At 40.0% G+C, this 288,358-nt stretch overlaps 2 protein-coding genes and 1 pseudogene across 3 annotated transcripts; 1 reads left to right on the top strand and 2 right to left on the bottom strand.

Annotated features, from left to right (window-relative positions):
* Positions 1-10,211: 10,211 nt before the first annotated feature.
* Sp3 (Sp3 transcription factor) lies at positions 10,212-51,976 on the bottom strand. 2 transcript variants are annotated; one of them, XM_051184471.1, is made up of 7 exons: positions 51,827-51,976; positions 51,105-51,244; positions 50,490-50,621; positions 41,374-42,733; positions 18,395-18,587; positions 13,065-13,261; positions 10,212-11,954 (listed from the first exon to the last, which is right to left on the bottom strand). In XM_051184471.1, the coding sequence occupies exons 1-7, from the start codon at positions 51,831-51,833 to the stop codon at positions 11,638-11,640; spliced, it is 2,346 nt and encodes a 781-aa protein (XP_051040428.1). In that variant the 5' UTR covers positions 51,834-51,976; the 3' UTR covers positions 10,212-11,637. The 2 variants fall into 2 exon arrangements, with proteins under 2 accessions (XP_051040428.1, XP_051040429.1); XM_051184472.1 differs by lacking the exon at positions 50,490-50,621.
* Positions 51,977-148,392: 96,416 nt separating this feature from the next.
* Ola1 (Obg like ATPase 1) lies at positions 148,393-275,916 on the bottom strand. The gene is made up of 11 exons (XM_051184469.1): positions 275,750-275,916; positions 274,360-274,460; positions 265,480-265,623; positions 262,901-263,028; positions 212,030-212,205; positions 197,390-197,470; positions 196,987-197,084; positions 155,099-155,239; positions 154,316-154,412; positions 152,114-152,236; positions 148,393-148,921 (listed from the first exon to the last, which is right to left on the bottom strand). Exons 2-11 carry the CDS (start codon positions 274,458-274,460, stop codon positions 148,820-148,822), a joined length of 1,191 nt encoding a protein of 396 aa, XP_051040426.1. The 5' UTR covers positions 275,750-275,916; the 3' UTR covers positions 148,393-148,819.
* Positions 258,549-259,134, top strand: LOC127222416 (transcription factor BTF3-like; annotated as a pseudogene).
* Positions 275,917-288,358: the final 12,442 nt, after the last annotated feature.

The raw sequence follows: 288,358 nt of genomic DNA, 5'->3' as shown, positions 1-288,358 counted from the left end.
CAAAACAGCCCCCCCCAACCTTCCCCACCCCCGCAACCATGGCATTCCTGCACTGAAATAATTTTCCATCCCTTTTCACTGCAGAGGAACAAGAACAGATTGATGTTTACTCGTTACATAATCCCCCTCCATTTGAAGAAATGTGACAAGAGACGTCATTGACTCCATTTCAAACTGTGTTACACAGACTACCATTGCCCTCTTGACACTTGGAGGTGGCAAAGCAGAAGAAGGTTCAGCAACATGGGCGTTCCTCAGTGACAGAGACACTGGAACCTCTCCCGAGACATCGTGCAGACTGATGCATCACAGGCGGGTGGTTAAAAGGAAGGGGTGACAGAGGGAGGAATCCTTGGGGAATCCTCTTCACTGGAAACCCCAAAAAGGCACCCCTGTCTCCTCCATTTCTTGACAAGTGACCACTGCAAAAACGATGAGCATCAAAACTGGTGGAATCAGTGTGACCTCTCAAGCCTTCATCTCCACTACCCTGGGGACATTATCAATTTGCAGGGCCATTTCTAGCATCTTGACCAGGAAAGGAGTAAATTAGTACACTTTCTTCAGAGCAGGGCAGACACACCCATACCTCCCGTTAGCTCACCAGGAGTAGTTTACCAACCCCCGGAAACTCTGTCTCCTGATGAAGGCAAGTGGGGCTCGTTTTAGCTTTGTCTTGACTGTAGCTTTCTTTCTAGCTCAGGATGCCAGCTGAGGCTCACCTTGGGCCAGTGCTCATCAGCGTCCTTCAGGACAGCTGCTGCCTCCACAGAGCACCACACATTCTGTGTGACAGCCCAAAGCCATTCAAAAAGAAGGCACTCACACACACCCCCCTGCAGTTTTTCTTTCTGAATTCCTGTGCTGAAGACAGAGGGAGTTCTCACTTAAAGCTGCATCGGGTAAGCCCCCAAAGGGCCAAACGCTTCCTTGGAAGGACAACACATAGTAGCCTGTCTTAGTCAATGTTCTGTTGCTATGAAGAGACCCCGTCACCAAGGCAACTCTCAAAAAGAAAATGTTTGATTAGGAGCTTGCTTGCAATCTCAGAGGGTTAGACCATTACCACCACCATGGTGGGAAGCAGACCGGCATGGCATTGGAGCAACAGCTGAAAACTTTATATCCTGACCAAAAGGCAAAAAGCAGAGAAAGACATTGAGTCTGACTGGGCTTTTGAAAGCTCAAAGCCCACCCCCACCCCCAGTGACACGCCTCCTGCAGCAAGGCCTCGCCTCCTACTCCTTCTAACCCTTCTCAAACAGCACCACTCCCTGGTGACTAAAGATTCAAATATACTAGACTACAGGGGGCATTCCCATTCAGACCACCACATAGCACTCTCATCAATCATGCAACATAGTTTTATTGACAGTTTTTTGTGCCAAAACAGGATGAGGAAACAGGACTAAGCAAAATAGAGACGCACGCTTTCCTGACAGAACTGGCATTACTTCTACCCCTGAACAAACGTCTTTTCATGGCAGGGTCTCTCTGATACCCCAGAATGTCCTTGAAGTCTGTGACACCATGCTGGCCTTGAACTTGAACGACTCTGGTCTCCGCTCTCAGACTGGGCCACCCGCCTCTTTAGCATCAGTAACTTCTGCTACTCCTCCTGGAAGCCTCCATAGACTTTCATTTGGTCTCAGTGGCCCCTTTCCTGTCTCCTGTAACATTCTGGGTGCCTCTAGCACTTTCTGAACGAAAAGGCAATTCCTTGTTCCCAAGATTTCAGAGGTACACTGTTAATTTTATGTCTCAAAATCTATGCCATTCTCATGTCATGTGTAAAGGACTATATATAATAACCCTCACAACATTTTAATTCTTAAGCTCTACTGAAAGTGAGGGAAATGGGTATTCAATGGACAAAATCAGGGGGAAATGAACTTGGTGTGATGGCACACTCCTATAATCTCAGTACTTAGGAAGGATTACAGCAGGTTGAAGCCCTGTTTGGGCTTCATAATGACTTGCAGGCCAGTTTGGGGGTTACAGATTGAGAGAGAGAGAGAGAGAGAGAAAGAGAGAGAGAGAGAGAGAGAGAGAGAGAACACAGAATCTTTAAAGTATGTCTCTATCACTCTAGATGGTAAATGTGGTTTGGTGCCATGAATTTGGTCTATGTCACTATAGCCCATTAAAACAGTGATAATTTTTTAATAAAACACTTCTCACTTTCTGTAAGAAGCTTTAAAAGAAGCTTTAAAGGGGAATGGGACAGCAGATAATGGGGAACAGACAGGCCCTGGCAATGCCTTGGTAGTCCCTGTCCTAGCTTTACTGTGGAGATCTCTAAGATGCTTATCATCTTCATCAGCTCACGTGTTCTGATGGTCAAAGGCCCAGTCTCCCTGCCACCAGACAGCCTTATGGCTCACCATATACCTTCTTCCTATGTCTTCGGGCATGTTGCTGAACTACTAGTTAAGAATGATTTTGCTAAGTGAACCCCATGAATTACGACCATTAAGGTACTAAGCCCCATGTTTAAAATTTGAAATGAAAACCAGGCCTGTAAATCATAGTGAAAGATACAAAACCACAGTGAAACTAGTGGGAGAAAAACCAACTGATCTGGCCAAGAAACCCCTCACATGCCTAGATCCTCAGAAATAGGCAGGTTTGCAAGAAATCACAGTACTTTTTTAAATTAATTAATTTTTAATTCAGAAAGTCTTTTCTGCACCCCCTCCATAGTCCTGTCCTCGAGTTTCCCAAACCCACTAGCCATCTGTGCTGTCCAGGTGTTTATTATCTTGAGCTCTTGACAAAAAGGAAACAAAGTTTCCAGGGCAGTGTGTATCATCTGCTAAGTAGTGACCAACAACAAAAGCCATTTGCATGTCTCCAAATAGAGCCGATTTGCACAAGATACAATAAAATGAGTTACTGAGGTTTGCCTCTCCAGAACTACCCATTTCACAAAATAATTCAAAAGCAGGTGGAGAATCACCTACTGCTAATGATAAGAAACACAAAGAGGCATCACCGGTTCAGTGGGTTCCTTCGAGAAGTGGTTTCCTCTGTATTTCTTCCTCAAGGTTTAGTGCTTACCTTGTTAATAGTACCTTTTAATGCCTGAGAACTACTTGAGTTATTTTGAAGGAGAAAAAAAAATCAGCATGTATTTATAACAAAAAGTGTAGACACTGATGTTGTAATTATGTCATCATAAAGAGTATTGTAAAAGACAGCTTGCCTAAAAACATGGAGGAAATGATTTGGGGAAATTGTCAGGGACAGCAATTTGGTAGTTGGAAAATAATTTCTGCAGCAAGCAATGTGCTCTGCTTACCCAAACCATAGAGAAAATGTAATTAACAGGGAGAATGGAAATGATTGTGGGCTTCACAAAGAAAAAGTGGGTAAGGGCTTTTCCTGACTGTGACCTTCTCCTGTTTCAAGTGTCAGCATAGAGACACAGCAGCATGAAAGCAAGACAGGGCTGTCCAGACTCCTCCTGGCCACCTAGGGTTCGACCCTGAAAATGGGGGCTGGCAATGTTGATACTTTACCCCTTTGATCGAATCCGAATTAATATGCAAGTACCGAAGAAAATAAACCTACCATTAACATAGAGAAACAGATTGCTTTTCAAACAAAATATGAATCTGCCATCAGAGATATAACGTGCTAGGGAAATCCAGATTATCATTTCCTCTGCTCAGAATTTATGTCTTCATAAAGCTCAAATTTTACTTGAGATTTCCAGCTAACACAAGAATATAGTCTTGGTCTCAAGAATATTAAAATTAAGTGTAACTTGGCTGTACAAGTTTTTGTTTGCCCCACCCACCCAGGTCAAGCTCACCAAGGGTAGGTAGCCGAGGTGACATGAACACATGTGAGGACCACAGAGTCCTAGCTGCCTTCTTGCAAACTAAGAGCTAGAGACATGGATGAGCGCCACACCTCGTCCAGCTGAGCAAGCCCAAGAACACAACTGTTCTTTGCTTTGAGCTCAGTCTGGCACTTACAATTAACTCCTGGTGTTTCCTGGTGGAACATGCATGGACTGAGAACAGACCCACTCTCCAATCAGTAGCTGATAGTTCCAGAAGACATTTTGCTGGCTGGAGCTACCTTTCTGGTGGTAAAAGAAGTGATTCAAATGGGAAGAATATAGCAGGTGCAGGGCCAAAGCTCACATCTAGGGATCCAGAAAAAAAAAAAATCTTTTCGTTCTTTCTTATTTTTTTATTTAGGTTTTTCAAGACAGAGTTTCTCTGTAACATTTCTGGCTTTGTAAACCAGGCTGGCCTCAAACTCACAGAGATCCACCTGCCTCTGCCTCCCAAGTGCTAGGATTAAAGGCATGTGCCACCACTGTCTGGATTGCAAAAGTTTGAAACAGGAATCCAAATAAATACTTGCACACCAATATACATAGCAGCCATACTCACGATGACAAAAAAAGGTGGAAACAACCCAAATTTCTATCAACTAGTGAGTGGGTAAACAAAATATGGCATTTAATTGTTCGAATTTGAATACATAACACCTCCACAGACTCTCGTTTTAAACGCCTAGTCACCCGTTAGAAGTGCTGCTCTGGAGGCTGTGAAGACCTCAGGAAGGGCAGCTTAGCTGGGAGTAGGTCACTGAGGGTAGGTAGTTCCACAGAAAAGCCACCCGCGCTGGACACCCTGAGTTTCAGCAGGTTTCTGTGGTCTGTGGTTTTAGAAACAAGAAGGCCACAGCTGACATTAGCATTTTCAATGGAATATTGGGCAGAAACCAGAAGGTATATAGTGCCTTGTTAAGACTGAGAGAAGTGGAGAGTAATTCTTCTGAAAACTGGCCATGATGCTGAAGTGATCCCACCAGCAAACCTCACCTAGCTAGCTAGCTGCGTTCTGGTAGGGCAGCAGGAACCTGAGGCGGAAGCAAGCTTCATAAATATATAAATAAATAAATGTCAGCATCCTGTTGCTACTGATTTTTAAAAGTTCGGTGATGAGCTTGACAGTAGCTCTTCTACAGCCTGCCTGGCAACCGAAAACACAATCCTGTTCATTTCTGCCTGCTCTTAGGGATACATTAAGTGAGGGATTTTAACTTGCAGACTGCTTTGCAAGTAGCTCTCAAGAGTTGTGGGGAAAGCTTCAAGAACAAGAGTGATTACAATGGATTGGAACCAAAAGCCCACAGCTTCAAGTCATGTAGGCTCTTCCTGCTGGCAGCAAAGTGCCACCTGTGGCAATTCTAGGTTGACAAGAGATCTAGCAGCAACAGTACTTGAGGGTCAAGCCCACCACCAGCTCCCAGCACATTCTGTGCTGCTGGCCTCCTCCATGATATGGTTAACTCTTCTCTAACCTCTCAGCCTCCACCCACCCCCACCCCAAACCTCAAGTCTAGAACACACAAAAATGTCTTAGAAAACCTATCCTTTTCCTTCTATCAGAAAAAGGAGGCATCTTACAGAGCCCAAGTGACACGTCTTTGGTTTGGGTGGCATTTACACCTGCTGACCTTCTACTTTGCATCTTGCAGTATCTTGAAAGGTAGATTCCCTTTTCCTCTTTACCAGCTGATTAAGAAGTAGGCTTGTTGCAGCTTTATGGTTTCTATTTCAGGGCTGACTCACTGACTTCCAATAAAGAGTAGTTTAGGTTTTGGCCAGTAACAACATAAACCCGATGAGCAATTTTTTGGGTATTGTTTCTTGCTGAATTTGACCTATCAAGTAACTCTCAAGTTCAACACCAGAGTGTAAACAAGGAAGGCCCTGTTTTTTGTGTGTGAATGTCATAAAAGGTTTACTAGGTGTCCTCATGAACTGTGCCAAGCAAGCAGCCGCAGGGCTACACTTAGTCTTTCTCGTGCTTGGGGGTAGACATTCCAGATGCCACATCTGTGGACACTTAGCAGAGTTATGCTATAACTCTTAAAGGATCATGTTCAAGGAGGGAAACAAAAACTAGCCTTTCCTACCTTTTTTTTAAATAGAGACTGCTGTTATAATGAACCAAGCACATGAAACAAGAGAAACCACACAGTTCTGTTGAAGTCAGAGAGTAATTGTAGTCATGTCATTAGCCTCTAACAAGAACGCTTAGAAATCATGCAATCATTATCGTTTTATCCTAAGTGCTGAGTATACAATAGGCTCTCAAATGTCAGTTGAAGGAGGGATGTCATCAGACCTACAATTTCTATGATACTGGAGCTACTTGTTTAGGACTAACTCAGAAAACATTTGGTCCATAATTCCCTACCTATCCACCTAAGCCAGTCCACCTATCCCAGTGGAACAGGTAAGGTTTCATGTGGAGGAACTAAGTAGATGGTGGCCTAAGAATCCCTACAATAGGCCTGTATGTTACATGTTTACTTTTTAATGATGGCGATCCTGTTACCCTTTCTATGGATGAAAATGTTTTTTAAGAAGGTAAAACATCTGTAGAGTAGCATGGATTTAGTAGACAAAAAGTGGGAAGTTGGGAAAAGAGACATACTTTTCCCTCAGCACTTTTTTTTAAAGCACTCTCTCGTGTGTGTGTGTGTGTGTGTGTGTGTGTGTGTGTGTGTGTGTGTGTTATGAAAGTGTACCACATGTGGCAGTGCAATGAGGTCTTACCAGAGTGCTGAAATCCCAGAAACTGCAATTACAGATTGTTATGGCAGCTATGTGGGTGCTGGGAATTGAATGAGGGTCCTCTCCAAGAACAGCCAATGCTCTTAGCATCATTCCTCTAGTACATTAAAACAAGATTGCTACATCAAACATACAGTTAATAAAACATGCTATCTGAAAGCAGAACTTCCAGCTTTAAGGGCTGGAGATGTAGCTCAGCAGTAAAATACTCATGTAGTATATTCAAGGTTTTAATTATTTAAGTACCACAAAATATGAAAATTTAGTCTCACTGTACAGCCCTAGCTGGCCTTGAACTCAGATGTCTTGAAGTACAACTTTAAAAAAAAACATACTATGAAGAATGTCTTTCAAATTCCCATGAATATTAATTGCTTAATGGGTAGTAGTGTAATTTCACTTTATTTGCTCAGTACTCAAGGGTTTCCCCAGTATTAAAATTCAGCTCCTGTTAAGTCTATTCTGTCCTTGTTTCCACTCTTCCCACACCCTCAAATGACTGACAGGTCATTTTAGCCACTCAACTACTCACTGAGTAGGCTGCTCTGCAGCTTAAGGTTAGCATCCTTTCTTTTCACTGTGGTGTATGATGTTCGACACCATCTTGACACCTACAGTGTCTGTCTTGGCTGTTCTCCCAACCCCACCACTTCCTAGAATGTGCTCATTTACCAAGGTTTAGTTTAGTCCTCAGCTTAAAATCAATGTTTTAAAATTCTGGGCTTGGATGAATTCATCTTTTCTGGAGAACAGGAATCATTAATTTTTCCCACAGCACTTTACAAATGCAACAAATACGTAAGTCAATGATTTTCTATGTAAATATGAGCAAGGTAAGAGGTCAATCAATCTCTTTAACCTTAACAATAAAAGTAAGCCACTAACATCAAATTCTGTTCCCAGGGTATCAACTATCTGGTTTCAGGCTGTTACACAAGACTCACTACTCATTCTTAGCAATGAGTTTTAAGCACACTAGTCTATTTACTCTGAAAATATTTACCAACCTCATAAAGTTTTAATTGTAGTAGTATATAGGATGTCAACTTTAAAACCAAAATTCCAAAATGCTAACTCAAATATTAAATATAATGAAACAAAAACTTAGGAAATCTGAGGCAGTTATAGGATCTAAACTACAATTAGAATCTGAAAGGAATGCCTATTACTTATTTTCCCCACAAGATACTGCTTTATTTTTTTAAACTGGGTTGTTTGTATTTTTGGGGTGGCTTATAAAAGTATAAAATCTTTCCAGGCAAACAATAAATATGTAAAATACAAGGAACAGCTGCTACTATTTTCATCTTACATAAAACCTCTACATGTTTTCCTGATGAGTTTTAAATGATTATAACAAAGGTTATATAACAACCTAATGAGCTGCCAAACACACACACACACACACAAGAAAAAAAAAAAAAAAAAAAAAAAAAAAAAAAACGAACCACATCTAGTCAAGGATGAAGCCAGTCAAATGTACTTTTAAAAAATATTTTCCAGGTGTCTAGATGACTCAGCAGTTAAGAGCACTGGCTGCTTTTCTTGAGGACTTAGGTTTGATTCCCAGCATCTGTATGTTGGCTCCCAATTGTAACTCAAGTCCCAGGGGATCTAACACCCTCTTCTGGCCTCCTTGAGTACCAGGCATACAAGTGATACAAACATACACATACACATACAAAACACACATACACATAAAACAAAAATAGTATTCAAAATCCTTTTTCCACTGCCGTTGATGCCTGCACTGGGGGGCAGAGGCAGGCGGATCTCTGAGTTCGAGGCCAGTCTGGTCTGATAAAAACTTTTTTCTTTTGACATGTCATTGCAAGGACACAACTGTGACAGCAGTGGAGCTGATTCTCCCTCAGCCTCTACATGGTTTCTGAGCCTGGAACTAAACTCAGGTTGCTTGGCTTGTGTAGCAAGCACCTTAATGTACCGAGTCACCTCACTGGTCCCAAAGTTTGACAGGTATCCAGCTTACCTAACATGTAGGGGCTTTGTTTTGATTTGATTTTTCGAGACAGGTTTGTTTCTCTGTGTAGTTTTGTAGATCCAACTGCTACTGGGATTAAAGTCGTGTGCTGCCACCACCAAACTCTAACATGTAGTTTCAAATATATTAAAGCATTTTCACTATTTTGAAGGCCAATGTACATCTCCTTTTAAAGCACTGAGTGGTTTCAGCACAGTAGACTTCTAGCTCATTAGATGTATACTAGTTAATTACCTGCATATAAATACAATGTGCACTAACTCTAGTCATTAAAAAAACTAAACAAAACTATTAAAGGATGTACAGTGAGAACTATTCCTATCCACTAACACAGATTTTATAACCATGGAATACGGCTTCAAAGCAACTCCTCAAATACTGTTTCCAAAATATCCAACATTCAAAGAATATAAAAACAGAAATACTTACAATCATTACAGTAGAGGACAAGTATTTTCATCTGTTAAGCAAAAATTTAAATGTCCATACTTTCCAAGGCCATTAATAACCTTTCCTCAGTGCATTCAGTATCTACAAAATACTTGGAAATTCCTGGATCAAAGCACTGGAAACTCACTGTCAATGTCCAATTACTTAAAAACATCTTGGTGCTAGGGGCAATTCAGTCAGCAAAGTGCTTACCATATATAATTGTGAGGACTCAAACTCAAGTCTGAGTCCCCAGGTATGGTGGTTCCCCATACCAGGGAGGTAGGAACTCTGCCCCCTTGAGGTTAGGTGGCCACTCAGCCTAACCTAATTGGGGAATTCTGAGGTTAACCTCCGTATACCCTCACCCACCTCATATATATATACAACCAACACACACAACACACATACACACACACCCTACCTTCTAACTCAGTAGATGATGTCTGGTTCAAGCAAGCAATTTCTACTGACAATATTAACAGAAAATTATTCTAATTCTTTTTCAAATTCTAATCTTCAAATAATTGGTTTCTAGTAAATTACAAGTGACAGTTCCTCTTTCACATCCTAAGTTTAAGCCTCACTTAGAAAAACATGATTACTGTGTGTTCATAGTTGACTTAGGCACTAGAAATTACAAGTAACAGTGTCAAGTTGGGCCAGGACAACAGACATGGAAACACCACTAAATTGTACACACAAAGAAATACTCTATTGCCTTCTTCCATTCCTACCACCCTTCCTCTATAACTGAGGTTCACACATACTCAAAACCTTTTGAATGGCTCCTGCCTACCATGATTACCACAGCTTGTCTATGCTATCATTTTGAGGAATAGTTATGTAAATTCAGAACTCTATAAGTCAAAATACTTCCCACTGCTTTGAAAAGGGAAACAGTTTGCAAACTGATGTTGATAAAATTAATACAAATCAATGTGAGCTAAGAAGGTAGGCTTTTTTCAAGTTATATTTAATAAATTCATTTTAAGTGAAAAATTAAGTTGCCAGCACCTCTATACACCTCTTTTTAAGTAAATATATTTGTTTACAATCCCAGCATCTGAAATCAAGAGTTTTAAAAATAAAAGGCTAAAGGAAAAAAAAAGCCAGACTTTCTTATCCATACCACTGCAGTTATTTTAAATCCATTTGACTACAACAAACTCAAAAGAAAAAAAAAATAGTGTTTTATTAACTACCACACTGTTATAATACACTTTAAACGTACAATAAGGTAGCCTTTAAATCTGAGGTGGTCTTAAAGATAACAAATGAACAGAATCCAACTTCTTGAAATAGGTGAACTGCTGCAGTTATAGGTACATTTAGGAAAATTGTAGAGCTCTTACAAGACCAGCAATGTAATTTTATTTTGTACATTTTTAATTGAAAATATAAACAATAATTAAAAAACAAAAAGAAAATACAGCATAATAAAAAACATACATTTCTCAATTAGATGTATTGGATACATATAAATTTTAAGGGAAGAAGCAAAAAAAGGAAAATGGATGATATTTAAGTGCAGACTATCTAGACAAAAAATTAAAAAATATCATAAAGCTTCTAGTTTCTATGACTAATATCCATATGGTTGGAGTATCGTCACTGTGGAAGTGATTTTGTTATGTTTGCATATGTTATACTTTATTGGTAATTTACACAATGGCTTTTAAGGCCCTGGCAGACATATCTTTTTTGGAAACAAGATTGAATTTTAAAAAAAGAAAAGAAAAAAAAAAAAAAATCACTGCTAAGACGCAATACACCTTATTATTATTATTATTTTGGTCCTCCAAACTTCAGGAAAAGGGGTAATTCACTATAACATTTCTTACCACCCAAATGCTTCAACCTACACATTTTAAACTTTTTAAAAACATCGGTTATATTGCCCAACTTCATTATTGAAAGAATATTAACAGACATTATTTTGGCAAATTAAATCTTAAACATGGCTTTTTCAACAGGATTTAAAAGGTGACTATCCCCTAAAGTTCCATGTTAAAATGTAGTTTTCAAAATCTTACAAGAGTAATGCTTAAAATATTGTACAGTTAACCTAATTAAAATAATTAGCTTCAAAATGACAAATTGATAAGCTAAGTAAAGCCTACACTATGTAACATTTGCTTGGAAACTTGATTTGTCAGTTATGCATAATAAAAATTCCAGTCATCAAGAAAATTACAAAAATTTATCATAACATGATTTCTTTCACCCACCAACTTTTTTTTATCTTACAATAGATAAATACCAACAGTTTCTCATTTTTACACTAAACCACACAGGATTGATGCATTTGGTTAGACTACCATTCGCATTGTTAAATTCAATTTTCTCTTTATATAACTTGGTAAAATTTCATTTCTTCTAGATTCCAAAAGTACCTACAAAACCCATGCAATTTTACCATTTTTAATATACTATGGAATATCATACAAAGTAAGGCATTTCAGTGTCATGTATAACCAAGTTACTGTCAATCCAAAAATTTTTGCACATCAATAAAAAGATATCTAAGAACTTAGGAACAATATTCTTCTCACTACTGTATAAAAATAACCACAATGAATAAGTATTTGTGTAATATTTACTCCATTGTCTCATTTCCAGAAACTGTGACAAGCTGTAAAGGTATCTCAGTGTTGGTAAGGATGTCTTGATTGCTGGTGGCAGAAGTATTGACAGTTCCTATCCCTGAAACAGACCCCTGTTGAATATTTGCAAGGATAAGTGTTGTTCCTCCTGCAGTAATCAAGGTATCATCTCTCCCAGCTTCCACAGATGCCAGCACTGTACTGCTAGAGTGAATAACTTTTTTATTTTGATGTGTTTTAATATGTTTGGCAAGGTGGTCACTTCTCATAAAACGTTTTGAACATTCTGGACAAACAAACTTCTTCTCACCTGTGAAGAAAAATTAAATTGCTTAGTTTTAAAATTCCACTTTTACAGATTAGTGTCAGTCTCTCCTAAAACAGGTCTAATGGAACTGCACTAGCCTCATGAGCTGCCCCACTAAGATTTCCCTTGAGGAAATAATTCTACCCAAATATTTGGCATTCTTTTTCCCCCCTCTAAGTCATGGCTTTTCTGTGTGGCCAGCCCTGACTGTTCTGGAACTCACTATGTATATCAGGCTGGTCTTGAACTCAAGAAATCTGCCTACCTCTGCCTCCCAAATGCTAGGATTAAAGATGTGCTCCAAGACTGCCCAACTGGATGTCAAAACAAATTGTGCTATCTTATGAGTTCAAGTTCCCTCTTTAATCTATACCCATTTAGGTGATCAAATATTTGATCATATTCTTTTTTCCTCTACATACATTATTCGTTTTCACAACCTACTGAGGAAATTCCACTGGAAGAAAATTCTGTTGGGGGCCATTTTAGGGTCTACACTCCAACTGCTCAATGCTACTATGTCTAGAACTTTCTCTCCTGAGCATATTCAACAAATTTTAACAGAAAGTCCGGCTAGTCATATACTGTTAATTTCAAAGAGATTAATCTTATCTTCTAACAAGAAACAGAACTAAAACAAGCAGATCATTTAATGTGCATATACTGCCTCAAATGCCAATGTCACCTTCTATGACATTCAAAGCCAAACTAATATTGCTTAACAAAATAGAAAACTGCAAGTAGTCCTAATGTATTAGACTTCAAAATTCATTGAACAGAGCAAACAGTAAAATGTGCTTTACGATATTCGAATGTCAATGAAAGCTAACATAAAAACTATCAAGAAAATCTATACTAGCTTGTTCTACAGGCTTAAATTAGTATTGCTGAGGGAGGATATTTTTATCTAATTAATCCACTTTAAAGATTTGATCAAGTAAGGTATACGGAAAAAAATGTCTAGTATGTCTGATAGCCTATAATTCATCTTGACTGTTAAAAGCAACTATGGAATAGGGATGCAGCTCAATGTGTTTTGAGTACACATATGGGTTTAATTCCAAACAAAGAGAGGAAGGGAAGAGGGGGGAAAAACATAAAAATATTAGTAACCTGTATGTGTTCTTCTGTGCCTTTGTAATTCATCACTTCGTGTAAATCTTTTGCCACAGAACATCCAGTTACAAATAAAAGGGCGCTCTCCAGAATGCCAACGTAGATGCGCTCTCAAATGCGAGGTTTTCCCATAGACTTTACCACATCCTGGTATATGACAAATGTGTTGCTTCTTCTTTCCCAGATTGGTACCTCTAAAAAACACACACAGAATAATATATATTTATATTAAAGCATTCAAACCATTTATATCATATAGTTTCTTGAGTTTCAAAAAGAAGATATTATCACCAAGAGAACAATCAGAAATCAAAACCATTTTAAATCTATTTAAGTGAAAATTTGTATATTTTAAATATACAGGTTTAATGTCTTAATATCATTCAAAAACTGAACTGTTGTCTGAATAGAATTATGTTCAATAATGATTAACTAAAAGAACACTTCATACACAAAGAATACAGAATAAAGCTATTAACTATCCCATCAGAATCGTTCGCAAATACTATGAACAGGACCAATTCAATTAACAGTACAGGAAGCTAGTTTTATTCAAAGCCATGATGTCAGATAATTTTTATAATTTATTACCCAAAGAATAATGTACAGAAACTCATCACAGGTACAATTAAAAGGCAGATAGACAGCTTAAGCAGGTTTTAAATTAACATGATTTAAGAACATGTAAGTATTTGAATGGTTACACCCTGACATACACTTGACTTGTGATCCATGTTTTTTTAAAAAATCTAGCTAAAGCTATGTTCTTAATTCTCCTGGTATCTCACACAACAAATACAAATCAAAATTTTTACTGTTAAAATCCTCCCTCCCATAAAACATGCAGACACCCAAAATTATTTACAAGAGATATAACAAAATACCATTTTCTCCACAGTGCAAATTTTTACATTATATTTAAGTATTTGATACAAAGGACAGTTTGGGAGATGTTCTCAGATGAGTGAACAGAGGCATCTTATTAGTCTAAGCAAGAAGAAACCTTTTTTAATCCACAACAGTATTTCAATAGCATTAAGCACTACAAAAACATTTCTTGAGAACAAAAATTAGGATTGTTACTGAATATTTTTAAAGCATGATTTTTTTTTTTTTTTTGGACATAATAACAAAACCATACTGTATAAGCTTCACAATGTTTCTCTAAGATTAAAAAAAGGCACCTTTATCCCACCCCAACTCCCCTCCTCCCTCAATCTCAACCTAAGTGTAGCCTGTAAACCTTTCACAACTACTAAAATCCTCCTGTATACAATATACCTATCGTTTTTCAAATTTCCCCCACATTTATATTTTAATGTACTCACACTCAGTAGCATGTGAAATTGCCATAGGACAAACAGTGCTAAACGGTGCAGTGCTGGCTGTTAGATGCCATAGGTGTTCTGAACAGGGAGACATCAATGTGGGCTCCAGTAGTTAGAGAAGGCTTCGTGGAGGAGGTGGGTAGGATTTAGATAGAAAGGAGGGAAGGCATTCCAGGCAGAGGAATAGCATAAGTAAAGACAAGGAGGAATCATGCTGTTGTCTCAAGGGCAAGGATGTCATAATCTAACACATTCTAGTTCCTGCTCCAGTCCACCCCCAATTTCTAAGTCTCTTTAAAGAGCTGAGTTGAGAAAAAAAAAAACACAGGTTTTTCCTGGCTCATTTTCAATGCCCAAGTCTTGTTTCCATTTAATTTAGCTTTTGAAAATTTGCTTTATTCCTAAATAGATTTAAGAGAAAGAACAATGTTTTTATTGGTATTAATATTGCGTTCACCATAGCAATTTCACAGGAAACCCAACTCAGTTCACTCATGACTTCACATTCCTTTGTTAAGGGTACCACTTTGGTGAACTAATGTGATTTTATAAACTTAAAAGTGTAATTTGAAAAACTTAGCAAAATTTTAGTCTGTGAGTACCAACAAAATACAAGATTAACACATGAACAGCAACAAACACAGGTTCTCAGAAAACTGAGAAAATGGTAGGGAAAGATTTTTTCCATGGGGGGGGGGGGGATCAAGCTGCATCAATTGTATTATAATTTAAGGTAAATGCTTAGCTTGCTGAGGTCCAAGTTAGTGCTTAAGGAAATCTAACCCAAGGTAAGATCTAGATAGACCAGATTTATTCATGGCCATATGAAGAAAAAGAAAGGGCTCTTAAGTGTTTTCATCTTGGATACACTAATGACCATTACACAACCCCATGTAACTCGCAATTTTCAATTTCTGCTTCTAAGTGCCTAAACTTGTGCCCAATAATTCAAAGATAAGATAATGACATAGAATAAAACCAAATTCTGGACAAAATTAAGGGAAGTTAAATAACTACAGCCTCTTTTGCTTATGGTGGCAAAAACACAAGCTGAAATGCTGACAAAACAAACTTGGTAAAATAACTTAATGGATTGATGCTTAATTCATGCAAAACCCATGTAACAATAATACCTTTAGATCACTTTGCATTATTATAACTGTTTCTTCAACTAGTCTCTAAAGACTGGTTCTGCTACATAAAGACCGCCTAACTGGCTAACCATTTTAATTTTTTTTTTTTTTAATTTAAACCTATTATTTTTTATGTGTGAGTGCTTTTTCTGTATGTATGTCTGTATGCCACAAGCATGCTGTGCCCATGGAGGCCAAAAGGTCCTGGATCCCCTGGCACTCCATGGATATTTGTAAGTTGCCTTATCATTGTTGGGATCTGAACCTGGGCCCTCTGGAAGAACAGCCAATGATCTTCAACTACTGAGACATCTATCTCTCCAGCTCCTGAAATTTTCTTTTATAGCTTGCTCAAAAAAGTAAACAAAACAGCTTTCTAAAGATGAATAAAATTAGTTTTCTACAAACAAATGCTATCTTGCCTGTTTATGTATATATTTCAAAAATGACTAAGAAAAAAAGGCCAATATTCTACTCAAAAAAAAATTTTTGCAGAATGTTCTTAGATTTACTATTTATATTAATGCTTCTAATAACTAGTTATTTATACAAGTCTACTGCATAGAAACCTGTTGAATTTTGTTCAACTCAAACTTAAGAAACTACTAGTGATTTGTATTGCTTAGAATAAATAAGCTACTAAAAAGAATGAAGTAAAAAAAAAATCTATGAGAACTACTTGTTATAATTTCTGTCACAGGTAAAATCTTTAGTATCTAAAAGACTTTTTTTTGTTTGATACTTGTAAGTGAATTCCTTAACTAATAAAATGCATTGTGCAGACAGACCACCAACAGTAAGAGCAAATGTAGAAACTGAGAAAAAATACTTGTACATGTGAAAGTTCACATAAATTAACAGTTTCACAAGACGGACAATTCACAAAATAAATTTTATAAAATTAACTACTGAATATGTTCAACTTTACCAAGCAATAAAACAAACTAAAATAAATGAACTATTTCTTGCCTATCAAACTTTAAAAGGTTTTTTAAAAAGAAGTTGGTCAGCACATGGGAACACAGACACCCTGAGACAGTGCTGGTGTAAGTGGAGAAAGCAATACAGCTTTTTAGCAGACAATTCCATTGACCCAGCAATTCTATTTCTGCCAACATACACTAATGAGACAATCAGACAGATGTGCAAGGACATATGTGTGAGGATTATGGCAAATCCCAAACAAAGGAGAAAGTTAAATTATATATCCACATACAATATACATAGATCAAAAGATGACACAGATCAGACTTGGAAATACGGTCACAAAAACTTACAAAACAAGAGACTAAACAGTTAAGAATAAGATGTTTCTACTTTAAAATATAGTTTTGCACAAAAATGTTACAGTAGTTAGATCTTGAGGTAGGATATGATTTATGGGGCTTGTGTTATTCTGAAATATTCTACTTTCTCTTAATTTTTGGGGCATGTTTGGCAAATTAATTTAAAATGGTGTTTAACATTAGAGAGTAAGTGAAGACTAAGCAGTAACCCCCATATAGATTTGGTGAATAACTTATCTTGAAAGTGCCTCTAAAAGAAGAGTGTATTTCAGAAAAGTGACTGCCTATCCAGAATTCCACATTTATTTGTAACTATCTGAAGGTCAGGTTCAAAAGCAGATCCACTGAGTTTGCAATACAATGTAAGGGTTAGGACTCTCGTATACAGGCTGGCCTCAAACTTTCATTGAGTGCTGGCAATTTTATCTCACTGAGTGCATCTATGTGTGACACATATGTGCCACTTATAAGAACATTGTAAGTTTTCGCATGTTAGCAGCTATCAGGCCCCTCCCCCTGTTTTGTGATTTTTCAAGGCTCACTGACATTTTTTTTCCTAGTCATTTTTGTTGCGAATGAATTGATCAAAGTAGAAATCAATTAACAGGACCAACCAGAGAGCTGATAATCAAGTTTATAGCTGTGCACATGTATATACACAGTTATACTCATTCAGCATATTTTGCATACTCAAAGGAGAAAGGTACTGCAGTCTTTCACAATAATGACTGAAGATTTTTTTTTCATTCTGTCTTTGTTTTTTATATTTCAAAGCTGGGCAAATAAGATTCTGTGACTACTAAATCTGTACAGATAAGTCATTATGAAATATAATCATGCTCATCTAGTATTTTCCAACTTAATTACATCTTGCTTAATACCAACACTGTTAACCAAGTTTTCTTTTTTGCTAACATTTGGTCTTTTTCATCTCATCTTCAGTAATACTGTACCAATCATTTAAGATATTTCTTATAATAACATCAGGATAGATTTTGTTGAGTTTTTTTAAATGACCCAAGTATCTCTTAATAAGGTTACTCTAGCTACATTTAAAGTAATTACCAACCATATGAATGCATTCCTATAACATTATTTTTATCTTAGTTTATCTTAAAAAAAAAAAAAAAAGTAAAATACTACCATGATATTTAAAAAAAAAAAAAAAAGTGTGTCCCATCATTAAGTTTATATCGTTATTCCTGTTGAAAATGATATATGTATACTTATCATCTATTTCTGAATTTCTTACTTTTATGCAGCAATCTCAAGCTACAATTTTTTTTCTCTGTATTAGGCCAAACTTCTTAATGGCTTACAAACAGGCTAATAAACTGGGGACCATAAAATTGTACCTATTATATTCTTTTGACGACTAAGCAATTTTAATTTGAAAAGCATTTAGATACGAAAATTTGTATATATCTTGTCTAACTTCTGCCACTCATACAGTCACACACTCAAAATGACCATGTGATGAATAATTTACCATAATTAAGTGATATGGCATGCAATGCTTTAAAAACTAGGGTGATATTAGCACTCCTTAAAGCAACAACACATGGCTGATGTATGCATACCTCCCACCACCTTCTTTACAGTTGGGACAGGTGCAAGCTACCCTCCGAAGTCTTTTTCCTTCTTGATGTTGTTGGTCCCCTTCTTCATCTACCACTTGTACTCTTAAGTGTGTTAGGTCATTGGTATTCAGTGTAGAATCACCACTGAGCTGCCACTCTTCAGGGTCAGGTTCTTCTTCCTTGATCCTAATATCTAGAGATAAAAGGGGGCAGCACATATATATACATGAGATGCAGCCTACTGATTTAAAAAAACAAACATTAGTTTCAAACTTTTTAAAAGTTAAAGTGAGTATTATATAAGGAAAAAAGAAACAACTGTTTCTAAAGCGTATTCATTTTCCTTTGTGGGCTTTTCCCCTTCAAAACAATATATTTTATTTTTAACAGACTTAGCAGAAGAGGGAATAACGCAAGCAGCTGAGCTTACTTTTTTTTAAGTCTCCAATAAGAAATGTGAAACTTCAAATATGTCGTTCACTTAGTCAACTGAGGTATTGCAGGGCCAAAACTAGGGCCTCATAGCCCTCTCCCCCTTTTTTCCTTATAATTTTTTGAGATAAGTTATGATTAAGTTTCCCAGGCTTGTCTGAACTTGCAACTTCCTGCTTCACCATACAGCTGAAATTTGAGGCCTGCAATAGCAGTTACAATCATTCAATAAATTTAATGACTAATTTAGCACAGAACATGTGTCTTTAATATCTTACAACTTATAGCCATTCTATTATAGGTGCCATATGAATATAAAGGAATGTGTTCACAGGACCAAGAATACACCTCAGTCAGTATAGTGCCCTGCCTCAAGAGCATGGGGGTCTAAGTCCAGATCCCCCACACCCACATAAACATTGAGCACTGTAGTACGTATATGTGTATATACGTCACAGGAGTGGGAAGCTGAAAAGCACAGCATATCAGGGAGGACACACAAGTGGAAGTGGATTCCTACAGCCTATTGGCTAGCTAGCCTAGCCAAATCAGCTCCAAGTTCAGAAAGATTCTGTCTCCAAAAGTAAAGTGGACAATCGAGACAGCCCAAAGTCAATTAGTCAATTGCTGGTCTCCATTCACGTTCTCTCTCTCATTCTCACTCACTCGCACGTGCACACACACACACACACATGCACGCACACGCGTGCGTGAACAGACAGCATTACCTGCATTCACTTGTACAAAACATGCAAATTCAAGGTTTAAAGTCAACAAATTAAATTACTGAAGTATTAACACTATGCTATACAAGGAAGTATATAAGTATGAGACAGTTTCTGGTTTATTATAAACCAGATTGGGAAGAAAAAGTAGAGTGATTAAAAAGTGAATATAGCAAGAGGTCATGTTATTTTCTTGGTCAAGACAAAGATCTCTACAGATCACTTAGAAAATGATACATTACTGGTCTGTAGAGATCCTTTGCAAAAGCTCTTAACCACTGAGCCATCTCCAACCACCAACACATGCACATAATTAAAAATAAAATAATGAGCAAAAAAGTACTACTAATAACACATGTAATTGGGCACATATCACTGTACACATATGTAGTCTCAGATCTAAGGTGACTAAAGGAGGAGGTTCATAAAACTGAAACTAACCTGGTCTACATAACATGACTGATGAAACAAAACAAAGGGCTTGAGAGATGGCTCAGTGGTTAAGAGCACATACAACTCTTGCAGAAGACCTGGGTTCAGCTCAAATAGCCTCTGTAGGCACCTGCAGCTATGTCCCCAACGCTCACACACAAATACAATAATCTTGGTTTAAAAAAAAAAATATTTTTAAAACAAAGCATCTTTTAAAAATATGTTCAAGACGTGGAGAAACAGCAGAAGCTGAGAAGTTAAAAACAACAAGAAATGTTTTGTTCTGACAAACAGGAAAGCTATGTTTACTGCTTATGAGAAGGATCCACTATGTGTAGGGGGGAGGTGATCAAAATGCCAGAAAGAAATGATAATCCAGAGAATACATAAAGGGTTAGCTGACAAAGCAATCATCATCTCCTCTGTCAGAGGAGGGACAAAAACACATTCATTCCATATTTCCACAATTATGAGCCTATGTATAGTGTGAGTTTCATCTGGTAACTGAAAATTTAGCCTCTGCCCTTTGGTATTAGGTGTAATGTGGCAAATACCATACATATATTGCACAGTAGTAGCTCTAACAAGCTGAGTAAGGCTAGTTTATAGATAGTATATTAAAAAAAAAAAAACAAGAATTTTATCAGATGTTTTAAAATCCGGTCATGTCATTTAAGTCTCAATTTCCTATGTGTTTACTCAACATCATTTGTGATACCTGGAGAGAAAAAAAAGCAGGGGCAAGACAGTGTAAGAATGTATCTTAAAAATACAGGCTGAGACCGAAGGACTGCTTTGGTTCAAGATTATTATGCTCTGCACAATGAATTCCAGACCAGCTCCAATGTGATAATCTGTTGTATCCCAACACTCAGGAGGAAGAGGGGGAGGACTACTTCAAGTCTGAGGTCAGTCTGTCCTACACAGTCTTCTAAGCCAGCTAGGACTATGTAAAATCCTGTTTCGCAAGAAGCAAACAAATCTACAGAAAGAATAGCTTTCTGAATAGTAACTACCAAGACTTAAGACCATCAAAAGAACAAGCACACAAAAACACTGAGCAAAGGCTCAACAGTTAAAAGTACTAGACCAGGGTTCAATTCCCAGCACCCACATGGCAGCTCACAACTGTCTTTAACTCCAATCCCAGGGGTTCTGCCACCCTCACACAGACACACACACACAGGCCAAACAACAATACACATTTAAAAAATGAAGCCACAAGAGAAAAAAAAATCATTAAGTATGGTAAAGAATGGAAAACAACCTGGTTGAGGGAATGGAGATTTTTAGAACAGTGGTTCTCAACCTTCTTTCTTACTATACAGACATACATAATGTAGCCAAGTCCAAACTGAACATATCTTGGTCCATCAAAAACAAACTTTCTTGTATCCCCTTGGCATTAATAACCTAACTACACAAACTATCAACTTCAGCAAAGTCTTGCCAGGGCATGCTAGGCTCTCTCTCTTATCTCTTTTCTCCAAGTCATCCTGTACTCAACCTGCTAAAATCTTGTTCCTAAGTAGAATATAATTATATTCAATGTACCATGCCAATTTTCTATTTTCTCCTGGATTAATTTCCAAAAATCAGTATAGAATTTTAGGAGTAAAAATACTCTATCTTTATAATGGGCTAATGTGATTTATGTACCTATCTCAACTTACAGAATGTACACCACTAAAAAAGAAACCTAATGTAGAATGTGTGCAGTTATAATGATTTCTCAGTGTGAAGTCACCAAATGCAACAAATGTGCCACTCAAATGGGATACTTCTGATATGGAAACAACTAGATATAGAAAGGTGTCTGTGTTGCTGGAAGATCCAATTTCTTGATCTGTATTGATCTTCTAAAATATATAAAGTTAGTAATGTATATGATTTATATAGTTCCCAAAAAATTATAAAATGGGACACTTCTGATATGGATAATAACTAGATATAGAAAGGTGTTCTGTGTTGCTGGAAAAATCGAATTTATTGATCTGTGTTTATCTTCTAAAATATATAAAGCTAGTAATGTATATGATTTATACAGTTCCCAAAAACTTATACTCAATTTCTCTTATTATGGTTGCATCTTCAGTTTCCAGTCTTTACCCCACTTAAATGGGTTGAAATCCCAGAAACTTAGGGTATCTTCTAAAAATTGAGTTCATAATTTAAAGTTTGGAATATAATTTTATTTGTTCAACAAATACATACACACCTGCAATGTGTTGAGTTACTCTTCTAGGTTCTAAGGCAAAAATTGTTACCAAGAGTTAAATGAATGTCTTTATCGGGTTTACCATTTAATTAAGAGAGGACAAGTAAGCAAGCAGGCAGTAATTGTTGGCAATTAAGTATGTGGAAGAAGAAATATGCTAAGGAGGGATAGGAAGTGAAGAGAAGGGAATAATTACTGTTTTTTAACACAGTGGACAGAGACAGCTCCTGCCAATGTGGTGATATCTGACCTGAAGGAGGTAATAGAGGTGATCAACGAAGAAAGAAACACTAGCTGGAGTGTAAGCCTGATGAGTTCAAAGAAAAGAAGGCAGCCTGTGTAACAAGAGTATAGTAATCAATGTGGAGAAGAGAGGTAAAAGCTGAGGTAGGCAAGGGAAGAGAACCATATGACATACATTATTACATAGACTATTATAACAACTTTACATGCTATTCTGAAAATAAACACAGGATTACCCTGGATGCTGCATAAAGTCCTCAAAAAGACAAGGATAAACATAGGGACACTAATTATATTAGGAAACCATTATAAATTATTACAGCCAATTACTAAGTGTGGTGATGTAGACCTTTAATCCCAGCACTATGAAGCAGAAACAGGCAAATCTCTGTAAGTTCAAGGACAGCCTGGTCTACAGAGTCAGTTCTTGGGCAGGCAGAGCTATACAACGAGCCTTTAAAAAGAGCACACCTGTGATCCTAGCACTAAGGAGGCTGTTGTAGAAGGATCCAAGATCAAAGCTTGCCTGGGCCATACAGTGAATTTCAAGCCAATCTGATCACAATGAGAGGGCAGTGGTGGTTTGCCTAAGATAGTCAGGGCTCTGGGCTCAATGTCCAGCACTGCCAAACAAGCAAAGCAAAGCAAAGCAAAAGTAGTCAGTGAAGGAAGAAACAAGTCAAAAAAAAAAAAAAAAAAAAAAAAAGTCAGTTATTTTAGAAATGTGTGTATGAGAGAGAGACAGAGACAGACAGACAGAGAGAGAGAGAGAGAGAGAGAGAGAGAGAGAGAGAGAGAGAGAGAGAGAGAGAAAGACTGTCTCAGGCTGAAGAAATGGCTCAGTGATTAAGAGCACATATTGCTTCTTACAGAGGACAAGAGTTCAATTCCCAGCACCCACATCAGGCAGCTCACAATGGCCTGGAGAGGCAGCTTCAAAAATTTAAGACTATCTGAAATACCATAAACTAGAGTTTACATAAAGTAGTATACCTATAGAATACATAACAGCAATATAAAAATATAAAAAGCTTATTTAAATGACTTAGTATTTGAAGAAAAATTTAAAAACTACATGGCAGAAATAGAAATCTGAGGTTGTTTGCATAACATATTTAAGAACTTTACAAAGTAACAGCACTGTTTTTAACTATGTCTATTATCTTCATCAAAATGTTAAGCTTCCCTCTGGGCTAGTACTGTTGTTTTGTTCTATGATTTCAGTTGTTTTTGACTGCAATTACTTTTAGGACCTAACTGTGAATCAAGCTTATAAATAGTAGGAGAAAATATGTTTGAAAATCTTTCTATACATGTAAGAGCTGAAATTTCAAAAAGGGAAATAGGAATTTAAGCAGTGAGCCATATCTCCCTCCTTCCCTCCCTTTCTCTCTCTCTCTCTCTCTCTCTCTCTCTCACACACACACACACACACACACACGGCATACAGTATCATTAGTATAACTACAAAGATAAAATTAATTTTCAACATCAATTAAGCACTAACTCAGGAGACAGATTTCTACCAAAAGTATTACCAGAAAAAAAAAAATCTTATCTCTTCCTAAAACTGCAATAGAGCTAACAGAATATTTACAGTCAACTCTTAACTGCTTTATCAAGTCTGAAATGTCCATATTTAACAAGTGTTAACATTGTATAAAAATTGTGATAATGTTGATAGTGTATGGTTTTTATCCATGTCTTTAATTTTTTAAAGCACTATTGAAAATACATTTGATTTTTAAAGTTTCATTTACATCTTCTCTTTAATCATTCTAACCAGCTATAAAAAACCACAAACAGAATTACAGAGTTATGTCCTACAAAATCTCATACTGCTTATTTAGGTTTTCTTAAAGATTCTTATAGACATATTCCAGAGCTATCAAAAAACTTTTCCCTAATTTTCCTTTTAAAAGAATAGTTTTATAGACATGGGCTCAACTTCCGAGTCTAATCAAAACAATACAAGATAGACTTGTTTGTTTATTCTATGTTTTGTTTTTTAAGATGAGGTCTCACTCAGCAGCCCAGGCTAACCTTGAACTTGTGAAACCCTCCTGTCCCAGCTTCCCAAGAGTTGAGTGGCTTAAAGACATGAGCCACTATGCCTGGCTCTAAGAAATAGATTTCAAAACTAAATTTTATTTTGGTACTTCCAAATACTATGAGAGCGAGAGAGCGAGAGAGTGCGAGAGAGAGAGAGAGAGAGAGAGAGAGAGAGAGAGAGAGAGAGAGAGAGAGAGAGCGAGAGCGAGAGAGAACGCAGTACCTCAATCTTTACGCAGTACCTCAATCTTTAAGCCACCTTCCCCCCCAAATCCTTATTCTTTAGATTTGGATCACTACTTCTGTAACTGCTTCCTTTGTCCCAACTATAAAAACAAACAAACAAACAATCCTTTTTTTTTTTTTAATTTTTCAAGACAGGGTTTCTTTCTCTTTGTATCTGTGTAGCTTTCTTTGTAGACCAAGGCTGCCCTTGAACTCACAGAGATACAACTGCCTCTGCCTGCCATGTGCTAGGATTAAAGGTGTGTACCACCACCGCCCAGTTAAATATTGGATGGTTGGTTTGTTTGTTTTAAGTTTTTCAGAATACCAAAGTTTTTCTACCCACTTAAGAGACTATTCTGAAGCAGTTATTCTTCCTATTATATTTAAACACACAACTCATTTAAACATATACAAACAAGGCATATAGCCATAAAAAACAGGGACATTTATATAAACCTATTATAGGTCTTAGTGAGAATTGACTTCTGGGGCTGAGATAGCTTGCTGGGTAAAGTGCCATGCAAACATGAAAAACTGAGTTCAGATCCTCAGTCTCCATGTAAGGAGCACATGAAGGGACTGGTCCTGCAGACCCAAAGGGCAACAAGAGGATAACCAAGAAGTCCCAGTGAGGGCCCAGCATCAATAGTGTAGCAGAAACTAGAGACCTCAAACCAGACCAATGACTCTTCGCAATGAACATTTCCAAGTAGATAGATGGGTTTACCGCCTGACTCACAGTGTCACACTACAGCTTCCATGACGAGACTAAATTTTTTTTTCCTTCTCTTTCTTCCCTTGAATTTTATTTTATTTTGAACAGGGACGTTGTAAGGGCAAAGGGTGGATATGATGGGATGGGGAATGAATGGAATGGAGGTGCCTGATGTGCAAGACACAAAGAAAAAGAAAAAGAAAAAAAGCACTACCTCAAAAATAAGGTGCAGGCCAGATTTGGTGATCCAACCTGGAATCCTAGCACTTCAAGAACAGATAGGCAGAGCTCTGTGAGTTTAAGGCCAGTCTCTGTTCTACATAGACAGGTCCAAGACATCCAGGGCTATATAATCAGACCTTGTCTCAAAAAAACAAAGCAAAACAAAACAAAAACAAACAAACAAACAAAAAAAAGGTTGTGGAGAGGGGGACTGGGACAGGTACAACTGTACAACTAAGAAAGACAGTTACCATTGAACTCTGTCCTGAGTTACCTCCACAGGCACACCAGTGCCACCACATGTCACACACAAGCATATGAATGTACATCCACAGCAGCTCTGCAGCAGAGCCAGTTCACGGGGACAGGAACACTGTTAGTTCACATATACATAATACATAGTAACTGCAATTTGATAAAATTAATGACTTTAAAACCTAATGTAAATTTTAGTATATACCCACATACTCCATACTTCAATATAGTATATACAGTCTTATGGGAAAACTGCTATGTACTTCAAAGTAGAAATAACAAGGACATTATGCTAATTGAAATAAGCAAGTAAAACACAAAGTCCATACACATTAAGTATCTAAAAAGTAGCTAGAATCATTGAAAGAAAACTACACAGTCTAGGGATACATATAGTTTTGTAGTATCAGAAAGTTTAGGAGCTATGTTGTACAATATGAACATACTTAAGTAAACACTTAAAAACAAATTAGTAAGGGTTGAAGTGATGGTTCAACGGGTAAAGGCACTTGCTGCCAAACCTTACAACCTGAGTTCAATACCTAGGACCCTCATGGTAAGAAGAGACCCAGCTCTCAAAAGTTGTTCTCTGACTCCATTCATGCACTATGGTGATGGGAGATGTCATTCTGTAAATATGTTTCTTGTATTGGTTAATGAATACAGCACTGTTGGCCAATAGGAAAGCAAGATAGGCGGGACTAGGAGACAAGGAGGAGAGAGGAAGTAGTAGGGAGGAAATTCAACATGGAGGACAGCCCCTCTCTCTGGTAAGATGAAACCATGTGGAAATAATTTAGGTTAATAGAAATGGATTAATATTTAAGACAGAGCTAGCCAATAAGGAACTAGTAACTGGCCAACAGCCTTATATCTAATACAATGTCTCTGTGTGTTATCTGGGGCTGGCGCAGCTGTGGGACCAGGCCGGCGGTGGCGGGAGGGGGGGGGGGCACGACATGGACACGACACATACTCATAACACTTGCATGTACCTGAACACAAAACTAAAGATTTAAAAAAGACAGTAATTTAAATGTGTTTTTTTTTTTTTCCTTTTAAACTACAACTGAAGCAAAAGTCTAGGAGTGCCTCCCAATTACAGAGTACTTGTTTTAGGAATCTCACAGATAAAAATCAATGTCAAAAATTTAGAATAGTGAAAGATATACAGCAATATTAAAAATTAATATGCATGATTTCCTAAGAGCCTACCCTCTCCCCATGAGCTATACTAACTAATTGCCTCCTTTTCTCCAGATTTTAAAAAATAAGTTTTTTACTCTAAAGTTAAGATGTTCTCCCTAGGCTTTAAAAAAAAAAAAAGAAAAACAGTTGCAATAATTGTGATTGGTATCCAAGAAACAAGCAGTTTATGTGAAACACCTATCTAATTCACACTATTCAAATTCTAACAGTACCAAACATTCATATTAAGAACAAATTCAATTTTTAGAAGCTAATGATCTGAAGGTGATTATGAACATGGCTAGGTATTCAATCCCTCTGATAGCCAAACTCAATTCAATTTACTTTTCTTCCCATATACAAACACACCTTACCCTCAATACAGAAGGGAATGAAAATATACTATAATTAAGAGTTATCAAACTCAATAATGAAGTTCAGTAGGCCCACATACAGCCTCTTTACAGAGACCTACTCACTAAACAAGTATCTACCTACTTAGTTATTTACCTACTTAGACACACAGGGTAGAGTGTTAAAAATACACTCATGAAAACACATTAAAAAAAAAGGGGGGGGGGAGCCAAAATAATCCCTGGCTTTTAAGCAATCTGTAAACCCAGTTAACAGCACAAGAGCTGGGGTAATGGGGAGTGGTTTAACTCCACTGCTTTTCCAGCCTCTTCTGTGAGGTTTTTCTTTATCCGTAATCCTCATTCAATCCAAGTAAAATCAACATCAGAGTGTGTCCCCTGAGAGGAACCCTCAACATACAAGCAGGTGAGAGTAATTTGAGCCAAGCAGGATCAATCCGTCAGGTTAAACCATTTTCAAACTTTTATTCAAGTCTGTGTTTCTTTGGTCATACAACTGAAAAAGTTAACCAGGTCTCATCTATTTGAGAGTTCCAAATGCCAATGTCTAAACCACACCGTTCCCCAAAACTTTGCTTTGTCTTAGGTCTACCAGGTTTTCTTAACTGTGGGTACTTGAGCTTCCCCAAATGTGGCCATCAATCAACAACTTTTAGTTTCCCTTTCCTCCAAACCTAACCAAAAGGCATTAACCCCTTTAGCAAACCACTGAGTCACACCTTAATCTTTTTCTAAGTTTTAACAATAGGAGGGAGTGAGAGCCCTAACCTTGAGTGGATCCTCTCCAAAGGACTGATATTCTAGTTCATCTCTTTCTCCTAAGAACTTGCTGGAACTGATAATGGCAGCTAAAATACTGTTTGCTTTCCAAAGTCACCCCCCAAAAAAAAATACAAGTCCTTGCTGTCTGTGCTTCTGCAGCTAAGTTTTTTATCAAATATTTCTCCTTTGTACATTACCACCCTCCAAAAGCAGTTTGCACTACCAGATTGAGCCAATGCTACAGTTAATGTTTTCTGTTAAGAATATACATTCCTTCTTATTAATTTTTAATTAAAACATGTTATTAACTAAGTGTGACCCAAGAGACACATAATGAAAGTCACACACATAATTTCCAAGTAAAAGACAGTAAATTTTAATATTATTTAACTAACCCATGAGAAATACATAAAAATTACTAATTTGAGTCAGGCAAGGTGGTGCATGCCTGTAAGCCCAGGGCTTGCAGGGTAGAAACAAGAGGACCAGAACTTTAAGGTACCATTACCTATAGAGTTCAAAGCTATCTATCATAGGCTACATGAGACTATCTAAAAACAAAAATAAAACTGAATTTGTATATTCTATTTTAATACTAAGTTTTATAATTTCAATTTGTATTTTATTTTTCCATACCTCAATCCATCTAGACATATGTCAAGTACTTAAAAATACATTTTTTATTTCTATCCATCCTAATCCTTAAAACCTTCTACCACTTCTACTACTTGGAGTATAGCTAATCCTGTACTCCAAGCTTTTGTCACAGATCAATCATAATGGGCCAGACACTGGCATACTTCAATAACAACAGCATGCTGCACAATTATATCCAATCTGGGTATGCTGTGGGAAGGGTGTTCAAAGTAAACAGTATTGACAACTAGACTTTGGTTTGGTTTGGTTTGGTTTGGTTTTAAGACAAGGTTCCTCTGTGTAATCCTGGCTGTCCTGGAACTCCTGTAGACCAAACTGGCTTGGAACTCCCTCTGCCTCCTGAGTGCTGGGATTAAAGGTGTGCACCACCACTTAGATAGACTCATTTAAAAATAAATAAATAAATAAATAAATAAATAAATCACAATTGGAAACTTTCAAACTATGCTTTCAATTAATTTTATCCCAACATTTCCTTCTTTCCCCTCAACACATACACTTGCATTTCAGTGGTAGAAGGTTTACTTAAAGGATTTTAACCAAGATGAAAGAGAAAGGAGGGAGAGAGGTAGGTACAGAAGGGGATAAGAAGAAAAAGAAAAGAGAGGACAGGAGGAAAGAAAAACAATAAAAGGTGAGATTATAATCTATATTCTACAACCAACTAAATAACACAGTAACTCTAACAAGCAAAATTCTTTACCAAGTAACATATTTCTCCTTTAACAAAGTTCCTAAGATTTAGAAAAGCAACAAGGAAAAGTATCAACCCTGCTCAAACACTATTCCAACAAGACTTCAAATTTTCTTTACAACTTCTCTTACCAAGACTCTAAAAATTAGATGGAAAAGTTACATTCATTCCTCAAAAATGAGATAAAAGGAAAAAAGAATAACAAAGCATTGTGGTACACACCAGAACACAGCACTTGAAAAGAGAGCCAAAAATTCAAGGTCAGCCTGAACTACACAGCAAAACCCTGTCTTACAGGGAAATAAAGGGATACAGTAATATTAACACACACTAAAGACAACTTTCACCAATTTTTACAATGGTTCTTCTATTTCCTTCATAAATTAATTTCCTGACATTTAACACTAAAAATCAATTGTCTACTCACTCACCCAAATATAAAGATCAGTATCAGATTTTCAAGGTTAAAAAGCTGACGCTGTGGTCTCACAGGTGAAGCTGAACTAACTCCCCCTTTCCTCGGAGTAAATGCTTACTCTGTTCCATTTACAGTCGAGCATTCGCAAAAGCATTTTGGGATATTCGAAGATCCATGGTAATGGCTGAATTACAAAAAATATTCGGAATTAAAAACTTGTAAGTGATAAACAATAAAAAGCATCATAAGGAGAGACATACATATATAGGGAAATCTGTATTGGTTCAGATGTGTGTTCACCTCAAACAGCCATTAATGTTTCCTTATAAACATAAAAGATTTACTTTATGTGTGTGAATGTTTTGTTTGCATGTGTGTTTGCGTGTATGTGTGTTTGCGTGCGTGTGTGTGTGTGTGTGTGTGTGTGTGTGTGTGTGTGTGTGTGTGTGTGTGTGTGTGTGTGCCTGGTACCTGCATAGGCCAGAAGATGGAGTTCCTAGATTCCCTGGAACTATAACGATAGTTGTAAGCTGCCATGTGGGTGCTAGGAACTGCACCCAGGACCTCTGGAAAAGCAGTAAATGCTCTTCACTACTATGCCATCTACCTTTCCAGACTTTTGAGTGTTTTAACTTACCATTCTAAGATAAAGTAAGTTCTTTAATTAAAAAAAAAAAAACAAAAACAAAAGATGATGGTATCTAAGCAATCATGCAGTTGCTTTTCTGAGGGAAAAAAATAAATAAAAATAAAAACCCACTTGTGGTGGTTTGAATAAGATACCCCCCATGATCTTGGGCATTTCAGTACTTGGTCTCAAGTTAGTGACCCTGTTTGGAGGAAGTCACTGAGGGCGGGTTGTTGAACTCGGCTGTTGCAGTGGTCATGCCTGCCCACTATCACCCTTCCTCCATTGTGATGGAACCCAGAACTCTAACCTAAATAAAGCCTTCCTTCTATAAGTTGCCTTGGACATGGTGTTTTATCACAGCAATAGAAAATACACCAATGCAAACCAAAATTATCCATCTATTCCAAACTGAACTTCCTAAAGCCAGGTATCAAGAGAAATCTTGCTAGTCAACAAAATGTTACCCAGTAAAACATCCTGACAGAGCATCAGAGAAGTTACAGAAAATGTACATATTTCTGTTTTACATATTTCATGTTTTACAACTGATCATAAAACTTAAGATCCCAATCTACCCTCTGAACTTCCCTAAACATGCTTTTAATCCCTGAATTTGGGACGCAGAGGCAGATGGATCTCTGTTCATTTGAGGCCAGCCCAGTCTACATATTGAGTTCAAGGACAGAGAGGACTACAAAGAGACAGTGTCTCAAAACAGAAACTTTCTTAAACACCTTTAATTCTTTTTAAGATTTTAAAAAAGTTCTGTGTACACATGTGTTGAGTTTATGTGTACTACATGCGTGCAAGTATACACAGAGCCCAGGGAGTGTTGGATCCACAGCAACTGGAGTTCCAGGCAATGATGCGGGTGCTGAGAACTAACTCTACAAAAGCAGTAAGCAATCTTAACCAATCTAACCTGCACTGGATAAACCCTCCACCTTTAGTATTAGCTCCTTTGTCAATTGTCTTGACTTCAAGTGCCTACATTCTGAGCTCAATCTCTACATTTCTATTATCAGTCATTTCAAGCCATCAAATTACTTGCCACACCCAAATTAAGATTCTCCTTAAACTGTAAATAATATAACCTTTCTTAAACAATGGATCTATCCAGCCTCTGAATACACCATTTCAATACCTAACACTCTTACTTCCTTTCATTACTTTATCCTGTTAACTAAAATAACCTCCTACCTTCTTTAATACTAGTTTCTTCTCGTTCCTATTTATTCAAGTGTTTTCTGGCATTCATTAACTTATGTTATTCCTCTTCAAAAATGTTACAATCCTGAATTAAAAACTGAAGGCGGGGTTTAAATGAGTCCACCAGACTCAAGAAAAATGATAACTAGGTATTTATTAGGGAAGCACTTATACAGATAAGAGTAAATAACTGCCTCCGCCTTCTTGCTCCAGAACATGCAGTCTCTGCCCTTCCAATGCTCTCTCAAAACCAAGAGTGCTCGAGCCAGCCCCTCCCTCTACCATATAATGGGTTTGTGTGTGCACCTGAAACCACTCCCAAAGGGTGTGGCCACCACCACAAGTTCACTGTCAAGGCAAGATGCCACTACAAAAAAACAAATACATTTCTAGCTGGGCATGGTTGCTCATACCTTTAATCCCAGCAACCAAGAGGCAGAAGCAGGAAATCTTTTGAGTTCAAGGTCATCCTGGTCTACAGAGTGAGTTCCAGGACAGCCAGGGAAACCTTGTCTTGAAAAAGCAAAAAAAATAAAAACAAACCTATCTATCCTCCTCTCATGTTTTTGAGCCTTTTCTCTGTTTATTCAAATAAGTAACCAAAATGTAAGAATAAAATTTATGAGTTTTCTTGTCCAGATGTAAGAAACAACACTAATTTATTTATTATGAATAATTACCTCTACCCAAAACTTACCAACTATTTTCTTCATTATACAGGTAACAAACCAAACCAGTAAGAGTCTAGAGGCACAATTCATCTTCAAGATTTTCATAGATCATTAAATCCTCTTCCCACTTTTAAGACAAGTTAATAGTTATACACTGCCCAAGATATTACTAGAATTGGGAGTCACTAACAGATTTCTAGCAACAATTAAAGTCTTATCTTTTAATAACTTTTGAGTAGCCCAAAATTTCCACTTATGAATGATGTGAGATGAGGCTGAATATAAACAGTTCAATAGTTAAGATCATTCTGCTTTTCTTAAAGGGCCAAGGTTCAACTTCCAACACCCAGATGGTGGCTCACAACCATCTGTCACTCCACTTCCAAGGGACCAGAGGCCCTCTTTTTACCTCTGCAAGCACAAACATGCACATACACACATACATGAGAAGTAAAACACTCATACAGATAAAAGTATCTTTAAAAAAAAAGAAAAAGATTGGCCAGACCAGTGTGGCCTTTAATCTCTGCATTTACTCAGAGGCAGCTGGATCTAAGTTCAAGGCCAGCCTGGTCTACTGAGTGAATTTCAGGACAGCCAGGGCTGTTACACAAAAACAAACCCTGTCTCATAAAACAAGCAAATAGAAAAAGAATGGAATAGCTATATCTAGGAATAGCAAAGGACACAGCTTTAAAACGTTTAATTTAGAAGGAAGGTATAGATATCCAGAAATGTCAAGAGAACATACGTCCTGATAATGTCCACTAGGGAATCTATGAATATAAAAACTGGTTATAGTAATGTCAAATAGTAGGAAGGAAAAGACTTTGCTTTGTAAGGAAGACACTTTTTAAAAAAGAAAAAGATTGGCCAGACCAGTGTGGCCTTTAATCTCTGCATTTACTCAGAGGCAGCTGGATCTAAGTTCAAGGCCAGCCTGGTCTACTGAGTGAATTTCAGGACAGCCAGGGCTGTTACACAAAAACAAACCCTGTCTCATAAAACAAGCAAATAGAAAAAGAATGGAATAGCTATATCTAGGAATAGCAAAGGACACAGCTTTAAAACGTTTAATTTAGAAGGAAGGTATAGATATCCAGAAATGTCAAGAGAACATACGTCCTGATAATGTCCACTAGGGAATCTATGAATATAAAAACTGGTTATAGTAATGTCAAATAGTAGGAAGGAAAAGACTTTGCTTTGTAAGGAAGACACTTTTTAAATTTCTCAATCTTTTTGTTGTTGAAATTTCATATTTTTATAAGCGTTATTAGTTAGAAAATGCAAATAAAAACATTACACACCAAAAATTAACTAGACCCAAAGTCTACGCAACTCAATGACTTAATATACACTAGAACTGGCATTAGTAATGGAAGCTGTGAAACGCTGCATTAAATTTTACACTTTCAGTATTGAATAGATTTTATCTACTTATCTACAACAGAATTAGAATCTGACAATTAGCTTCACATTCTCTTGCATTAACTCATGCTGATTGCTTGAATTCATTCCGTCCTCATCCCAATTATCTAGCTTTTCTTCTCTCTTTTTTTTTTTCATGTTACGCTGTATCCACAGGTACACTTGTTTACATATATGTACAACACTGGCTAGATTCCACATATGAGAGAACAAGAGGTTCATTGCTGAGATTATATGAACTCACTTAAATATCCAGTAACAAACTGAATGGATAATGAAAATGGAATACTTACTACTCTAAAGAAAAAAAAAAACTGCACAAAGAAGATATTTTTAAGCTACCAGCTTTGTAGCTTGCAAACTTGTGCTTTGTATGAGCATTGTGTATTTAAAATTTGAAATGTGAACCAGGAGTAATGGCACACACCTTTATTTAATCCTTGCACTCAGGAGACAGAAGCAGGATTTCTGTTGAGTTCAAGGACAGCCTGGTCTACATAGTTGAGTTCCAGGATAGCAAGAGCTACATTGTGAGATTCTGCCTCTAGAAAGAGGAAAGGTTAGAGATGTGGAAAAGATTTGTTTACCTTACCAACTACACAGCAAAGAGCCAGACTAACAAAGTGAAAGCAGAGGAAGCATAGTTTAGAACCAAAAGCACAGAAGAATGTTTCTACTAGGGAACAGAGACTAATTAATTATACCCTGTATCTGCACCTCAGCAGCTAGAGACAAATGAAGAAAACACTATTACTCAAGAGAGCAGCCAGTACTAAAACTATTCACTTCACATTCTAATTTCTAATTTTTTCCAAATGACCATTTCACACACACCCCTCCTCAAACTTGTGACATCTATCTGCCCTCCTACCCAACTGGTTTCTATTATAAAACAAGAACACATTTTTTTTTTGGTCATATTGCTTCTAGTCAACTTATCTGTAAGAAGAGACCTCTAGCCATATCCCTCTCCAGTCACAGTGTGACTATCTTCTTACACATCCAACCCTGTATCTGTATCCTACATTTTATCCTTCTTGTCTACTTAAACATCTTTGTTCCATTAGGCCTTTTTCCTGCCATCCATCTATGTGTTTCAACTACCATCTTCTGTTTCAGTCTTCTTAAGAAAATCCCTAGGTCTGTAATTATCATCAGTACTTCCTAAGTATGTACTTGGTTAGTGTTTTGGTTGTGCTGTGTTAGAATCCTTGATTTCTCAAACTGTTTGAGTTACTGGTTTGAATTTCATTAACAAAAAAAAAAAAAAAAAAAAAAAAAATGTCAGGGCTGGAGAGATGGCTCAGCAGTTAGTATTGAGTGCTCTTGCTGAGGAGCCAGGGTCAAATCCCAGAACCCACACGGTGCCTTGTAACTAACAGTAAATCCAGGGAACCTGAAACCCTCTTTTGGCCTCTACAGGCACCAGGCACATACTTGGTTCACAGGCAAACATGCAAACAAAACACCCATGTACACCTTCGAACATCTTTGTATTGAAATTGGGACAGAATTTCCAACTAGACCTGAACTGTTTCATCTCATCACATCTATTTTTATTAAAGACACTCAACATTTCATTTCTAGTTCAGCTTGAATAGCAGATTCTGATGTCTCACTGATATCCAACTAACAATTACTGAAACCATTCACTTGACCATTAAAATAAAATTCCAATGTAACCCAGCTCCAAAGCTTACGAATTTCCTCTTACCCCACTGTTCCTCAGTTCCCTTCCCACTGACTTAGCCAAAGTCCCTCTCCTCTCTGCCTTGTGCTTACTCTGCACCGAGTCAGTTCCTAAAAGAAGAGAGGCAATGAAAGGATATTAGACAGATCAAAAGTTTGGTCAAATTCACTACTTTAAAAATGCTGGGGCTAGAGATATGGCTTATCAATTAAGAGCACTGGCTGCTCTTCCAAAGGACCTGGGTTCAGTTCCCAGCACCCACATGTTAGCTCACAACTGTCTATAACTCCAATTCCAGAGGATCTGGCACCATCACACAAATATACATGCAGGAAAAAACATTAATCCACATAAAAATGTCATAAAAATAAAAAAAAGGGTGGAATGAAGGTCTTTTTTTGTTGTTAAAGGTTTTTTTTTTTTTTTAAGGACAAATTATAGAACACTGGTTTGGGGGCTTTCTCCAATAGTTTGGAAAACTAACATTAAATTCATATCTACCAAAACTAAACCATATCAAACAAGGACATATTTAAAGTATTTTCATCTATGTCTTAAGTACAGATAAACTTTTTTCCTTTGAAAATAAGATATCTTTTTCTCTTTCCCCTTTTTAATGCTGTGGATCAGGTCTATATAACACTAAACCCAGCCTTCATTTCCCTACCTTGTCAATTAAAAAGAAACAAAGTTTTCCTATGAATTACCTAATATTCATTGGGACTTGGGAAATGGCTCAGCCAGTACAAGGTCTGCAGCACAAGCATTTAGACCAAGTTCAGATCCACCATGCAAAAAAAAAAAAAAAAAAAAAAAAAAAAAAAAAATAAATTTTTTTTTTTTTTTTTTTTTTTTTTGAGGGGCATTGTCTTATGTGGCTATGACTCTGGGAAAAGGGGATAAAGACAGGAAGATCATCCCTGCAGCTTGCTAACCACCCATTCTAACCAAACAATGGTCACCGGATCCAAAGACTGTCTCAAAACAAAGAAAAACAGGCAAGTTGGGCCTAAGTGTAAAATCAATCTCTACAGCCACACCTACTCAACTATAGACACACACACACACACACACAAAAAAAAAAAAAAAAAAAAAAAAAGACTTCTATTCCCAAAATCAAAGTGTTTTAGCTTTTATTACTAGTGCTGGAGTACCCATCAATAAACAAATCACTGCCTTAACCCTATCACCTTGTATTTAAGCCAGTGTATTTAATAACATCTGAAGGTTAACTTCATGGAATCACTTAATGTATTCCAACTTAGTTTCATAATCAACACGAATCCAAAGTGTTTGTCCTGCATGATGGATACCTCTCAGCCCAATACCTTCAAGGCTGAGGAAGACTGATGCAAGTTTGGAGCCTATCTACCTTAGAATGAGATTTGTCTCAAAACAAAATCATAAAATTCCCAGTAAGTTTTCCTAACAATTTTAGCACTGAACAACTCTAACTTTATAAAATCTTAAAAAACAAGTTTCTTTAAAAATTCTAAATGCTTTTAGAACAGTTCAGAAATTTCAAATGATTCAGCTTCTATCTTCAGATGTCTTTCACAAGTAATTTTCACCATAAAGGGATTAAATCCCAAGCCTGTTGTGTGCTAAGCACTGAGCCACAACCTCAGCCCAGGACTCTCTTTTTAACCTCTTTAAATATGACTACAGTTCACAAAAACATTTTGCTCAAATTAGGATATCCATAGTATCTCTCTCTTTTTCTCACGCATGCGCACTCGTGCATGTACACAGGTGTATACACACACACACACACACACACACACACACAAAGGAGGGGGGATATACATAAAACTTAAAAATAAATCTTAAGAGTACCTGCCTAATAAGCATGTGTCAGGCCCCAGGCTTAATCTTTAGCATCAAGTAAATAAATACATCATATTAACACGAATGAACATTTTATGAAAAGCTACTTACCAAACAAAATTCTTTTCAAGAGAAAACAAGCCAGACATGGTGGTGCATGAGAGTAACCCACCACTTAGGAGATAGAGGCAGAAGGATCAATGCTGCAAATTAAAACCCAGGCTGTTCTACGCTGCAAAACCTATTAACAGCCAGGACTACACAACACGAAAGGAGAAAACAAGCTTTACATTTTTGCAAATCCTTGAATGCTTGAGAAAAAGGCATAATCTGAGATCAGATTTGTATACACCTGTATACACCTGCTTATGATATGTGGCATATGAAGAATAATCAATCTCACAAAGATATGTAGCTGGAACAGGAAGGAATAAAGTATTTTTTGATACTATTCCAAACTTAACAAATGACAGTCTCTTTCCTATTTTTTTTTGGGGGGGGGGTGTTTTTCAAGGGTTTCTCTGTGTAGCCCTGGCTATCCTGGAACGCACTCTGTACACCAGGCTGGGCTCGAACTCAGATCCTCAAACTCTGCCTCCCAGAGTGCTGGTGTTAAAGGCATGCACAAACACTGCAACCTCTTAAAGGTCAGTTTTAAAGTAGAATCTTTAACCCTATCTATCAGTAAGCATTCCATCTCTATTGATCTATCTTGTTGTTTAAATGATTTCTAACACTATAAAACTGCTCATGTAAAAACTACTGGTTCACCCAGCTTTCCTAGAGACTTCCAAATGCCAGACATCCGATTATGTATTTTAAAATCTTTATCATCACCGTAGCATCAAAGAAAATATAAACTTACACAGTAAATCTGAGCTATAGAAAAAATTCCAATTCCTTCTGGAAATCCTCAATTTTACCACTGATAAGAAATATTTGTCCAATGTGACAAGCTCATTTCTATTTTGCAGAAAGGTATCACTTCATATGAAATCTCAAAAACTAATTTTAAGGTTAAAGAAATGGGTCAGAGGTTAAGAGCACTGGCTGCTCTTCCAGGACCCAAATTCAATTCCAGCATCCATCTGGTAGCTCACAGCCATTTGTAACTCCAGTTCCAAGAAATCCAATGTCCTTTTCTGGCCTCTGTGGGCACCAGACATGCACACAGTGCCCAAGTGTACATGTAGGAAAAACACCTGAACACTCTTGAGTTATCTTTTCACCCAACTAAGAAGTCAAAATGAAAAAAATAGTCAAAAGTACTGATGGAGATACAGAGAAACTGAACCCTTGAGCATAAAACATATAACATTACTCTTGTTCACACTCTTTCTCACACACACATGCACAGGCAGGCAATAGACAGACAGGCAGACAGACAGACAGACACACACACACACACACACACACAAATGCTCATAACAGCATGATTCATAGTAACCAAAAAAGCAGACTACATTGAAAACTACTGAATTATACACTTTACAAGACAAATTTTGTATGTGGATTATACTTCAATAAAACTTATTTTTTTAAGCACTTGAGATGATTTTTAAGCCTGAATTTGATCCAAGTTCCCACAAGAAGAGAACTACCTCTTCTTTAACCAATGTACATAATGGCATACACATAAATGACCTGCATTTACACACAGAATATTTTCTTTAAAAACCTACTCCTTTTTAAAGTTATACAAAATGTAAGAGTCAAAATTTGGAAACGTTTTCACTGACTTATGAAGTAGGTTTTCAGTGAAACTGTAATTTTCTCTTTAACTAAGAGTACATAATCATGAAGAATACAAATACTTTTACAGTTTAAAGGTTTCTTTTTTAATGTATGCACATGAGTGTGTGTGTGTGTGTGTGTGTGTGTGTGTGTGTGGAGTGTATGTGCATACTAAGCACAGTAGTATGCAGCTGCTTGCAGAGGCCAGGAAAATGTTTAAGATCCATGCTCAGGAACTGCAGTTACAGGCATTTGTGAGCTACCCAATAGCCTGGGATCAGAACTGATCCTCATAGCCGGGCTGTGGTTGCACACTCCTTCAATCCCAGCACTAGGGAGACAGAGCCAGGAGGGTCTCTGTGAGTTGGGGGCCAGACTGGTCTACAAAGCTACACAGAGAAACCCTGTCTCCAAAACCAAAATAAAACAGAAACAACAACAACAAAAAAACTGATCCCTGATCCTCATATATTGGGCTACAAATGCTCCTAACCACTGAGTCATCTCTCCAGCCTCAAGTTTAAAATTTGATCAGTGTGAATACGAGAAGGAGAAGGAGGAAGAGGAAGGAGGAGGAAAAGAAGAAAAAGAAGAGAGAGAACATCTTTGTATTATTAGAAAAAGAATTTCTGAAAGAATCCTCAGATTCTCTAGAGGCCTAAAGATCAGACTTTGAAAAACCCTAATAAAAGCTGGGTGATAGTGCACCTTAACCTCAGCACTCAGGAAGCAGAGGCAAGTAGATCTCTGAGTTTGAGACCAGCCTGGTCTACAGAGGGAGTTCCAAGACAGCCAGAGCTACAGACAAACCCTTTCTCAAAAAACCAAGTCTAATCTAAAGAGTTTCAGAAAGCCCAGATACAATAGTTTCCAAATGCAAATGTGAGACTCAATGACAACCCCACTAGTTGGAGACATAAATCTCAAATTCCTAAGAACAGGAAGAAGAGGAAATGGGGAAAAAGGAATCATTAAAAGTAGTGACGGGAGCCAGGTATTTTTTAATTCCAGCATTTGAGGACAGAAGCAGACAAATAGATCTCTTTGAGTTTCAGACTGCCTGATCTACAGAACTAGTTCTAGAACAGCCAGGGTTTCAGAGAAACCCTTTCTCAAAAAAACAAAACAAATGAACAGTAAAAATTGGTATATTAAAAAAAGTGATAGAAGTTACTTTAATCACTTCAATTCTGTAACCCAATAAAGACTGCAGAATCAGACAGACTGAAAGTTTTAACTGTATAATCTCAGAAATCTAAATGTGAAGAATTAAAGTTACAGAAGTCAGGAATTAGTGCAAAATGAAAACATTCAATGCTATCTAGACAAACATTAATTCAGTAATAATGCTACATTTTAAGCTTCATTATTTAATCATGCCTGCAAAACATGCAATGAGCAGACTTAAAACATCTACAGTACATACTTAATTTAGTAGCTTTTCTAACTCATTTTAATGGCACTATCACAAAACTAGAAATGTCAGGAATGGCCAGTATCCACCTAGTTTCCTAGTCTAACATCTCCATTTTATACAATGAAGAAATTGAATTTGGCAGAGAAAACTAGCCAGAATCACATATATAATGGCTGAGACAACTGAACTTCCAGTACCTTGTTTTATTATGCCAACCTAATATTCCACCCAAATACCATATATACAATGTTTAACTCAGCCAGGCATGGTGGCATACATCTTGAATCACAGCACTGGGGAGACAGGGGAGACAGAAGTTGGCAAATTTCTAGAGTTCAAAGCCAGTTTAGTGTACATAGCAAGTTCCAGGCCAGCCTTGGGATACACTATATCACCTTCCCAGCCTCCTAAAAAAAGTCAAACTCAACCCATACCAAGAACAATGAAGACACTCTACTGGAAAACAAAAACAAAACAAAAAACCTATGATGCCTGACAATACCAATAGGATGCCAAAACAAATATGTACTTGTTGCAGGGGGAAAAAAAATGTTACTAGTACAATAGGAAATCTTTCATTTCAAATATTACAAAGTTTCAAAAAAAAAAAAAACCAATTTGGAAGATACAATGATGCCTCTTTCTTATAAATACAAAGATGTAGCACCTTTAATGAATGCCAGATGTTCATAAACAACTAAAGCAGTTTTCCCGTTTATCATTGTACTTTTTATGGCATAGTATTAAGACTCACCTGCAGGACTGTCAGCATTCTCTCCTGGATGTAGTTGTATACCAGTAGAATCTATAGAATTTACTGTAACTGTCTGTAGATTTGGCAACTGACCAGTGCTTAGACTAACTGGAGTTGAAGTCAACGCTCCACCTGCTGCGACTTGACCAAGCGTGAGTGTCTGAACAGGTGTCAAAGTTATTTGTTGGGCAGCGGTATTCTGTATTTGCAGATTCTGCAAGTTCTGGACCCCTTGTACTTGAAATGTTTGCCAGGTTATCTGTCCAGAAGGAGTCACTGTCTGTGCCTGAATTAAAAAGGTTCCAGGATTCAGCTGCAACTGAAGGTTTTGCAAAGCCTGTTGTGATATATTTTGACCACTGGCTTGCACGCCATGGATTGTCTGTGGTGTAATACCTTGCACAATTTGGGCTTGACTGGTTGGCTGCTGAGAATCTTGAAGTTGTAGATGTTGTACAACAGGCTGTGCTGTAGAAACCTGAATATTCTGAGCCTGTGTCTCTTCAGAAACAGGCGACTGGATATAATTTCCCTGAAGATCTGAAGAATGGACTTGCCCACTAGAAGTAGTCAAGCTATTTGTGTTTTGTTGTAATATACCTGTACTATCTATCGTAACAGGCAACTGTGATGAAGAGGATGTTGGCACAAATAAATCTGTATCAGCATTAGTTTCATTAACATCAGGAGAAACCCGCTCACCAGTCCTTTCTGAATTGTCTGAACTATCCATAGCTTGTCCTGTGTTTATCAAATGTCCATCAGCATTAATGCCTGCAGTCATTGTCTGAGAACTTCCCGAGAGTCCCAAAGAATCTAGATCGACACTATTGATTGGTACAAAGGTAATATTTCCTGGCAGACCAAGGGGCACATTAGCAACTACTTGAGTTTGGCCAGGAAATGATGAACCACCAATTGCAACTCCCTGAACCTGGACTTGACCAGTCTGTGGTATGAGATTCTGGATATTAGCAGGTGGTGTTCCAGAGGCAAGTAAGGTTTGATTAGAGCCAGGAATGATCTGAATTTGACTGTTTTCTTGATTTATACCCCCATTATCTGAGGAGCCTGTGAAACCAATCTGAACCTGCTGGGCATCTGTTGACTGAATCTGTGGTATTACTTGATACTGAACATTGGACACTGTACCATTTGATGAATCTGATCCTGGTGCAACTGAAAATATTTGTTGATTCTGCAAATTCTGAAGGGGAAGGACATACTGCCCACTTGAAGTAGCAGCACCTGGAATCTGTACTAGATTGCCAGCTTCATCTTTTATAGTTGTAGGTGTGGCTGACAAAACCTCCCATCGGTTTGGTGCTCCTCCTAACTGTGCAGAAGCCAAATCACCTGTCTGGATGAAGAAAACAAAAATGTTGTGATGTACTTGTGATAATTTAATCCAATTCCCAAAAAAAAAAAAAAAACAAAAAACCTCACCTAGTATAAATCCTACTATGTAAAAATGAAAGCACCTTAATAAAACAAGAGTTCAAATACAGAAGCAATGTTACACATACCATAGCAATTTTCACTTCTAGCTTTAAGTTACCAAAACCATAGTACATCCTATTTAAATGAAGTATCTTAATAGGATATTCTAGATTATTTGACAACCACTTTTTTTTGGTGGAGATGGGCAAGGTCTCACTACATTGGCCAGACTTGTCTTAGAACTCACGTATCCATGTGATAATTTCAGCAGCCTCAGCCAAAGCAGCTGAGAAACTGGGGTGGGGGAGGGTGGGGTCGCAGCTGCCTAGCAACACAAATTGATCTTTTAATCACTCATCTATAATCTATAAACTGTACAAAATAAGAGGGGTATAAGCAAGATTATGAACAGGACAGAGTTCAAAGAGTATTCATCCCACTAAAAATATTTAAATAAGCCAAGTAATAGTGACACACACCTTGAATATTGGCATTGGGGGGCAGGGCGCAAGTAGATCTCTGGGTTCAAGGCCAGACTGGTCTACAGAGTGGGTTTCAGGACAGACAGAACTACAGAGAAACCAGGCTGGGGGTGGAGCTTAAACCCAGACAGGATAGAACACAACTATAATGCCAACACTCAGGAGGCTGAAGCAGGAAACTTCCTCAAGTTTAAGACCTGCTTGGGCACTGGGCGGTGGTGGCACACACCTTCAATCTCAGTACCCAGAAGTAAAGGCAGGCAGATCTCTGTGAGTTTGGGGCCAGCCTGATCTACAAAGCAAATTCCAGGACAACCAGAGTTACAGGGAAACCCGAACTTGGAGAGGGGGAGGAGAGACCACCTTGGGCTATTGAAGAAAGCCTGGGAGATAGATTGATATATGTCAAGACTTTAAAAAGAAAAACAAGCAAACCAAAAGAAGGAAAAAAGAAAAAAGCTGACATCAGGTACCATTGGGGGAAGCAGATATACACAAACAGCATGGTGTTTGTTACCAAGTTATTCGAATTAGAAGAGTAAATCTGTATTATTGTTGTATCATAAATCTAAAAAAACTTTATCATGAGTAAGCCACCACTCTCTAAGTGTCGGGGTGTGTGTGACACACACACACACATTTATATACTATATATATATATTTTTTTTAAAAAAAGAACTACTGGAAGGTGCAGGGGAGATGAAACTTAAAAAAAATAAAATAAATAACCACGTAGGCCCTGGGTAATATTAAGGCTGCTACCTATAATCCCAGCACAAGAGAAGCTGAGATGGAGGGTCATCTTGGATCCAAGGCCAGCCTAGGCTATGAGTAAGGCCTTGTCTCAAACAAAAACAGCACTTAATGAGGAAAAGTGATTGTCCTGCAACTACACAGCAGAGGTCAAGTCCTCAAAGTTTTACTACTAGCTAAATGCTGGAGAAAAAGAATGTGGCTGTGCCTATTACTTTAAAATTGCAGTAGACTATGAAGCATATATGTTTCATACTCTTTAACACACAACAATCATCCCCATGGTTTATAGATTCTGCATTAGAAAAATGCCAATGTAGGCAAACAATGAAAAAAAAAACCAATCCTACATGACAAGATCAAAGAGCAGATTAAAAAAAAAAAAAAAAAAAAAAAAAGCAATATCTGACATTGGGCTTTTCTTTTATATGTCAGGTACCATAGTTACACACTCTTAAAGCAACCCTGTGGTGCTATTATTAACATCTACATTTCATGGATAAGAAATACAAGAGACAAGTCATATAATTATCAAACAGCAAGGTATTTAATACTAAGGGTAAGTGCCTAACTCAGACCCCAAGTCCCTCTCAAACGTTATATGATTGGCCCTCACTAAATGAGCAGGAGTAAAGTATACTACATATACTAAAATCAGTCATAAAGACGCTGGAAAACAAGACCCTATATGACTTAACATCGAAATAAAGACAGTACTACCTCACTTATTCCAGATCTATTTGTGATTTGCAATAACCCTGTCACTGAACAATGGAAATATAGAAATATAGCTTGCCCAGCACTGTCAATGTTGATATATGACTGAGCATCAAGGAACCTTTGTATTATCCAAAGGAGCATATCCACTTCTTATAAAAGTACTGTTTGAGAAGGCAGCCTAGTTTATAGCTTACACCAATTTTCACAAGAAAATTTTTTAGAACAGTACTTGAGAATAATACTCTTTGAGAATATAGTGAGCAACTAAGAAATCCAGTACTCATTTTCCACAATTAAAAAGTGTATTTCAAAGAATGAACTACAGTTCATCTTTGATTTAATGCAAACACTTGAGCATATTTGTGAAGATGAAATAAGCATGAACAAGCAAAACAAAATCTTTGTCCACAAATGGTCACAACTCTATTCAAGCAAACATAGATATACATGCTAATATAATGTAATGTGAAAAGAGGAATAATCTAGCCACATAATCAAAATACAACATGGGAACACAGAAGATGGGGGGTAGGGGTGGGGATTGTCCACACTAAAGATAATTAAGTCATTAAAATATAAAATTTCATTTTGGTCAGAGGCATTAATAAAGGTATAGACAATAAAATCCACAAAACAAAAAGAAACTAAGCTTAGAGTTCAAGAGAGGGTCCAGGGAAAGGTTTATATTCATAGACAAAAAGCATTGGGGAACACAACCAGATACTTCTATCAAGATTTGTAAATGGCTTTGTAGATCCTGCTGAATTGTTTGGACTTTATCCTGTAGATAATAAATGAGAACTATAAAAGATTTATAAGCAAGTGATTGGTGCAATCACATCTGTATTTTATAGGGACAAACTAAATGCCCAGTGAAGGAGACCGAAATAAATGCAGAAGAAAATAAAAGGTGAAGAAAATGGGACACACTACAAATCTCCAGGCCCAAACTAAAACAAAATACACTTACAACTAATCTTCAATGTTTATATCAAGGATCAGGCACTGAAGTCACTTCTGGTTAAATTTTGACTTGGAACTGAAATTTTAATGATAAATAATCTATCCTAACATTACAAAACAATGTTTTATTTCAGTTTTATGGGCATTTTAAGAAAACTGAAATTTACTTAGTGTATTTTATATTAAATCTGCATAAAAGTAAAATCGTTCCATTGAGGATCTACCATCAAATTTTTAGCTTGTATGAAATTAACAAATATCCTTGGGTTTTATAGAGGAATATAGTACTTTATACTATCCTAAGCTAGTTATACAAAACTGGTATTTTGTCCATTTGCTTTTAAAAATAAAATGAAAAATGTATGATAATAAAGCTGATACTTAACAACCAGTGAAAAGCTTTCTAGTCAACAAGTTCCTTGAAAATAAGCACAACTACTCAAGTATCAAGTCTACATAAATACTATCTATGTTACCTCTTCAGAGCTAAGTAAACTACCTTATTAACTTCCCAAAGTAGTTAAATGAAGGGGAGGACTCTGCATATCTAACATAAAATGATATTTTAAAACTTTTGTGAATAATCCTAAAGTGAAAAGCATTTTTAAGAAAAAAAAAAAGTATTTAAGGCTAGGTACAGTAGCTTATACCTGTAAACCAAACACTTGGCAGGAGAATCTCATGTTTGAGGCCCACCTATGCTATACATAAAGACTATTGAAAAAGAAAAAAGAAAAGAAAAACTGCATATATATATGCACACACACACATATATGCAAAGTATGCAAAGCATTATGTAATTCCAAGTTATCATTAGTTATTAAAATTATGATATCAGACTTAAAAAACATCCATTAGATACCTAGAACAAAGTAAGATCAATGTATTAGTTTCAAATCACTCAAAAGAAAATTATAGAAAGTATACATATATAGTGAAAGAAATCATCAATAAAACTGACTTTGAGACATTAGTGTCTAAGAAACTATAAACCAATTTATGTAATTCTACAATGAACAAGTTCCAGATAGCTCAAAAACAAAGCCTGAAATCTGAAGCCCTTTCCACCAACATACCAGTGAAAAAGATCAAGTACACTAAAACCAAATGGGAAAGTGTAAATTAGAAAGTCACCTAATACCAAAAGACAGTAACTGGAAATACATAAACAAAAGGAAACAAGGGCAGAGCTTGGATTGATTTAAGTGTCAGATAACCCTCTATGTAACTTTCCAAAAAAAAAAAAAGAAAGAAAGAAAAGAAAAAAAATTAAGCCAGGTCAGGCACTGGTGGCACACACCTTTAATTCCAGTGCTCAGGAGGCAGAGACAGGTGGATCTCTGGAGTTGGAGGCCAGCCTGAACTATGGATCCAGTACCAGGACAGGCTCCAAATTAATACAGAGAAATCCTGTCTCAAAAAACCCAAAACAAAACAAAAAAACCTAAGCCACTATTTTTTCAGTCACTCTAATATTCCTACTAGAAAATGAACAAAGAAATCATCTATTACCAAATTGGCATTGTAAAAAGTGTAAGTTTTCACACATAACAAGGTGAAAAGGACCATAACCTACAGGAGCTCTGGATGGTAGTGGCACTCCCAATGATTTTGCCATAGCAATTTATGATAAGGGCATTCTCCAATGCAATTATGCACAGGAACGACAGGGTGAAGATTAAAGGAAAAGAAAGGACCTATCTTCTTAGACTGTACCAGTGGAAAGGGAAAACGCATTCTCAATGTATTTTGAAAGAACAATTTCTCAGACCCCATAAATGGCTTTATAAAAGCCAGAAGGAAGGATGTAAATGAAAACCAAAACAAGTATGAAACTAAGGTGAAGTAAATAAATCTTAACATTCTTGGGCAGATAATCAAGTAAAATTTCAATTAGGACTCAGACTTCAATGACACTGTAGGGACTTCCCCACCCCTACCCAAATGTGTGGGGGTTGGAGAAACTGAAGGCAAGACTCTGCAAATACTAGGCAATCACTGTCCCTAACTTACACCCTAGCCCTGTAGGTCTTAATGGCAAAATACGCTACTCTTGAAATGAGTTAGAATTCACCCTTTAAATTGTGCCAGAACTTACCTGCAAAACTAATGAACACTAAATTTATAACTTAAACCAGTGACTTTCAGAAAATTTGCTTGTATAGTCTATTTCACTAAAGTACAAGTGAAACAATCAAGTTTGGGCATGTAACTTGGACAAGTTAATATATGCAGAGATCTCATATTTCCTAATTATTAGTAATAAAACACAAAGGAACTTTGCTTTACCATCTTTGGATGTCCATGTTACAGGACATTATAGATAGAACTGCTATTAACTGTCTAATCTTTAGCGTTGCACAAACACTTGGCCAGGAACCTTTTAGAACAAGTTCCAAACTCAAAATGGTATTTAAAACAAGGCTGTATCGAACACTAGTTTTTCAAGGTACTTTTCATTTTGAAATACCAAGCTAAACAACTGGCATTAAGTTGAACATCTGCCCTTGACTTTAGACACAATTAGGTATCTTAGACTAGAACCTAGATCAGAAAATGGACATTAATGGAAAAACTGGCAAAAGTCAAATAAAATGTGCAGCTTCAGTAATACATCAAAACATTTCACAGATCTGAAAAATATTTCACAATAATGGAGTCATTAAGGGTGAAGGATTTAAGTTAACTGATTCAGTATTTCCAGTTTTGTTATAAATCTAAAGAACATTTCACAACTTAACACACTTTCAAGACATTTCCACACATTTCAAGTCATCTCCAACTATCAAAGTACTTAAGATATATATTTATTTACCTCAGTATAGTTTTAAATATTGAAAATATCCCAACGAATTCATTTGAACTAGTTTTCTGAAATGTAATTTGAATCACTTTCAAGCTGGAAATTAACTTTCATTTTCCATTAATGTTTAGACAAAAATAAAAGACAGCTCATGTTTTTCACCTTATTCAACTTCCAACTCAGTTTATTTCAAGTTTGCTCAAAGTGAGAGAAACTGAAAGAACTCTGAGACTTATCAAGTACCAAACATGCACCAAAAAAATCCCAAGTTTGGGGGTTCTCTAGCCAAACTGTATTTTCATGTTATTACTGTTAATAATGAGCTCAGATTGTTCATGCTCATGTGGCAAGAAATGTGTTCTTGGTAATGATCTGATGGTTCAGAGAATTTTAAAGCATGGAAATATCACATACACACATATATGCACACACTCACTCTGCTGGAGTCAGTATACTAATCCTAAATGAGACTAAAATATATGCTTTCATCCCTAACTTTCTTGTCGTCATTCCCCTCCCCCATCTGGAAGGGCAATTCCAAACTTTGGTAGAGTTACAAGAAAATTCTTGCTATATTTAATATTAAAGTTTGTTTTTCAATTTTACTTGTGCAATAGCTTACTAAAGTGACCAATAAACTTATTCTGGCATTTTGGGACTGGGAGAGTATAATTAATCCATCTATATTTAAAAATAATTTTCTGAAAAAACTTTTTTACTTTTCAATCTGCTGAAAAAAAAATAAAACATTAAAAACACTCCCACTGACCACAGACTAAAATTATCTATTTACTAATATAGTGTAACAATTAACTGAATGCCTAGACATTATTTGCTACACAATAGCAAACTTTTCTAACAGTGACAGGTCAAGCTGCCAACACATAAACAGATTCCTATAAACCCACTTCTAAAAAAATAGACCCACTTCTAAAAAACTTAGTCTTGAGAAGTGTTTTAACAACTTAAAATGTGAACACACCTTTTCACACTAGGCAATGACCCACACAAATGTAAAATGCACACTGTCTACAGCACCTTAATTTTATACTGAGTCTTAAGACTTCCAGCTCCTTCTCTCCATGTCATAGACATTCTAAAATTTCCAAAACAATCCCAATACATCCTTATCAGGCTAGTCATAAAATTCAATTGTGCTAACCAAATTCAACTCTTAAGTATGGAGTGCACGTAAACAAAATAACTTTCATCTACGTTTTGTTTCTAAGACCTATATTCTAGCCAATTTCAAAGGCTTTTAAAGTATTACTATCTAACTTCTAAACTTCACAGCCTCCAACTGTTTCACTTAACCTTATTCAGGAAAAACTAGTGCTAAGTTGTAGCAGTCTGGAAAAGCCAATAATTGTGGATGATCAAAGTTTAAAAAAAAAAACTGCAATAAGTGTTCGTTCCTGCGTATAAAACAACAAGCTCTTTCCATGATCTACGGTTACACGATCTACAGCCCAAATTAACCATGATCTGGGAACTTGAGCAAAGGGGCCCAAGATTCAAAAACTCTAGAAATGCGAGCCACTGCTCTGTAGGTGATACTATGTTCGGCCGATAGGCTGTGCCTGCAAATGTAGTGCTGGGAAGCGAACGAGTTCCCAAGCCCTGATACCAATTACTCAAACAACCATTTTGGAGGCCCATGCCCACCCCCCACCTCCTCCATCTCAGACTTCATTTTGTAAAAAAATTTGCGCGCGACGCCTCAGTGACAATCTCCGGAAAGCGCGGGCCGGCCTGGGCTCCCACCGGGGAGGCGAGCGGACAGCAAAGCGCGGCGGGGCCGGGCAGCCGGCGCGTGGCGACCGCGAGGCCTGCGGACCGGCGGGCGGACGGGCGGGCGGGCGGACGGGCGGGCGAGCGGGCTTGCTGGCGCGCCGCAGGCCCGGGATGGCGGGCTCGGGGCCTCGGCGGGGGCGGGCCGCGCGCGCGGGACTTACCGCTCCGGCGGCGGCGGCGGCGGCGGGGGCCCCGGCGGCGGCGGCCGCCTCCTCGTCGTCGTCGCCCGGCGATGGCGGCCCTATCTTGCTGCAGGTAGCGGCCAGCAGAGCGAGCGGTGACGGCTGAGTGTCCTACCCGCGATGGGCGGGTTCAGAGAGGGAGACAGGGAGGGGGTGGCGGTTAGGGCCGGGCCCGCTCACACAGGAAGTGCGGCTCGCTCCGCGCCTCGCCGCGCCGGCCAGCCGGGCCCGCGCTCTCCTGCTCTCCTCCTCCTCCTCCGGGTCGACGGCGCGTCTCCCTGCGCTCGGCCCGCTCGGCGGCCCCCGCGGCGGACGGCTGCGCGCCGGGTCTCCCCTCCGCCCGGATCCCACCCGGGAGGGCGCGCACACACTTGCACACTTAACACACGTACAAAAAAAAAAAAAAAAAAAGGCGGCGGGGCGGGCGGGGGCGCGCGGGCGGGGTCGGAGCGTTGGCGCCTCGGGCGGGCAGCTCCCGGGGCGGGGGAGGGGCGGGCGGGCGCGCGCGGGAGGGAGGGAGGGAGGGAGGGAAGGAGGGCGAGGGGAGGAGAAAGCGGCGCGCGGGAAGCCGGGCCGCGCTCAGCCGCTCCTCACCTGGGCCGCCGCCGCGCCGTTTCCGTGCTGCTGCTGCTGCTGCTGTTGCTGCTGCTGCTGCTGCAGATACTCCCCATGGCCGCCGCCGCTGTCCACGTCCAAGGCAGCCATCTCCTCTTGTTTCACGGGCTTTTCGGGAGCTGCAGGCACAGCGCGGGAGGGGGGTGGGGCGGGGAGGAAGGCGGGTGCGGGGAGGGAGGGGGCCCGCGGGCCGCGGCCACATTAGCGCCAGCCGGCCCCGGCCCCTTCCCCTCCCCCCGGCCGCGGCCGCGGCGGCGCGCTCCCTCCTCCCCTCCCGCTGCCCCCGCCCGCCGCGGCTGTAACCCTCCTCCTCCTCGTTCCCTCCTCCTCCTCCCCGCGCTGCCCCTGCCCCCTCTCCTCTCCTCTCCTCTCCTCCCCTTTCCCTTCGCGGCGCTCGCCGCTCTCGCACCGTCAGTCACTCACACAACGCCCGCCCGCCGCCCGCGCCCGCACACAGGGGGACGCGCTCCCGGCGGACTGGGCCGCCCGCCCCGCGCCCGGCGGGCACTCGGCGCTGCTGGGGCCGGCGGGCTGGACGCTGGCGGGCTGGCGGGGAGGGCGGAGAGGCGAGGGGGAGTGCGGCTTTCTGCCTCCACACACACTCGGGGCCGGGGGCCCGGAGCCGGCAGTGGCGGCCCCGGGCTGGCTGTGGGCGGCAGCGGCGGAGGCAGCGAGGGTTGCTCTCTCTCGGCTTTACGTACCGGTCATAGTGTGTTTAGGACACCTCAGGCGGGGCTCCCCGCCGCCTTACACATGGTGAGAAGCGAAGGCGGCGGCGGCGGGAGAGGATGCGGGAAGCGGCGGCGGACACGGCCGGAGCGGTCCGGGGATTTTTTTTTTCCTATTTTGATTGACTGTGCGGGAAACACAAAAGGTGGAGCCTCCAGCCCAAAAGGGGGGAAGAGGGTGACAGCCCGCCCGGAAGTTCCGCCCCTCTTCCCGGCGCTCATTTGCCGCCACGCTCTCCGTCAGCTGTGCTCATTGGCCCGGGCGCCTGTCCATCGCCCGGCCTGGCGGCAGGCTTCCTGTCTGCCCCCGGGTGGAAGGAGACAGACAATGAGCGGCCGCGGCGCTGTGTTCCCGAGAACGGCCCCAGCTCGCGCGTTTACCCCGCTGTGCCTGCCTCGTTTCTCGGCTGCCGCCGCCAGGCCCGAGGCACAAGCCTCTTCTACTCGCTGGCCCCTGGAGCAGGCCTCTCCGAGCTATCGGGGAGCTGAGCTGGGGAGGAGGTCCGTCCCCGGTGGCTCCGGCTCCACTCGACGTCTCCTCCATCCTGGCAGCCGCCTCAGCTGGATCTCCCCAGGGCTTGGGCTCTCGGCGCTGGCTGCCTTTTGCCAGAGCTGCCAGAAGGCCACCGCCGCTCAGCCCCAAGGCTGCTGGCTGCGGTCGCTGCTGCTACTGAGCACACCGGACCCGCCCCATGAGCCCTGGGGGAGGGAGCTGGTATTGGGGGAGACACCCCCTCCGAGGCTGCTGGAGGAGGACTTTTTCACACGCGTTCAACTCTAGGATCCACAGTCCGCATCCACCGCCTTCCCACTCCCCTCCCCCCCTTAACCCCTAGTTTCCAGCCACCTTTTATGGACCCCAGAGGCAGGCACTTAAAGCAAAAAGATATCTCAAGTCGCTTCAGAAGGGAAAATAGTTTTAATTCTGGCCAGTGATACCAAAACAGGCTTAGCTATATTTTACTTGATGAAGCACAATCATCTATTTTGCTGGACATACATAGTCCCTGCTTCTTAATCCCGAGAAAGCAAGTCAACAACTGTAAACCTTTGTTAAAGTAGTAAATCTCACTGAAGTGCCCAACCCCTTGGGAACATTTAGGGTACACTTTTTCACTTAGTGATTTAGGTTAACACTCCTTCCTTTGACATCCTTAATGACTTGCAGTCATTCAGGAGAAAAATGCTCAGGTTCTCTGTGTCTTCTGCCAACAAGAGACATAGCCACCTATTACCTTCAGATACATTTGCTAAAAGATTAAATTCAAGACAGGAAACACTGTCCACAATACTTTTATTAGAAATCTGTCTCAAGCAAGAATCAACGTTCTATTCATTGTAGTTACTATATTTGTATAATGTTGTGGACTCAAAGCATTTAAACTAATTTTATATGAACTAACTTAAAAGCTTACTCCATTTGCAAAAAAAAAATCCAAAACACAGAACATGCATCTCAGTTCCAGAAGGCTTATAACGTTATTAATGCTCATGGAATAAGAAACCTGTGCTTATTGTGCAGAAGATTATCAAAGACTTGTCCTTTGAATAGGGTTCATTTCTTCTAATAGTATTTCCTGTGCTCCTATATTTCACTAGAAGAATTGCTTTTAAAATTGAGTAGTATAAGTGGTGCACTTTTACACTAATTTCTTTATGAAAATTTGTAAAATAGGATGATTGGAGGGATCAAAAAAGAGATAGATGGAAGAGCAAGCTAGATGTGAAACCCAAATACAGTGGGAGAGTGTGTCACAGAGTTGTTACTTTGTCCCTATCTGGATAGCTCTAAAGAATATTTCAGACATTTTCTTGTATTTTCAGTGCTGACAATGAAAGTATTTTCTATTGTGTCATATATGTACAATCTTTTTAGATCACAAAAGAGATAATCTGAACTAGGTATTTTGAAGCATAGCAAAGGCTTCATTCACACACACAGAGAGAGAGAGAGAGAGGAAACATCACTAACTACTAGGGTGAGATTCAGTAAAACTTCTCCAACCACACTTGAAAGTTACTGTTATAGAATATCTTGTTTGTTTTTCAAGACAGGGTTTCTCTGTGTAGCCCTGACTGTCCTGGAACTCACTCTGTAGTCCAGGCTGGCCTTGGAGATCTAACCTGCCTCAGCCTCCTGAGTGTTGGAATTAAAGGCATGTACCACCACCACCACCCTGTTATAGATTACCTCAAGATGACAGAAAATGAAATTGTCTCTTGAAAGAATACTTTTTTCTTAACTAGTGCAAACGCATTCAAACCATATGCAAAGCATAATGTCTATATTTACATAATACACACATGGAGTAACTAATATAGTATAATTCACGATGGACTAATATGCTTTGGGACAGTCATTAAAATTTTAAAAGTACCATAAATAGCATGAATAAATCTACAAAAAAAATCTATTTTTCCCCACCTTCATGCCTTGGCCCAGTTTCTTGTCATATTTTCTCTTAAGATTTTCACAAGCTATTCCTGGACAAGAAACAAAACCAGATCACCCTATTCCCCAGTAGGCTAGGGCAAAAATTGGTACTAACATAAGCTACAACTCCAAGAAAAGACAAACCACGCTGGAGCTGTAAGGTACTCACTGAACAGCTTGAACATTTAGTTTTACCTTACCTATCTGTAAATGCTGGTGCTGTCTGGATAGCTGTGCATCTTTTACTGGGCTCTGATTATTCTTTCTTCATCAACACCAATGAGTTGGTTCAGAATATGTAGAACTTTGAACTGATTAAAAGAAAAAAAAAAAAAAGGCTACTTACAGAAGGGTAAGTTTTAAAACATATGTGGATGTAGATAATACCGTAACCATCAGTTTTGTCACATTGACATAATCTAGAGTCACCTGAGAGATTCAGTGAGGGTTATCTAGATCAGATCAGCCTGTATCTATGAGGGACTGTCTTCATTAGGGTCATTGATATAGGAAGACATAGCCCACTGTGGATGGCACCATTCCCCAGATCTGAGTCCTGGGCTGCCTAAGAGTAGAGACAATAAGCTGAGTTGTAAACATGAAAGCATTCATTTGTCTGTGGAGTCGATGTGACAGGCTGAAGTTCCTACTTGCTTGACCTCCCCCATAGAAAGGACTATAACAGAATTCTAAATTGAAAGGAACCTCTCCCATAAGTTGCTTTTGGTAGGGGTATTTTATCACAGCAACACAGTGACACTAATACAGAAATTCGCTATAATATTTCTCTAAGTTTTAAATGATTAAAGAAAATGAGGACCAGAAAGATGACTTAGCAAATCAGAAAGGGCTTGTGGCCAAACATGACAAACCCTCTCCCACAACTTGTCCCCTTACTGTGACACATGCTGTAGCACACAAGCCCTCCCACAAACACAATAAATAAATAAAAATGGAAGGAAAATGAGATTTGAATGAATTTCCTAGGTGCTGTGTTTGTAAGTCAAGTTTTACTTAAATTAGGCTGAGTGTATCACCATTCTTCATATGTTGTCTGAAATAGTGTATGATCACTTTTCTCTTAAAAGAAAAAAGGAAAAAACAACTTTTAAATGAGTACCTGTAAAGGGAGTGAAACAAGCCTTGATTGACAAGTATAAGTCAGTGACTCAATATGAGTAAGTGCTCAAGCCTTAGTCACAGCATAATTGAACTAAAATAAGGACCATAAAGACAGGGAGTAGCTGGGAGAGAGTTAATATGGGGTTTCACGTGTGTGGAGTATGGGTACCAGAGGATACCCATGGCCCATGAGTGGAAGGATTTGGATGCAGAACTAAAAGGAAAAGAAAGCCAATACACAGACTTGAGATTTTGCCGTGCTTACAAACCTCTATCCATTTGTTCCAGACACAAACAAGTTTCTTGCCTTTAAGAAAATTCTCCATGTGGGACAGCCTTGGTAGTATATTCTTGTAATCCCAACACTTGGCATGCTGTGGCAGAGAATCTCAAATTGAAGGCTTGCTGAACTGCACAGTGAAACTGTCTCAAAATAAGAAGTAGAGAGAGCTGGCTGGTTACCTCAGTGGCCAAGTGCTTGTCTAGTATGTCAGAGACCCTGTGTTCAGTCCCCAACCCCAGTATATAAACCCTCCATGGGATAGTGCAGTTGCCCCCCTGGTTGTAGTGTTTTTTTCCTTATGCAGGGTCTCAAGAGTGTGCCTTCCTGACACCAGTTTCACCGTTCAACACTAAACACTTCCTCCTGAGAACGCTGTCCTCCCTAAACCTCATCTGCTTTCTGGTTTCCCTCAAATGAGTATTTCTCTATTTTAGCCACAATGTCCAATATAAAACACACACACACACACACACACACACACACACACACACACAATCTAGGGCAGTGAAAATGCTTTCTATTTGTTCGTTACATCAGCCACCAGCCACACATAACCATTAGTAGTTGAAATATGACCAGTGTGGCCAGGTGATTGAGTTATTTTGTTTTAATGAATGTAAATTTAAATGGCTCCCTGTGGCCAAGGGCTAACATATTGGACAGTACTGCTTTGAGTCTGTGCCTTCTTCCAACACAAACCCCTACATCTGCATACCATTCTAGACTCCATTCCTGGGTCCTTGGGCTTTCCTCCGGAAGATCAGCATTCCTGCAACCCTAGCCGTCGTCATCTCTCAACTCAGGCCTACTTCTCTAATTGTCTGCTGTCACCTGGGTTCCTGTTCCATATCCTTAGGCTCCATAAATTCCTCTTCAATGTGTCACTTAGCCTCAAACTGCAAACGTTCAAAATTCAACTCCAAACACATCTACAACAATGATCCCGTCATTTTTTCAGAGTTCCAGGAAGGAGTCAGGTTTGACACATGGCTCCCCAGCTTTCCCAGTAGCAGAAGCCATGTGATACTGGCAAATGTTCCTGCTTAATCTTTCTTAATTACTTGTTTGTTAAAACCACAAAATTTATTGACCCGTATTCTGCAAAATACTGCAAGGATCTTACCCTCAGGAAATGTGATCCATATAAGACAAAAATTGTAAAATACACTGTGGTAGATGGCTTGCCTAACATTCACAGGGTCCTGCGTTCAGTTTTCTGCAACACAAAAAATAAAACACATTACTCTAAAACCACTGAGCATAGTTAGTCAACAACTTCTGGATGGCATCAAAGCATGCTTTGCCCTGGCCAGGTCAGCACACTTTTATTATGTCTGCCACGCTATTAGTTTTCTTTTCCTAATTCCAGGGCCTTTGTGGATCCTAGGACATCCCTCACAATCCCCCACTGTTCCACACCTAACACTCTTACCCCTTGCCACCAGGATTCCCCCTCCCTGGTCCCTGTGTTCCTGGCCCCTTGGACAAGATGTTAAACTCAGTGCAAGCGTTGTTATAAAGCCATCACTAACCTTCCAGCCCTCTTGTATTGTACACCTCCATAGCTCTTGTAACTCATAATTTAGTACGGCCTAACCATAAGCATTGTGCTCACAAGAAGCTCTTACCTTCTGTGTTTTTGTTTTGTTTTGTTTTCAAGATAGAGTTTCTCTATGTAGTCATGGTTGTCCTGGAACTTGCTCCATAGACCAGGCTGTCCTCAAACTCAGAAATCTACCTGCCTCTGCCTCCCAAATGCTGGGGTTAAAGGCATGTGCCAACATTATTGAACAAGGCATTAATTTCAATGAGCTATACATTTTTATTTCATTTTAGTATTAATGGCTCAAATTGCTTATTTTAATGAAAAAAAAACTATTTAGTGATATGACCTATTGATTGGAAAGAAGCTAAAAAAAAAAAAAAAAAAAAAAACAAACAGTATTCACCAGTTGAACAAAGAATCCTAAATTGTAAAAAATTTTAAAATAAATAAATAAATAAATAAATGAGTGATGGCCTTATCAGTAATCCAACCCAAGCCCTCAGAGGCTGAGGAAGGCAGCCTGAAAGTTCCAGGCCAGCCTGGGCCATATGTGTCACTGACTCATGATAGATTCTCCGAGATGTGGAGTCATTACTTTCCGATGTGTACCTTTAGCAAGCTAGCAGGCTCCACTATATAATTTCATACGCTTGGTCACAAAGATGGCCCTTGTTAAACAAGTGGGTCACAAAGCTAGAAGATATGAACAAGGGGGAGAGAGGGGACCGGCTAGAGTGAGAAGACAAAGGAGTGTGTGGGCTGAAAGTAATTAGAATAAACTAGATGCATCTATAAAATTGTCAAAGAACAAATGTAAGTGATAAAAGTTTTAGGATTCAGAAAAGGTTACTTTTCCATCTTGGAGTATGGAAATCTAACATTATACAAAAAGTATTTATAAAAACCAAACAGAGAAATAACTTACAAAGCAACATTTATATTATTATATATCATCTAACATGTAAAATGTATAATACGTACAAAATTAATACATAACAATTAAGTTGCTCTGTCATCTAATTTTAAGGAATTTCTAAACTGTTAGACAACCCCTAACAAAAGAATTCTGTCATCATGATTATAAGTGTCCTTAATTATGTATTTCATGAGTTTTTTTTTTTTTCTCAATCCAATTCTATTAAAAGTATTTTTATTTAATTTCCCTGGTCACTATTTTTGCCTTAAAGGTTTGAATTGTCTTATTTCTGCTGGCATGCTTTTCCTTCTCCATTCTACTTTGACTATTGTGACTTCACACTCCTGTGAGATAATCTTTCTACTTCATATTTCCTCTGCCTCAAACTGAATAAGCCACTTATCTACTTATGTTCCTAGTCTACTCAAGTCATTTCATCCCCTCTTTGTATTGACTGACCCTCCCTCTAGTTTCGTGTAACAAGCTTACTGCATGTTCCTTCTTCCAAACCATTGACATAATGAATAAAATTGGTCCTAATATTGATCGCTGGAGCTTCAGGGCCCATCTATTCCAACCCGTTCCACACTTTGATATCAAAATCAATGTTTAATCGACTTAAGTAGTTCATCCCTATGCCATACTTAGTTAATGTCTACATTCGTTGTTTGTATAGTATCATTTCATGGTACTTCATCCCAAAGTCTAAGGAACTGGTTTTTGGCTTCCTCTGCTGTTATTTATATTAGACTCTGGAATTATTTCATGACAGTGAGGCAGAAAGATTAACTCATTCTGACATTCTTTAAATTAAATCATAACTGTCCATTTCCTACAAAATCCACCAATTCTTTCTCTATAAACATTAATCTTAGTAATTGTAAATCTTGTACTTGGGGATATTTAGATAATGAACAATACTTTAATGAGAGTTTTGCTTATTGTAACTGTCAAAGGCATACAATAAAACATTTCAAGACCCTTTTGTCTTTATGGAAGAATTTGAGCATCTATTAAGAATCAGGAAGAAAATATTTGAATTACAATAGTGAAAACTCAAGAGTTATAATCCATAGAACTATACCGTTTCAAAAAATGTTTTATTATATGTAAATTATACTCTGATTTTTAAATTTTATATGTATGAGTGTTTTGTCTGCATGTATGCCTGGTGCTTCTGGAAGCAAAAAGACGCAATGACTCATTTGGAACTAGAGCTACAGAGGGTTGTGAGTTGCCTCATGGATCCTTGGGATCAAACCAGGGTCTTCTGGAAAAGTAACCAGTGCTCTCAACCACTGCCATCTCTCCAGCCCCCTACTTTTTTGTTGTTGTTTTGGGTGCTTTTGTTTTTTCAGGACAGGGTTTCTCTGTTTAATAGCCCTGGCTGTCCTGAAACTCACTTTGTAGACCAGGCTGGCCTTGAACTCAGAGATCCTCCTGCCTCTGCCTCCTGAGTGCTGAGATTGAAGGCCTGCATTGTCACTGCTTGCCCAGCCCCTGTTTTGAAGGGCTGGAGATGCTGCTCAGTACAGAACATCTGCCTGTCGTATGTAAGGCTCTGGGCACAATGCCTACCACTAAAAAAGATGTAAACTGGGATAAACTACGTAAGTCAACTAAACATGGATTTTGACATCAAAGTGTGAAGCAGTTTGGAATGGAGGAACCATAAAGTTCCAGTCATCACGTAAGTTAAAAAGTTTAGTTGAGTAGTGGAAAGAAGATCCTATGAGACCATCACAAGGGGCCTGGAGATGTAACCAATACACACATAGTAGCAGAGTATAACATTGGCTATTCATGTGGAAACTTTTAAAATTACATTTACTTTTTTATTTATTATAGCACATGCCCATGTGGAACCAGGAACAACTTGCAATGGTCAGTGCTTTCCTTCCACAATATGAGTCCCACAGATTAAACTCAGATTTGGCGAGAAGCACTTTTAACCATTCACTGGCCCTGTGGAGACTTTAATAAGATAAACACATATGAACACAAGCTCAGAAATGAGTAGTTTGAAAGTAAGTTTTAAAAAAATACATAAGGCAATGAATGGAAAGAAGCAAAATCTACTTAAAGCTTGTTTAATATATACTAAAAGCAAATGCATTAGAAGGTTGAATGAATAAAGAGTTCCCTGTAAACTAGATACCTGCATCTCCTAGACTATAACAGCAAGATAGTAGAAGAGACAAGTGTGTGCATCTGCTTTGTCCTCCTGAAAGCAGAAAACCTTGTACATAGTAGGACCTCAGTAAATGTATTGGACAGATTGATATTTAGCTTCTGCAGCCCAGTTGTTACTGATTTGTTTAGGTTTTGTTTTGATTTGATTTGACCTTTCTTTCTTTCCTCCTTCTTTCCTTCTTTCTATTAAGATTGTTTATTTTGTTTTTTAAGCACCTGGTGCCCATGGACATCAGAAGGAGGGTACTGGGGATCCTGTGAAACTGAAGTTACTTATGGTTTCAAACAACCATGTGGGTGCTGGGAATCAAACCTGGGTCGTTTGCAACAGATGCTCTGAACTTCTGTGCCATCTCTCCAGACCTCTAGAATTAATTAATTAATTTGTTTGTTTGTTTAGTTTGTTTGTGGATTTTTTTTTTTTCCAGACTAGGTTTTTCTGTGTAGCCCTGGCTGTCCTGGAACTTGACTGTAGACCAGGCTGGCCTCAAACTCAGAGATGCAAATGCTTCTGCCTCCCAAGTGCTGGCATTATAGACGTGCACCACCAGGCCAGGCTAGAATTTTATTTAATTATTTATATAGGTGCATGTGAGCACAGGTGTCTTTGGAGGCTAGAAGGGGGCATCAGATCCCCTGGAGCTGGCGTTACAGGTAGCTGCGAGCTGCCTGATGTGGGTACTGAGAACTGAACTCAGGTCCTCTGCAAGAGCAGTAGATACTCAACCACTGAGCCATCTCTCCAGCCCTAGTAAGACATTTTTAAGATGTCCCTAAATATGAGTCATCTGATATTTTCATCATGTCCAGACTGTGTCATCGGTTTTGGGTCCTGACTTATTTTTATACTCAGAAAATGTCAGTGCTTATTTTCATGGTTACATTAACCATTATGGACTTTAAGTCCACAGAACATCATTTAAGCAAAAGAGACCAAATTAAATCAGTTGAGCAAGATCATATAATTAGAGTGAGTTTTCTGATTCGAGATACAGTTCTCACATTACTGTCTCAAAAAGGGCAACATCAAAATTGCTTCATGTTTAAAAAAAATTATTTAAACTTAGAAAATGACAGTGCCCATTGCCCAAGCTCTTCTTGAAGTGGTGAGACATTAGTCTTCTTTCTATGCATATGCATTTTCTTTTGTAAGAACTGGATTATAAACATATGCTAATTTTAATTAGCTGTTAAATTTGAATATATCATTTATACCCTCCTATATAACTGGCATCATTTTTAATGCTTGTATAAATTTCATAGCATAGATATGTTATTTAATACTTATAGCTAAACATTTGTCCAGATCTGTGCAAACTTCCAAAGGTCTAATATTAAATACCTTTAACTATACCACTAAGTTTCTTTCATTCTTTTTTCTGCTTACTGTTTTGTTCTGGCTTTTTGAAATTAGGTCTTACTGTATATGCCAGGCTCACCTTGAACTCACTGTGTAGCTCTTGACACCTATACTCACAACCCTCCTGCTTCAGCCTCCTTACCGCACCTGGCTACCTACTCTATTTTTACTTTTATTTCTGGCCAATTTGGTATCAGCACAAAAATCAATGTACCCCGGCCCTCCTGTTTTGTTGACTTTCTTTGACTACTGAGTGAAAGAGGGCATGTTTATAAGGTTGGGACCTTTTGTGTGGTACCCTTTATTTAATTGTATTTGTTTTTATTTTATGTGTGTGTTTTGCTGTATGTATGTGTGGTCACCACTTGTGTGCCTGGAACCCACAGATGTTAGGAGAGGGCATCAGATCTCCTGGACCCCAGAGACATTGGAAGAGGGCATCAGATCTCCTGGAATCCACAGACATTAGGAGAGGGCATCGGATCTCCTGGAATCCACAGACATTGGAAGAGGGCATCAGATCTCCTGGAACCCACAGACATTGGAAGAGGGCATCAGATCTCCTGGAATTGGAATTACAGACAGTTGTTAGCTACCTCATAGCTTGGGGTATTAACTGTGTAGCCGTCTCTCCAGTCCTCATCATTTTCTTCTTGAAGTGAAATTTTGTCTCAGTGATGTCTTCATATTTGGAGGTGTGGCACTAGCGTCATTTGTTTTTGGTCTGTGGAAGAGTTTTTGGGGGGTTGGTTGTTTGGATTTAGGGTTACTCTGGTTATTAAAAGATTTACTTTACATTTTTTATTTGTTTGGTTGGGGGACACACAGACTCAAAGGACAGTTTGTGGGATTTGGTTCTCTCCTACCATGTGAGTCTAGGTATCAAACTCAGGTCATTGTATTCAGAGACAAGCACCTTTACCTCCTGAGCCATCCCAACAGTGCCTTGATCAAACTTTGGGGCTGGGGAGATTGCTCAGTGGGTTAAGTGCGTACTGTGTAAGTACTAAGGTCTGAGTTCAGATGCCCAGCACCCCCATAAAAGCTAGTGTGGTAGTGTGCATGTAATCCTAGCCCTGCAGAAACAACTGAATTCCAGGACTTGCTGGCCAGGCAGCCTAGCCAAAACAGGTTCAGTGAGGGGTCCTGTCTCAAAAAAATGAGGTGGAGAGTGATTGAGCAAGACACCCATATCGAGGTTTAATAAGGATCAGGATAAACAATTAGGCCAAACAGATGTTTATTCAGGGAGAAATAACTCACAACATAGACAGGTGAACACCAACAGGTTCCTGCTTCCAAGAATTCCTCCAGAAGTCCTCTCCCACGCTGTTTGCAAGAGAGCACTCTCCGTGGCCTCCTCCCACTTAGTTCCCCAGGTCACTTCCGCCCCTGGCTCCACCTCCCAATGGGTGTGGTCAGTGCCACGGAAGGAAACAAAGTGAATATCCCACTACACACACAGCCTCTGACCTTCTCATGCAAGGGTACACAAACATACACCTCCAACACACACAACTTAAAAAGAAATATACATCGGCCAAAACTGTATACATTGATGATACACAACATGATGTTGAAATAAGTACATATCATGAAATGATGAATTGAGAAAATTAACATATGCATTACTTTCCATACTTATCTTTTCCCTTTTTTAATTAATTAAGGACACTTAAAGTATTAGAACTTAGGGCTGGCAAGATGGCTCAGTGGGTTTGTCGATTAGCCTAAGTACCCACAGGGTGGGGGAAGTGAACTGACTGTTTCTCCACACACGGGACCCACATGGTGGAAGGAGTGAACTAACACCCCCCCCAACACACACACACACACACACACACACACACACGGTGTTTTAACGTAATAAAAATGTTTAAATGTACTGTCTTAGCAATTTTCAAGTATACAGTCCACTGTTAGTAATTACAGTCATCATGCTGCACAGTGAATCTGGACTTCGCCCATCTAATCAAAATTCTGATCCTTTGGCCAGCATCTCCCCGCTTCTTCCTGCCTCAGCCCCTTGTAACCACCGTTCCACCCTTTCTATATGACCAACTTCCTTAATTACATATATGTGAGATCACATAGTAGTTATCTTTCTATGCCTGGCTTGTTTCACTTAGCATAAGGTCCTAGAAGAGGGTCTAATTCTAAAGTTACAAATTAGAAACAACTCAACACTCTTCCAGAAACCCCAGGTCGCACCACTGATTACAGAAGGCTCCAGTCCAGATCTGGCTCAATGATACTGTATCACAGAAGCATTCTCCTGGTTTTAGAGTTCCCTTGCCGGCACCTTACTTTGCCATCCAGTTTCAATATTAATGCAGCATGGAAGGGGAGAAGGAGGGATGCTCCAGCCCAAGCTGAAACTGGGCTCTGGGCCAGGACCCAGAATGCGTCTGGGCATGTCTGAAGGGCTTGCCAGGAGTCTCTCTGCAGGAGGGATTGAGGAAGCTCACAGAAAATAACATCCTAAGGCAGTGGGTGTGGGGATACATCACAGTTTTCAGAGTCACCAGGGAAACTTTGAAAAACAACAGCTTCCTGCGCAAGTATATCCCTTATATCCCTCCTTCCGGAAAACTCTCTCTTGTTCTCTCTCATTAACTGTCCCACCCCATAGGTGCACAGTAGCAATAGTATCACATTAGCATCAGACTTGGCCCTTAGACATGTATGCACCAGGCTTCGGAGGTGGGATAAAAAGAGGAGGAGGAGGGGGAGGGGGAGGAGGAGGAGGGGGAGGGGGAGGAGGAGGAGGAGAAAAAACAGGCTTCTACCTCCAAAAGCTCTCCGGGCTCTAATGGAGCAAGCCTGCTGAGTGCACGTCTTTTAGTTCTGCAGAAACTGCCTCTATCAGGACTTCTTAATAATGACCACAGACCTTGGGCAGTTCAAGACCAGGCACAGGAATCCTTGAACCCCCCCCCCAAAAAAAAAAAAAAAAAAAAAAAAAAACGGCGGCACACTGCTTACTGAGGGTGTGTGTTTCCTTCTCTGTGAATTTCATCGTGTTATAAAGAGGGTGTGACCCTCCAGCTGCCCTGGCAACTGCCAAAAACAATTAGTGAATGGATTTTTGTAAGATCATGAAAATGTTTCTGTGACAAGTATTAGCCAAGCAATGCTGCTGTTTCCCTTAATATGATTGTTGTTTTTTGTTTTTTGGGATTTTGTTTTGTTTTGTTTTTACGTTGACCTGGCAAGACATTGTTCACATGAAAAATATGAAATAACCCCTGTGCTTCAAGATTGGTTGAAATGCTTCTACCTGGCCCAAACCCACTGCTTCCTCTCCAAAGTCTCTGTACTCCTCTTAACACCTCCTAACATTAGATACATGTACACCATATCTCTCTTAATTATTGCCTCTGAGAGTAGGAAATGTACCATATCTCTCTTAATTATTGCCTCTGAGAGTAGGAAGTGTGTCTTGTCCACCTTCTTTCTACCTCACAGTTTCCAGAGTGACACATTTACCTCATGATCAGATGAAGGAGCAAAGCATTATAAATCTATGAGAGTTGCCAGGCCTTTATATTCTTTCTGTGAAAAGAACTAACCCTGTTCCTATGCCTGTTATGTTCTTATAATGGATAGTGTCTTACTCCATTAATTTACCTATCTAGTTACCACTCACTGCCTGTATTTTCTGTTTACTTGGGTGTGAACTTCTCTGAGGTCCAGACTATATATAAATCTTCATGCCTTTTGTGAGGGATACATGGAATCAATCATGTTGTATCCTGGTAAATATGTGTCTCACAGCATGGACACACCTCTGGGGCATGTTTTATAAAAGACAGACTTACATGGAACAGAGGCTGGGAAAGACTAAAATACAGCTATTAAGATAGGACTTAAGCAAAAGAGTCAAGTCATCAGATGATGGAGTTCTATTCAGAAAGGGAGACAAGCCAAAGGGAGAGATGCCTGAACCTGTCTGTAGGAGAAAGCAAACATGAAGGCAGCCCAGCCTGAGAGGTGGGTGTGGCTTGGCAGCAGTATTAGGGCTTTGGGATTAGCTCCATTGCAGGCTAGGCAAGAGAAGCCAGATAGCTTGAGGTTCATCATTGTTGTTTTGTTTTAACCCTATCACCCTATGTGGTCTATTCCAGATTTGTGTCAGAAATTTCTGACTGTGGTCATTATCTGTAAGAGAAAAAAAAAAAAATCACATTAGTGAGATTGATTTTAGTAGACTGTTTTCAAATCCAACAGGAGCAGATAAAGGTGTGTGCATTCCTGGTTTCCAGAGGCATTCAAAGAGACCTGGCAACTTTCACCTTTTCTTTTTAGTTTAATTCTATGTTGACTCGTTTATTCAGCCCCCACGTATTAATGCACAGTCAGCTCTATACAGTGTCTCCAGTGCTTATGTGAGCTGTTGAGCATTTCAGCTTAGTGACTGAAGAGTGTTACAGAATGACCTTGCTGGAGATGTTAATTAACTGACCATGGATAGAGTCCCCCAGTGTCAGATCAACTATTCCATGGTCAAAGTTCAAACTAGGGAGAGCAAAGGTACAAATGTTGAAGTCAGGCTCTTTGTTAGCTACCCATAGAGTAGTGGGGGGGGGGGGATGTTCTTCTGTATGTGTTTCTCTTACTGGTTGATGAATAAAACAGTTTGGCCAATAGAGGTAGGAAGGTAGGTGAGAATACTGGAGAGAGAGGCAGAGGGTGTTGGGAGAGACACCGTGTAACAGGAGTAACAGGCCCAAGAATTCTCCAGTAAGACAGTAGTTATGAGCTAATAATTAAGAGAGAGCTAGCCAATAAGAAGCCCTAGCCATCACCTAACAGTTTTATAAGTTTAATATGTCTCTGTGTACTCATTGGGGGCTGAAGCGGCAGGACCAGGTTGACACAGAAACTCCAGCAACAGAGTAGATTCTATATAAACCCACCTTGGGGCCCCAGTGTAAATTAAGGGCTAATGAAGAAATTAAAATCACATTACTCATTTATCTTATTATACGTTTAAAGTATTCATTTGTCTTTTTAAAAGTGTATATTGAGTTCCTATGTGTGGGACTCATCACTAAACCAAAGATCCCATCCTGGAAAGTTTTCATACTAACAGGAAAGAGACCTGGACACCAACTGTCAATCCTTGGAATAGTTTGTATCTTCTCTAAGGCTGCATCCTTGGAAGCTAGTATCATTCTGTTCCAGGCTTTTCATCTCTGGGCCCAAAATAACTTTTGTCCCATCCCTGGAATGTTGGGAGAATCTCTGTATCTCTGGGCTTCAGCTCCATCCAACCCTTCCCCCATGTAAACATGCACACGTGCTAACAGTGTGTGTCTTCTCACCTCAGTCCTGGGTTCCTAGGCTCAGACCATTAGGAAATCTCTGGCCATTGGGAAAGTCAAGGCAGAGCCTGGAAAAGTGTGTGTCAGTCTAGTATAAAGCCACTGAATTCTCAGTTGGGGAAAGAGCAGAAAAAATAAAGGGCTTCTCAGTATCACACAGGAGGCCTAGAGGTGTAGGGCCCTACATGGACCCCCAAGGCACCTTGAACAAGCCTGAAGCTGTTGGCTGGAACATCTTGCCCCAGAGTTGTTATTGATACTTTGCCTGATTTGCTAACACACATCTTCTGGGGAGGAACTAACCCTGCGAACTGAACTTGCATGCTTGACCCTTGATTGTTTTCCACTGTGCTGTAAGTCAGTATATAAGCCCTCTCCTTCCTCTCAATAAACACCACTGGACATTGAAGCATTCCTGTTGCACGAATGACCCGCTGTCCTGTCTTTCATTTAAATCTCTAGGCCTTCGCCCAATTAGAGGAACAGATTGTAGCTCAGGTACTACATGGAGGTATTCATTGACCCCCTTCCTCTCAGCCTAGTGTGTTTCTGTCATATTATGCCCCCCACCACCCACACCCAGACACATGATATATACTGTTCAGGATGTAACAGGCCAAAAGAGCCAGAGGTGTGGCAGGGCCAAGGCCAAGGGAACCTGTGCTTGAAAATAACCAAATATCTGGTTCTATTGAAATCCACCTTAAACTCTGTATTGGAGCTCCTTGATATGAGGTCACCCCTACCACCTCAAATGATACTAAAGCAAGGCATATGTGCTAGTGTGCTGTCCTGTGGAATCTTCAGTACTTACAAGCCAAGCCACAATTACATTAAATTAAACCCAGGAAACAGTGTTCCATGAATGAATCTGCCTTTGTGTTTTTAGATTTTTTTTTTCTTACTTTACTAGGATGATCCAGCTTTGAAAGGGTCCAATATTGTCTAAGAGGCAAGAACTTTTCCAGATCCCATTTACTATTATTGGAGAGCCTGAGCCGATGGTGCTGATGAATATAAGACAGAGATAATGAAACCCATGAGCTTTTTCTTGTCTCCATCGACATTTCCTCAAAACAACAAACTAACAAACCTTGTCAAGTTTCATTTGATAGCACCATATGCTTCAATTACCTATACATATTGAATACTTTTGAGAGTGCTTACCAACTAGTTAACTAGCAGTTAACCAGTGGCATGTGTTCTCCACCACATTTACCTTCTTCACGTACCAGTTTTATGACTTAGGACAAGATCTTTAGCTCTTCTGAGCCTTGCACTCTTCACTCCTAAAGGAGAAATGGTAACACCTTCCCTAGTTCCATCTCTAGGTTGAGAAGATTATAAGATCAAACGCAGAAAAAAATATTTAAACAGGGTAACTCTGTAGCCCCTGCTGTCCTGGAACTCGCTCTGTAGACAAGACTGGCCTCAAACTCAGAGGTCTGCCTGCCTCTGTCTCCTGAGTGCTGGGATTAAATGCTTGCACCACCACTACCCAGAAAAAAAAAATTATTTTTTTCTTTTATATTTATATTATGTATATGGGTGTTTTGCCTCTGTGTCTGTCTGTGCACCACATGTATACTTGGTGCCAAGGGAGATCAGAAGAGGGTTGTCAGAGCCCTTGGAACTGGGGTTAGAGATGGTTGTGAGCCACCACGTGGGTGCTGGGAGTTTAACTCAGCTCCTCTGCAAGAACAAGTGCCCTTAACCACTGAGTGATTCCTTAGCCCCAAGCATTAGAACATGTTTATAAACTACAAAACACTGTACGATTTTAGTTATTATCAACTTAAAATCTCTCGTTTTGTTTTGTTTGAGACAAGGTTTCTCTGTGAAACCCTGGCTGTCCTAGAGCTCACTCTGTGTGTAGTCCAGGCTGGCTTCAGACTTGCAGAGATCTGCCTGCCTCTGCCTCCTGAGTGCCAGCACACACCTGAATACCACCGCTTGGGAGGCAGATGCAGGTGGATGTCTATGAGTTCAAGGCTAGCCTGTTCTACTGATTGAGTTCACAGACAGCCAAAGCTACACAGAGAAATCCTAAATCAAAAAAAAAAAAGAAAGGGAAAAAATTTTTTCTTAATTAAGTTCAGTCTGAAGTAATACTATGAACTCCACTTCTTTGTTATACAATTATTATACATAGTGTTATACATAGTGTATGGGTGTGTGTGAGTGTGTGTGTTTTACCTGCCTGTGTATGTGTGCACCATGTTTGTGCCAAGTGTCCTTGGAGGTTAGAAGAGGGCATAAAACCCCTCAGAACTAGAGTCCCAGATGGCAGTGACTCAAACCCAAATCCTCTGTAGAAGAAACAAGTGCTCTACACACCTGGTCCTCTCTCCCACACCTCTAACATCAACATTTTAAAGTTCAAGGAGACAAAACATTCCTGTAGTTATAATCATGTGAATGAAAGTATTCTTGCCTGCCTCTGCCTCCTGATTAAAGGCATGAGCCACCACTGCCCGGCTGAAATTATGCTTTTTTAAATATACAGTTTATTTTCCTTACCACTGATAAAGATTATAAAGAACGGTGTGACAACGCGGTCCCGTGTCTTTCTACATACTTGGGGAAGAGGTAAGATATTATTGCTCTACTGTTGAGTTTTGGAACAGAACTCCAATCTAAATTCTCCTTGGTATCCCTCCCCATCCTTCAAATGGCCCACTCACACTGTGGATAAGGAAGATCAAATTCCTTCAGGCCGTGGGCTTTTATTTCCCTCTGGAAATTTTTAGCACTCACATGAAAACCTCTGCAGAGATAAGCAAAGCCTGGCTTTCAGTCACTTTGATTCACAATCAGTTCAACAGATGTGGCTGCCTAGACAAGTTGACTGATATGTAGATATTTATTAGCATGCACAGGACCCAAAGATAGATACCCTGACAGTACGTTAATTCTTAACCCACATCTGCCAGATCCCAGGGCATAGTGAACATTATTTTGCTCTATTTGCAAAATTGCACCCTATGCTCTGCTGCCCTTGGATGTTAGTAGAAACAATGAACACACTGTAGCAAATATTAGGGAACAACAACTAATAGCTTACACTAATTAAAAATGAGAACTAATAATTATCAGGCCACCAGGAAAGGGCAAAGTCCTCTGACAAGATCAGGATAAACTACAAAGACAATCTTGTATCTTTCTCTTTTTTTGATCTTGGTTTTGCTTTTTACGATAGAGTCTCTCCATGTAGTCCTGGCTGTCCTGGAACTCACCATATAAACCAAACTGGCCTGGAACTCACAAAAACTCCCTTCCTCTACCTCCAAGTGCTGGGAGTAAAGCAGTCACCATCATACCTGGCTCCTGTATGTTTTTCTAAGCAGTTCATGAGACAGGCATTGGAGGAAGGTAAAGAAAGCAGAGAACAGCAGGCTGGAGGAGGAGCAAATGACTCCCCAGTCAGGCCCAGGAAAGGCCCCTGAGTGAAGGGACACTTTGCTATTGTTGGGTGACCTCAGCTGGGCATATTTGATTTTTGAGACATAGAACCTAAACTTTATAGGCAAATGGCTCTAAATAGAGCTTATTCCAGGACAGAAAAGAGATCCTTACAGTTAAGAGTGCGTACCGCTTTTTCAGTTCCCAGCACCCACATCGGGTGGCTCACACCATCTGTAATTCCAGCTCCATGGGATCCAACACCTCTGGCCTTCTCAGACACCCACACTCACACCCATATCCATAAGAGAAACACACGCGCGCGCACACACACACACACACACACACACAGTTTAAAATAAAATGTTTTGTAAATCCTCCTCTGTTTAACTGTCTTATTAGTCTTAGCTGATATTAACTCCTTATTTTCCAAAATAGCGAAAGGTGTTTAGACATATGGATGGGTAGACAGATAAATATCTCTAGTCCTGGAAACAAACCTAAGAGCTTGAGAATGATAGTCAAGCATCCCATACCCACCCCCAGCTGTAACTCTAGCAGCTTCCCATGTGTTTTCTTTAGTCCTATATTATTTTAAAACTCAAAACTTATTATCTATCCCATATACACAAACCATGACACTAAAATTACAGATCACAGAAAACACACACGTTCACATGAATATACACACATACAAGTGCAGTTTATGCAAACACTCACATGTGTATTGGTCCTTCTGTACATCTGACAACACGGGAAGCAAAACTAATCTATAACCCAAACTACAGAGTCAGTCCACTTGGCGTCCATAAACTGAGCATACTCTGATTTTTTCCCTCAAGCCTCTACAAAGTTTTGCATGGCTATCAAAATATTTTTGGAAATTCTGTAATGTTTCTTCTTTTCCCCTGGCTTCGTATTTCTGGTAAGACCTCATCCCTAAAATACCCTTCCTCTGGGACACTGAAATAGCCGTCCCAAAGCAGCTGCCAGAGTTAGAGTCACTCAGGGATTTGGGACACATTTCCAAGGAGGGCTACTTGAAATTGTAATTAATTCAGTCAAAAGCCCAACCCACTAAAATGTTCAAAGAAACAGGTGTGTGGGGGGTTGTGCATCTTTCTGATTCTCTCATTTTCGTTCATAATTGTATCTGCAGTTTTACTTCCGTTTCTTCCCTTCTTTGGTCTCAGTGCCCACCCCTCCTCGGCGTTTTATTTTAGATGTACAAAAAAAAAAAAAAAAAAAAAAAAAAAAAAACCAACCAACGAACCCAGTCTCCCACTGCACCCCACCCCCCCAGCCAGGGCGCTTAAGTCATATTTCTCTGTGGCTGACTTCCTCCTATATTGGTGTCTCAGAACTGGATTCTTGTTACCCAGAACCACCTCCCCAAAGTTCAAAGCCAGTTAAAGAGAACATCTGGTCCACAAGAGAGCGGGCTCCACCGACCAGCACAGTGGCTTGCCTGGCCCTAATGGGGAGGCTACTTGCAGATAAACCACACTCGGCCGGCTGTGTGGCACACAGGATCTTTGCCATGTGTATGCCTAAAGATACCCATCTTGAAATGAGTAGTTGTCATCTTAGAGTCACCTGGGAATTGTTTTCAAAAATACCATTGAGGGGGGGGAGGCGGGGGAGAACAGTCTTCAAACAAAAACAAATAAACCTTTGTTCAGGCCTGTTGAACGGAATCCCTGGGCCTGGACCGGAAGGTACAATTTCTTTCTTTCTTTCTTCCTTTCTTTTGTTCATTTTTTTTTTTTTTTTTTTTTTAACAGCTCCCAGATGATTCTATTGTGCAGCAGGGCTAAGAACCACGAGTAGATTCCGCTGGTGGAAGCTATCCAAGCCCAAGCTTACTCCCTTCCTTCCAAATGCACCCCAGGAGATTCCTCTGCCTGTTCTCACACCAAAGATTTCTGGGAGCCAGGAAATAAAGTGAGGCAGCCTAGGGAATGCAGTTAGGTGGAGAAAGGGAAAGGGGTTGAAAACAGGAGGTGCCAAGTGGTGAGGATGGCGTTAAGCCCCCTCCCTCTCTGGACATGTGGGCTGCACACAGCTGGTGAACGTAGAGCCACCTTCTAAGCCACCTAGGTTCTCATGATGCTCAGTTGCTTTCTACTGGAGTGGGAGAGAAGAACTCATAAGTACTGCAGGGCTCTGGAGCCCCGGAACTGTATTGCAAAGACCTGGGAAAAGAACATGGTCTCCAAACAACACAGGACAACTTGAAGATTTAAGTCCCATCTATGCTGAAGAGGGAGACAAGGAAAAAATATGATTGTATGTGTATGCTGAAGCACTTGAGAGGCACACGGGCGCTGGTGTGCGTGATGCAATCTGTTCCTGGTCACAGGAAGGCCATGACTCTGCAGGGGTTGGGGAGAGTGGGAGGGAGAACTCTTTAAAAGAATCTTAAACCACCGTGGTCCCTTCAGACCCTCCAACTGCTCACCATGCGGTTGAGAAATAATAAGCAAAACCCCCACTTGTAGCCCGGAGCTCAGGGGGGCTCTGCTCTACTACCAGACACCCCCTGGTAACTTAGGCAACTGGTGGACTCCCCCTCCCACACTTGGAGGCCTGTGGCTGTGCAGGGGGAGGGGCCTGCCCCGGCTGCCTAGTTCTTACTCAGTGCTTCTTGGCCATCTGCCTGCCTTCCTTTGGCACGGTTATGCGGCTCTTGCACTCTTGGCTTACTCCATAAGAGAAGGTCTCCCTGCCTCCACCCTTCTTTCTGTTTGCCTCTCTCCCCAGATGTCTCCAACTTTGTGTGGGAAAGAATGTTCTTACCGCTAAAGAGAGACTTGGACAGTCAGGCCTTCCCCTGCGGGCACTGCAGTCGGCCTGGTCTGGGGAGTGTGTGAGGGTACCATCAGGAAGGTACCACCGCTCTGCATTCTCTAGGTAGAGGGGCTGAATGTCTCTGGGTTTCCCCTGGCATCCAATGTGCTCTGATTCCTGACCCTCCAAATATCAGGTCTTTGTCCCGAGAACATCCCTCCGCAGCAGGATTGATGCAGATGTGCGGTGTGGATGCAGTCCAGCTCTGGAGGAGCCAGCAGTTTCTGTTTGGATGAAATGTTTTCTTGTGCAAAGAGGATCCTCTCCATTCACACAACCCTGTACCTCCAACTCCGGGAGCTTCTGCACCTAGACTTTTCTCAGTTTTTTTTTTTTTTTTTTCCTCTTTTTCTTTTTTTTTCCTTCCTTCTTTTTTATTTTTTGCATTTTTTGAGACAGGATCTCTCTATGTGGCCCTGGCTGTCCTGGGACACACTGTGTAGAGTAGGCTGGCCTCAAACTCAGAAACCCAAATGCCTCTGCCTCCCGAGTGGCGAGATTAAAGGCATGGACCACTGCACCCCTTATTGTTACCTAAACTTTGAATGTTTTTCTCTTTTTGCTTTGTCCAAAAGAAATCCACACAAAAACCCATATGAGAGAGTGCTGACAGATAATAAACAGCCAAAGGTTCAGCCTGTTGTACCCCAATAGGAAACACACGTGTCAGGGTCTGTGCTGGCCCACCACCTCTGTCTCCAGCACCCAAGCCAACAACAGCATAGCTCCCAGGAGCAGACGTGGGTCTTTCCCATCTCTAAGAATAAAAGCATCTGTACAGCCAAATAAACTGTATTTGTAGTCGGACCTATTGTCAGCCAGACACTCCTCCTGAAATACTGAGGGAGGGCTTTAATACCCGTCGGTTCCATCACAGGTAGTGGTTGCCAGCAGAAATGTCCTAAAGGCGGATTCTCCCACTGGAGCAACTGACAGGAAACAACACCCTGCCTGGAACAAATATCCCTGCTGCAGGGGTTTCTTGCCGCTCTCTGTTTTGGGTTTTTTTGTTTTGTTTTGTTTTTTAAGAAACCAGTAAACATGACATATAAAAAGACTCCCATTGTAAGTGTTCCACCTAAGCCTATCCCCATGAAAACCAGAAAATGAGCCAGGAAGGCAAAGCTGAGCTTCCAGTCCTCACCCACCCTAGTGACAGACAAGGAGCTGCCTTCTCCATTGCTCAGGACTTTTGTACAGTGTGTGCAGAGCAGCAACATCAGAGAGCCACGTGTCGAGGAGTCAATCAATAGAAAAGTCATCAGGGCAACAGTAACGATCAGGGGACTCCTGTCCCACCTCTGTTTTGTGACCTTGGCCAATCACTCAGTTTCCCTTCTTTCATTATCACTGTGTACATTGCCCATGGCTTGTCATAAGAACCAGATGAGAGTATGGGAGAGCTTTAGAAATATAAAGTTGATTTATAAAGTATTCCAAATGTTCATTATTAAAATGAAATAGGTCTTCTAAGACAGATACTATGCTTGAGTGTCATTCCTGATGGGAAGTATAGTGATTACCTTTTGATAATTGACTATGTGGGATTTGGTGAATGCCATATCATATTTTTCTTGTAATATTCCAAAGTGTTCTTGGAGATATGTAAACAGCCTCATTATGTAAAAGCAGTTATCTATCGTGGCTTGCGCTAAAGTGGGCTTCTACCTAGCAATATGGTAGAGTTTCAAGGATCCCCTGGGGACGTGCTGCACAACTCTGAGTGGGTGGTGCGAGTCTTTAACGAGAATACATAAAAATTATGTCTATTCTCATTGAATGCAGCTATCTATCGCTATGATTTGTGAGTGGGCTGCTCAATGAATTCAGACAAACATTTCCCTCCAGATCCAGCTGGCAACATGTCAAGACTGAAAGGCACATCTCTTGGTTCTTCTTCTTGCCCCAATTGGGATAGATGAGCCTAATTCTCACCACCCCATTTCCTTAAGCCATTAACAGTGATTGAATCTTTGCCCATCCCAGCGAGCTGCACACAGACCATTTCAATGCACAGTAGCACCGGCAATATGGAAAACTATGTTGTGAAACTTCAAATCTACTTTTAATTCCATCTTCGACAGAGCAAATTGAAGCCATGGTTTCTGCTTTGCCATGGCCACTTAACACTAGCTGGAAACTCAGGCACCCTTCAGTTTGAAAGCTTCTCTCTCCTATTAGTGTCGGTTCAGATGCTATCTGGATGGTTTCAGTCCACAGAAAGGGTTTGTGCGGACTGGAGAGGGAAGAAAAGGGCAGCCAGGCACTAGTGCTCCAGAGGAGTCAGGGATCAAAGAGGAAAGAGATGGCAAGCCAGCCTAGAGTCCACTTACTGTCCTTTATCACATGTGCATAACCTACATGTTGCTGAGCAAAGAAGAAGTGTTTTATAAGACACAAACCATTCCAAGCAGTAGTTAATTTTGGGGGGATTAGGCCGTTCTCTTTGTATCCCTGGTTGTCTTAGAACTCACTCTGTAGTTCCAGTAGACCAGACTGGACTTGAACTCAGAGAAATCCACCTGCCACCTCCTGAATATTGGAATTAAAAGTGTGAATCACCACTACCTGGCCCTTGGCCACTCATTTTTAAGTGGCCACAGATCATTGTTTATATTCATTTCACAAGTATTTTTCATGTTTTTTATCTACTCTGTTGTGCATTGTCAGGGAAAAAAGACAAAATAACATCATAACTAATTATTATGTCTCTTTATCTTACAACAAACACACGAGGAACTTGTGATCCTTGTTCCACAGATGAGAGGCTTAGCAGGATTGTGTAACTTCCTCCATACTTCCTAAGTGCTTGGTGGCAGAGAACCATTCCAGCCTAGATTTATCTGATTCTTTGCACTTAACTGGTACATTCATTGCCCTTCCAGAGTTGGGAATCTGTTTTTGTTTTGTTTTGTTTTTTCAAGACAGGCAGGTGGTCCCTCTGTAACAGCCCTGCTGTCCTGGAATTCACACTGTAGACCAGGCTGGCCTCTAACTCATGGAAATCCACCTACCTATCTCTGCCTCCCAAATGCTGGGATTAAAGGCATGAACCACCAAAGCCCAATGGGAATCTTTTTAAAAATGAACTTTGAATTGGCTTTTGAGGGTAACATATGATTTGGGTTGCTTTGGGTTGCAAAAGGGGAAAGCATGTACAACACATTTGAGTTCATTTCCTCAGGGCCCCAAACAGTGCCTAAACCCAGTATTTATTGGATGCATGGATGGAAGGAAGGACGATGGACAGAAGGACAAACAGACCGAAGGAAGGAAAACAGCATAAACAAAACTATGGAGATGAATACCAGGATAAGAATCAGGGCTGGGAAACATACAGGAGAAAGTAGAAGAGGACAGAGAGAAGGGTATTCGTTGTAGTCAGGCAGGAGCCAAGGCCAGCTAAACCAGGGAGGACCATTTGGTGAAGGATTTAGAACTTTGGGTGTGGAGTTTGAAGTTAGTTCTGTGAACCATTGGGAGGCTGATTCCTAAAGATGGGCTTGATAAGGCAAAGGCTGGGCTTGAAGATTTGTCTGGCTCTAGGGTGCAAAGGAGACTAGAGATGAAGAGATCAGAGACCCAGGCAGAGGATGACTCACAGGAGTGAATTTGGATGGCCTGAGGGCCAGGACTTTGATGAGTTATACAGGTTTTAGTTAAGAGGCAAGATTGTCAGGCATTCTGCCTGACTGGATCAATGATAGCAAGCACAAGGCTGCAGGTTTGCTACACAAATAAGCACGTTTAAAAATTATTGGATTGGGGCTAACAAGATGGCTCAGCAGGTAAAGGCATCTGCTACCAAGCCTGAGAACCTGTATTTGATCCCCGAACCTCAATGGTGGAAAGAGAAACAACTCTTGCAAGTTGTTCTCTGACCTCTACAAGTGTACTGAGGCATTGTAATGCCTGCCCCCATACACATCAAAACATACAATAGATAAATATAATTTAGCCGTCGGCAGTGGCACACACCTTTAATCCCAGCACTCAGGAGGCAGAGGCAGATGGATTTCTGAGTTTGAGGTTGGCTTGGTCTACAGAGCAAGTTCCAGTTCAACCAGTCAGGTGGAATAGAGCTTGGGGCTAACTTTAGGAATGTAATCTAATGGCTTTTAGCAAGGCAGGCAGAATGGAAGAGAAGGGCAAGTCCTGCCAGAGCCTTGTTGGAAGCACTGTTCTTAAGCTGGCCAGTGTCCTTTCACACTCTGTGCAGGTCTGGTACCTGCAGAGGCTGGTAAAGGAAGTCAGATCATCTTGAACTGGAATTACCAGAAAACTGTGAGCTGTCACTGTGGGTGCTGAGAAACAAACCTAGGTCCTTTGCAAGAGCAGCAAGTGATCTTAACCACTGAGCCATCTCTCCAGCCCCTTAACATCTTGCTTAAAATACCAAACTTTAGGTAAAAATAAGACATTTGTTTATATCTGTTGTGAAAGGAACTGGAGACATGTTTTCTCAGGATGAAACTAATTAGGTACACATTATACACTTGCATTTAGCAATAGAAGCAATTAGTTAACCTGCCCCCTCCCCAACCCCTCAGCAGAATGTGTTTGAATACTACTCCTTAATTTCTTTTTGTATAACAAAGGTTACTTTGTTAAAACTTTGGGTCCATTTATTGGCTCCAGGACCCCCCCCCCCAGACTTCCAGGAACCAATATGCTGCTTGTAAAGATGAAAATAGGCAGGGCAGTATTTAGTGCACACTTTTAATCTCAGTACTCAGGAGGCAGAAACAGACAGATTTCTGTGAGCTTGAGGCCAGTTCCAGCACAGCCAGGGCTACACAGAGAAACCTTGTCTCAAATAAATAAGTAAAATATAAACATAAGAAAGAAACCCTGTCTCAAATAAATAAATAAATAAATAAATAAATAAGAAAATAAAAAAGACTAGAAATCAAGTGTTTCTAGTGGATAGTTAACGGTCAAGACCAAGCATGAGCATGAATTCAGTTGTACATGCATGAAAGACTGGGGATGTAGCTTGGCTCTTACCTTGGTCCTCAGCACCCAACATAATTAAACAACAAAGTAAGTATAGAATGAGTTAGGAAAATACCCTTTGCCAGAAAAACCGTCAGCTGTCCCATCTCCTTCCTGCTTGGTACTATATTTATGGATTTTAGATGGGTATTATGAGCTGGATACACTTGGTATCTGTTTCAACAATGATAATAGTTCAAAGTTAAGGGCATATTGTGAAAATTGTAAATCTCATCTCTAAGTTTTAAGCTTTGTAATAACACTTACTTTGAAGACTTTCAAATCCCATCTGCCTTTCAAATGTAGGAAATTATCTTACTAGTCAACCCTTTGGGGATTCGATCGCTAATAGAACCAGTTTATAGAATGTTGGGGTAGGGGTGGGGGTCACCTCTCAAGGGCCTGGAACTGCAGTGTGAGCAATGAGACTGCTGTGCAGCGTGCATTGGGCTAGTGAGTGGCATTTACTGCTTCTAAGCCTTGCTCAGAGAGAGGCTCCTCCCAGCCAGCCTCCATGACTCCGCCTCCTCGTCTCCCATAGTTCCTCTTGTATCTTCATTTCTGACTTCCCTGACATAACTCCTGACTCCTCAGTGTTGGCTGCCAGAGCCAGGGTGTACGGCTCAAACTTGAAAACTCATGTGAAAGCAACCCACCTCCTCCTTTTGATGGCCAGTGGCTTCATTCGAATGTTCTCTCTTAAGCAAATCTACCTCCGCAGAAAAACATAATCAGCCCCTGATGTTTCAAAATCCAAATCATGAAAACAGTGATAATAAATGGAACTGCTAACCCTTGATGTGTCTACCCCAGCTCATCAGACACACCTGACTGTAAGCCCTTTCTTAGAAAAAAGAAAAAGCTTGAAAAAGTCTTTACAAAAGACAAACAAACAAAAACCCATAGTTTGTGATGTGAAGCATCGAGAAACACTTCCCATTTCAAGCAAAAGTATCTCAGATCCCGAAAAAGTATCTCAGATCCCGGGGGAGCTTGGGTGCTGCAAACTCAGCTGAATGCTGAAGACAACCATTTATTTCTCCATGCTCAAATCCAAGCCTCAGTCTAGAAACAATCTAGCCTGCTAAAGCACAGTAAGTAATGGGAGCTTGCTTTTGTGGGAAGCCTAAACACATCAACACTTCCACGACTTGGCCACGTGTTCATTCTTACCTACACCTACTTACTGGGCAGCCCTGTGTCTGACCGGAACCTCAGCCATACCCCTTACTGTGCAGATGAAGTCACTTCCTCATGGCTTGTTTACAGCTGCTTGGGACTGCAATGAGGACTCAGGGCCCCTAGCTCCAGCCTGGCACTCTTAGCAGCACTCTTCATCCGAACTAAGATAGACTAATTATCAAAAAGGGAAATAGTCTGCCAGTGTCTCAGCAACACCTGGCCTCTCCAGTGTCTCTGCCACCCTCCTCAAACGCAGCGTAAGGGAGACCTTTGTATTGTTGTCGCCTGCATATGCATCCAATGTCTCTTTTCCATCATTTGCCTGCCTTCCATAGAGGGCTGATATTCAAATTATTGGGTATGGCCACTGCCTAAGCACAAGAGACACTGCCTTACTGCTGGATCAAGGACAAAACTCATCTCCCCCTGCAATGTTAGCTGCAGGTTAGTGAGCTGGCAGGATATCTCCGGCCCTGCTGAGAAGCAGAGGCAGCTCTCAGAGGAAGCCTCATGGAGGTAGGCACATCGGAGAGGGAATGGGTGATGCTCAGACAGCCGTAGACAGATATGAAAGTGTTTGGAAATTGGTTTTGCCATCACCCCCAGGTCCAGTCTTCTGTAATTTGTGGAGAACATTATGGGAAGTACAAAGTTAGACATTACCTTATGACCCATCTCCATTTCCTGGTAGAACAGATAAGAAATTTGCACTGCACAGTTGTTCCTGTTTGCAGATGTGTCTGGGGTAACAGGTGTGGCAATTACAAAGAGGGAGTGCTGTTTTTAGGTTATAAATCATAGACAGTTTCTCGGAGCACTCATTTCAGCTGGTTTGGGAAGTTTCGGGGAGATTCTAACAGGGATAAGCAGCGGGGTTGGGGTGGTGTAAGGAGCCCCGCATTGGTGGAGAAGAGCAGCCATCTAGTTTGGCTGGCCTGGGGGACACCTGAGGTCACCTGTAGCTCAAGTGCTGGCATGGCACCCAGTGGGTGTGGCTAGCACCACTGCCCCTAGGAGGGCTTCCTGGAGTCCTCCTAGGCCAGGCACCTCCTTACCAGCATTAGGCATGCGTGGTTCCAGGCATCCCAAGGAAGAAGCGGCCATTTACCAAGCAATGGGATAACATGCTTTTCCGGAGGGACCAGAGAAGAATTGGCAATCGAATGCTACCCCCTTGGAAACAGCAGGCATTTTTGGAGGCTGCTTGGAGGCAGCCCAGCCCCAGCCTGGCTCTAGTCCAATCTGGCACCAGAGACTGAAGGGAGTACATGACTGTGGGCGGTGGGTACTCACTGGTTCCTAGCACCGACTCAACAGAGCCTGGAGGTGGGCACATAGGAGAGGACTGAGTGACACTGAGTCTGCTGGAGATGAAAGTGAGGAAGCGTTCAAAAGTATATGATGGGTACCTCATAATTTTAGTTCAAGGACAAGAAGTCCTTGCTAATCGGAAAGGTGTGGGCTGTGGCATTTCACTGGTCTGGCCCAAGTCTCCTTGGAAGAGGAAAGAGCAATTTTGTTACCTAGAAATATAATGTTGGCAGGAAGGGTCTGTGGATTCAATATGTGAAGTCTAAGAAAAGGCCAGAGAGAGAATCGGTCCGTGGTTCTCCACCACAATAAGAAGAGAGAGGGTGCTGTCTGGCGGCATGAGTCTATACCTGCCAAAATCTGTGTGTGCCGATGCACACAGGATAACTAGTTTCATTGAACGAGCTGCCATTCCCCGACAACAGCTGACTCTTCTCCGTCTGCCAGTCTACCGCTTTACTCTGCAACCCTCTTCCCCAAGAACCTGCTTGGGAGCATCTTGTGTGTAAACTGCCCAGCTCTCAAACAAAGCCTTTCCCCCACAGCATTGTTTTCCAGACTGGAATCTAAACTATATCCTCAGAGGCCATTATAGAATCTTTAAAGTCTTTTTCATTTGTTTTCATTTTAAGGACACTAAAAATATTTTCACCCACGTCAACAAACAGTGCTGTCTTTTTAGCGGGCGCTGGTAGATAACATCAACAATCACTCTGGATTTGCATTGTTGATCATGCTGGTCTAAATTAAATGTTAAGCTGAGATATATTTGAAAGTATACATGATCCCGAGTGAAAAATACTTTTCAATCAGTTAAAAAAAAAAATCCTCTCTCTGTCTCTGTGTACAATGTATATGCCTGGAGACTGAAGAGGCCAAATGGGGTTGTTGGATTCCCTTGCAGCTAGAGTTACAGACAGTTGTGAGCCACCATGTGAGTGCTAGGAAGTGAACCCAGGTCCTCTGGAAGAGCAGCCAATAGCCCTTAGCCACTGAGCCATCTGCCCAGCCCCTGAGAATTACTTTTGATTACTAATGACCTGATGAGGTGTTTTTCAATTGGTCTCCTACCAGCATAAAGCTGTTGGATGGATCCTTTTTGACTTAACCATCTTCAGGGAGGGGGCCCAGAAGTTACTGGATCCGAAAAGCTGAGGACCAGAACTGTTTTATTGCTAAAGCCATCCACACAGTCCCCTCCTGAGAAGCTCCTGATTCTATGTGACAGATGTATTATAACTAGGTAATCACGCAAACTGATCTTAGATTTGAAATAGAAGATTTCTCTGCTCCTGGCTAAGTCCCTTAATAATTGCTTTTGATTTCATAGAATACAGGTAGCAAGCAACAACCAATCACGTGGAATATTGTGCTGGTTGGTCAGGCATTCCTCTGTGTTAAGCAGTCTGTCTCTGCTCTTGACACAGTGCCCTAAGGAGCTTGCAACTCCACAAGAGAACAATGAGATGGGAGACACGTATGGAGGAATTCACGGGTGAGGAACTGTCTCTGTGTTAGCTCTAATGGGACTGAGCAACACCATATAACCTTCCTCAGAAGTACTCAACATGGATGACAGGCCTAAGTGTAAGATGCAAAGCTATGAACGCCTGGGAAAAAGCATAAGAGAAAGCCTAGACGGCCTCAGGCACGATGACATTTTTTTTAGGTATGAGACCATAGGCACCATGATAGGAAACAGTCATTAGGGAAGAGGGAACTTCAGTTGAGGATTTGCTTCCGTCGGTCTGACCTGTGGGTGTGTTTGTAGAGCATTTTTTATACTAATAATTGGCAAGGGGAGGCCCAACAAGCTGTGGGGAAGTAGCACCCAAGGGCAGGTGGTACTCAGTTGTATAAGAAAGCAGGCTGAAACCAGGTGGTGGTGGTGCATGCCTTCAATCCCAGCACTTGGGAGGCAGAGGCAGGTGGATCTTTGTCAGCCTGGTCTACAGAGTGAGATCCAGGACAGCCCAGTCTCTGAGTAATGGGAAACTGCAGGGCTTGCCTCAAGTCCTGGCTAGCGTAGTCTATGAGGCTGGATCATCTCGGATTGTTCTGAGCAGTTTGTAGTTCAAAGTCGATCATTAGTTGGTGTTCAACTTAGTGATGTTGTCATAGTCCTGGTGCAGTCGTCATTGTGGGGTTCCATTATCTTTATGGAGATTTCTAAGATCGAATTGGGTCAGATTGGGGAGGAGGGAGGAAGGGAGGAGGGAGAAAGAGAGAGCCGGCTGTTTGAAAACTGCACAAGGGCTTGTGTGGAAACCAAGTGTGGTGGGAGCGGCCTGAAGGCAGAGCCAACTGGTCTAGGACAGTAAGTCCTGTGGCATTCCCAGCCCAGGTGCTTCTGGAGTGAGACTGTTTTAGAGAGACTACAACATAACAATACCAAATTGGTCAGAGGCTTGGGGAAGAAAGAAAAGAAAACCTAGCTGGCTGGCATGACTCTGGCAGGAGCCCGTGTGCAGCTCCAGGGCTGTGCCATTGGCTGCAAAGCCACAGGAAAGTGGTTTTCTCATGAATTCGTACCCAAAAGTTGAGCACCAGATGTAGCACAAATTCTAGTTGGTGTTAATGATAGAAGCTCAGAGACAGCTAATGGGGTTAAAGCTGAAGATCAGAAAAGCAAAGCGGCCAGCCACTAGAGAGTTCTCACCTCTATCAATGCTCAGGCCAAAGGGGTGATCCTGTCCTCAAATTGTATGTCCAGACTGCACTGTCCTCCACCAAATCTTAGACTCACTGCTCCTGTCTCCTCCCACCTTATATTCCCCTCTAGTGCAGGGACTAAAGGCGTGTCATCCCAAGTGCTGGGGTTAAAGGTGTGAGCTCTGTTTCTCTTTTAGACTGAGTCACTTTCTTGTAGCCCAGGGTAAACTTGAACTCACAGAGATCCATCTGTCTCCTGAGTGCTGGGATTAAAGGTGTGGCCACCACTGCCAGTCCTTTGTGGCTAACTAGTGGTTTAGGTGTGTAGTTAACTAGTGATTTAGTATGTGTGTGGCTAATTAGTGGCTTAGCTCTGCACTCTAATCTTCAGGCAAGCGTTATTAGATGATGAACAAAGTATATCTACATTGGCCTGGTCTACAGGAAGAGTCCAGGATACCAGAGGTAACACAGAGAAAGCCTATCTCAGAAAAACAAACAAACAAAACAAAACAGCAACAGCAAAAACTCAGGCATAGTAAATGAACTTAATAGAGCAGAAGAGCTTTTTGGAGTTTGGAAAGGGGTTGGAGAGAACAGCTCTGGTTTGTCAAGCTCTGCCATGTAAGCAACCCTCAAAACAATCTGTATTAGTTTGCTAGGGCTGCTGTAACAAAATACCATGAACTAGATGACTTGGACAATCTGCTATGTCACTCTGCTATATGCTGGAAAGTTATCAGTACAGTTAGCGCCTGAGAGCTGGGAGGGAGAATCTGTTCCCTGCCCCTTCCCAGGCTCTGGGGGTTCACTGCCATGTTTGACTTATAGACACATCACCCACTCTGCCTCATCTTTACATGTAGACCATCCTTCTTGTGTGTCTATGTCCAATTTTTTTCTTTTCAAGAGGAAAAAATTGCCAGTCATATTGGAACCACCCCACTCAAGTCTGATCTTGCTCATCTTAGCTAATTACTTCTGCAATGACTGGATTTTTCAAACAAATTTATTTTCTTTAAAGCACAGTTAATTTACTTCTTTAGAATTGTATGAGTGTTTTGCTTGCATGTATATCTGTGACCCATATGTATGTCTTGTGCTGGAGCAGTACAGAAGAAGCCATCAGATGCTCAGGAACTGGAGTTGCAGATGGTTGTGAGCCACCATGTGGGTGCTGGGAATCAAACCTAGGTCTTCTGCAACAGTAGTTTATGCTCCCAACCTCTGAGCCATCTGTCCAGCCCCTGATAAGTTTATCTTCTGAAGTACTAGGAGTTAAGACTTCCACGTGTGAAATTGAGAGACACACAATACCCATTTTTGGTTTACATATTTTGAGATCTTCAAACAACTTCTGGACCTGGAGGTATAGCACTCTCCTGGCATGCACAAGGCCCTAGTTTCCATCTTAACCAAAACACAGAGAAACAAAGTTATTCTAACTGATAGTATGCTTCCTTAAGCACCTAGGATTTAGCAGTGAGGGTCCTAGAGAAAACACATGAGTCTATTGGTCAATGAGTATAAATACCCTTAATTCTGAACTGGTATTCTACTCATTTATGGGTGCTCAGTTGCTCAGTGAGTCCAGATACCAAGCAACAGTCCCGGACAGCCTGGTCACTGTTTACATTGACAGTGTGAGGTTTGAAGACCACAAAATTTCCCTTTTAAACCCTGTTATGGTTTGAATGCATTTCTCAAAGGTTCGTGATTTAGAAACTTAATCCCAAAACTTCTGTGTTAATAGCTTTTGGTAGTAGGGCTTCTGACAAATATTAAGATGAGATGAGGCTTTATGAGGATGGGTTTCCATGACAGCACTGGTGACTTGACAAGAACAGGAAGAGAAGGCCGGCAGTGGTGGTGCACCCTTTAATCCAGTACTCGGGAGGCAGAGGCAGGTGGATCTCTGTGAGTTTGAGGCCAGCCTGGTCTACTGAGAGAGTTCTAGGACAGCCTCCAACGCTACAGAAAAACCTTGTTTTGGAAAACAAGCAAACAACAACAACAACAAAAACCCAGAAGACTCTAGCTAGCATCCATGCTATGCTTGCCATGTGACGTGTACTGTCCTCACCATGTGATGATGCAACAAGATGGCTCCAAATGGACATTCAGTCTTTGTAAATCACCCAGTTCCTGTGTCTCAGTTACTTTCCCTGCTACACTGGTAAAAAACAAAACAAAAAAAAAAAAAAAAAAAAAAACGAAACAAAACAAAAAACACTAACAAACACAACATAAGGGAGGAAGGGCTCCCAGTTCAAAGTTACAGTTCCCAGTGTCGGGGAAGTCATTGCAGCAGAAGCAGAGAGCAATGAAAGCTTCTACTTCTCTTCTTTATTTTATACAGTTCAGGGTCCCTCTCGGGATCCTAGAGTGGGCAGCTCTTCCCACACTTCAATTCATCTACCTCAAACACAGCCAGAGACCATATGATCCTAAATCTCCTCAAGCTAACAATTGAGATTAACCATGCAAATCTACCCCTTGTCAGCATGATCCCCCTTACTTGTCCTCAAAAATCTGTTCATCTGTATTCGCTGGTTTTGTGTGTTACCTTGACATAAGCTACAGCGTCCATCAGAGAGGAAGGCGACTCAGTTGGGGAAATGCCTGTGAGTCCAGCTGTAAGGCATTTTCTCAATTAGTGATCAGTGGGGAAGGGTCCAGCCGGTGGTGGGTGGTGCCATCTCTGGGCTGGTGGTCCTGGGTTCAGTAAGAAAGTAAACTGACCTAGCCAGGGGGAGCAAGTCAGTAAGCAGCACCCTTCCATGGCCTCTGCATCAGCTCCCACCTCCAGCTTCTTCCTCTGCTTGAGTTCCTGTCCTGAATTTGTGGAAGTGTAAACTGAATAAACTCTTTCCTCCCCAGCTTTCTTCTCAGTCATGATGTTCCATGGAAGCAATAGAAACCCTACGACACTGTCCCATAATGCAAAATACAATCCAACTTCAAAAGTTCCCCATAGTCATGAACAATTCCAACAGTCAGTCTAAAAGTTCAAAGTCAACATTTCATTTGAAACTCAAGACAGTCTCTTAACTGAGAGTTCCCATAAACTAAAAAAAACAGATTACACACTGGAACATGTAATGACACAGAATAAATGTACCAGTTCTAAAGACTTGGGGCATTGTAGAGAATGATCAAAACCAAGCAAAACCAAATTCTGGCGGGACAAACACCAAAGCCTGCAGCTCCATGCCTGGCACCTGGGGCTCATGACGAAATTGGCTTGGCTCCACATGACTTAAGTAGTCTCACTCCTCCAGCTCTGCTGCCTGCAGCACACATAGTTTCTCATTTAGCTTAATTCCATTCCATGCCTGAAGCTTTCCACAGTAGATGTCCCATGGTCCTGGTGTTTCCAGTATCCTGGATTTTGGCCTTCCCCTTCATAGGTTCACACAATGTCTTGTCACGCAATGTCTTGGCCTCTTTGAAGGGCCTCTGGCTCTGGCACACATTGCCTGGCCTCAGTTGCTCTCTGAAACTGAAACCAGACTCCATAATATCTTAAACTTTCATGCCTTCAAAATTGCTACCATCTCTGTTACAACTTCACTCACTTCAGAACATGGGCGGGATGGAACCAGGTTCTGTCTGGGCTCTGCTTATTTTCTCCTTTTTATATAGTTCAGGACGCCTCCCCCCACCCCACCCTCCACCCCACCCCCCACCCATTACATTACAACAGGTAGATCTTCCCACTTCAGTTAATCAAGGTTAATACCACAGAAGCATACCCAGGGCCCATCTCCCAGGTGACTCTGGCTCTCTAAGTTGACTATTGAGATTTATTGTCACAAGAAGAAAATAGACAAAAAGAAAGGAAAAAAAAAAAAAAGCCTCCATCTTAGAAAATCAAGAAAAAGAGAGAAGTCAGACAATGTGCCATAAATGCACATCTCAGTAGCCCTATGTCTCAGAGGTCAACACAAAGATCTTCTAAGGTTTTCTACCCAACACTCTAAAATTGAAAGCTATCACAGTAAGTGCCCTCAATTAATAGAGATAGAAATACACAAGCAGAGATACTCAACTTTTATTTTACTTTTGGTTTTTTTGAGACAGGGTTTCTCTGTGTGGCTCTGGCTGTCCTGGAACTTGCTCTGTTGACTAGGCTAGTCTTGAACTCATAGAGATGTGCCTGCTTCTGCCTCCTTAGTGCTGGGGTTAAAGGCATGGGCCACCCACTATCTGACAGAGATCCTCAAGTTTTAAAAGATTCCGTGTGTGTGTGTGTGTGTGTGTGTGTGTGTAAGTACAAATGTGTGTGTAGGTGTCCATGGAGGACAAAAGAGAAGGCATTGGCTACCTGTAATACTGGAGTTGCAGGTGGTTGTGAGCTGTCTGACAAGAGTGCTGAGAGCCGAGCTCTGGTCCCTCTGCCAGAGCAGCAAGCACACTTAGCTGCTGAGCCATCATCCCAGCCCTAGTCCCAGGTATCCCACAGCAGATAATTCACCCTTTCACTGGTCCCACCCTCCCCCAACAACAGGATTTTCCAGAAGGGATAAACTGTAAACTCATCCTACAGCCCAGGATAAAGCAAGCTACCACCCGCCGAGCTTCACTGTGCTGTCTGGCTGGATAACGCCCCCATGGCTTTCATGTTTGGACTCCCTAGTGAGGAGAAGGGAGATCTCAGTTTCAACCTTAGCATTCTTTCTTGCCATATCCTTTCCATAGCTCCACCAAACATCTTCCAAGTTCTGTGTGGTAGAGAAAACACGGAGCTACGACTTAAGGGGAGGTTCTTAGAGTCTTCGAATGCTGTCCTGAGCTAGGAAAAATGTTTTTTAAGATGAGCTTAGACACTCTCTCAATTCTATCCATAGAAAAAAGTTACGCTCAAATGGCTTTAAATTGGCTCAGCGATGGCTGATTAAATACGTAACATGAACTTTGTGGGCTATTAGCACCAAGTGTCAGCCTGAGTGTTTTAGATCCAGGCCAGGTATCTTTAGCACTCAAACCATAACCCCCAAAGCTTAAGTGCCATGAGATTTCCAAACCCTGCTGGTGGACCAAGAAATTCAATCCAACAAAATTTGAATACAGTAGAAACTCCCTTCCTTCGTGGAGTGCTGCTTAACCAGCGCTCCAGGTGAACTGACATCCTGCATTTCTCTTCAACAGCCCCCATGTCAGCATGCACCCTGAGCTAGGAAGCTGCTTTTAAACACAGCCATTTCCAAATTCCAGGTCTTTGTACCAATTTACTTACTGGCATTGAAATACACTCACTGGGTCACGACTAGTGCTTAAAAATGAATACCGAACACCTGAGTTATGTATGTAGTCATTTATTTGTTCTAAAACATGCTTCTGTTACTTTGCATGGTGAAATATGAACACAAAGAAACCCTCAGCAACAACAAAATAACTTCAAATTATAACGAAGTGAACCACTTTGAGAGGACTCCATGAAAGCAGGTCAGTAAAAACTAAAGAATAAAGACTTGTTGTCAAATTACCTGTAGGCCACAAAGCCATAAAAGATTAGGAAAACAAATTTCAAAACCTAAAATAACTGACAACTGATATTTTAGTTCTCTTACTGTAAGAAAGTGAAGCAAGATAGCTCAGTGGTTAAGAGCACTTGTGCTCTTTCAAAGGACCTGGGTTCGATTCCTAGCACCCCCTGGGTAGCTCACCATCATCTCTAACTGTACTCACAGAAGATCCAGTGCCATCTTTTGGTCTCCATAGGCACCAGACACTCATGTGCTGCACAGACATGAAATAAATTAATTTTAAAGAAAAAAGAAAAGAAAATGGCTAGAAATCATAAACCAGTAGATGAAGGGTGGGTGGGGCTAACAGAGGGAAAACAAGGAATTTCAGAGGACTGAAGGGCAGAACCCAGGAAATACATGGAATTTCAGAAGACGGACACACTAAGCTAGGTATTTACTGACTGGGAATGAGTATAATGGTGTGCCTGACTTTAAAATAAACATTTAAGGCATATGAGTTTACTAAATTCAGTCAATCTGACAAAAGGCAAACATATTTTTTTTTTTAAAAAAAATATGGCTACTTTTAAAATACAGTGGGTCAGGATGAATTAAAAAAATCCAACAATTTGAATGTTATAAATTCATTGCGTTCATTAGTGAAGGAAAGTATCACAAAGCACGCCCCTAATATAATCAGAATGGCAAGTACTGTAACTCAATTAGGGCAAAGTATAAAAATGAGTCTCATGTTAGGAAGAGCTACCTACTTAAACGATGAAGATTCACCATCAACCAGGAGAACCCGTCATCGTTGAAGTTCTTGCTGCCTCCACGCCTGTCCACTGCTGTTCCTCTGCCTCACCACAACTGACTCTTCTCTCATCACACTAGTTTCTCTGTCTCAGTAAACTCCCAAGACAATTCCTTATATGTCTCTGTGTACACAAGTGTCTGAGCTCCAGGCTTTTTGTGGTATCCCGGCATCAGCACAGAGCCTGAGAGTCAGCTGATACTTAGCAAATTTTTGTTGAGGAAATGGCTCTGTGTACAGACTGTAACAAGCTTTCTTGTCGTACTGTCTTGTCTTTGGACTGTCAGCCTGCAAATAATGACCCAGAGACTTGTTATTAATTATGAAAGCTTGGCCTTAGCAAAGCCTTTTCCTCAACTATCTCTTATAACTTAAATAAAATAAACCATCTTAAAAAAAAAAATTACGTTCTGTCACATGGCTCCTCTGCCACATGGTGACCTCCTCTGAGTAGGCACATCTGACTTGTTCCAAGTCTGCTGGTGAAATTTCTTCACCTAGATTCTCTCTCCATTCCTCTCTTTTCCCAGAAGTCCCATCTATTCTCTCCTGCTTAGCTACTGCCCATTTAGCTCTTTATGAAACCAATCAGAAGGCATCTTAGGTAGAGACACATCTTTATGGCGTAAACAAATATTCCACAGCAACAGACAAACTCACATGCAGTCCTAATTTTCAATACAAATGTAAGGTAATACTGAAGTAAAGTGTAAATTTGAATTTCTTTTATCCAGTTTTAGGGATCAAACCTAGGATATTATGCATGTCAGGCAAGCACTCTACCATTGAGCTGGAAACCCACCCTAGAAACTCAAAAGGTAACTGGGTGATTTAAGAGGAGAGAGTGGGATCCCTGGAGTTGAAAGAAGCATTAAGTCCACTCCGTTCACTTTACCTTGTCTGGATTCAACTGCATCCTTCTAGGATTCTGATTCCTTGCCTTGGATAATTTTTACAGATTATTTTAATTTTGTTCATTGACAATTCCACATATGTATACAATGCATCTTGATCATAAACCTCTCTCTGTTCTCATTCCTCCTCACTTTAAAGAAAGTCCCCTTAAACAGGAAAGATAAATCCTCTCCCCACTGAAAACCAGCTGTCTTTATCCTTCACGCCAAGAGAGATTGATTTTCTAGTACAAATTGTTAAGGATCTCAAAAAAGGTGTAGGAAAAAAAAGAGAAATCTTCTGCTCTTAGGATATTTTTTCCCTCTCAGGCCTTCACACCAAAAATAAGATCACACACACACACACACGCACACACACACACACACACACACACGTGTATATATGCATAGATACACATATGCAGATACATAAGGACCAAAAATGATAAAGTGGGAAGGGGAAAAGAAAATCAGGCACATTCCTGCAATGCTGAGACAGCAATGATAATAGTTGGCCTTCTCTCTTCAAATTTTGTTTATTTATTTGTTTTTTGAAACAGGATTTCCCTGTGTAGCCATGGTTATCTTGGAACTCAGAGATTCATCTGCCTCTCTGCCTCTGCTTCCAACTTTTTTTTTTTTTTTTTTTTTTTTTTTTGACTTTATTATCTTGAGGTTTCCACACATGGTGTAGTGAGCATAGTAAAAAAAATTCCTTTTAGACATGTGCAAACAGCTTAGTCAGGTGCCCTACTACACCCCAGGCTGCACCTAATAACCAGAACCTAGTGACATCACTGAAGATAACCAGACACAGGCCTAGAACCCATGACACCCACTGGACAGTACATAAGCAGAAACTAAGAGCAATGCTCTGCTCTGCACGTCTGGAGAGAGCACCTTGATCTGGCCTACAGCTGAAGAATATCCCCAGGGTCCTGACCCTTGACTCAGAGACTTCTGCTAGAGACTGGACCTGACAGACAGCTAAGATGTCACACAGGTGAGCAGCCTTGGGAAGAAAGGCTTAGGACCACAGTTAGGGATTTAGAGTCCAAATCTTGTGTGATGACACTCAGCATAATAAAACGTTTGTTATACCAACTCATATATCTACCTTCTTGCTTATGACACATGGTAAACACATTTGTATGCATCTAAATTGACAAGCTACTTTATATTTTGTTTTCTTCAATGTATTCTGTCCTATAAAGAATTTTCTAGAACTCTGAAATTCCTAGTTAAAAAACAAAAAGAAAACCCCCAAACAAACAAACAAAAACAAACAAACAAACAAAAAAACCCATCTTTCTCTAGGTTATTTGTGAGCTTTTCTTAATTATTCAGTTTTAGGAGGTGAAGCCAAATAAGGGACTATGCAAGGAGAGTTCTGCCCACATGAATGGACTAATGTCCTCATCTCAGAGAAGGGTTATCATAACAAGTGTTTTGTTAAAAGTGAGTTGCCCCTCCGTTCTCAATCGTTTTTTGTCCTACTACGGTCTGCTAGTGGGTGACACAGCTCTCAATCCCTTGCCACATGCATGTGGGAGTCACATCTTTTAGAACCTCGAGCAAAATGAGTCCCTTTTCTCTTAGGAATTACCCAGTCAGATTGTTATGGCATTGCAAAACAGTCTAAAACACCAAGTAAACTCTATTTGAATCATTGTGGTTAACCTTCCGGTCAAGCTTGCGAGGTAGGTGGGCGCTATTTTTATTCTCTACCACTTGACAGCAGGGGAAACTGTTGTAGGGAGGAGATTAAGTAACTTCCCAGGAAGTCTGAGAACTAGTTTGAGCCAGAGCTCAGATTTGACTCCGAAAGTCTCCAGAGTTGGCCTGTTTAGCCTGACTTCGATGTCCAAAGGCCCGAGGAGGCATCCCATCTTGTGTGAGCAGAGACAAACTTCCCAGTCTACAATCTGGGCTCAGAAGCAGTGAGAGGAGAGAGGAGAGATCACACACAGCAGCAGTCTCAGTATCACCACAGGCAGAGCAGGAACAGAAGGCTAAGTGGCTTTCTGGAGTATTCTTACAACCTCAGCATTTCAGTGACATTGCAAGACAGGGCTTGGCTGTGGATCGCGGGCCTTGTGGGGAGGCAGAGCAGTCACTCCAACACGGAAGTCTGAGGAATGAGGTGCCTGAACCAGAAACCCTCATCCTTCATGGGTATTCAACTCCAGATCACATTCCAGGGAGCACATATTCCCACACTCCCCTTCTTCTGGTTGCGAAGCGAGGCTCATTTTCAGAAGAGACTCCTTGGAGGGATTGATGGAGGAATCTGACAGGCCAGGCCTTTCATTTCAAAACCCTAGATCCAAGATGTACTCTTGACCTTTGCTTTCCAGGCGGGGCCTGACCTCAGTCAGCTGACCAGAAGGCTCTGGCCGCCCCTGGCTGGTTATACCGGACAGGGCTGGCTCCTGCTGTTCTGTCATGGGCGTGGTCCTTTCTGGGCCTTGCCCCACCCCGGGGCACCCGGCTGCGAGGACAGCGGGGTCAGGGCCACACCTTCCCGGGCTGACGTGGGGAGGCAAGGTATATTCTCACACTCTGGGAGTAGGCCCTGTGGGAGAGGAGAGCCATGCACACAAAGGGTTCCTCGCAGCCCACCCGGATATCTGCGGCAGGGGTGCAGCTCCCCAGAGAAACACGACGCAGCTGGGTGGGTGTGGAAATAGCCGGGTAGAGGGAGAAGGAGTCAGACCCCGCTGCACAATGCCAAAGATTCATCGTTGCTTTTGTGGGTGCTGTTGCTAGCCTGCAGTGCCAGAACCGTGGGCCGCACGGTTCCCTTGGGTTCTCAAGGCATCCATGGACAGTAGCATTCTGATTGCAAGTTTGAGGGGTGTAGAATACAGTTCCATAACTAAGAATTTATAGCCAACATGCTGACCTAATAACAAAGAAAAACCTAGATAACTTGATCAAAGAAACAGACACACAGCACACAAGAGACATACAATACGCACGCACGCAAGCACACACAATGGGAGTCACCAGAGAATACCATGCTTTAAGTCTGGCTAGCTTTGGGCTGAAAGCATGTAACACTTTCCCAGCACATCTCTTCACCTGTAACAGAGTAATTCCCACACTTAAGATTGCAGAGAGAGAAACTGAGATAGTGCATTCATTCCATTAACAAATGATTAATAGCATACAAAGGTAAGCTGTCGCCTCATCAAAGAGCTCTACAAAAAGGGAAAAGAGAAAAGCAACAGGACTTTGCATCACAGTGATAGTGGTGGTTTTCACCGAGAGTTTGACACTAGGGGTTCACTGGATTGTCCAAAAATTCTTGCTAAATTGCCTTAAACTAGAATACTGTTAGCTCACTGTCATAAAAAACAAAACAAAAACAGAAAACAAAACAAACAAAAAACCAAAAACCATCTTGCTTCTGGACAGTTGTGGCACACAACACTGGGGAGGCAGAGGCAGTGGATCTCTCTAAATTTGAGGCCAGCCTGATCTACAAAGCAATTCCAGGACAGTTAAGGCTACCAGAGAAACCCTGTTTTGAAAAACAAAACAAAACAAAAAAAAAAAAAAAAAAAAAAAAAAAAAAAAAACGCAGCCAGGCAGTGATGACACAAACACCTTTAATCCCAGAATTTGGGAGGTAGAAGCAGGCAAATCTTTGTGAGATGAGCCTGGTCTACAGAGTAAGTTCCAGGACGGCCAGGACTACACGGAGAAACTCCATCTCCAAAACAAGACGAAAGAATAATAATTAAAACAAAACAAAACAAAAACAGCTTGTCACTTTTTACTAAAATGTATCTGTGAAGAGAGATATTGCAAAATCAAACACTGAGTGTCAAAATAATACGACAGGAAATGATTAGGAAATATTCGGTTAAACAGGGTGGAACAGGTTCTTTGTTGGTTTACCACAGAATCCTCTGAGCCTGCTTCAGGGCTGGTCACCACGACTGCCCTTCACACACTTCCTTACCAGCAGCTTGGACGAATCCCATACTTAGTTTATAAGCTTCCAGACCTGGTACAACACTACAATACCAACCTCCCCACTGTGGAATACTAGTGAAGACCTGAACTTCACAGATCTGTTAAACAAAACGTATCCAATGTCTTTCTTTGTTCCAAGCCGAGATACTTGGACACAAACATAGCAAGTAATACACAGAGTTGGAGAGATGGCTCAATAGTTAAGAGATCTTGTGCTCTTGCAGAGAGCCTTGGTCTTATCCCCAACATCCATAATGGTGGCTCACAAGTCTCTGCAACCCCAGGTCCAGGGGAGTCAACAGGCAGGCACTTGGTGCACACATATGTATACAGGAAAAAAATCATACACATAAAAATAAATAATAATTCTAGAAATGCCTTTTTTTAAAAAGCAATACATTAGGTCTGGAGAAATCCCCAGACTCTATGAAGCCGACACAAAGAATGACAAAATGCAATCAGCCATTTCCTTGAGCAGCTGCCAGGTAAATTAGGGTGGGGTCTATTCTCAGGAGCTCTCAGTGGCCAAGTTGGTTACATAAAGATGCATAGCAGGAGCTGCAGAGAGCTGAAGAAGATGGACCAGGTCCAAAGGGGAATGTCATAAAGGATGCACTAGCATGCATGCTCAGTGTACTGCATTCATCAATGTTTTAAGAAAAACCAAAATGTCTAGGGTGTGTGTGTGCACACGCGCGATTATCTCTTTTTAAAAATTTTCATTTTGTGTATTTTATTTATGTATTTTGGTTTTTCAACACAGGGTTCCTCTGTGTAGCCCTGGATGTTCTGGAACTTGCTCTGTAGACCAGGCTGGCCCCAAACTCAGAGATCCACCTGCTTCTGCCTCCTGAGTGCTGAGGCTAAAGGTGTGTGCTACCATGCTCAGCCTGATTTATCATAAGTTCTGGGCTCAAATTGTCCCATGATTCAACAAAACACATTATCTGAGCCTCCAGTTTGTGACTTCTAGACTAATCTATCTGCCTCACAAGAAGCTGCTAAAAGCTGTAATGAGAATCCAGAAAAATAAAGAAATACTATTTTATAGTAACAGTGACTCAGGAAACATAAATGCCAATGAAATAGTACTTAATATAACCATGCATTAGACACTGGGGAGATGGCAGGTTTAAAGCACTTGTGCAAGCATGAGGGCCTGAGTTCAAATCCCAGGCACCCACATAAAAAGCTCAATGTGACTGCCCATGCACCTGTCACCCAGTGCTGGTGGTACAGAGACAGGAGGATTGTTTGGACCAGCCCAGCTTCAGGATCAGTGAGAGACCCTGTCTCAAGGAAGTAAGGTGGGTAGCAACAAGAGCGAACACAGGATTGGCCCCTCTGGCCTCCATGTGGCCCCTAGATTACATACACGTATACCATACACATATTCTACACTACAACACACACACACACACACACACACACACACACACGTGCTCAGGCTATCCCCCCACACCACACTCCCACACACACATGCACCCACACACACTATGATATTAGTATGTGTTGACTCTCTAGAAATGGGTCTTAACTGTTCCAATTATAAGTTATCAGACTGCTACTATATTTCAGCTTTTATATCAAAACAAAACAATGTGGCTCTAGCAAGCAGAAAAATTTGAAATTTTTCAAAAGCAAATGATTTTAAATGGTTTGCTGCATACAAAAACAATACTGTTAAAATACTGTTTAGTAGGCTAGCAGAATAGCTCAGTGGGTAAAGGCACTTGCTAATAAGATTAAAAGAACTAAGTTTAATCCCTGGGATCCATAAAATAGAGGGTGAGAACCAACTCCTACAAGTTTTTCTCTGACCTCCACATGGGGATTGTGGCAATGGTGCCCACACATAAAAGCAGAGTAAATAAGTAAATACTGCCGCATGACCCCATCTCTTGAGTTTGGAAAAGGAATGTTGGAAAGGGTTTTTCTTTGGGCCACCAGTTCTCGAATAATGACACAGGGGCTTACTAATTATGAAAACCTGACCCTAGCTTAGGCTTGTTTTTAACTAGCTTTTATAACTTAAATTAACCCCTTTCTACTCTGAGCTCTCATACTCCGCCCACCCTGCTTCTTCCGTGTCTATTAAATGTCTAGACTTACCTCCTACTTCCCCTCTCTCTGCTCAAAAACCCCACCTCTACCTCCTGCCTAGCTATTGGATGTTCAGCTCTTTATTAAACCAATCACAGCAATATATCTTCACATAGTGTACAAATATCCCATTACATTGCACACATATACTAATATACTTGCTGATCCCATTTTGAAATTGTTGCCCAATGTAGTTTGCATTGATGTGCCAGATTTGTCACCCAGTCAATTATGGTTTTGATTTCTTTTCTTTGTTTTTTTGTTTTTCTAGAGAGGGTTTCTCTGTAGGTTTGGAGATTGTCCTGGAACTCTCTTTGAAAACCAGGCTAGCCTTGAACTCACAGAGATCTGTCCGCCTCTGCTTCACAAGTGCTGGGATTAAAGGCCAGGAGGCCAGTTTTGAGTTCTAAGGGACTGAGAGTAAAGATACGGAAGAATTGCTGATGAGGAACCCACTCCTGTCCAGCCACCTTCGATGTCACAGTGGTGCTTCAAGGAGACAAATAAGAACAAAAGCAACTGATCTACTTGGGCAAGACTGAATTAGCCTGGATGCAGACATCAGAGGGTAATGATCCTAGAGCAGTGGTTCTCAACCTTCCTAACGTCGTGATGCTTTAGTACAGTTCCTCGTGTTGTGGTGAACCCCCAACCAGAAAATATTTTTGTTTTCTTGTTATGAATTGTAATGTAAATATCTGGTAAGCAGGATATCTGATATGTGACCTTTGTGAAAGGTCTTGTTCAACCCCTAAAACTCATTTGCTGAAAGCCACTGGCCTAGAAAAAGGTAGGCAGCCAATAGATTGATCTCCTCTGTAAAACGTGAACACCAGGGACTGACCTCCTACATACCAATGCCTGTTGTGTTTGCTTATTTCCAATACTAGATAAAGAGTGTGAATACATTATACCTATGGGTGAGAAGGGATATTTTTTTAGGGCTGGCTTGCTGTTAGGCCTAAACCAAAGGCTAAATATAAGACAGTGTGCTGCCTTATTAAATAAATATGTTCTTTTTGCGAGCCTGAGGCAAGAACTTTATAATTTGAGGCCAGCCTAGGCTACTTAAAGACACCTTATCTTAATTAAACACAAAACGTTATTACTTTGGAAACAACCAGTTTGCCTATCAACTAATAAGTAGACAAATGATTGAGGTTTTTGGCTAAAAAAAGAAAAGGTTAGAGTACAACATGTCAAGCCTTAATACTATGCCAATATGACAAAAGGTCATAAATTATATTATGAAGTGTTCAGAATAGGCAAACCTAGAGCTCATAGTGGCGTAAGGAGTTTAATTGGTATATACTTCCTGTTGGGAAAATAAAAATGTCCAGGAATTAAATAATGGCGATGGTTATATAGTCCTGGGACTAAACTAAACATCACCAAATTCCACCCTCTAAATTGGTTAGCTGAGGTTTGACGCCAGTCTGATCTACATAGAGAGTTCCTGAGGCCGAGCCTAGTTGAGGAATCAAGAACAGTTATAGACACAAGTACAGAAACAGCTCCCAAAAGCCGGGAGGAGACTTGAAAAACAGTGGCCAAATAGCACTTCGGAATGGAGTTTTTAGAGGCAGTTTGGTCCCCCCACATGTAAATTAGGCACTGAGTTAGGACTAATGGGGTTGGCTAATTTGAATGTATGTGGGAAATTCTGATTGGTTGATGAGTCAGAGATCTGTGTCTTGGCTTTCTTTTGTTTTTTGACCATTGGGGAGGTCCATAAAAGAGAACTTTGACCTTTGGGGAGGTCCAAACAGAAGAGGCTGTTTTTAAAGACAGAGAGGAGAGCAGAAACAAAACAGAAGTTGTTTTCCTTGGAAAGCTTAAAATAGAGTAACTCTTTTGTCATGCCAGCTAACACCGGCTGGTGTGGGAATTTGACTATTATTTCTTGTCCCTCCTGATTTCTCTGAGGTCAGATAACTTGGCTTCAACTAGGCAGTGAGAAACTCTGGCACACTGTTTGGTTTACTGGGCCTAGTGCAGCCACCACCAGAATAAATGAGTGGCCTAATATAGACTTTATTTTAAGAACCTTTACACAAAAAGGGCTCTGCATTTATCTTGTTGTTGTTGTTTGACACAGGGTTTCTTTGGGACTTTGGAGCCTGTCCTGGAACTAGCTCTGTAGATCAGGCTGTACTCGAACTCACAGAGATCCGTTTGCCTCTGCCTCCTGAGTGCTGGGATTAAAGGTGTTCATGCACCACCAGCTCCCAGCAGGCTCTCCATTTCTTGCTGTGAAAAATACCCCAACCAAAGACCCCTTGAGGGACCCCCCAAACTTAATGCATGTTGCCTGCCAATCACTTGTCTGGACTGTAGGGCATCTCCTTTCCATGATCATTGCTGGTCCTCACCCTCCAGACATCACTCACTAAAAACTCCACCGCTGTTCTCATCCACCTTGCTTTTCATCCTCGGGAACCTCAGGAAACCTAATGGCTACCAACAGTGAACAGACGAATGGCCCAGTGCTCTATGGGCTTGCTTTGGGGGCCAGTAGTTCGCTGCACCCTAATGATTACATCACTCATGGGTCAGTTCCCTCACTGGCTGATTATAGCTATCATTTTGTAAATCTGATGGATTTACAAAGTGTTTCTTCAAAGTTATGGGTCGTTTGGACCTCATGTGTCAATATGAGACAAATGTGAACTGAGAAAGTCTGCCTGTACCCTGGAGGGAAAAAAAAAAAAAAAAAAATAGCAGCAGCACAGCATAGGGACCAAAATAGTTATTAATTTAAACTTCATATTCTTTCGTTGAAAGAGTGAAACCACATGATGTTAACCAGCTATACCGTTCAACTTCGTAGAATTTTTTAAAGATTTATTTATGTTTAATCATACACATATGAGTAGTTTGCCTGCACAAATTTAAATGTAGCATCTGCATGCAGTACCTGCAGAGGCCAGAAGAGGGTTCGGGCTCCCTGGAAATGGAGTTAACTGATGGTTGTGAGCCGCCAAGTGGGTGGCGGGAAATCAATCTCCTGCCTCTGCAAGAACGGTAAGGGCTCTTGTTGCTGAGCCCTCTTTCTAGCCTCGTAAACTTCTGAAAGCTTTTTCCTGAAAGAAACTGGAGAGTAACATCAAAAGAGCCGGAGAGTTTTGTTTGCAATAGTCATAATAATTACAGGAACCATACTCAATAATGGGAAGGACTGCCTGAGTGCCAGACTGTGCGGAGCACTTGGTCTGTACTGACTCCATCCCGGGGTAGGGTGAGACACCGAGGCACAGCTTCGCTGAACATACAGCCGGTTTGCTCCAGAGTCCACGTGACACCAGAAACCAAGACACCTTCATTACCGTCACTGGAGTTCTGGGGCAAAGGAGATACAGCTCTCCATGTCATTCTTCACAGCTTGAGGAGTTCCCTAAGGGTTTAGGGACCTTGCCTCATGCCAAACCAGGATGTGTGACTTGGGACACTAAGAAGAATTTCAGGCCCAGCAGTTTGTGAAGCAGGGTTGGAACTTTTATTGAAGATATTTTCACATGAGCTTAAGCATGAGGATTAGGAGAAAGGGCAGCTCGGGGTGGGAGTGGGAGAAGGAAGACACATCCAAGTGTGAGAGCTGGGCTCATTGTTATGACAGTGGTCTTACAAGGCTGTCTTATCAATGAGTGGTTTCTGAGGGCATCTGATAGGATTAAAATCAATAAAGAAAGGGGCCAGCCCAATGGGTTCTAGGGAAGCAGGCTATTAACTGTAAACAGCTTGGGTGGTAGCTTTCTTCTCATAAATGTCTATGACTGAAAGGAGTATTAGCCATATCTGCAGCCTTTACAGCCAATCAAGCTGGGGTTTTGTTTCCCAGCAGATGAATGTCCCTTAATGCTCTATGGGCTTGCTTTGGGGGTCAGCAGTGTCCCTGCACCCTAAGGATTACATCACTCACCGTGTTGGTTCCACAGACGGGGTTCCCTCACTGGCTGATCATAGTTCCATTTTGAAAATCTGATGATTTACAAAGCGTTTCTTCAGAGCTACTGGCCGTTTGGCCCTCACTTATCAATATGAGACTTCATCTGACCGAGGTGAGCAGCTCCTCTCCTTTCCTGTGCTCTCATAATTCCCCTGTATTTTTGTCTGCCTCGCTGTGTCAAGCACAAGGCTGACTTCATCTGTGGTCCCATTTAACACTGAAAGCCTCTTCATAAAGAAGCATGATACTATTCCACATTTACACTGGGACATTCCGTTTTGCACAGATAAGTTGCCCAGTGTTATATAACTTTTGTGTGCTAGGAACAGGGACAATTGGACTCACTACCACCTCAACAACTGCCCCTAAGAAAAAGAGCCGATCCAGGGATTAAACACCTCACTAATACAGCAGTGGGAATTTCTTAATGCCCGGGAGGCCCTCTGAAGGAGACATTCTGGGATTAGGACAGCAGGGTCTGAAAATACATGGTAGGCCTGGAAAATTTCATTCTGACAAAAATAAAGCAGTGTTCAACACACACACACACAAGCACACATACGTGCATGCACACACAATTCATATATTCAAATGCATGCACACACTCACACACATATACACACATATACAAATGCATGCACACACATTCAAATGTATAAACATCTACACACTCACTCCTACACACATGCACACACAACTGGCACATTCAAATGTGCATACACACTCACACTCTTGCACACTCACACATGTACACACTCACACTCTCACACATATGCACTCACATGATTACACACACACTCACACATTCAAATGCACAAACCAAACACCTATTCATTCACACTCCTGCTCGAATGCACACACTGACATATTCAAATGCACATATACACACTTTTTGCACACACATATGCACGCACATACTCACACTCACACAAATGTGTACACACTCACACTCTCACACACATATGCACACACATGTTTGCACACACACACATTCAAATGCACAAACACTCCTGCTCACATGCACACACTGACACATTCAAATGCACATATACACACTCCTGCACACACATATGCATGCACACACACCTTCAATTGTATGCACGTACTCACACTCTCACACAAATGTGCACACACACAAGTACACACACACTAACACATTCAAATACATATTCACAACACACACACACACATACACACACACACACACTCACACACAGAAGCCATATCAAAAGCCACAGGAAAGATGTGGTGGTTCACACCTGTAACCCTAACGCTTGGAGGCTGAGGAAGGAGAATTGCTATAGGGTCAAGGGTAGCATGGGATACGTAACAAGCTCAGTCTAACATGGACTGTAGTGACATTCTGTCTCAACAAATCAAATCAAAAGGCCACAGGAGCTAACCTGAAAAAGCTTCCACATGCCCAAAGCTAGAATAATTGTGAACAATAATAGTAATGGATTATATAGCCCAAAGGATAAAATAAATATCCATCCATACATATTGATGTAATAAATGATTTGGGTGAGAAAATAAATGAGTAGAAGAAACAGACTGTTCTTCCAGATTATAAATGTAGAAGGGATGAGAAGATCACCACTTGATTGCCACAGTAACAATGGCTGTGGGCAAAATCCATGTGTGCATTCGAAAATTAGCAGTGACACTTTAGGGAGAAGCAGAAACACCATGTAGCCTCGAAGTATCTCTCCTAATATATTAGCCAAAAAGCTGTTTTTTTAAATTTTATTTAGTACATGTGCATGTGTGCATATATGTGTGTACATGCACGTGTGTGTGCATGTGTGCATGTATGTGTGTGTGCATGCATTTGTGTGTGTGCATGCATGCGTGCTTGTGTGTGTGTGTGTGTGTGTAGGTCAAAGAACTACTTGTGAAAGTTGATTCTCTTCTTCTGCCATGTGGGCCCTGGGGATCAAACTCAGGTTGTCAGGCTTAGTAGCAGGCACCTTTACTAGCTGAGCCATCTCACCACTCTTCCTATAAATACTATTTTATTCCCTACTCCAGAATAGGAACTCAATTCCTTGTCCTTGGAGTATAAACTGAATTTTGTGGCTTACCTGTAACAAAGAGAGCATGGGACAAGAAAGTTAAATGTCTGGGGATGTAGTGTGGTGATAGACTACTTACCTAGTATGTGCAAGGGCCTTGGTTCCATCCCCCAGGACTAGGGGGAGAGGGGGGAGTAGGGTAGGGAGGGAGTATTGGTAACTTCAGAGTTGTGAAATCTGGCACCCTGTGGACTCTAGCTTAAGCAATTGATCAAGATCCACATCTATCATGAGCTATCATGTCCCCACAATGTGTTGCCAAGAGAAGGGCACTGTCCCTCGAGGTTATGGAAGCAAGGAGAGCCTGAAAAGCTATCAGTCCCAAGAAGAAAGTGTAGGGACACAACTAAATCCTGTGTAGTGTCAGGTTTGGACTCTGGGAAGATTGACAAAATCTAACTAGTCTGTCGATAATAGTTCACATCATCCAGGCAGGTAGCACACATCTATAATCCAAGCACTTATTTGACCCAGGCCAGCCTGATCTACACAGCTAAGGCCCAGGGTACAGCCCTGGGTTTGATCCCCTACACTGGAAATCAGCAACAACAACTAAATGGCAATGTAATCTCTCAAGGCTTATAATGGAGATCTGGCTATGTAGGATTTCACCATCAAAGGAAGATGAATGAATGGCTAAGGGAACCAGTACTGATGGCTTTGAGGAGGGTGAGGACAGACATTAAGAGCTGGTGTATTAGTTTTATCACTGAAAGTGGAGAAGAAAAGTTTCCGTTGGCTCACAATTTCAGAGGGTATGTCCAGGGTCACTTGGCTCCATATGCTCGGGTAGAACTTCAGCATCTGGAGCATATAAAAAGGAGTGTTTCCATTTTGTCACAGACAAGTAGAGAAAAAGGACAAGAGGGATCGAGGGACAAGATACTCCAACAACCTGCCTCAGTGACCTGTCTCCACCACCTATGTTCTACCTCCTAAAGTTTACAGAATTTCCCAAAATACTGTTTCTAACTGTGGTCCAGGCCCCTGACACTCAAATCTTTGGGGAGGACACCACATATCCCAACCGCAGCAGCCGGGAGGAAGCTACTGAATATGCCTGACTTATCTGTATGAGGGTTGGGTACTGTTTGCTGTCCCTTAGACCCTTCATTCATCAGTCTTTGTATTTTCTTCTGTTAGTCTTTTGAAAGCCTGGAATGGAATTAGAGAAAACAGGCAGCAGGGTGTAGGTAAGGGAGTGTGGGCATGTGTATAAATCCAGCTAACGGTAAACACCAAGAAAACCAGAATTATGTATGGATCTGTTGATAATGTAATTTATAGTTCACAGTTATAATGCATGACCTGCCATTATGTCAGATATTAATAATAGAAAAAGCTAGATTTTTATAAGGGATATAGAGATTTTTCTGTTATTTTCTTAGAATTGCTTTTTGTTCTGAAACAAGCCTATTCATAAAATAAATTGTCCCATCTGTGTGAGGTAAAGAGAACACAGGAAACCCCTGATGGTCACACAATGCTGCCCTTTGGCTTTGGTTCCCAGACACTTGGAGAACATCCAGAGAGAATGCAGAGGAGATACAGAGAAATGCCGGACATGGTGGAGGGCACATGGCCATTCCTAGGAGGGCAGGACAGTGACAGGCAGCAAAGGCGTCCCTGTGCTTGTTTGCCTTCTGCCCGACCCCTCCCCTGACCTCTTAGCCTGCTGTATGTCACCGACACTTGCTCCCTTCTCACAGGATGAAAGATTATGTTAGACACTGTCCCTCCAGGTTCACTGCTCTTTTTTCATCCTGCTCCTGGCTTCCCTAGGGTTCCCCTGGCAAGTGGAAGGCAGGAACAGAATGGGAGTGCTGAGAGGGGAGGAGAGTGAGCTTGGAGTCCTTAGGTCCCTTATCCACCACCATCCACCACCGTGCCCCCAGGAGGCCCCTTAGGCCCCCTGTCAGCCTTGTTCCAGCAGCTCTGGTTGCCCCTGCTTTTGTCCCATCAGGGCTGGGGAATAACTGAGCACAACACTCTTCTTCGATGCATCCCTTGAGCTCTGCTCTTGGTAAATCCTCACATTATTAACTTCTCAATTACTTGATGAGCATACTGTCAGTTCCCAGCTGGGATAGCAACTGTTATCGAGAGCATCTTAGTATTGTTAGTGTCTACTTTTTTTTTTTTTTTAATTTTTTTCTTCCAATGAAGAACATAAACTCCGGGAGGGCAGAGATGTTGAATACCTTGTTCACTGTGGTGGCATGCCATACATAGTTGTGAAACAGATGAGAGCCTTGCAGCTCTACTGTCTCATATGGTTGTCACTAGATGCATGTGGCACATGAAATGTGACTAGTGAGAATGAAAAAAAAAATTTTTTTTTAGTTGGAGTCATACTGGCCTCACTTCCCTAGTGCTGGGTTTATAAGCATGCACCACCATGTCCAGCTTCAGTTTCTTTCTTTAATTTTTATTTTAGATTTTTTTTGTGTGTTTGTGTTTTGTTTGCATGCATGTCTGAACACCATATGCATGCCTGCCTGCTACCTGAGGAGTTCAGAACAGGGCATAGATTCCCCTGGAACTAGAGTTATAGACAGTTGTGAGAAGCCATGTGGGTGTTGGGAATCGAGCCTGGATCCTTTACAGGAACAACCAATGCTCTTAACCACAGACTGGCTTCAACTTCTCTTTCTCTCTTAGCTAGGGTTTCTGTGAAGAGACATTGCAACTCTTATTGGGAAAGCATTTAACTGGGCAGCTCATTTAAAGTTTCAGAGGATCATGGCCACTTGCAGGCGGATGTAGTGTTGGAGCATTTTGCAGGCATCAGGAAGGCAACTGACTCACTGGGTGGTACCCTGAGCATAGGAAACCTAAAGCCCTCCTGCATAGAGACACACTTCCTCCAACAAAACCACACCCACTCCAACAAAGCCACGCCTCCGAATAGCGCCATTCCCTATGAGATTTGGTAGGGGGGGGATTACATTCCACATGTACATAGCACCTATGATAAAGGCTATGGTGCCTGTCTAAGGCCCTGTCTCCACTCTTAAGGCATCACCTCTAAAGCTCACTCCGAATTCAGACCACTGTTCGCAGCTGAGGCAGCAAGAGTAAACTGTTTACTCCTGGAGGGGTCTCTTCTCCTTGGGAACTGGGATGTTCGATTTTCTGACTTCTCTCTGAATAGGCAGATTTGAGAGCCTTTGTCCTGTGTTTAAACATTTCCATTTAAAAATGATCAAACAGTTCCAGAGTGCTCACTAGGCCTCCAAAACTTGCAGTTTCTCAGATCTCTGGCTCCCAGCCAAGGGGAGCCTCCAGCTGCTGACTGACCCTGCCTGGAAAGTCAACTTGGAAGAGACGCAAATGTCCTAATCCTCTTCCAAACCACTCTAAGTAGGTTTATCCAGTGACCTGTAAAACCAAATTAGCAAAAGGGACACTTTAATTCCAGCTCGTTAGAGAGCTTCTAAAATCTTTAAGAAAGCCAACACAGCAGATTCTGTGTTGGGGGACAGGCGGGGGTGGGGTGTGTGAAGACACACCTCCAGTTTTCAGTGGCAAAATGTCCTTGTTCTTCAACGGCTTTTCGATGATAATTCTGCACACACACTTTTCTAGGACCTTCTTAGGAATCCCAGCCAAGGTGGAAAGCAAGTTTTGAGGAGACCAGGATGGCAGCCCAACAAGGTTAAGTGATGCCCACCTCACCCCCACCATCAAATTGGGCCAAGTCCAGGGGCACTCTGGTCTGACATTTGCCCTGTTCTTACAACATCTCCCTGGAGCTAGCCTATTGCGCAACACCAGGAAACGGTCCATATGAAACCCTGGCTCGCAGAGTGTACATGTTCTGGTTTTTATTCTGCAGCTCTTTTATAATACGTGTTTTCCTTTCCCATAATGTCATCTGGAAGCAATTCCTCCCAACAGCTGGATCTGCTTTCACAATTGGTAAACACGTAAAATGGAAGGCCGTGGAAGATGCGGAGACTCGCTGAGGAGCCGCTTCCCCGCCCGCTTGGCTCGCGTTCTGAGGCTTATCTGGGGTCTCCGCACAAGCCTCATCAAAACCCACAGTGTCTTCAAACAGGCAACCCGCATCACATTCCCTTTTTCAGAGGGTCAACATGTTCTCTGGGGGAGAAATTTTCTGAATGCCTTGCAGATAAAATTGATCAGATGCAGGCCAGATCTCCAGCTGCCAAGATCTGCAGGCTCCATGTGGAGGCCAGCCCAGCAGAGTCTTCCCAGCATTCCCACACCTCCCTGCGGCCAGCATCTCAGGGTCCCCTGGGATATCTCCTCAAGAAGGCGGCTTTCCGGTGCTGCTGCCACCAACGCCCTTCAAGAGAGGACCAGAGCCAAAGAAGACTACGTGGGTCGTTAAAGGAGACCATCCACCTAAATGTGATCCCGGGGACAAGTTTACATACAGACTCAAGCTGGAGACCTGCCTGGGTCTGGAAGGACAGAGCCCAAGAGCACAGCGGTCCTCCCGAGGTTGGCTCGCTTACTTTGCCCCCCAGGGACCAGGGGCTCACTGGCTTGGCTAGTTTTGGTTCAGAAAGTTCAGGGGAGTGCAGCAGCTGGAATACCGTAGAGGGGAGAAAATTTAGACTCTGTATCTTCCATAGAAGAAGTGAAATTCTTCTGATGGAACTTTCCAACACGGGGGAGGGGAGGGACAGGAGGCGGGGCAAAAGCTGAGCACATGGTCCACTTTTAGAGGAAGCTTGGCAATGTGCCTGTGAACACCTGCCCAGCTACTGAGGTCACAACGCAGAGCTGGTCCTCTTCTGGACTGGTGGGAGAGCTTTACTTCTAGACTCACTCATCTTTAGGCAGCCAGAGATCAACACACCACCGCCACCCCCTACTTACACACACACACACACACACACACACACACACACACACACACACAAAAGGGATTTGCTAGTCTCATGGGGTCCAACTTCAGAGTTCTCGAGGCAGAGATGTGTGATGTGTAACTTTAATTATCAAGTTGACACAACCTACAATGTAGGGACTGGCTGCATTGAGTTGCTTGTGGGCATATCTGCAGGGGTGGCTGGCGTTAATTGAAGTATAAAGATGCACCCTGAATGTGGGCAGCACCGGTTCATGGTCTGGATCCCGAACTGTATAATGGTGAACAAAGCTAATTTAGGGAGCTGGAGAGATGGCTTAGTGGTTAAGGCTATGTACTGCTCTAGCAGAGGACCTGAGTTCTGTTCCCAGCACCCAGCAGGTGGCTCACAACCAGCTGTAATCCCAGCTCCAAGGGATCCAATTCCCTGAGTCTATCTTCTGAGGGCACCTATAAGCACATACTCAAACACACATCCAAAATTAAAAATAATATGAATTTTTTAGCCAGATGTGATGGCACAGGCCTTTAATCTCAGCACATGGCAAGCAGATGTGGGCAGATTTCTTATGAATTAGAGGACAGTCTTGTCTATGCAGCTAGGTCCCAATTGGCTGGTGTTACATAGCAAGATCCTATCTCGCAAGAAATAAGTCTTAAGAAAAATATATTTGAAAAAAGCTAGCCAGTTATGCAGACAAGCATGTGTTTACTTCTTCACTAATCACTCCCTGTTTTCAATTCCCTGCTATGATGAGCTGTAACCTGGAATTGTGAGCTCAGATTTTGTGAGGACATTCTATCACAGCAAGAGAAATGAAACCAGGACAGATGGGAGATCCTTCCCATTGTCAAGGGGGCAGACTCGCCAGAAGATGCTATGAAGAGTGAGAGCCCAGCTCTGCAGCATAAACTACAGCCAGGCTTTCTCCAGAGAAGCCATGGGATCTCTACCTAAACAGTGGATTCACTCAGGGCATCTATCAGGTGGTCCCTCTCCATCCTTACTCCCCTGACCTGATAGGAGTCCAGGAACAGAATCTACCTGCCAAGCTTCCCAAGCTTTCTCCCCCCACATTTGATGGTCTCTTCCCTGGACCTTGAAAATCCAGCAGTTTTGAGCTCCATGCTAAAGCTTCCTCCCTCCTGGATGCTCTGGTCTGGCTTTGTGGGTTCCTGGGAGTAACTTGAAGAGTATCACTGACGCTCAGGACAGGGATGGGAGGGCGAGAGCAGCCCCCTTGGCTGATGCTGCAAAGTGATTGACCAAGGAGCCAAAGACAAAGTAGCCAGATGCAATGTGGAAATCTTTTTTGAATACTAATTTAAGCCAACTGTGAGAAGTAATTTTGAGATGACCAGGAAATTTTAATTGGGTACTAACTGCATGTTGAAAATATTTTGAAACTGGATGTGATGGCACAGCCTTTAAGGCAGAGGCAGGTGGATCTCCAAGTTCAAGGTCAGCCTGGCTTACAAAGTGAATTCCAGGTCAGCCAGGGCTACCCTGTCTCAAAAAAAAAAAAAAAAAAAAAAAAAAGAATTTGAGATTATTAAATTTGGCATGTGCACTAATAGTATTATAATTGAACAAGACAAAGTCTTTTGAAAGGTCTATGTGTAGAAGCTGGACGGGTGGCTCAGTGGTTAAGAGCACTTACTGCTCTTCTAGAAAATCTGATTTTGGTTCCCAAAAGCCATATTGAGTGCCTCATAACCACTTGCTACTCCTGCTCCAGGGGACCTGACACCTCTTTTGGCTTTCATGGGTTCCTGTACTTATGTGGATATAGGCACCCAGAGACACACTTACATAGATACAATTTTAAAATATGAAATATTTTTAAAAAAGTGTATGTGGAAATATTTAATGCTGAATTTCAATGTCTGGGGTTTGTTTTTAATGTTTCAGGAAACATCAACAGCCAAAGATCAAGCATGGTGTTGGCTATGGTGTTGATGGCTGGATCTCAGAAAGCATATAAAGGCTCATTGGCAGGAGTCTCTCCATGTTTACATACTATGAAAATGTTTTTATAATAGAGTTTCAACTATAATCTCACCACAAACAAAATACATACCTGTCTAAGTTTCTATGGTGAGTGAATTCTGCTCTTGGCTTTATGTCACTTAGTGACAACTGAGTAAAGTTCCCTCTATTATTGTCATACCCCAAGACCTCTGTACTGAACCACTGATGTGTTGACTGCCACTTCCACTACTCAACAGACCACCTTCCAGGGACAGCTCAGCTGGATGTACACCTTCCTGCTGGTGCAGATGGAAGCTGGAGATTTCTTCTAGGACCCCAGGGAAGGGTCCTTGCTAGAAAGGCTAAAGCCAGGCCCAGCACACACTTCCTCTGTCCCTGGTCTTGGCACCAACTCTCATTTCCATTCTGGCTTTTTGGTGGCCTAGTCCGAAAGATCAGCCTCTCTTCTGTCTTCAGACTTTTCTCTGAAACTTCCATCAAGCCATGCTTGATGTTTCATGCTTTATATGGTGTTTTATTTGTTAGGTATATGAATTAGTTGTCAATGGACAAAGGCTCCAGATCTATATATTCATGGACATGAGTCAAGTTTATAAATACTGAAACTTGCTGGCCAGCCCTAACTAGAATGCAGTCCCTTTCAGAGATGTACTCAGGGATTAGTCCCTTTTGTACATTGCTATAGCTCAGGGTCTGAGTTAGGGACTGAAGGCCAGATTTTTTTTTTTTTTTAACAGAAATAAGTTTCTTCTTTTAGGATACATACCTCAAGTAAATCATCCAATTTAGCTGATAAGTAAACAACTTGAAAACAAAATCCTAATTAAGTCATGAGAAGCACCATGGCTGGGCCCCCAGCAGCCTGAAAGTACTGTGTGGAAGGGAAGTAAATTTTCTGCCCGAGAAATATAGCAAAAGAACTCATTTGAGGATTGAAGTCTCAGAAAAAAGACCCAAGGAAGGAGGCAGAGAAGGGGAAGTCTTTTCTGGGGCCCAGAGATTAGGAGGATTTAGATCTCATTTAAGAAGAGCGGATGTCGGCTGGGTCTGTGCTCTCATTTGACTGTGTTCCTGAGAACTTGCTGATGGGGAAGTCAGAAGGTGACCATTCCTAGAGGGGATTCAGAGGTATTATGGGGCTACTCCCAGTTGAAGAGAGAATAACCCATTCTTTTTTTTCCCCCACTTGGTGTCAACTCCTATTGATATATGCTGTTGTCAAATCAAAAAAGGGATGGAGCCAGAATTTTTCAACTCTAATGAAAGTGAAATAAAATCTTACCATCTTAATCAAAGTGTTGCCACCTGAAATGGCTCCCCAGCTCATCCCTGGGCATTGGTGACTCAAGTGCTGGAGGTTAAGGGTTTGTTAGAGAAGATGGGTTTTGCTTAAGTGCCACATTTAGTGTGATGTGACATGCTCTTTATCACAGCAAGGGAAGTGGGGGCCACAAGAGTTTTGTAGTTAGTTCCCAATATAAATCAGGAGTCTAGGGGAACCAGCACTTTTGCAGTTGGCCTTGACTTCAAGGACCCAATGGATGCTTGAATGCGAGAGTGTGCACACCTGTACGTGTGTGTCTGGAGAGATGGCAAAAAGAAAAAGAAAAAGAAAAGCAGCTTCCTGGCCTGTGCTAATGGGTGGGTTCCTCACTTGGAGTTTGATTTCCTATTGTCACACAAGGCTGTGGTGCTAAATTCGCCCTCATGCCTTCCTCTCCTTTGAAATGCCAGGGTTGCCATGGCTCGCATTTGAAGACAGAGAAGCAGAGGGAAGCGTTTCAAGAGTCCTGTGCTGTTTCACGCTTCCCTTTCAATGAGAGAGAGGGACTAGGCTCCTGCCCTGAACCTAGGATGTGTAACATGCCTCCAGAGCTGGCAGAGAGAGAATGAAATGCAGAGACACCCAAGGCTTCTCTGGAGTGTTTGTTCATGAGACAAGGAGATGGGGGTGACCTACTCAAGGGACATATCCCCAAAGAGACAACTCCCACCTGATGGCAAGCCCATGCCACGTGCTACATGCCACGTACAATGGGTCCATGACCTGTTCAGAGCTCGCCAGCAATTCTGTCATTGACTACAGTGGAAAATCTGTACCCCCATTCTGGCACTATAAGCCTGTTCTGGGCACTGGCAAATCCAGCTGTCTTCTTACTGTCTCCCAAACATCTGACTATGAGCCTGGCCCAGGTCATTCCCTACCTGGAAAGATGTGTTGTTTCTCTTCTCCATGAAGGGGGCTACTCATTCATCTTCCTCATTCTTGTTTCCGGAAGGATCAAACACCCACTTGCTACAACCTCAGCTCCTTTTAGTTAGTACAGGATCTGAACTGAGAGCCTGCTTGGGCACCTGGAATGGGATGAACAAAACAGATCGGGATGTCTGCTTTCAAAGAGGTCATCTGTAGTTCTGGGGACAGCAAACTGAAACAGATTGCAGAAGCAGGTTGGAATGTGGCTGAGATTTGCCAAAGAAGGGGAGAGAGCAGGAACTCAGGTAACTTCAGCCAGAGGCAGGTTGCAGGTTTTAACCTTTTAACTCCAGGGAGGTTCTAAAGCAAGCCAATCCAAACATCTGGGGAGGAAGGGCTGATGTTGGAACTTTTGACCCAGCAGTCCCAAGTCTCCAAAGGCATGGTGTCCTCTCCCCAGTTTTCTAGTCTTTGGGGGGTGTGCTTATTTGAATAAGAATGGTCCCTTGAGGTTCATATATTTGAATCCTTGGTCCCAGTTGGTGGAACTGTTTGGGAAGGGTTAGGAGGTGTGGTCTTGCTGTAGGAGATGCATCACTGGGGATAGGCTTTGAGGTTTTAAAGGCCCACTCCAGCCCAGTCTCTCTCTCTTTCTGCCTTCTGCCTGTGGATCAGGATGCAAGCTCCCAGCTACTACTCCAGAGCCACGCCTGCCTGCTGCCATGTTCCCTGCCATGATGGTCATGGACTCTAACGCTCTGCAACTGTAAGCTCCAATAAGTCTTTCTTTATAAGTTGCCTCAGTCATAGTGTCTCTTCACAGTAATAGAAAAGTAGCTTAGACAGGAGGGACAGAAGCCCTTCTCTTTGATTTCTTCTCCAGCTGGACTCTGGAAAAGAGTATAGGTTGGGAAAATAAAAAGAAAACCTTTGTTGTTGACTAGAGTGAGTGAGTGTGTGTGTGTATGGGATCCCTGGCCACCCATACCCCCATGCACACACACATGCATACCTTTGCTTGGCTGACACCATCCCCCTGCTAAACAGTGCTTGCTTCTCACTGTGACCTCACCTGCTTCTATGAATCTGGACCGTTTCCTAGAGTTATTGCCATTCCTGCACCATCTAACCCTAAGGGTTTGCGCCCTTACTCCCTGCTTCCTACCAGTGTGACCATGGACAAGTTCTTCAGCCAGTCATTGTCTCAGCTGGCTCATCTGTAAAATGGGTTAGCATGATGTTGCTCTGTGGTTCACTTCAGATTATGCATACATAATCCTGGGCAGAGGACCGAGTTCGTCTTTGAAGCATACAAGTGCTTTGTGGGAATGTTCTGACTCCTGAGCTTCATGCCCTTCAAGCTGCAAATGCTGCTTCCTCTTTCTGCCAGGAGTGCACCCTTCCACACGTGGTGGTGTTTCCTGTCGTTCTGGCTTCTCCTTTTGACCATACTTCCTCTTCTTAGCCACTCCTCACTTATGTCAGTTGCCACCATCCAGTTTCTCATGTCCAGCCACCTCCCACACCTCTCTAATTTATCTCCCTACATCCATTAATCCAGCCGTCTCGTGCCCTCCATGCATGCCAGCCTTCTTGACCTCACCCCCACCTCCCACCTTTTTCCTGATCCTGTCCAACACTCCCTCAGCATCCATAGAGATTGACTCCAGAGTCCTCAGTGTGTAGCAAAATCTGTGGAGGTGCAAATCCCACATATAAGATGATGTCTGTATATAACCTAAGCACGTCCTTCTATGCACTTTAAATCACCTCAAAATTACTAGTGGCATCCAATGTGCTGTAAATACCCTGTCAATGGTTGTTATATTGTATTGGAAGGAATGATGACCAGGGAGAAAAAAGTCTGTATCTTTGGTGTAGGTGCAACCACAGGCCTAACAAGAAGGGCTGGAGAGTAACTGAACCCCTGCAACAGAGCGTTCCTACACAGTGCTGTATCCATGCAGGTTCCGCTTCATGCTTGGCACCCAGAAACCTCACATTTTGCTTTTTGAAACTTTTTTCCTGGGTGTTTTGATTGGGGGATAGATCAAATCCATAGATTATGACCCCAAAGCCTCAGAAGTGATATTTTGTTTATAATCTAACAAACAAAGCGTACCTGAATGTTGCAAACAGTTTTCCAGCCCGCCTGGTCCCAAATAACACACAGAGACATTGTATTAGCTATAAAGCTGTTAGCCAGTTACTAGCGTTTCTTATCGGCTAGCTCTGTCTTAAACATTAACCCATTTCTATTAATTTAATGTTTCCATGTGGTCTTGGCTTACCGGAGAGAGGCTCCGGATTTCTGCTCTCTCTGTCCTCCATGTTGAATCTCCTTCCTACTTCTTCCTCTCTCCTCATCTCCTAGTCCTGCCTATCTTGCTTTCCTATTGCCCAACAATGCTTTACTCATTAACCAATATGAAAAACATATTTACAGAATGACATCTCTCAGAGAGCAAAACTAGCCACACTAGTCAGCCAAAGAAACCAGGCAGCAAGTGGTGGCACACACCTTTAATCCCAGCACTCAGGAAACAGAGGCAGATGGATCTCTGCTAGTTCAAGGCCACCCTGAGCTACTCAAAATTGATCCAGTCTGAAAGAGAAACAGCTCACACAAAGATCACCTCAGCACTTGGGATCCCATGCCTTTAGTCCCAGCACTGGAGAGGAACATAAGACAGGAGGAGACAGGAGCTCAGTGCAGTGTGAAGTTTGGTGGAGACAGATGCAGTCTGGGGATGCAGTCTGAGGACAGAATGGCCCTTTCAGTGTGAGCATCAGTAGAGGTGAGAAATCTCGATGGCTGGCCGCTCTGCTTCTCTTCAGCTTTAACCCCAGTATCTGACTCTGAGTTTTTATTAATAATGCTAATTAGAACTGGTACTACATGTGTCTCCTGCTCACACCTTCCCTTCCATCCTGTCATGGATTTCTTTTACTGGTCCAAGTGTTGGAGCATCTGGGATGCTACCATTGTTCCCTAAGAGAAGTAATCCCTGAGTAGGCACCTTTCAGCTGTCCCTACCCTCAGGGATCTCCCAGGGCAAAGAGGAAAGTAGTATGACAAACACTGGAAGAAGACTTAGGCTAGGAATCTGAGGAGAGAGGCCTGCCTAGCCCTAGGACTCAGCGCTGTCTCCAAACAGGGCTAGAGGAGACCCGGCATGATTCCAACAGCAATGGACCTTAATGGAAAATCCTAAGCAGCTGCTCATTACCTCAGGAAAGGTGACTAATGTAACTTGGCTTGCAAGGCCTCCCAGGCCCAGTACTTACATAGCCTCTCCCACCTTACATCATTATATTGCGATTCTGTGAGACTTCACATAACTTTGCCTTTAACATTTACTTGGTTACCAAAATAAGAACGACTGACAGTAAGTTAGACTATGATTTCTTTTAAGTCGTATAGATAAAAACCTACACATCAGCTTGCTTTTAAATGTAATGAAATGTTTGCCTACTCCAAAGCTAGTAAGGAAGAGCATTCAGTTGAGCACAGTGATCCAGCCTGGAGTCCCAGGATTGAAAAGTGAAGGCAGAAGGAGCAGCAAGGCTATCCTTGGCTATCTAGCATTTTGGCTCCTGAGACCTTGTATCAAAAACCAAACATAAATAAAGATTACTGATATAATTTACATTTTATAACAACTGAAATAAATACTCAGTGTCTTAGTTAGGGTTTCTATTGCTGTGAAGAGACACCATGACCACAGCAGCTCTTATAAGGGAAAGCATGCAATTGGGACTGGCTTACAGTTCAGGGGTTTGGTCCATTGTCATCATGGCAGGAAGCACAGCGGCACACAGGCAGACACGGTGCTGGATAAGTAGCTGAGAATCCTACATCCAGATCCTCAGGCAGCAGGAAAAGAGAAATGAGTCATTGGGCCTGGCTTGAGCGTCTGAGACCTCAAAGCCCACCTTTGGTGACACACTTTCTCCAACAAAGCCACACCCACTCTAACAAGGCCACACCCTGTGACCTATGGAGGCCATTTTCATTCAAACCACCACGCTCAGTAATTTCAGTTTTGCCTCGTGTTTTGGAGCCCAGTCTCTTCAGAGCCTGTTTCAAGTGTTTCTGTAGGATCTTGGCAGGTTTGTTGTCCTGGTGCCAAGCTTAAGTGTCTGAGTCTCAGGAACTGTGCTTGTGTCTGTCAAGCTGCAGATGGGGTCATGTGAAAGGTGTTTAGGATGTAAAGTTAGTAGGATTCAGTGAAAGACCCAGTGTGTAGAGAGAGGACTCCAGGGAGACTTGGGGAGTCTGTGTGACCAATGGACCCATTCCCCAAAGACATGTGACGGGGGAAAAATTAAAGCAAGAAGGAGTACAAGTTGGTCTGAGCATATTAACTTTAATTTTAACACATTAACATTAAAGGTGCCAGAAGGAACCCCCAAGTAAAGGTGTCCAGACTTTACAAGAATGGGTCTGAAAGTGAAAAGAGGTCCCTAAGAAGACCCACAATTATTGTATGAGCAGTGACAAACACAAATTGTGGACTTATGAAGGGTCAATATCAACCATACCTTTTCTACAACCCTCAGGACAGGAAGGCAGACCATCCCTTCATATTATATATGAAATTGGACCCAATATAGGTCATGTCACCACCCTACTATGAACCTTTCAATTTGGAAGATGGGATGGGATGGGAGGTAATTGATGCCTTCAGACAGGAGCAAAGGTTAGGACTGCAGGATGAACAATTTCTCAGAGAATGTATAAGATTTCCAGAGTCAGGGAGAAGAAGCAACCAGACAAGGAGAAGGACCTACAGAGGATCCTGTCCCAGATGGACTGGGGAGGCTGGAAGGGGGACAGAGCCATGACTGTGAGAGGCTGCCTAGGCGGTACTGGAGATCTTTTGGGCACCCAGATGTAAGTTAGCATAGCTCTTGCAGGATGATAGGAACACATGAGGCTGTCTTGCCAACATCCCTTTCTCCAAGTTGGGTATCATTGACCCAACTGCATCCCCACCAAGTTGTCTATGACCTGGAGTAGCTCAGGATTGGTGACCCTAGTGAGGACAGGGTTAGGGCAGTGGGTATCATGAGGGACAAGAGATAGATTTTGAAGTTTAGCAGAAAATTGTCTTTCAAGTTGTTTGGCTGGAACGAAATGAGGAAGACAAAGTTGTCTGGAGGGGAGGAAGTGTATCAGGGACCCTCGGAACCGAAAGAACCCCAGCCAGGGACTAGATGATAGTGAATTATCCACCCAGTATCTTGCCAGCTGATCCTGCCTTACCAACCAACAACTGTGAACTCCAGCCTGAATTCCTGGTACCCCATCTCACTATTTCCTCACGAGGTGACAATTATGTCAATTCTGTGGAAAGAAGGGAGCCAGGCAGGCAGTTTGCTCCAAAATACTGTTGTTGCCACGTAGCCTGGAATGTGATATTCGGCAGCCAAAATGCAAGCAGCTGAGGGTGTGGGGACCCAGAGACCCAGAGCAAACAGAGAGTGTCACTTTCTAAGATGCCCTGTAATCAGAAGGCAGTTTTGAGGTTCATATACATGGCTTACTCTCTGAAAACTCTCTCCTTTACCAAAGTAACATAGGCTTCTTTGAAAGCCCATCTAAAGAAAAATTAAAACCAAGAAGTTAAGGACATGTACCGATCTAGCAGAAAATCTGAATTCTTTTCCCAGTACTAATTTGGGTGTCTCGAAGCTTCCTATAATTCCTTCCCAGGAAATGTGATACCACCTTCTGGCCTCCCTGGGTACCTACCTGCACCTATGTTCACATGCATACCCTCACCCCTCCCCCATTTTAAAATAAAATAAAATCCTTAACAATTTTTTGAAACCATTAATCTCCAAGTTCACAGGCAATTTACTATGTATGCATGCATGTTGACTTCGGTAGAAGGCAAGTTTGCTTCTCATATGTATTTTACCATATATTCAGAAAATATACTTGTCATTAAGAAATGGACTTCCTTACAGCAAACACATCTAAGTAAACAGCACCCACCTCAAGAAACAGCATCGTCAGGGTCCTGATGCCCTACCCAAGGTGCTTACCATCTTGCCTTTCCATATGACAAGTTGGTTTTGTGAATTGCCTTCATTAGAATTGTCATTTCCCAGATTACTGGAGGGACCAACTGTTTGTCCACATCTTAGTGGATGAGTTGTAGTTCCTCTTTCATCAGTCGTCATTCTAAGTCCTTTGTCCAGGAAATGGTTGACTCTTAAGCAATCTCCTGCTGTCAATTTTGGTTGTAGCGTGTGTACTTTCTAACAGGCTTACCTGACAATTCCATCTCCTCAGTCACACTTCCCTGCTGCAAAGCAACATGGCACCTCTCTAGACAACATCTGGCAGGAGTAAATTTTTGGTGACAGAGCTGAGCCTAAATAGACCCTGCTGCTCTTTCAGTGTCTATGAGAATTACAGAAATAGGTCACTGAACCTTTTTAAGAATAGAATTGACACATTTCAGGAAAGCATTTTTTTCTTTTCTTTCCTGCTGAGATAGCATACGGTGCAAAATGAAGCAATCTCCCAGGGTAGAACTTTCAAAACCCTCTTTTAGATTTATTTACAGTATGAGTTTAACTGCTTTGCATGTGTATGTTGGAGGTATGTGAGGTCAGAAAAGGGTGTCAGATGCTCTCGAGTTGTGGGTGGTTTGAGCCACATGTCAGTGCTGGAAACTGGTTGAAACTAAGTCCTTGACAAGAACAAGTGCTCTTAACCACTGAGCCATCTTTGCAGCCCCCAAACATAGAAGGCACCTGGCATTATATTTAAACAACCCCCCAACATAAAGTTTCTCTGTGTAACAACCCTGGCTGTCCTGGTACTCACTCTGCAGACCAAACTGTCCTTGAACTCACAGAAGACAGCCTGCCTCTGCCTCCCCAGTGATGGGATTAAAGGCATGTGCCACCACTGCCCAGCACATTTAACCATTCTTTTTTTTTTCTTCAACATTTAGACATTCTTAATGATAGTAACTGACATACTGTGTCCCATGTCTTTCTTTGCTAAGAACAACCTATACAGCTGTTTGCCTGGACAAATGAGACAGTTCTGAGGCATGAACAATTCCTTGTGAACCCCTGCCCACCATTTGGCAATGGCTTTTGATGGAAAAGTCACATTGTCAACTGTGGGCAGTATTTTACTTGATGACAAAGTCAAGATCTTGGCTTTGTCTTCTTCCCGTGATACAACATAGTCCACCAGATCAAATTTGGACAGTTGCATTATAAGGGACAAGACTGCCTTGTCACCTTCAAGTAACATCATTCCAATTCTTCTAAGGACTTGGCTTATTGGGCTTAGGATACCCATGTTATGTTTTGCCCAAGGCTCCTTGAGACCAGCCAGAGTCCCAGTTCTGTTCTGTGGGAGGCTGTTTGTGACCTGGCATCTTTAGAATGTTCTCTCTAGCTGTTGCCCATCTCCTCCTCACACCAGCACTGCCCACCAGCTTCATGGGGAATTCTCATGTCTCCTCATGATTTCCCAGGAGCCTCTCACACCTCTATCCTTGAGTCCAATGCAGAGATGTGTCAGGAGTGGTCTTTGTGGGGCTATAATTTTAACCAGCAGAGAGGCCCCAAGTCTGTACCTGTGTGGGGGAGTGTGGCTGAGGGAAAGGCTAGCTATAGACAATAAAGACAGAGTGACAGAATACAGGTCAGGAGGGCAGAGATGAGCGTGGTCAGCTGATTAAGAAAGCCAACCCTAGGGTGAGTGTGAGAAAGATATTGATTCCAAGAACAGCAGTAGAAGATGCACAAGGGTCTGTACCAGGAAAGGGAGGCGAACATGAGTGAGGGTCGCTGTAGGTTGGAACAAGGTAATCTGAGTGTTTGGAAGGTCTGTGTTGTACAGAAGGGAAAGATGTGTTGTACAGTTACTAGCATGATATCCAATCAGCAGCCCCAAGTAGAACACATTTGAGAACACAGACACCAAGGGAGTGAGGAGTCAAAGACCCTGATGTGGTATTTCTGATTGGAACATACAGTCTATCTATGCTATGTGCATCCATTCATTCATAAGTATGCAATGGGCACTCACTTTGCTTGAGCTCTTGCTGTGGGCTCTGGATTAGTATCATGGTTCAAAAATGTTTCCATTCAGATGGGAGGGTTCCAGGCTGTGCAAACAAAAACCAAGTTAGACAATATTTTAAAAGTTCATTTTCCATGCTAACCACTCTTGGAAAATGATACAGCCTGTGGCAATTCGCAACCAGGAAGGATGTTTTTAAGGCAATCAATTCCATCAGAGACCTCAAAAATGAGAAGGTGCCAATCAAAGATCTTAGACAAAGACATTCTAGTTAGATAAAAAGGTTTCAGCAAAGGTCCTGGGGTAGGAAAGATCTCTACACCCTTCAGGGACAGAAAGAGGACCATTGTGGCACAGCCAAGAGTCCCTCAAATCTAAGTGGCATTCTGACCTGTTTGCCACCTGACCTTGGAACTTTATCTTTGGTTTCTAGATAGCCCAAGTTCTGCCTACATCTCTTTTTCTCTTTCTCTTCAGCCTAGCTACAACCAGAAGTGACATTAATAGACATAGAAGCCCACCTAGAGTATGGAAGGAACTAGTACCAACTTAGGTCACTGCAGAAACAGAATGGAGACAAACTCTGGGACCAGCCTGGTTCCCCTTTTCATGAGTAAGTACTTTGACCCATGAACCCCTTCAGAAGTGGACGTACACATATACAGTATCCCATATACAGCTTCAGAAAGGTTGGTAACAATGTGAGCAAAGTTTAGCAAGGCTCTCCTAGGGCCCTTCAGCAGCTCTTGTTAAGTTAGCCTGTTTTCTCAAAAGACAGGATGGAGGTGCAAAATTCGCCTTATAAATAGGAATCAGCCTTTAGCCACCATATTCAAGAGAGACAAACCTACAGCACAGAAAGAAATGTATGATGGGAAAACATGTTTACACAGTAGCTTTTACTTTGCAACACATGGATCATTCTATCCCCTTGGCATGCTTTACACACAGGCAGGGCTGACATTGCCCCATTTTATATAAGGGGAAAGTAAAGGGCAGAAGGCCAAGCAGGAGCCTGCAGTACCTGGGCCAGCTGGTGGCTGTCCTGGCACGAAAACCTACATCTTGTCATTTCCAACTGCAAGCTCCCTCCCGCAGAAGCTCAGGTGGAAGCAGCCAGCATTGCCACTCCTTTTCCCCTTCTCTAGCCCACATTTACGTGTGGGTCTGGTGACATCCCTGCAAAAGCAGTCTCCACACACACTGTACGCATGTGGACCTCCAGTGAGAACGGAGATGTGGGGGCAAATACTTGCCAAGGTGGGAAAGAAATGCAGAGCTTTCTTCCAGAGCCTAAGGCTGTGAAGATGAGGGAAACTTTCCAGAGGGACGTCTTCTTGGTTACCTCTTGAGTCATTTCCTTAATCTTTTGAAGACTTAACATTTCTTGCCAAACTTCTGCAAGAAACCAACCTTGAGGACCGCCACCTAGTGGCCTGCACCATAAGGATTGACACTCATTTTCCCTACTCTCCCACGGGGTCTCCCTGCCTAGAAAACTGGGCCCCTGCTTCTTGTCATTCATAGGATTATCTCTAAGTGGATCAGGTATCCTGATGTGAAACGTGAAACTTGGGGGGAAACTTGGGTGGATTTATTTATATCCAGGGTGTGGGGGAAGTCCATGATTCAAACTTTCTGTGTAAGACACCTGTCATTCCAAGTTACTGAGGTGACGCGAGGCTCACCCTCCGCAAGCAGTACTAAGGATGCCTTAACCTGAGCTCATTTCCTTCAAAGAGGTCAGGTGAGAAACCAATTAGGTTGGTTGGACCCACTCCCCAAGTCACCTTCTTGGCAGAAGGTTTAAAGTTAGGCCTTGTTGTGCTTCATAAAAGGTCATGGTGGTATATACCTCTCTGGAGTGATACAGGAGGATAGCTGTGTCTCCAGAGTCTTAGAGCACCTTGGCAACACAAAAAGAGAAGGTTGAGGGGACACCATTAAGTGTCACAAGGCATGAAACCCCATCTGAGCCCAGCCTAACTCTCAAATAAATGTTTTCTAACAAGAAGTGGGACATCTAAATGCGATAAAAATAAAACATTAGTAAATTCAACAGTCCTATTCAGAAATGATTGCCTCTCAAGGAAATTAAAAGGCTGTGAGAAAATTCTTGTAAAATTTATCCTGGGTATGTGCTTATCTGTAATATTAGGGGTACGAGGGACATTTAAATATTGGATAAAATGTCACAACTTGGTAGAAAATCAGGCAAAAGGCATAGACGGTTTATAGTTGCTAAACAAACCCTGAAAATATGGAAATGTGTCAGCTTCCTCTTACTCTGATGTAGGGGCTGACTGGAACCACACTAGTCTATCAACTCACCAAGGACAGAAGTTTGACAATGTACTCTGTTAGCATGGCGGCAGGGAAAGGGGCTTCCTTTCCCTGGGAATGAAAAAGGTACTCTCTCTATGGAAGGCATTTTGGAAATATTTTGTAAAACCACTATGTATGTACCTTTGACCCAGCAATCCTAACACCAGGAATTTGTCCTGCAAGTGTGTGCCCACAGAATAAGACGCCTTCAAGGTTATTCATGTTCTGTCATCTGTCACAGCACAATGTTAGAAGCAACTTGAATGCTCGGTTTCGCGCGCTCTAATAGACTAAATGATGAAGCGTTCCCACGGTAAAGAGCCACACAGCTGAGGGGGGTTGGGGGCCGAGGAGTGCTGCTGTGATATAGTAAGTGTAGAAAAAATAAAGAGCAGATGTAGCACACTATTCTTTATATAAATAAAAGACATACAGGAAAAATAAACTAAAATTCAAAATGTCACTATGAAGCCCACTTCTTTGTACAATGAGTATCAACCAGTTTTTTTAAAACCTCAAAGAAATAAAACAAACACTAATAAAAGTAGATGCATGTAGGGACTGGAAGGAGTCCAGTTAGGAGGAAAGAATGAGGCCAGAGGAAGACTAGAGAGATACCTTTACATTTACATAAACTAGAACATAAAAGTGGTTGGGCGGTGGTGGTACATGCCTTTGATCCCAGCACTCGGTCTACAAAGCGAGTTCCAGGACAACAGCTAGGGCTGTTACACAGAGAAGCCTTGTCTTGAAAGACAACAAAAACAAACTATCTCTATCTATCTATCTATCTATCTATCTATCTATCTATCTATCTATGTTTTCCATATGTGAAATATTCTCTTAGGGACTTGCAAAAAGATTCATTTTATATTTTATTATTTTTTTTTTTTAGATTTAGTATACATGTGTAAGTCTGTGTGCAGATATTAACAAATCTATGGAAGCCAGAGGTGTAGGATTCCCTGACTCTGGGATCTGCAGTTGCAGGCAGTTGTGAGCCACACAACATGGTTTCTAGGACCTCAACAAGAGTTATGACCACTTTTAACTGCTGAGTCATCTCTTCAATCTCCATATTCTCAATTTCTTAACATGTAAAAGATGTAAAGTAAATAAATAAATAAGGAAAAACATAAAATTCAATGAAAGTAGAAAAAATAAAGAACTTAATTGATGATAGAACCACATAGGAGAATATACATAGTTTAAGAATACAGTATTCTGGCTCCACACTTTTAGAAAGATAAAGTGTAGGAGCAACAGAAATAAGGAGCTTTGAATGTTTTTAGAAGGTGTTGATTTGGGAATGACACTGGAATAGTAATTCTGAAGGCATTTAGGGCAATTACAGGATAGACTATATGATTAAATATACTGATGCTGGCAGGAAGCAAGCATTGTGGAGGGAAAATGTCAAATATAGAATGGGGAAATGAGGGAGAATGTCTCGAAACTGGAGCTGAACTAGGGAAAGTTTCTTTACCAAAAAAAAAAAAAAAAAAAAAAAAAAAAAAAAACCTTTTCATGTATTTATTTACTTCCATGTTTCAGGACATTTGATCACACTTTGAACCCTGAGATTGGGTTATTTACTGGGAAAAACCTGCCTCTAGCTGTGGTATGGCCCAGCTTTAGTTCACAGCCTTAAACCAAGTGCTTTGTGTTTATTACAAATAAGATTAAATAAAATCAACCATAGGTCAAGAGGTGGAGCAAGCGGCTAGTTGGCCGAAAGTAACCATAGAGAATAAGAGGGAGTCCGGAAGAGGAATAAAGAGACGCACAGGAAGTAGTAGGGAGGGACATCGAGTTTGGCAGTCCTTTTTGGTTTGGGATGGTGGAAAAGACGCTTTCTTTCTGAGACACCAGCCCAGGAAGAAGCAGCTGGCTGTTTCCTCTGCCTCTCTGAACTACCAGGTTTTCATCCCAGCATCTGGAACCTGAGTCTTTGTCAGCAAAGTAAAAGGATAGCGACTGAGTTAAAACATCTTTTTCCTCCTTACATGGAGGTGGCTGAGCCGGCAGTGGAGGCTGTGGCTTCAGCAGGGAAAATACAAATACAGAAAGTAAAGACACCTATAGCCATCAGGTTGAAGGAACCTCCACTAACCAACCTCAGGGCATCAGAGTGTCAGAAATTAAAGTAACGTAGGTATGGAGGTGCAGGTTAGTGACAGAGCCCTTGCATGGGGTAGATCCAGGTTGTACCCTCAGCATCACAAACCATAACAATGACGGCAGTGAGGAAGAAGGGGAGAACCACCCCGCTGGGACTGAGCTGGAAGCCACCTCCCCCCCCCCCGCAGGCTGCTGGGGGAGAAGTCATCAATGTCATCCAGTTGTGAACCCTGAGGGCTACAATACTAACCTGCCGGGCAGGATGTGCCCACTGGTGCAGCAGTGACATGACCACCCTACCTGGTCAGTGGAGAGGAAGCCTCCAGCTCAGGTCCAGTTTAACGTCTTTATGTCCTACAACCATGGTTGTCTTTAGCGATAGGCCTTATCATCAAGCCGTAGCCTTTCAAGCTTCCTGAACTCTAAGGTACTCCCACCAAACACACAGATCTAAATCTTTGAAGCAAGGATCTTCAAATAAGAGATAGCACAGTGCACAATGTTTTGTTTTTGTTTTTTCTTTCTTTCTTTCTGGACCTGGAATACCTCACTCAGTATAAATTTTCCCAGTTCTATCCATTGTCCTGCAGATTTCATTCTTACTTACAACCAAATAAAACTCAATTGTGTATACATGCCACATTTTCATTATCCATTCGTCAGTTGATAGACATCCAGCCTGATTCCATTTCCTAGCTATTGTGAGTAGAGGATCTATGAACATTTCATAACCGTTGAGTTATCCTACTCTTGGGAAGAAAGTTGCTAAGTCTAGCTCACACACAAGGAAGAAGGACAGAAAGGATTTAAATTCCGCTATCTCAGCCATTGAAGGTGTCACCCATCACAGAATAGACTGGCATTATGTGCCTCCAGATACACCAGAAAATATACATCATCACCTCTGTAGTATTGTCAGGAGTGAGAGGAAGAAAGAGAAAATGTGGACATTCTATAAGGCAACTAGCCTGGACTCTAAAAATGCCAGTATACTGGAAAATAAGCCAAGATGTCCTAAGCTATGGAAAATTAAAGTTCTGACTGGGTAGTGGTGGCACATGCCTTTGATCCCAGTACTCAGAGGAGAGGAAGACAGATCTCTGAGTTCGAGGCCAGCCTGCTCTGGTCCATATAGCAAGCTCCAGGCCAGGGCTACATAGAGAGACCCTGTCTCAAAAAACAAAATAAGAAAAGTATAAAGTTTCTGATTTAGAATGGGGAGCTAGGGAAACCTACAGCAAAAAGGCACTCTACAGCTGTCAAGTAAAATGAACACAGACCATCTGTCAAACTACTAATGCAGTATCAGACTCATTGGGTGTGGCAGAGATATGGTAGCTATCAAAGAGAACCCTTTTTCTTAAGGGAAAAATTTAGGAGTCAAGTGTTAGGAACCACCAGGCATGGTGGTACATGCCTTTAATCCCAGGACTTGAGAGGCAGAGACAGTTGGATCTCCGTGAGTTCAAGACTAGCCTGGTCTACATAGTGAGTTATAGGACAGCCAGGGCTAGGTAGAGAGACCCTGACTCAAAACAAAACAAAAGTGTTGGAACACAGAAATAAAAATACCAAGCATTTGGTGCTAGGAAATTGGGGGAAATACAACCTAATGTATCATTGGAAATATGTATAAGCATCTTAAATATTCCCCGCCTTTTAGGTTTTCCAACTAAAAGGTGGAGGCGGGAGGTGTGGATGGCTGTCAGGAGTGCATCCCAGTCTCTGTGTGAAGAACCTTGGGGACCTTTCTGGCCTACCAGTACTTCCTAGTGTACATATTGACGATGGCCAGAGACATCCCTCACCCCACCAGGTAAAGTTTAAAATGTGTGTTCTTAGACCACGTGTTCTGCTACAGCAGAGTTTGTGGGACCGGGCAATGTATAATGAGCAGAAATATATTGACTAACAGCTTTGGGGACTGGAAAGATGAAACTCTGTTGAGGCCCAGCTTGTTCTCAGGATACAGAAGAGCAAGAGGCGAGATAAGGTTATAACAGATGACCACCATCTTTTATAACCCATTCCAAATTTCAGCACTGGTTTTACAGGAGACAGTCAAACTGGCTGGGATGGTGGTGCACACCTGTGATCCTGGCACTAAGCAGGCTGAGGCAGGAGGACCATGAATTTGAGATGAGCTTGGGCTAGATAGCAAATTCCAGATCAGCTTGCGCCATATAGTGAGAATTTGTCTGGAAAAATAAGTGGATAATCAGACCGTAAGTAGGTGTCTTGGAGAGTCAGACAGACCTGGATTCCAATTCTTACACTGTCCTTCCCTGGCTGTGTAACTTCGGTCAGGTTGTGGAACTTCTCTGACCCTCAGTTTTGTTATTTATTAATGTGGGAGTGATTGTGCCCACTCTTCATGACTGGGGTAATGTCCTAAATAAATACTTTCTACCAGGCCACTTCCCACACTTCCAGTTTATCCACTCATCAAATGTTGCTGTGTGCACTGGGGAAAATGATGTGTATGAATCAAGTCATTTCAGGGAACACAGATCAAGTGGGAGATCCCTGTGGTCAATCCATAAAGGTCTTGCTGGTTGAGGGCTTAGCCTGGAAAGTTTCAGGGAGTTGTAGAGTTGGGCTGTCTCAACGGTGAGTCTGATGTCCTGTGCGAAAAGACTGTTCAGCTGCAAGGATGCTCTCTGGCAAAGGTTGCAGGTTGCCAGATCTCCTTGGGAAAGAGCTCTTGGGCAGACAATGTTCAGGATACAGGTCACAAACAAGCAGTACCAGTTCTGGCTTGGTGATGGTGTACCTTTAAAGAAACACTTCCAAAGGCCATTCACTCCCGATATGGTAAGCCTGATGTTTGGTTTAGAAAACTTGGCTATGGTATATTGACAGAGGAGGAGGAAGAGGCCCTTTAATTAATAACTAGAGGGAAACTTGGGGCGTCACCTTCTCCCTTCCAGAAGGGGAAGAGAAAGCCTGGATGGGAACCAGGTCTAATGGTAGGGGGTATAAAGAGTGAAGCTTGTCTGCCCCTACATTTTATCCAGTCTCTGTTCCCAGAAGCAGCTAAAGCCCCACCTACAGCCAAGACCACAGAGGCTTCTTTACTTTTTAAAAAATGTGTAGTATTGTTAAGTATAATGTGGTAATTCAACCCATGAGTGCAATGTAACTAGCCAGGGAGCCTGGCTGGTTTGTTGTTGCTGTTTGATTGTGGCTTTAATTTCTGTGTTTTGAGGTCCTGAGGATGGTACCCGGGTCTTGTATGTGTCAGACTGGCCCACCACACTGAGCTGCACCTCCAGCAGCCTGCCAGCTGGAAAGAGACACTGGGATCTGCTGCTGCCTCTACTGAGTTTACCAGCTCCCCTCTATCTAGCCTCCCACCCAGGACTGCTTTCTGATCACACATTCCCGTTATAGGTTCACTTTCTTTCTACCACAAGTATAAATCACATTTGATGAGGTTTTTAAGGGTTTATTTTCATTATTTTAAGTGTGTGTGTGTGTGTGTGTGTGTACACAAGTGTGTGAGGGTGCAGCTGGAGTTACAGGTGGTTGTGAGTCACTCCTTGTGGGTGTTAGGAACATAATTCAGATCTTGTGGAAGAGCAATAAGCGCTCCTGACCTTTGAAACATCTCCCTAGCCCCTTATTATTTTTTTTTTTAAGGCAAAAGGGGGGTGAGAACGCCAAGCATCTATTTCCCACAGCAAACTAAGTGTATCTTCCTAAGAGCTATAGCCTCTGTGTCTTCTCCCCATTTCTAGAAAACAAGAAAGAGAAGAAGGGAACAACCCGATGGCTTTGAGCAAGGCACAAGACCACCAGGTAGGGCTGAGAGCTGGTGCTCCCTGTACCCAGGAACCCGACCTGGACCTGGGAACTCTGGGAACTGGCCTCTCCGACCAGGGCGCCTCAGCCTTCTGCGCACACGCACAAGGAAGCCTTTTGCTTCTCTCCAAACCGTTTTTCTAAGAACAAAAAGTTACACAAATAAGGACTTCCATCTTCATTTCAAATTCTAGGTTTCAACAGCAACATTAACGTTATCTGCAGTGCTGCAATAATATATTATTATTTCTATTTTATAGTTCTCTCCTTAAAGTAGCAAAGCGAATGTTTAAAACAGCAGGGAAAAAAAAAAAAAAAAACAGTCCCACAATTCCCCATTCAGGCTCAGAGGCTGTACTCTCCTTTCAGAATTGAGCATAATTAAAAACTATGCAAACCCCTGATGTGCTAAATGCCGCAGTCATTAAAGCATCTTCTTTTTTTGGGGGGGGGGGAATACAAGATTGTTCTTGCGGTTGTGGTTATTATTTATTTATTTTTAGAAACCCCAAACAGACTTGCTTCCTGTTCCCAGACTGACATCTGCTGGGGACCACAGGCTGGCGGGCTTGGGAGGCAGGCCCGCAGCTGGCTGCCACTCGGCTCACTGGGGCTCCTGAGAGCCCCCTAGAAGCCTGCGCACCTGGGGCGGACCGGGTTTGACAACCTCCTCCCGGGGGACCCCACTTTCTCTTGCTGTTCTAGAGGCTGAGATAAGGCTCAGAATGATACAGTCTTGGCGCAGGATCCCCAGGTTGGTGGCTCTGGTGGGGAAATGATGGGCAGAGAAGAACTGGACTTAATTAGGAGCTTGGGCAGGATGTGCGGCCCCCGTGTGACCTTCACTCAAGTGCCATTAGGCTTGTGAGCCATTTCCTGCCTTCTTCTAGCCGTGTCCAAGTGCATCGCTCACTTTTCTGCCTTGGATCCTCTGTTCTGCGCACTCAGTCCTGTAAAGCAGGTTCCCTATTCTACTCTCTTTTTGTATTTTACAACTAGGGGCAAAGCTGTCTTTGCCCTGCCAGAATGAAGTCGATTTATAGCAGCCTGGGCCTTCCTGTCACCACCACCTCCACATGCCTGCCCCCTCCCCATTTGGGAGCGAGCCCTGAAGGGCTTACAGAAAAGATCCTTTGCCCTCCCCACACTTCAGTAGGCTGACCCTCCTGTCAATCAATCAGGTGTCCAGCCAGCCCCACCCTCCCATCTCTAACTTCTTCCCCTCTGACTGAAACGCTCATCTTCCTCCCCTAAAACTTCTTCTACAGAAAACAGATTTGTTTTCGTTGTCTATAACTGTATGCATATGGGGGGATATGCAAACGTGAGTGCAGGTGTGGGCCCCGATTCCCTTGGAATCGGTCATACAAGCAGCATGCAGTGGGTGCTGAGAACTGAATTTCTGTTCTCTGGAAGAGATGTAGGCACTCTTAATGCTAAACCATCTTCTACAGCTCCCTCTGAACTACTTTGAAGGGCACCTCCAAGCGAGTGCATTTAAATACCTTTAGTGGAAAAATCAAAGAAAATGTCTTAGCCTGAATCCATTCGCTATTCTAATCTTCATAGCAATACAGATAGAAAGGAAGTGTTAGGATTCCCATTGTCATGGATCAAGAAATGGAGGCTCAGGGCTAGGAAATTCCCTTCCCCAGGCTGCAGTAGGCTGGAACCGCCACTATTTCTCCACCCTTCCCTCTTACTCTCCACTAGAGAACAACAAGGGCTCAAGACCATGTGAACATCACAGGGTTGCCCGGACAAGATGGCTGGGCAAGCAGCATCTTCAGAGTACCCGGCCTTGGTACAGGGTTCTTCAGGATCAGTTAGGTGGGAGCTGACTGATCTGCTCTGTGGCAGTCTCGGACAGGAGGCACACAAGAAGCTGTTTCTCTGTTTCTCCTCTGCACATTTTTCATCTCTTCACTGGAATTTTCCTGTCTGCCTAAGCTGGGTGAGACCCACCTGTGTTGCTTTAGACTCTGCTCAGGGTTAATGGTTTGAGCCTCTTCTTTTGAGCTCTGCAGAAAGAAAGATGTGGTCAGTTTGTGTTCTTTCATCTATCACCCCTCACTGAACCATGAGAAGACTAAATAATGAAATGCATGGATGGATGCATGGTTGGATGGATGCATGGATAGATGATGAATGGGAGAGTGAGTGGGTGGGTGGGTAGGTGGGTGGATGGAAAGGTGAGTGGATAGATGGATAGATAGATAGATAGATAGATAGATAGATAGATAGGTAGATAGATAGATCGGTAGATGGATGCATGGATGCAGGCACAGACGGATGGACGGACGGACAGACTGACGGACGGGAGGGTGAGTGGGTGGGTGGGTGGATGGATGGATAGGTGGGTGGGTGGGCAGATGGATGCACGGATGGATGATGGGAGGGTGAGTGAGTGGGTGGGTAGATGGGTAGGTGGGTGGATGGATGGATGGGTGGGTGGAAGCTAACAAGGAATAGACATATATTTTTGTCCTTAGACATTTTTAACACATTTGACATGATGTGACTGGAGAAGAGTGAAAACTAACATCTTCCAGATAACACTTCTCCAGCCAGATGTTCAGAGACTAAATAAAGAAAGGGTAAGAAAAAAGTAACCCCTCACACTGCTTTGTATTCTATGTCCACATCTCCAGTAGACTAACATGTAGTCATATTCAACACTTATGGTCTGCACTTAGGACTGACAAGTCAGAATTGGAGCACTTGACATTCATGACAAAGTTAAGACATATTAACTGGGGTAGAATAAGTGTGATGGTCTAATGCAGCCTGTGGGGTCATGACCCCTCTGGGGGGTTGAACTACCCTTTCACAGGGGTCATGTAAGACCATGGAAAACACACGCAGAACTGTGTACTAAAGGGTCGCAGCATTAGGAAGGTTGAGAGCCAACAGTCTAATGTGATGTAGAAGTGCTAACAACATTGAGGGGAGAGCAGGTGGTAGAGAGTGCCGGGCCAGGACCACACAGTCCAAATATGACGACTGCCACCTGACAGTGCTGGAGAAGTTGATCCTTATGGGGAAAGTAAAAAGGTGATGGAGTGGTGGTCTGAAACCTTCATCTGTACAGTTTTCCTCAATAGCTGTGCTTTCTGCATCCATGGCTGCAGTTGGTAATGGAAAAAACCTGCCTCTGTATTACACATGTATGGGACTTCCTCCTGTTTATACCCTACACAGTACAGGAGGCGATGCTCTACGTAGTGTTTTCACAGTATTAGACACTAACAATCTAGAGATGACTTAGAGTGGATATGAGGATAAGTGGAGGGTCTATACAGATCCATGTCATTTTCTAAGGGGGGCCTGAGCACATTCTGGTTTTTGGTATCCACAAGGCTCCTGGAACCAATTCCCAGCAGACATAGATAGACTGTATTTCAGTGATCGTGACAGGATATGTCTGTCACTAACACTCAATTTATCAGATTGCGTTGTCTTAGCATTTTCTACTCTGCTAAATTCATCACTAAAAAGAAAGCATGTCCATTGATGAATCTAGTTTTTAGAGGCAAAAATGTCTAAATATGGATGAGAGGACACTATTTTGTCAGAGGGTACAGACCAGCCCATGAATCTAGGGATGGTACTCTTAGACACTACTATTTAAATTATAAGCTATTTATTTGTCTCCTTATTTACAATTAGCACCTGGTAATTTGCTGATCTTATGGAGGCCCTTAGGATCTGTTACCATAGTTACCACCAATGTAAATGCTACACTATATAAAAGAAAGCATTTAGAAATGGCTGGCTATTAAGTGGTGCCTATTTAACTGGTTTGGGAGATATTTTATTCTGGTGGAGTTCTCCCATTTTGGTCCCACTTCAAAGTCAGTGCGTTAAGTTTTTTTGATGGGCTTTAAGATGCTTTCAGAGCCTCATACTCTCACAGTAGGGAGCTGAATGTTTTTCAAAAGAGCCCTGAAGAAAGTGGCGCCTTGTAGAAAACAAGTGCAATGGGTGGAGAGACATGCAATCTCATTTAAAAAGTGTTCAAAAGCCACCAAGAATAGCAGCATCTCCTCCCACAAGCCCTCAGGCGCTTACTGCAGGCCTGGAGGTTCCCAGCAGCTGTGCCCAGGCCTTTTGCGCCCATCCTCCAGTAGGGCAGACAGGAATCTGCAGATGAAAAGGCTTCCCACTGTCCTCCTTTTTGTCACCAGACTATAGGCTGTAGGGCCACCCTCTTGGCATCCACCTGGCTTCTTAATAGGCCATTGGGAAGCCATTTGCAGGATTTCCAGACTGTGGCCCACAAAACTGTTTCCTTGGTATGGTGGGTGACAGGTATTTTCAGATGTGATCCCCTCCTTCATCTCTCTATCTCTTAACCTTCTCCCATGTAAGCAGATGAAGCACGGTGAGTATTGCCAGGGAACGTCTCTGCTGAGGTGGGTCTCTCCTCAATATCAGCAGAATTCAGGGGTCCTCACCCCAACTTGGAAAAAGAGTTTGAGGGGAAAGAAAAGGAAAAGAGAGAAGAAAGGAGAGCGGAGAAGGGAAGAGGAGAGAGGGTCAGGAAGAGAAGGGGTGACCGGAGTAGAGAAGGCAGTGTCTCGCTGTGGGTGAGCAGGGCCTTTAACCTGAGGGTTTCCAGGAGTTAGAGCAGATGCGTGAGACAGGCCTGCGGGAACAGCAAGCAGCAAGGCCTGGGTCTGGAAAGGGAGCTATTCCACCCCAAAGCAAGAGGATCCCTTTGACTTGAGTAGATCACAAGAGGCAAGCCAGGGCCTCAGACCTGCCAGGGTCATATGGACAGGGATTTGAGGGCATCTGAGTAGTGACTGTGTGTGCCTCAAGTGAGAATACATGGGTAACCCAGGGTAGGTGAGAGAATTCCGTTAAAGAAGGCACTTAAGGTTCTTTCCCCCATCAGTCTGGAAGAAGGGCACTCCAAATCAAAAATGAGTTTCTTCTGAACTGAGATTTACACTCTTGTCATATGTTTGGGAAACAGACAAACTTCTTTATTACAGGACTTCTCAGAGCTTTAATATTTGAAGATATCCCATTCAGTAGATTACTGGTAAATGATTAATGAACAACTTGAGAATTAAATCTGGGCTTAAAAGCCTTGATTTATGGTGTTGCAACTTCCATGATGGAAACCCAAAAGTCATTCCAGTTTGAGAGCCCCCCTCAGGCCTGCAGAGGACTTTGTTATGATGTCAGTCCCAGCTCTGACATCCTAGCAAGTAGGGGTGAGCCAGAGGACTCCTCTCCTTGATGGACTCACATGCATAACTCTACCTGGCCTGACGAAAATGCAGCTCAAGCCCCTGTGCTCTCATGTACCAAACTGTCAGCATCTTGGCTCGTCACAATAGTTCTCCGAAAGTGTTTACTTCTACTACAAGCAGCAGACTGGCCTTGCACACCCATGGTCACAGCCTTCAGAGGGATGGGTGTGCGCTGCCATGCAGATAGGTTCTTCTAAGTGATTGAAGAAAAGAATGTGGACAAGACCGTGTCCCTGTGCTGAGTTGGCTGTGCTCTGTGATGGCCCCACATAATTCCTGTGCGCCGGTGTTCATGCCTCTCCTCTGTGGAGGGCTATGTACCCAACAAGATGGTTGGAAAAGCAACGCTGCATGACTTCGAAGCCTGCATGAAAGACAGTACCACCTTTGCTTTGTTCTTTCTTGGGCTGTCCACAGAGGTCTGGATAAGTGTCACCCTTCTGAACGGCTTCTGGAATAGCGATAGAGTCCAGGTGGCAAGAAACCAGGAGTTTCAGTTTGCTTCTGTGAGGATGGTCCTACCCCTGCAGCTCAGTCAAGCCCATCCATGGCTGCAGCATGGGCCATGCTGGAGCTTCTGGCTCAGAGAAACCACTAGATGATGTTGTTTTAAGATGCTAAATTTGGGGGGTAATTTGTTACGCCACATGATATAATTAATGCAAAACCTAATCTGTAGGAGCGTTTTAACTTGAAAGGGAAGAAAAGATGAAAATGAATAAAGAGAAATATGTGAAACCAACCAGTATGTGGATAATTATGTACTGATTGTTACAGAGTTCTGAGAAATGGGGTGGGGGAGGAGGGAGGAGGTTGTACAGTGGGGAAACAAGAGGTTTATTTAGGAAGCTTTCCAGAAGTTAATTTAGAGGGAAAAGGAGCCTGAAGAAAGGCAAGCCCATATCAGGGGGCTCTCTCCTTCAAGCAGAGGTCAAATCTTGAGGAGTTCATCCCAATGGTCTTTGTAAAACTGTGAAACTCAAGAGTCTAGCTTGAAGCCCAACATGGTGGTGCAACCCTGTAGTCCCACTGCTTGGGAACCGGAAGAGGGACAGTCACGTGAGCTCAGCTGTGGGGAGTGGATACCAGTATGTGTTGCTGGTATGAGCTCAGCCATGTCAAAGACCCTAATGCCTCAGACCCATGGGAATGGCAAAATCTTCCTCTGGTTCAAGTACTAGTGTTTACAAAGATTGACCAGTGTGAGCAAAACTAGTAATTCAGCTTCCTTCTGCGGATGTCTGGATCACTGCAACCTGAGACTGCTCCCTGCGGAGACTCCTCCTCCTCCCCAGACTAACTCCTCCTCCTTGTGCTGTACGTGATAAATTCACTTCACCCACTACTCTTCTGGGTTGTGCAGTTGGTGTCCTCCTTCAGAACGAGCACAGCCCAGTTGATCTAGCTTTCCTGCATGTGCACCTGTCATCATTCTTAAATTTTCCAGTCAGGTTTCCAGGACCACACTGTGCTGGAGAAATAGATGATTTCTATCTAGCTGAAAGGAAGGAAAAAACAAATAAGCAAAAGGCCCTCAACCAGCCAGAGACAATTAGTGCCTCTCCACAGCTTTTCTTGTTTTCCAGGGCCTTCTTTCCTTCCTCAAGGAGGTAGAAGTCAAAGGTCACGAGGGAGGATACCGCAGGGGCCACAGCACTCCTGCAAAACTTCCCTTTTGCTTGACTCTCACTCGGTGCCCTTGGGAAGTTCGTTTGAACCGAAGAGAAAATCAAAGTGCACCAATGAGCTGCTTGAAGAAAAAGCAGCAGAATAAAAAGGAAAGTGTAAAAAGCACTGTCCCTCTCATCAGCAGTTACGGAGGAGCCGACCCAAAGGAGGGGAGACTGAATTTCTAAAGCCTGTGCAAATGGGGAAGTCTAAAAAGCTTGTCAGTGCTCAGTCGTGGGAGCTGGGGGACCAGGGGACTCACAGGTGGGTGAGATGTAAGTTGACAGAACCATTCGGGACAATCCGAGGACACTTAGGTTGACATTCCACACACAAACCCCTTGTCCCAGCAACTCAGTGCCTCGTACTTTCTCCTTGCTGTGACTTTACAAGGAAGTGCAAATTTAAGGACGTTCATCAGCCCTTTGGGAAATATTAAGTAAGACATCTTAATGTGCTCACCATACGGCTGGCTAAACAAATAAACAACATGTAGTGCAATCAGCTAAGAGCCCTTGGAGCTGATTCATGCTTGTCTTAGGATGGGGCAGCCATAAAGAGAAATACCACTCAGCCGTCAAAAACTCAGAAGTAGGTCCAGATGTGAGCGCACAAAGAATACTCATAAAACAGGAAATCTCAGGGCAGGCTGTGGAGCATAATCTTATTTATGATTAAAATAGTTTTCTATAACAATATGCACGCATATGTATTTATATTTATGCAGAAAGCGTTTGCCATGCAGAAGAATTAGAAATAAACAAAGAGTGAAGAGGAAAGGTGTGGGGGGGGGGGCTCTTCGGTTTCATTAATTTATTCTTTAATAGTGCTCAGGGTTAGCCAGACTGCCAAGGCTGACCTCACAGATCTCAAGCCTGTCTTTCTTCTGACACACACACCACACATGTAATTCTGTCCTAACTTGGCCACCGTTCCATTGACCCCTTTCCTCCCTAACCTGTGTTTAGGTAAGCACACACATATCTGGGCACATGTGTGTGCATGTACGATGAAAATGATGAAAGTAGAAAGGGAAAGAGAGAGGGGAACAAGAAAGGGTAGGGGATGAAAATATGTTCAGGTGACTTGAACAGAAGGAGGGATTTGCTTCAGGGGAGGACGGGACCAGTGAGGAAAAAAGCTGGCGGGGAGGATGAGTGGGGGAAGGAAATAAAAGCATAACTGTATGTGTATGAAAATGATACCATGGAAATCACTACGTTACCTTAAAGCTAAAAATAGATTAAGTGTAGTACACGTTTAATCCCCTAGGCATAAAGTGGGTGACTGCTAAAGCTACAGACAATAGGGTCACAAATGTCACGTCTTGAAGAACCCGGGAGGTTTTACAACAATTAAGAGAAAGCCTGCCTCAGGCATTAGTAGAGGTTTATTAGTGGTGGCTTTCCAATACTTTCTAAAGGCTGACTCAATTAAGAACTCAAATTATAAGCTAGAAAGTTAAAAACAAAACAAAAACAAAAGGCAAGATCTCTAAACTGGCCCCAAAGGTGTTCTCTTCTGTAGGTCGCTCACTAACGTCATTTGTTTGTAACATTCCATTTAGCCAACGTGGGTGAGCAAATCAGAGGAGTGGAAACGCCTCCCTCTTCGCAGTGTTCTTCGATCGTCAACATATTTCACAAGTTGTTGAGGAACCAGGGCTTGATAATCCAAGTGGTAGACAGGGAATTGTTCTTGGGGAGCCAGGATGCAGCCTGGTAGTTAGAAAGTTCTGTTGGCTCAGGTGTGTGTGGAGGCTTTCAACTGCAAATGACAGGTACTCAGCTAAAGGTGGCTTTAGAAATGGCTTTAATTCTTACACAAAACAAGAAGTCTGTTGGGAGGCAGCTTCAAGAAGGCCAGTTAATTCCTCACAGCCTGGGGGCTGTCTCTTTGCCACAACTCCAGATAGTGTTCTTTAATCCACTCCCTCCTCCCTCCCTTTCTCTTCCTTCAATGCAGGGATGCTGTCCAGGGCCTCACACAAGCCACCCTAGTACTAAACTACACCCCTACTGCCATCTATCTGTTTTCAAACAAAAGAAAAGTTAGGATGTCCATATAGTTCTGGAATTCAAGTCCTCACAGGCGGAGGAGAAAGGGGTATCTCTAATGGGGGGGGCTCCTCCAAAGTCCTGCCAAGCCCCTCTGCAGACCTCACATGTGTCAGGGTGGAGCTGGCTCATTAGCCAAGCTGCCACTGGCAGGAGGGGATATCAGGATGACTTCACACCAAGAACCATTAGTCTCCAGGAGCTGGGTATACTCACTCACTGATTAAGCTTGCTTCAAATTTGGTCCCCCAAATATGGTAAAGGTCTTATTATTGCCCGGGCCGGACATTTTTGGAGGAGGTAAGCACAAGATAGACCCTTCCCTTGGAAATCCATTTTGCCAGGCCAATTCCTCAGAAATATAATTATTCACTAAATCTATTTTCAAGTTTAAAAAAAGAAAAGGAAAAAGGTTCTGAAGGCCCTGGAATTCAGTCCCAAAGGAATACAGCAAACCAAAGGCCAAAATCACTAACCCACAACTTTTGACCAAAGTAAATAGCTTTCTCTCATCCTGTATTTAGAGGAGTAGGAGAGGGGAGGCCATGAAAACATTGAATTCTAAATGTAGGGTCCTCAGAGCTGGAAGAGAGATATTTGTAGAGTTTAGTTAATCCACTTGGGCAAGAGTCTCCAAAGCTCAAGAGGTGGCCTCTCTCCTCTGTGCGCTTTCATGGGATCTCAAAGGGCTGAAAGGAAAGGTAACAGTCTGTGTCACTGATGACAGCAGCTAGACCGGATGGATTGTACTAAAAAGCGACAGGAACTTCTTTTGAAAGGTAGTGACTTCAAATGCTGCTCAGATTTGGAGGGCTCTTGAGAACAAGAACACAAAACTAGAAAGCTGAACGATGGAACCTACTGAAAGGTCGCCTTGACCCTGAGGATCTAAGTCACTGAGAGGCTGACATGAGCTTCAGTCATCAGAGTTCTTTGGGCAGCTCATAGACCCATGAATGATTCATCATTGTCCAAGATAATGAAACATGATCCTGACCCTCCCACCATGCAGTGACTAACAGGTGAATGAACGAAGGTGCTTGTGGTTCTGAGCCAGCTCTTGGGCTTTAGACAAACACTGGAGTGATGAAGAGTGCCTCATAAGACTTCCACTGCCTCTTCAGATCCGCTCTCTCCAAACTCTACGGTCGTTGGCTGAAACTTCACCTAGCAAAAGCAGCTACATTCTCCCACTCTCTGCCCTTCTTCAGCCAGGGAAGCACTTGTCAAAGGCCAAGGCCACAGGGCCTCAGCTCCTACAGCTCTGGGACAATGCTGCTCTCTGTTCTCTTGGCCCTGAGCTCTCCTCTTAGAAGCAAGCCAACATCTGAACATGCTCCAGCATAGTGGTTCTCAACCTTCCTAATGCCTCGACCTTTTAATACAGTTCCTCATGTTGTGATGACCCCAACCATTTCATTGCTATGTCATAACTATAGTTGTGCTACTGTTATGAACCATAATATAAATGTCTGATATGCACAATATCTGATATGTAACCCTTTTTTTTTGGGGGGGGGTCCTTGACCCACAGGTTGAGAACCACATCTGTCACTTTCCATGGCTAAAAATACTCAGTCTATCAACCAACTAAACAAAACAATGAAAGCTTACACAGCTCCCTGCAGCTTCCTGCCCATCAGCCCTACCTCTTCTAATGTTAGATCTTCTCAAGGGTGTTTGGACCCTTCTTCCTGGTGAAGCATCTTGTCTCCTGATGACTGGTTAGCATGTGCTTCCTTCCTGTCTCCTCCATTTGCTCCAGCAGCTTTTCTGCTCACAGGCTACCTCTCTCAGCATGCTGTTTCTTAGACATCTGTAACAGCCTTCCTGGCATCTCTTCTCTTTCGGTAGACACTCGGCTCCTCTTATCTAGGCCATCTACTCCAACCTTCAGGGTTTGAATACATTTCCTAGAGTACTGATTCTGAAAATAAATCCTTGCATTCTCAGACTCAACCTCTGAGCTTCTGGTGCATGTGCCTAGGGGACAACTTGATATCTGCACAGGCATTTAGTAGCCACTCCCATCCTGCGTTCAAAGCTTTTTAAAAATAGGGCAATTTGCTTCCTTACCATCCACTTTCGAGAGTTTCTTGTGTATTTTGAGTAGCTCAGATACAATCTTTACAAGACACATCCTTTGCAAACATTTCCCCCCATCTTCTCACATTCTTGACAGTATCTTATTTTAAATGTAGTGTCAACTATCACTTCTTTCTTTCAAGGACTATGCCTTTGATGCTTGACCTGAAATATTATCCCACATCCAAGATGAGCTAAGATTTACTCTACCCTCTAACTCTAAAGTCTTGTACTTTATACTTAGGTCTCTGATGCGTTTTGAGATCCATTTTAAGTGAATTGTTGTAATGGGCTTACGGTCTGTGTTTAGATACTTCTTTCCTGTCTACTCATTTCAGTATCATTGGTCAAAAAGTCCTGTAGTTATTCCTTTGTTCGAGACAAGGTTTCTCTATTATGTAGCTCTGGCTATCCTAGAACTCACTATGTAGATCAGGATGGCCTCAAACTCACAAAGATCCATCGGCTTCTGCCTCCTCCATGCTGGAATTAAAGGTGTGTGCCACCACACCTGGCTGTCCTGTGGCAGTTAGAAAACAAAAATCAGTTGACTAGTTGTTTATTGGTTGTCAGTTTGACATCTCTGGGCATGTCAGTGAGGGTGGGGGCTGAGGTTGGGAACACAGTGACAGCAGATACCTTAACTGTAGGCACTATACCACAGGTTCCAGCTGCCTTCAAGTCTCTGGTCATGTCTTTCACATCATGGTGGACCACATCCTCACACTGAGAGCCAAAACAAAGCTTTCTTTAGTTGGAAAGTGATCTTTATTTTATGTGCACAGGGTTTTGCCAGCATGTTATGTCTGTGTACTACACGTACACCTAGTGACTTCAGAGGCCAGAGGAGGGCATTGGGTCCCCTGGAACTGGTGTTTAAGATGGCTGTGAGCTGTCATGTGGTTGCTGGGAATTGAACCCTCATCCTCTGGAAGAGCAGCCAGTGCTCTTAACTCCTGAGCCATCTCTTCTGCTCGAAACCCTTGCTTCTTAAGTTGTTTAAGCAACAAGAAAATGCAATTCATGTGGGTCTGTGACTGGGTTCTGTTTTATTTCTTAGATATTGTCTTTCCTTCCCCAATACCATACCGCCATGAGCTTTACTGTCTTTTTAAATTTTTTATTTAAATTAAAAACAATCCTATTTTATATACTAATCCCAGTACCCCCTCCCTTCCATCCTCCCACCTCCCCCACCAACCCTTTACTGTAAATCTTAAACTTAAGTACTGACTGTCATCAGTACCCTGAAGAGATTCTTGCCTTCCATCTTCATACAAATGGCCCATGCCACCTCCTCTTTCCTGCCCTAGTAAACACCTCTGCACCCAGCTGCTCAGGTTAAAAACGTAGAGGTCATTTTAATTAAAATAAAAGTTTTGTTTGTTTGTTTCTTTTCTTTTTTCTTTTTGAGAAAGTCTTTTTTAGCCAGGCTGGAGTGGAACACCACAGATGACCTGAGCTCTGAGCTTAGATTCCTGTTTCTGCCTCCTGAGTGCTGGAATTACAGGCATGAGCCACACCTGACCAGAGTTATTCGTGTGTGTGTGTGTTTGTGTGTGTGTGTGTGTGTGTGTGTGTGTGTGTGTGTGTGTGTGTAAGAGAGAAAGAGAGAGAAAGGCCAGAGGCCAAGGCTGGTTGCCCTCTGTAATCGCTCTCTACCTTACTTTCTGAGACAAATTCTCTCACTAAATTTAAAGCTCCCTGATTTGGCAAGACTGGCTGGCTAGCCAGATCAAGGGATTTCCTGTCTCTGTTTCCCTGGTGCTGACAGCCATGATTTTACCTGGGTGCTGGGGGCTTGAAATCAGATTTTCCTGCTTACATAGCAAGCTTCTTACCGACTGACTCATCTCCCCAGCTGTAGAAGCCATTCTGAATTCCTTCCCACTTGCATCCATCCATTCTACGCATCTTGTCAGCTCTTCCTGCTGCAGGAGGATCCAGCCAGGCTGCGTTTATGGCCACTTAGTTCATGTCAAGAGTCAATCTCATTGGTTCCATTATGCCCTGTCTCCCTCTTGTGTGAAACCTTCTTATCTTAAAAGACGCTAGGATTTGCCATACTTTTGAGGTTCAGTCTTAAAAGGAAACCATCAGCCTAGGGAGTGCGCATGCTACTGATGAGATGTGCTTGAGAGTTCAGATTAAAGTCCTTTGAGGGAAGGCAAAACCCTGGCCTTACACAGCTACTTGGAGCTACTGAGCACTGGGGATGTGCCTGGTGTGGGTTGAACTGTTCTGTGAGATTTGAAGGGTTTAGGACAATAGTCCTTATCTGAAGCATTTGGGAATCACAGGTGTTTTAGATTACAGAGGTTTTCAGATTTAGGGATATTTTCATAGATCCCTTGATTGAACATTTCTACCCCCGCCCCCACCCTAAATGATTCAAATCCAAATGTCTTTCACATCAGTGCTCAAAACATTTGGGATTAGGGATGCTTAAACTGCATGAAAAAAAAAAAAAACATAAGATACATTAGTAATTTTAAGGTTGGTCACACATTGAAATAACAACTTGGGCACACTAGGTTAAATACAAATCATTTTAAAGATGAATTCTGCTTTTCTTTAAAAATGTGGCTGTTAGCAGGTGTGGAAGGATGCGCCTGTAATTCCAGCACATGGGGGTCAGAGCCCGAGGATCCCAAAGTTTGAAGCTAGCCTGCTCCTTACAGTGAGTTCCAAGCCAAGCCATAGTGAGATTCTGTCTGAAAATCCAAAACAGAACCAAAGTGGCTGTTCACAGAGACACGGGCCCCGGCTGCAGTTCTGGCCTCTGGAACCCACTCCCTCCCCCTCCCTCCCTCACTGGTCTTCTGCACTGACACCAGCAGCTGGGTCTTTCTCACAGCCAGTTCGGGACTGTGAAGACAGGGCAGATAGCAGATGGGGCAGGACGCCAGCTGACCTTTCACAATGTACATCATAATGCACGACTTGTTTAGTCTAAGGGCTTTCCACTGAAGCCAGAGTGAGCTCCCAGGTGGAAGCCATCCTCTGAACTCCAGCCACCTGCATCGCTCTGTTCCACTGGGCACCAGGCTCTTCCTGCATTTGCTGTCGTGTCTGCCTGGTTGCTCCTGTTGCTGTTTTCTTCAACATTATAAACTGGTTTTACTACTTTTGAATAAAGTATCTACCTTTTTTTTTTTTTCCCCCTTTTTGCATTGAAGCCTATGTCCTTTCCATCAAGTCTTGGTTTACGCACATAAAGAAAGGTTAAGTCCTCAAACATAATGAAATCCTACACAGTTTTACATTGCCTTCAAATGGGGTACTTCAGTGAAAAAGTCACCAAATGTTATGTATAAGATGTTCTCATGTATATGTAGAATTAGTCATACATGTAAGCACATCAATAACTATTCTGGAGGACACATATGGACTGGTTCACTGACATTGTCTCTGGGATCCTACCCCACACATTGTTCTGTGGCTCTCTTTCTCACAAAGCCATGCGACTGAGCAATCTCTATGCCAGCTCATACAGATGTACTTTATTCTTTTTAATGGCTTAAGGCACTCTTTTGTATGGCTGCATTATAATTCATTTTGCCACTTTCCTATATTGATAGATATTTTAAATTGTTTCTAATTGTTTTTGCTGTTACAATTCAATCTTATTACAGTAAACCAGATTTCAATTCTTTGGACCACAGAAAATAATTTACCTTCTCATCTATAGGAACTAGTCTTTTATCATGGCTTCTGAAATGGCATATACAGTTTAGTGGTGAAACATGGTTGTCTTAAGCATTAGCAAGTTCTCATCATATGCAGCTTGTATGTTTGCACGATTTCTACCTTAACTAACAGCTTTACAGTACTAAAGCACATGAATATTTCCTGAAGACCCAATATTTATAATAATGTATGTAAAACAGCTCTAACAAGTGTTTGAAGGATGGGCTTTTCGTCTAAGATTGATATATAATATATATAGTAGAGTGCACAAGTGTGTGTGTGTGTGTGTGTGTGTGTGTGTGTGTGTGTGTGTGTTTCTGTCAATGCAGGTACCCATGGAGATCAGAAAAGGGCATCAGATCCCCAGGTGCTGGAGTACAGGCTGTAATGACTGACCTAATGTGCTGGGAATTGAACTTGGGTCTTCTCCAAGATCAATACATGCTCTGATATCAGAGCCATCTTTCCATACTGTGTGTGCATGCATGCACGCATGTGTATACATGTATACTGTAGAGAAGTAATATGTATGGGTACAGATATATATATATATAATATACACATATACACACACCTGAGTAACAGCTCCATAGATAAAATATTTAACATATCTTACACTCTTTGAGGAAGAATATTTTGTTTTTGTTTTTCAAGACAGGGGTTCTCTCTGTATTTCTAGCTGTTCTGTAGATCAGGCTGGCTTCAAATTCACAGAGATCGACCTGCCTCTGCCTCCCAAGTGCTGGGATTCAAGGTGTACGCCGACACTGCTGGCAAGGAACAACTTTATTTTGTTTTGTTTTCTGTTTTGGAAGATGGGATCTCTGGTGTGCAGGCTGATCTTACATTCCCATGCTCAAGCCAGGCCAGGCCTGGGCAGAGGTATCACATTTTGTGTAGGACACTTTTAAAGTTTTCTTCCCTTAAATTTTTAGTTCTTCTTTGGAATGAGTTCTCCCTTATGATTCTATGGTGCTGACAGTTTGGAAAGGAGAGAGTCAGGGAAGCAAGGGACCCACAAGGATGTTTGTAGTTTCTCATTCCATAATTTTTTTTTAATTTTTATTTTTAAAGGGCTGCTGATGGGTTTAATGAGAAAATAACGTGTTGCCGAAAACTTTCAAGTCTGTTTGATCAAAGTAAATGGCATTTTCATTCTAGTCTCTCAGATGTGGCGAAATTCACGGGAGAGTTATTCAGTGCAAAATCGTTGTTGTTCTGTACTGGTTTTAAAACTAGAAAAATTTAACAGAAAATAGTACAGTTTTGGTTAAGGAATCTAATGTCTATGTCTATAGAAGAAAGAGTCGTAGGGGAGGCTGGGCTGGGAGGCTGTGGCCGGATAACAGATGGCCTCCATCAAACTGAGAAGTGAGAGCCTGAGCTTTCTCTAAGCTGCCAAGGGCCCCACCAATACCACAGTAGCATTAATGTTTAGTAAAATTTTGGAGGTACTCTGGAAATCCTGCCTCAACTTCATTTGATAAATAAATTCTGATTTTCAGAATACAACATATTAGCTCATGGTGCCATCACAAATAGCTTCTGCAGGACAGATTTTTAGGAAATCATAGGGAAATATGTCCCATAATTTCCTCATGTGTGTACTACGTAAGGGTCTGTTACTGGTGTTTTCTTCTAAGTCACACTAAAGGAAGGTATTTAGGATGTGACATAAGTGGCCCTCTTTCTCTTCCGTCCTTTCCTAGGAAGCCATTTAATCTATTTATGCATCAGTGTTATTTTTGTTGCATCTTCGGCATTGGGTGACATCTAAGTAGAATCCAGTTCTGAACAGAAGTCCCCTCCACTCCCTACCACTGTGTTCACAGTAAAGGACAGGAGCAACAACGCAGCTAAGGTGTCATGGAAACGACTACAGGACATGCCTGTATTTGCTGGAGTAGAAGCCAGACTGTTACTACAGAATGTTAGCTCAGACACAACAGCTTATACTCACTTTTCTTTCATGTACCGTGGTAAGCAGCCACATCAGTGGGTAGCTGGGCACCCCAGAAGTGGAGGTTCCTGCCATAGTGCTGCTTCACTATCCCTTAGCCAAGTGGTTCTCAACCTTCCTAATGCTTTAACCCTTTAATACGTGTTGTGGTGACCTCCATCCGCAAAATTACTCTCGTTGCTACTTTAGAACTACAATTTTGCTAGTTATGAATCATAATGCAAATACCTGTATTTTCCAATGGTGTTAGGCGACCCCAAGGGGTCAAGATCCACAGGTTGAGACTTGCTGCTTAGGGTGTTGACCTCGCACACATAATTAATAAATCCCCCCAAAGAAAAAACAGGAACACACATCCAAGCTGCAAATAACCTTCTTCAAACAACAGCAGGTAGCCTTGACCCCAGAGTAGCTTCATTTCCCCCCTCAAGACAAGGTTTCTCTGTGCTCTAACTGTCCGGGAAGTCCCTTTGTAGACCACGTTGACCTTGAACTCACAGAGATCCATCTGCCTCTGCCTCCCTAGTGCTGGGATTACAGGTGTGCACCACCACCAACCGGCTGACAAATATATCCTTACTAGAGAACATCAGTTATCTCTCCCAACTTCCTTTGCACCAGCAACTTTGTACTGCATAATTTTGTCCATTGGATGGATGTGGACACAAGAAAGTATTCCATACACTGGAGGACTGCTAATGTAAACAACTTACGAGGTGCTGAGTGATTTTTGTCATTTTTCTGTCTAAATTCAACCCTCACTAAAGGCCTACATTGACTCAGACTGCTCAAGCAACTTGTCTAATGCAGGCCACACAAGTTGGAAGCAGCATATACAGCTAAGATGCAAACCTAACTTTCCTTACACCTACAAGGCCAAGGGCCAGCCATGTTTTGAAATGTGCTTTTGTGTGTGTGTGTGTGTGTGTGTGAGTGTGTTTTGAGTTCTCTGTTTTCAATTAACTAACTGCAACACAGGGCTTTTCACCAAGGTATGAATTTGTAAACGATTCAGGGTACTTACAGATCATGAAGGTAACTCAAGAACTGTCAATAACTTTTGTTTCTTTTGATAGGTTCTTATTCAGTAGCCCAGGCTGGCCTCACAGTATACACCACCTAACTTAGAAGGAGTTGTCAATAATTTTTTAAATTACATTTTAATTCAACTTATTTTGTGTGTGTATGTGTGAGCTCGCATGTAGAGGCCATAAGACAACTTGCATAAGTAGTTGGTTCTTTCCTTCCATCATACGGGTCTCAAGGACTGAACTTGGGTAGTCAGGTTTGGCAGCGAGTGACTTTACCCTCTAGGTCATCTTTCCAGTCCAGAACTGCAGTTCTTATAAGGGACCCCCAACAATTATAAGGAGCTCCAAAACCACTCCAAAGCCAAACCCGTCTTTTAGCATACGGTGTTTCTAAAAGCTTAAAAATGAGTCAAGACCATTTCCAACTTAAGGAGTTAGCCATGAGATCCAACATATCTGAAGGGTCTGTTAAAAGTGTTAAGTAACGCAGATTGGCTAGAAAACAGGAGACACAAAGAGATCTCACCTTCCAAGGGATGTGTGAGGCAGTCACAATCAGAACTGACAACATCGCAGGAGTGGCTAACAGTGATCAGCAGTGTGGCACTCTAATACTGGATGTTGATAAACACTTGAGGGAAAGCTTACTCCAGCATGGTGCCGGCGAATTACACACGAATAAAACCTTTATTCATAATTAAATGAGTCGTGGACCATGAAGAGGACTTGGCTTCTTTAACAGCCCTGGTTCTGATCCAAGCCATGCCCAATGCAATGCGAAAGTCATAAAGGCAACACAAGAAAATTCAGCTAAAGGCTATCAAAACATTTCCCCAGGCTTTTGGCACAAATCAATCTCCTGGGCAGTTTTGACTAAGATGAATCAAGACAGGTGCAAAAACATTTAACTAAAATTCTAAAAACATATAAACTATATTTTATATACATATATCATGGAAAACATTTCAGAGACACCTGTTTTGTTTTTGTTTTCCCCTGAGACAGGGTTTCTCTGTGGCTTTGGAAGCTGTCCTGGAACTAGCTCTTGTAAACCAGGCTGGCCTTGAACTCACAGAGATCTGTTTGCCTCTGCCTCCCAAGTGCTGGGATTAAAGGCATGCAGATACCTTTTTATGCACAGGCAAACAGTTCTATCTAAACTTTTTTTAGAAAATTCAATTATGCACATAGTACATTTTTAGCATCTAATTTCTGCCCTAACAAATATAGCTACCTCAAAACATCTTCCTTTGTCCTGTAACTGGTTCTTTCCCATGGTGTGCAACCATCTCATTAGAAGTTAGACAGCTGAATTTAATCATCTTTAAGCTTTTAAACACGTCTATGCAGGTTACTGTGATGGTTGGAAATAAGGCCCTGGAGCTCCTTGTCACTAGAATGCCTGATGGTCACTAAGCTATGGCAGTGCTGATGCAGACTCAGGAAGAGCTCCCTGTAAGTGTGGCCGACACCACTGGAGCTTTGTCTCATTCCGCAGTCAGCACGGTTTCTAAGTTATATCCACCATTCCACTGTACCCCTTCTATTCCGTACTTATTGACTGATTCTTTCTGAGACAGATCATATTCCTTAGCCTAAGCTGGTCTGAATGTCACTATGTAGTTCTGGCTGACCCATCCTCCCAAAGGCTGATGCTGCTGGCTACCATGGCCAGCTTTAGTCATCTGTTTTTTGAGATGGGCTTCACCATGTTGCTCAGGTGGGCCTTGAACTCACTGCCCTCCTGCCTCAGTCTCCTGAATGCTGGGATTCCAGGCTTGCACCAAATGCCAGGTAACTGAATCTGCTTTCAAATCTTTCCTCAGGGCAGCCTAATGTCCTTCTCCTGTGTGCTCCAGCCTTCTGCATCTTTAACATGACAGACTCACACAGTAAGAAGGACGGTTTGCCTGAGTCCAAGCCTTCATTTCTTGGAAATGGTTCCTCTTGCACCTTGGAGCACAAAAGGGGCTGGGGTTGGGGGGTGCATAGAGTTGAGGCTGTGTCTTAAGAGGGTGAGGTGGTACATGATTTCCAGGCAACTAAGCCACAAATACTTGAATGCGAAGGGTGCTTAAAAATGATCAAAGTTGCATTATTTTTCAGTAGTTTTTAAATCAGTCTATGAATCTGAATTGAAATAAAAATGCAACCCCTCAGAAATGAAATGGTCAGTTTTTAAAATTTAATAGTTTTAAAGAAAAGTGAAAATAAAGATGCCTTCCATTTGGTTAGAACAATAACAACAAACAAAAATCACTAACGTTTGAAACAAAATTATTTTTTTTTTGGTCAGAGTCACCTATGTTATAACCTTTGAAAATATCATTGCTATCATCTTTCAATAAATGTCCATCTACAAATTAATTAACTTTTTTTTTTTTTTTTAGACAATCCCTGGTAAATTATTCTTCTAATTCCCATGAAAGACTCACTTTTAAGATACAATTGCAGCTGCCCCACACTGCCAGTCCCTGTGTCACACACACGCCTTAAAATTCTGTAATCAGCAGCCAGCAGGTGCCATATCGCATTCAACACACCACAGTCAGTCAATACAGACATCCCCAAACACACCAAGGCTGGTTTTGTCAAATGTTTTATTGAGTGTAGACATCTGGAGTACTGTAAAACATGCATTATCTGTAGATTCAAAAAGGAGCAAGCCACATTGTCTTCACTGTCAAATGTGTCAGGCTTGGCATACATGATGGAGATTAATGAAGTATCATGAGAGTAATATGGTTCTTGAAAAGCTTCTACAATTTGAAGTAGGGTCTTAATCACGTGAAAAGCAAAGCTGTTCACGTTTAGTAACTTGCATTTCATTGAAGGTATGCAGTATTCTATAATTTAAAAACAAATAAAAATAATTTGTTTGTAGAAGATTCCCACTCCTAACTTTGTCTCTTTAGATTTCAGAAACTTTAATTTAAAAAACAAAACCCCAAAACCCAATAAATGCATTTTAGAAGTTGTACATTTATTTATCTGAGCAATAACTAACAATTTATTTCTTTTTTGGTTGCTGAGGTGTATTAAATTTGAAGAAGATAATATCTCCATCTTCAACAATATAATTTCTGCCTTGTTGTCTGTACTTTCCAGCAGCCTGCAAATAGAAAAAAGAAGAAGTGGAAATGGGTTATCACTGATAACCAGATATACCAGGAAAACAATGCAAAGAAATTCTCTGTGGGTCATGTCAAACCACGATGAAAAAGAAGAGAAGTGTGGGAAGGCACACAAGTTCTTCTTTAGAAGAAAAGCAAAACTAAGGCAGGACTAGGCTTCCACATATATGTGGATGTACATAATGTATTCTCACTTACTGTTGATACATAAATGTAATTATACCAATATCATTAAGTTTCATTACATGCTGTTTGTGGTACATTTCTGATGTGTCTGCAAACATTCAGCAAGTCACTCTTAAGAAAACTGATCAAACGAGGCAGAAAAAAGCTACAAGGGCTTTGTTTGCTTAAAGAATTTTTTAGTGACCCTGGTGTTAAAGACAGTTTGCATCAAGAAAAACTGTGCTCAATTGTAGCAGGTATATTTGAATTTCTTGTAGGCCAGTTTAATTTCGACAATAGTGCTGAACTACTGTGCGTTCTGAACATTCACTTGGAAGTTTGCTGACAGTGCTGGTGACAAGCAGACTCTAACAGGTTGGAACTGAAGACAGATATTTTCCCACTGATTTATAAGTCAGTCTGCAAAGCAACTGATTCCACCTGCTGGTATGCAGGACCGGGCACACCTTTGGTAACGTGTACAAACAAAGCAGGTTCATCCCGTTGGCCCTGCACACACTTCAGGCTTCTAAGCACCCACACTTAACACTCACATAATTAGCAGTCTCCTGTGACCCTGGCACTAACGACTCAATGGGGATCTGAGGATCTTTTGGAAAAAAAGAAAAGAAAAAAAAGAAAAAGAAAAAAAACCTCTAAAGTGCTTTCCTTCTGTTAGAATTTCTTCCTTCTGTTAGAATTTCTTCAAAATATAGAAACTTTATCCAATGTAAGATAACTAGTTCCCGTTGACAATATTAGAAGTTCAAAGCCAAGTGAAATGATATTAATCAGTAGTAAAAATGTTAACAAAAATCATATATCTGAGGCTTAAAATCAACAAACCAGACTGAAAAGCCCTCATGAGCATAGTTTTGATAGTGCACTACACAAAGGATTCTGCCCACTAGCAATATGCTATTAACAGGAAGTTATCTTTGAAAAGACAATGTGTTCTATCATTCTAACTAAGTAAATACTCACATGATTATTGTAAAGATGTGATGTACTGAAAGCCACATGCTTATTCCTAGAATCTAAGGCCTACTATTATTAAACTATACAGAAAAGTTAAATGAAGTACATGACATATTAGTGTAAGTTTATATACTTTGTTACACTCAAGTTTACTATTAATAGTGACAGTGTTTCTTTAAATTCTCTAGAGACCATTTAATCCATTTCCACTGCTATCAGAAACACTGGTTGAAAAAAAAAATCAATACCCATTTGTGAATCTTGAGTATGTATTAAACAAGACACGTCTAAGCAGATCATTTGCACTTGAAAGCAGCCATCTGTAGAAGGCAGCTTTGCCTAAGCAGATATGATTGCTAATAGTGTGATATCCCTGTAGACTACAAAGCCCACAGAGCTATTCAGTATATAGTTCACAGCACTGCAATGAATTAGCTATGCTGCACCACTGGTAGGAACACACACACACACACACACACACACACACACACACACACACACACACACACACGACACACACACACAGACTCAAACTTCTTGTCATGTACAAGTAAACTGTTGAATAAGGAGTATAAAGCAGACCATAAATCCTTCATTTAGTTACAGCTCAAAATTTTAAATGTTAGTTTTGAGTAGTTAAAAATCCACAAAATATTTAGTGATATTCTAGATGGAAAAGCCAGAAGCCAACCTTTTCCAATTTAGGATATAAAACACTAAGTCTTACATATCACTATAAGTGAGAAACATCTAAATTTACTATAACAAATATATATATAGTGTGTATATATATATATATATACATATATATATATATATATATATACACACTAAGGATTACTCAAAATTGGCAGCATAGGCAAGTAAGAAAAAAGAAGCTTCTAACTTGAGTTCTAGAAAGAGAAAATACCCTTATTTTAATGATATAACCTACTGGCAGAAAAACTCAGATATTCAAATCTAATTAGTATTCTTGACAAAATTCACCATCAATATTTGCATGCTTATCTCTATCAGTACAGATGACACCAACGGAATTAATGCTTTGTTTAGGGACAAACTGTGACTTACTCTTTTTTTGGTAAGTCAAATGGCTCTCAATATTGAACCAATTATATGGAGATTCTTCCTTTCCTGCTTCTAAGATTGCAATAGTCCCATCAAAACCCTGCAGTTTTAATGTGATTGTTATAATAAGACTGGTAAGAATAAGCTAAACTTGAAATGTCTTTCACATTCCTTTCAAAATATGAAACAGTCAACATTAGAGTCCTGTTTAAATCTTTCAATATTTTCTAGGATAGTCTTCAAATTAAATTAAAGCTACTTCCTACAATTTTAATTAGTGAACTACCTATTTATTGGATTTTAATATGTTTCTGTGTAGAATCAAACAAGCTAGAGAAATGAATTTTGCAACAGAATGTACATTAAAACTCATTTAGCACTCATATTTAACACTGCTTCACTGTAAGTGTCTGTAAATCAAATTATAGTTGTTAGCTAAAATAAAGCACAATTTTGGACCTGCCCTCTAGTGTTGAAAAAGCAAATCAAATTCCCAAAGATCTTTAATAAATAAATAAATAAATAAATAAATAAATAAATAAATAAATAAATGAAGAAGAAATGCATGAAGTTTCAGTATCATAGTACCGGCGGGTTTATCTGATTACGTATAAGTATCTGTTTCTTTGACTTAACCATAGGTGTTTATTTCTAGTTCATATATTCCAATAGATTACTATGATTTTTTCATTAGCTACCAGTGAACAAATTCCTTTTATTCATGTGACTTAAATGTGTATTTTTATTTTTAGAGAAAAACAAAACAAAAAAATCCCTCCATACAGCTATCTAAAACTGACCTGAGAGCATACGAACATGGTCAGCACCTCAGCAGTGGATAATATGATCCTAACAGGCTAGCAGCACAGTTTAAACAGCTGCAGTTTATCATGTATCATCACAAGAGTGCTAAAATTATGAAATGTACAAGTTAAAAAAAAAAAAGAAGCATTCCTTACCTTGACTGCATTTTCTGAACCCTCCTCTTTAAAGTCCTCATATTTCATTACTTCAGCCATAATGAATCCCTTTTCAAAATCTGTGTGAATCTTTCCTGCAGCCTGAGGAGCCTTCGTTCCTTTCTTTGAAAAGGACCAGAGAAAATAAATTGCATTTAAGATAACTGATTGTAATCATTGAGTTTCTTTTCTCTGATCTGTAGTTGGCTCAACTCAAACTGAAGTTTCATACAGTTAGGATGTCAGCCGTACAATTAGTGCATTTTCATCAGTGGACACTGTGCAGCAGACTGAGCACACACGCATCAGCAGGTGTTGCAGAAGCACAGCTCACAGCTTTGTTTTTCCTAACAGTCATCTACGGTTTTATTGATTTAGATGCACTGGTCTGGTTTGGGGTGGGTTTCATTTCGATTTTCTATTCTTCACAGTGGAAAAAAAATAAAGATTTTTAAGTAACTTTCAAGTTGAATTATAAAAGGTTTAAAAAAGATACAAAGCTCTCAAAATTTCAGTTCATCTAAAGAACATATAAAAGTCAATATATATATATATATATATATATATATAAATATATATAAAAAGGGACATTCTTAAAGGCATTTCTATAGTGAATTAGATAAGCTATGGTCAGCAAAATAATTTTGACACAATCAAGAACTGTTAACAGTTAAGACTTTTGAACATTTTGCATAATATAGCTTGCATCTAACCATCATAAATGAAATCCAAGTCGAGATGGGAAGAGAAATGTCTTGTAATTATCCCATATGTTAAATTACAAGAACATACATTCCAGACACACATAACCACAGAAAGAAATCTGAGAAATAATGGTGACCTACAGCTGCTTAATAAAGCATGTTAAAGTGCTAAAGAGGCTGACACTATAGAGCACAGTTTTTATAATAAAAGATGTATTGGGTTAATGTGGCTACTCGCTGATGCTTACCTGACCGAGCGCCTTAGCACATTAAATCATGGGAACTAACAATCAGTCTTAAGACAAACCAGCTTTCACGTTTCAGACCCAGTGAATACTCTTTCCTGCTTCATGCACTTCAGTTTGAAGTTTTAAGGCTTTAAAATATATCTTTTAAAAATATAGTAACAATTAACACTGACAATTTACCAACTTGGATTTGCTTTGACATTATTTTTAAAGTTTATATGAAAGGACCTCGGTTAGGAGTCAATCAGACATTTTTCTTCTTACAAAGAAGACATAAAGGAGAGTGACTCTTGGATTCACAGGCTTATCTAACACTGCTGACCATCTCCATGTTTCCATCCACAATAAAAAAAAAAAAAAAAAAAAAAAAAAAAAAAAAAACCACATACCAGAAGCACCGAGAACAGAGTCAGGCAGCACTGACCACCACAAAGTGCACATTTTAAACAGCATTAATACAGACTCACTGAGACACTGATCTAAAAATCCAACCCGTTTATATTCTGTAACACACAATTTAGGACTAGATATATTTCAAAATACTTTTTAGTAGGAACTACTATATTACAATATATTTATACTCAAAAGCAACTATTATATTTCAGTCTATTGTCCTCTGGGAATAAATTAGTCATTCTCCCTAGTCATATTCAGTATATACTAATATTTAAAATATGTGCCACATTCTTGAAGAAGTTGAACACGTAACAGTGAAAATAAACATCATTTCTATGAATTCAATAGAAAGGAATGAATTATTACACATTGAGTTTAGCTTTTTGAGCCCAACTGTGTATCTGTGAAGAGCATAATGATGTCATATTGCTTTTATTGCTGAATGTAATCCGAGCAAAGCAAAGGAGGAAAGAACCACCCGCAACCCAAACAAACTTAGCGAATACAAAATGAAAAGCAACATCAATTTCACTGCAGACAAACCCAGTCACACAGATTAAGCAAGCACAATACTGGTGCGTCTTATCTCTGACCACAGGAGGAGGGTAGACAGATTCTACAGGATGAAGAAATTCAGACTATGTAATAGGCAGAATCAATTGTTACCTGCCTCAATCAATGCCGCTCCACTTTTACTGTTCAGCAGCTCACAAATAATTAAAGTTATCCTGGACAAAAACCTCATCTGTAATGACTAGCTAACCGCCACCATGACAAACTTCAAAGTCAGTGATATTAATCTGAATTCAATAGTGTGGAACTGGATATAGCTGATGAATAAGTATGAATCTTACCCTGATGGTCCACGCACGCACTTCATCTGGGCCTGCAGTGAAAAAGTATTCTAGTTGGAGTGCTGCAAACCCAGCCTTAATGATCTTTGGCAAAGCACTGAAATAAAATGAAACAAATTCACTCAACATTTAGGTTGACTCTGCCAGGGATCCATCTAGAACTAAAATTACTCATCTCAAGCAGATAATGGTAAAGATATTAGTAAATGACCATTCATATTTCACAGCACACTTGAAGGGGTTAGATAGCTGGAGCTATTCTTAAAACACCCCTTCTAAAATTGGTTTTAATTGTGTTAGTCTGAAGCGTTTTGAACTGTTTACTATTAAAAACGAAAAAATTGTATCTTCCCAGCCTACAACTATTTTCATCCACTATTAATTATTTCCAGAACTTGAGCCATGAAAGCAAAATTATTTGATTGAAACCCAATCTTCTAACAATATATTATTGTTACTCAGAAAAAAAATTATGGCAGGTGATTCACCCTTTCCCCTCCCCCCACAGAACATGACGAAAGAGTTTTGGCGATCATCCCTCCTCAAAAATATACATAACTAATACCTATGTTATAATTAAAACACTGTACGGAGGTGACAGATGACAGTTAAAAACTTAATTTAAAATAAATCTTTTCACTCTGTCTCATGGTAAAGAAAGGAGAAGATTCCCTCTTTATAATGGTAATTACTCTGTCATTTATTATTCTATCAGCGCAAGCAATTAAATTACTGCAAGGAAATAGTTGATAATAAAGTGCAGGAAAATGAATGCTAATTAACCTTTGTGTCATGTTCGCTTCCAGATACTTCTGTCTCTCCTCAGCACTCAATTCTTGCAACTTGAGTTCCAAGGCCCCACTAAAAGGAATGACCAAGGCACCTGGGTCATACTTGTCCACCCACTCTTTAATTTTTATCAACCTGTAGACAAAAAAGGGCACAACATTATCTTGTAGTGCATGCATGACTGTACCACATTCATTATTATCAAGTAGCACATACATATTCATAAGAACTGCACGGTTTTATGATGCCATCTTTTTGTGTATAGCTTTCCAAGGTCAAGGCATTAGCAGGCAGCAATTTCTTCAGGTATATGTGGAAATTTTCTATTGTAACCTAGTTTTACTTTAGCACATTATAGGAACTCTATTACAAATATTATCAACTTAACTTTGTAAAGTTAAACTGAATTTGTTCATCATTAATACCTGTACTTCTGAATAAGACTATTTTATAATGTTTAATGTCCCTTACAAAGTAAGTTTTAGAAAGAGAACTCAAAGTTGCTCATACAGGAATCACACTTTGAAATGCCAACTAATTTTGAACATCTCTGAAAAGTAATTGTCCCACCCAGGTATCTCTTGACTGGGTTAGTTCCTTCCTGAAGGAACAGAACCAACAGCTGCCATTGGTTTCGAGGGAGGTTTCTGCTAACATCAGCAACAACAACAATAGCAAAAATGCAAAACACAGATTTACAAATATAGCCAACTGGATACATACTATTCTTATAAATCCAAACTTTTGTAGAATCATAAATAGAAATGCAGAGGAAATAAATTCCTTTAATCACAAAAGTCATGAAAAGCCAAGTCCATTAGAAAACAGTAGTTGCTGCCTGGAAAAGCATTATTGGGTCTTTCTCCCTTCTAAAGTGAGTATTTTTGAAAGGTAGTAATAAAAATTTAAGTGAAACAAATATATAACTAATAGGTTCTACTCATAGTTTCTTATTCTTGGGTAGGAGGCACCTGTTTCTAAGCCTGTTTGCTCATTTGCAGAAATGGAAATAATAATAGTATATATTATATTGTAAAGAACCTAGGAACACAACACTAATCAGGTAATATCTTCATCATTTCTAGATAGTTACAGCGTATTCTGCTATGAATCTAGCTAGGGCTTTTACCCAGATCTGCTTACAGAATTGGATAAGCAACTAAGTAACTAGGTCTTCCATCATTCTATCGGCACCCTGTATTGTACATTTAGTTTTTATTGGTACACACAGTCTTGATCCCACATGCTATGGAAGTCAAAGGACAGCTTGAAGGATTCAATTCTCTCCTTCCACCATGTAGGCTCTGGGAATTGAACTCAGGTCGTCAGGTTTAGCAATAAGCACTTTTACCTACAGAGCCATCTCATTGGTCCCAGCCTCCCATATTTTGACTAAAGTTTAATAGGCGCTATGGCAAAATACTGTGGGAGAAATATGTTAAATAATCAATGTACAAGCTACTTTTAAGGGCAAAGAAAAGGGAAAATTAAAGACCAAATTCATCAAATTTCAAATACCTATTAGAAAGTTAAGAACCTAGCTAGGTGATTGAGGTGCACTCCTTTGATCCCAGCACTTGGGAAGTAGAGGCAGGCAGACCACACAAAGAAACCCTGCTTTGAAAAAAAACCAAAAGAGGGGGCAGGGGGAGGGGGGAGGAAAAGGAAAGAAGGAAAGAAATCCTAGCTGCACAGGATTCAGGATAGAAAAAGAAATGAAAATTCACACAAGATTTGCGTGTTTATCATACATAGGTAATTACATATTTAATGTTATTAGTGCTGTTTGATCTTTACAATAATTGTATCCTTTTATTTATAGCCTAAAAAGTATACTAACCTCTACGATCTATTTTGGAGTTAGGTATATGGCCTTAAATTATGATTAAAATGGTGTTTTATTATGGAAAATTATGAGTTATAATAAGGCAAAATGCGGGCCTTAAATAGGGATTTTTGCATATAATATCATTATGGCACTCTACATTACTTTATAGACAAACGATTTAAATCTCTATAGTAAAATGTTATCATTAATGGCTTAGTAACAGACTTTTACTATACAAGTTAGAATCAAATATGCCATTTTAAAAAGCATACTAAATGCAGCTTCATTGAAAGGGAAACAGAACAAACTCATGTGTAAGGGTAACGGAAAATGTCATATATCTGTCTCTTAAGTATGGTCAACACAACCAATAAAGCTAAAACTGTTAGGAAACAAGATAAGAAATAATTACTTTGGCTAAGACATCAATTCAGAATAACAATAGTTCTACACTGTCATTTCACAGCCTTTCCTACAGAGCCCTCAGAGGGATTATTTGCATTCCTCAGGTGTTCTATTGTACAATTCAGATGAATAAAGACTTACAAATCATTTCTCTACCGCCAATGTAAGACTTTGATCTGGTGAATACACCATTGTACCTTAACTATAATTGGCAAAAAAACCTGACAGTGTAGAGCCTCATACGCTTAATAACAAAGGGGACGATGTCAAAGTGTTGACAGATGATCTTCATAATGCAGAAGCAGAGCGGGCACGTTTAGCAGTAAATGAGCACGGAGGTCTAAAGGTCTCTAAAGTGACTGACATCAGACCTGCTACAGCCTGGATGAAGAGAAAGTGCCGTCACACTCTCCGTAAAGTGAGTTCGCCTTTTCCTGCCGGCCCCACTTATGTGACTTTCACCGACACAGGCAGCACGGGGAAGATGAAAAGTGACAGGTTCTTTGGCTGTCTGCTTTACTTTTGTGACTTTCACTATCAAACAAAAGTGAGAAACAGCCCAAAGCGATTTTTAATTGCGTATTTGAAATAAGCCTTGGGTAATTAAAAAATTAAGCTCAATTCAAGATTACAGAGGGAAATACATACAACATGCCCATTAGGTTTGATGGTTTTAAAAGTGTGATAATAAGGCTAAGATCACAAGTTTGAACCCCATAGGGACCTTCTGCAAAAAGAAATATCTATTCTTTTGCTACAATCCATGCCCCAAACTATAGCCAGCCATCTAGAAAATGTGTGCTATCGGCACCTGATGGACCCAGAAAATTCAAAGTGAAGCTCAGTTGTCACCACTCAAATATATTTCTAAGCACACTGTCAAAGTGCCTAAACAATAAAATGTCTTAAGAAAGCCATTCAATTGCTAGTGACCAAAACAGTGATATGAGATTGTCACAGAATGTCCAGTGATCCGATGGTTGGTTGGGGAGAGAAGCAAGCATGAGTAGAGACAGTCTTGCAGAGTTCGCCTGCAAGAGCTGAAATAGCACTTATGTTATAAATTCAAATGCGTAGATTAATGCAAGGGTGCCCAATCTCCCTGATAAGGAGCCCAGATAGTTTGATTTCTTCAAAATCTTCAGTGACAAAGGGAAGCATGGCAGTTAACCTGTATTGTTCCCCAGGCTAGTTTTGAGCCTAGAAGGGTGGGGCCTTGAGCTATACCAGCAGGTTGCAACTTACCAGAATTTCACAAAGTAAACTGCAGGATTAAATTTGCATTAAGTCTCTAAAATTTACCTCCTAATTTTAGCTTCTTATTTCCAGATAGAAATTCCAGATTCCAAAATTGATTTTTCCCATGGGTTACTGTATATCAGTGGTTTTCAACCTGTAGGTTGTGACCCTTTCTGGGGTTGGACAATCTTTTGCAGGGGTCCCATATCAGACATACTACATACCAGACAGATATTTACATTACAATTCATAAGAGTAGCAAAATGACAGGTCACCACATGAGGAAGTGAGGGTCATCACACTAGGAAGGTTGAGAAGCACTGCTTTATACTGTCTGTACTTCTTTTCCTATAGATATTAGTGTTATTGTTTTTAATGGTTGCTGGTGCTGGGCATTGGACTTAGCATTCTTGTGCAGTTAGGCAGGCATATCACCACTGGGCTACACTATCTGTTTTATTTTTGGGGAAGGGATATTATTGTTTAATAAATTATTTGTCCCTTTCAACATTAAAATTCTTTCCAAGTTGCTTTTTAGTCAAGTTCTAAGTGAATCTGGTGGTCCTGGGGTGAGATGCTCTCTTAGAGTTTCCATCACAGCAACAATGCACCATGACCAAAAAGCAAGCTGGGGAGGAAAGGGTTTATGTGGCTCACAATCTAGCACTGCCATTCATCATTGAAGGAAGTCAGGACAGGAACTTAAATAGGGCAGGAACCTGGAGTCAGGAGCTGATTCAGAAGCCATGGAGGGGTACTGTTCACAGGCTTGTTTTCCATGGCTTGCTCAGCCCACTTTCTGATAGAACCAGGACCACCAGCCCAGGATGGCACCACCTACCATGGGCTGGACCCTCCCCCATTGATCATTATTGAGAAATGCCTTAACAGCTGCATCTCAAAGAGGCATTTCTTCAACTGAGGCTCCTTTCTCTGATGACTCTAGCCTATGTCAAGCTGACACACAAAACCAGCCAGTACAGATGCATCTACAGTATAGTTTTGATTCTTTTAGGAAAATATGCCTTGGAAGCCTTGGGCTCTGGGTTGCTTTTTTTCTTAATGCTTGTTTACTTCATTTTATTAGGGTATGAGTGTTTTGCCTGATGTACCTAGGTAGGTATGCAAATCATGTGTTTTTGGTCCCTGTGAAGGTAAGAAGAGGGTGTCAGATCCTTTGAAAGTGAGTTATAGATGGTTTTGAGCCACCATATGGGTGCTGGGAACTACACTCAAGTCCTCTGCAAGAACAGTAAGTGCTTATAACCACTATAACCACTGAGATAGTTCTCTAGCCCTCCAGTTTTTCATTTTTAGGCAGTTGGTTATGGGCAATGTCAAGCTACTGCAGTCCTGTCTGGAAGAAGTGAGGCTACCTGCCTGTGCTGGTTTGAAAGAAAATGGCCTCCAAAGGGAGTGGCACTATCAGGAGGTGTGGCCTTGTTGGAGTAGGTGTGGTTTTGTGGAGGAAGTGTATCACTGTGGGGGGTGGGCTTTAAAGTCTCATATATGCTATAGCATGCCCAGTGAGAGAGACCACTTCCTGTTGCCTGTGCAAGATGAAGAACTCTCAGCTACCTCTCCAGCACCACGTCTGTTGCATGCCTCCATGTTCCTTGATAATGGACTGAACCTCTGAACTGTAAGCCACTCACTTAAACGGTTCCTTCTGAGAGTTGCCATGGTCATAGTGCCCCTTCACAGCAACAGAAACCCTAAGGCACTTCCTAGCATCTGATTGTGAAAAGTCCTTCTGTGTACTCTTAAGCCACCAAAACATCACTGCTTTCCCCCTGTAATGACCTGTAATGAGATTCTCCTCCCTCAACTGTCTGAGTATGGGAATTGTGAGCATGTATCACCACCTGTGCTGGCTCAGTTTCTTTTCCTTCCTTTCTTTTTTTAAAGACAGTGTTTCTCCGTGTAGCCCTGTCTGTCCTGGAACTCAAAGAGATCTGTCTGCCTCTTCCTCTTCCTGCTGAGTGCTAGGACTAAAAACATGCATCACTATTGCCCAGGCAGCTCAGTTTCTTATCTGAAAACTCTATACTACTTACTCACTTCATAGTGTTCTAATACCATAGCTTTAGCCCTTCCTTGGCTGTCCTAGAACTTACTATGCAGACCAGCTGGCCTTGAACTCACAAGAGGCTTTGCCTCCCAAGTGCTGGGATTAAAGGTATGTACCATCATACCCGGCTCAAGCTAATTTTTAAGCCAGAATCAAGAAACTTAAATATTAAATTTCAACTCAAACACAAGAGTACTGAGATATATAATTTCCTCAATGAAAGGAACAGGACAATCTCAATAATGCTATTCCATAAAAGCTAAATTCTTGCAATTTAAAACACGCCTGAGCCAGTTTTCTCAAGCATATTTTAATAATAAAAATTTCTTTTTTTTCCCCTAGACCTCATGTCCCTGTAACTTTTCAACTATCTCTGGCTCATTCAAATTCAGATTGTATGTTCTTAAAATACTTAAGAGATCAGTCCAGCACTAGGGCCAAATTATACTGCCAATCATGGCATCTTTGCTGAACATCAGAACCTTTTCAGATTTGTTTATTACCCTTTGCAATATCAAAGTTTATTTAATTAAAAAATGTGATATATGGTACTATTAGATTCTCACTCATGCCTTATATGGTTTTTTCTTTTTTCTTATATGGTTTTGTATGTATGCAGCGACAGCCTACTTCTGACTGGAGGCAGTAAGAACCACAATATTCAGAAAAGACCACAGTTTACTAAGGGAGACTGCGGCCCACCTGGCCTTTGGTGAGCTAGCTCTGGCATGTTTACAGTGTGAAGTGTCATTATCCAGGCATGAGGAAACATCAAGGCCATGATCTGCTTCCCTGCAGCTTTACACTTCTATTATACAGTTCAGGGTACCACAGGACACCTTGCAGATAAGACAGTCCCTCCCATTTCCCTGACAGGACCCCTGCAGAGTTCTAAAACCAGAAAAAGACAAGGGCAATTAATGAAAGGTAAAGTTAGTTCCCTAAAGATTATTTTGTAAATAAATGACAACAACTAATACTGGGACCTACAATCAGATTTGTACCACAAGCAACATATAAACTTGATATATAACATGTATTTATGACAACATATGATTTTTTTAAAGTCAAAGAGTTAACTCTAGAAATTCAGAAGACAACTTTTTCAAAATTTCTACCTTAAAGTAAAATTACTAAGGTACAACTTTATTGGTAAGATTCTCTGAAGGGAAGCTACTAAGGAAGTTCATAGCTGGGTCTGGTGGCATAGGTCAGTAATTACAGCTACTTAGGAAGCTAAGGTAAGTGTAGGGCCAACCTGGGCAACAGATGTAGCTTAGTGGTAGAATGCTTGCCTGACATGCATGACTCCTTGTGTCTGATCCTCGGTATTGAGAAAACAAACAACAAAAGAAGTTTGTAATTTAAAAGAAGATAGGGTCTGGGCAGTGATTGCACTCACCTTTAATCCCAGCACTGGGGAGGCAGAGGCAGGCAGATCTCTGTGAGTTGGTTGGAGGGCAACTTGATCTACAGAGCCAGTTCCAGGACAGCCAGGGATACAGAGAAACCCAGTCTCAAAAATAAACAAAATAAAAAGGGTGGAAGAAAGAAGAAATTCCAAGATCTAGTTTTGACTAATGTTTAGATGTCTACACAGGGTCTGAAAACTCAAATCCTCTTCTGAAAGAGAGCCTCAAGTTGTCATTGGAAGAGACTTCAAGTCATTGTGTCATGGCCTGATGTCATGGACTACAAAGTAGAACAATGGCAACTGTGACCCTTTGGCTCTTCTTGAGCGCTGTGTTGGGAAGGCAGAATCTTCATTTTTAATGAGATCCCAGGTCATTCATGCACATATTGCATTTTTAGTAGTACTAAACCTGAGGGCTGTAAAAATAAGAGCATTTCATGTAATGTATGTAATGACTCTGTAGAGCAACAGACAAGGCAGTCAGCATGTGACCCATTCCACCAATAAAGCACAAGAGTGACAGGTGGATTCCTGCAGATATGTCTCCTGGGCTCAAAACCAGAAACAGAGAAGGCCACTAGGATGTCAACAAGTCTAAGAAGATGTTCTGCCTGAATCCTATTTTATGTCAAGACAGCTTCAGATTCATAGAAAGATGATGACCCAATTCAGACACATAGCCACAGTCTGTACTTTGCTAAGACACAATTATGAGCCTCAATACCTGGAAAAGCATCTGTAGTCCATTAACTTTTGGGTTCAGATTCTATTAGGAGTGAGTTCAGCAAGGGATTTGTTGAAATGAAAGAACAGTACTATAAACTGTTTCCTAGGAAGACCTCAAAGAACCACTGTCTCAAAGTCCAGCTCCCTGCACTGTGTGTGTACTTGTGAGTGCTTGTGAAAATCAATGAATTCGAGAGAAATGGGCGTTAATTTTGCAGCAAATAAAAATCCACTTTGATTCTTTCTTCAAGGATAAAAAGCCTTTGGACTCTACTAACAAGTAGAAAGCTATCACAAATCCAAATAAATGAAAGATGTTAGGATGAGTAGGCAACTATAAAAACAAAGCAGGAAGACTGGAATACACGTGGTAACACATGTAACTAATCTGATGGCCTTGTAATCAATGTCTGAAAATAGTTTCTTTGTTTAACAAAAGGCCTACATAAAAAAAAAAAAAAAAAAAAAAAAGAAAGAAAAGAAAAGAAAAAAAAAAGTTCTTTGGACTGGAGAGAAGGTTCAGTGGTGCTCTTCCAAAGACTGCAGTTTGGCTCCCAGCACCCACATCACTTGGCTCACAACCATCTGTAACACCAGCCCTAGGGGGGCCAAAGCGGGGGCTTTCAAGGACACTTGCTTGCACCTACACATAGTTTTTAAAAGTTCCTTGCAGTTAGTAAGCAGACAGAAAGAAAATATCAAGGTAAATTCAAATCAGCTTGAGCCAATCAGAGCTAATTTCCTAGTAGACACACTAGAATGATCTGGAAGAGCCTACAGGAAGCTTCAGGGCAAGGTTTCAAAGTGTTCATGAGGCTCTTAACAAGAGAAAGGAGGATCTCTGGGACCATGGCATTGATCTTACGACTGGTACATGAGCAGTCCTCCTGAGATGTGGCAAGGCTAGGAAAGATGTGCTTGCTGTAGATGATAACATGGGACTTTGACTGGACCCTCTCAGGACAGGTTTCCTCCGGTCTTCCTATGTATCAAGACTGTCCTTGTTATAAGTGCCTGGCAGCACCTGATACTGCTGCTCCCTAAGGAATTACCCTCATTGAAGTGACCTCTGAACCAGCACACGATCAACATGTTCTTTAAGATATCCTCCTCCTCAACAAGCTTCCATACGGTAAGAGAGCCAGCACAACATTCTACCTACACTAAAAAAGGCTTTGTGCCCCCCCCCCCCCCGGTCTCTTTCTCCTCCTGTATAGAGAAACTACTGGAGGGGGTCAGGATTTTGCTATGAGACCAGGTTGATGTCAAATTTGCAATCCTCCCCTACTAAGTGCTGGGATAACAAGTGTATGCTACCACACCTGGCTTTAGATGTCCTGCCCCCATAGGGATTGAACACAAGGTCTCATTTCACTAAATAAACACACACTTTACCAAGCTATAGGTCTTTTAAAAAAGAAAGAAAGAAAGAAAGAAAGAAAGAAAGAAAGAAAGAAAGAAAGAAAGGAAAAGATTTGGTCTTATTAAGTCCTTGAACTTGATGATTTTTTCCTGCCTCTGCCTCCTGGGTAGCTGAGATCACAGACATGGGCAATCAGGCCAGGTCAGAAAAAAACCTTAAGATCAGGACTGTGCCTTTGTTCCTTGCCACCTCCATAGAGCATTACTAAGCACAATACCTGGCACACAGTGTGTCTTAGTTAGGATTTCTATTGTTGTGAAGAGACACATGACCACATCAAGTCTTATAAAAGAAAACATTTAGTTGGGGCTGGTTTACAAGTCCCCATAATCTATAAATCTCTTTGGAGATTCATGCGCTCTCCTAACTGTAATCACCTGTAAAATTAAAAAGCAAATCCCATACTTCCAACATACATTGTCACAGGATCTATACTGCCATTCCAAAAGAGAGGAAGGAAGCACAGCGAGGAAATACTGGACCAAAGCAAGACTGAAAACCAGCTGGGCAAACTCCAAAGTCTGCATCTCCATATCTGATGACAAAATGTTCTTCAGATCTTAATTTCTTTCAGCTTTGCTGACAGCAACACACTACTTTTTCTTGGGCTGGTTCTACTCCCTGTTAGCAGCTCTCCTCAGTAAGTGTCCCATGGCTTTGGCATCTCCAACATCTTGGGGTCTCCAGGGAAATCCAGGCTTCAGCTTCACAGCTTCACACAATGACCTCAGCAGCTTTCCTTAGTCATAGAGGGAGATTCCATAACCTCTTTCTTCTAACCTTGACTCTAAAGCCAGAACCACATGGCTAAAGTTGCCAAGCTCTGCTGCTTACTGGGGCTGTAACATGGCCCCCTTGTTCAATTTCATCTTTACCAGCTTTCTGTTTTCATGGTTTCCTTCACTGCCTAAGCTTGACTGTCCTGAAACTTGATCTATAGACCAGGCTGGCCTCAAACTCAGAGATCTGCCTGTTTCTGCCTCTGCAGCGCCGGGACAAAAGGTGTGCACCACCATACCAGACTCTCAACATTTCTTTAATTCCTTTTCACAAGTTGGAAGCTTAGCTGGGTGGGATCTTGCCCTGAGGTCTCCACTTCCCTTAGTCCATTTACCATCAGGCTTTACTGTTTATCTCCTTGAAAACAGGATTTAGCTCTATTCCACTCCCTAGTGCCCCCCTTTCTCAAATTGTATATATTCTGTATTTTTCCTTGCTCAGCTTGCTCCTTTTCATTATAAATTTGCATAAGCATGGCCACTAATAACCAAGGAACACAATCAACACTGGGCTGTCTGGAAATTTCCTCTGCCAAAGCTGTTCATCTAAAACTCAATTTAGCCTCAGGCAGATTTTTTTTTCCCCTTCTTTCTTTTTGGAGAAGGGCAAAAAGCAGCCACATTCACCAAAATATCGCAAGAATGGTCTCTAGGCCACATACTCATATTAGTCTTTTCCTCTGAACCTCTTGAGCCAGGGCCCCATAGTTCAAATCATCCTTATCTTCCATGTTGCTACTAGGATGGCCCATTAAGCACCACTTAGTTCAACTGCTTTGCTAATCCAAAGTACACATTCCTCCAAACAAAAGCATGGTGCAGCCTATCACACCAATATCCCAGTCTCTGTCTTAGAGGTTCTATTGCTATGAAGACACCAGGACCATGGCAACTCTTATAAAGGAAAACAATGAACTGGGACTGGCTTGCAGTTCAGAGGTTTAGTCCATTATCATCATGGTGGGAAGCATGAAATACAGACAGACATGGTGCAGAGGTAGCTGAGAGTTCTACATCTGGATCCTTCGGCAGCAGAAAGAGAATGTGAGACACTGGGCTAAGAACCAGAACATCTGAAACCTCAAAGCTCATCCCTAGTGACACTTCCCCCTACAATACCACACCTACTCCAACAAGGCCGAATCTCCTAATAGTGACTTTCCCTATGATCATAGCCTGTGGGGGTCATTTTCTTTTAAACCATCACACAGGAGATGCTCAAATACCCTTCATGGGTAATTCAGGCTCAGCATTCCTAAAATGCTCTGACATCCAAAACTTTTGAGTTCCATGATACTTAGAAAGTTTCAGAATGACAAATACTTCAGATTTTCAGTTTGTACAAAGTTTGAAAAACTCCAAAATCTAAAATATTTTGAGACTGGGTCTCAAGCATTTTGATTAAGCACTAGTTAACTTCTAAGTAGTTGAGTGATTCTGTTGGCTATTGAACATCTTAGTTCACTCATCACTCTGTTAGCAACTATAACCTATTCTGAGTTTCCTGAGGGGTTTCCCATGGTGATAAGAGGAGAAAGGAAGGGACAGCAATGGAGGAAGGAACCCTGAGGTCTGGACACCCTACGCTTGCACTTCAATCAGAGCTTCTTCTGAGTGAGATGTCATCTGAAGACAACTCTGTTGTTTTCAGGCATTCTAAAGGTCACTGAAATCTTCAAGCACTCCATTGCCGCTTTTGATCAAGTGCACTTGCCAGCATCTTTTTAACTAATCCCCTTCCCTTTTTTGTCACTCTCTGCTCCCACACCTTGACTTATTTCTCTTTACAGTTCTTATGCTATGCCCTTGATAATTCTCATGCACAACATTGCTGGATCCATTTGTCCAGTTATTGGAGCCAGGGACTTTTAATATATTTTATCAATCCTCTTTAACACCACCTAGAAAAATGCCCACCCCAAGCAGGTGTCCAGTATATGTTGGGTGGAACAATGAACAGAAATAAATTAAACTCGATTTTTTTTCTTAAAAAAATTGTTTTAAGAGCTGGGGAGATGGCTTTGATGATGAAATTACTCTGTTCAAGCACAGGGACCTGAGTTTGGATCCCTAGAACCAATGTAAAAAGCCATGTGTATGCACTTTTAACATCAGCCCTGGGGATGGTGGTGTGTATAGACACAGAAGGATCACAGGGCCTTGCTGGCCAGGCAGTCAAGTCAAAACAAAACAAACAAACAAACAAACAAACAAAATACAGTGAACTCCAGGTTTAATGAGAGACCTCATTAAGGAATAGGAATAGGCAGGAGAGCAGCAGAGCAGGGCACATCTTCCTCAGACTTCCATTTAACTGCATATATACACAAGCACATGCACACATACGAGTAGCTAAAAGAATCTTCAGAGGATATGCAATTCCTACACATTGTGTTTACCTGTCTTCTGCAAACTAATGTCTAGAAAATAGTAAGCTAAAATGGAACCATTGGAGATAGGCTTATTTTTCAGCTAGAATTGTGAAAAATCACAACAGAATGGGGAGGTGTAATTAACTGCTGTATTTCTCTATCAACAAAAGTAGAGTCTTAGGGTCATTTGGTGAAGAGATGAAGACTAAATGGCTGTGTGTATTGCCAGCCTCCTGAAGCTGCCAGTTTCTTCACACTGAGCCTTTAAGTAGGAGATTTAGAAATGGAAACTCTTCTTTTCATTCTCTTCTTGTGAAGGGTTTTTTTTTTTTTTGGGGGGGGGGGACGGTCATCTTCAGCTACCTCCTTATGCTTTGTGAGGAACCTTATCTAATGTGACAACAAGAAGACAGCTGCTCACTCCATGAACTCCTGTGTGTGTACTGTGAATCCCAACACCTTTACGAAGTACACTCAACTGTTGGCTGGTCTATTCATAAGGACATGGCCTTTGGTCAGTAAGTTTAGGAGAAATTCCCAGGGTGGTGTAGCAGGAGGACATTGGAAAAACTACTGGTCATGCTTTACATATTAATCTAGCTGCAGAGACAAATAGGAACCAAAGAAAAGCAGTTGTGAGAAGACCTGCAGCAGAGATGTACAACTCCCTATTTGACTGAATGATGACTTTTAGTGGCATTACCAGGGCAAATGTACAGTTACCCTGCACAGGTACCTCTTCCTCCTGTTGCTTACATTATGGTGCCCTCCAAATGCCAGTGTGTATCTGGTACCTCATGAATGGCCAAAGTGCTTTAATTCCAAGAGTGAACAATGAAGATAATCTTTCTAGCCTAGAAACTTGGAAGGCAATAACCTTCAGGCCATTAAGACTGGTCCAGACAAAACAAAAAGTAGATTCTCCACAGGAAAGCTTGGGGAGAATGAAAACAAACATGCAGAACAAGTAGACTTGTCATCTTCATCTCTACTGAGATGAAGAATAAAAAAAGTTATAAGAGTGCTAAGCATTCCCTCTGTAGGGACAAGATGAACGTGAGGAGGGGGAAGGGTGGTGATGATGGAGAGGGGGGAGGAGCAACGAGCTGGACCTGGTCAAGGATGAAGAAGAGAGTGCCAGTGGTGATGTGGCTTTCAAGAGTAAGATTCAGACATCTTAATCGTATTATCTTTACCTTGCTCCAAGTTCCTCCTAATGCTCACTGATTCATAGCTGCCCTACAGCTGATTGCTTTGTACGTCCTTTAATTTCCTTAGTAGTTCTGTTAAGTCTTACCCTGTAATTATTGCTTCCTTATGACTTAACAAAAGATGTTTGCCTTTTATTAAAAACAAAACAAAACAAAAACTAGAATGTAGGTCAAAGTTATTCCCAGTTTTCACCTGTGGTTTAAATCATCAAGTTATAAGCTTTATCAAGTTTCACTATGGATGTATCAGAATGAACAGTTCAAACCTAGGATGCTAAGGCTCCATCATGCTTATTCTCTGAATGCTTTGCATGATCTTCAGTGATGGGGCTGGCTGAGGCACTGAATGAAGGAGGGATTGAAGAAAAGGACAAGACACATGTACTGGAAAGATGGGGTCAGGTAGATTGTGCCCTTGGATGGAGAAATGGCAGCAGCCCAGAGTCTTAGTGTGTTTGGTATATACTGTCAATGATGTATGTAATAGGTAGGCAGCTGAAAAAGGAGATGGGATTAATACATAGATATAAATAGGGAGGAAAGTTTACATTATAAGGCTGGGTAAAGGAGCTAGGCTCAGTTAATGTTGGTGGGAGCAGTCTCTGCAAACACCCAAAGGGAGAGAGCTATGGTGGACATTTTCTTCACAAACTATCAACACTCATGCTCAGACCCCCAAGGAAAGCTTTGCCATTTCACTAAGCCTCATGAGGGGATGGGTGGATGCTCTGCCATTTTGCAAGGATCTGAGGCTTGAAAGGGCTAAGCACACATCAACAGCACACATTCACCCAAGATTTCATTCACTGGGGCTTTCTCCATTTCTATAGTTAGTAAGATTTGTGTTGGTCACTAGTGGCCCCAGAAAAGTACATTCTAACTACATAAGAGAAGTGTTTCTCAAAACAGTTTGTGCACACCTGTGAAATCCATGGTTTTAAAAATTATCTAAAGTAAGGATCTAAAAAAGTAAGAATTTATAAAACTTTGTCCTCTGGTGTGTGAGCTGAGAGTCACTACTGAACCTGTTTGTTGTTTGCAATTTTATACTCTATTTTAAACATCACCTATAGAATAGTTCTACAATTACAGTTGTTATGAGTTATGAAGCCCATATTTATATACAGAGACTAAAAAACTCTGTTAGCTACAAGAAAATTTTCAACTATGGTATGACCTTATATAGGATAAAATTATTTTCAGCTTTGTTGCCTCAGATTAATCACCCCACCTTTTTGTTTGAATAAGTACAGTGCTAGGAATATACAAAGAACGTTTATTGTTATAATTCAACAATAAGAAGACAGAACCTAAACAAATACAGGCAAAAGACCGAATAGATAGTTCTCCAAGGAGGATATACAAACAACAATAAGCATATGAAAAGACAACTACACTGGTTATTAGAAGAACATAAATTAAAACTTCATGAAACACTGTCCCTCATCCAGGAGGAGGTTACAAATATGAGCACAAAAAATAGTAAATGGCATATCTGTGCAAAACAGTACTAGCCAAAAAAGGAAATGAATGCATAAAAAAATACAGATGAGTACTGACTGAAACATTATGCTTAGTAAAATAACCCATATAATGAATGATTCAAACACCATGAAATAGGCTTAGTAGGTGAATTCAAATAGGCAGACAATAGATGAGTGGCTGCAATGATTGGTGGAAAAGGCAGGGGGACTGCTTGTTAACGGTATGGACATCTTTTCAGTGTTATCAAACTGTTCTGATGGTGATATGCTTTGAGGACACCAAACAAACAAAAACCAAAAATAAACCAATAAACTGTGCACCTTAAAAGGGAGGATTTTGTATATGTGAATTATATATATATATATATATATACATATATATACGTATATATATATATACACACACATATATATTTTATATATATACACATATTTACAGTTAGAAAGGTAAAAAAAAAAAAAAAAACCCTAAAACCATTAAAGCAAGCTAAAACTAAGGTAAAAACTAAAAAAGATTCTTTTTTTAAAAAGTTATAGTTCTATGTTGAACTTTCCGTGGAAATAGTCCAGACCAATAAGAACCCCCTGGATTTGAAGTAAGGCAAATGCCAATTCAAATTATAGCTGAACCGCACAGTGATCCTGGGAACACCATCTGAGCTTTCTGAGCCTCAGTTTAATCACCTATAACAAAAATCACACCTACCTTTGTAGGCTGTGTTTTCAATAAAGTACTCTAAACAGAAGAGCCTTTCAAATGCTAACCTCCAATCTCAGTTGTCAGTGAGGGGGCCATTCTAGTTACAGAGTTATAAACACTGTGACTGTCCACATGTAAAAAGAGTGGGAGCTGAGGCCAAACAGTGAGGCACGCCTTTAATCCCAGCATTTGGGAGGCAGAGGCAGAGGTCTGTAGGCAGAGGCAGAGGTCTGTAGCAAGCTTTCTTGACAGACTTTCTTGGACTGCCAGCCCTCAAATAACAACACGGAGACTTAATATTTATTATGAAAGCTTGGCCTTAACTTACTTAGGCTTGTTTCCAACTAACTCTTATAACTTACTTAACCCAAATTTTTAAAGTCTACATTCTGACCTGGCTCAGTTACTTCTCCCCAGTAAAGCACATCCAACTTGCTGCTGGTGACTCTGCAAACATAGATTCCTCTTCCTCTCTCCCTGGAAATTCCGCCTATTCTCCTCTCCTGGTTAGCTACTGGCCATTTAGCTCTTTTTTTTTTTTTTTTTTTTCCTTTTCCAAGACAGGGTTTTTCTGTCTTTGGAGACATCTTGGAACTAGTTCTGTAGACCAGGCTGGCCTCAAACTCAGAGATCCATCCACCTGCCTCTGCCTCCTGAGTGCTGGGATTAAAGGCGTGCAACACCCGGCTCTTTATTAAACCAATGAAAGGGCATCTTAGGAAGAAATACATCTTTATTGTGTAAACAAATATTCCACAACAGAAGCTAGGCTAGTCTACAGAGGTAGTTCCAGGATAGCCAAGGATACACAAAGAAACCCTGTCTCAAAAAACCAAAACCAAACCAAACCAACCAACAGAAACAAAAAGAGTGGGAACTTTTAAAACCAGACCTACATTTCTAAGAGATCATGCCTAATGGATCTATCTGTATAGAAAGACAGCAGCTCACTGAGAGGGAGAGGACTTCAGGTACACCCAAGTGCAGAAATATAAGTTGGAAAATTATGTACAGTAAATAACATTATTCCAGCTCTTGAGGAATACAACTTTGAGAAAAGGATGTAGGGAGTAAAGGAAGGAAGGAAGGAAGGGGAGGGAGGAAGAAAGGAAGGAAGGAAGGAAAGAGAAAAATGGCAAGAAACTACAGAAGAGCATGGTAAGTTTAGGGCAGGGGAAATGAGTTACTTGAGGCACAGAAAAGGGAGATGACAGAATGAATGAGGAGGACCAATATATTTAATGATTTTTAAAAAATTACATACTTATAACACTGAGGTTAGATAAGAAAAGTGGCAATAATAATAATAATAATAAATAAAAATAATAAACTAGACTTTTATAGGGCCAGGAATAAAGTAAGGAATGTTTAAGGGAAAGATAAATGAGTCTTATGTCCTTCTCCTGAAGTCATTTCTAAGTCAGCCCCTGAGGACGGTTCCCTAGTCTAACAAGAGCTCATCTCAGGGTCCCAATCCATGTCCTCTATCCACAATGCAATTATCTGTGCACTTCATAAAGCAGTGAACACAAAGATGAAAGCGAGACTGATAGGCATCGGTTTCCATACCTGGAGATGAGAAATCAGGAACACTGAAGAGTGAGTGGTGCCTCTCACTCAAACGTCTGTGCTCTAGGGCACAAAACCCCTCTTCTTCAAGTATAATTAGCTTCAAAGAAGTTAACTGAAGCCATGTTAGATGGGAAGTGAAGCATCCTAAAAACAAGTCAACAACCAAGATACTTCCTGCCTTTTCCCCATCAATGGTGTACAGCCCATGACACAGCTTCTTTGAAAGATGACTTAGTCTCTGATAGCAATGTTTGCCTCCATTTAGTATGGATAGTCTATATAAGAGCACCAACTAGTATGTAATGAAAATTCTGACACAAGAAAAAAACATTGGGAAATACATAGAAGAATTCTGGTATCAAAGTTTTTAGTTTACACCTTATAGTTTGACCTAGCAATCAACAATGAGCCAGAGTCTGTTTCACTAAAGACATTATATAAAAAACAAGAATTTGTAAATAAAATGTAAGCTAATTGTTTTCTCAGAATATTTGTTTTCTAGTAGAGGACTCAGATTTGGTTTCCTGAATCCACAAGGCAGTTTAGTAAGCAACCATTACTCCAGTTCCAAGGGGCAGTGCCCTCTACTGAGCTCTGTGGGCACCAGGCGTGCACATGGTGCACATATATACATGCAGGCAAAACACTCACACATATAAAGTAAAAAAAAAATCATTTAAAGAATGGATGAAAAGCTTCAATGTAAGACTTGCAACTTTGATGCTGCTAGAAAAAAAAAAAACCACATAAAACTCTAGGCAAGGTCTTTCTAAAAGAACTCTAATTAGACAGGCAAAATTTTTCTTTCTGTGTAGCACAGGAAGAATAAAGAGACAGCCCACAAAACAGACAAAAACCAAACCAAAACAGCCCACCTTTACCAACTATACATCTGACAGTAAACTGACACCCAATGTCTATAAAGAACTCAGACTAGGCCGAGTGTAATGGCGCGCACCTTGAATCCCTGTGAGTTTGAGTACAGCCTGGTCTAGGTGGTGAGTCCCAGGCCAGCTACGGCTACACAGTGAGACCCTATCTCTGCCCCCCACCCACACCATGCACACAGAGGAACTAAAAACACTGAACAGCAAAATACAATTAAAAATGGTGAATGGACCAAACAGAGTTCTCAAAAGAACCATAGATGGCCAGTAAATACTGCGAAAAGTGCTTGGCACCCTTGGCATCAGGGAAGATAAACTCAGAATGCTTTCAAATTCCATCTCAAGCCAGCCAGAATGGCCAATATCAGGGAAACACAGAACAGATGAGGGGGAAAGGAGAATGTAAACCTTTGCTGCCACTATGAAATTCACCACTGAGAACAACTAACAATGACTTTATGACCCAGCTATACCAGGCACAAATCTAAAGGACTCTAAACCAGCCCACTTCGGAGATGCTTACATATCCATGTTTATAGTCACAATATTCACAATAGCTAAGAAATGGAACAAACTTTGATATTCATTACCAAATGAATAGATTAAAAAAAAAGTGGTACATATATGCAATGATGTTTTTCCACTCTTAAAAAAAAAAATAAAACCAGCTGGACGGTGGTGGTGTACACCCTTAATTCCATCCCTTGGGAGGCAGAGGCAGGAGGATCTCTTTGAGTTCGAGACCAGCCTGGTCTACAAGAGCTAGCTGTGGGACAGCCTCCAAAGCTACACAGAGAAACCCTGTCTCGAAAAAACTAAACAAACAAAAGAAAGAAATTATGACATTTGCAGGAAAATAAATGAAGGGGAGAGGACTGCATAAAATAAGCAATTTTTAGAAATACAAACACCATGTTTCCTTGAATTATGTGAGATCTAGATTTAAGTGTGTGTGTGTGTGTGTGTTTAAGAGAGGTAGAAAGTATCAAGAGAGGGAGGAGGCAATCTAAAAGAGGGGAAGTGGGAGGGGGGAGACACTGGGATTCTCAAGACATGGAAGCAGAAGGGGATACTGGGAGGGAGGAAAGAGGAGGATGGTGCTACTGCTACTTTCTGTTAGTCACTGTTCTATTGCTGTGAAGAGATACCATGGCCAAGGCAACTTTTATAAAAGGAATCATTTAACTGGGGCTTGTTTTCAGTTTCAAAGGGTTAGTTAACCCATGATCATCATGGAGGAAACAGGCATGGATCCTGGAGCTGTAGATGAGTTTTACACACAGGCAGCAGACAGGCACCGGGCCAGGTGTGAGTGTTTGCAACCTCAAAGCCCACCCCTCTCTCACCTCAGTGCCACACACCTCCTCCAACGCTACCCATCCTAATCCCTTTTAAACAGTCCATTTACTGTTTAGAAAGCACACAAATAAATGAGTCTATGGGGGCCATCTTCATTCAAACCACTACAACAGGGAAAGGGAAGAACAAGAAAGAAGTGTAATGACACATGGGCGAAAATGCCATGAAGCCTTCAGTTTATATGTAAGCATAAAAAATAACTAAGATAAACTAAAAACAATGCTAAATAATACCCCCAAAGGGTCTAAGAGGCTTTAAGAAACAGCCTAGAGTCGCAAATACCATAAAAGAGGTGAGAAAAATTAGTAGGAAGTGTACCTGATTTTGTTCTATGTCCTAATATAAATCACTTGGTACCATCCGCTACTTGGTTCTGTACATAGAGTAGTTTCATAAATCTTATTCTGTTTCCATTCCTGGTGTAAAGATTTCACTCTACCACTGTCTTGTGTTTCTATTGCTGTGATAAAAGACCATGACCCCAAACGACTTGTGTACAGTTCTATCACAGTTCCATCACCAGAGAAGCCAGAGCATGAACTCAAGGTAGAAACCTAGAAGCAGAAGCCAGAGTGGTGGTGGTGCATGCCTTCCTTCCTAGCATTTGGGAGACAGAGCAGTAGGATCCCTGTGAATTCAAGGCCGGCCTGATCTACACATTGAGTTCCAGGATAAGCTCCAATGCCACACAGTGAATCCCTGTCTGGGGGATGGGAGGTGGGGGCTAGAAGAAGCAGGAATTGAAGCTTAGGCCATGGTGTAGTACTGCTTACTGGCTTGCTCTCCACAGCTTCTTCCGACTGACATGGGTGATACCACCCATCGTGAACTAGTTCCTCCTACGTGAACTGGTTCCTCCTACATCAATCCACGAAAATGCACCATAAGCCTGCCCTTAGGTCAGTCTGGTAGGGACATTTTCTCAAGTGAAGCTCCCTCTTACCAAATAAGCCTACTGTGGCAAGCTGACATAAAACTAGCCAAATATAACTACCCTGTCACACCATCTCTTACTAATTCATTTGAAAATCAACTGCCAAAAATAACTGTATTAAAATGTATTATAACTAAATGAATGTTCTTGAGTGTTTTACCGTCATACAACATTATTTATTCAAAAATTTAACAAAATAATAATAACAAATGAGAAGTGCTATGCAATTAACAAATCCATTTAAACAGGTTTCCATATTCTAATAATTCATCTTCACTAAATGTTCCATCTCTCCATTGTGATCCAACAAACAATAACAAAAGTAACAGATCATTGATGGTCTATCAAATTAAGAAAGATGAAAACAGCAACAGTCTACAGCAGTACATGGGGTTAATGGACAATGAACTTGAATGGCTGCATATTATTCAGTATACTTTATTTCTTTTTAAAGGAGGAAATGTAATAAATGTAGCACCTTAATATACCATCAAACAGCCATCATAAACAGTACTAGAAAACATAACACATTGAGAATATTCAGCTACACAATCATTTATTGTTAATATTTAACTATGTGTCAGGAATGATGCTAGCCAGAGACAGGATCTACCCACAGGGTTATACTGACATCATAGATACTTCAGTTTGTAGAAATATATTCTATGTTTGCATGTAATGAAATTGCCTGCTACACTTTCCCCAGAATGTTTCCATTGCTATGCCATGCATGACTCTGTATTTACAGACTTGACAGACAGAATTAACAAAGATTTAAAATGCAAATACTGTAGATCTTCAGTTTGATGAATTTTACACACACACACACACACACACACACACACGTTCCATTAAAAAAAAAATGAGCAGACCATTTTATCTCTCCAGTACGTTTCTTGGCCCATTTGCAGTCAATCCCCTCCACTCTCTATGGTACTATGTGTATTTTACTGGTGAGGTGTATGATATCCACAAGACAAAGATCCCATAATTGGGGCCAGCAAGAGGTTCAATAAGATACTTGCCACAAAGCCTAACAGCCCCAGTTTGATTTCCAGAACCTACATGGTGAAAGGAAAAAAATCATCTCCTGCATATTACCCTCCCACATATTAATTTTTAAAAATCTCAGTTTATTTATCCATTTTACTACTAATAAGCACATGTGCTGTTTCCAGTTATCTATCTATCTATCTATCTATCTATCTATCTATCTATCTATCTATCTAATCTTCCTACTTACCTACCGTAAAAACACCTTTCCATTTTGTTTGAGAACATACTGAAAGTGGAAAGTTGTAGCTACTGGATCACAGTGCAGGTCTAGGCTTAATTTGAAAGAAGCTGCCCACTTTCTAAGGTGGCTGGAGTGTTTTTTATTCCCAACAATTTGTGACTGTTCTCACTGCCCTCAAAGCCAAGCAGAACAAAATGCCATGAAGTTCCTGAGTCTGATGTACTCAGAGAAAGAGACAATTATCAGAAGTACTCTTTCATCTACTATAGATCTCTCCAATCCTCAACCTCAGATAAGAGTCTTACAAATTTTAATCATGAAGTACTTTCCCTACTATCATTCATTTAGAACTGGGAATCCTGTATGGTAATAAAAACAGACAGTGATATGATGACATCGATCTGAACGAGAACTGATAGCCTCTAACCTTTGTAATTTCATTTACCACTTAAGGATGTGCAGAGACTGATAATGGACATAGGATTCAAGTTCACCCAACCACAAAGTTCTGGATTCTTCCACTATTCCAAAAGTTCAACTAGTGGACTGAGCTATATTTTCCAAATGACATTAATTACTCACTTAAACTAAGAAGACTGCTGAATTCTTTTCTTTCTTCTTTTTTCTTCCTTCCTTCCTTCCTTTTTTTTTTTTTTTTTAACTTCTCAACGACAATGGTTATAGTCATTCTTGTTTCCCATGGGGAATTAGTTCTAGGAACTCCACAAATTCAAGGTAACATGTCTCTTTATAAATCAGTATTATATCTGCATAACCCACCTGTTTTTCTCCATATACTTTCATTTCTATGTTACTCAAAACACTTAACATACATGCTATATTACTAATTGTTATACTGTTTAAAGAATAAGATTGGGGGGGAAGGTTTCTACATGTTTACTAGAGATGCAATTTAAAAAAAAATCTATTTTATCTAACTCATGGGTGTAGAACCAACAGACAGAGAAGGCCAACTGTATATACAACACTTTCACAGAGCAAGGAAAAATGACTGTAGTATAAAAGACAAGTGAGGTTAAAACAAGCTATCCCCCCCCCAAAATGAAAAAATAAGGTCACAGTTACATATTCATGAAAATATCTACTAAGGATGGAAAACTGAAGATTCAGAAAGAGTTATTTCAGTAGGTGAATGTTACAACACAAAGACTAGTTATGTCAGGTGTAACTTGGAGCTAGCAAATCATTGCATTGTTTCCTTTACACATTATTAAATGACTTCTTAAAATTAACAATAATTGATGCCAGTAAGATCACACGATCCACACTCAAATTTCAGGGCCTATAAATGAAATTCACTGGAACAATGGTATGACTGCTTGACTACACACTGTCTATTACTACTTTAACTTTACAATGACAAAGCTGGGAAGCTGCAACAGAGAGCACAAAGCTGCCAAGATTTACTCTCTGACTCACTGAGAGAATGCATGTCAACACCTGTGTCCTAAGCCACAGGTAGATCTGAGCAGAACTGCCTAACTCCAAATCATCTAGATGTTTTATCAAAGAAGATTCAATGTGAATATTGAAGGGATGCCTATATCATATCCCTTCTGTAGTGAGATATCCACCCACCCACACCTGCAGCACTGACCACGCCCACTGGGGGGTGGGGACTGGGGTAGACTTGCCTTGGAGGAACTAGGTCTGGGATCGGACTCCAGAGCTCTTCTCTTGGTTCCTGGATGGAGACAGAGCATCTGGAGGTATCCTTGGGACTGGAACCTGCTGGCGTTCATCTGTCCCTGTTGTAGCTTATTTCTCCCTGAATAAACATATGTTCAGCCTATCTGTTTTCCACGATCCTTATTTTTCCATGATACCCTTCCCTCAAGGCTCGGGGATTTATGTGCAAGAGGGGCATACAGAGCCAGAGGTGATCAGGGACATCGAGAAAATGGTTTTCAGACACAACAGGGAAGGTGCACATATGAACTCAGTGATTTTGACAGTACTTATAAAACCTACAGATGCTCAAGAAAGACAAAAACAATCAGCATAGAGGAGGGAGAGGGGCACAAAGTCTCAGCCCTAGCTGAGGTGCTATTGGCATTTGACCACCGCCTGGGAGAGGGCAAGTACACTTTCCTTCAATGGTGTAACGCCTGGTATACTGACCACACTCCAGGGCAGGCACCATATCCATGAGATTTTGGCCAGTACAAACTGGACTTAATGGGTTTTTTTCTTGGGGTGGGGTTCATGGAAAGGGAGAGAGAACATGATGTTGAGTGGTCAGGAAGGTGAAGGAGGATCTGGGGGAAAGGGTGAATATGCTCAAAATTCATGGTATGAGATTCTTAAATAGAAAATAAAACATTACTTTAAAAAAAAGTATTGAAATAAGGGAAGTAAACAAAGCAAAACAAAAACAAAACAAAACAAAAAAACCAATGGGTATTTGCTAGGTGTGGTGGCCCAGCACTTAGAGGAAGAGGCAAAGACAGATGCAGGTGGGTCTACATAGTGAATTCCACACCAGCCAAGGCATTATACCAAGACCTTGTCCCCCCCAAAACAAAAAATAGGCCAGGTGGTGGTGGCACAAGCCTTTAATCCCAGCACTTGGGAGACAGAGGCAGGTGAATCTCTGAGTTTAAGTCAGCCTGGTCTACAGAGTTCCATTATGGCCAGGGCTACACAGAGAAACCCTGTCTCAAAAAAACCAAAACCAAAACCAAAAAAAAAAAAAAAATCAATGGATTTGCAATCATTCTTCATTCATTCATTACTTACTAAGTCCATTGCCAACCACTGGAAATATAAAACAAATTAAGCAATCTCCCCCTATTCACGGAGACAGAAACAAGACAGCTAAGCAAGATCATATTGTGCAATAAAGGTTCCAAAGGAAACACACATGACAACATGATAGTTAGGAGGAATTTAGGGAGTTACAATAAATACCTCTTTTGAGGAGGCATTAGGAACCTTGGTGGCAGGATGTAGTACGGCCATAGCAGACAAATGGTCTTAAGACGTCCACAGACACAGAAGCAGGCCAGGAGAACTGACACTGTGAGCAGCACATGCTCAGACTACATCCCCTGAGAATCCCAGTGGTGTTCTCCACTACAAAGTACTCACGGTGTAATTATGTGATAGGTTCAAATGGCTCAGAAACAAAATAAAAATAATAAAGAAAGTGCAGCATCATATCATTTAATTACCAAGCAACAGGACTGGTTCCAGAAGGCCATTTACACACAGACAGACAGACAGACACAGACACACACAGAAAGCCCCCCCACCCGACACACACTGGGAAAAACATGTAGGCTACTAGCAAATCAAACATGCCAAATGAAATTTAAGTAGGAGACGTTGCTTAAAGTAAAAATTAGGTCTTTTCTCTTTTATTCTATAATCACAATACACCAATTAAGGAATTCTAGAAACAGCGAAATATTCTTTTGTGATATTCAATGCAACCTAACGTACCAGTTGAAGCTTGAAAAATGATAAGCTATAAACTTGGAACAAGAGCTCGTGTCATTTGGTCATTCTCAACATATTCCAACATAACTTGAAAACAATCTATACATTTTGTAAATTGCCTTTGCAGTCTGTTCTATGCCTAAAATTCATTTTTGTTATCTTGATTTTAGAGTACAAATAACTTTCTACTTAAAATTTAAGCAGGCTGAAGCAGCATGAAAATCAACTGTTTGGTACCCTTTCCGACGTTTATAAAATAATCAGGCAATTCTAGCTGATTTCTCCTCATGAGAATGTGAGAAAACATGATTTCCAACCTTTTGAAAAGCCAGATATAGGTCTATCAAAATGTAAGGTACACTTCAATGTAATGATTCATAGTGTCTCTAATAGAAAGATTCAGCAGTTCTCAATCGAGACCTTTATTTCTTCTCTGAATAAATGATGCCTGAAATTTTTATTCTTGTTCTAATGGAATTTCAATGGCCTTCACTGCAAATCTACTGGAAATTTTTGCATATTAAGTGGAAAAAATTAAATGATGTTAACCACATTTTAATGTGATTAAGGCTGACAGGGTCATTATTTCTGCTAATCACTCAGTTTAAAAAGCTCAAACAAAACTTTATAACAGACAAGGTTTTTAATTTTATGTATATCTTGTTGAAATTTAAAAAAAAAAACTGTAGAAGAAAGAAGAGAAAAAAAAAATCATAGAACACTAAGTCCTTGAAGAAAGGAAAACCAATGAGCAGCTCTACAGCCTGCAGACGGGTTTCATTATCCTTAATCTGGTGATGTAAAAACAAAAATGCAAAACAATCTCATGGCGCACATGCTCCTCTGGTCTCTTTCCTTTTAAACACGGAGTGGGTAAGAAATGTACTTTGTAGAATTCTGAGTTCTGTGTTTCCTATTTGCTGCTAAATGGAAACAAATATCTTTTTTTTTTTTCTTTAGATCTTACAGCAAACTAAAAACAGAATTAATGCATAATACCGCCTCAAACAATTTTCATGTTCTATATTCTATTTTAATCTATGCCATATACCATGAGTATTTCAGATGTACAAAGATAAACTAAAAACCACTGATACAAATCTCCTGAAGGAGTGACACTAATTGCTATCAGCAGAGTGACAGGGATTTTAATGACCAGCAGTATGTACAGATAATTTGTCACTTCTACTTTCTGGCACGAAATTTACTTTGCTTATTGGTCATTCTATACTAGAGCCAAACATTAAATTAATCCGGAGGCTCATGGCATATAGAGTAACTTTGAGGCTCCATTTACAAAGGGCTATCTGTGACAGCACATCCTAATATTCCAAAGAAAGATGAGTAGGAGCCAAGCCCGAATAAATTAATCAGTGTCTCCTCTAAGTTCCCAAGCATTTCAGTGTTCTTTATAAAAAGAGACCTGCAGCCACATACATTTCTATGAGTCTGCATTGAACACCTCACCACCCCCTTTTGCAAACTGATTAACCAATACTGTTTGCTGAAGATTACCTTTCAGTTACTAACATGGTAATTTCTAGAAGTGGTCTGAGGAATGTGAATGCAATGTAAGCAGCCTGAATCTAGGTGTTACAGTTTTTACTGAAATAGAATTATTTAGCTTTTAGAAGACTATGATGAGCAAATGGTTTTTAAAAAGAAGCCCACACCTGGAGTTCAAGCAGTCTAATTCATGTTGACTTATCTCAATCTAGTAAACTCACACCAAATTTATTAAACTAAAAGCAAACATTTCATACACAAAATGATTAGCTACAGTTTGCATTGTAGCTTCTTAAGGCAATATGAAACTATGATAATTTCAAAGAACAAAGGAGCAATTATAAAACTTCAGCTACAGGTGCAGTACCTTACCCAAGACCGATCATCCTTTTCATGGTAAATTATTCAATTGCATGCAAATAGAAAAATGAGTTTACCTCACTGATCACAATCTAAGCAGATAACAAAACCAGAGCACCTGACCATAAACAAGTCCTCTGAGTATAATTTATGCTAAAGTCTAAAACACTGCTGTTCTACTTTCGTATTAAAAACCAGAAGCAAACAACTTTCGGTAAGAATTTCAGGCTTCTGTGCAGAGAAAGTGATTAGAATCTGAGTAGATTATATAAATATCAAGAAAAGAATTCCGCTCGAGTGCTGCACTGTGCTGTAATCCTTCTTGGCCACAGAAAGAATTAATATCATTGAACTTTTTTTTAGAGTGATGCTATGCACTGGTGCATCAACTAATAACCCTCCAGAATGTCTCTGCTCATCTAAGAAGATCCCTGCTGGATGTTCTAATGCATCTTATTGTGAGTCTTCAGCAAATAAAACTTCATGTATGAGCTCATGATGTGCTCTACTGCCGGAAAGTCGCAGGCTCTGTGGGAAGCTCTTTATCTTCCCAGCAGTCAGTTCCCCGAGAACATCAGTGCAGCTACTGTAGTTACCTGTAGATGACTTGTATTTTCTCACATCTGTGTCCAGCAATCTAAACCATGATGATAAAGGGTCATTAGGTTTTGAGTGAGGAAGGGGTGGACTAGACAATTTGCTCTGATAAGCTCCTTGTTGAGAGCTCCGCTTTAGAATGTGAAATGTCGGACATTCACAGTGTTACACTAAAAGGGGAAAGAATCTCACTCTTCTGCACAAACAATTAAAAATAAAGCAGTTTAATGCCTCATCATAGTCTGATGATTCTCATTTTACTTAGGTACTTCACAATTAAAAGCATTTAAGACAAATAATTTTCTGCTTTTAAAATGGACATCCATGCTCTATTAGCCACAAAGAATTCGGGTACAATTACTAAGATAACTGCTGTTTGGCGCACAGCAAAGCAATTTCCCACAGTGGGACTTACAGTCCAATTTACCAGTTGGGCAAATATTTTGTGCTCTGTAGTGGCCTAGAGAGTTAAAAGCCATAGGTAATGTAGAGAAGTGTTATACTTGGAGAAAAGTTTCTTCAATACAAATGGATGGTTTAAACTTCAAAGTATCAAGAATATCCTAAAAACACCCCCCAAATTAATAAGAGTTTAAAGCCTAACCCAAAACACAACTGTTTACATGAAGTATATCTCACTTCCTTCTTACTACCCAAAACAAAGGCTGAGAACTTAAAAACTCACAAGTGTAATGTTATTTTCCTATTTGCAATGAGTTCTAAATCATTCTGATACCTAATCACATATTCTCAGTAATCAGCAGACAGAATTATATTCTTGCTTAAATTAGGAAATGCCAATGCTAATTATTTCATTTTAAACGGTTTGGAATAACTGTTTCAGATTACAGGAATATGTGTTTAAGAGTTTGCTGTTCTGGTGCCCTTCAGGTAACAAACCGCACAGCGAGGTTGAAGAGAGGCCCTCTTTGGAGCCATGACTTCCTTCACCACGAGGCACGCCTGCTCCAGTGCATTATTATACCGTGACTGGGATAAATCAAATACTGCCCAGCCTCAAGGAACTACATTAAAATAACAAAAGTATGTGAATAAAGGCATACAATATTTTTAAATGGAACATCAAGTGGTGATTTGAGGCTTTTGGGGGTGGGATAGATTAAAATGGTATTTATTTGGATTGTTTGAAGGCTTTCCAATGTTGCTGGAGAAAAATAAAAATACTATTTTCAAGGTCATTTGCTAGCATTAAACACAAGTAAGCAATATTTTCTAAGATTAAAAACAAACACAAACATTTAAACTCCTGCACTGCCTTAAAATACACAAATTACCAAAAAACCCTGTCACTAAGGCTGGAGGATAGGGCACTAGCACCAGTGTAGACAATTCCTAAAGTAAAAATGGTCAGAAAATGAAACCTTCTGGAAACTAACATTAATATCCTAAGGCAGTATGAGAACACAAATCCATGATAATTATTCATGCGCCAAGCCACTGTAAACCTAAATCATTTCTCAAGACCTGGATGTGTCAGGAACTTTGACAATTATGACTGGAGCCAGGAAACTGAAGCACTGCAGAATTTCTTATGAATTTCTCCAGTTACTTTTTATAAATGCTGTCTTGGATGACAGCTTAATGTGTACCACATGCAATATTTATTCTTCTTCAGTGTCAGACTGTCTAGCCATCCCAGGGAATACAAAGAATGTCACTTATTAGGATAAAAGCACAAGGAAGGTAATCAAGGACACATGTAACATCAGCCAATCATGCCCCATTTCAACATCCTACTCCATTCATAACAGTTCAACAATTATTTGCTTGCTGATAACTTGCTTTCAGGCTGTTTGTGTTCACCATAATGGTGGTTTGCATTTATTTTGCTCTTTAGAATTGGACACTTGCTGTGCCATACGTATTTGTCAAAACTTTATATCTTCTGTCAGAAATGGGTGAGAATATAAAATAATTTGTTTGTCAGGAACTACTAATACAACAGTCAGCAACCCCTGATGTCAATAGGGCACTAAAATAAACTACAAAACTGCGAACCTTAACTATTAAATATTTCACAGAGAAAAAAGTCTCTAAGTGATACACTGCAAGAAAGCAGGTATTCCCAGCTAAGTCATACACACATCTCTTGCACATGGCTAAGAATGCTGACTAGTCTTCTTTCCCCTTTGTTTCACTTTCTCAAGCTTATGAAGCTTACAGAACCTTCCAATCTAATTTGGTGACCTTAAGCTAAATGTCCAAGTAATAACACACAAATACTTGGCAAGCTATACAAATTTTAATTAATAACATTTAAAATAAAATATCATGCTTTGTATAAATTAAAAAACACGTAATTCCTTAATCATACTTAGCTCAAAAGCTTTATTCACAGATATGGCTTTGCAGCTGTATTATAATAGCCCTTAAAAGCTCTTGATTCAGACAACCACATGTTATTTCTGAATATAGACAAGAAAACAAATGGTTGCTATCACTGCATCCTCTTGTTCTGTCCTCTTTGGTCTTTGTATAGCTCTGGCCTGAATTAGCTTAAAGATCTATGATATAAGAAACTGCTGTACAAACTGTTCTACAGAACTCCTTAAAATAGCATTAGGGGAAAATTCCATTTTCAAAGAATAAAAGTATTCTTACAGGTTACTTTTCCAATCTCTAAAAATTGTCATGTAACATAACTTAGTGGCTTAATATATTAAGTGATTTGCTTGAAGTTATACAGTACTACAATGGAGCTACTGACTAGAAAAGAAAATATAGAGGACTGAGATTCAAAACTCCTTTTAGTTAGAAAGATATAGGGATGAGTTTTAACCAGTGAAAAAGGAGACACAGCAAGGTTTTCTAAGGTCTGCCATTCCATATAAGTCCTGACTATCTACAGGACAGTAAAGTACAGCTAAATCTATATATGGAAGGACTGGACTAAGAGAATTTATTTATGTAATGACAACTTTCAGGCAATAAGTAACTACTTTATTCATGTTCATACATACATACTTTTCTCACAGAATCAGAATTACATAAAATCACATTTAAAATGAACCTTAGTAAGTAACTATACACACACACACACACACACACACACAGTTTTATTTAATTCTCGTAGTTCTTTAAGAAAAACATCTGACAGGTGAAGAAACCAAGGAATAAGGAAGCCAATCAAATTGTGTTGAGTCATATCTTTCTAAATTTTGCAATTATGTTTGTTCTCTGGCAGGAATGAGTTTTTGTATACCTTTTACTAGGATAAAAACAATAGAAAATTCTTTGGAAGCTTTTTGTTGCATTAAAATGTGCTATAATGTAAAAATGTTTTATACTTTCATGCGTTCAAACGAAAAGAAATGTACCAAATACTTAACAAGGTTTCTTATTTCACTTCTCTAAGCCTTAAGTTGTTTAAGACAAGACCAGCAGCGGGAGGAAAAACCTTACTCCTTACAAAGTTGTTTTCATTAAGGAGGTTGTGCTTTCTCTTCTGAGGCTCTTAGGAAAATTTAACACATCGACAGGACATATTTAAATGCCCCCAAGTCCCCAGACCTGGTACACAATAAGCATTTAACAAATGGAAGTTATTTCTTCCAAAGACTGTGTGCGTGTGCGCACACGTGTGTGTTCGTATGCACATATAATGCTCTTTCCATTATACTGCTATGTATTAAAGTAGCAATTACACAGAGCAGCGCACAAATCATCTACTTGTACTTTATAAAAAAGACATGCAAACAGATAGACAAGACAGACTGACATCTTTGTTTTAAAATTAGTTCTCAAAAGCAAATCCTTATGCTGAGAACAGGAAATACAGTCTTCCTCAGGAAAGAGCACAGCAATGCATATCCAATACTAACAATCACCCCAGAAAAATCATAGAAGGTACATTATAGAGACTGTACATGCTGTACGTATGTATTTAAGAGCATGTGTATACACACATACACACACACACACACACACACACAGACACACACACGCCCACATATGTATGTAACAACAATTAATGGAAAATGAGGCCATGATTTGAAAGAGAAAAAGGAGGGGTATACAGGAAGGTCTGAAGGGAAGAAAGAAAAGAGTTAAATGGTATCATTATATTATAATTTCAAAAACAAAATATAAAAACAAATCCTTGTTATTGAAAATGTAATGACCGTAGTAAATTAGAACGCTGTTACAAGCACACATGGGGCTGGAAGTGTATCTCAGTGGTAGAACATTTGTTAGCTTCCTGAGGCCTGAATTTGGTCTCCTGCACTAGAAAGCAAAAAAACAAACAATCCAGTGGTTGCAAAAATAGTTGTCTTTTTTCCTTCTTAAAGATTATTTATTTCATTATTTGATGTGTTGTATGAGTGTTTGCTTGCATGCATGTCTGTGCACCATGTTCACGCCTGGTACCCACAGAGATCAGAGAAGGAACATTGGATATCCTGGGACTGGAGTTACAGATGGTTGTAAACTGCCATGTCAGTTAGAAGGCGGGAATCGAACCCAGGTCCTCTGTAAGAGCAACAAGTATTCTTAACCATTGTGCCAACTTTCCAGCCTGAAAGCAGATGTTGTCAAAAGAGAGTAAATACATATTTTCTACATAAAACCAGATAAACTATTTTAATGATTGTTCCTACAAAGGCTGTTAAATTCAAAAGAGTTTCAGAGGTAAGTCTACAAATACAACAGATACATTTAAATGTTATTTTCAATTGGTAAATTTTTAATCTCAAAAAATTTTCAAATCTAAAATTCACATGTATGTGTATCTCTGTGTGTACATATCATGTATGTGCAGATACCCACAAGACGCAGAAAGTGGCATTGGAATCTGGAGGACAAGAATTTGTGGACCATCAGACATGGGAGCTGGGAGCTGAACTTGGGTCCTTTGGAAAAGAACAGGTGCATAGAACTGCTGGGCCATTCCTCCAGCCCTCAAACTGCATGTGTAACATGTGATATATTTAACATTAATAAAGCTTTATTGACATAAGATGTGTAGTATAGGCCTGTGCCTGGCACATGACATATTTTCAAGCCCATTTTACACTGGCAGCATCACCAATGACCGGATGCTGAGGCCGGATGACACAGCAGTAAAGAACATGAAAGCTCTACAGAAACTGCTTAAGTTTCAATCGCAACACCTCTTGCTGGCTATTAACTCTGTTCAACTTCCTTATACATGCTTTTCCTTCTTTAAAAGATAAGCAGATTTAACAATATCTACTTTATAAGGTTGTTGGAACTAATAAATACAAGTGTTACCTAGTTAAGAGTAGACTGACATTGTGTCCACATCCAGTCTAACATTATTTGCCTCAACTCCAGTTTGTGGTATATATTCCTTTCCTACAACTTGCTCAACCCAGCAGTAAACAATTATTTTAACAAGTCAAATATATGCTTAGTAAAGTGATTTTGGAAGCATTTCCTTATCAAAACTACGACTCATAGAAGCTTATTTGATTTGCAATGCTAAAATAATACAGTTAGCAAAGACAGACTTGGGTATCTGTGCCCATTATTATTACTAGTTTTTACTTCTGTTGGAAAATATGCTCATCTCAATGTATAAAAGCTAGCCTGATATATTTTGATTTAGCAATTTTATATAATTTGTAGTTTTCAGTAGCATCCACAGATTTTTCTCTACCTGAACTTTACGATACATGCTTAAGAATCGATGCTAAAATAAACCACTTTTGCCTCGTTAACAGTAAGGTATTAAAATTACAAGGCAAGGTAAAAACAGCAGCATCAGATGCAAATCCAAAGTACAGCACACAATTCTCTGGTTTGTGGAAATTCAACATGGGACAGGCATAAATATTCAAATCAGCTGGATCTATTTTGTTACACTCACACTCAATCAAATATTATTCTGTAATCTCTCCACTGTCCTATCTGTAAAGTGTACATGATATTAGTTATATAAACTTCAGTATTTTTTATTATGTCTTAGCATTTTCTAAGCTTCAAGTGCCTGCCATATAACATAAACTTAAATGGTGATCTACGGTGTGTCCTTTAGTTTGGCATACGAAAAGCTAACCAACGACATTAAATGTAGAAAAAAAAAGCATTAAATGTTAGAATACATATAGGATATATTTAAAATTATTGAATTGCATGATCTTTAAGTAAGAATCCTAATTTCTTTTTAGGTAATTTCTTAACGCCCCATAACATAATCAAATACAGTCTTACCATGGCTGAACAGACCACTATCTCCCACTCAACCTCCACGACTTTAACTTGTCCCTGTGCTGACTCCGCCCATGTTCTCTCCCTGGTCAGATTCTCAGTGTGCCTGCCCCTTTCTTCATGAGGTCTTCCCTACCAGGGAAGATGGCAACCCTTTACTGTTTTGCTTTTATTCATTGTTCTAATAATTTCTAGACATTATGTTTAATGTCTTGTTGAATGTCTCTACCATGAGACAATAGCCTTATGGGAGCAAGGGCCTTTCTGGTCATAACCCAGATATGTATATGACACACAGAAGGGATCAATAATTACTTGCTTAAAAAGGAAAAGCAAAATAAAACACAACACTGATCCCCTCAGTGAGCTAAAGAGCATGTGTACTCTTTTAAAAATATTTGTTTTTTATTTTAAGTGTGTGTGTGTGTGTGTGTGTGCGCGCGCGCGCGTGCGCACGTGTGTGCCTGCCACATGTGTGGGTGCAGAGTCCCTTTGGAGCTAGTAATAGGGCCACTGAACAGAATATCACCCAATGTTGTCCTTTAAACCAAATTTGGGTCCTCAGAGCAGTAAGAGCTGTTAACTGCTAAATCATCTCTGCAGCTCAAACACGCACACATACATGCACACACGTGTGTGTGTGTGTGTGTGTGTGTGTGTATGTATGTATGTATGTAAGAGCATGTGTGTAGGGGTGCCTGACGAGCTGAGAAGGCCAGAAAAGGGTACTGGATTCCCTGGAGGGGTAGTTACAGATGGTTGTGAGCCTTTTCCAGGTGGGGACAGAACTCTGGACCTCTGGGAAAAAACCAAACACTCTTAAGCAAAGAGATATCTCTCCAGTCACCTGAATACTGCAATGATACTTCTTATGAAATTCACTTCTTTTCTTGCTATAATAAAGTATTGTTAAAAGGACAGAATGAATACCTATATGAAGTCCTAACTTTATAAATAAGGGTGTACTCAAAGTTTATATGAAAGTTATCTCAGAATATATTGAGCAGAAAAACTGAAAAATGGTCACAGATACCAAAGTATGTCTCACCTAAATTGACCTGTTTGCCTCCAAGTGTATTAGATAAGCTTTTATGATGCATATTACAAGATTAATGTTTCTGACGGGAAGATGCTTTCTTGAAAAGTTAAAAATAAGAGAACATAATAGTTTAGGCAGTATTTCTAGTCTCAAATATAGACATGTCAATTCCACATGTGCATTTTATTTTCACATGCACACATTCCCCCAGCTCTAGTCAAATCAGCCACTGCTCACTATGAGGGAAGATGAGGAGACACATGGTAAGACTCAGAAAAAACAACCACCTTATTTTCAAGAACTGAGATGGGGAGAAAGATGAGACTAGGAGAAAAGTCAGGTCTTAGCTCCAACCTGACCAAAAAAAAAAAAAAAAAAGTCCTAAATTGGGTGTTCAGCCTGGAGAACATTCTATGAAGTCCCATTTGGGGAAAGGTCTATCACCCAGAACGTGAAGATTGAGAAGCTACTGGATATCTATGTGGGCATCTTTTGCCTTATAAATTTGCAGTATTTCAGATTGAAATCACAAAATTCAGAGGTGATATGGAGGCTTAGAGACAGAGTGCATGCCTTGCATATGCTAAGCAAAAGTTAAAGAAAACAAAATTCTAGCATGGGGAGACATAGCACTTCAGGGACAATTCTCTTCATTCATCACTTTAAGGATGCTAGCCTTCATTCTTTACACTCACTGAAAATACACACCACACATATACACAGAGACACTGAGGGAGATGTTTCAAAGGTCTTTTAAAAGAACAAGTTCTTAATTTATTTTTGAAACGATGCAATGGCAATTTTAAAAAATTATACTAGTGGAAGCCAAGCAAAGACAATCAAATCATCTAAGCTACAAATGGTAAAACTGCAGGGCCATACTGAAGATCACTCTGATGCCACAGGAGTCTCAGTGAGCAACAATGACATGCAATATATTTTGTTTCTTTACTCTTCCAACAAAAGAAAAAGGAAGGGACATATCCAGTATCTAGCAGATAATACAGGACAATTAAATTCTTTCTTCTGTTACTAGATTAATTTTGAGTTATGATAATTAAGTTTGGAGAAGTTTGTTTATATAGAATACATTTTATATGAATAATTGAACAAAGCATTCTCTATAGGAAAGCCTATATAATTTTCCTAAGGTCAAAAAAAGCAAAAGTAGCAAAGACCACACATTACTATTTCAAATTGATTAATTTTCTTTTCTGTTTTTCTTCCTCTTGTGACACTCTCCCTAGGTTGCCCTGGATGGCCTTTACCTGGGAGACCCACTTGCCCCTGTCTCCCTAGTCCTAGGATTAAAGGTGTGTACCACACCTGGCAAAGCAATGTTTTTCCCAATAAATCAAACTTCTTGATCACAGCTACTCCCTCATTTACCACTAAAGAATAAGAGCTTCTGAGTGTTCAGTTTTCTTATTAAACAATGCTATTATGCTATCTAGTGTTTTTGGATAGTCTTCAAAATTCTGGTGAACTATACTCTAAATGTAAGCCTTATACCTAGTGAATATATAGCAAGGTCAAAGGTCAGAGAAAGTAATACTCTCTCCTATCTGCACAGGTAGGGCATAATGGACAAAATACTGAAATAGTCCAAATTAGCTTCCTCTTTTGCCTTGTCCCAAGCAAACATGTACACCACCTAAGACTCCAGTTTACCCATGTAAGGCTCTGTCTCAATCCCGACTGTTGCAGTTTCTGAACTTCAAATTCTCCTCCACTTCTACCAACAGCTAGTCAAATTCCATTCTTTATTTTAATTATTCTATTTAATGTGTATGGATGCTTTGCCGGCCTGCATGTCTCACGCCAATGGAGGCCTGAAGAAAACTGCTGGATCCCCTGGGACTGGAGTAACACATGGTTATGAGCCGCCACGTGGATGCTGGGAACAGAATCCGGGGCCTCCTAACCACTGTGCTTTTAACACCCTGAGCCACTTCTGCCCTTGAATTCCTACTCTTGATTATAGCGCATTTAAACTCACTATTTTGGAAACAAAATCAGATCTGAGGTCCTTAATCTTTGGTACATAGGTTTTCAAGGAATTTGTCTTGAATTATCTTTTAGTGAGTAGGGACAGGGCATCAGGAAAATTCTCCATGAACATGAGTCATCAGTAATGTGTAGAATACTGCAGAATTAAACACAGTTCTTTACTTTTCTAGATCATTGGTGTCTATGTCCATGTATAACAACAGCTCTCAACCTGTGTGGTGTGACTCCTTCTGGGGGAAAACCCTTTCTCTTGGGTCACAAAACACAGATACTTGTTTTATGATTCATAACAGTAGCAAAATCAGTTATGAAGTAGCAATGAAAGTATTTTATGGTTGGGGTCACCACAACACGAGGAACTGTGTTAATGGGTTGCAGCACTGGGAAGGTTGAGAACCGCTAGTGTATTAGGAAATGCACATTTGAACCATTGAGAGAATTCTATGAAATACTTGTCTTTAGAAGGAGCTTAAACCTTTTAATCTTTTGAAGCTAGAAACAAAAATGAAGTATTTCTTGCTTATATAGAAAAATTAATCTTATTCATTTGGTGAAATTATGTCACTCAGAAATCACTGTTACTAGATGATGCTTATGAAAATTAGAACTCATGCTCCTAATGTATTTTTTTAAAATTAATGACCTACCCTGCAAATAGAAATAATTAGCCATAAAGCATATTGAACAAAATGTAAACAGACCTCCACACATGCATTTATTGTGAGAGAGTAGTCTTTTCTTTATATAGAAAGACACACTTCGATAATTATCATTCTCACGATGTGTACTAATATACTAGTCCCTTGATAAGAATTTGAAATAACTGAAAGAGTAACCAAATTGTTTAATGAAAACCAAAATTCTGTTTGGCTCCCCCATAGTCCCTGAATTTGAGAGGCTGAGGCAAGAGAATTGCTTCAAATTTAAGACCAGTCTGGGCTTCATAAAAGAACAACAACAACAAAACCCAAAATAGAAATTCACAAATATTATTACATGAAAACTGGTGATATGGCTCAGTGGGTAAAAACACTTGCCACCAAGCTTGAAATCCTGAATTCCATCCCAGAGCCATACAGTGGAAGGTGAGTCCCAATCCCCTAAGCTGTCCTCTGATGACTACAAGCATGACCTGGCACCCACCATGTGCACATATATGCAAATAAATAAACTGAATTTACACTAAAAAGTAATTTGGTACCAGGCATGATTACACATGCAGTTCCAGGACAGCGGGGACTGTTACACAGAGAAACCCTGTCTTTAAAACAAACAAACAAACAAACAAAAAACAAAGACAAACAAAAAGAAGGTAAAGTAAGCAAAGATTAAATCTATTCCATGATTTTCTCCTACAGCAGTCACACAATACATATTATCCTGAAGTTATTTTTTTGGTTTTGTGAACAAATATGAAAAGCTAACAGACACTAGCAGAAAGTTGGGCAGGAAAAAAACCTGAATCAAAGCCAGGTGTGGTGGCACAGGCCTTTAGTGCTAGCACTGAGGAGGCAGAGGCAGGTGGGTCTCTGCATTCTAGGCCAGCCTGGTCTACAGAGCAAGTTCCAGGACAGAGAACTACACAGAGAAACCCTGTCTTGAAAAACCAAAAACCAAACCAAAATCCAAAACTTGAATCATACATACATAACAGAATAAGGGTTAGTAGCAAAACTTTTGTGAGTTTAAAATTCCTTTGGTGAGCTTGACATACTGTCTATGATTGTTCCAAAGCTTGAAAAAAGTCCCAAATATTTATCTATGAATCTTGAAACAATTTCATCATTTAAAATGACTCACTTATTAACCAAGATGTATGTAAGAAGTGTGTTTGTTTTAAGTTTTAAATTTGCTAGTATTTCTAGATGAACATCTATGTTGTACAAATAAACAACAAAACCCAACTGTCCTCATCAATAGTTTACAGGTAGGTAAAGACAGGATAACACTGAGTGAGACATAATTGGAAGCCATTAGGTGTAAAAATATCTAAAAATCAGTTTGTTCTGCTGATTCCATAATTGGACAGCATATTACTAACAGAGCAGCAAAGGTGCAAAGATTGAAATTTAAACCTCCAATTAAACAGTGGTTTGACAGTTTGAATGTCCCATACCTGCTTGACACTATGACTCACTATGCAATCTAAAATGAAAATTAATACTGTGTATAATCCTGCTGGTAACAACGATCATGTTTAGAAAATTAACTGTTAAAAAATCATTAGCACCTAGCAAATCGACAAAATTTTCTACATAGTTTTATTTATTCATTTGTAAAACTACTAATGGTCTCTGTGGATTCTTTCACAGTATCTTGATTACTGGCATCTAATCATAACACAGCTACAGCCAACCTGGCTGCCACATCAGCTTCTCTTAGGTCTTAATCATCCATCAATGAAATAATGAATTCAGCACTGCTAACACAGTAGAAACTTGGACAAACTCTAGCTTTTACTTTTCAATAGGTCAGTATGCCTCTAGTTAGTATAAATAGCCTTATCTATCAAAATGCTTCTTAAAAAACAAAAACAAAAAAACTAGCATTAAAAAAATACACTACCATTTTAATTTAAAGTGAATTTTAGCCAGTAACCAAAATGTGGCCTGCTAAAATGAAGATAGTCTTCCTCTTGGGGTCAAAGCCACAGACCTTTTCTAATATTTTCTAACCACTGAAAATAACTTTTCACAATTAAAACACAATGTGTGTGCATGTGTGCACATGTGTATTTTAACTTTTGGAGACTGCCCAGGACCTGTTCATGGTAGGTAAGAACTGTATCACCTAGCAGTTCCCAGCCCTTGTGAGCACATCTATTACTGCTCCCTGTGTCAGTCCTAATTTGCAATAGTAGTATTACATGTTAACCTTGAAACAAAATCTTTTTTTTCAAGGATCAACTGATGCAAATGAGGCTTAGCTACAAACCAACCCCCCCCCAAAAAAAACCCCAAAAAACAAACAAGATGCTAACTAAGCAAATGGACTTAGGAGTTAAACTGAATTTTAACTATTTACATCTGCTTGCAGTATTATAAATGGTGAAAACCTAGTGTTCACATCCTTTATAATAAAAATTCATTCTGTGCTTTAATATGAAGGTTCTGTTACATAAACAGAGGACTTAAAGCTGTAGCGGAGTGGCTGAATGGAAGGAAAGTGGCAATCTTCCTGGCTCCAGTAGATGCCATTCCCTATCACACAGTGTTTCCCACTCATAAATACATGACAAATACTTCCTCAATCATGTTTTACGAGCAGGGATGCACAGGGGGTAGTCAATGGCTAGCTTGAGGGAAAATAGGAACAGCAGGCGGCAGAAACTGTACAGAAAATGGCTATGTGGTAAATTCTCTTCTGGAACATCACTCAGTTACCCAGTCTTTGATCTTTCAGCTACAATTACACTAACTTCCACAAGATCTGGACACCTCCCCCCAACACACATATCCCAACCTCAGACCACATCATTAGCTAAACATAAAACCTATGAAAATTTGGTTTTATAAAATAGAACCATTCATACATCTATGTTGATACAAATTAAAATTTGTTATTTAGACAAGAGTAGTTTCAATGGGCTATAACCATATCATCATCACAACTGGTCTCACAAAAAACATGGGGTGTCTGGCGACAGCTAAATCACAGGCTGGCGTCTCCTAAGCAGTCTGTCTACCATTAGGGTCTGGGAAACGGTATTTACTATACAATTAGAGCCAGGGAGTTCTACCTGTAATCACTGAATACAGGTGTGAGAAGCCCCTTTGGGCAAGGAAACTGACTCATCCCTGTTCATGGAAACTTTGATGTCTGTATTGTTTTACCCAGCCACAGGAAAACTCACCATTCATACTTCCATGAGAAGATTTACTAGCCGAAGTCAAATAATAAATTTTAAAATTCCTTCTTAAAGGAAACAATTTTTGACACATTAATCACCAAATTTATTAGAGTTTGAAACATGATGGAACTGATTATATTTTAAAGTTAATTACTTTCTGGAGGACAATGACCAGTCTGAACTTCATTTTTAGGTTAAATTTATGTTTTCTAGAACATTGCCAATAAAAAGGTTAAACTCAGCTTTCTATCAGGTACACAAAATGTCTTACAGTAATATCAACAGGGCATTTTTAGTTGCAGTAATTTCACAGAATTTATTCTAATGATTTATTGGAGTTAACCATCTGACATTAATTATTGTTTTGGCTTCTAGTCTATGAATGTTTATTTTTCAGTTTAAAGCCTTCTCACTCTTTGATATCATATGGAAATGAGAATTTTTAATGGAAAATTGAAACCATGTGCATCTAAGTACTTAATGAAGTACAGGGAGAAACCGACAATATATTTTAGGAGAATTCAGGTCTTTTTCTTTGTATAGTTTTGATTTGTTTCTATGACTCAATAGTATAAAATGCTGAGGGTCTAGTGAAGGAAGTCACAGTGAGTACTATGCCAAATGTCTCCATGCCCACATGAACACAAGAGTTCTCTTTGAATTTTTAAGGAAGGGGAACAAATCATTCCCATTTTAGTTACATATTAGAATGGCAATATACAAATGCAGTTTTTACTTTGATACATTTTGCAAGTTTCAAGCCAGTATCTGGCCTTTTTTGCATCCAGGTTTAGCTTTAAAAAAAAAAAAAAAAAAAAAAAAAAAACTATTCGGTATGGACTTTAAAATTTATGTCCAGCTCACAGGTTTTGAGGTCACCTGCAGTGTCAATGTGGCTAGAAATTCTTGCCTTAAAATACTCTATTGCTTCAAATATATTTTACTCTCATCTTGTAGCAAAACTAAACAGCAATGTTTAAAGAACGTAAATTGGATAAGCAAATATGTATGATTCAGAATTTCCTAATTTCATTCAGTTTTGTAACATTCTCTTAGTGCAAATCATTTAGGAGACTCACCTCTAAATGTAACTTAAGACAAAACTTTCTTAGCATTTTCAACATTTTATAGGGAAAAGTATTAAAATCAAACACATTATACACATACTTATATGCTTTGTGTTACAGATATGTATATGGGTATATCCAGAGAAGAAAAAACTCACCATTTGTTTTTCTTTCTTATATAGTCTTTTTCAGAAAGATTAACCAAGTAGACCATCGGTTTTGAAGTCAAAAATAAGTGTTTATTCAACACTTCAATCTAGAATAGGAAACAGAGAAAAACCCTTTTAAAAGCTCAGGAAATACAGGTAAAACATTGAATAATTTGAACATAAACATTAAGTAAACATTTTCATAATCTTTGTTTATAAAGGATTAGATGTTATGAAATATTAAAAGTGAGAGATGGGGAAGAGGACAATATAAGCTTGGGAATATGCAATGGCTGACACAAATCAAATTTAACTATGTATATCTACTAGACATAAAATAATGAGCAACCCCATTTGTTCTCTAAGAAATCAAAGCAATGGCAGTAATAAGACAACAGTATTCATAACTTACCTCTTTGTCATTCCAATCATGGTAGAAGCGTACAGGTTTCTTCTGATCTATAACCCAGGATTTGACTTTGCACATTATATCCTGTACACAATTAAGGAAAAAAAAATACAAGATACAAGATGAACACTTAAGCACTTGATACTAAGTACTAAAAGTTTCAAGTCCTCAAAAAAAAAAAAAGGATAACTTTTTATAATGAAGAGATCTAAGTCAACAAATGGTACTTGGTATCTCAAAATAAAGCTGGTGAAATATTGAAGCATTATTTTAGTGGATAAAGTTAGCAAAATTAGTTAACATAACAAATATGAAAAACTGCAAGACAACTGAATCACATCAGAGACAGAATTTAAGTCAACATTATCTAGTGATGTCACTATTATGAAATGGGGGTTGTATATTCAAGAGATTAAAGTATATTTTTTCCTTAAAAAGAAAAACAAAGTAATTTAAACCTATTATTGATTATTTACTCTATAAAATAGTAGATGACCTGACCGAAACCTTTTTCTCTTCTGAATTAATTTTTCTGACAACACCTTCTCCTGCCACTTCTCCACTGCGCCCCCCACCACAACCTGCCAAAGCCTCCATTACACAATGGCAAGAGCCCTGCACTGGTGACCTCCAACCAGCTGCATTCACTTTCAGAACATCTCTCTCTGCTGGAAATCTAAAGGCCTTTTAGTTAGCAAGCTAGTGTGCATTCAGAAGGAGTAACTGCGGGAAGAGCCCAATGTGCTTTGTTTCTCTGGCCTTTCTTCACAGAAAGATTAATCATCTGTGAAATGGAAACGGCAAACAGCAAGTGCCACAAGCTGAACCCTTCAAGCCTCCCCTCACAGCCCTGTGGGTCTGAATCTAAAAGCTGCGTGGGGCGAGGCTCTCCTTACAGGCAGGTGCTAATAAAAGGCTCTCAGGTCCGAAAGGTCAGGCTCAGCTCTTCCAGAAGAGGTGCGGTTCACAGTCATCTGGACTTTTTGTTTTGGGGAATTTTTTTGTTTTGATTTGTTTTTGTAAAGATGGTTTATGGACCTGTTTTAAATATTAATTTCTCAAAGTTTGTTGCAACACAATCATTAGTAATAGATTTCCTGAGAGTATTTTACATTACCATGACCAGTTATTCTCTTACAAATGTCCACTTTCATAAATTATCTCAGTATTTAGTATACCTTCCTTGCAAATCTTACTTTTACCAACAAGAAAAATAAGGAAAAGGCCCTGTATCTTTAGATCCCGATTTGAAGCCCTCCAGCGAAAGGACTTCCCATGGATTTTAACAAGGAAGGGGCAAGACGAAAACTTTTAATGAAATCTAACATGCTCTGCTTAAGAATAATCACTTTTACTCTTCTATAACTGAATTTCACTCATAAATGTTTAAAAGTGGCTAATGTAACACCATTTCCTACAAGGAGAAGATCAAAGTGCTATATTACAAATGCATTATGATTAAAAAAGCCCTGTGCAGCCTTGCTATTAACTGTTCTTTAAACCCTAAAAGGCTTCCCATAGATCTCACTTGGCACTGCATATACAACCTTTGACAAGTAATGTAGACCATTTTTATTCATTGCCTAAAATTGTAGGCAATTATGTGCGTCACACTGGCCACCTGCAAATTCTGAATGCCTGCTGCAGTTGTCAGTGCAAAAAACTAATGTCGGAGGGGATTAATCTAGGGGGAGAGAGTCCTCTTTAATGGCTCCAGCAGGTGAAATGGCCCAGCTGGTTACTATGATGAGTGGCCAGAACAGCTTATGTAGAGACACGCAACAAGATTATACAAAAGAAGAAAACAGAGGTACCATCTTATATTTCGTCCCATTAATCTTTTCCAATTAAAAAAAAATACACAAAAGAAAGTCAATTCAAAGATAAGGAATGGATTAATTTTAATCATATAAAAAGTATAGAATACTTTTGTGACAAACATTTTTACAAAGCCAAAGGGTCTCAATGAGTGCTGATCACCAGTGAAGGAATTTCAGGGCTTCTCTTCATTTAAAAGTAACTAGATTCTTGCTTCAGACACAAGAGGCCATATCACAGAAGCACTGTGACATTAGTTTTCAGTTTTTTCTTTTATACTATAGACTAGGAGCACTACAGTTTTACATAAAGAGAATTAAGTCAGACATGAAGTTCACCAATAGTATTTTCCTTAGAAGCCACATTTATGTATTAGATTACTAAAAGATGCCAGTTTTATCTAAGACAAAACAGAAGTAGATTGCAATCAGATAACATTATTTCACATAAATAACAAGTAGATGCTATATTTTCAGTGTATTCCCTTATATAAAAGAAAAATTAATTTTAATAAGAAAGTTAAATGTTATAACCTATCTGAAAAATTTCTAATTAGACCAAGAGGGCTTGAGATAAAATGCATAATAGGCTAAGTAAATGTTTCCCTTGTGCTTGTATATAGAAACATATATACTAATGGATATAAAATATTAATAGTACATATAAAAGTGAATAATAAAAATTTCCAGCTAAATAAATTTAGTTAGCTGAAGTATATATACTTTACCTGTGTTCAGCAAATGAACACATGGCAAAAACATTACTAATTCCTTTGTATTAAATTTCTAATGCATTTAAGTAATTTTGAAATTTCCGATTTCTTTTCAGATGTTTATTCAGTTTGTGTCTGCCACATGTATGCAGGAGCCCATGGAAGTCAGAAGAGGGCTGGATTCCCTGGAGCTGGAGTTACAGCCAGTTGTGAGCCTCCTGATATTTGGGCTGGAATTCAATTCAAATATTCTATGTGAACAGTAAATGCTCTTAACTAGCGAATCATCTATTGAGCCCCTGAGACTATATATTTCTATTTATACTTATGAATATGACTGTTTGGCCTGCATATATGTCTATGTGCCCACGGAGGTCAGAAGAGGGCACCAGATCCCTTGGGTGGTTGTTACCCACCAAAGTAGGTGTCAAGAACTGAACTCAGGTCCTCTCTAAAAGCAGCCAGTGCTCTTAACCAATGAGCCATCTCTCCAATCAAAGACCTCACACATCTTTTCTATCATTATGTAAAATACAGATTTTGGAACATGAACCTGGATTACTTTTGTAACCATCTAACATTTCATTTTAAAAACATTCTGTGTAACATAAAGAATAAACTTGCTGGGCAGTGGTGGTGCACGCCTTTAATTCGAGCACTCAGGAGGCAGAGGCAGGTGGTTTACTGTGAGATCAAGGCCAACCTGGTTTACAGATTTAGTTCCAGAACAGTCAAGGCTACAAAGATAAATACTGTCTCAAACCAAACCAAACAACAACAAAAAAACCAAACCAAAAAAAAAAAAAAAAAGGAATAAACTTGTCATTTGAAGTTTGTATTAGCTTGTAGTAGTATACTAATCTTAGAGCTAACAATATATGCTTAATAATGGAAACCAAAAGGGTTAACAATTACCAGGGGAACTGTAGGTGTAGCTCAGTGAGAATGATTTATTATAAACATGACCCTGGGTTTGATGCTGGCACATTTCATTAAGAAATAATGGAGGATGTTGGTCTTGGTGTGTTTGAAAAAATCAAAGGGAAATGAAGTCAGGAATTAAATACACTCATTAGGAGCTCAGAGGACCAATCAAGGCTAGAGATATATATTTAGAATTTATCTACATGCAGGCAATGAACTGTAACCACAGATAGGGATGTGACCACATATTTTGGTAAAGACTTTATAGTAAGAGAAGAGATGCTGTGATTTAAATGTGAAATGTCTCCTACAGGTTCATGCCTTTAAACACCTGGTTCCCAGCCAGTTGCTGAGGTTGTAGAACTATTAGAAGGTGGGGCCTAGCTGGGGGAGTGGGTCATTGGGAGGCGGCCTTCTGGTTTTATAGCTTTATGTGCTTCCTGTTGTGTCTATGTTTGTTTCTTGGTGCATGGAGCACTGAGCAAGCAGCCTCCTACTACTGTCAGTACAGCCTGGGGCTGACCCTGCTGTCACACCTTTCCATTACGATAGACTAAGACTATCTCTTCCCCGCTTTAAGTTGTTTCTTGTCAGAGTTTAGGCTACAGCAGCACACAAATTACCTCACCATGTGGTTCCTCAGTCCTTGGAAATGAGGAAATGAGAGAGTTCAGAGTTGCAGGCTAAAGCAGGTTCCTAAAACTTTCTCCATTAATAACCCCTTTACACCTGAGCAATTTTTAATGGTCCTGTGTATTACAGGTATAAGAAATATGTAAATAAACCAAACATTTTCTGATAAGGCATAAAGAATTTATTTTAAAAACCATTTTTGCATGAATTTAGTATTGCTATTTACTAGAAACTAGAGCAAATTGTGTTTACATCAAGAATTAAATACTGGCTGAATACTTGACACCACAGAATGTACAGCAAGCACCTGCAGTGTTTTTCAAGTTGACTGTCAATGCTGAGAAGGCCCTCTACAAAAATACAAGTACAAGATGGCAGCAGTATGCTTAGGGCCATTTCAGAAATCGTTGGAAATTTGGTCTTAATTCTAGGGCCAAATTTTGATTTAATAATTAAAAAATAAAATAAAACTTCAGCCAGGAAGTCAAACAACAATTTTAAAATCAAACAGGAAAATGCTGTCAGGAACACTATTACACACTTAGTCATGAACTAATTTTTGGTTGCCACACATTCAGAAACCTTATAATGTTGCTGCATTTTTCATAATTCTCTTATGTTTGGTTATGAGGGTTGTGACCCACAGATTAAGAATTTGCAGGCTAGCCAGGCATGGTGACGAATGCTTTATTCCCTGTATTTAGGAAACAAAGGCTGGTGGATCTTTGTGAATTCGAGGGAAGCTTAGTCTACAGAGCTAGTTACAGAACAGCAAGGGCTCTATAGAGACCCTGTCTCAAATAAACGAAAATCATCATCATCTATGAGCTAGATAAACCCTAGGGTATTGTAAATTGACCTTCATGGACCATTCTGGGGGGAGTACAGACTACAATGCTAATGGAAATGTGAACAATGAAGACTGTGCTGATGAGATTTGACAAAGAAACAAAGATTCTACTGGAGACTAACCTTTACTGGCCAAAAGTCAGGTCATCATGTTACTGTCTGACACAGAATCTCACTGCCTTCTGCCTAGCTCTTAAAAGCCCAGCCAGGCTGAATTCAAGTCATGGACAGTAACCATGCAGGCTGTGACATAGTTACTGCTTACTGTTTTTATCCAAATTTATAAGGAAAGAAAAACAACAAATAGAACAGAAATATGTAAAATATCTCCAGTTTCATGGGGGCTGCAGGGAGGAGCATGAACTATAAAATTGATGACAAGCAGGGTACAAACAAAACATTAGTTAATTATTAAAGAGATTAGCACCATTAAAGACTGTAAATAATAATAACTTTCTAAGAAGTTTTTAAGAAGGACAGTAAAGAAAATGCAATTAGGTCATCAAGATGGTTCTGCAAGCCTAAGGGCCTGAATTCCATCCCCAGTACCACTTAGAGGTGGATGGAGAGAATCAATTCCACAAACGTTGTCTTCTGACCTTGTGTGCACATCCTGTGGCATAAACACCCACACAAACATAATAAACATAATAACAATAAATAAAAATTTAAATATAAATGCAACTAAAGGGAGTATTTTTGAAAGTTGTGGTCCAAGAGTTTTTCTTTTTTCTTCCCTTTTCTTTCTTTTTTTTTTGTTTTTTTTTTGTTTTTTTTGTTTTTTGTTTTTTGTTTTTGTTTGTTTTTTGAGACAGGGTTTCTCTGTTTAACAGCTCCAGCTCTTCCAGAATTTGCTTTGCAGACCAGGCTGGCCTTGAACTCACAGAGACTGTTCCACCTGCCTCTGCTTCCTGAGTGCTGGGATTAAAGTGTGTACCACCACAGCCCAGCCTATCCAAAACTTTTTATTGATGATGAAAAATACTGAAACTGTTGAGCAACAAATCACATCTACATAAAACTGAGAACTCCATGTCAGCATCGTGGCACATGCCTTTACTCCCAGGCAGAAGCAGGCAATTCCAGGCTAGCCTGGTCAGCCAGGGCTGCACACAAAAACCCTGTCTCCAAGGCGGCAGGGGGTGGGGGGGGATGACAAAAGAAAACATAAAACAGAATCCCTAATTCAAAAAAACCTGGAAACCTCCAAAATCCACAGCTTTCTTAACAATGTCATGGCTCCATAGGTGAGAAATTCCTATTTGACTTCATGTGATTAGTGGCAGTCCAAATGACAGAATGCTAAAAACACTGCTTGAAACTGGCTTCAGGCAACATATATGAAACATAAACGGATTATGTTTAGAATTTGGATTCTGTCCTCAGTATATAACAGAAGGCAAAAGCAAATTATGAAGAATATGAAAAAAAAAATTTCAGTATCAGGAACATGTCTGCTCCCAATACTTTTAGATAACATTAAAGCATTCTGTGGAGGAGAAAAGGGCAAGAAGGATTGCTCAGGACAAACATGGCTTTATGAATGCACTAAATGCCAACTGAATTATACACTTTAAAAGGGCAAATATCTTAGTATATGAATTCTATCTATAAACCATTTAAAAGCAACAAAAGGAAAAACAAGAAGTTTTTGTTTTTTGTGGATAAGTGGCATAAGTCAGCTTCAGGCTTGGTTGGTGGAAACTGGAAGGAATGCCTATGTCTAGAGACTTTTATCTTGATCTTTGGAGTGGGGGGACAAAGTCATCTGGTGGAGTAAGGAACGGATGGAATTTCAGAGGTCTGGGGAGCACAGGGAAACAGCTGCAGCAGAGGAGAATAGAGACGCTAGATACTACCAAGGGGACACTGGCTTGTCTTCTTAAAAATCTTTTCTGTGTTTAGCAGGTTACTGGGAAAGAAAAGGTGAATAGGTAGAAATATTTGGGTAAATGTTTTTCCAGCATATGTATCATAACATTGGTATATATTGCTTTTCCTCTTCTTATGTATGTCTGTGAGCATGTACGTGTGGAGGTCCTAGGTCAATGCTGATATCTTCCTTGATTGCTCTCCACCACCAAACTAACTTTTATATTGGTGCTGAGGATCCAGAGTCAGGTCCTCATGTTTGCCCAACAGGCATTTTACATGCCAACTTCCCAGCCACAATCTAGCTCTCTGCTATCATTTATTTGTTTGTTTATGACAACTTCTCAATCTGTAGACAGGCTAGCCTCAACTTGTGAATCTCCTATGCCTCACTTTTTATTTTTAATTTTCCTTGCTGTTTTTGACACAGGGTCTCACTATGTAGCCCTAGATGGCTTTGAACTACTGGGATTGTAGGCATGTACCACTAAGTCCCACTTTTGATCTGCTGCTTTTGATGTGTGAGATCAAACTTGTGCATCCTAAGAAAGCATTCTGCCACTGGTTTGTATCGCTCCTTATATAGATCAGTGATATACCTAGCCTTTAATATCAATTCTTATATGAATTTACTTCTGTCTTATGTGCTGTATATAAACTGATGGTCCTAAAATATTTAATATTTGAGACACTTGCTCCAAATTCAATGCTCACCTCTGCATTATCTTGGGAGGTCTTAAACATCTTTACACTTCCTAACTTTTGTCCTCAAATGGAGAACAGGGTGTACAGGTACACATACCATTTACAAAGCCTACTGAACTCACTGTCCACCAGGGTACTTGACTCCTATTCCTTTTCCAAAGTACTGTGGCTCAATCTACAGCTTCTGTTATGAGGCTAGTCTCTCAGCCACAACTAGTGGGCATTTGACTCCATGCAGAAGTGTCCTGCAAGAGCTCTGTCAAAATGGGAGCAAAGGCATGTGATACTCAGGCTCATGAATCTGGATCAGAAAATATAAAGAGAGAACATAGAAAGCAAGTGAAGAAACACTAAAGAACACAGATAAAACACCTGAGACCAAGTAGGCATAAATTGTAAAGAAGCAAAAGTGAGAAATAAAAATAGTATATAAGGCAAGATATAAACCCTAGTGGAAATGGAAAGAGAAGTAGGGTCTCTGTGGGGCACAGATATAGCATCTCTGACTATGATGGTAGGCAGAGCACCAGAGATACAGATACTCAGTTTCTAGGAGCTGTCAGGCATGACTTACAATCCAACACCAAAGGCCTAGGACAATACAACAAATGGTTCTTGAGTATTTTCTTAATCTCACTGCATTTATTGCCTTGTATTTAAGACTAAAATCCTACTTCTTAAAATAATTTTAAGCGGAACCTGGTCCTTTCAAGTATAAGCTTCAATTTAAAAATAAAATTTCTGAGAGTAAATGACAGAAGTTTTTCATTTCTAGCAATTTTTACCTATATGTTCATATGCTATAAACCAAGTATGAAGTCAATTTGTTCCCTGAAAACTTACAATAGTTCTTTACCAAAAATAATGACTGCAAATTAAGCAAAATATAGTATTGGGATTATTTGGTTAATTGTAGTCAATTATATAGAGGTTCTCATGTAAAAGGTTCTCATGTAAAAGGCAAAGAGGAAACACTAGCTCAACCTTTCCAATTGTTGCTTAAAAGCATCATTGTCCAAACCCCTCATCAGTGTTTAGAATAATTACTTTTGCACCCATGAAGTAGTCCAACCTACCACAGTGTGGTAGTTGGAATGAGAAGGCCACCATAGGTTCTGTCTTGGGAAGAACTAGGAGGTGTCTTTGTTGGAGGAGGTGTGTCACTGGGGGGTGGCTTTCAAAAACTCACACCATTTCCATTTGGTCTCTCTGCCTTGAAGTTGTGGATCAGATTGTGAGCTATCAGATACAGTTTTAGTACCATGCCTGCCTTCCACCATACTCCCTGCCATGAGCATCATGAATTAACTCTCTGAAGCAAGCCCCCAATAAATGTTTTCTTTTATAAGTTGCCTTGGACATGGTGTCACTTCATGGCAATAGAAAAATAAGACACAAAGTTTGAGTTCCACGTTGACAATATCACATCAAAGTAAGGATATCATCACTCTCACTTTTAAAAAATGTATCTTTTAAACTTTTGAATGTGTAGAATATGCATGAAAAACTTTACTTTTTAATCTTTCTGAATGTATAGAATATGAAAACACAAATAAACTCTAATAATCTAACTATACTCCTGATTAATACACATTAAAAAATAGATGTGTGTACGTCTGTACATGTGTGCAAGTGCCCATAGAGGATATAAAAAGGAAGGCACTGGATCCCCAGGAGGTGGTATCATAAGTAGTTGTGAGCTTCTGGATATGGTGTTCCGAACTGAGCTTAAGTCCTCTGCAGGAGCAGCAAGCATTATTAATCAATGAGTCATCTCTCCAGTCTTCACCATTCTCCTCTGCGTGTGTTTGCATTCATGTGTATGCAGATGCACATGTATGTGCTTGTTTATGTGTTCTTATGGTGGCTAGAGGACAAACTCAGTGTCACTCCTCAGCAGTCTCTCACTGGCCTGGAGTTTGCCAAGTAGGCTGGGCTGGGTGGACAATAAGTCCGAGGGATCCTGACATCTTTGTCTCTGCAGCACTGGGAGTGTAAATGTGCCAGAGCACTTGGAATTTTTATGTGGGTTCTGAGGCTCAAACTCAGGTCCTCTTACAAACACTTTACCAACCAAGCTATCTTCCCCAGCCTACAATCATGAACTTTTAGAGTGATTCATGTACTTAAGTATTTTTTTAACTTTAGGGTTTATTTTCTATAAATTTATTTTATAATAGCAATAAAGAGGCTAGACAGACCACTCAGAGGTTAACAGAACTTTCTATCCTTGCAGAGGACCTGAGTTCAGTCCCCAACACCCACATGCTGGTTCATATCCAGTTACAGGCAGTTTTGAGGCCTTCATTAGGCCTTTATGGGCATCAAGCACAGATGGGATATACATACATGCAAGCAGTCACTCACACATGAACATAGTAAACAAAAGTGATACAAAAATAAAGGTATTTTTATGCTTTGATATTCTTGAATGTATTATGTTTAATGGAATAAACCAACAGAAAAGAATGAAAATCATATAATTCTATTTTATAAGACATATAGAATAAGCCAATCTTTGGAAACAGAAAGGAAAACAAGTTACTAGGAATAGGGATAAGAAAATGGGAAGTTACTGTTTCAAGACCACAGAATTTTACTCACTCTGAGTTTATGAACTATTCTGTTGATGACTACTTAACCCTACTGAACTGGTTAGTGGAGAATATTGGGTTATGCACAGTTTACAAGATAAGTACCATTTTTAGAGGAGGAACCTTCTGTCTCAGCACTTATCTTAACAGATAACTAAGACACTGAGGGTAGACTCTGGTGATACATGCCTGCAATCCCAGCACTCAGGAGACAAAGGAAGGGAGTTACTGATTTCAAGGGCAACCTGGCCATCATAGGGGTTGAAAGAAAAAGGAAAAGGAGAGGAGAAAAGAAGGAGTATGGTAATTCTTGACTGTAATTTCAGCACCAAGAAGGCTGAGGCAGAAGAATTACCTTGAGTTTCAGACCAGTGTGAGATACATAGTGAGTTCCAGGATAGAAAGAGACACAGGTTTTCATTTTAAACTGGCCTTCCATCACCCTCCCTGTGGAGGGGCAGGGGGTGTGGGATGGGAGAGGGGTCAGGGAGCCTGGAAGGGAGGGAGGGACAGGGAACTGGGATCGATATGTAAAATAAGAAACAAAATATATAAAATAAACTGGCCTTCATTAAGTAGAGACTACATACACAGGAAGATGAAAGGTGCTATTCTGTTTCAATGAATTTTACTCTCGATATCTTTTTCTTTAGAAATGATGTTTTTGGGGGCTGAAGATGTAAGTCAGACGGTACCATGATGACATAGGATGAACTAAAACTCTGGGTTCTATGCCAGGCAGAACATAAAGCCAGGGGCAGTGTTGTACCTTTGTGACCCCAAAAGTGGAAGATGCAAACAGGAGAATCAGGAATTCAAGCAGAGTTTGAGGCCAGCCTGGGCTATGTGACACTCTCTCTCAATGACAATAACAAGAAGAAGATATATTTAAGTCATTTAAGAAAATTCCTAGCTTAAGACAGGTATGTATTTACACACCCAAAATCTCAGCATTTGGAAGCCCAAGAGCAGGAAGATCACAAGTTCAAAACCAGCCTAGGCTACACATTTCCGAAATGAGTTTTATGCAACCTTCCAAGGATTCTATCTCCCCCCCTTACGAATTAGTTATGACTGGTATAGCAAGAGGACTGTTAATACAGAGGAAAAACAAGTCTGTGAAGGCTGAGATAACAGGGCCCTCCACTGTTGCTCTTGGACACCATGCTATTATCTGCCAACTTGAGGATTTAGCAAAGAGCTAAAACAGCACAGAGCTCTTTGAGTTGACCAAGGTAACACTTAGAGCAGGAAGCAGGAAGAGAATTACTTTAGGGTTTAGTAAATGGTGCTGGAACAGTAGGCTTTCCCAACGGGGTAAGGGACCAAACATCATGATTACTTTAACACGCTAACAAGATTAACCCCAGGTTGATGATGGGGGACGTCCTATATATGTTTCTCTTATTGGCTGTTGAATAAAACACTGATTGGCCAATAGGGCAGCAAGATAGGTGGGTCTAGGAGATGAGAATTCTGGGAAATGTAATCAGAGGCAGACACCATGTAAGACCGCAAAGGGATAAGAGGTTAGGATCCTTCTCAAGTAAGATAAGACCATGTGGAAATACATAGATTAATAGAAATTGGTTAATAATTAAGACAGAGCTAGCCAAATAAACCCTAGTCATAGGTCAACAGTTTCATAATTAATATAGCATCTGTGTGTTCACTTGAGGTTCTAGGGCTGCAGGACCCTGCTGGGACAAAGAACCTCACTTAACACCAGGTAGATTACAGATGTAAATGTGAAAGGTTAACAATAAAGCTTTTATAAAACAAAATAGGAGATGATTTTTTAAAACATGCATGCATGCATGTAATGAGGCGTACACGTGGTGATCAGAAGACAACCGTGGGAGTCAGATTTTTTTCTTCCCACAAAGTGGATTCTGAGGATCAAACTCAAGACTGCCAGGCTTAGGTGACAAGTGCCTTTACCTACTGGGCCATCTCACCACCTCTTTTTTATTTACGAGGCAGTTTCTCTTGTAATGAGTAAGGCTGGTCTGTAACCCCTGATCCTCCTGCCTTGACCTCTCAAGTGCCTGACAGGTATTGCCACCATGTCTGGCATCTGTGTATATGTGTGTGTGTGTTGGTGGTGCACATTCATGTGTATGAGGGTATTCATGTATGTGTGTGCACATGGTAAGTAAACATTCTACTGCTCAGCAACATTTCCAGCCCCAGAAGTATTATTTTTGTTCTTAGTATTAAAAGTATATATATATATATTTGATATTTCATACAATGTACTTGATTACATTTACCTCACTCAATTCCTTCCAGGTCCACCACCCCAATTTTGTGTCTTTCTTTTTTTAAATAACCCACCAAGTCCAATTTGTATTGCTCATATAATTATCATTATGGGGCCATCCACTGGCGCACAGTCAACAAGGGCTAGACCCTTAAATAAAACTGACTCTTCCTTCACCAGAAGTCATTAACTGTCAATAGCACTTTGGTTAGGAATGGAAACTTGTGAGCCCCTCAATGCTCCATGAAGATATTGACTGGCTTGTACTTGTACAGGTCTTATGCCAGCAAACACAGTTGCTGTAAGTTCATGGAAATAGCAGTCCTTCATGGGCAAAAGACAATTTCATCCCAGTCCTCCAACACCACCCAGGAATATTTTTTAGACTCATTTTCCATTTTCTTCTCTATCCTAACCCTCATATAACTTCATTCTCCATTCTCTATTACACATGAATAGGAAATGACCATAGCATTAAGAGAAGTAAAGAGCACAACGGAAACTGGTAATACACACATCTTCCTGTTCCAAGTCAAAATTTTCTCAACTATTATTTATTGATAGTCTGCCTAAATTCATTAGACAAGTTTAGAATCAATCCTTCCTTCTTTCCTTCCTCTCTTCTTCCCCTTACCCCCTCCCTCCAAAAAAAAAAAAAAAAAAAAAAAAACAAAAACAAAATCCCCAGTTTATTTAAAGAGGACAATTTTTATTAGAGTTTAAAACAAACAAACAAACAAAAAACCAGGGGTAGGTGGCTGTAAATCTCTGCAGCTGCCTGGAGAACATAGAAGAGAAACAAAGTGGGCATGCCTTTTAGTTAAGCCAGCACAGAGGTCAGCCTCATGAGCACTTCTGAGGAAATCAGAAAGGCCAGAGTAACAGAAAAGGCCTGCTTGAGCACAGACATGGAGACTCAGAAGAGCAGGCAGGCTTAGAAGGGTCACGGCAATAGCTCTGTGAGCTACTGCGATTTCTTCCTAAGGAGTACAGTTTTATAAACACTGAAAATAAATGCTTGCAGTAAAAATTAACACATAAAAATACAAAGATATTTCTACAACAAAGTTATAGATAAAGCAAGAACAGTTCAATGAAGAGGTTAAAAAATAAAAAAAAAGTACAATTATGGCATTACTTTTTTTAATGAGAAGTATAATTCCACTATATAAAATTTCAAAACATCTAATACAATACTACCAATAATAATTCACTAATGTGATTAAAAGTATATCTAAGTAGTGGAGATAATGGTGCTTATTTCTATCCTATAAAAATATAGTTTCTATCTGCTTTAAAAGTATACTCATTCAAAGCTAGGATGGTAGTTTATCTCTGTAATCCCAGTACTCAGGAAACTGAGACAGGAGGATCACAGCTAGTTTTGAGACAAGCTTGTGTTACTTGGTGACTCTCAGGTCACACTGGCTTACAGAGTAAGACCTTACTTCAAAAAGACAAAACTATCTATAAATGTTTGTTTTCATTTAAATGGACTTGGTTATATAAAGTAAATAAATAAATTAAAAAAAAAAAAAAAAAACACACACACACACACACAAAACCAGGAATGGGGAATGGCTCACTAGGTACAATGTTTGCCATAGAAGCATGAAGACCCAAGTTCAAATCCCTAAAACCTGTGTAAAGCCACACACAGCAGTGAACATCTGAGATCCCAAGGCTCCTCAGGCAGAGAGCGAATCCCCTGAAGTCTATGGGCCAACTGGTACATACAGTGGTGAACAGCTAAAGACCCAGGGTCAAAGAAAATGGAAAGAGGACCAACCCTGAAGTTATCCTCTAACTTCACATGTACACGATACTGTATGTGCACCTATATCCCCCACACAAATGTGCATGTGCATCCATGCACACACACACACACACACACACATTCATTCTGTCCAACTCAAGGTAAGACCAATCTTTTGTGTAAATCACTAATTCAAATTCATGAAGTTCATATATTCATCATATTTCAAAACCCAGTTAGTTTTTCATTGCAAACCTGTTTCATTAAGTACTAAAACTCAAAAATATACCCCACAACGTTGGGAACTCTCTATACTATGGCTTGCTAATCATAATCATCATGCCCTTTCACTGTACCCTCAAATGAAACTTCTCAAAAAAAAAAAAAAAAAACTTCAGAAAAAAAATTTATTTTATTTTAAAATTCAATAGTAATAGTAAATATTTTATCTGCTTTATTTTTAAGCCAAGAAAAATACACTTAAGTATTTCTTTAAAAGTTGTAGATGTTTACTTACATACTCAGGCTTTAGCTTCTTATCCCCTCCTCTCACAGCCACCTTCTCTAGTTTATCTATAATGGGCCCAATCATTTCCTCATCCTTCAGCTGAAGTTCTTCATGAATGATTTCTATATCTCGAATGGGATCTACACTTCCTTCAACATGCGTGATGTCATCATCTTCAAAAGCACCTAATGTGAATTAAAGAGAACAATTCAATAAGCAGATGTAAAGAAGGCAATCACAGTGAATGGAGTGAAGACTTTTAGACAGTGAACAAACAGCTACAGCACATCAATTATTCTTAACTCCTTTCAAGCAGACCATAGCATCCCCCCAGCATTTGGCAATACTTAACATACTAAGCACAGAAATGGCAATTCAAGAGTATCAACATTTAAAAAACTGATACAGACAAGCAAAATTATCTTTATAAGAAAAAGAAATTTTACTCTAGAACTATTGTTTGTTTTCAAGTTTGGCATATAAAAGAATCTGAATGGCGGGCATGAAAAGCCTGAAGTTCTAACAGCACTATTAGGGTTTCCAAGGGAAACCAGATTTGGTGGGGGGGTGTCTCAAATCATCTGGCAGACCTCTTCTCTGCTTCAATCTACTTTATCACTGGTTCTGATGGTGATTAGATAATGAACCACTCAGACACACAATTTACACAGCAGCTAATTTCATCGGACTGATTTGAGGGTATGGTTTTTAGGGGGCTATCAAAGAAGCAGATGAAGGTGCATTTGTCATATATGAGTGACAACCATTCACACTATCTGAACAAAATGGTGCTGGCCCTTATTAGAAACACATGCTATTATCACATATTTAAAGTGCAGTTGAAGCCATAATTTCAAATTGCCAACTAGAAACATAAGGGTAAAACAACCAGATATTACTGAAGCATGTGTGCTGACTTTATGCCCTTCTGAAGACATAATGTGGCAACATAATTCAGCTGGGATTTACTCAAATTACCAGATAAAGAACAGTATCGCAAAAATGAATAAATGCTATGAAATATTATAAACAGAAATCAGTAATATGGTACAACAGTAAACACACATAAATTAATTTCATGAAAATCATCCATTGAGTAGCAATTATTTTAGATAGAAGTATTATAGGAATCATGAGTTAGCTTGACTTTGATAAAGGAACAGCAAATATAGCTCATTTTTATACAACACAGACTAGGATATTCTTGTTCCAGGTTGTAAAGAGTTCTAAAAATAAAATATGGGTATTTAAATATTTAAGTGCTTTGGGCATGAAATTGATGTATCAGATGTTGCCAGAATTTATATCAACAAAATAAACAAAAACGAAGAAAAAAAACCCAAAGAAACAAAACAACAACAACAAAAAACAAACAAAATAAAACCAAAAACCCAAACTGGGTGTATTTCTTACTAAACACAACAAACACATAAGCTCCAGCTGACAGGCACAACAGTATTTCTTGCTTTGATTTAACTTATAAAAAGACAAGTAGAGTGACACAAGAAACATGCCAGTTGCTGGGATAACTAAGTCAGTCTGGGGTACAGTTGAGTTGGTAGTGTTTTTCTGGCATGCAGGAAGCTCTGGTTAGATCTCCAAGAGTGCTTAAACTGAATGTAGTGGAACACACCTATGAATCTAATACTCATGGGGTAGAAACAAGAACATCAGTGAATTCAAGGTCAACTCTGTGTGAAACCATGTCAAATAGGAAGGAAGGGAAGAAAGAAGAAATAACATCTTCTATGACACTCAGTGAAAAATATCCTGTACAATTATCTTTATATAGAGTCTAATGACTACAGCGATTCAAAAACTTCCCTGAAATACTAACCCCAGAGCAGACAGTAGAGAGGTGCACTAGGCACAGCACATGGCAGTTTCCATCTCACCCCAGGAAGAAGGAAAAGCAAATGAAAACTAAAAAGGCGGAGTTGTATCTTACAAACACCATGCATGCTTCCTAGGGGATCTAAGGCTAGGTTATTTAATGGGGGAGGGAGCATGGGGGGGGGAGGGGAAGTAAGTAGGGGAAGAATGGCTTGAATTGAAGATATTAAAGGAAACATGATAGGATTGCTGGGTAATCTTTATGGTGGAATCCTATTTAGACCTGGTTTATGGCTAATTTTTTTTTTAAAAGTAAGAGTTTGAAAAACAAAGGTTTGTTGTATTTAATATTTCAGTCTTTCTCTCTTTTTACACACACACACACACACACACAGAGTTGGGCACAACATACAGCAATAGTGGTTTTCTCTTTCTGATTAACTACTATAAGACCACATTTGTAACTAAAATTTAGTTTCAAAACTGACAAAGAAGCTTTAAATTAATGTTCTATGCTTCTTACAGAATTTCAAATAGCAGGTTCCTCTCCATTATCTGTTTAGATAAAATTGAGGGTTGTAATTAAGAAACTGCCATTTAAATTTTCCTAATGCATGTACTGTAGGGATGTTGTTAAATACAACACCAGAGTCATTAGCCCTATATAAATATAGACAATACTTTCTCCATTTCACAAATTCTTTTCCTGAAACATTTCAGTAAACTTACAATTCTATATTAAATCAAATATGTTAATTGCTCCAAGACATTAATTTCACTCTAGTTGCTGCTTTCCTTCCTCCAGTTCAGAGCCAAACATTCTGAAAGTACTGCCTATGTCTGCTAAATCCTCATGTCTTAACCTCTTTATAACTCACACCATATGCTTCTGCAACACTATCAGAAATCCACTAATTACAGCAAGGATCACAGGCACTGGCCAGGAATCATGGACACCCATGGATTCCTGGTATTTGAGATGGAGGCTGAAGGTGTAAGTTTGAGGTTAGCCTGAGCTATACAGCAAGACCCTATGGCAGGGGGAGATAGACTGACTACAAGGTCTTGCCTTCACAATACTAAGCCAACTGATAGTCTTCAAGACTAACTACTCACTCCAGAGCACTGAAGCTTTTCATGGCTTCTGTCTAGGCATAGATCCCTTGTTTTCTGTTATTGCTTTTATCAGTTTCCTCTCAGACCCTTTACTTTTGTATGGTGTTGGTGGCTTTTTCGTGTTATTTTGTTTTGCTGGTGCTTGAGAATGATTCTCTCATGTGACAGATAAATTCCACCACTGAAATAAATACACCAGCATCCCATACTTTGCTATCTTAATTCTTACATCTGAGTTGTATTCAGTTTTCAGAATATTCTTGGATGCTAGATGTTTGGAGAAAATTCCAAATTAAATACCATATTGAATAGTATAAGCTTCATGGCAATATTTTACAAGCAATAGACCATGGAAAAAATATTCTAACCAGCACATCCAGGGCTTTCTTGTGAATAAAAGGATACATAGTCTGGATGGACCTATCTGTAGCACAAATAATAAAAACCCAGAGACAGATCTTGGGGTTCAAGATGAAGATCAGAAAAGCAAAGCAGTCAACCACTAGAGAGTTCTTACCTCTACCAAGGCTGGGGCGATCCTGTGCTCAGTGTGACTACAGACTGAATACACTGCAGTCCTGTCTAATATTCCTCTCAGTGCTGAGATTAAAGGTGTGCACCACCACCACTCAGCTTCGATGGCTAACTAGTGTGGCTGCTGTGATTAAAGATGTGTGCCACCACTGCCTGACCTCTATGGCTGACTAGTGTGGCTAGCTTTGCCCTCTGATCTTCAGTCAAGCTTTATGTGTTAGATCATAAACAAAACATCACCACACCTACATTTCTATCCTCTACCACTATATAATGCAGCAATAAAAAAATTATTTGATATGCAAACTGCCACCCTCAGCACATATGCAAACTACAATATTATAATGATTATAGTGTTCTCAACTGACAGAAACTCCCTTATAAATCTACCAATGTGCTAAGTCCGTGAGAATTTAAAACAAAAATCAAGATTTTGGTCTTGTAAACTGTGCAAACTAGTTGGCAAAACAAACTAGTCTGTTAAAAAAAAAAAAACACATAAATGGGCTAAAAAAAAAAAAACAACAACAGTAGGATCTTAGTATAATTAAACACTTTTAAAAATAAAGTTTATATAGGTAAAGAAGGCATGCTGAGTAGCAGAGTAAACCATATTTAAAAACTGAAGGTTGAAAGACATAGGAAGTTACAGATGGCAGGGTTAATTACGTGTGGATCTCATTTGTTAGGCAGCAGGAAGCCTGCAATGGCTCTTATGCCAGTGAGTGATAAGAGTAAAGAGCATTTTAAAAGACTAACCAGAAGTAGGAAACAAAAGGGAACTGCAGCACACCACTGCACTCCAAATGCTCCAAGAATCTCAAAGGGAGATATAAAGAGATAACCACTCCAACTAGATAAAAACAGTAATGGAGCCAGGTGTGGTGGCACACGCCTTCCTCCCAGCACTCAGGAGGCAGAGGCAGGAGGATCTCTGAGTTCAAGTCCAGCCTTATCTACAGAGAGAATTCCAGGACAGCCAGGGCTATGCAGAGTAAATGTAAGGCAGAAAGAGAAGCTGAAGATCTACTATATGGTTTCAAGGCAAAGGATTTTAATATGCATTACAGTAAAGCCAATGCATATAAATGTAAAAGCACAAACCATGGATGAAAAAAATTATTATACAATCAAAATGCATACTGGCTAGGACAGTGGTTCTCAACCTTTGGGTCGTGACCCCTCAGGCAAACCTCTATCTCCAAAATATTTTACATTACAATTTATAACAGTTGTGAAATTACAGTTCTGAAGTAGCAACATAAATAATCTTAAGGTTGGGAGTCACCACAACATAAGAAACTGTATTAAAGGGGCTGCAGCATTAGTTAGGCCGAGAACCACTGCTCTAGGAAAAGAGATAAGAAGCACTGTACAAACAGTCATATCAAATCAGCATCAAGACATCTGCATATTATTACATTCTCGTTTGTCTCTCAAGGTAAATAGCAAATGTTATAAAAAGTCTACTTCTGATTCATTTCTACTAGAACGACTAAAAAGTTAGGAAGCCACATTTCTAAAGCAGAAGATGTATGTACACAATGATGAGCTAATTATGGTATTATCAATCATGCATACCATTTGACCTTATCATCTCCCTTCCCTACACTTTTCCCCCTCTTGGTGGCCCCCTATCTTTCTTCAAATAGTCCCCCTTCTGCTCACATATTTTTAAACACTTTTATTAATATTATTTCATATGTGAGCGAGGGCACACAGATGTCACAGCACACATGTGAAGTCAGGGACAACTCTGTGGTGTGGGGTTCCCTTTTTCCACCTCCACATGGTACATGAGTTAATTTCCCATTGCTGTGATGAAACACCAGGACCAAGACAGCTTACAGGAGAAAGGGCTTATTTGGTTTATGGCTTCAGAAAGATAAGAGCCCATTACCATCACAGCATGGCAATAGGCAGGCCTGATGACTGAAGCAGCAAGCTCAGAGCTTACATCTTACACCACAGGCACAAAGCAGAGAGCAAACTTGGAATGGCATCTGGCTTTTGAATTCTCAAAGCCTGCCTCAAGTGACACACTTCCTCCAACAAGGTCACCTTCTAAACGTCCCCAAACAGCACGACCAATGCAAAACAAGTATTCAATTGACTGAGACTAGCGGGAACATTCCTCACTTAAATCACCACACATGGGCTCTGGAGGTCCTGGAGGCCAAGCTCATGTCACCATGCTTCCCAGCAAGTGCTTTTACCCACTGAGCCATCTCACTGGTCACAGCTTTGTTGCTGCTTTGATCAGTTCTGGAAATCAAACCCAGGGCCTTTGCATGCTGGACAAGAGCTCTACCACTGAACTATATTACCAGCCTTTCATTTTTAACTTACATCTTAGGGTCTTGGGTACACAAGGCAAGCATTCCACCACTGAGCTGCAGCGCAGCCTTTGAAAGCAGATTCTTCATTAAATATAATGTTGGAAAGTAAGACAAATATATCATTTTTAAAACTTGTATCTTTTCAAACCTCTAATCAAGTCTTCAAAATTCCATGTACATCAAATCTCTGTTGTAAATTATTTTAAAACGCTTCAAAGAGAAGCCAGGCCATGCAATAAGGCTCACATAGGTTTATTTGAAGAGGAGAGAGGGAGAAGGGGCAGGGGCAGCAAAGACCTGTCCCTGGGGACAAGAGTTGTGGAAGAGAGAGGGAGAGACAGAGAGAGAGAGAGAGAGAGAGAGAGAGAGAGAGAGAGAGAGAGAGAGAGAGAGAGAGAGAGAGAGAGAGAGAGAGAGAGAGAGGAGGTGGGCAAGGCCTACCTTTTAAGAGGGAACAAAGCAAATGTACACAGGTGTTCTCTTAGTGGCTATAGCTGAGGATGTATCCTGTCAGGACCCCAAGGACAAGCCAGAACAGATGCCTGAATATTAACAACCTCATTTACAACTTCTTTATATATATATATTTTTTTCTATTGTGGAACTCACTGTGTGTGTTACCCAGATTGGCTAAAATTCTTGAATTCCAGAAACCCTCCCTCCTTAGCCTCCTGAGTAGAATAGTTAGTACTACAAAACAACTATCAGCAGGTATTGTTCAGGCTCTTTGTTACTGTTTGGTGGTACAAGGATCAAACTCAGAGACTCTGCAGTCTAGGAGGGCAAGTTCTCTAAGTGAGGTGAGCTTGCATGGGCAAATTCCCTCAGCATCTTTATGGCTTTATCACAACACTGGAATATGCAAGTTACCATTTACTTTTCATAAAAACACAATAAAAATGTTTCATTGTATAGAAGAGGAGAGGCATTGGGGGTAGAGGTGGGAAACTATTCACTGCACCCTCTAAATGCTCTGATTTACAAGTGCAGTTTAAATACCAGCTTAGAAGCATACTAAAACTCTAGTCTTGATCTATAAAAAAGACCCACCTTGACAAGAAAACAATCTAAATCTCAGCTGGACTCAAAACTTGTAATTCATACCTTTGAATTAAAATAACTAAGTTACAAAAGGAGAGAAGAGCATTTTAATGCATTTTATTTACTTTTATGGGGCTGGAAAGAGCACAGTAGCTAAAGTGCTAGCTGCTTGAGCATGAGAGCCTGAGCTCAGATTCCTGGTACTAAGGTGAAAGCTGGACATGGTTGTACCTTCTTGTGACTCAATACAAAGATAGGTAGGGATGGAGGAGGGGTAAGATGGAGTCTTGCTGGCCAGCTAGTCTAACCAGTACCACAAGCTCCAAGTTCAGTGAGAGACCCTACTTCAAAAAATAAGGTGGAGATTGATCAAGAAGACATCAATCTCTAGCCTTAACACTGACAAACACATGCATACACCACACATGTACATATGTACATACATGTATTAATAATAAATAGTCCATTTGCCTTATTCAACAGTATCGGGGAACAAAGCAACTTTAGAAAACATAAAGGAATAATCATTTTTAAAAAAATTCTTTTAAAATATAATTTTAAGTCTTAAGCCTTCAAAGTCTAAAGAAAATGAAGTATCACTCAAATTTCAATTATTTCAGTTGGCTATATTTATAATATTTGAAAAAAATGTTTTATAATCAGAAATAGACTAGTAATAACGTGCTAGTCACTTAACACAGATGCACGAACAGAGCAGCATAACTGCGTTTGATGAGCTGTACTTAGGCAAAACAACCAACAAAGGACTGAAGATACAGTTAGTACAAGGTACGCCTGCAGTGTACACCCAACTGGGTTTGATCCCCAGCATCTTCTAAAACTCCATTTTCTAGGAGAAAATCTATTATTTGAGATACTGCAAAAATGCATGGACACAACACGCACACAAACTTGCATGCATGCACAATCTATGCTTCAGGCTAATTATTCTATGCTGGAAAAGGAAACAGAGCTCTGGGTAGTCAGAGTTAAGTTGCCTTTGCCTTGGTTCTTCTTCTCCTTCTCCCATCACAGTGAAAGCATGAAAAACCAAATGTGGGCAAAGAGGGAAAAAATATCACTCCCCTTACATATTCAAGAATTGATTTAAATTCTTAAAAATCTTGGTAATGGGGTTGGAGAGACGGCTCAGTGGTTAACAGCACTGGCTGTTTTCGCAGAGGACTCAGGTTTAGTTCCCAGCACCCACCTGGAGGCTCACAAGTCTGCAACTCCAGTACCCTCGCATCTGTTGCCCTTTTCTGTTCCCTGAAGGCACCAAGCACTCATAGGGTGCACATACACACATACAGGCAAAACACTCAAATACATAAGGTAAAAATGTTTAAAGCTTAGGAAAACAAAATCTACATGTAGCTGACTTTGAGAGGACAACCTAAAATTAAATAAACTATAAATGACTCACACAGGGCTTTTGCACCAAACATTAACTAACTTCTATGGAAGCAATCAAGAATGCTAATTAAGCATAAGACTGAATTTAATATAGATGACAATGGTGTGACTGGGACAATGCATGAGGCCACTGGCAGTGGGTCCAAGATGTAGCTCTAATGTACAAACGGACTTAGTGGAGCCCATTCTATATGGAGAGATACCTTGCCCAGCCTAAACACAGGGGTGTCAGGTGGAGTGGTCCTGCCTCAATGAGATGATGGCACAGACTTAGTAGACTTCCTGGGGAAGGCCTGACCATCTCTGAGAAGCAGGAGGAGAGGAGGGAGAGGGAACTGGGATTAGAATGTAAAAAATAAATCGATTACAAAAAAACACAAAAAAGAATGCTGATTAAAAATAATCCAGATCTTAGGCCAGGCATTGGTGGCACATGCCTTTAATCCCAGTACTCGGAAGACAGAGGCAGGTGGTTCTCTGTGAGTTAAGGCCAACCTGGTCTACAGAGTTAGTTCCAGGACATGCTCCAAAGCTACAGAGAAACCTGTCTCAAAAAACAAACAACAACAACAACAAAAAAAAAAAATCCAGACCTTAAGACAAATAAGTATTTAATGTATTCAATATGACAGAACAAGTGGGTCAGCTGAGTTCTGAGAAACAAAAAAAATCTTGTTCATTATTTTCCCCTTACTTTAAGACCATTAAAATTAAAAATACATTTAAGCAATGAATCAAAACCAAAATATTGGGTAAGAAAGATGAGATGAAAAGAAACAGATACAATAACATGAACTCCATTTAAAATGGAAGCTACTATTGGAATAGTCTTCAGAAGGAAGGAAGGAAGGAAGGAAGGAAGGAAGGAAGGAAGGAAGGAAGGAAGGAAGGAAGGAATGAAGGAAGGGGCTTTGATTTTGAGTGATTTTGAGTGAAGTAAAACATTACATCACACAATTAATTTCAGATGTACAAAACACCAGGAAATTTTGCCTAACAGTTACTACTACTATTCTTATACTGTAGATAATTATACAATCATACCATTTAAGAAATCCTTAAAGTCACTTAAAAGTTGGGAACTATAATTCAGAATCAACACCTGTAGTTAATTATATCCAAGTGCTCAAGGGTTTTACATTTTTAGTTGCTGTAACATATCAACTACTTCCAAAGAGGTAGACAGAGAAGTCCCTGAATGAGAAGAGGCCGCCTCTCAGCAAGAGTCCACAGCTTGTTCTATACGGTACCAGACACTTTAAAGAAAGACACAAAAGACAAACTTGACATTTTTATTAAGATTGGGATGCATCCTACTTTCAGTGTTGAGCTACTTCTGCTCTACTTACCCTGAATAACCATCTCACTAGCTTCCTGACTTCCCAAAAAGCCTCTCTATAACTTCATCTTTTCCAGGTGAAAACCTCAACTCCAGCCAAACTCTTGGATCAGATTCACTAAGCCCTGGAAGTTCTTCAGATTTGTCCCTGTATCTCCATCCACCCCATTCTGAGCTTCCATTATATAGATCCTTCTAAGCACCAGATATTATTTAACTGTTACACATTTCCAATCGGGTAGTAAGCCACATTTTATTTCTTCTCAATTTGATACCATCCTTCTTACCCACTAACTAATCTTTGTAATTCTACTTCATTTTCAGATTTGATTATTCTTGTGTCATCTATATGAGTGCCTAACTGTATTATTGTGATCATTTGATCTCCCGAGTCAGGGTTGGTAGAGATCTCCCAGACCACATTCCTCCAAGTATGCCATGCAGATGGAAAAACATGGAGCTACTTATTTTAAAAATGGATGTAACTTGGTTTTGATGCAAGCTGGTGGGATCATTTAGATACAGTGTAAATGAGCAAGTGAGAAAGACCATAAGATCACTTCCTATGTAGGTGCTTTATAATCTAAAGGATTATAACCCAGAACTAACAGATAAAGAATTCAGAGATGAAGAGAAATTATAAGGACTTTTCTATATCTGCTAACTTAGGTGTTTGGCATGCTTAGCACTGGCTTCCTAGCAATATTTGCTGAATACTTAAATGTGTGCTATGAAATTTATCTTTTGCTATTTTAGCTTCTCGAATTCACAGTTCTTCAAGGCTATTTATTTATTTATTCTTGGTGTGAGTAAATGCATAAAGTATCCATTGATTCTCTTACTCATTATTTTACCTTGTACCAAATTGTGTACATATCAGCTCTGACCAAGGCACAGGTGGAAATGAAAAGTCAAGTAACATACAATGCTCAAGACCAGGCAGCTAGGAACAGGATTATATATGCTTTAATATTTAATGTGCATGGCATAAGCCATATGAAGAGAATGGACAGATTACTGCAGCAGAGTCAGAGGAAACACTGTCACGGAGTTTTCATTTCAGTGAGACTAAGGCTAGGAAAGACTTGCTTTAGAAGGTAGGAAGAGTATTCTCAGCAGAAGCATCAATGAGAGTACAAGATGGAAGATGGAAAGGTTGAGTTTTAAGGTCTGCTACTTTGGCACCAACATTAGAAAATTTAACACAAAGATCTGCTGCTCAGTATATTTACTGAATGGCAGGTAGTTCATGTGACCCCCTTTATTCACTACACATAGAAAGGGTAGTGAAAACCCATTCTACTTCCTCTGCATTTCCCTCTCCTTATACTATTCCTCAGACGAATATAAAACTTATTTTCTCAGAAACTACATTTAGAAAATTATTTGTACCAGGAATCATACTCAGGGCAGTATATTCAGTAATCACTTTTGCTGTAATTTAACCAAAAGAAACCCCCAAAACCTCTTTTATGAGTCAGAGGTGGGACAGAACTCTTAGATTGGAATTCTTCCTCAGTTGCCTTGCAGGTGAAGGGAGAGGAAGCGAAACATTTTAAGGGTGAATGTGATCCGGGCAGTGGTGACACACACCTTTAATCCCAGCACTTGGGAGGCAGAGGCAGGAGAATCTCTGTGGTTTTTGAGGCCAGCCTGGTCTACAGAGTTCCAGGACAGGCAGAGCTACACAGAGAAATACAGTCTCCAAAATCAAACGAAACGAAACAAAAGGATGAATGTGACTTTTTTTTGTTTTGTTCTGATTCTCTTGTGTCAACTGCCTGAGTGCTGGGATAGTATGTGTGTATCACCATAAAAATCACATCTTAAAAGACATTTTTGAACAAATGTCTATTAGATATTGGGTAGAAAGGCACTTCTTCAAGATAAGAACACTGGAATCAAGTAGGTTCCATGATTCTGAGCGACCTCGTTATTGTGAACCTTAGAAAAGCACACTTGGTGATCAAGAGCATGAACAGCAAGAAGAGGGACAGCTCCTGACCAATCATGACAATCTTCCATGAAAAAAGATCTAGTCAGCAGCATTCCAAACATGAAACTACACAAGCTTTTAAGAAGGAATGGACCCAAACTTCTCTGAAACAAAGAGAGGGTCACACAATGTCAAGCACACCGAAAAGAAGCTAAGCAATGTCTGAGCTGCCACAAGGAAAACAGCTGCCATGAAGAGCTCAGGGCTTTCTTCTCCTATAAAACCTTTACAGAGGGGGAAAGATGAATAAAATTAGTCTCTGCTCTCCAAGATATTTACAATCAAGTAGGAAAGACAGATCAGCACACAATACATGTAAAACAAGTTAGTCTAGAATAAAGGATAACAAGGAAGAATCAGTTTCCACTACAAGTTGATGGGGAAAGACAACCCCAAGTTTTCAAACTGGAAGACAGCCGTTCCATAGAAGCAATTTAAATTTAGATTCAGATTCACATATAAGTTTTGATGGAAGTATAAATTATTTTCAGTAGCAAACTTAAATATATTGATGCTGTGGGAAAAGAGAAAATATTGCTTCCACTGGAGCTTGAAACTGGTGTTTAAATGTTTGAAATATGTAAGCATGTAGCAGCCTTTAATAAAAAGTGTCTTAATTAATAAAAACACCTATTAATTTTAAAAGCAGCAATTTTATATAGCCTTTCTTCAAAATACTAATAGAGTTTTACTTTAAACTCGGTTTTCTAATATATAGGAGGAAGAATAAAGAAACGGAAAAGGAACACTGATCATTTATTTGGTAGTGGAATAGGAAGATGATGACAATATCCACATTATAACAAGGGATCACAAAAAGTACTATGAAAGTAGTGGGTACCCCCAAACCAGGCAACATATGTCAAAAAGATGATTATACTCTTGGATACATGGCTCATACTTCTAAACTGGTAAACGAAGCACACAGAAGGCGGCTAGGACCAGAGACTAAGGACAATGAACAAGTACGTCCTTTAGAAGCAGACTGTGTCCCACTTATCTTCCAATACAACCCGCTCCAACTGGCCCAACAAAATATGTACCAACTACTTGAGAGAACCCTACTTCATGAGATCATGTCTGCCTACAAGAATCTAGTCAATACCACAGATAGTTAAACCTAAACAAGTACTCACCACCAGGTGGTGCCAAATCAAAGCCAGTGCCAGTGACTTGGATGGACCTATCTATACCTCCTTGTGACATTCACCCCCCTAGCTAGTTATATAGGCCGACCTCTGCTATTTCCTTCACATGGGGAGATGGGAGTGGGGTTGGGGGGGAGGGGAGACTCCATAGTTTACGCAATTGACACTTGTGAACCCACATACATATTATATCACAGAAGGGCAATTAGTGTATTATACAGGGGGGCGTGATAAAGAGGATAATAGTATATAACTGGGCTTACTGAAGACTAGTTATAAATGAGGATTTTTGTTTTTTTGTTTTTTAATTGTACTCTATTTTATATGCAGTCTTCAAAATAATCAGGGAGCTATAAATAAAAATGGAGCACACAAACATTCTGGCAAAACCAAGACTTCGAGCAGTTAAATATGAATACAATGGAGACTTTAAATTTTACTCAATGGTTGCACTAACAACCACTGTCTTCATTTACTCCAGATCTTTAACAAAACAGGAAAGGATGCAACATGGCTGATCCCTTTGAAAAGTGTTAAATGACTATGTTAGATCAATCCTCTTTAAAGCACAAAACAGAAAACTACAATAAGATAAAGGATTTCCTCAATCACCCCCAAAGTGGTAGGATACAAATGTTTTTCTGAATCCCTTCAATAAATTAGCTCAAGAATTCCAGTGAAAGCCTTTATGGCAAACTTGCTGACCTCCATTTCTATCCTATCAACTCCAGCACTAGATTTTTAGCACTGCCTATAAGTTATACCTGTCAAGATCTGATGACTGTATGTTATGTATTCATCTGAACAGAACCACTACACTTAGTTACAGGCTATCATCAACCAATTCATTCTCCTGCTAAAATCAAGTCATCCAATTACTCCTTGACTAATCAAGGCTGTTTTGGCTTTTTCTTTTTTCAAAAGGTACTCAACAGCATAAACAGTTCACTTACAAGAAATGGAAAGGGGCTAATCAGCAGAATTATTGTTTTGCTGCTACAATTTGCAGTATTTAAATTTAGTTGCTGATTGGACTGAAAGTTTTATGATATAGCATATGAAACTAGTTTAACACAACGGATGCTGTGAGGCTGTATTGTCTTGCCATGGCCACCCTGGCCTACTCTGTAGGGAAAATAGTTAACTAGTGTCTTTAAAAATAAGGATACTTAAGGTTAGGTTTCAATGCTCTTTCCCCCATACACTGGATTTTAAAATGAAAGGTGCTGAAGGATTAATTCCCCAACATTATTTTAAAGTTGACAACTATGCCTATTCTTAAAGACATATTTGTCACAGTGGATAAAAAAACATAATCACATCTATTATTAAATTATGTTTATTTGGCTTTAAACCAAGATGGCAATATTTGGTTATTACTTAAGAAATATGCATTTTAAATAAGTATGCTACCTAATATCACAATAAACATTACATTTACAAAATTCTGCACACACATAAATTATAAAAAGATATTACACAACAATATTGCTACACTTAGCAATACAGGGTTTCTGAGAGAATATCAAACACGATAACAGAAGCTGACCTTTAACACAAAACCTTAAATTGTTTGTATAGTATGCTTATAGTCATTATAAGTCATTTTCAGGAAGGTATTTCCAAACTTTGACTGAAATACTAGAAAAAAATTTGTAATGAGAGATACATTAAACAAAATAAATTTTACTTTGTCATTTTGCTATTGTATGTATATTTTAATTAGAAAATTATTTTCTAAAATGTTACATAAAATGACTAGTTTATCTTTTTTTAAAAACGTCAACAATAAACCTATTTTCTATACATTAAGACAACATTATATATTAACCATCAACTAGAACATAACCTATAGAAAGGGGAGGGAGAGCATACTGACAGAATTAAATCAAGTTCTGAGTCTTTTCTGTGTGTGCACATGTAAAAAGCATTTCATACTAAGTCCTATCTAGAAAAGGATTTCATACAGAATTATAAAAACTATACTCGAAGCACATGTATTGTAGGGTCATCTGACATATACATAAATATTTCAGAAAAGGCTTCATTTCACAAATGTGCTGACAAGGCATAATAAATACCGGCATATTTCAAATGAATTACTCATATATATTTTTAAATGCTACCATTTTACTATATTTTTAATTAAATCTGATTACCTATGTTGAAATTCAAGGAAGCAAATAAATATAAAAGCAAAGTAAATGAACAACAGACCATTAATATTCTTTAACTATGAACAATTCTCAGAATGGGCACACCTGCCAATATATTAAGAAAAGTAAAATCAACTACCAAGTGTAAATCAAATGCACACCAGCCCTGACTTCTCAGGCCGTATCTCCAGCATCCTTTGTGCTTTGTTTGGCGCCACAGCCCTTTAAGTTTTGTCTTCATAAAGCCCTAACTAGTTGTAATCATTTGCAGCCTAATTGTGGACATTTATCTGCTTTTCTTATGCATAGAACATAGCTATTAAAGCTGAATGGTGATGGTGTGAAGTATAGGTTAAATTGGGTGAAATTAAAGCAAATTACTCTGGGATGTGGAAATCTGAAAATAGAAACCACCAATGATTTGCAACCCTCTTGATGATCAGCTTCACAGAACCCTAAACGACAAGAAAACTTACATATTTTAAAGTTAACTAGGTTTTTAAAATAATGTGTATAAATGTATTTTTAACTACATGTACTGCTTATAATGGTGGAAAGATTATTTGTTTAACTCAGCTGTGATGTCAAAAGATCTCATATTTCTATTTTAAATAGTGTAGTTCATCTTTAAAATAAGATTTCCTTTCCTTTATAAATTTGTGCCCCCAAAAAATGTGCTTAATTTTATCAAATACGATGCCATGTTACTGTTAGTGAAGTTTTAACCCTAGATAAAAGTATTAATATTAGAGATAATATAACACAGAAGACATACTAACAAAGGCAAATTAACAATGTCAACACAAATGTATACATCCTAGTTGTACTTATGCCAAATATAACCCTGCATGTGACTAGCATAAAGCCCTGTATGTGGAAGCCCAACAATACATGTAAAAGGTTAAAATACAAATTACATTTTCACTTATCTAAAAGTGACTTGCAATGTTCTTAGGCAACAAACTGAAGAAGTGTAAAAATCCTACCATGCCACAATTTATATTAGCTTACTTTAAAGCAGAAACAAATATAAACAGTGAAATCGATAATCGTCTGATTATGAAGCTCAATAAAAAGCATATTTTAGGCATCTGGGGAGAGACAAAAGTAAATGGCATGAGGCATACTTTGAAGGAATATAGTTGGTGCAATAAGAATAGGTACACACAGAGCCAAGACAGGGTTGCACAAAATGGAACATGCTTACACGGGAATTATGAACTCCAGGGTAGGAAGGAAAGGGCGGGGGTGGGGGATGGGGGGGTGGAGCAGAGAAAAGTAGTTCACAGAGCATATGACCCTTGTAGGAGAAAATTGTGCTACAGCTAAGCAAAGACAAAGATGGAATGCATAGGATACATTAAAGACATAAGGGGTCTGTCTGAGGGAACTCCAGATCAGAAAGAGCATGCTAGAAAACACAGTAATTCTTAACAATAAAGAGCCTTAAAAATCAGGGAGAAAGTGGGATCCCAGAAAAGGATGAGGCAGTAGCATAACCAAGTGCAATAACTCTCAAATGGTGACATCTCTAATTTCTCAACGGTTCTAAAACAATTAGAGGTGATTAACACCAAAAATCCAGTTCCTAGAATATTAGCTATATTCCCAGATGAGGTCTTTCCTTTTCTGTGTCTCATATCAAGTCTGAAATTACTGCTCTCTATTTAATAAATGTATGCTCATGTATTCATTATCTTTGTCTTACAGTCAGCACAGATAAAACTCAATAGTCATTATGATAATAGTCAGCTAATGCTAGATTTTCATTTGTGTATATTTTAAAGCATACAATAATATATCCTTCTAAAGATTATTAGAAACTTAACCAAATGCACATAATTTTCTACTTTCTGAAAAGCAGGCTTATTCTCCAATACCTCCCAGGGTATGGGACCAAAATTCCTGAACAGAATTAACTATGATGTGATATAAGAATTGTTGAGAACTGAGGCTGGAGAGATGGGTTGGTAGTTAAGAGCATTGGCAGCTCTTTCAGAGGTCCCAGGTTCAATTCCCACCACCCACAAGATGGCTCACAATCATCTAACTCCAGGCCCAAAAGATCCAATGTCCTTTTCTTCAAGGGCTTGTAAAACATGTGTGCACACAAAATAATAATTAAAATGTAAAGTTTAAAAAGAATTGTTGAGAATCCTTGTTCTTGGAGGGTGAAACTAAAGGAAGAAGAAACAAGAAACTCTCAGAGTCCTCCAGCATCCATTCAGCTGATAGCTGGCCTTCACCCTGCTTAAGACTACTAGGCTGTTACTTGAGATTCTGCATCTTAAAGAAAATGTGTCTGTCTATGAGATGGTTCTAGAGTCGCATTGATCTATAACATTTTATTACAAAAGTCAGTTAAGGGGTGATAGAAATACAATAAAAAAAAGTGAACTTTCTGAAAAGTCCAACAGATTATAAAAACCATACTCATTGGTATTATATATAAAAACATGGACTGCCTGTATAAAAGGATATCAGAAGGTTTTGTCTTCTCTTGGAGTACAGAAGTACCTCAATGAATCAAATAGAGACAAAAAAGAATTAAATTCATACTATGTCATCCTCTACTGGTATAAGCAGCTCAAAACCAGTACAAACTGGTCCTGAGAACAGGGAGGCTTGAAAACCACTCTGTTTTATGTTTGGCTATCCCACAAAAGAATGTCTCACTGCCATTTTCATGAACAATGAACTTTACTACGTAGTTAATGAAGAGGAAATATTTTTATTACAATTCTAACAATGAAATTTCATGGCTTCAACTCTCATAATAATATCTTTTAAACCAGTATTACAGTATTATAGGTATTACCATGACAAGAAAGATATTTTCAGGTCAGGGATCATAGTAAATTCGCACATTAATTGATTTGTTTCTTTGTTTATTGAGGTTTTTTTTTTTTTTTTTTTTTTTTTCCCCCTTGAGGCAGAGTCTCTCTACCTGACTGTCCTGGAACTCATTATGTAGACCAGGGTTGTCTTAAACTCACAGAGATCCAACTACCTGAGTGCAGGGATTAAAAGGGTGTCTGGCACAGTTCCCCTAAGTTAACACAACATTCAAGTTTGACAATGATATGCACTGACTTGCAGTTAACTGCCCATCGAACCCTCTTCTAGTCAAGGAACCACTTCTTAGATACTTCTATCTTCTTATGATGACTACTCAAGGAAAAGGCATGTGACTTGAGCTATCCATAGTGGAGTAAATTTACTAGGAGGGCTGAGACAGTCATCCTTTCATCCTAGAGGGATGTGAACTAAAAATGATGTTGACTGTTCATGCTCAGAGAAAGACCCATTCACTCCCCTTTCCATGACTTTGAGCAGGGAGCCATTGTTGGCAACACAGTTCAACAAGTAGGAAAACAGTAATCCTGACTCAGGAAGCAAAAAAACCAAAGATCAGAAATGACGTCAATGGAAAAGTTCAAAGGGAAAGGAAAGAACCAGAAAAAATTAAAGGGAATCCCTACAGCTAGTGTGTCTTCAACTCCTATCACAACCATGGATAGGCAAGGCAGACTCAATGCAGATCAGGGGCAAGGTGTCTGAAGTGAGGCTGAAGCTACCTCCTAAGATGTGGAACTGACACTCTAAGACCGACTTCCAACTGGTAAGAGAAAGCACCACATATCAGAGAGAAACAAATAGGGAATCATAATAGTCACAATATCCAGGTACAGTCCAAAATAGCCTATGGGAAGCCACGCCTGCTATTAAGAGAAAAGACAAGTGAGACTGAACTGAGATACTGGATGCTGGAAGTAGCTTAAAAATTTAAGTGCCCCTCGAAACTACCCTCAATGGATAATGTACAGAATTAACAAAAATATAAGCATGCCCACTAGACAGTATGAGAAAGAGGATGTAATGAGAGGGAAAGGAATAACAGATTAAACATCTTTAAGGAAACTATAGGCATTAAAAAGCAAACTGAGAAGACTAGAAAGTGAGTATGTTCACTCAAAGAAATCAGCAGAAACAATATAGTTTGGAGACAGATCAATAAAACTGAACAAAGATGAGCAGTGCCCCAGGGACAATGGCCTAACACAACAGAGACCTAGCAAAGAAAAAGAATAGGGGAGACATTGTTTGATTAATAAACAAAAACTGGCCCAATTTATTGCAAGAAAGAAATTGATAGAACGAAGTTCAATGACTATATGAAGAATAAACTAAAAAACCTTCAAGGCTGACAGAGCAGGAGTGAATGTCACAAATACCAAGAGACAGAAAAAGGGCTCAATTCATGGCTAACATTTCATCAGAGACTAGGGTGGCCTCCAGGCAGTAAAGAGCAGAAAGGAAAAAGGAACCCATTAACCAAAAATATTTTATTTTTACAAATGATCTGAAATAAATTCATTTGTAGATGAAACAAAGGTGAGCATTTGCTGCCAACAGCCTTGTATTAAATGTCTTCAGGGTTAAGAAAATGGTGGTAGCATAGGCATCATATTTTTAATACAAATACAGAAATATAATAAATTTAAAAAAGTTGTTTATGGGATATATTAGTATCACTAAAACTGTGTCCTTTTGAAATGACCTTATATAATGCGAATTTTATTTCAGTGCTTTAAATTGTAAGGGTTAGAATGTACATACTTAGCACAACTACAAAATAAAGAATGGATAGGAAAAACGGGCTTAAGGAAACATCCAAGTTTTCTATATTTTATATGAAGTAATACAATATGAACTATAAAAAGTTTAGGACACTTGTTCACAACTAAGAAGGCTGCAGATTGTAATCACTAGTGTATCCTCTAAAAATGAATGTGTAAATCCAGTCAATAAGCAAAATTAATATTAAGATCATAAGATATTTAAATAACCAAATAGTACCAGAGAGAGAGAGAATAAGGATAAAGCATAGTAACAAAGCAAAACACCCACATATCAAATCAAACCTAAGTGTAAGTCTGTTAAACAATAAACTAAGGCTGAGGCTATGAGCATTTAACTAACATACATGAGGCCCTGGGCTTAATCTGGAAAATGGGGGAGGGGAAGGATGCAAAGACTGTCAGAACTGATACTAGATATAACCATATACAGTGTATAAAATACAACTAAAACGTAAAAGACAAAGGTAGACTAGAAGTAAACAGAAAACAATAAGCATGACACTACTATAATACCTGTTAATCAGATAAAAATGACTCAAAATAAAAATACCGCTTTAAATAAAGGAATATTTTATAGTAAGGAAAAACTTCATTCATCCTCCCTTACCTACAGCTTTTCTTTCTATGGGTTTAATTACATGAAGTATTAATGGAGAATTCCAGAAGTTAACAATTTATAGATTTCAACTGCAGATTCTCCTTCTGTATAATACGATGAACGTGTGCTGTCCCACTCATCCAGGAATCACCCTCTGTCCAGCACATCTATGTGGTGCATGCTACCCACTCGTTAGTCACTTGGTAGCCAGGTAGTTACCTAGACTATCAAGTCAACTGTCACATTACCACAGTGCTTAAATTCAATCAGTTAACCATGCTTAAATAAACAGTAACTCCAAGAGGCAAGTGCTTGAAGTAGAAAGATAAATATTCTTGACTGAAGAATAAGCATAATAGTTCAATACTGTCTACACTTTTAGCCTCTCATAGCAGGTCTGGAAAATATCCCCAGTAGATAAGGAATGACATAGGACATCAGCCTGAGTGGTTGCCATTGCTCCCTTAGCTTTGTCACATCAAATGCTCAGGAACAGCAAGAGGAAATGTAGAAAATAGACAGAGAGACAAAGACCAAGAAAACAGGTTTGGGACACAGCCAGAGTATCTGGCTGAAGGACAATGTCCAAGACACACTCAACAACCTATTTCACAAAGCACCCAAGACACAGTCTACATTCTCTGCTTCCTATGTGTGCTACGTCAGCAGTGGTCTCCGGGCCTGAAGGTGTGCAGCTCCAGGGCCAGACTAGCCCGGCAGGAACTCTGCAGGAAAAGACTCATCCAACTGCTTTCTAAGCATACAGCTCAAATAATTTACACCAAAACTACAAGTGTGAAGGTGCCCCAGTTGCTGGCCAAGATGCACAAATAGGTGCAATGCACAGTAGTTTACTTGGAAAAACAACTTCATTAAATAAAAAGGGACTATGGAAACTGACTGAAAGAGCACAACATATACAGAAAGACACAACACATGTACATATGCCTAAGAATAGTTTCAAAATACAGGACACTGGCATAATTAAAGATAAAATGGACATTCTACTCTCTATTAGACACACATATAATATATAAATACTAACTAAATTGACAGAACTAGACAAAAAATAAATCAGTAAAGACATCATTCAATCACTATTCACAGTTACAAAGAAAACATCTCCCTTCTCACCCTTGCTCCAGTCTCAAACTTTCAGGCCTCAGCTCCAGGGTAATGGGATTACAGGAATATACCAGCATGCTTCCTTTAAGAAGACACATTCTTTTCAACAGCACAGTACATCTGACTCACGCTGAGCCAAAAACTAATTCTCAATGAATTTTAAAAGACCAAAATCATATAGATGATGAAAACGACACAAGAAATCACTTAGAAAGCATAAAGAATGCTTTCTCAAATATTTAAAAATACAGATACTTTTTTTTTTTTTTAGCAATTTTGAGACTGAACTCAAGGCCACACACAGGCTGTACCAATGCATGACAACTGAGCCACGCCCTCCACTGTGCATACCTCCTTAGAGTCTCTGGAAAGGGCTTAACATAGTAGCTTCTAGAAGAGCATTTGACTAGCATAACAGGGCCTTGGTTCTACTCCTAAAACAAAACAAAATAAGAGTTCAGGGGACTCAGCAGTTGGGAGCACTGGCTGCTCTTCCAGAGGACCTGGGTTCAATTTCCACCACCGACATGGCAGCTCACAACTGTGTATAACTCTAGTTCCAAGGAGTATAATACCCTCACATACATACAGGCAAAACACCAATATATATATAAATTTTTAAAAAAATTTAAGAACCATTCAAAACGGAAAAAAAAGGGAGGGGGATGATCAAAGAAAAATATATTTTAAAGTAAATGATAAATAAAACTAAACCATAGAAAAATACGGCATATATCCAGGGCACATGCCTTTAATCCCAGCACTTGGGAGGCAGAGGTAAGATGATCTCCTTGACTTCGAGGCCAGCCTGCTCTACAAAGCTACAGAGAAATCCTGTCTCAAAAAATCAAAAACAAAACAAAACAAAACAAAACAAAAATATATAGGGGATATAGTAAGAAGTTTATGACTAAATTAGGGGAAAATTTCAAAACTCAATGATCCGAGAAACCCCCCCTTTCCATAAGAAATTGAAAAGAAAACATTAAAGCCATATACAGTGAGTATAGCGACACAACTTGAAGTATCAGCTGTGCAAGGTGGCTGGGGCAGGAGAGTCATTTATGCCTAGGAGCTTAAGGAGCTTAAGAGTGGTCTGGGCAACAGTTAAGACCCTGTCTCAAAAGTAAATTACACACACACACACACACACACACACACTCAAGTGTGGACACTGCAGATAAAATTAAAAATTAGAGTGCTGAAATAAAATGAACACATAAATAATGATCAATGAAAAGATCTTAAAAAGATCAATAAAACTGATTAGGTCCTAGGTAGATTAATCAAGAAAGGACAAAAGATAAAAATTTCGCCTTACTCCAATATCAGAAATGAAAAAGGGGATTATTGTAAGTCATAATACATACAAAAATTAATAACTTTATGCTAATAAATTCAACAATCTAGCTGAAACAATAAAAATTCTAGAAATAAATGACCAAAACTGAACAAAAATATATATAAATTATCTTGTATCAACTCAACAAGCTTAATTTGATATAGAAACTTCACCATAATAAATAAATCAATAATCTAGGCCTAGAAATGGCTCCAGTGGTAAATTCTCTCCATCATTCAGGAAAGAATGAGCAAAAATCTCCAACAAATCTATCAGGAAAACACCCATTAATTTACAAGGCTAATATTATCATAGTGTGAAATCAGACAAAGATCACAAGAAAACCAAACAACTGACAGGCCTTCAAGAACACACATGAAAAGATCTTTAACATTTTAGTAAACCCAAGTAAAATGATCTACAGATATTATATATGCTAAAAAATTAGTAAAAATCATATATGCAACAAAATGGAAATATAAATTTAACTACTCTATATAATAACCCCAAAATATAGTGACCACTAGTTAGCCATGACAAAATGACTACCAGAAATTCTAATGGTATTTGTCTAACTTTCATGACATAATGGTCAATGAGGACAGCAGTTTTATAAAAACCAAGAAAATAACTTGGGCCTGAAAATCTGTAACTTCTATATAAACTAACAAAAGCCCTGGCAAGTCTAAAACCATGTAAGGATCACTATGACAGTGAGCTTATATTAGAAGCACAGATGATTTATCACCCAAACCTGTCTATAGAGTTCACTAGCAACTGTGAGGAAATGAAGGGACTGGAACTCACGTACGCTAGTGAAAAGGTGTTAACAGACACTTTGAAAACCAGTGTGGTAGTGTCTTAGAGCTAAACGCACATTTTCTTTTCTTTCTTTTCTTTTTGGTTTTTCAAAACAGGGTTTCTCTGTAGCTTTGTAGAACAGGCTGGCCTTGAAGTGAAGGAAATCATCTTACCTCTGCCTCCCGAGTCCTGGAACTAGGCTCTGTAGACCAGGCTGGCCTCAAACTCACAGAGATCCACCTGCCTCTGTCTTTTGAGTGCTAGGATCAAAGGTGTGCGCCACCAATGCCCGGCTAGACACACATTTTCTATATGCTTCCAATAACCTCATTTCTAAGTACTTATGCCCCAAAACCAAAATGTACATACACATAAACACACAGATGTTTATAATATAGTAAAGCTGGGAATAAATTGAAATAGTCACCAACTCACAAATGGTTAGGCAAATCATGACAGTCAATAGTATTAAAGGCTATCTGCAATAAACTATCAACATGCAAACTCTGGACAAACTCAAAAGTGTGCTAGTCAAGTCAAGTACATACATATACAAATACTATATGCAATGTGATATTACATGATATTCTAAAAATGCTAAAACTGTAATGAGAGGCAGTGGAAGGAATCAACAGCAAAAAACATGAAAAGTACTATAGAAAGTGAAAACATTGTGTATTTTGATACATGGCAGTGGATATGTATAAGACTGCATACCAAGAAATGTATGGGTATATGTATGTGTGGATGTTTGAAGAGGACACCATTTAGAGAAACTTGATAGACAAATGTCTTTCAGGAGGGCACATACATGTTTACTTAAGCTTGATTATTACTGGCACTTATAAAGCTAAGAGTCAATTTTATTTATATTGAAATTTTTACAAGGGAGCACAGCAGTTTATTGGATGATCATACGAATTTCAAGAATTTTCTGTTCTGCTCTTATGTTTCTAAAGTAAAAGTTGATTCTGAGTATTTTAGTTAATAAAAACAGAAAAATCAATTTGAAGTACTACTGCAAATAAATATATCAAACAATCTGGTACAGAAAAAGCAGTTAGAATTCTAGTCCTATCCATTTGGAAAGTGTCCAACAGTTATTCTCAATGGTGTGAGTTCTTTTCTAGCCTCCTCACATGCTCCTCCAGTTCTGTGAGGAGGCTCTTGACACAGTGTGCAGGATGGTAAGAGGCGAACCTCACCATGGTAGAGCCCTGGACCTTAAGAGATAAGGAGCATTCTATCACCAACATGTACAAAGAATTAACCAAGACCAAGAAATCATATTTCTATAAAAATTCTATTTACAAAAGGAACCATTTTATTGTGTCAGTAAACTCACTGATGCAAAATCTTGTTTTCAAAAGATTTCCTCAATAAAGCAGTTTGTTCTGAGCTACACAGCTCGCTGTATTACAAGCACCAAGCTGAACAAACCAGGACTGAGAAGCGTTCTATGCACGTTGCTGTTGTCCCACATCATTCAGAACAAACCTTTTTAGATCGTTAACTACCACAGGAGTGCTGATTACACAGGCACCAGCAATTTCCTAACCAATGACCACCTGAACAATGATGTGTTCAGCTTCTCAGACCCTGCAGCCTTTCAAAGGTGAATCATTTCACAGTTTGGAACAAGATCTCCATAGCAACTTGCCTTTGAGGGTTTTAGAATCACCATCCAGTAATTCTATGATCATCAAGCTCAACCATTCCCAATGGTTCTTTTCACAGCAGATGGAAAAGGATGCCTTGAAATTTTACAGTCTATTTCAAGCAATTCATCTGGCAGCCTATTAGAATTCAAAATATTTCGACCTTCAATCACAAAGCATGTTATCTGAAGCTGTGGTGATCTCAAGTCAAGACAAGCAGACGTTTTAGTCTAATCATCCATGATGAGAAGAGACTGACAAAAACTCTTAATTCAACCACCATCAAAATGCTTATTTTAACTGCATGAAAGTCTTTCAACAGGCAATGAAAACACACCATGTACCATTTTATCCCAACCTTCTGTTCAAGGAAAATAGGAATTCTGAATATTGACATGGATCTCAGCACTTCTTGGACTACTTAGAACAAATACATTATTTAAAAGTTAGCTTAAATCCAACTGAAGAGCTATTCTCCACTCTCAAAGCCAGGAACCATACACAAATGACAGTGTGCCTCATATGGAGCCAGTCAGTTTAATAATTCAAGAACATTTGAATTACTTAACATTTTTTTCAGGCACACTTCATCACAAACAATTACAAAAATGTAAATTATTTTTGATTTATAAAATTAATTTTGATTTATAAAAAAGGCATACCCAAAAAAACCATAATTTACAAAACGTTAGCAACCTTGTGACCTTTCTCCAATTACATTAATTCCCAAATGAATCCAATCCTGTTTTTAAAATACTGGATTCAGCCACTTGATAATAAACTGTAGTTGTTTATCTAGACCTTTTTGAACTAAAAAGTTCAACTACAAAGCAGTAAGTTCACTAATTTTCCAGCATTTACAGGTACCAATTATAAGTATTTCCATTTTTTTTTGTTGTTGTTGTTTTGTTTTGAGACATGCTCTCACTGGGGGGCCCACAGCAGTCTCTCAAGTGCTGGAATGATAGGCACACACCACCACACCTTACATATTTTAGTATTTATTACAGATGTTCAAATGAATATTAGAATCATATCTATGCAGAAACAACGTACTCTCTAATTATTAATTAAGTCAGATCACAATTTCTCCTGAATAACTTTAAGAATGTTCTAGTGAATATAAGCACTCATAAACAAGACAATCTAAATTTATTAATCGACCCCTCCATATAGGTACACAATAATAAACCAGCATCACTCTCAAGCTTCGGGGATTTAGAAACATGAGATCTAAATTTAAAAACACCATGAAGAAAACAGAAATCCCCCCCCCAAAGACACATACATACATACATACATACACACACACACACACACACACACACACACACACACACACACACTTACTTCACATAAGCAAATCATGAAACTTATTCTCCAAGCAAATTGTGTCAACTTCTTCAACTTGCAATTGGGCCCAAGTCTCCAGTGTAAATTATATATGCCATTCTCCAGTCACAATATTTCACTTGAGCCTTGAACTTGGTTTAAATGATCACAAAACAAGATGCAAAACTATCTAATGTTATAAAACTAGAACAAAAATACACAAATATCTAGAAACTCCTGGCTTCTGAAAACTATGTAAAAGTTTAGAATGAGAACAACATTGACAGTTATTTCAAAGAGTTCAACATTAAATTCTGCTTGTTAGTACTCATCTTTGTTTTTAAAAGTTAACTTCCATCAGAAGAATGAATATAGTGATAAAGGTAAGCTGGGGAGGTGAGGACTGCTGGCATTCAAGGCCAGCCAGGGTTACACAGGAAGAGACACTGAGGGAGCAAAGGGAGGAGAGAGGGACAATCAGAACATGCTCTACTTTGAATTAGCTTATAATCTGGACTTTATGATTTACATTAAAATTAACATATATACAAAGGAAATAATTTAGGTAGAAATTTAAACTATGGATAATGCCTACATTAAAAGGATGAACAAAAAACTATGTACATATGTATGCATGCATATTTTTATTTTTAACAGTATTTTACTTTACTTATATTTAAGGATATAAGGATATTTAAGGAAACAAAAAAGTAAATAAAAAATCGCTTACTTGTGAAATTCTAACTCCCAAGTTTTGTTTATTTTGGTGGTTATTGGGTTTCTTTTGAGTAGTGTTTCTTTCATTGTTATTGTTGTTGTTTTAAGATGGGGGTTTCTCTGTGTAACAATCCTGGCTATCCTGGAACTCACCTTGTAGAGGGAGTTGGTCACCTGCCTCTGCCTCTGCCTCCTGAGTGCTGGGATTAAAAGCATATGCCACCATCACCAGGCCTCTTTGTGAACTTTTTAAGGAGAGATATTAATTTTACTAACCTAGACCATAGAGCTTCCATATGACATAACAGTTATTCAATAAATGCTGCTATCAATTATTAGCCAATAATAATGGCTAGCTCATGTTTCTGAAATACTCTAGACAAGCAATTAAATTTATAATTCAATTTTAGTTATATAATGAGAATGAGAAATACAGATTAATTTAGTGAGAAGAGATAACAGGTAATGCTTTAGTATTACCATCATTTTTTTACTTATTCCTTCCCCTCCCTCAAAAAAAGTATGAAATCTACCCCTAATAGTTTGCTAAAATACAAAGTACTTTATCTAACTGCCTACAGTAACCTTAAATTTACTTTGTAACATGTAATCAAGCAACATACTATAATTGAAGCATACTGAAAACAGCGGTTACTAGCTAATTAACATTAGTGGAAACATTTCCTCAATGCAGATTTTTTAAATCCATAATAAAATAGTTTATTATGAATATATTTGTTATAAAAATCCAACTTTACATTTGATGTAACTAGCATAATTTTTAAAACTGCATTTGTTTTTTATTAACAGTATCTACATTTGAACACCACATGCTGAAAACATCAGACCATTCATATTTAGGTATACATCAGAAATCCAGCATAGAACCAGAGTACAATTGGTTGTATGCATGTGTGACTTTGCTGTATTTCTTCAGTCAATATTGGCCAAAGTGTAGTACTTGGCCAGGCTAGGACAAAAATCCAAAGCAAAGCTATTCCTCAGATAAAGAGCTAGTGAGGTGAGGCATGGGAGTGGAAAGGGATAACTAACACTAGAAACTTTTGACAAAGTCATGTCACAAGCTTCCTAAAATATATACATGTGCGTGCAGGGTGGGAGGAGTGTTAAAACCTATTGCAGAACACATCACGTATTTAAAACATGGAAAATAAAGAGAAATCAGGCTGGTGCTGACCTGGAAGTTTCACCAGTACTGGTCAGTTTTCACAGTGCTAGAAGGTGCTATAGTGCTATCCACACTAGCAGGGAAAAAAAAAAAAAGTCAATCATAAGTCTTATGCAGCTGTGAATCTTGCAAACTACAATCATGCCTGGCCTAGCAGGATACACCACTGTGTAATAGTGGTACAAACGCTATGGGAGTAATCAAACAACTCACCAACAAGATTTAAAGCCCATTCCACAAAACAAACTCATGCCTGGCACAAACCTCTGGCTAGAAAGGTCATATAGGTCTTGGGGAGACCCTACTACTGTTATTCTGTTAAATGGACAGAGTACTAAACCAATTCTTAAATTAGTGATCCTCATTACAGAAGCTTCATTTAGCAGTAGATAGCAATTAACACAGTGACCCACTTGTCACTTGTAACATAAGTCTGACTAAGAGACTGCAGGAATGCTCAGTCCTAAATAACATCATAACTGCTGCAGTCAAGGCTCAGGGAGCATCACGGAAAAGGGAGCACAAAGATTTGAAGAACCAAAGAGAGTGGATGACTATAATGAATTATTACTTCAGGACCTAATAGGCAACTGTACAAATGAACTCACAGTGACTGTGAATGTATACACAAGATCTCTGCAAAATCAAGTCAGCGTTGGGGGAAGAGACATTGGTCATGAGGTTCAAGCCCTAGATAAGAAGCTATTGGCAACTGATGACAGCTAGGAAAGAGATGTTTTTCAAGGATGCAGCCCGAGTTGATACCCATGTAGCCCTGCACCCCATACACATACTGGCAGCATAGAGTGGACTTAGAGAATTGCATTCTTTTAAAAAAGAAAGCAGCCAGGTGGTGGCACGCACAGGCAGTTTTTAGTGAGTTCCATGTCAGCCCAGTCTACAATGCAAGTTCCTAGACAGCCAGGACTACACAGAGAAACCATGTCTCAAAAAAAAAAAAAAAAAAAAAAGAACGAAAGGAAGGAAGGAAAGGAACACACACACAAAGTCAGGAGGGAACAATGGGGAAGTCAAGTAGGAACTGGAATGAATACAGGCTGAATTTAATCAAAAACTGCCAATACAGGTGATGCAGTTTTAAATTTCCTGCTTTGCTGAGAAGTCTGCCAGACACACTATGGTCTATGGGCTGAAGATGAATGCTCCAACATTACAGAAGAATTATGGATGACTATCCAGGCAATGAGATGTCTATGTCAATTCTAGAGTTTATAAGTTTATATATTATCCTTCTGTGGTCTTTGATGGAGTTAAGATAGTTATGGTTTTGGTTTTCCTTAGTTATGATAAAAGACAAGTTACATATAAAACTTTAGACTCACAAAGATAGAATAGATAATAGAATGTCCTTCTGTATATATGTTTCTCTTATTGGTTGATGAATAAAACACTGATTGGCCAGTAGCCAGGCAGGCAGTATAGGTGGGGCTACCAGATGAAGAGGATTCTGGGGAGAGAACAGAGAGACTCCATGTAGCTGCTGAGGGAGTAAGATTCTCCAGTAAGATAAGACCATGTGGAAATACTTATATTAATAGAAATGGGTTAATAATTAAGAGAGCTAGCCAATAAGAAACCTGAACCATGGGCCAAACAGTTTATAATTAAAAAACAAAAACAAAAAAACAAACAACTTTTTAAAAATATTGGACAGGTAGAATAGCACAGACCCTTAATCCCCATACCTAGGAGGCAGAGGCAAGCAGAATCTCTGTGAGTTTGAGGCCAAACTGGTCTACATGGCAGTTCCAGGCCAGTCAAAGCTACAAGTAAGACTATCTCAAAACAAACAAACAAACAAACAAAAAATATTGTGGGATGTAGTGGTACACAACTTTAATCCCAGCACTCAGAAGGTAGATCTCTAAGTTCAAGGCCAGCCTGGTCTACAGAGTGAGTTCCAGGACAGTCAGAGTTGCATAGTGAACCCTGTCTCAAAACAAAAACATTAAATGTATGGTGTCTGTGACCCATATGTGGGCAGTGCTTGTGGGACCCAGTAAAAGGCATCAGATTCTCTGGAACTAGAGTTCCTGACAGTTGTTAGCTGCCATTTGGGTGGTGTGAACTGAACCTTTATCCTCTGAAAGAGCAACCAGGGCACTTAACAGCTGAGCCATCTCTCAAGGCATAGATCAAAACACATCTTATTATGACACAAAATTCTCAATAAAAAACCAGATGTCACTCCACTGTCTCCCAGCTTTCATAGTTTGCCACCTTCTAGTTTCTTGGTTTTTTGTTTTGTTTTGTTTTTTTTGTTTTGTTTTTCTTTTTCAGGACCTACTAAGCTCATCTCCCCACACCAATTTCCTTCCACTGCAATTGTGTGTGTGTGTGTGTGTGTGTGTGTGTGTGTGTGTGTGTGTATGTGTGTTATTTATTCTGTTTGTAATTATTAAGTTTCTTTGACCTGTGTCTCATTAATTCTGGAAAATCTTTGGTCATTACTTAAAATACAGTAGTGATGAGCACTAGGGATGTTAATTCTGCAGTAGACACTAGCCTGGTATGTACAAGGTCCTTGGTTTGATGCACACACTTGGGATAACTTCTTTCATATTCAGATATATGGGGAGCAGGGGGATCTGAGTCAGACAATATAGTCAACAATATACTATATACAATAAGTCTCAGGAGATTATACTTTACCTGAAAATTTCCAAACCATAAAGGGTTTGTTGTTTGCCTGCTTGGTTTTGAGAAACAGTCTGTGTAGCCTAGGCTAGCTTGAACTGATAATCCTCCTGCCTCTGCTACCCAAGTGCTAGACTTAAAGGTGTGTACTGACCAATCTTAACACCTAGTATTTTTACGATAATGTTACTGTGTTTTAGATACACAAAACTTAACATTGTGCTGCAATTCCCTATATTATTCAGTCTAAAACCAGCAGCCTGTTTCCTGCAGTCTAGATATGTAATAGGCTATCCCCTAGTTTTCTGAATACATTCTGTTTACACAATGTTTACACAATGATGAAATCACACCTCAAATGTTTCTTCTAAAACATCCCCATGATAAAGCAATACATGTAAGACTTCCCCGACATGAGTTATTTGTTAAAGTTCAGATTCTCTTGATACACTCTCCAGTTTTTCTCTAAATTTTCTTCTTTGTGTGTACTTTCAGTCAATGCTTCTTACTATGTAGATTTTACTAACTGAGTCTAAAGCATCTGTTATCTGTCACTGTCCTAACTAGGGTCACTATTGGTTTGATGAAAGACTACAATCAAAAGCAAGTTGGGGAGGAAAGAGTTTATATAGCTTACACTTTCACAGCTCTGTTCATCACTGAAGGAAGCTGAGCAAGGACCTGGAGGCAAGAGTAGATGCACAGGCCATGAAGGGGTACTGTTTACTGGCTTGCTCACCCTGCTTTCTAATAGAACCCAGGACCACCAGCCCACAATGGGCTGGACCCTCCCCCATCAATCACTAATTAGCCTCATGGGCTTGCCTCAAGCCTGATCTTATGGGGACATTTTCTTAGTTGAGGCTCCCTGATGACTCTAGCTGTATCAGGTTGACAGGACTGTTACTGTAGTTTCTATCTCCAGTGTTCCTTTTGGTTCTTTGGTCTTTTCATCTCTACTGAAGCCACCCAACTGATCATGCACATTGTGATTTCTCTGGAACTTTTACAGATTAATTGGTTATTTAAAATACCTTATGAAATAGTAACATCTATAAACACTTAAGAGTAGTTTCAATTATTGATTTTTCACTTATTGTGGTTTTCTTTGATTGAACTTGGGTAGAAAGGCTTTGGTAACAAGTGCCTTTACCCACTCAGTCACCTTAAAAGCCCCAATCTTTTATTTTCCTGGGACTTTAGTAGGGCTGAGTTCACTGAGCTAGATTTTGGACTGCAGGCTGTGTATGGCTCAGTGACAGGGCACTTAGCTAGCACTCAGAAGAGCCTCTGCTGCAAAGGGGTGAGGCACCAAAGGCTTAGATCTGAAAGCATTGTTGTTAACTTCAAACTCCTATAAAGATGCCTTGTTTAGAATGTAGTTTGGTTTATTAGCAATGTCCATTCAATTGTGCATTGACATCTTTCATTTGCACTATGACTACCTACTTTTTTCCCTCTAACTAATTCAACCATGTTCTGGTGTCACTCATTAGAAACAGGTTACTGTGATGGTAAACAGCAGTTGGAAGGAGAACCACCCTGTTGTTGTGACAAGTTGCAGCCTTACTCATGTGAGTCTGGGTCTTAAGAGTGTAGCTTTTTCAACTCTCTTCATAGCACTACAGACACAGGTGTGGACCTAACAAATTCCTGAGAAATTAAATATGTTCCACCACCCCAACATTCTGATAGCTGCAATGAATTTTAATCAATGCCCTAAAGCCATAGGTTTTATAACAAAGAAGCAGAAGGATACCCACTCTACTACTTTCTCTTGGTATGAACAACACATACTTCATATAAGTATGCTTGCCATCTTCCATTTCCATGGGTTCTTACCCTATCAGCTAGGGTTGAAGAAGGGTTACACAGGATCCCCACTTGGCAGATTTCATTGAAGCCAGCCTATACTCAGCTTCACTAATTTGTCACAGTATAGTTGAAGTCCTCTTACCTGGTCCAGCTATGTCTATCCCTAGAGACTGCAGCCTCTTTTCTTTCTTCAATCTGAGGCCCACCAGGCCCTTTCACTGTAAGGAATGATACTCCTTCCAATGTCTACATCCCAGAACAGGAACTTACAACTTTTTAAAGAGTGTCTTGATTTGTTTACAGTAAAGTTACATTTATTCAGCAACAATGATTCATTTTAGAATTATAATATATAGTGTGAGGAAAAAATAGTATTTCCAAACCACTAGCATATTAATTTTTGAGATTCAGGAACAAGAAATCAGTCAGTATCCCCATAAATTTAAAGCTTAAGATTATTTTAAACATACTTCTAACAATCTTCATGCTACCTAAATAGTTAAAATTATTTTTTAAAGAGAAAACATACCAAATTTGGTAATATTTACAAGGAACTGCAGCCTAGAGAACATTGAAATAATGAAAACTATAATTTAAAATTCAGATCTCAGCCAGGTGGTAGTGGTGGTGGTAGCAGCAGCATAGGATGCTCACACCTTTAGAGTTCTGGCACTCAGGAGACAGAAGCAGGCAGATCTGAGTTCAAGGCCAGCCTGCTCTACAGAGGAGTTCCAAGACAACTAGGTTCGCACAATTGCACAAAAGAAACCCTGTCTTGAAAACCCAAACAACAAAATTCAACTCTCCTAGTAAGGCAACATCTCCTCACAGAATTACACATGAACACTGCCCATTTAATGGCTCGTTGAGCATTGAAAATTAAGTGTGATTTTTAAGACAAAATGCATACTGATGAGTTCACATACACACATGTAACACAACTTTGTCTCCTTCACCCCACTCCACCTCTGTTCTGAAGCCATCTAGTTATAGTCTACATTTCCCTTATTACAATGGCTGTATTTTATAAGACATTAACACCTACGTGTCTGTAATGTAAAACTCTGACCACAAACAACCAGAAGACATGAAACAGTTAAAAGTTCACATACTCAATGCCATTTCCTGTATTTCTATTCCTAAAATTATCACTGCTATAACTCTACTGTTTAGATCACCAGCACAAAGTTTCCAGTTCCATGCATAAAAAAAAAAATTTAATATGCTGTCTTCATACAGTGAGCACTCTAAAATAGAAAACTATCCTTGTAGCAACTGAAGTCTCAGGGACAGATGCACTGATTAGAGATTTCACAGCATAACTCAGGCTGTCTCCAGGGCCTTTTGAGCAGATGTTGCATCTTATGACTCATTTAGCCATTCACTCTGCACTAATGTCCACTATATTAGACCACTCACATAAAAGCAACCAAGGAGCAAAAAGAGTCTTACATTTTGCTCATGTAAACAATAAAGCTTCCATTTCAATTTAGATTATTTTCAAAAAGAACAAAAAGTCATACTTGCAAGCACCTTTTTGCTCTTCAATCATTTAAGGCATGCAGTTTCTGTATGGGTCCAGTGCTGCAGCTAAACAAGTCTGTTTATTACATCATAGAAACACAACACTAGATACACTAGCAAATGCCCTTATTCCAAATTAACCTTTCACATCTTATTACAATAAAAACTAAATACTGACATGCTTAAAGCTTTTTACAAAGTACAAGATAAACTTACCTTAATTAATTAAGCAATTTTCTTCAATTATTTCTAAAATCTGTTCATTGAAATAATTATCTGAAGAAAATACTTGTAAATTTAAATAATGTTAATATACTAAGGTTGTTAACAATTTAAATAAATTATAACGAGAATTATTTAACAACAGATCAAGGGGTAAATTTAGGGGGGGGAAGACACTGGTAAAGTCTTTACTCATCTAGAATGCAATGTGGAGTTAATGCACATGCAAGTACAAAAGAAGTTAGCTAACAGTCTAAATATTTACTCCGGTATCAATCTTAAACCTTAATCAAATAGTTATACTTTGTTCTTCACAAGAGGGGAAAATGAATAAAAATAACTGCAGTACATTTTAGCAGGAGTTTGAAAATTAGAACAATAGCATTAAAGTGATAGTGAATGCTTAAAGCAGTAAACTCATCAGAAATCAAACTGTGCAATTGAAGGACATTTCATATATGTGGAGTTTATAATCTGTTACTAATATATATTGGTCAACCTTAAAATTAGAAAAATATAAATATGATAAACAAGTATATTATATATAAATATAACCATGTTTTTACTTGCTACCAAAATTAGGGAATTTTGTAATGAAACTGTCATGTTAAATAACAGTCAATAGCTGCATACATTTAGTCAACAAATTTGGTTCAAGGCAAAAAGAAAAAACCAAAACAACAAAAACATTCTACATCTTCATTTACTAGTTACAATTCAGATTACTCTAGCGTGCAATACTTTAATTGTACAAAATAAAGCTGATGTCACAAATACAAAAGAACTTTATGCAAAACAAGCACAAGTCATTTCTATGCTTCCACTGATGGTTGACAAGTGATGAGCACTTTGTTCAAATGTATATGCTATGCACACAAAACAACAGGTGGTTATAAAATCAAAATAGAAAGAAAGGAAAAAAACAACCCCACCCCTTGCATTACCAGAGGCCATGCCCCTGCCCAGATCCCCAGGCCACACCTCAGGCAGAAGCCCCCTGCTCCATCAAAGGCCATGCCAGGACCCAGATCCCCAGACCACAGGCTAGCATAATCATCATCAGAGAGGCTTACTAGCAACTGATGGGAGCAGATGCAGAGACACACAACCAAACATTAGGCAGAGCTTAGGGAGTCCTGCAGAAGGGGGGGGGGGGCGAAGAAAGACTGTAGGAGGCAGAGGGATACAGGACATCACAAGAAAACAGCCCTAGGCTCCTAGAGACCGAACTGACAATCAGGGAGCCGGTGTATGGGTCTGACTTAGGTCCTCTACATATATTACGATTGTGTAACTTGGTGTTCCTGTGGGACTTCTAACAGTGGGAGCCGGGGCTGTCTCTGACTCTTTTGCCTGCTTTGGGGGCCCTTTCCTCCTACTGGGTTGCCCTGTCCAGCTTTGTAATGAGGGGATATGCCTAGTTTTATTGTAACTTGACATGCCATGTTTGGTTGATATCCCTGGAAGGCTTGCCCTTTTCTGAAAGGAAAGGAGGAGGAGGAGAGGACCTCTGGGAGAAGGAACATGGGGGAGGGATTGGGAAGAGAGGAGGGAGGGGAAACTGCAGTTGGGATACAATATATGAGAGAAGGATCAATTTCTAAAAAAAAGTTTTCACAGTAAATTTTGAAGAAATGAGATTTTTTCACTAATACATGTATGTTACATATATGTGAATATATACATACACACAAAAAATATATACATACACACACACGCGCGTGCACACACACACACACACACACACACACACACATATATTATAAGCTTTTATCGCTTTATAATCAATACTTTTTATTTTTTGGTTTTTCCAAACAGGATTTCTCAATTTCTCTATATAGCCCTGGCTGTCCTGGCACTCACTCTGTAGACCAGGCTGGCCTCAAACTCCCAAAGATCCACCTTCCTCTGCCTCCCAAATGCTGGGATTAAAGGTGTGAGCCACCACCACCCAGTTATAATCAACACTTTTATAATAGTATTTGTTAGAATATCTGCTGTAATCGTTATACAATGAAACATTTCATGACCAGAGAAATACAATATTCTCAATCTAAAAAAGGGAAAGCTTGATCAAACTAACTAGGGTTAATATTGTAATAAAACTGTTTTTATGCGACAGTATTCACATATTGCTAATACATTATTATGTTGCCAGATATTTTATAATAATTAAAGCTACATATTTAAACTTTTAAGAAATAAGACAGGAGTAGTGGCCATGTAGAATTACAGCAAGCACTCAAGAGGTAAAAGGATCAGTTCGAAACCAGCTTCAACAATGTAGAAAATTCACACTGGGAGTTGAGGCACACACCTCTATCTAGTCCCAGCAATGGAGAGGCAGGCAGAGAGTCCAAGGCCAGCCTGGTCTACAGAGTGAGTCCCAAGGCAGACTCCAAAACTACACAGAGAAACCCTGTGTCAAAAAACAAAAACAAAACAACAACAAAACAAACAAACAAACAAACAAACCCAGAAAACCAAAGTAGAAAATTCAAGGCCAACCTGAGATACATAAGACACTGTCTCAAAAAAAATCAAAACTCTATCCTCTTGACTAACATCTGTGTGCTGTTACTGGTGCTGGACAACACCTTCCCAGTAAAGCAAACAAAGGGACTAGGAAGGAGGCTCAGTAGCTAAAGTACCTGCTGTACAATCATAAGGACCTGAATTTAGATCCTCAGCAACCAGATCAATTCTAAGGGGGTGTGGTAGCCTAGCTATATTCCAGCATTCTGCAGGCAGAGACGGAATTCCCAGAGCAAGATGTCCAGCTAGACTACCTGAACATGTAAGCTGTGAGTTCAAGTAAGAGACCCTGCCTCAACATGTAAGATAAAGAATGATCAAAGAAGACATCCTATGTCAACCTCCATCCCCAACACATATGTGGGGCTTTAAATATGGACATCCTGCACATACCCATGGGCTCAAATACATAGGAACACAGATATGCATGTGTACGTACACGTACACACACACACACACACACACACACACACGCACACACGCACGCACGCACGCGCGCGCACACACACACACACACACACATACACCATAACAGACAAACAAAAAAGAAGGATAATCGCAAGCCCTGCCCAGCTGGAAGATCCACCTTATGAAGCTGCCCAAGGTTAAACAGCAGAAACTGCAAGGGACAGAAATGCTGTTTATCACACATGCATGCACGCGTGCACATGCACGCGCGTGCACACACACAGGAGGACCAGAAGGACCACAGGAGGCACAGTGGAGGATGGGGGTACCCAGAGAACTATCAAGAAAGGATTTAAAACCTCCCCTCCCCCATATGCCAGAACTGCAAGAACACTGACTGCAGATACCTCTCCCCCACAGAGCACCTGGAGCCAGCTAGAGCAGAGGAATAGGAATTTTCCTATCTTCCCTTTTCTCTCATCTGTATTCACTTTCTGTTTTTACTTCTTAATTATAACATCGCATACCTTTAGCAACTTCCAAAATCATGTTCTCCAACAGTATCCCAACTTTCTCCTCCTGGCCACTATACCCAACTCAATTTTTTTGTTTGTTTGTTTGTTTGTTTGTTTTCAGAGTCCATCTAATATTTAATCCTTATTTTTACCCACCATATTTCCCTGCCACTCTTCATCTTACTAAAATCGCAATATACTCCTTAGTAACATTGGTTATTTATCCTCCAACAGTCACTGGAGTCAAAGGGGCCACTATAATTACTGGCTACTAGATATATGTGCAAACCACAGAAATCTGTGGAATGCTGATGCCAAACAGTTGCGGTTGTTCTTGCATTTAGTGTTGCCGTTGCTGGAGGAGAGCTGAAGGTATCCATGTAAAGTTTGCAAAAGGACAGGCTGCAAGGTAGCATTCATTCAAGTAAGCATAACAAACACTGCACTGACTTTCAAAACCCAGCCTGTTTCGATACTAACATTTTTAACTTAACAAATGACAGAGTTCTGACAACTAAGAAGAATGTGGTTCAAAATTTGATGCTTGAAGATCAAGACATTCTCCTGGACCTTAGAAGTTGCTCTCACATCCCTGATTAATTTCAACGCATTAATGATATAAGAGCTAGAAAAGAACCCCTACAGTTGGCTATTTTGGGCCAAGGGCAGGAAATGAGTTCTCAAAGTTATGTCAGAAAAAATATTCAAGAAAAAGTAAGACTGCTCCAATCACCTAAAATAGATATAAGACCACCAAGGATCTAAGGATATAGCCAAACAATTAAGCTGTAAATAGCTAGTAGAATACATAGTTTCATATAGCACTGCAATGCAAAGTAGAAGGAGCTGTTTTTGCTGTAGTATTTTCCACAGTAAACAGAGGTTGGTTATTAGAATGCTTTGTATATGTAGATGAGAACTACCACATAATTATGTATCCCACTGAATTTGTACTGAAGAAAGAAAACATATGAGATTTGGTCAAATTATTTGCTGAAGTCCAACACTAGATTAATTTAATAAATACTGCTGAAAAAGATAATTATAGAACCCAAGGGGGGGGTAACTCCATTATTTTAGAATACAATCAAAGACAACTTTATATTGGCAATTTGTGTCTAGGCAAAAATGTGTGACTCATTTAAAACTTCTAAATGAAGAGCTTACAGGGGGGGAGGGGGCTCTTGAAAACAGAAATTTATGTTCATGGTAATTAAAGGTGATTTACTAACATATAAACACCTCACTTAACCTAAGGGGGAGGGGCGGTTGAATGAAGGCATTTTTACCTTCTCATTTAGCAGTTCAATAAAGCAGTAGTGCCTGGAGGGCTGTAACTCCAAATAAACTAAAAAGGCACCTAGAGACTGGAGTCCCACCTCTAGCTCTTTTTAGCCAAGCGGCCACAAAAAAACTGAAGGAGCTCTCTGGAGCCGTGTGTTAAAGTTCTAACTAAACAACTGTGACATATGAAATTCAAGCAGATATAGGGGCTAGTAATATAAAACAGAAAGAAGACACATCTGCCATTAATAATTCAGGAGAAAGGGTAAGGGCCTTTATTTTTCCTTGCCAAAAATTCTAACCATCTGCACAGAAATTGTCTTTCCATGAACTGATCTTAGCTTTGTCCATTAAGAACTGGACGGACCAGCTGAAGAGGGAAGCAAGCCAAGAGAGAAAGAAGTGCACTTAGCAAATGCTTACAGTCCTATTTGGAAAGGAAAGAGGGAAATGTTTTCTAAGGGTTAAGACTGCATATTCAGAAACAGAAAGGAATGGCATCCAACTACCAAGGCACAGGCAGTTCTTGGAAGGCAGAGGCAGGCAGATCTCTGTGAGTTCGAGGCCAGCCTGGCTCTACAGATTGAGTTCCAGGACAGGCTCCAAATACAGAGAAATCCTGTCTCAAAAAAGAAAAAAAAAAAGGGGGGGGGGGGGGGGGGGAGGAAATCCCATGGTAAGCAGTTATTCTAAAATCTGAAGTGCTATATTTACTAAGATAGTCTCTTACTTTTTGGAATAACCACTGAAAATAAAATTAAAAAGAGAGTAAATGACTGGCTAAAAAGACATCATGGGCTTAGTATTACAATTATCATGGAATAGCAAAAGCAACGCATTTCTGTGTTCCAAAACTGGCATACCTTCCATTTGCAAAGGACATCCAGCATAACACTGTGAACTCCAGACCTCTGTGATGCATATAACACTGAGGGAAGAGGAGACAGCTCACTGCTGAGGATGTGCAAAAACAATCAAATCCTCATCTATCTTAAACTAGCTACACACACTACACAGCAAAAGTTTTGACTATCCATGGCTTTCATTCTCTCATCTCCAAACAGTTTTCTCTAGAGCTTTGGAAAGTGAGTAATGTTTCAGAACCGTAAAAAAAATGAACAGTAGTCAAAATAAAATCTGTGGCAAAATCAGGGACCTTCTTATCAACTTTTCACTGAGTTATGGGGCCAACACCTTCCCTTACTTCTCCCCCTCCCTCCTAACCTCCTTCCCCCCTCCAAACTGGTTTGCTGAAATGTTAACTGTTTGTTTACTCTTCTTCAGTCTTCTTTCATCAAGTATCTTTACATTCCTTTACAAGCCCACAAGGTTATGTACTTTCCTGAATAAAAATAATTACCTATTACTTTGAAATAAGTGTATTCTTTAATCTTGATGTTCACATAACTTAATCCAGTTTACTTCTATAACTTCTCATCCTGATACCCTGTATCATTAATAGTGTGTTTGTGGCATTGACTGATTTAACACTTATTACAGGCTGTTTTCTTTTTTTCTTTTTTCTTTTTCCTTTGTTTTGTGTGTGTGTGTGTGTGTGTGTGTGCATGCTGGCTCACATGTCTGCACATGTGGAGGACAGAGGTTACACTGGTGTTTTTCCTTACTCATTCTCCACTTGTTACTTTCTGAGAACCTGAAACTCACTGACTCCCCTAGATAGAAAGCCCATGAGCTTCAGAGATGTGTTGCAAGACATTGAAAAAGAAAATCAAAGATGGAAAAATACCCCAGGTTCCTGGATTGATAGAATTTACATTGCAAAAATTGGCTATACTACCAAAACTAATCTATCAAATTGTTTAGAAAAACAATTCAGTCCATGAATAGCCAATGGTAAGAACACCACTAAAGATATTACAACACCTGGCCTCTAATTATACTATGGAGCTACAGTAATAAAGACAGTCTGGTACTGATATAAAAACAGATGGGTGAGCCAACGAAACAGACTGGAGGACCCAGAAATAAAACAACAAATAAGCTCTGCCCGTTTAACTTTGACAAAGAAGACAAAACACACACTGGGTTAAGACAGCCTTTTCACTGGTAAAGTCTGATGTCCACCAAGGAAGAAGGGAGGTATTAGGTTCACATTTTTCACTTTTGTAACAATCAATTCAAAACGAAACAAAGACCTTAATTTAAAACCTGAAATATTGAAACTTCTTGAAGAAATTCATAGGGCCTTCTCTTCAAGATGCTGGGGTAGGAAAGAACTTCCTGAACAGAACATAGCAGCCAGCCCAAACTAACAACTGATAGGATTACATTAAAATAAACTTTCTGCACAGTGGGAACTGGAGAGACAACTCACAGGTTAAGAACCTGTACTAGATAAAGAAACTCTAGAACAGAGATCAGCAAACTAAAAGTTGTGTGGGTTATGACTCTGGAGCTAACATGACAGTTTTATCTTCCAAGCATTACAAACACACACAACACACACATTCTCAAGTACACATATACACAGAATACACAATAGAGTAATGTATTTACTGACCATTAAAGATAAAGTTTCCCAGGAGTAGTAGTGGCCCACACCTTTAATCCTAACAGTTTAGAGGCAGAAGCAGGTGGATCTCTGTGAGTTCAAGGCCAGCCTGATCTACAGATGGAGTTCTGGACAGCCAGGGATACACAAAGAAACCCTGTATGGTGATGTTTTGTTTATGATCTAACAAATAAAGCTTCCCTGAAGATCAGAGTGCAAGCTAGACACACTAGTTAGCCATAGAGGCCAGGCAGTGGTGGCACACACCTTTAATCCCAGCACTCAGGAGAAAGAGGCAGATGGATCTCTGTTAGTTCAAGGCCACCCTGAGCAACCCAAAATTGACCCAATCTAAAGGAAAAACAGAGCTCACACAAAGGTGCTCTCAGCACTTGGGATTCCACGCCTTCAATCCCAGCACTAAAGAGGAATATAAGGCAGGAGGAGACAGGAGCTCAGTGCAGTCGGAGGTTTGGTGGAGAGAGATGCCGTCTGGAGATGCAGTCTGAGGACAGGATCCCTTTCTGTCTGAACATTGGTAGAGATGAGAACTCTCTATGGCTGGCTGCCCTGCCTCTCTGATCTTTAGCTTCAACCCCAATATTTGTCTCTGGGTTATTATTATTAATACTAATTAGAATTCGTGCTACAATCCTGACTTTAAAAAAAAAAGAAAAAGAAAAGAAGTTTCCCAAACAATGCTCTACACGGCTGTCTGCCTATATATATAAAAAGAAAAGAAAAGAAAAGAAAGGACAAAGGTTCAATTCCCAGCACCCACATGGCAGCTCACAACTGTCTGTAACTCCAGTTCCAGGGGATCTGACACTCTCATACAGACATACATATAAGCAAAACAGAAATGCACATAAAATAATAAGGAAATCATTTTTAAAAATGTTTAACAACAAAAAGCCAGGAAACTAGTAAGTACCATTCAGCATAACAGTTAAATTTTTAAAAATCATAAAGTAAAAAAGAATAATATATATCAATGTATGTATCACTATTATATACTTTAAACCTTTTTATTTATTTTCCAAAATTTTCATTAGAAAAGTAAAACTCTTCTATGGATGGAAAAGGAGCCTGGATATATCTAAAAGAATTTTAAATGTATATTATACATCCCTCACTTATTAATCCTTCTGCTAAATCTATCTCTTCGAGAAATACCAGAAATGGACAAAGAAGACAGCTGTGGTAAGAATAATCATTAGCAGCCAGGTAGTGGTGGCACACTCCTTTAATCTCAGCTCTCCAGAGGCACAAGCAGATCTGAGTCTGAGGCAACCTGATCTACATAAAGAGTTCCAGGAAAGCCAGGGATACATCAAGAAACTTTGTCTCGAAAAACAAAAACAAACAAACAAAAAAAAAAGATATAATTAGCAACAACATCTGAAAGTTTTTAAAGTTTTACCTAATAAATAAGAAGCTATTCATTAAGCCAGCAACAGTGATATTGTAGTTAATACTGTAGCAAATACTGTATGACCCACTGACTTGAGATACTTAATTATAGTGAGATTCAGAGACAACAGAACCGTAGTTATCAGAAGCTACTGGGAGGAAGGGGAAAGGAGCACTGTGGAGCATGTTTAACAGGTATACAGTTTCAGTTTGAGAAGTTTAAGAAGTCTCTTAAAGGGGCTGCAAAGATGGTCCACTGGCTAAGAGCACTTACTGCTCTTGAAGGGGACAAGGGTTGATTACCATCACCCATATGGAGGTTCAAAAGCATCTGTATTCCAGTTCTAGAGGACCTGCTACCCTCTTCTGACCTCTGTGGTCAACAGGCAGAGCTTCTCTGTGTCTCGGCAACAGCTGCTTCCAAATATTCCCTTGGAGATTTCTTAATTGTAAATCCTCAGCCAATAGCTCTGGCTTGTTACTAGCTAACTCTTACAATTTATTAATCTACATTTTGCCCTATGGTGTTACCTCTTTTTCATCTCGTACCTCCTGATTCCTCTTTGTGTCTGGCTGTCTATTCCTCTGACTCCATCCTTTTTCTTCAGTGTCCTAAGTCTGGTTCTCCCACCTAACTTTATCCTGTTTGGCTATTGGCCAATCAGCTTCTTTATTAAACCAATTACAGCAACATATATTCACACAGTATAAAGGAATATTCCACATTTTTCCCTTGTTGTCTAATTAAAAAGGAAAGTTTCAACTTTAATATAGTAAAATCATATGCAACAGATATTATTAAGTAAGAATTACATTTAAAACATACAGTCTATTTGTATTTGGCAAATTTAGAGAAAAATCTCTTTGTGAATCTAAAGTTTTATACTGAATTTACCTTTTGTCATAACTAAGGAAAACTTTAAATATGATTATCTATTCTTTAACTCCATATTGAATCTATTTTAATCCAAAAGGCAACTTTAATCTCGAATTTTACATTGGTATGTACTTTGGTTTATTGATACAAATTTAAAGTTAATTTTCTTATACTGTATAAATGTTTCTACTCTTGTTTGGGGTATTATGCTCATGCAACTCATTTTAAAATGCACTGAATAATTAAGAAATACAGGTAGAAATATAGGTAGTTGTAAGAAATATAGGTAGTCACCTATAATGATTAAACTTGTCGTGTTAGGTATGTTTTCATAGTTAAACAGATATATTTAGGTAGAAAGATGGTCTTAAGACTTTTCAAAGACCTACAGAATATGGCATTTAATATGCTTAATAACCTAAGGCTTTTTATGACAGTCAGACACGTCTGCTCCTGACAGCACCAATTTACTTCAAAAGAGGAAAATGGGCATCAAACTAACTCTGCATAGAGATTGTTTTCTTTATGTCAAAGCTAGCCATTTGGGCAACAAAACTGCCCTTGCCTCAAATGATGACAGTATACCAGCAGAAAAAAGAAAAAAAAGAAGACAAAAAAAGGCTACTGCCAAACTTTGCCAAAACAAGACAGGATAGTCCTTCAAAATTTTCTGCTTCTCAGAATATCTGTCATATATACTAAGCCTATAGGTCAAAGTTGGATGTCCCAATGTTACAGAAGAACTTTGGGTGATTGTCCAGGCAGCCAGATGTCCCTGTAACTAGGTACATTACACCATTCGGTGTCTTTGAAGGAGTTAAAGACTAAACAATTAAACTTATAATTTTCCTTAGTTATGATAAAAAGTAAATTAGGTATAAAACTTTAGATTAACAAAGATAATAAAATATTTTCTCTAATTTTGCCAAATACAAATATGGATATTGTAACTGTAATTCTTACTTGAAACCTGTTTTTGCTGTATACAATTTTACTATGTTAAAGTTAAAACCTTCCTTTTTAATTAGACAAAAACGGGGAAATGCTGTGGAACAATTTTTGTATACTATAAATATATATTGCTCTAATTGTTAATAAAAAGCTGATTGACCAATAGGTAGGCAGGATTTTCTGGGCAGAGATTACTAGAAAGAAGGGCAGAGTGTGAGGAGTTGGGAACCAGACACCGAAGAAGCAATATGGGAATATGGGAAGTTCATAGATAAGGTAAACAAGCCTCAGGGCAGCACAAAGGTTAATAGAAATGGGTTAATTTAAGTTATAGGAGCCAGTTAAAATCAAGCCTAAGCTATTAGCTGAGCCTTTATGATTAATATTGTCTGAATGGTTGTTTGGGAGCAACTGCCAGGACACAGAGAAACTCCACCTACCATATGGTACACACACATATATGCAGGCCAAATACCTATATACATTTTATTTAAAAATCTTTGGGGCTAAAGAGATGGTCAGCAATGAAACCACTTGTTGCTTTTGCAGAGAACCTGGTTATGAGTCCCAGCAGTGACACAGCAGCTTATAACCACGGATAACTCAAGTTCCAGGAGATATACTACCCTCTTCTGACCTCCATGGGAACCAGGCATGTACACAATGCACAGACATACAATAAGAACACACATTTTGAAACTCTAAAAGAAAGCATAATAAGCATGAACAATTGTAAGTTTCAAAAAATAGATGGTGATACTGGCTATCCAACTATGGGAAAAGTACTTAATACACTGAACTTTACAAGTAACTGATTAAAATAGCAAATGTATGTATGTTAACATAGTTTTTAATATAAAAAAAAGAAAATAATTGGCATTTAAATTCTACATTCACACATGGACATAGTGGCACATGACTTTAATCCTGGCAGTCAAGAGGCAGAGGTAGGCAGATATCTGTGAGTTCAAGGCCAACCTGGTCTACACAGCAGTTCAAGGCAAGTCAGAAATGCATAATAAAACTATAACTCAAAAAATATATACAAGAAAACTTATATTTACAAAAGAGCAGCATTATAAGCAACAGTTTATATATGCTAACATATTTTATATTTCAACTACAAAATAGCTATATTGGTAGTACAGCATTGCCATTCTCATTTTACATGGAAAACTATGGTCCAGAAATGCAGATTATTTGTTCATGGTTTTATAACTATCAGTGGGAGCCCATAGTCACTCAGTTTGATCCTAAAATACATACCTAAGCCGAGGGTACTGGGGTATGGCTTAGTAATAGCATGCAGAGGTCTAGGATTTGATCCTCATAACCACACATACACTCATGCACACACACAAACATCACAATGTATTCATTCAAACCATTTTATCATCTAGTTAAAATGTGTTAAACTAACACGATCGGCCTTCTCTCGGCTGGTCTGGCTGAGACTCCCTGAGCACGAACCCTAGTCCCCCTGCACGGCCCCATTTCCACTCTGACAGGATGAAAGAAACGATCATGAACCAGGAAAAACTGGCCAAGCTGTAGGCACAAGTGCATATTGGTGGGAAAGGAACTGTTCGCAGAAAGAAGGTGAGCCACAGCAGATGACAAAAAACTGCAGTTCTCCTTAAAGAAGTTGGGGTGAACAATATCTCTGGTATTGAAGAGGTGAACATGTTTACAAACCAAGGAACAGTGATCCATTTTAACAACCCTAAAGTTCAGGCATCTCTGGCAGCAAACACCTTCACCATTACAGGCCACGCTGAGACAAAGCAGCTGACAGAAATGCTTCCCAGCATCCTAAACCAGCTTGGGGCAGACAGTCTGACTAGTTTAAGGAGACTGGCTGCAGCTCGGCCCAAACAATCTGTGGATAGAGAGGATGCTACTGGAGAGGATGATGATGAAGTCCCTGATCTGGTGGAGAATTTTGATGAGGCTTCTAAGAACGAGGCAAACTGAACTGAGGCGACTTCTGAAGAAGGTGACACTTGCAGAAGTCACAGGAGCTGCTATCTTATATCATGACTGCTATTTAAAATTCTTTTGTTTATGGATCTGATAAAATCTAGATCTCTAATATTTTTAAGCCCAAGCCCCCTGGACTGCAGTTCTTTTCAGTTTTTGCTTAAACACAATTAAGCTGAAGAAGCCTGGGAATAAAATTCTTTGCCTAGTTAAAAAAAAAAAAAAAAAAAAAAAAACTAACATGATCATATTTTTTTCTTTTCTTTTCATGGTATCATTTAAATGACTTTTCTTGGTACTAGAGCAGTGAGCCGTAAACAGTCACATCTATGGAGCTACTTTAAAACTACTCTGAACATCACTTGCAGTTTTGCTTCAATGTAAATCAAAGACTCAGGCAATATTTTAAATTTTTTATTTAAAAAGCTGCTTTAGTTTCATGTAAATAACTAACCTGAAGAGGTATTTTGGATAATTAGTGTCAAAAGATTTAAAAATAAACAAACTGGTACAAACAGATGTTCCCAACAATAAAATCTTCCACAAAAGTAATACATGCTAGGCATAACAGAAACATACTTTATTTTCAGAAGCAGTTTAATCTACTAAATAACTCTTTGGAATATGAATCTAGTGTTTTATAAATACCAGAAACTTTCCTTTGTGGGTAGGACACTGCTAAGGACAAAACACAGTTTTATACATGGTAGGCAAATTCTCTACCACCAAGCTATAATCCTATCCCAATAAGAGGTTTTAGTTTTGTTTTAAGATTTATTTCATTTTTAATTATGTGATGGGGGAAGTCTTTTGTACATATGTTTCTCTTATTGGTTGATGAATAAAACATTATTGACCAATAGGGAAGCAAGCTAGGTGGGACTAGGAGACAAGGAGGATTCTGGGAGGAGTAGGAGAGAGGAGAGTCTCAATGTGATCTCAGGAGGAGAGGATGTGAGTCTGGCCTTCTCGGTAAGATAAGACCATGTAGAAATACATATGTTAGTAATTATGGGTTAATAATTAAGACAGAGCTAGCAAATAAGAAATGCTAGTCACTGGCCAATAGTTTCATAATTAATATAGCATTCACATATTTCTTTGGGGCTATGAAGGATGGCGGGACCTGCAGGGCAAGAAAACTCACCTTACAATTATGTGTACATATGTGTGTGTGGGGGGGGGGGTGCACACATGCAAAGGGGCCGCAGGAGGCCAGAGGTGTCAGATACCCTGGAACTGGAGTTGCAGGTGGTTCCAAGGAACCTGGTGTAGTTTGTGGGTCCTGTGGAGATCTGCATACACTCTTAACTACTGAGCCATCTCTCTAGTCCCTAACATGAGTTTGAAATAACCTTAATTGATCAAAGGTAAAGTCAACAGTTTAAACAAAGAAGTTTATGTGTGTATGTTGGTATATGTGCACGTTTGTATGTGAGTGTTCAAGTGTGTAAGGGGCCTAGGTGAAGGCCAATGTGTGTGAAAGTTAGAGCTTGGCATCCTCCTCAATCATTCTCCACCTTATTTTTTGAAATAAGGTCTCCTGTGAACCTAAATCTCACTGAGTGGCTGGAGTGGCTGGCCAGCAAGTCTCCCCAAGAGATACGCATCTGCACATCTCCAGCACAGGACTCACAGGCATATACCATCTCCTGGACCCATAAAATTCTCTACTTTCTTTAAAAAAATATGATCACTGGTGCATTAACTGCATGTATGTCTGTGTGAAGGTGTCAGATTCCCTAGAACTGGAGCTACAGAGAGTTGTGAACTACCATGTGGTTGCTGAAAGAGCTCTGGAAGAGCAGACAATGCTCTATGCTCTTTAACTGCTGAGCCATCTCTCCAGCCCCCATAAAATTCTTTTACTGACTTTCTACCTGATAGAATCATCAAGTCTTATGTGGGTTTTTTTTTTTTTTTCAGTCCCTTCACCCCCCAAACATGGTTTCTCAGGTTATCCTAGAACTTTCTCTGTAGACCAGGCTGGCCTCCGCCTCTAGAGCCTCCAGAGTGCTAGGATTAAATGTGTACACCACCACCTTCTGATTTAAGATCTCTCTCTCTCTTTTTTTTTTTTAATGTGTGCAAGTCTATATGTACACATGGCTCATGTGTGAAGGCCAGAGGGAGGCTTCAGATCCTCGGGAGCTGGTTAAAAGGAAGTTCTTAGCCACATAACAAGAATGCTATGAACCAAACTCAGGTCCTCTGGAAGAAGAGAAGCACTCTTTAACCTCTAAGCCATCTCTCCAGCCAAAATAGCATGTGTTTTATTCACTAACACAAGTGACATAAAACAAAATAGTATAACTAGACAGGACTTAAAGAAACATAAGACTTTGTATTTCAGCCCACATCTCTCAAGTTTTTGTTCAATAGAGATGGCACTGGCATTGAATGGAAATGGAGTATCAAGGGTTATTCAGGTTTGTAGGAAGCTGTCCTCAACGTCTCAACTTCAGAGTGTAAGAATAAAATCCCTTGCAAGAACTTGTGCCACTATTAAAGTGAAATGTTATATGTAGCCTAACAATTTGGAAACTGTATTCTTCAGCTCTCCAAGATCAGTCCTCTATTGGGGGATATTGATCACACTGTGAACCCTGAGTTTGCATTTGCATTAATTAAATAAAATTGACCTTGGGTCAGGAGCCTACACTAGCAACTAGTTGAAAGAAAGTAATCATAGGGCATCAGAGGACATGGGGAAGCATTAGAGATAGAAGTAGTAGGGTGGGATTTGGAGTGGCACAGGTTTTTCTAGTTTGGTAAAGCAGAAGCACAGGTCTATAGTAGACACCAGCCAAGGAGGGTTAGCTACTTGCTACTCAGCCTCTCTGAGCTAGCAGATGTTCACCCCAGCCTTTGAATCCTGAGCCTTATTCACAAACAGAACAATAGAGATTCAGTTAAAACTGCCTTTGGCGCCTGTGGGAACAGAATTCCCACCAGGCTGCAGCCTGAGAAGCCAGGCTAGTAACTGTGGAGTTGCAATTGCTGGCTGGAATAGCAGTAAACTAAGGCACAGCCACTGTGCCAAAGTTAAAACAACAGTCATCAGCCTATGCCTTAAGTTTAATGACCAACTAATGTCCATGTTTTTAGGAACACAATGACAGTGGGGGCCTTCCATGTTTTGTGCCAATAGAATTTAGCAGAGCAATGACCTATATGTTTTACTGTTTGCAGGTTAGATGCCTCAAAATTCACTATTTTTCCTCCCAGGGAAAATTTCCTCCTCCTTCCTGTCAAATGATAATCCTTCATTCTTGGTCTTTCTCATGTCCTTTGCTTATAAGGCTAAACCATCTCCCCAGTTACTGTTCTCACTGTCACAAGAACCCAAGGTTCTTACTGTTCTTTGCATTCTGGCTTTCCATAAGCACCAACTGAGATGATCTAGACTTCCTTCTTATTCTTTGTATCTATAACAGATACACTGAGTGCCTTTCCCTCCTTTGAAACAGAGGCCTCTTCTCTACCAATTCTGCCTTCTCAGCATGTGGGAAACAGAAGTGCACAAGAATCCCACAACATAAGAAAGGTCTGTGAAGAGTCTTACCAAGCCAACCCAGCACAATGAAAAAAGTCTAAATGCCTTTATAATCAGACAGAAACATACCTCAGGTCTCTAATCAGAACAAGGAATAACATTCAACCTGACTTTAATGTCATGGAATACACCAGCTATGCAGTGATCTCATAAGGAAATGATAGGAACTTAAGGTTAGAAATCAATAAACTAATTCATGATTTACCTTACAAAGCAAACCATTTTCATCTATAAAGCAATTCTATTTGGGCAATATGCAAAACACACACACACACGTTTTAATAAATAAACAAACAACTGTACTTACGTGTTAGATGAAAAATCCCATCACAGGCACTAATATGAGATAAAAAGGCATTCCCCAAGCCCTGCCCATTGTGAGCTCCTTTCACAAGGCCAGCAATATCCACTACATTTAGGAAAGCAGGAATCTTGCTGAAATATAAAAGATAATTATAAAGAACCTGATTATCAACCAACTGACTTCTCCAAACAATTCACATACATTAACTACTTGCTTCTTGGAACAAAGTTTAGAAAACAAATAACATGATGAATTAATAGCCCCCCCCCCAAATAAACAAACTTTCTGTACTCTGTGACTTTTTTTTAGTTTTTATTACATTGTTATTTTGTGCATGTGTGTACATGTGCCATAGCTCATTTGTGGGGGTCAGAGGACAAATTGCAAGAGTCAGTCCTTTCCTTCCCTCATGTGGGTCCTAGGGATCAAATTTAGGTCATCAGTCTTAATGGCAACCTCCTTCACCTACTGAGCCATCTTGTGTTCAAGATTGCATGGCAAGCATCTTACCCACAGAGCCATCGGCACAGCCTATATTAAGACTTTATGACCTAGGAAGATGAGGAGGGAAACTATTGCTATCTCTGAAATTAAAACTCCAATGTGTAACATTACTAAAAGTTCTGTGGACATACCAAGTACCAAAATCAACCAGGCAGCTAGATATGCTTGGGATTCCACAGAATCCAGGGTTAGAAATAGAAACTTTGTGATTACCAGCACTTCAAAATAGTAAATAAAACTGTTTTGTGAATGAGTGTAATACTGAGTGAAAAGCTAAAAAGAAAACCAAATTTTCAGTAATAATACTAAATATGCTATATATGCACTTAGTACTTAAAAATATATAATAGAAATGATAGTCTCAATATGTTTTTAACCTACAAAGTTATTTTTATTTATGTATTTTATCTTTAATTAGACAAAATGAAACCTTATTAAGGAGAAAATGGGGTAATACAGCGTAGGTCATTGAAACAGAAAGCAGATATATAGTGAGGAGTGATGGTGCCCTCACCTGTGATAAAACAGGTATGTCTACACTGAGAGGTATGTCCTTCTTACTCTATTCTCAATGTGCACACTCAAGCACAGGACATGGGATTTACTAGAGTATTAATAACTTTCTATATTTATTTCTGAATGTATATTATAGGCCATCAGGTCTCTCTAACCATGCCTAACACTGCAGAGTTCACACTGGCTTTCTCCTTATCTGTACCTGCCCCTCTCTTCTTTCTCTGACACTGATCTGATATTCCTATGATGCTCAATATATTTGCTCCTTTGCTGGCCCTTCTTTATTATCACTCTCTTGACTCCATCAGGTTACTGTCTAATTTGCAGCCCCTCCTGTTTGTGAGGCTGTGCTCCTGCCAACAGGCAGTCCTTGTAGAGGTCCAGCTGCCACTGTATGGTCATGTGATGTTGCTGAAAAGTTCAAGACACAATAAATCTTTTGAATTTCAAATCTGTTGAAGTTTTAGGTAGTAAGAAAATGAATTCCTCAAAAGTTTCTATGTTTTCCTTTAATAAAAGCAATCGATTAAAGGCTCTTATGGAAATAAAGAGACTGAAAGGAAGCCTTTCTTCTGAAGTTTATAAGGTCAAATACAACTTGTACAAAAACATGACAGCAGAATTAACAATACAGTTAGAACTAGATGTGGTGGCCCATGCCTGCAATCCCAGAACCCAGGAGGCAGAGGCAAACAGATCTCTGTAAATTTGAGGTCAACCTGGTCTACATAGTAAGTTCTAGGCTAGTCAAAGCTGCACAGTGAGACCCTGCCTCAAAAACAAAACAAAATAAAAACAGTATTATGTATTACAGGTTGTATAAGCTCACATTTAACCAATCACAGATCAAAAATACTCACAAGAAAGAAAGCATTCCTACAATGAGTATGCAGATTTTTCTTGTCATTATTCCCTAAACAATACAGTGCATAACATTTAAATTCACTGTATAGAGACAATTTGCAAAGATTATATAAATGAAATGATTACAGCATTGTAGGTGAGCAACTTTGGACTCAATCCCCTATTCATGGGTACCAAAGAACAACTACACAGTTTAAAAAAAAAAAAATCACTTTAGTCAGTTGTAGTATTGTATGTCAGTAATCCCAGTACTGTAATCCTAGGCTGAGGAAAAAAAAAAAACCTAAGGGTTCTAGGCCAGCCTGGGCTACCTAGTTAACCTTGCGTTAATAAACACACAAAAACAGACAAACAAACAAACAAACAAATCACTAAAACTTCCACTACCCAGAAATAACCACCAATAAATTTTATGACATTCATTATATACCTTTTCCTTGCAAAATATATGCATGCAAATCTTTATAATACTACTTGAGATCATATAACATAAGCTAATTTCTCCCTCTAGTTCACAATCTCAGAATAACTGCATTAACATAGAAAATCCTTTCTTCTTCTATTTTCTAGTCTTTTGGCTTTTATATTCATCCAAAGTAATGTTACATTAATTTTCAAAGAAACTTGATTATGAACATATCAAACACATATTTACCCCATCTAAGAGCAAATAAATAATTACATAATGTATTTCTTACCTTGCTGGTTTGTGATACTGGCAAAGGAAGTCAAACCTCTCATCTGGCACAGGCACTCTACTTTCATTAGGGTCAATAGTGCAGAATGGGAAGTTCTCTGCAGAAGCTTGACTATTGGTTAATACATTGAAGAAGGTGGACTTCCTAAAATAAAGGAAAGACTTTCAATTCTTGAACTGCTAAGAAAAACACATCTGGTGTTAATTTCAGAGTTCAATATTTACAAGGACAAACTGGGAAGGGGAAGAAACATTTTTACTAACAAAATATCTAATTTGATATATAATTTATAATTAGATTATATTCCCTATTTCAGTCTATTGGAATTTGAAAACAGTGTTCCCAAAGAACCTTTGTTACAGAAGATAGCTGGAACTTCATAGACTATCACAAAACATATTCTTCTCATAATGTACCCCATAATGCCAATATCATTTCACCTATATCTAATACGACCTTCTGTAACATGACATACTGAAAGCTGGCACAACTGTTCCCAAAGCATCCCAAAACAAGGAGTGGCTGCTATCTGCAAAGAAATGGGAGGTCAGACTTCACACTAACTTCTGTTACTACACAAGGATTACCAATAAGCCTCAAACTACAAATTATGAAAGTAAAAATGCAAATTTTATGCTATATGATTTATATCAAGATAAAAAGTGCATTCATATGGAATACACTAGTCACTAATTTTCCAATTATCTGATTTATAGCAAGTGATTAAGTGCTCAGAGGATGATGCCGACCCACAGTAACACCAGTCACGTTTGTAAAACACAAGCACTAAAATCTGAAACAAAGTGAGACATTTCAGTAAGGGCTTGAACTGGCTGACTGGCTTGGACAACTGTCCAAACTCCCACCAGCAAGAGACAGCAGAGACCTCACTACAATGAGGTCCAGACCTCCCTTGCTCCAGACTGAGGGCACAAGAAATTAAAAATGAGAATTATTGTTATACAGTGTTTTTGGTTTTAACCCTAAGAATTGAGGAAGTGGCTAAAGATTAGTTGGTAATTATAAGGCCAGCATTTACAAACTCTGGTTAGATGTAATTATGTAAAAATGTTTGCATATGGAGTAAATTTGATAACAAAGAGTACACAAAAAGTATAATAATTGTGTTACTATGGGAAATTAAAAATAATTATTTTCCCTTCCCCCAAAAAAAAAATTTTAAGGAGGAACTATCTCTCAGATAAGGTCTAATTAGCTTATATTCATCAGGGGGGAAAATCAAACTTAACCACAGCACATCTGATTAGACTTTTAAACCAAGGAACCAGTCCTTTTTCATTTAGTTTTGAAAACCCTATAAAAATGTGATGAACAAAAAGCAACAAGGTTAACCTTAGTGCTACTAGTGAGTACATTTTAACAAGATACTGAACTAACTGCCTCTACCTATCAGTCTTTAAACACTGAACTTACATCACACTGAGACTAAACCTTCAGTGCTAAAAAGGCACATAAATCACTGCTGGTTGGAATACCACTAGTCCAATCAGCAGCTTTTGAATGCATCAGAGGGTAAAGGTGGGCATTATCAAGCCTCTTCTAAGATCCACCATTATACCCAGATACATGGTATAAAGGCAGGTTTTAGAAACTTGGGGTAGATTCACGCTCAGCTAACAAACCACAAACTAATGATGGCTGCTGTAGGATTTATAGTGGCAACTCATAACAACCTAATATGTAGGGAGCAGAGGAAGCCATGAATGAATGTGTATCATTGACACCCACACAGCCATGATAAAGATCAAGGCCCTAGGCCTACAGAGCACTTAAGAAAGCTGGTTCCTATACAGACCAGGCTCCACAGGACAGCAAAACTTTTCTTGGGGGTGATCCAAGTGTAACAGAATGACCACTGTGTACTAAAACTAGCAACTGCATCTTCCTCTTGGTGACTGTGTTGTTCTTTTGCTGCGCAGCTAATGCCTAAGAAACACAAACATGAGACTCAGGGCCCATGTGGAGTTTATTGAGAGAAGGGAGAGAAAGAGGGGGTAGCTGGTGGCCAACCGAAAGCAGGAGAAAGAGAGACAGAGAGAGAGAGAGAGAGAGAGAGAGAACAGGGGGGGGCAGAGAGAGAGCAAGAGGGGGCAAGAGGGGGAGCAAGAGAGGAACCAGAGAGAGATGCACACTAGGCGTGCTTGCTTTAAAGGGGGGGGGAGGGGGCTTGCGCATGCTTAACTGAGTCCTCTGGCAGCCAGGTAAAGCTTGAGCTGCCAGGCATCCTGCCCATCGTCGGGGGCAGGAGTCAGCTGGCTGCCTACATGAGTCTGTCAACAGACTGCCTACATGAGACCCCCTCACCCTGTGCTGAGATTTCAGGTTATAGCAGTAGAAGTATGGCTCCATCAGAGCACACAACCCACCTGTTGTCTCCATGTCTGTCCTTTACTAAAAACAATCCAAAGTCTCTTATGGAAATAAGGATACTGAAAGGAATCCTACCTTCTAAAGTTTATAAGCTCAAAAATACAACTTGTATGAAAACACACCAGAACTAAGAACACAGTTAGAACCAGATGTGGTGGTCCATGCCTGTAGAGACAGTCTGTAGGCACCTCTCCTCTCAAATAAGCCCCCTTGCCTGGAGACTTCTCTAAACCTTGCAGCTGACCCAGATTTCCTCTTTCCTACAGACCTGCTCACCAGTTCCTATCCCTTTGTGGCAGCCACCTTCATCTAGAAACACTTTCTACCTGGGGTCCCCAGAAGCCAAACACCTGACCTGGACTCTGGTCAGTGTCTAGCTCATCCATCATCAGAAAAGCTTCCTCTTGCAGTAGATGGGAAGAAATAAAGAGACCCTCAACTGGACAATGTGCACAGTGGCAGCACTTTGAAATCAGTCTTAAATGGAATATCTTCATCATATCCCTTCCCCTCAAGACTAAGGATCTATGCAAAAGAGAAGAAAAAAAAAAATTTAAGAGCCAGGAGGATGGAAGACACCAAGGAAACAGATACACACATCACTTCCCAGAAACCGTGGAAGCAAGCTCAGGGCCTACACAGGTCTAAGCCACATGGAGTCCTAGTGCTAAGGGAAAGTAGACATAACCCAGAAGCTATCTTCAAGTGCCAACTGCTCAAAAAGTTTTCTTCAATAGAGTCTCACTGGGTATAAAAAGCACACTTAAGAAAGGCTCACACAAAAGAAACTCAATGGTATTTTTGGAGAGTTTTGTCTCATAATGCTTTATGTGGGCATTTTTTTTTTTTTCTAAAACCTCACTGGTCTCTTGCTTATATATTATGGTTGCTGATTTTGTTCTGATGGTGTGTGTGTGTGTGTGCATGTGTGTATATGTGCCTTTTCTTTGGCTTTTTTATGTTTGTTTTGTTTTATTCTGGTTTGTTTTATTAGTCTGTTTTTTCTCTTAAGAATGCAAGAGAAGAATTGGAATTGGATGGGTGAGGAGGTGGGGAGAATTTCGGAGAAGATAGGAGGGAAAACAGAGATCAGAATATATTATATGGGAAAAATTTATTTTCAACAACAAGAAAGAAGTAGAAATCAACTAAGACAGACACCCTCCCCACATCAACTTCTGGCACACACACACTATGAGAATAAATGAAACATATATTAGGGCCTACTTGAAAGCGCTCCCAACAGCTAAAAACAAAGCAATAGCAATTTGAGCAGCAAAATTAAGAGATAGTAATGGATTATAATCCAAAGAATAAAATAAGCCTCATTAATACTGAATAGAACTACACAAATAATTTAATAAATAATTCAATATACAAGTATTTTAAAGAATATTAGAGGAAGGGACAGGGAAGTGGGATATTCATAAAAATAAGGCAAGCTGGGTGTGGTGGCTCATACATTTAATCCCAGCACTCAGAGCTTTATCTCTATGATATGAGTTCAAGGCCAGCCTTATCTACATGGTAAGACCCTGTCTCAAAAAAACAAACAAATAAAATAAAGCAACTATCACTGAATCCCTAGTATTTAAAATTATACATATATATTAAGTTTCATGTACATAATAAATATATACACACATTTAAAACATGTGCCAACTTGTGGGAGTTGGCTCTTCTACCCACCATGTGGGTCCAGGGGCTTGAATTCAGGTCATCAGGCTTAGTGGAATCATTCTTGACTGTGTTAGCTCTTTTAAATGAAAATACTGTGATCACCCATATTTGCAGCCTACAAATACCTTCCTCAGAGTTCCTTTACAAAATCAAGAATGGGGCTAGAGGGATAGCTCAGCAGGTAAGAGCACAAGACAGCTCTGCTCTTGCAAGGACCTGAGTTTGGTCTCCAACACCCATTAGGAAGGGTCACAATCACCTGTAAGTCCCGTCTGTACAAGGGGAACCTGATGCTTCCAGCCACATACATACACAAGTGATTTTTTTTTTAATCTAAAAAATAAATCAAGAGGGGAACCGGCTAGAAGGCAAAAGTTGTAGGCATACTAACAAACAATTCCCTGAAACATCAACCAAGCAAGAGAATTACTTTCCTGGAGTAGCTCTGCAGTATTTGAACAGAGGATACTACATGTCTCCTAAATTCCACTCTCATCGCAGGTGTGTGCACGTGCGCATTGTGTGTGTGTGCTTTGTGTGTGTGTGTGTGTGTGTTAAAATATGGACTACATTTCCTAACCTTCCTTGCAACCTAACCTTGACTACATCTGGAAAAAGCAAGGTAGTGGCAGTATGCTACGCAATTTAAAGGAAAATACTGATAAATTATTTGGGCCTTTGACACTTTGGGTAATCAGCTGTCTGAAGCCACAATCCTAGGGACTACTAAGATATGAGTCAAAAAGAACCTGGGTTCCCTAAGGCTATCAGAAAGAAGGTCCACTATAACTAAAGCAACAAATCTTGACTGCAAAACACACCTTTACACAATAAACTCTTTAAGCCATGGTTACATGGTATAGTCTACATCCATGACTCAATCTAATGCCATGCAAGAAGAGCTATCCCTGATAGCTACTAGACTACTGAGTAGATCCCACGTGCTTCTAAGCCTTACACTCATAATAACATACCAGTCTAACAAGAGGCCATTTACAAAGCACCCTGAGGGACGAAACAGTAGGACAGAACTAGAAACTATGCCCATACTCTTAACATCATACTCTTTCTTCTTCATTAAAAGCAGCATTAAAACATGTTTCTTTATCACTAAGCCTACATACAGCTATCAATGGGGGGAAATTATCCCATTCACAAATAATTACTACCTTCCACAAATAATTATTGGGTGTTCACTATGTTACTAACACCAATCTAGTCACTAGAACTATGTCAATAAACAGGAACAACACAATCTCTTCCTAATGGGATTGAAAGTCTACTTAGAGATGGCAAACAGCTAGTTCAATTAAATAATATGTATAAAACACTCAGAACAGAGACTTGTACATAGTAAATGTTCAATAAATGTCAGATTAGCTTTCTGGACAAAGAGAGTTATTCCTGTAGTCCAGCATTCAATAGGCTGGACTCCTGGGAACTCAAGGACTGCCTAGACTACAGAGTAAATTCTAAATTAGCATGGGCTACAGAATGAGACCTTGTTACAAATGATATGAAATGATATGATATGATATGATAAGATATGATATGTGATACAAAAATCAGCCTGGTTCAGTGGTGCAGCAGCTAAGAAGGCAGAGGCAGAAGGATCTCTGTGAATTCAAAACCAACCTGGTCTACATAGTGAGTTCCAGGACAGCCAAAATTGCATAATGAGATCCTCTCATGAAAACAAAAACTAACAAGGAAACCAACAACAACAATAACAAAAAAAGCTTAGCTATAAATATAACCTCTTAGTTACTAGTAATTAGCTTTAAAGATATATACTAAAAAAGCAAGCATTCTTAACTAACTCTCTAAATATCAAGAGATTCTTTAGGTAGTTTCTATCTTGGATAGTTTTATGCCAACTTATCCCAAGTGGAGTCATCTGAGAAGAGGGGACCTCAATTGAGAAATGGCCTCTATAATATTAACTGTAAGCAAGCCTGTACGGCATTTTCTTATAGAGGAGAGCCACCCAATTATGGGTGGGGATACCCCTGGGCAGATAGTCCTGGGTTCTATAAGAAACCAGGCTGAACAAGCTATGGAGAGCAAGTTGGTAGGCAGTACTCCTGCATGGTCTCTGCATCAGTTCCTGCCTCCAGGTTCCTACCTTGGCTTCTATCAGTGGACTGTGATTCAGAATGTGTAAGCCAAGTAAACCCTTTCCTTCTCAAGTCACTTTTGATAATGGTGTTTTACCACTGCAGCAATAACCTTAACCAAAACTATTTCTACATGGAATGTCCTTATTTCCACTAGCAGATCATCCTAAATTAAACTACCCTGGTTGGGTGTGGTGGCACATGCCTTTGATCCCAGCACTTCAGAGGCAGAGGCAAGTGGATCTTTGCGAGTTCAAGTCCAGTCTGGATTAAAGATCAAGTTTCAGGGCAGCCAGGGCTACACAGAGAAACCCTTTCTCAAAAATAGAAGATGAAAAGAAAAGAAATAAAAATCATCCAGGTCAAGTTCATGTCGCTGAGCTCCATGTGGACCTACCTATATCACCCAAGTTCTTATCCTCCTGAAGACTGGCTGTTCTCTTCTTCAATTGCTTAAAATAATCCAGATTTATGTTCCATACAGTGAACCCTACCTGATACTGCTTAATGGAAAGTTCATTCCATAAAAAGAAATTTTACAACCAAGCACAAATGCCAAAATTGAGTAAACTATCACTTAAAGACAAAAGAATTTTCACATAAGCCTTGAGTTAAATTAAATCTTCAGGACTTCCCTATCAAAGCTGAATAAATTCAAGTCAGCAAGATGGCTCAGCAGGGAAAGGTGCCTGCCACCAAGCCTGAGGACCTAAATCCAACCCCCTAAAGTCACATGGTGGAAGAGCCAACCCACAAGTTGTCCTCTAATCCCCAATGTTTGTGTCCTCACCCACAAACAAAATAAATAAAAATGTAATTCCAATATTTTAAGTAAAATTTTACTGTAAGTAGAACATACCTCAATAAAACTAAAAAGACTATTTTGAAGTTGAAAGCATAAATTACACTGACTGAATAATAAAATCTTTTAGGTTATTTTCTCATATGATTATACTCTATATCCCCTAAAAGAAACTTACATTTAAAAAAACACTTAAGATCTTAAGATTGCCCTTTTCAATTAGTCCTATTTAAAGTCAAGATGCTCTGACTACAGTGATTCTAAAGAGATGAATGCTAATATCTAAAAACCTTTCTTATTGGAGCAAAAAATGCACTGCAAACATTATAATCATATTTGCTTTCAAATGTACTGGCAGTACCCTACAGTACCTGGCTTGATTACTTGTTTTGCTGTATTTCCACTCTTTATTTATTATTACTTTACAAGTAGACTTTAGCACAGCAGGAAACCCCTTCAAAATATAACCTGTTCTACAAGAGATTGAAACTAGGACAACCATATTTGTACATGTTTTTACATTACAAGAATCTAAGAACTGGGGAACTTGAGCGTACCATGTGCCATTCACTGAGGATTCTAACAGGAGTTCCAAGGAGCACATAGAACAACATAGCTGTTCTCTATGTCACCAATCTAAAGACCTAGAGCACATCCCCAAATGCCCTAGTGATCTTCACAAATCCATGATGTATTTATTACTCTAATCACTTTTTTTGTTTCATTTTTTGTTTTTGTTTTTTGTTTTGAGACAGGGTCTCTGGCTGTCCTGGAACTCACTCTGTGGATCAGGCTGACCTCCAACCAGGAGATCTACCTGCCTCTGTCTCCTGAGTGCTGGGATTAAAGGCATGTACCACCACCACCTAGTTTACCCTAATCACTTTTAATATGTGTGAGTGTTTGTTTCTGAGACAAGATCTCTCTATGGCCCAGACTGACCTTAATCTCACAGTAATGCTTTTGTATTAGCCTCTTAAGTGCTAGGATGAAGATGTGAACCACCGTGCTTGGCTAAGATAGTTTATATAATGAAGAGCAGACACTGAACATTTAAGCTACATGTTCAAAGAACTTATGATAAACCCATGCACATCTTCTATCACTGCCTTATGTGCAAATATATGGTATATAAGGTTACCTTTAATTTTGAAAATTCAGTAGTTTATTCTCATAATTCCCAAGTTCAAACACTTTTTTGTGTACCCACATGTGTGTGGCATGCATTTGTATGTTCAAATGTGTGTAGACAAGTTCAGGTGTGTATAAGGCAGCCTGATGCTGACATCAAGTGTCTTCCTGAGTGCCTGCCACCTTAATGACTGAGGCAGGGTCAAAACTGCCTAGTCACCATTTTGACTAGACTGGCTAGCCAGCTTCCTCTGCCTTCAAACATGCAGGAACAGAAACTCTTTACCTGCTTTCCAAAAGCATTCACAAAGTACTTACCTCTTCCCCAGTAAAAAGTCAACCCCAAGACAATCCTTCTCTCAAGAGCTTTATTAAAAAGTTTTAAAACTATCTCCTGAATTATTCTGCTACAAGGTTCCTGGTAGCAGCCTAGGTAGGAGGTTCAATTCCCAGGAAATGCAATACTATGTTTCTCCCAACATTAAAAAAAAAAAAAATAGTGGATTTGCCTCATTGATATTTTAACTCTGCTTGCTTCTTCCTCCTCGGTTAGCAAAACAATATAAGTAACTCAACTCCAATGTGTGCATAAAAACTAAATTAAATAAAACAATTGTAAGTTAAAGCCTGGTTTTATAACAGTAATATTTTGGCCTTTTTTTTTCCATTACAATTTTTATTGCCTTGAGAGTTTCTATTTCTACAACAGGACTCAAAGTTTATAAAATAAAAACACAAAAAGTCCCAATTTTTACTTACCCAACATTTGGCAATCCTACAATACCAATTTTCAGTGAGGTTCCAAATCTTCCAATGATTGGGGGTGGTTTAATTCCATCTCCTGCCTTTTTGGGGGGCATCTAAAATGTCAAAGTAAAGTTTTTAAAGTAACCCTATAAACAAAACACATTTCTTAATATAGAATATATTACTGTGAAATAGAAAATAATTCTATTACTGGGTAAAAGAAAATAAAACATACTGTATATACCAATCCACAACTAAGAGCACAAGCCATTCTGTTTCCAACAAAAGGGGACGGGGTTCTATGAACATATCAGATTCTAATGTTTGTGAAAGTCACCTCTGAGTAGTCCCAGAAAGGCTCTGGCAGCAGAATCAAAGACAATTTAGTTCCAAGCATCCTGGCTGCTGACAACCATTCTTAACCTGTCATATTATATCAAGAAAAGCACTCGGAAGCAGGGGCATGGACACAACTCAATGAAAACTCATTCTGGAAACACTAGCAACCAAGTCACCTCTCACCAATCACTCCTCCATCACCTAGGTAGGACCTGCCTTTCACCTTTCTCCACAATGGCCACTGCTAGGCCTGGAGGTCCTCCTAACCCAGACCTTCCACCGCTGACACCTTGTAAACATCTTCAAAACACATGCTCTACATACACTGGATTGTTCTCAGGTGCTCACCTCACCTCCTTTTAAATTCCACCTCAGAGCTTCAGGTATGCTAAAAAGCAAGGGCTCTCTACCAATAGGCTATTCAGCCCCATTTAAAATACTTTTAACCTTTTGATTGACAAGTCCAAACTTTCTGTCTCTGCTTGTTTGTTCAGGCTCCAAGATCCTCTGTGCAAAATTGGATCCCACTTTAACCCTGCAATAGGAACCAACGATACTGGCAATCTCCAGTCTCAGAAGCTGGAAACTAAAACTGTCCCTGTCTACTGGCTGGCTTGTACCTCCTAGAGCCACGCAGGGGCCCCGCTCCTGAAGTAATATTCCAACCTGTAATCTCAGATCGTGAGGCCAAAGACCTCCCTTCTTAGGGTCTTGACACCTGTTCCGGGCCCAACTCCAGGCCTCCAATGAACAGCTGCATGGGGAGAGAGACTGTCCAGTCCTGAGGCCTACAAGGGGTGGCCCGCGGCCCAGCTGAGCAGGACCCCGTCACACCACCTTCCCCTCCTGACCCCGCACTGGCGTCCCGCCCTGAGGCAAGGCTCTCCCCAAACTGCGGTTAGGGCTGATCTCGTGGCCGCGCGGCCTACTCCGAGGGCGCCTCATTCATCCACACGCCCCACACTGTCCGCTGCCCGGCTGTCCATCCGGGCAGCCCGGCTCCGGCCTGGTGCTAGCCTGCAAGCCACTGGCCTGGGCGCCCGTGTGCTCCCTAGAGACTCACCGTGCAAAGGGCTGACGTTCGCACCGGGAACCGGGCTGCAAATACCCGTGTAGCCGGCAGCCGGAGGTGGGGAGGAAGGCGGAGAGAGCGCAGGCCCGGCCCTCCGCCGAGCCGCACGCACGACGGCAGAGGCGACGGAACGGGCGGGCCGGGGCGGCACCTGTGCGCAGGCCACGCCCCCACGTGGGCCACGCCCATTGGTCCGGGTCCCGGGTCCCCGGGTGGGCGGGGCCTGCGAGGGGGCGGGAACTTAGCCGCTGCACCCGGCTTTCCGCGTCTCAACACGTGGGCTTCAGCAAAGCTTCCGGGTTTCCTTCCGCTCGGACGCTCCCGCTCCTTCATCTGCTCCACCTCGTTTTCCCCTGACCCACTGAGCCGAGACCCGCCCTCCGTCACCTGCATGGCGCTGCTCCACTCCGTTTTCCAATAACTTTTTTCAGGCGGGCTGACGTTGAGAGGTTGTTAAACTTTCAGGGAAAAATGGACCAAGTAAAACTTAGGATCCAAGGCGCCCCTAGCAACCACAGAAGTATAGAAAACACTTAAAGAATCGCCATATCCTTTCCCACTACCACAGTCACCTTCCTTTTACTCAGGGTAGTTAAGAACAGAGGCCTTTGGAATTTGGATAATTCCTCCTGGTTATAAAATGAGACTGTTGCCATCCATCTGAGGAGGTGATTGTGAGGATAAAATAATATGTTATAAAGTCTCCACACCTGCTGACTACACTATGAACTCCCCTGGAGAAAGTATTTTTATTAGGTTTTCTTCAGTGACCTTCAAATACTTGTTGCAGTGAATGTCCAAAGAAATTACAATTTTTTCAAGCATACCAGCTCTAAATAAAGGAAAGGATGTGAGTTGGTTGCTACCTCCAATTTGCAGATGACAGAATAGTATCAGAAAGGTTAATTTTGATAAAGTTACGTAAACTAGTGACAGAAGACATTTTTCAAACCCTGATCACTGCAAAAATCTTTGTTTATTATTATTATATTTATTATCTATTGTGTGTGTGGATTGACTCGTGCAAGCCACGGGAATTCAAAGCACATCTTGGAGTAGGTTCTCTGCTTCCCCGTTGGGTTTCTGGGGCTCACACTCCGATTTCAAGGCTTGGCAGGCAGCACCTTTTCACACTGAGCCATCTCAGGCTCTAAAACGGTTCTCTTCCTCCGAATCTTCTCGAATAGCAGCTTTACTGTAAGCAGCAACTGAGCCACAGCTGATAGTGAAATAGCACTAAGGTTTTCCTGTCACCCTATGAGAGTGGTCTGAGGAAAGCATTAGCGCTTTCTTTGAATACTGTCAAAGACACAGAAAATGTGTCTTTCGTTTTATTATTCTTTAAAGATTGTTAACTGCGACCGTGTCCTCACTTTATACAGATACTAGTACACTATGCACTCAATCTAGTAGCCTTGTCATCAAACCCAGGTATTTGTAAAATAGATGTCAGTGCATATTTTGTAACCACCATCAATGTAACTCACAAGGACAGCACAAAGTAATTCCTCGATAATACTTTATTGTTCTGTAATAATGAAATTCTATAGCTGAGTTCACAGTGCTCCTTATGAAAACAGAAACCACAAAAAAAAAAAAAAAAAAAAAAAAAACTCAAGAATCCCGAATAGCCCCTCACTCCCTGCAACCGGCCACTCCAATGCCAAGTGAAAATTTCCCCAGAGTGCAGTAGTAGAATCAAATTCAATTCCTCACTGCTTTTTGGACAAATCCAGCGACTTCTCCCACTTTGAGTCTACTCATTCCCTTAATTCACTCAAGTCCTTGAGTCAATTACCCTACTCTCTGTAGCTTTATCTTTCCTCCCAGCTCTTTTGACTGACTTTAAAGTGCCCGGACAAAGCAGATCATACAAATAGACACACAGTGATTCTGGCAATTGACCAGTTGTTGCTATTAACACTTAGTACACAGTGTTAGTACACAACCTGAGGGTCTCAACCTTTTGAGGGTCAAATGGCCCTTCCACAGGGGTTGCATATCAGATATTTGCATCACGATTCATAACTGTAGCAAAAATACCATTATGAAGTTGTAATGAGATATTGTTATGTTTGGGGGTCACCACAACATGAAGAACTGTATTAAAGGGTCAAAGCCTTAAGAAGGTTGAGAACCACTGTAGTAACTGAACTCCATTTCCAACTTACAGTGAAGGGTCAAGAGGTCAACTTTTATTCACAGGAAATACCTAGTTTGCCTAATTTTGATAGTTTCCCTAAGGGCCCATGTGAAGCAGCCAGGTAGATAGGAGCGATACAATTCACAATCGTAACATCCCTGTGTACGGGCCCCCTGTCATAAAGCAGGTAGTTTTGAGAGAAGACCCAAGTGAGTATCTGCTGTTTTACACAATGAAAGAAGAGCCCGTGAAATAAGCAATGGTAACAGTTAAAACTAATGTGACTTTGAATATAAGAGCTGTTGCTAGGACTGTTTGCGCAAAGTAAAGTATAGTACATCTTGGACTTAGTGCATATTACCCCCAGTTTTCAGAATGGGGACTCTTGCCCAAATTGGAGTCAGATTCCTGAGCTCAAGTGATAAACACGTAAGAATCCTGAGTAGCTGGCATTACAGATATAGAGTACCACACCCATCTCCTCTCTTTCTCTTTTGTGACACACTTCACAGGAGAACAGACTAATGTCTGACAAGAATACCTTAATCCCTCTGAGGACAGCATCTCTGGAGACCTAATTACTTTCCATTAGGAAAGTAATTCACCCTGACACAAAGTCATCTCCCTGTTGTACAAAGGAACACACAAGGAAGGGAAATTCGTTTATTCTAGAATAGTCCTTAACTACTCTCATCCCATTGGCAAGAGGTGGGCTTCACAGTAACAAGGGATTGACTAATGTGCACAAAGGGGAAGGCTCAGGAAACAAGTTTGCCAGTCTAACATTAATTAAAAAAATTTTTTTTCTGACTGTTCAAAGGTTTAAAGACTAACAGAATATTTCTGTTTCCACAGGGTTATAGAATCTTCAGGAGGTAGATCCTTGCTGGAGGAAGTGGGCCACTGGGGTTAGGACTTGAGGTTTTGTAGTCTAACCTCATTTCCTGCCTGTTCTCCACTACCTGACTGCTTAGTCAATGTGATAGCCATCTCATGTTTCTCCTACTGTGCTTCCTGGCCCTAAGTCAGACTCTGTACACTAGAAATGTAAGCCAAAGTAAACCCTTCCTTACTTTGCTTCTTGTCAATTACTTTGTTACCACAATAAGAAAAGTAACCATTATAAGAGACAAACATAAACCAAACCATAGCAACCCCTATTGATTAGTCCTGACACAATCCCTTATAAGATATAATAAAAAAACAAAATAGCATTCTTCTCTATTACTTTCATCAAAATTGTCTCTACACGAAGGTTTGCCATATCCAATATCTAGATGTATAACAAATGAAAACTTTAGAATATCTATTTATATTTTGTTGTCCATATGCATTTGTGTTCTTGAACAGGCTCCTACTCCATCCCAGGCAGTGATCTTTCGGGTTATGAAGAACAAGCTGAACACAGTCCTTTGCCTTTGAGGAATATGTGAGTTTGTGTGGAGACAAGTCCTTATGCAGTGAGTGTATGTAATAACAGCCCGGAAATCTCTTCAGATGGGGGGTTGAAGAGATGCCTCAACAGGTGAGAGCACTTGATATTCTTGTAAAAGACCCAAGTTCAGTTCCCAGCACCCATAGGACATAAACACCAGTTCCAAGGGATCCAGAACCCTCATCTAGCCTCCTCAATGATCAAGCACACACACAGTGCACTTACATGCAAGCAAAATACCCATACACATAAAGTAAATAAATCTTTTTTTTTTTTTAATCTACAGATGGGCTGAGCATGGTGGAAGATGCCTTATGAGAATCTCTGTGAATTCAAGACTAGCTTGATGTACATAACCAGCTCTGGGCCAGCCAAGGCTACACAGTAAGAGCCTATCTCAAACAATCAGACAAACAAAAACTGACAGAATGCCTACATAATTTAGCTGCAGTTGATTAATACTAAGGTTAAGATAAGACTCTTTGGTTTTCCCTGACTCAAGATTTTTGATTCTATAGTCCATACTATGATGAGTCATCACCCCTCTCCCTATACTGTCACTGCGACTGGTCATCACGACCTTTCCCTATCCCATCATCACAGCACAGCACTCAGCCCATTAAGAACCAGCAAAGAAGCAGATTTTCCATTTTTATTCTTTCACTTAACAGATCATGACTTTAGAAAGTTGCCCATAAGTGAACTGGCAAAAGAAAACGTTTAGTCACTGTTTCTATTCCAGCCAAGTGCTGGAATAGAATATTCCAGCGTATAGGTGTTTGAAATTTATTTCGTGTCCCAATTTAACCAATTGCTCATAGTATCTGAAAGAATGCAGGTTAGAAGCTAGTAGATCTTTGTTATGCTATTACCACTGTGATTCACAGGTAAAGACATGGCATTCTTAGAAGAAATGTTATTTTCCTGAGGCAACATCAAAATGTACCTGCTAATCCATGGAAGTAACTATGCAATCAGTGTTTGGGGCTAGCCAATGATTTTAGCTGTGAGTAGCAAAAAATATAGTTCAGTAAAAATTTATCCTGCTTCACAAAGTCCAAATAGATAAATAGCGAAGTGCAGAAACAGAATTTCAGGTCTGATAGATTCAATAGTGACACAATTTTCAATTACTCTGATTTCTCCCCCATATCATGGCTTTATGTTGCTGGGTCTTCCTCTGGTCTCATCCTCCAGCTAACAACAAAAAGACTATTGCAGTTCTGGATAACACTAAAATATGGGGAGTAAGAGAGGGAAAGACTTGTCTTCTAGTGGACCTCTTAGGAAAAAAAGGAACTACATCTCCGAAGCCACCAGCAAACATCTTCCATTTCACTGGGCAAAACTGAGTAGATCCTATATAACTCACAGGTGAGGAGTATTTAGAGTATAGATGTGCTAGGTCATGTGATAAGTTAGTCACACATCCCAGGAAGGAAAGCATAAGATAGCACAGTGGAGATGGGCAGATGGTAGATGGGAAAGGGGGAGGGACACGGGGGAGGAGGGAAACAACAGTGGTATATAAAATAAATGGAAAAGGTTATTTAAATAACATAAAAAGAAAAATTTGAAAAAATAAGACAACACAAGATTGCATTGCTCTCTTCAGAATAACATGATTTAAAACTTGGGAATTACTTATTTCTGGAACTTTCTGTTTAATATTCTAACACTGCAATTGGGCATGGTTAAACCCTAGAACGTAAAACCATAGAAAAGAAGATGGGGCTATTGTACTCCGATCAAAATGTCCCTTTTTTGGGGGGGTGTAATGGTTCAGTGATTAAGAGTACTGGCTGCTCTTCCAGAAGACACTGGTTCAATTCCCAGCACCCGCATGGCAACTCAAAACTATAATTCCAGTTCCAGAGGATCTGATACCTTCTCTGGCCTCTGAGGGCATCAGGCAGCCACATCGTGCACAGACATCCAAACAAAACACCCACACACATAAATACAATACCTTTCCTTTGTAGGAAATATGTGTGTTTGTTTAGGCGTGAATGTGGAGGTGTGTATGTGTGTGTACACCAGCCATTAGTGTCATTCCTCAGGAGCCTGCCATGTCCCTCACTGGGATGACTGGGATCTGGGGCTCACCCATTAGGCAAGCCTGGCTAACCAGTAAACCCCACAGTCTTCCTGTCTCTCCTTTCCCAGCCTCCACATCTGGCTTTTTATATGGGTTCTGAGGGTCTAACTCAGCTGCCCTCATGCTCGCACAACATGCACAGTACCAACTAAGCCACTTCCCAGCCCTCCTTTTTTTAAAGACATTCTCACTGTTTACACCAGGCTGGGCTCAAACTCATAATCCATCTGCCTCCGTTTCCTGGGAGTTGGCATTACAGATAACCACCACATCTGCATAGGCTGCTCCACTTTCACCAAAGGTGGTGACTGATATCTGTGATGGCACCTACAAATGCCAGGCCTCTTTATTCCAAAAGGGCTTTATTCCTCTCAAGTCTCCTGTTTGTAGCCTTCTGGTCATAATATATTGCACCAGGGACAGCAAACCCAAGCAGACAAAATAACGATTCTCTTTATTTTTAGAAGTTGGAGTTAAGCCATAATAACAAATGCTATAAGCTGCTTAAAGGAGAACATAAAACCAGGGCTGAGGAATGCGTTAGGCACTTTTTTTTTTTTCAGAGATCTATTCTAAAGAAAGAAAAGGCAGAAATGGGGCAAGTAATCATAAGATGGATGGGGAGAAACTGAGAGAGGAAAGAGCAATCACAAGTTCTAAGTGTCCAATTCCAAGTGGCTAATCTATCTAATGGCCTGTTTACTTTTCAAACCTCAAGCTCTCTGATAACCTTGCTTCCTACCAAGAACTTCCATTTTCTGTTTAAATTGGTTTACAGTCTATGTCTAATAGCCAAGCAATATTTGCAGTGGCCAAGGCAGAAAAGAACTTAGACTCTCCTGAGAACTATTACATTGTATGCAGGGAGGACATTGTTCCTGTAACAGTGATTCTCCAAGAAGTTGTGTTGAAGAGAGGTGCAGGAGCTGATGAGTTCAGGAAGCACTACATAATCTTTGGAAACTGATGTAAGACATTAGATAAGGGTTGGGATGTTGTTGTTTGGAAGGTTGGTATAAAAACACCTTTTTTTTTTTTCATTTATTTTATGTGTTTGACTCTATTGCCAGTGTGTATGTCCATGCACCAAACGCATGCCTGGTGCCCACAGGGGACAGAAGAGAGTGTTAGATGCCCTGGGACTGGAGTTTTATGATGGTTGTAAGCTGTCATGTAGGTGATGGGAATCAAAATCCCTGCTCACTGGAAAAGCAACCAGTGAGTGCACTTAACTGCTGAACCATCTGCCAAGCCCCATAAAAACACCTGTTAAGTCTCAAGAGCTGGCAGGATGACTCAATGGGTAAAAACACTGCCAAGCCTGACCACCTGAGTTTGAACCTCAGGATCCACATGGTAGGAGAGAACAAGCTCCCATAAGTTACCCTGTGATCTCCACACACATATACATACATGGACACATGTAGACACACAAAAATAATACACATCAAGGTGTGGTGACATATGACTATAATCCCAGCACTCAGAAGGAAGAGGTAGATGGATCCCTGTGAATTCATTGTCAGCTTGATCTATTCAAACAGTTTTACCCAGTTTTAGGCACATATTCAGTGAGACCCTGACTCAGAAAAAGAGAAAAAGCAGGGAGGGAGGGAAGGGAGGAGGAGGGAGGGACAAGGAAAGGAAGGAAGGAAGGAAGGAAGGAAGGAAGGAAGGAAGGAAGGAAGCAAGCAAGCAAGCAAGCAAGCAACATTTAAGGAACTTAAGCCAGAAGAGCCATTCTGAAAATGCTACATGATTTCCAGTCTATGACAATATGACATTTTGAAAAGGCACAAACTAAGAAAGGTGGAGGAATCTGTGCTTGCCAAGGTCAGATGGAGAGATAAAGGAGTAGCTGAGCACAGAGGGCTTTAGAGCAATGAAATGACTTTGCATAATACTACAATGCTTAATAACTCTGTCCTAACCCAAAGAGTCACAGCCTCAAAATGAACTCTAGGGTCTATGGACTTTGGAGGAGAGGTATCAGCCAGGCTCATCAGCTGTTAGCAAATATACTGCTCCATTTAAGGAGACTGGTAGTGGGAGTCCATGCATTGTGGGGACAGGAGGGGTGTGAGAAATCTCTGTAACTTCCTCTCCATTTTGCTGTGAGCCTAAGACCACTCTTTAAAAATAAAATAAAAACACCTATTGAAAAAGAAATGTGTGTGTATGGGTGTTCTTCTTTCAGGATCAAAAGTTTAATTCAAATATTTTATGTACAAATATGGACTTCAAAGGGATTGCTTGGCTAGGATTTCTTTTCTTTAATCATGACCATTTCAATTTGGTCTATGTGATTATTAACTGTTGGAAGACATGTCATTGGCTTCAGTATTCAAAAACAGACAAGAGCTTGTTACATTAAGATTCCAGCATCGGTGTCGAGGACTTGACCAGGATTATCTAAATTGAGGCAGTGATTAGATTTTTTTGTCCTGGAACAGTTTCTGCAGGGAATCTTGGATGAATTGCTGTGAAATCATTGGCAAAAAAAAAAAAAAAAAAAAAAAAATTAATGCACGTAAGGGGCTGATGAGATCCTGAGCTGCTGCTTCTCATCTCTTCTTTTAACCTCAATTCTTAACACAGACTTGGACAAAACTATTTTCTAATGATGCTTATAAAGTAAGACAAACAGCATTGCCTTACAAATTATCAAAAGACTTGCTAAAATAAACAAACTCTTTATCAAGCTAATGATTTAGCCACACAAAAATAATTTGGGGGGCATGTTTTAGAACATAAGACTTTGACTATTTGTAGAGATATATATGCTACTGACAAAAAGACAACTCTAACACAGTAAAACTACATATAATAAGAATAATTAGAGGTAAGAATAACATTCATAATGTCCAGTCAATTTGTATTTGACAGTTTTGGAGAAAATATTCTATTATCTATTCTCTCTTGATGAGTCCAATGTTCTATACCCAAACCATTTCCTATCATAATTTGTGTTGTCAGCCCAAAGCTATTTTTTTTAGACCTCAAAACATTTTCTTAGATAAACAACTTAAGCTTTTCTATCTCTGAACCTTATACACTATACATCTCTTTTGTGAGTTTTTTTTTTTCTTCTGAATTTGGTAAGAAGGAAATCTGTAACTATAACTATCTCATCTTCAACTCCATCAAAGACCTGAGAAGGATATCAGGAAATACAACGCAAATATTTCCAAAACTAAGAAACAACAGAGACATCTGGCTTCCTGGCTTCCATCCTTTGTACACAACAAGCACACCAAGAGAACACAGTTGCCAGGCTGCATACTACTCCATGTTTGGAACTTTTTTTTAATCGCGCCCTATGTGGATTTATGTGCCAGATGTTGGATGCCAAATATATCATACTTTCTTGTCAGACTATCTTTGGATTACTGGCCCCCAAATAATGATGCAGAGACTTACTATTAAATATGAAAACAGCCTTTAGTTTAGGCTTGTTTCCAACTAATTCTTACAACTTTATTAACCCATCTATTAACATCTATGTTCTGCCATATGGCTCAGTTACCTCTCCTCAGTATGGCATGTCTGACTTTCTCAGAATCTCTGCCATAATTTGAAGCACCTAGATTCCTTCTCATTTTCCTCTCTCTCCCTGGAAATCTGCCTATTCTCTTCTGCCTAGCTATTGGTCATTTAGCCCTTTATTGAACCAATCAGAAGGTACCTTAGGCCAAGACACATCTTTATAGTGTACACAAATATTCCACAACAAAATAGACCTAATGGTAAGAAATGATGTTAATAAACATGAAAGAAGTGATATAGTTAAGAGTACCATTCTATGAGGTAGACAGTCCTCACTAGTGGATAGTAAAACCACAAGGAGAAAGATTGGCAGTGCACTATACAACATAAAGGTTAAGTCATTATTTCTTCAATGAGCCATCAACTTAGCATTACTAAAAGTGAGATAAACAGACATTATATGCCTTCTGTGTCAGTCACTTTTCTATTGCTGTGTGTCTTAGTTAGGGCTTTATTACTGTGAAGAGAGACCATGACCAAATCAACACGTATAAAGGACCTGCTTACAGTTTCAGGGATTTTGTCTATTATCATCATGGCAAGGAAGATGGTGGCATGCAGACAGACATGATACTGGAGAGGTAGCTGAGAATTCTATATCTGTATGCACAGGCAGCAGGTAGAGAAAGCCTCTGGACCTGGCTTGGACCATTAAAACCTCAAAGCCCACCTCCAGTGACATATTTCCTCCAACAAATCACACCTTCTTATCCTATCAAATATTGCCACACCCTGGTACCCAAACATTCATATCTATGAACCTATGGAGGCCATTCTTATTCCAACCACCACATTGTGATAAGATACCATGACTGAGGCAAATTATAGAAGCAAGAGTTTATTTGGGGCTTACAGTTTCAGAGGGTTAGAATTCATGACCATCATGGTGGAGAACACGACAGTAGCCAGGAAGGCATGGAGCTGGATCTCAGAGCGTACATCCTAAGATACAACCATGAGGTAGACAGAGCTAACTGAGAATGATGTAGGCTTTTGAAACTTCAAAACCTGCCTGAAGTGACACACCTCCTCCAACAAGACCACACCTCCTAACCCTTCCCAAACAGTTCCACAACCTGGGCACCAAACAACTATATGAGCATATGGGAGCCATTCTCATTCAAACTACCACACCCCCTACTGTGATAGCAATATAATTCTGTTGACAAAGAAGTTAAAACTGAATCCAAATGAGCCGTTAGTTCTAACTCCCAGTTTACAAGAAATACAAAGAATAGTGGGACAAGTTAAGACACTACAAGGAAGCAATCATCCATAGCCAACAAAATGATTGACATAATTTTGTCAACAGATCGATGGCATAAAAAAGGAAGGGGCAGCAATCAGATGATTCAGCAGGTTGAGTTGGATCCCAGGAGTCAACACATAAAAGACTAAACCAACTCCTAAAGTTGTCCTCTGAGCCCCACAAGTAGGCTACTGTGTGTTACACACACACACACACACACACACACACACACACACACACACACATACTGAGGGGAGGCAGAGGAAGACAGATCTCTGTGTGTTCAAAGCCAGCCTGATCTACATAGTGAGTTTCAGGCCAGGCAATCTGTGGCTACATAGTGAGATCCTGTCTAAAAATAAACTATTTGACATATATATGATAACCTGAAAGAATGTAGATTTAACTGTCTCCTAGAGTTCATCATAACATCATAATTATCTCTGAGTCTTAGTAAGTCACTCAATAATGTTTTTTTGGTGACAGGGTCTCTCTACATAACTCTGACTGTCTAGGAACTCACTATGTAGACCAGACTGACCTTGAACCCACGGAGATGTGCCTACCTCTACCTCCTGAGTGCTGGGATTAAAGGAGTGCAGCATAACACTCACTTAGTAAAGCTTTTTAAAGAAGTAAAAATCATGTTTTCTAGTGGTTCCCCTGAAGGTATCTTTCTAAGTCTTGATTTGATTGTCCCCCTCTAAGATCAGAAGTCTAAAATATGGGAAATAAGATTCCAGGGCAAAATATTGTCTGATGGATATTTATTTGGAGAGAAATCACTTACATCACAAACAGATGACTGCGGCAGGTTCCCATTCCAAGCATTCCAAGGATACCTCTGGATGCTCTCATCTCCAACCAGGAAATAAGAGAAAGACTTGGGGTCCGAGACTCCAGACCTAGTCCCCCCCCCAGGTCACGCCTGCACCTGTCTCCATGCCCCAATGGTCATGGTCAGTGCAACAGGTGCAGACTCATTACGGAAGTCTTCACTTTAACTTTCACCTTTATAGGCATTTATTGGAGCGAATGCCATGCCAGATATTGTGCTCCCAGAAGAGAGATAAAGATGGATGAACTGCAATTCCTTCTTCAAAAGTTCCTTAACCTAACAGGGGAAAGGACAAAGGACTCAGTGTGGTAAATAAGCCTTGTTGTATCGACAAGTAAAATTAATGTGGCACCAGACTAGAAAGAACTACATTCTGAAGCAAGGGAGCAATCCTGAGATGGGGTTAACTGAGATGGCTGGAGAACGTCTCAGAGAAATACAAGGATACAGTTTCCTCACAATGCATAACTTCCTGTGACAAGGGCAGAATATGGGTGTCCACTGCCAGTGGACAGAAGCGAGGTCCTACAAGGACTTGCCTGCCAGAATCTTCTCTCCACAGTTGTCCATACCACTCCTGATAACATGTTCAATTAAGGCATAATAAAGTTCTAACCAACTGAAAACATAATCATAAAGCAAGCCAAAGTGTGCTAGCTCTGAACAGGTGGATAAAAAGAACTTGATTTGCCACCAAACAATTGTTCACATTTATATAAAACTATTCTTCTAAGACAGACTAAGAGATCTTTGTATAGAATTGTTAGCTAAATATAACTACCTAACAATCTGTGAATAAACTGAAATGAGCTATCTTGGGAAAGTATAGAATTTTCACTATTCTTTAACCAAAGAATTCGTCTTCAATGTGAGGCTTTGAAGGTATTTCACACTGCTTGTTTTTTTAATGTTCGCTTTCCATATTATTTCCTTAAAAGTCAAACTTCCTGAAATGTGCCTGTCATACACGCTTGTCTTCTGCTGCACTTTATGAGACAAACATCAACTGCAAAGAAAGTCTAGTGCAATGAATAGTTCTCTGCCTCACTAGACAGCACAAGGCCAGTCAAAGGCTCTCATGAGTAACAAGATTTTCCCATAGAAACAGAAATAAAAATAAAAATGTGTTATCAAGATAAGGAACAAAACAAACTTCTAGTATTTCTTAGTTGGGGGTTTCTATTCCTGTGATGAAACACCATGGCCAAAATCAACTTGGGGAGGAAAGGGTTTATTTTGCTTTCACTTCCCCAACACAGTTCATCCTGGGAAAAAAGTCAAGACAGGATAC

Source organism: Phodopus roborovskii, unplaced genomic scaffold, assembly GCF_943737965.1.
Source record: "Phodopus roborovskii unplaced genomic scaffold, PHOROB, whole genome shotgun sequence".
Lineage (NCBI taxonomy): Eukaryota > Metazoa > Chordata > Mammalia > Rodentia > Cricetidae > Phodopus > Phodopus roborovskii.
This window is presented reverse-complemented; position numbering and strand designations above follow the sequence as displayed.

Coding starts and splice junctions, on each gene's coding strand:
- Ola1 (XM_051184469.1), bottom strand. CDS start 274,460: ATGCCCCCCAAAAAGGCAGGAGATGGAATTAAACCACCCCCAATCATT. Junction 197,085..197,389: donor ATGATTGGAATGACAAAGAG/GTAAGTTATGAA, acceptor TTCCTATTCTAG/ATTGAAGTGTTGAATAAACA. Junction 155,240..196,986: donor ATAAGAAAGAAAAACAAATG/GTGAGTTTTTTC, acceptor TTTTGTCTACAG/GTTGATAAAAATTAAAGAGT.
- Sp3 (XM_051184471.1), bottom strand. Junction 50,622..51,104: donor ACGGCGCGGCGGCGGCCCAG/GTGAGGAGCGGC, acceptor CATCGCGGGTAG/GACACTCAGCCGTCACCGCT. Junction 13,262..18,394: donor TGTAAAGAAGGTGGTGGGAG/GTATGCATACAT, acceptor TGTGTTTTTTAG/AGGTACCAATCTGGGAAAGA.